At 41.3% G+C, this 230,000-nt stretch overlaps 8 protein-coding genes across 11 annotated transcripts in view; 5 read left to right on the forward strand and 3 right to left on the reverse strand.

Moving 5' to 3' along the window:
* Window positions 1-2,918: 2,918 nt before the first annotated feature.
* zbtb10 (zinc finger and BTB domain containing 10) lies at window positions 2,919-23,925 on the reverse strand. 2 transcript variants are annotated; one of them, XM_083926273.1, is made up of 5 exons: window positions 23,002-23,925; window positions 15,787-16,816; window positions 10,024-10,089; window positions 8,000-8,175; window positions 2,919-6,114 (listed from the first exon to the last, which is right to left on the reverse strand). In XM_083926273.1, exons 1-5 carry the CDS (start codon window positions 23,695-23,697, stop codon window positions 5,824-5,826), a joined length of 2,259 nt encoding a protein of 752 aa, XP_083782399.1. In that variant the 5' UTR covers window positions 23,698-23,925; the 3' UTR covers window positions 2,919-5,823. The 2 variants fall into 2 exon arrangements, with proteins under 2 accessions (XP_083782399.1, XP_083782400.1); XM_083926274.1 differs by lacking the exon at window positions 10,024-10,089.
* A 1,979-nt stretch (window positions 23,926-25,904) lies between these two features.
* On the forward strand, window positions 25,905-46,656 carry tpd52 (tumor protein D52). Its single transcript, XM_083925183.1, has 6 exons — window positions 25,905-26,017; window positions 37,531-37,658; window positions 39,089-39,237; window positions 39,966-40,067; window positions 43,215-43,263; window positions 44,601-46,656. Exons 1-6 carry the CDS (start codon window positions 25,999-26,001, stop codon window positions 44,721-44,723), a joined length of 570 nt encoding a protein of 189 aa, XP_083781309.1. The 5' UTR covers window positions 25,905-25,998; the 3' UTR covers window positions 44,724-46,656.
* Window positions 46,657-55,749: 9,093 nt separating this feature from the next.
* znf704 (zinc finger protein 704) lies at window positions 55,750-99,025 on the reverse strand. Of its 2 annotated transcripts, none has more exons than XM_083925069.1 (9): window positions 98,461-99,025; window positions 92,885-93,072; window positions 66,601-66,704; window positions 65,084-65,358; window positions 62,255-62,355; window positions 61,481-61,775; window positions 60,609-60,743; window positions 60,418-60,509; window positions 55,750-59,779 (listed from the first exon to the last, which is right to left on the reverse strand). In XM_083925069.1, the coding sequence occupies exons 1-9, from the start codon at window positions 98,719-98,721 to the stop codon at window positions 59,665-59,667; spliced, it is 1,566 nt and encodes a 521-aa protein (XP_083781195.1). In that variant the 5' UTR covers window positions 98,722-99,025; the 3' UTR covers window positions 55,750-59,664. The 2 variants fall into 2 exon arrangements, with proteins under 2 accessions (XP_083781195.1, XP_083781194.1); XM_083925068.1 differs by having other exon boundaries at window positions 65,084-65,361.
* Window positions 99,026-100,506: 1,481 nt separating this feature from the next.
* On the reverse strand, window positions 100,507-154,124 carry pag1 (phosphoprotein membrane anchor with glycosphingolipid microdomains 1). The gene is made up of 9 exons (XM_083925138.1): window positions 153,891-154,124; window positions 118,586-118,621; window positions 117,064-117,295; window positions 115,773-115,830; window positions 112,089-112,185; window positions 111,513-111,682; window positions 110,814-111,242; window positions 104,516-104,575; window positions 100,507-104,216 (listed from the first exon to the last, which is right to left on the reverse strand). The coding sequence occupies exons 3-9, from the start codon at window positions 117,249-117,251 to the stop codon at window positions 103,854-103,856; spliced, it is 1,365 nt and encodes a 454-aa protein (XP_083781264.1). The 5' UTR covers window positions 117,252-117,295; window positions 118,586-118,621; window positions 153,891-154,124; the 3' UTR covers window positions 100,507-103,853.
* Window positions 154,125-159,013: 4,889 nt separating this feature from the next.
* On the forward strand, window positions 159,014-162,525 carry mrpl53 (mitochondrial ribosomal protein L53; the record flags this gene model as incomplete). The annotated part of the gene is made up of 3 exons (XM_083925856.1): window positions 159,014-159,108; window positions 160,878-160,990; window positions 162,358-162,525. The coding sequence occupies 3 exons, from the start codon at window positions 159,014-159,016 to the stop codon at window positions 162,474-162,476; spliced, it is 327 nt and encodes a 108-aa protein (XP_083781982.1). The 3' UTR covers window positions 162,477-162,525.
* Window positions 162,526-164,523: 1,998 nt separating this feature from the next.
* fabp4a (fatty acid binding protein 4a) lies at window positions 164,524-166,224 on the forward strand. Its single transcript, XM_083926078.1, has 4 exons — window positions 164,524-164,654; window positions 165,023-165,198; window positions 165,290-165,391; window positions 165,949-166,224. The coding sequence occupies exons 1-4, from the start codon at window positions 164,582-164,584 to the stop codon at window positions 166,000-166,002; spliced, it is 405 nt and encodes a 134-aa protein (XP_083782204.1). The 5' UTR covers window positions 164,524-164,581; the 3' UTR covers window positions 166,003-166,224.
* A 17,115-nt stretch (window positions 166,225-183,339) lies between these two features.
* fam8a1a (family with sequence similarity 8 member A1a) lies at window positions 183,340-187,523 on the forward strand. Of its 2 annotated transcripts, none has more exons than XM_083925661.1 (5): window positions 183,340-183,831; window positions 184,610-184,730; window positions 184,960-185,083; window positions 185,912-186,051; window positions 186,180-187,523. In XM_083925661.1, exons 1-5 carry the CDS (start codon window positions 183,417-183,419, stop codon window positions 186,322-186,324), a joined length of 945 nt encoding a protein of 314 aa, XP_083781787.1. In that variant the 5' UTR covers window positions 183,340-183,416; the 3' UTR covers window positions 186,325-187,523. The 2 variants fall into 2 exon arrangements, with proteins under 2 accessions (XP_083781787.1, XP_083781788.1); XM_083925662.1 differs by having other exon boundaries at window positions 183,340-183,813.
* An 18,704-nt stretch (window positions 187,524-206,227) lies between these two features.
* atxn1a (ataxin 1a) overlaps window positions 206,228-230,000 on the forward strand; it is a 92,394-nt gene continuing 68,621 nt past the window's right edge. Inside the window, exon 1 of the mRNA XM_083925808.1 lies at window positions 206,228-206,334. The gene's annotated coding sequence lies outside the window, so the exon portion shown is untranslated. The remainder of the gene's footprint in view (window positions 206,335-230,000) is intronic.

A 230,000-nucleotide genomic window follows, 5' to 3' on the forward strand; every position in this document is an offset into this window, starting at 1 on the left:
AAATAATTTCCAAAAAAGTATGAATAGAGTTTTTAAAAAGCTGCAAAAACATGTGCAGTGCAGTATTAAACCGTACTGCCGAGAACACTTAGCGCATGGGAACCAGATTTGTCTCCACACCGGTGCAGGGTCACAGCAGGTCGCACAGGAGATAAAAGTGATCAGAGAAGAATCTTCTCCATTAATGTACGCTCTCCCTTTGACCTCTGAGGGCCTCGCTGTGAAGCATCGAACCGTTACAGAGGAGGGCAAAAGAGCCGATATGATGTGAAGGTCACACCACATGCACACACACATACACACACACGCACACACACACACACACACACACACACACACACATACACGCGCACACACTTTATATCCACAAAATGGGTGGCACTGGGGTTCGCCTGTCGACAGCTGCAGCTGTGACCACATGATTACCTGTCTTTACCTTAGATTTGTTAGTGTCCAACCCACCACACACACACTCACACACACACACACACACACGCACTTGCACTATGCTGCCATCCGTTTAGCCCCGTCCCTGCGGACAGAGCTCCAGGAGCACCAGGGGAGAGAAAGGGGAGTGCAAACAAACTCTCCCCAGGTCCGAGGCTCCGGTTTCAGCCTTCCGTCCGCCGTGGCTGGGGGGCCATGGGAACATGAAGCGCCAGGGGCCCTGTGTCAATAAGGAGCAGTGGTTCAACACAATGGGGGCCTGCCTGCAGACAACACCGCTGACAGACACCCACACAAAAGGGCCTGTGAATGGGACGGAGGCTCATGCACACACACACATGCATGAACACACGCACACACAGAAGAATAGAGCAGTGTGTGGTGGCTGCCCACAAGGCCAATGTTTGATGACTGCCTCTGTGTGTGTACACATACACTCAAACTCACATGCCCATGCAGACGTAAACACAATGCTGTACATAGTTTGAACCTGCATGTAGCACAGAAAGTCAGTGTGACAAACGACCGACTGTAGATTTTACTTTAAATGTCTGTTTTCAGCCAAACTGGTGGGATTTGTTAACACACTCACCCGCTCCGATAAAATCGTCGTCACAGAAAAATGCACCATCAGATAGGTCAATCAGACAGTGTAAAGCAGTGTGTGCTCCTTTCACTCTGCTGTAATCTGATTTTAAGCATGATTACCTGAGAAGCACAAAGGTTATGCTGTACTCATCTAACGTCTCAATACAAAGATGTAAGAGGACAGGAATCATCTCAGACAAATGTTGTTTGCTACTAAACCAAGCTTTACACAGCCTTATTGTTTGCCCTTTAATTCATTTAAAATCAAAGCTAGGATCAATTCACTGCCTGTATTTGAGGTATATACATTCAAAACAAATCACATGAAAAGCTTCCTGTCACTCAGAGAGAATCCTGAACCTCCACAATCGCAGTGTTAGCAGACCCCGTACTGAATCAATGCATCGATCCATTCTTCCATCAGAGGTCTCACTAAATAACTGGAACAGTACAGGACCTGTGTTGACCGTTTGACTGTGCGAGAAGAAATGTAAAGAGAAGTGCTGCCACCTGGTGTCGGCCCAGACAAAAAAGCCGAAAGCTGTTTTAAGCCTGAGTGCGAACAGCAGATGGCAGCACTTTGGCTTTCAGAGAGAGGGTGGGGTAATTCCTGGGCAGGAGAGAGAGAGAAAAAATCAGATATAATATGATTAAGTGATGAAACTGAGAAACACTAAAGGCTGTTTGACCCCTTTTCTTCCTCCAAAGGTTTATTTGTAGAAGCATGTAAATCTGACTGTGCAGCTGTCAGTAAATCTCTGGTAATATCAGGTCAGAATCAGCTTTATTGGCTTACTATGTAAAAATTATAGTATACATAAAAAGTATATTTATATAGAACAACAGCACAACGAAATGTGTAAAGAGTAACACAGTAGTGCAATAGGGCGTGCTGGAATAAATATGGATTTTAAAAACGTAACAGGTTGCTTTATATACATGAATTAGGCGGATACGAGAGTGAATATAGTGATCATTGCATTTATATTGATAGTCATGATATTAACATTACTGGTAGGTGGACACTTGTGTCATACAGTTGTTATTCTTTAGCCGCAGGTGTGTCGGTCATTCGGTCAACTGTGTAGTTATGTGTGTGAAAACAACAAGAAAGAAAATGATCTTTGGATTTGAGAATTGCAAACGGTGTTTTTGAGAATCATGATTGTTTTTTTTACTTGGCGATTGTGCCAGAGAAAATAAGAAAAACTGTAAACAAAGTGACATTTAAAGGTATAGTCGTTAGTTAGCCAGATAATAAATCATAGCGCCATTACAGTAATGATAAATAATTGTTTTGAGGATTCTAATACAAGCAGCGGGTCGGGCTGCTTGGTTCCACCTTGTGCTGGTTTGTTGTACAGTTTTTCTGCTCTGGGTCTTAAAGGTCTCAGGTTCATACTTGTATCTAGTTCTTTTTTTTACTAGACCATGTTTAAATGCTTTATTGTTCAAAATACACATTGTTTTTCCCATACTGTCTTTCTGAATAATCCTGTATTCACCCTCTGTTTAAAACGCTCATTTTAGCGCCTGTCCCTTTAAGACCTCCTTCTGAAAAAGCCCAGTCTGCTCTGATTGGTCGGTGTTTTCAGGTCTCCTACATCTGCACCATTATTGCAGCTGGGAAATTGCTGCACCCGTAAGTATAGTTGTGACATCACAACTGTTCAGAAGGCCTGACGGCTCGTTTAAAGGCCTTTACATTTTACATTCCTCTGTGGATTTAGTTTTGATATTTTCACATTATTTATACAGCACCCCAACCTGCTTTATAATAATACAAGAAATGGAAAACTCACTTTTCACAATATGGGACCTTGATATGTCTGTTAATCCGTCCTCGGACGAGCAAAGGACAATAAGTGCACAAAGGGTTAAAGCAATATCAAAGTTTTATTCTTAAAATGTAGTATAGAGAGGAACAGTAGTACAATTCAGACAGAAAAAAGGAGAATGTAGTTCCATCTTTGAAAACCTTTGATAAAAACGTAAAAAGAGTAACCTGAATTTGCTTTGTGTTCGGAGGGCACTGAGGCGCGGCCCGAGTTTTGCATCACTGTTAAAGTTCGAGAGAAATTGAAAAATACAACCTTTTGCAACAGCGTAAAAAAATACAGCTGGGGGAAAAAAAACCTCTGCTTTACATCTGTAGTGTTTTTGCTTCATTTTTCGTGATTTTCTTTTTTTTGTCCATATAACAAATACAGCATAAAATCTAAAATGATACATCATAGTTTTTGAGTTTCATTCATTACAGTAAAATCAGTAGGATGGTAAATAGTATCAAAAGAACAAACAAGACAACAGGATGGTGTGATGAGCAAGCACACAGCGTGAACAGAGAGCGACAGAGGAGGGTTAAAGTTCACGGAAATAAACCACCATGCCGGGAGGTTCGGAGCTGACCGTCAATGTGTTCCATTAAGTAAATCCACTAGTTAAATAACAGATTCTTCACATATATATATATATATTTATCTCATATAATCTCCATACTTATATATATGTATATATATATCCTTAATATAACTCCTCCCACAGTGATTTGAAGGTAAAAGTGACACAGAGGATGAATATCTCTAGGACTTAAAATAGTATCTTCTTCCACTGAGAGTAAAGGGAGGTTACGCGTCTTCCTTATCATTAGCACTTCAGTACATACTGTATATTCCACTGCATATGAACAGATACTGCTGTTCCAAGGTTTTAACCCGCAAACAATCCGTGTTTCTTTAGAAAATATGTGCTTAATGAAATACAGGAAAAAGGAAACATCCGTGGAAAGGACAAAATTAAACAAAATATGCATCGAGGGTAAAGTGAATGATTCTGTAGCATTAAAAACATTTAAAAAATCTCAACAATTACAGACACGAGCAAGGATTTTCTACACTAAGCAAGTTTTCACCTGGCTTTTCTCATACATTATATAGTTTAACAATAATTAAAAACAAAAAAATTTTGGTTGGACAAATAGAAATTAACAGTCTTGATTGCATTTTGGAGTCAATATATAATATTAAATAACAAAAACAAGATTTCTAATAAAAAAAAGTTGCGCATTGGAAGAAAGACACAACAGTTTATATAGTTCCATTCAGACCCGCTTTTGGGGAAGCGAAAAAAAAAAAAAAACATAAAGGAAAATTATTTTCATGAACACAAAACTAAGTGCATGTCTATGAGGCGCCATAGAGCTTCACTTTTTGTGGAACAAAGTGTTTTTCTACCTGGCAGACCTAAAATATATAAGAACAAACTTACATCAAATTAAACCGATGACATTTTGTATAAATTTTACACATGAAAAATGGAGTTCTTTCAGACTTAGACATCACACATCATGATTTTCTGCACACTTCTTTCTCCTCACAACCAACGTTCAAGTGATTCAAAATATATATATATATGTATGTATGTGTATATACTGTATATATATATATACACTGTATTTACTTTAACGCTCAGTACCAAATATAAACAAACGTATACAGGTATTGATGTCCACTTAGGTCCTCAAAACGTCAATTACAAGTACTGCCGGTAGTTCTACAAAATGGTATACGTGTGTGTGTGTGTGTGTGTGTGTGTGTGTGCATTAAATAAAATAAAAGCTTAAAAACAATGGCAAAGCATACCTGATAGTCGCCGTAGCACAACAGTGTTCTATAGTTGAAGCTGATTACATATGTATAACTGAGTCAGTTTAAGCTTTATGATTATAAACATCATATATAGCCTGTAGGTCCAGTATTCTGCGACAAGCATTACAGCACCAAACGTTTCGTCATTTGGCAAAATTCAAGCTTTAAGTGAAAGTCAAATGCTTTTGTTTAATAATAAAGTGTTACTGTGACGCCGTGATTTGTATAAAGCTAGCAATAAAATTTCCCCTTGTACTTTCGCTGTTTTTTTATTCATCTTTTTTTCCCCCGCTTAACAAAAAAACCTCACGTTGTCTTTTTTTTTTTATATATATTTTTTTAAGCGTATTCAGTAGTTTTTGCTTCCTGCTAAATCTTGGTGTGCGGTCTGTTTGGCACAATATCACAGCCCTCTTAAATTAATCATAAATATGGCTGTGATACATTAGAGTACCAAAACAGATTTTTTGGTTCCAAGATTTGTGCAGGGAAAGAAAAAAATTTGAAAAGAATAATATAATAAAATTTAGCGCATCTAAAGATCTACAGAGCAAGTTTAAAAAAAATCTTTCTGTGACATAACGCTCTTCTTCTGTGTACTTCTACAAGCACCAAGCAATATACTTTCAGATTGTGCAGAAGGCAACAGCCATCACTGCGCCTCTGCTCGCAGACAAAAACAACAGAAATAAAAAAAAATTATTGATAAGACCATAATATCCTCTCTTCATAAATTAAATAATTAACATTTTGCTTTTTTTTTAGTTGATTGGTCTACCCCAACTCAAAAACGACATCATCACCATCACCCTGCCCAACTCTCCCCCGGAAAACAGGAAATAAAAATACATCACCAAAAACCTGATTCATCATATTATTCGTCGATAGATGTTTCTCTTGCGGGCTCTTGGCCCAGAGCTGGACACATTTGAACAATAATAAAATCTGTACATCTTGGAGTTCCCACTCTACAAAGCTTTTTTTTAAATATCCATCTCTTTGTCATATACTTGCACAATTAAGTAACCTCAAGGTTAGATAGCACTTTGGAGTTGATTGTTTACCAGCTAGTTTTTGTATACATTTATATATTAAACATCAACTTTTTTTTTCGTTTTGTTTCTCAAGCTTGTTTAAATTCTTAGTCCTCTTCCGGGGCAGCACCAGCGTTGCCCTCGCCCCAATTTGATTGGTCGTTGTCGGTAGGCTCCTCCCCATCCATATCCTCAGCTTCCTCGCCTTCGAAGTCTTCGTCGCGAGGAAACTCCATTCCCTCCATGGCCTCCAGGCCCTCCTGAGTGGCCTGGTGTGAGTCGGCGCAGTCTGCACACACACCGTAGCGTCGCGAGCCGTGACGGATGCCGACGCTGGCTGCAAGCATGAAGATCTTCTTGCACACCATGCACTTGTACTTTTTGTCCTTCTTGTGCACCTGTAAGAGTGATGGGGAGAGAGTTGAGGAGATGAGGGGAGTCATGTTAGTAAGGGGCCTTTAAATGTCATATTGACTGACATTTTTGGGAAACAAGCTTAATTATTTTCTTGCTGAGATTTAGATGAGAAGATTGATGCCACTCATGTCTGTACACTAGGGATGTGCGGAACCAGTAAACCATCAAGTTTGCATGTTCTCCCCGTGTCTGAGTGGGTTCTCTCCGGGTTCGCCAACTTCCTCCCACAGTCCAAAGACATGCACGTGTTAGTTTAATTGTTAACCTTAATAAATATTGCCTGTAGGTGTGAATGCGAGTGTGAATGGTTGTCTGTCTCTGTCTGTCTGTATGTATGTAATAGACTGGCATCCTGTCCAGGGTGTACCCCGCCTCATGCCCAATGTCAGCTGAGATTGGCTCTAGCCCCCTGCGATCCCGTTAGGGACAAGAGGTTGCAGATGATAGATGGATGGATGAAAATGTGAAAAGAGCAGAGCTGCTGTCAACAGACAGGAACAGCAGCTTCATTGATTAACCCGCTCATTCCCTTAAATAGGAGAGCATGTCCAAACTTTTGACTGGTACTATATAATGTGTTAGCTAGTGAATTTTAGAGGGACTGGTATTTTGTGACATGCAAACAGAGTCAAGCTAGCTGTGTCCAGTCTTAGTGTTTAGCTAAGCTAATTGGCCACTAGTAGTCATATTTGGCAAGCAGACACGAGAGTCTTCTAAGTCTCATCTTATTATCAGCAAGAAACAAATGCGTGCACTTCCAGAAATACTGAACCATTCCTTTAAACACTAAAGAAGATATTCTTCAAACATTATAAATGTAGGACGTACAGTTGTCAGACTGTTTGATTGAGTTTACTGGGGAAAAAGTCTTGCCAGATTTCATTATTATTTAACATAAAAATGCCTGCCGGCCCTTTCCAGTTGGGCTCCCAGTACAATGATATATGACTTGGGATTTCTAATCCATTTGTTTTGTACCAATTTGTGAGAAACTCTAAGATTCTCCGTTGAATAGAAAAGAGCTATACCGTATTTTTCAGATTATAAGTCGCAGTTTTTTTCATAGTTTGGCCGGAGGTGCGACTTATACTCTGGAGCGACTTGTGTGATTTATTAACACATTACCGTAAAATATCACAGGCTATTATTTATCTCAGTCACGTAAGAGACTAGGCGTATATCAGCAATGGTCACACACACACGTCAACCAATCAAAATTCGGCGGGGACGGGTCATGGCAGAAGTGCATTGTGAAATAAAGATGCTACCTGCTACTTCCTGTTCAGAAGTGACACCGAGGAAGAAGAGTTCATTGGATGTAGTGATTAGGAGTGACAGATTGTTTGGTAAATGTATAGCATGTTCTATATGTTATAGATATTTGAATGACTCTTACCGTAATATGTCACGTTAGCATACCAGGCACGTTCTCAGTTCGTTGATTATGCGTCATATAACGTACACTTATTCAGCCTGTTGTTCTCTATTCTATTTTTATTTTAAATTGTCTCTCAAGATGAAATGTCTATTCTTGGTGTTGGATTTTATCAAATAAATTTCCCCAAGAAATGCGACTTATACTCGAGTGCGACTTATATATGTTTTTTTCCTTCTTTATTTTGCATTTTCGGCTGGTGAGACTTATACTCCGGAGCGACTTATAATCCGAAAAATACGGTAATAGTCATACATTTCTGCTTGTAAAAACATTTTGTTGCATTTGCGCAAGCAAAATGCTCCCAGACACCAACCATGAGGTGGAATGCAAAGACGTGAGGGTGGCCAAAACACTGGCACAAGATGGTGGATGCACATCACATGGTGGTGTAAAAGAGAGGAGCGGACCCTGTGCATATGTGGACTTACCAGGGAATGTCTCTTTACGTGCTCACGGCGGGTGAACAGCTTTCCACAGATGTCACAGCTGAAGGAGCGTACGCCCGAGTGGATGATCAGGTGCCTCTTGAGCGTGCGCCGGTGCTTGGCGATGTAGTTACAGTGGGGGCACTTGAGCTTATTGAGGGCTAGGTGTGAGGACTCGCCTGGGTAGAGACAGAGAAAAAACACAAGAATGCAGAGACGAGATTTAGTCAATGTTTTAGTGAACAAGTACATCTAAAAAATGCATTAGCATTCTCACTGGACTGGAAGAACAAACTGGAGATGGAAGAAGACAATGATCATAAAAGCGACATTTGAATCTATAAATCCTCTAATAAGAGAGGGGTGGGTCAGCAACCAACATCCTGTTTATCAAATCACTGTGTTAGGATGCGGTAGCCATTAGAGAGAATAAGACACCACAAACATGTATCATAAAAAGCTCTTTTAGTCAAAGTTTGTTAAACTGCAGAGATAAAAACATTACTGTGGCAAATCATGTAAACTTCGCAATCCAGCTCTGTCATGGTTGCTAAGTAACTGGTGCTTGTTGCAATGATATTGAAGGTCTCATCACCATGGCGATGTTAGAAAGGACGCAGATTCATATTAGCAGTGAATGTAAAGCAGAAGATCTGTCGTACTACATGGACATCCTAACACCTTTTGGTGTAAGATACTAAAGAAAAAAATCATTGCTAATGCAACAGATGTGACTGCAACTCGAACACTTTTATAAAAGAGGTACTACTAATGATTCAATGACCGCCTCATTATTATATCGAGAAACTGTCAATTTGCAGCTACTTTACACGAATCACAATGTTAATTACCCACATGCACAAGATTCTGGGTATAATCCATATAAAACAACAAAAGCACCTTTTGTTTTCAACAAGATCGGTTTTTTATAATACTTGATCATATGTATCACAAGTTTTTTTATTTCAGTATCTAAAAGAAAGAAATCATCATGTCCTCACACCAGCACGGTCTTCATCGACCCTCTTGAGATGTTTATGCTAACAAGCTACTGAGGACAGCTGGGCTTAAAAATAAATAGGCAATCTATTGATTTTGACAGAATGGCTAGTCTTCAGTGACGAGAGAGTAGGGGAACAGGGCCAGGCCTTTTGTTTGAGCCAGGGTGCACACAACAGAGGCGTTGTCAGGGCAGGTTGCTAGGGGGAGGAAGGGTGAGGAGGGTTGATGAGAAGCAGGTCACCTGTGTATTTCCCTTGCATGTATATATGTGTGTATGTGTGTGCGTGTGTGTTGTACACCTTATTGATGTGTAACAAGTGGTTTATTTAGACTTTCGAGGTTTAAGATGATTATTTTTAAATAAGACAAGCACTTTTTCCAATTAATTGATACGTTTTAGTCTTGTGTGACAGTGGCTTCCCTGCCACCCATTTGAAGTAAAATTGTGATTTTATTTATAAATAAAATTGACTTTAACCATTAATTCCCATAAATTATGCAAATGGGATAACGTAGATAATTTGGTATAACAGGCTCATGCAGGTCAGCTACACATTTAAACACTGGATGAGCATGAACCCTTTAATATAATATAACAAAGATATTTATAACAGCCTGGTCACTTTACTTTACACTCTTGTTTTATCTTTCTATTTTAAATTTCTCATATTTACTTGTTAACCTATTTTTAATATTACCTCTATTTTTTATCTTAAATTATTGTTCTGTGTTGTTCTGTTATTGTTATGTTTAGGTTTGTCCTGTTAAATGTTTGGAAACTGTGAGCAAAGCATAAGCTGGAGTCAAATTCTCTGTATGTCCAACATACTTAGGAATAAACCTGATTATGATTCTGATTCTAATAGAAATAGGGTGTTTCTGCTCTCTAATTCAAAGAGACATACTGACTGGTTTTGCTCACACTCATTTGAGAAGATGGATTTTAATTAAAGATTTTAAGTTTCATTTCAACAGCCTGTTTTTTGTTGTTATTTGACTGTAGTCTAGAGAGTGCGGCGTCTTACCATTCTCCCAGGACTCTCCATGCTGTAAGTCCTGGATGATGCTATACTGGATCTGATTGGCCAGTTCTGGGAAAGGAGGAGGGGACAAGAGAAGCGAGAGGGAGAAAGAGAGATGAGAGGTGGTTGAGAGCCTGGGGGGGTGGGGGGGGATGCACACCTCACAACGCCTTGTGTACACAACTAACCACCCCCCCATATGAAACAATGGAAGTTTCAGTTAACAACATAGGCAAACAAACACACACACAGGCCCCTACTATATGTAAAGCGGTGTTTTCCCCGGGCCAGGGCAACAAACTAATGGCGTATATAGGGCTCCAGCAGGGAGGGGGTTAATTAGTTGAGCCCTCACACCGGCTCAGTTTACACTACGCTTTTGTAAGCACTTGTGTGTGAGCACCTGTGTGTGTCCGGTTCCTTCAGCATCGACGCTTAGAGCCCATTAAAGACACGCCCCTGTGAGAGAGTGTGTGTGTGTGTGTGTGTGTGTTTGTGTGTCCATTCTCCATGGGTCAATATTTGGAATAATGAGGACAGCCCCAGTGCATTAGAGTGGATTAGGGAGGGAAGGGACTGCCCCCTAGCAGCTTTGCACCTCGCAGGGATTGGGGGAGTTGTGTGTAGGTGGGTTTGTGTGCCTGCTTCAACGGAGACTGGTGTGTATGCAAATGTATTTCACCTGCTTTGTGTGTCTGTGTGCAGTGCGCACCCTTTAAACAATCCAACAGTGTTTGGAGAAGACCCAAGAATTTATTGGCCACGAGTGTTGGCTGTGGGCTCAGCATGGTAAGAGCAGACAGACATGGCAAAGTACTTATAACGTCAAAACCAACCTTCACTTTCAACTGTTATTTTCCACACAACACAAGCGTTCCTGAGACTGTAAACTGTCTACCTCCAATCCTTTTTCCAGCAAAATGCTATATATGTGATGGTTCCAGCTTCTCAAATGTGAAGATTTTCTGCTTTTCTTTGTCTTTTTCAATTGTGAAACTCGAATCAATAAAAACAGTAAGGTGCAGCTCTAAACATTGTATTGGTTGAAAAACCCCTTTAAAAAAAACACACAAAATTCTTATAAACAAGCACTCTATTTGAAAGGGTAGACAGCAGAAAGAATACCACCATTTCTGCTACTATGATTCCATCCTTGGAGCATGGCCGCGGAGATCTAACTGAAGCAAAATTTTACTCAGCTGAGTGACATCACTGTCGGGGAAACTGGGACAGCTAATATTGGTGGATGACTGCTCATACGCTGGGACAGAAATATGCAAGCCAGCGACAACTAATGTCTAGTTTCAGAGCGAGCATCCGAAACCAAAGATGAGTTTTTGGTACCCAGACGTGCCCGCGAGCCAAACGACAAATCCTTCCTTCTGCATGACTGTGCTATAGAATAATCCGATAACCCACAGTAGACATGGATAATTATTGTAAGCATTCCCATTTTTGCTTTTTAAGTAAAGCGTAACTAACATTTTAGACATGTGAAACACATATTCAGTGTCAAAACAAATGAGCACTGTACGCAACACAAGACTAATCAAGCCTAGACGGCAAAACGAAGCAGTGGGAGCAAACAGAAAGCTTTGGTAAATTACTTGCAGCCCATAAAATGTAATGGACCACCTCTTTTTGTGCGTTCAAAGGAAATGTAGAGTGAAAATTGGCATACATATAGCAGTGGACTCGTAGTAGTAGTAGTTTTGGACCCAGAAGTACTAAGCAAATGCAGATTTTATACACACACAAACACACACCACTGGATCCTACTGCTTCTGAAATGGACTAAGCATTGCAGATTGAGGCAGTGAGAGTCCACATTTTGTCCTTACATATCATTAACATGTGGCTCTCCTCCATCTGTCTCACCTGGTCTTAACAATAGATAGAATATTTGATTGAAGAGGCTTCTCCACCTCCTCCCACCATACAAAGGTGAGACCAAAATATAAAAAAACTAAAAATAAATACATACATCTGCCACGTGTGCCACAGTCTGAGGACTAAGGATCGGCGGTTTGTACATCTGCCTTACCAATCATGAGTCAATCACACTCATGACGTTCCACCCTGTTTTTAAAGCATCAAATAACTAATTCAATCCAAACTTATCAGTAAAAACCAACACTTGAACAAACATCAGCGTGATAAAAACAAACTAAAATGATCGAAACATCTCTGGGAAAAGATTATTTGACGTGGACTGGATACAGTCCATGGTCCTAACAGATGGACAGAGTAAAATTTATTTAAGAAATCAATGTCAAAAACCTTATAGTCAGTCCAAACATTACTGCCACAACACTTAAAAAAGGGAACCGAAAAACCACACGGAAAACACCGTTCTTAGAGCGGAAACTGAAAAACACTGGGTCACCGATCAACATGTAGAACTGGAAGCAACTTCACAATTTTTAATATTTTATGAGTTATAACTATGCCAACGGAGCAAAAAGCACCCCTCAACTCAAAACCAAACTGCATCAGGATAATGTGTTTGCACATTTCTGCCTCAAATTCTCCAGGCAGTTTTAAGCCCCAACATAGACCAAATATTCACAGGTCTATATATAAACTGTTAACATAGATGATAGTTTAGTGTTCGACAGATCATCGCTTTATACAGGCTAAGGGTAAACAGTTGCCTGGAAACCTTTTACAGTGACTAACAGCCTACTTTAAGTCTTGAGCATATCGTTATTTGGAAAGGTAGTATACATTAAGAAGAGACATTGAGCTAAACAACAAAGATGCATGAAGAGGAGAAGGTTTCAAGAGTTAGCACACATGCAGAAAAACTCAGTCTTAAAGTGAGCGTCTCTCTAGGCCATTACAACACCCTGGATCACTTTGTGCACACATTAAAAAGAACCATAGGAGGAGTTGGAGGCACTAAGAGCATTCAAGTGCATTTAGGGAGGCCTGGGGGAAGAAATGTTTCCCCTGCTTTCTTCATTTTCCTGCATTAGGAAGGGCTTCTCTCTCTCTCTCTCTCTCTCTCTCTCTCTCAAACACACACACAAAATGTAGTTCTGTGCCCCCCCCCCCCCCCCCCCATACCACTCCACTTAATATGTGATATCATTATGGTTACATGGAGTGCCGTGCTTAATGGGGCCAAAAGAAGGAGAAGGCTGGAGCTAAGAGAAGAGATTACTAAGAGCAATACACTGTATGTGGATAGGAGGGATAGAGCAATGGATAGATTAAGGGACAGGGAGAGGAAGGTATCAAAGGGTAAAGAGAAAGGAAGAAGATGAAAGTGTGCAAAAGTTCTATTAAGCGAGATTGAAAAATTAATTGAATGAGCGAAAGTTCATGGCAATTTAATGGTTTTGCCAACCCGAGCATATAGCATGTTTTTTGGGATAGCTCATTCTAACTGGGGCTGTCGAGAAAACCGCAAAAATTAATCACAGCGGTACTAAGAGGCCCGCCGCGGTGCACATGACCCACCTCACCACACTACGCAGTGAGAAGGAGAGATGGCAGCTGGACTTGTGCAGTACCAAAGCCAAATGTTATTTCTCCCTTCCAGCCAAACGAAAAAGGGAGAATCAGCTAATTTCGATGAGGCAGTTTGTAAAATGTTTTATTTGTTTCCAAGTACAGCACTGGAAATGACCGACATTAACACCTAACAGATGCTGTTACAAGGTACCTGGTTGAAGAGATGGTGCGGTTTAACACGGTGGAGAGAACGGCATTCAAGACGCTGCTTCAGAAATTTGACAAGCAATATGAGTTGCCAGGAAAAACCTACTTCTCAGAGACTGCTGTCCACAGTCTGACAACAGACTGTACTCTTAAATCACGCTATCTCGATAAGGTGTTTATGCCACACATCAAACAACATTGCAGAGGATCTCCGCAGCGCATTTGGTGAGTGGCCGCTGGATGACAAGAAGCTGCTGGCATAACGACAGACAACGGAGCAAACGCCTTTTTGATAATCACATAATAATAAGCTTTATTTGTATGCATCTTTTACTATTACTATACTATATGTACTATTTGTAATGACTTTCGTAATCTAGTAGCCTAACCAAAAAAAAAAAAAATTGCTAAATAATTTTTTTTTTTATGAAAGTGGGTGGTGCAGTATCACCGCACACCGTGCTGTTGAGCCACTCTGAATCGCCGCAGGGGAAATTCCCTAACCGCGTCAGCCCTAACGCCAACTCACTGTAAATATTGACAGGTTATTATCTTCTTGAAGAAATCATTAAAGCATACCGATCTGAACCACTAAATTGCTTCAAAATCATTGAATTAGATCTAACCTTATTAAAACGAACAAGTCTCAGCAGCACTGTAGCAACACAAAGCACTCCAGGTGGGCGCCACTTTCGTAACCCCCCCCCCTGCTCTGGAGTGATTAGTGGAGATCCTGGCTGGGAGTGACTCACTTCCTGGCTGTGCACAGCAGGTTAAAACCTTGATAAGCAAATATTCTGTTAGGTGTCACAGCAGGACATTGATCGAACGCTGAAAATCCATACTTTTTTGTCTTGATCAATAATTTGATCCTGAAAACTAGTAATCATGCCAGTGTTTTCTACTGCAGGCAGCCACAACTTAGCTTGTTAACATTGGGTGTGAGATGATTAGAAACGTCAATATATGGAGACGGATCATTCAAAAAAAAAAAAAAAAGGCAATGCTGGACACAAAGTAGTAGGTGTGATCTTCGAGTATTAACCCTATGCACAAGTTTACAGGCTGGAAGACAAAAAAGAGAGGATTAAAAGCCCCTTTCACACAGCCTGTTCGTTGCGGGCTGTTGGGCCTCTATTACGCCCCACCGTCTGTGTGAAAGGTACGAAGACGGAATAGGGGGACAGATCTATAGCAGCGGTGGTTGTCACAGAGCCGCAACACCGCGGCGGCGCACTGTTGCAGAATCTCTGTGTGAGATTCCTGGTGCGTTAATAATTACAAATGCATAATGTGGGGACAAGCATTGTTAAAACCTACAGAATTGCACTGCCTATAGTTGTTAATAGACAAAGATATCAAATATTGATGCAAAGGTGCAGCCATAAAAATACAGTGTCTGAGTTTGTGTAAGCATCATTTAGCCTAAAGTAAATGTTGGAACAAGGGGAAACTGAATGTCAGAGTGAGGCAAGGGTGGAGCAGAAAGCGGAGAGGTGTCAAGCTTGCTAATCATGCTACCTGACATAACTGGTTATTGTGTCTGCAACTAGCAGTAGCTTTAGGCAGTTTGTAGACATAATCTCAAAGCAAACAGTTACATAGACGAATGGGCCACAAAAAGGGGTTCGCTGATGATTTATTTATACCACTGCATTTCTCTCAACAGTTCTGTGATTCCTTTAGGATCTTCTTGCCAATGAAGAATTTTGGCAGGACTGATCATCACAAAGGTTAATCCTTTACCCTGGCCATGCTGTTGTGCTTTGCATGTATAAGTAGCATCTAGTGCATTAAGCTCATTTAACAAAATGCTCTACACACCTGATTATTGTGTCTTACCAGAGCTTTTCATACATTACGTAAGGAAAGATGTATTTTACATATCGTACATACAAATGTTACATGCAAGTCATTTTGTCGCAGTGATTTTCTGCATGGACCTCTTCCTTAAAAAGGGGGGCCTTTTCCTTTTACTCCCAGTATACATTATGACTACTAGGAATAAAAAAAATCATGAGGCAAAAACTATTCCTATATTATGGGGGGAAGGACTGGGGTTGGTGAGTGTGTGTTTTGAGGTACAAGTGTGTGTCATACCAGCATTTTCAGAGAGGGAGGAGAAGTCCTCTCTGGGATAGGAGGCCGAGGGCTGGATGAACATCCCCTCATCAAATCCCTCTTCAGGCTCTGGGGGAAAGTTGTACACAAAACGCCGTGTGGTGGTCTGCTTTTTCCTCCGTCCGCTTCCTGCCGCAGCATCCGGTGCTTCTCGTTTTATTGCTGCGGGTGATGCTGCAGCGCCACCGGTGGCTGGCTCGTTCCAGACGAATACCTGCACCTGGCCACTCGACCGTGTTTCATTGGTCTCTGCTGAATCAGATGAGTTGTCGTTATGGTGGGTCCAGTTACCGGAGGCTCCGGGGGTCATCAGGGCACAGCCCTCGCCCCCAACCACAGTCACCTCTATGTCGCTGGTCTCCTCCTTCACCCTTCCACCATCATCTTCTTCTTCCATTGCTTCCTTTCCTTGATTGTTGCTGGCCTTGATCGACAGCTTTGACAGGACTCTGGTGGCCCAGAAGTTGCTTGGCTTTCGGTCCAGCCCTCTCTGACCCTCTTTGGGCACCATTTGCCTCTTGTTGTAGTCCACCACCACTGAATCAGGAGCCTCTTGCTTGATGCTGATATTCAGGGCATCCTTTATAAAGGCCCTACATGTATGTACAACCTCTGTCATCTGGAGGTAACTAGCAACAGACATCACCTCTATGGCATTTTGGCTTGTGAGCAGCAGATTCCCAGAGTAGAGAAAGTCGAGGATAACGGAGAAGCCCTGCACAGCAGCAACATCCAGGTGAGTGACAGTAGCCTGGTCCTGGGTCTCGCTCTTGGTCAGACAGTAGAGGGTTTTGAAGTAGCGGCTGCCCGCCACTAGGATGTTCTTGTGTGCGCGGAACACCTGGCCTGAGACGATTATGTTGACGTCACAGAGGATGCCACTTTTGCGTTGCTTGTCCAGCTCCTGGAGGAGCTGGTAACAGTAAGAGTTCTCATTGAGCTTGCTGCGGTAGTCTTCCTCTGAGCAGTTAGTGGAGGGGCTGGTGTTGTCTGAGGGCCTCATCGCCTCCTTTACGTGAAAGACAAAAAAAAGACAAATTGTTGAAGATTTGTGTTCTCTTATCTCAAGTAATTTGCAAAAGCAAGCACAAACACTCTCATATGCAAACATATTTTTTGCTTTCTTTGTCTTTACAATAAACACGCACACACATACAGATCCCTCGGGGTTCTTGCTGTGACACCGAAGCACCTGCCCTAAAGGTGAAACAGGTTTAACAGGTTTCAGTTACGGGGGAGGTGGGAAAGAGGCCATGAAAGGTGTGTTACTAGCCTGGGTAGTATTACCCCAGTAACCAACTCCCCTTCACCATTAAACTTTAACTCCACAAGTCCTAACAAAAAATATGACAACAGGCCCAATGACAGATTAATAAATCTTGAAGGACTGTAGTTTGACCTATAAAAGGTAAATGTATTTACCTTTTGTAGCAGTACAGAAAGAGCACTGTTTTCCACAAGCCATAATAATCAGTTGATATGCTGAATTTCCCACCTGTTGGCTCTCCAATTTATATTTTAATGAACGATTTCCTACATTTTCAGGAATGCATTTCGACTACCAAGAGAGGCCAGATTTAGGCTGAGATATAACAGCTACAGTTATAGTAGGGCAAACACTTTTAGTGAATCAAATGTTTCACACTGACACCTCTAAAAAAGACAAAATATCTTGTGGCTGTTGTATCAATTTGCCGGCAGACAAAGGCAGATGTTTATTTTTTCATGATTTGAATTTGGTTATTACTTCCAGAACTTTACCGTACTGTTCAAGATTAAACTTTTTTTGGACACATTTAGCTTCTGAACAACAAAATGATCTTCCTTTTAATCAGATGCTAGATGTAAAACGGGCCGTAATTACACCTGGAGGAGGGCCGACAAGTGTCCAAAGCAGGACACAACGTGGCTGTAGGATGGGAGGGGAACTGACAGAAGCATAGAACTGCCCTGTAACAGCTCAACTCCCCCTCCCTGCTCCCCCTTAACAGGGCAAAGGGCCAGCCTGGTACGGAGCAGAGAAGAGGGGAGTTTATACACGTGTGCATACGCTTACATATGCATAAAGACAAAATACATAGCCCAGTAAAAAAAAAAAAGTCTGCATGCAGAACTACTAATATAGTTTTACACTTAACACACACATGTAGCAGCATACATCTACAGTTCATTTTAGAATTGCACAGCAGATGTCCTAATCCAGAATAATTCACATTGCTTGAGCCCTGCATTTTTGCCCTCGCCCACATGCATGTACACACACACACAACCACACAGAAACCAAGCTGCCTACACATACACACAGCTGGGGTTTCAGCTCGAGTAATTCAGATTAAATCCATTTCTCTGAGGTCCCCACCCAGCCCCTACCCCCACCTCTACTCCCTCCACACTGCAGCACTTGTCCAGGGCAGCCTGGGCACATAGGATAGTATAGGGGGGCTTAACGTCCTCTGCCACAGCTGGAGGGGAGAGATGAAGAGAGATGGGATGGAATGAAATCAGAGGCAGAATGAGGGAGAGATAAAGAGGGGAGAAAGTAGACGTACTTTACAGGCTAGAAGAAATAAAAAAAGGGGACAGAAAATAATAGGAGACAAGAGAGCAGAATTGTACAGCTATGATGGAGAAATACGTAGAATATAATAGTAATAAGTGTGGAAAGAAGATGAGAAATGGTTGGAGCATAAAAGAGAAAGGCCTGATAACACATGCACAAAGAAAACGAGTAAGAGCATGAGGCTGAGATTGAGAGACCTTGAGCCTTGTGAAAAAGGGCGGAGGAGAAAATGTGGAGCAGAGGGGGACGGAGAGCCGGCGCGTTAGTGAGAAGGAGTTGGGTCACCCCATTTTAGCCTTCACAATAGCCCGTGTTCTCCCCGAGGCTCATTGTCCACTCACTGTAGGCCTTTGTGAAAGGTTTCGGCACTCACTCTCTTATTACACAGCAGCTCCCACTCGCAAGCATAGAAAGGAGCCGGAGTGCGTGTGGGTGGGGCGAAGAGGATGGGAGAGATGAGAAAAATTATTCCTTCATATACACATCAAAGCCTCCGGAGTGGCATTACCATCATGTTGAGTACTGTGGTGGAATATATTGGCATGGTGAAGGGCAGGAGTAGTATTAGCAAGAGGTGTTGGATATGCGTCCAAGTTAGATCACATACATTTCTTCTTGCTTTGTTTTTGTCCATTGCTCTCCTCTTATGACAGGTATAGAGCAAAAAAAACCTGCCGGGCTAACCAGTCAGAATATAATTATATTTAGCATCATGCAAAAAAATTACCTTCAAACATATACAGTCAAAAGACAATGAGGGTTGAACAGAAACAAAGAGACAATAGGATAAAAATGTGGTAAATAAACAAGAGCTTTCAGATTCTTTCTTGAAACTTGTAGTCTCATTTTATCATTTCTACAAACTGACCATCCCACCCTAAAACCCCATGACTCCCCACAGCTTTTATCCATTACACATAGCAAGGAATTTGGCCAGAGAGGTAAGTCTTTGCCTGGCAGTTCTTCTGATATGAAGGTGTGTGTATGCATGTGCGTGCGTGTGCATTTATTGGAGTCAGGCTAGGACAGCCTGGTACTGGATATGTTGCTACATACTGGCCTCATCAGCAGCAGCAGCATCATCCTTCTTTCTCCAGATGTGCCACGTGTGAGCTGGGAGCTTAGAGAACCAGCAGAACAACCCTGCACAGCAGATGCTGGAGGCAAAAACCAGCCTAAGCCAAGAGAGAGAATGTGGGGACAATATCAACCTCCCCCAGTTGTGACGTGGCTAGGTTTTTATTTGAGCCAGAGTTGGTAGGGGCGGAAGAATGAGAATGCAAGATGAAAATCCTTAGATTTAGGTCTAATGTAAGAACTGATTATGTGCATTGAACAAACCAAGATGGTCATAAAAATCAAGCTTATTGAAGCACCGGCCCCCGTCAGACACACCTCTAACAGGCCATGTGATACAGCACTGTCCCCATGCAACATAATGACTCAATTGAGCCAGCTTTTGTTTACCTTTTTACACACACGTTTGCCTCCAACCCCTCACTCGTCTACCCCCACCCACCATCAATACAGACCCATGACCAGCCCAGCCCTGAGGTCATCTCTACCAGTTCTTCCCTAAATCCCTACATCTACTGTATCCTTCCCTCAATCTCCCCTCCTCACCCAACCCGTCTGTCCCCAGATGCTAGAACAATACCGCAGTGTGCGTTTGGCCCAAGGTGTGGGAGGGCTGCACCGAGTGTCTCCCGGCCTCTTAACAATGCTCTGACAGAAGAGGCAGAGATGTGGGGGGAGAAAACAAGGGGAGGGTAAAGTCAATGACCGATGCAATAAGAGGAATTCTCCCTCTGGCTTCACCCCACCCCATTCCTCTGGCCCCCAATAAACATACCATCTATCTGGCAGACGCCATACTGCAATGGGTGGGTCCCCTTTTCCATTCGGGGAGATTTGCTGTTAACAGTGTGTGTGTGGTGTTTGCCTCAACTAAAATGAGGGGGTGAAATTACTTGTATTTGGACCCGCATTTTGGAATTTCCCACTTGGGGATAAATAAAGTGTTGCATTATCTCATTACTCCCCATTTAGAACAACACAGCGATGCAGGTAAAATGTTTGTTTGGCCGTCAAACTGAATGAGGCTGAATGTTGATTATTCCATCATATGAATGGAAATCAAATTTGTTATGGACGTTCAAACATGATGAGAAAGGCAAGTGGATGAGATAAAAAAAGAGGAGATGCTAGATGTGGAGAGAACTGAAAATAAAACTACCCTTTTGTGGTAATTGTTTAATGTACCTATTCCTGTATATGAAACTGTAGTTTTAGAATAGAGTCTCTGTAGACGGCGACAACTACCAACCTGGGTTTAACACAGCCTTTTACCAATATGTGGACAAAAGAAAAAAAAACTGTTACTGGAGAATAAAATTAACCTAAAATACAGTAAGTCCCCGATTTGTGATCTTGTCTATGATCAAAGGGAAACGATGGTCTATATTTTACTAGTGAGCATAGGGAACAATCTGAGCGCAAGACAGCGAATTAAGGACAACGACCCCCTTCTCCAAGGAGACCCACATTTAGCACAGCTGCCCTGGTGTGCTAGGGCTAATCGAGTTAGCTTTAACGAATGCAGCAGAGGCCTGACTAACGTCAGGAATGGGTGAATAGAACAAGACATTGCCTCATAACACCATCATTCCCCTTTAATGTACTGCTTCACAATGCTACCTTGCTTAACATACACTGTTGCATGATTTCAACAGTACTGTGTGTGTGTGTGTGTGTGTATATATATATATATAAAGAGGATTACAGTTTTATTTAACAGGGAAGTCATAGAAGACAAATCTTATTTGAGTAACATCAAAACCACAAAAAATAATACAATAATAATCTGAACTGAATCATTTACACAACGCAGCATGGGGACTTTATCACCCCAGCTTTAGTGTACATGAGGAAATTGCCTGAATAACCTCTCACTACAGTGTCTGGGGTCCTTGTTGCTAAGGAAAAGCCACACCAAGCCCCTAATCCACTCTTACTGCCCTTCTTACTAATGAGAGATGTGTACAAGTTAGTGGATCACTTTAAGTCATTGTGATTAGTGATTGCGTGTGCAAAGGAAGGAACTATATGTAGTAATGCAATCCTCTTCGCTCACAAATTAGAGTCAAATAGCACCCCGCTCTTAATTCCCCTGACAGGCCAGACCATTGTCAGGATAGGAGGTTGGATGTGGAAATGTACAGGGAACAGAAAGTAACAGTACGTTTTTTGTTTTCAAAATAAGGATTGATGGGAGGAATGCCCTTTGTCACTAGATTGTTCGGGCAAATATGCACTCCCTGTTTTTATGAGGCCTCTGAAGGAGTACCGTAGAAATGTTGCCTACACTGCAATAAAAATAATGAACCAATAAAAAGACTGTGTGCACGTCAATAAAGACATATCTCACTCAAATGGCCTAGTTGTTTTGAATTATAAGCATTCAATACATTGTCACCAATTTCAAGTGTATGCTAACCACATAGTCTGTCTGTGCCAATTAAAAAGGGGGCACTTTTCTATTATGGTTTAAGTCTTGTGCATAAAGGATAGGGCCTTAATCATAAAATACACCCCAAAGGTATAACACTAGCTCCCATTATATCAGAAATATGCTGATGACAAGGTCAGGTGACGCTGTGCCACTCCATTTACTGACATCTATTCCACTCATTCATGCCTATTCATATGGGCAAGGCGAGCTGTCAGGCTCCAGGCAACTTGATTTACTCTGGTCCTCTTGTCCAGCCCTGCAAGTGACACCAACTATGGATTTTGGGGGGTCATTCTAGCACAATGCCTCTAATTTAGCTACCCAAAGGGAGGAGGTGGAGGAGGAGGAGGAAGATATGAACCAGAGGTCACCCGGGGCTGAGAGCAAGCAGAACTGCATGATGAGAGTGAGGAGGGGGGGTTGGGTAAGGGGTGCGGTTCCCCAAAGCTGCTATAGGGTCGAGCCCTTGCCATTGTGTGACCTTTAGCAAGCTAGCAATCAAGACAGCTGCTGATTCAACAGAAAAGGGTTTGCTGTACAGTTTGTTTGCATCTAAAAAAAAGTATTTTACAACACTTACTGTCCATTTTACATCAACTTTTTAGACAGTTTAATATAAGTAAAAGTTAATTGTGACATGCAATGAATCCTTCACACTTATGGAAAATCCTCCGGTGAGATAGTAGCTACGGCAGGTGTCACACTGGAGCAGGTTTGAATGTGTAACCTGCCCGATTCGTGGTCAGACAGTCACATTTTGGACGCTAACTAAATCGGATAGATTTGTGTCACCCGCGTTAAAAAGGTGGTTCAATGCGTTTTGCCATTCAGAACTACTTAGTAGGGGCTTTCCACTCCCCGTCACTGCCCATCTACCTCCGATTACAGCAGAGCTACAAGCGGCTACTCGGCTAGGCTAGTTGTTAGCCCAGGTTAGCAGGCTGGTGCTAGCTAATCAGCCAGTAGAAGGGATTGTGAAGCTTATCCAAGAGCCTATTTTCGCCTTCGTTACGTTTTTAGAAGTTGTAGAAACTGTATTACAGATATGACATGTTATGATAAAAGTGTGACACGTTCACATGTCACGCAGGTAACATTAATATGGTAATGGAGCTAACGTTACCTGTTTGGTGGGGTCGTTCCTCCCGTGCTCAGACGACAGGTGATGTCTCAGCAGCAAGGCCCGCTTGTAGTTGCGACTGCCTTTCACGAGCTCGTCGCTGTTTTTAGTGGCAATGTTGTGACACCAAGAACAGGACATGAGTCCCGTCTCCTGGCAAAATTTGAGCCATGGAAATTCTTGTAACCACGAAGCGTGGAATAACGAGTGTTTCTGAAGCAACGTCTGCGGTCTCATCTCGACCCCAGATTTCCTGGAGGATGATCCCGTCTCGCCGCCCGTCGTCTCACCGCTTCCCGACTCCGGGTTGTTGTCGGGACAACGTTCCAACGTTTCACCGTTCCCCACTGTGGAGCTGTTCCCCTCCCTGGACCCGTCCTCCGCTTCCACGGAGCCGACACGGTCGTCGCCCTCCCCGGCTGCCAAGCTGCCCTCTTCCGGGTCCTCTTCTTCCTCCGCCTCGGGTTCCGTGCTGTCGCTGACAGACCCAGCGCCCTCCACTCTCTTCTGCGATGATCCTTTAGCCCCCAGATCCCTGTCCTCCTCTTGATCCGGCCTGTTCCCGTTAAAATGTCGGTCTTGACAGGCCTGGGCCTCCCAGCTGTTACAGTTCCCCCCACCAATACCGCTGGAGCCCGTTAACCCAGCTAATCCACCTCCTCGGAAAGCCAGCGACCTGCGGTTTCTCTCACCGGACATTTTTTCTCTAATATATATTACAATCTTCACTTTCTCAACAGTATCCCCCTCCGACGAAATACTGTTTGTAAATGATGTATTGTTCCGAAAGAGATGGACCGTCGTCGTTTTCTTTTCTCCGCTTTGGCCCTCCCGGTGAGAGTATGTAGGTTATGCGGAAATAAATAAAGGTTTTAAACGCATAATGAATTTCAGGGTTCTCGCTGCGTCCGCGCAGGCCCCGCAGAGGTCGAATGGCAACGACTTTCCTCCCCACAATGCACCTCGACCAGGGAAAGGGGGGTTGGAGAGGGAGGGGGCGGCTTTTAAAGGAAGATGGGGGATCTGTTGATCAGTAAGGGGGGTTTTTGTGTTTGAAGGCTGCACCCATTTTCCGCATGCTTTTCATCTTTTGGCTTCTTCTCCACCCATAAATGTTGACTTGTGTGCCCCACTTTAGCCCTTTGCTAAACGGGGTTACCATGATATTCCTATAATGTTTCCTTAGAAATACTAGAACTTGTAGTGTGTCTATTAGTGTCGTGTTGACTTTTTATTTTATTTACAAAAGATACATATATTAGGTATAAAATGCATATTTGACTATCAAGATCAATAGCTTGGCTTATATACGTAAATATACAGGTGTGTGAATTAATTATGATATTTAATTAAAATCAAAAAGTCTTAAGATTCCATTCCAGTAATACAACCTTTTTCTTTGTCCAGAGCTTGTCTCCATGATATCTTAGTATATTTGCTGTTTATATTGATTATTATTGTAAATGTGTGTTATATTATGAATACATATAAACAGTTAGGCCAAGAAAAGTGTGACTGTAATTTCTATAGTCATGTGATGTTTGATCATGTAGCTGTGAAATTGGCATCTTTGGGAGACCCTCTGGTGAGATTAAGTATTCTTACATTTCAGCCTACAGTACACTATATCTCAAGTTTATGTTCCCTGTCATCAAGATCAGATCCAGCAGGTGGCACTCTTTCATGTGACCACCTCTCTCTCTTTGAGTGTGTGTGTGAATGCTTGACATAGTTGGGTGTATAGTTTCAATGCTGTCCAATTAAGGGCTTTGCACACAGTGTGTGAACAAGAATGGGATTTAACCCAGGTTTTGATTACAGAAAGGTGGGGGTTGTATCCCACTGCAATGGTTAAATTCCCAAAGGAGTAATAAGGCATGTCATGCACAATTAGTGTATATATTTCTTGCTTTAGCTCACACAAGTATTGGCTATCAACTTGGCATAAACAACAGAATGAATTTGACAAATGTAATTTCCTTACAGTGTACGTCAAACTATTCACTCAGGTATGAAATAAATGAGTAAGGGAGGTATTTGTGATTGTGTGTCTGCCATTGTTATGACTTCAGCTCATGAATACACCCTTGAACACATTCCTACTAGTGTTATTTCTTTTTTAAATAATGGAGTTATGATTTCACAATGCAGGAATAAAACCTGACAGTCCACTTCAGTTAAGCCTTTAAGTTCCAATGTGTCCATGAGGAAAGACATTTAAAAAAACAAAACATATATGTTGGATTGACTACACAGTTGTATTTCATTCCAGATGTGTGTTAATGGCACCTGCCACAATGCGATAAATTGATTGGATAGCAAGCATGGAAATTAAACATCAACAAAAATGTATCCAATAATTTCAACTTCACAAAAATAATACTAAAACAAATATAAACAAACATTGCTATTTATAGAACAACTGTATTCCAAAAATGCTTACCATTGATATTAGCGTATATTTTCTATATACAATTGGCATGCTTAACAATTTAACACCCCAGTCTCTCCTTGTGATCAGAAGGAGAAAATCAGCAGATTTGTATGTGATAGACCTTTCTATGTATGATGTGTTAACGGGAACTGTATCTTAACAAAGATTTCTTTATAATTTTCAAAATACCTCTCTACATGCATGCTTATGATATGTATTTACATGTGTGGATGAAGTATGAGTATTTCACTACCATTCTAAGTGAACTATATCACACATGTATGTTTAAGTTTGGATTGTGATTATTGTAAAAATAAAAAAAATAAAGTATATATGATATAATGACGTGTCGTTGTCATGCAGTTCGGCCTTGTTGATGGTGTAAAACTTGATCCACGTGCTCGCCTCTGTTTACACTGGTGCGTGCTGACGTCACCGTGAACCCCACCCCGCACGTCGAGCTGCCTGGCAACACGAGAGAGAGAGCAGGAAGATCTGCAGCAGCCAAGCGAACAACCTGCAGACTCTGGACACAAAAACGACCAGAAATAACGCTCAGCCGCACAATGGAGGATGCAGAGAAAGGTAATTGACTTTCTGAAGTGTCTTTCAGTGACTGTGCTGTCAACGGAACATGTTTTCAAACTACTTTTGACTCACATGAAAGTTAGAAACGTTTGCTAACTTTGCGCAGTTACTGACGTCAAAGTTAACGGTTGTCCGTTGAGAACATATGCTACTTTTCAAACTCAAGAAATGCATTTTGTGTAATAGGGATAACAACGTTGAGACTTTTTGTTTTTTTATTTATTTTTAGAAAATAAATCTTTCGGATACACCGTTTGAGTGCATACATTTGCCAAAAATATCACGGAAGTAGAATATTACACAGCATTTGTTTCAACGTGTACCCAGACGATGAGTCAACGTTAACGTTACTTCAGTCAAATCCAAACGAGGGAGTTTATATCTAAGTAAACAACAATTGTACCAAAAGTCTGACAGGCAGTGGAAGGTAGGTTTGGCTTAGAGTTGATTAAATTTAACACTTGATGAGGTGGGGTTGTTTTTAGATTTGGTGAAAAAATACTGTTCTAATGTTATAATTCAGAACTTAAAGCCCCCTTCAACTCAAAAGTAAGTTTTTCTTCTTGTTCCTCCTGTTGGATGTTTGAGCTTCATTGTGTAGAATGATGAAGTTTGACATTTGTCGGCTGTTTTCACATTAATCTGGATAAAGCAGAAAAATTCTGTGCTCATTGAAAATCAGATTTTAAGGGGGCGAGTGGGTATGATTTCTGAAATCACAACTAGTATGGAAGTCAATCTGGGTACAATATTCAGTTTATACTTATACAACCTATAAGTATAAACTGAATAAGTAATATAAGTGTGGTGTAGAAACTTAAAGCCGTCACTGCACACACACCGAGAATGGACTTGCAGTGTAGTTGGAGACCTTGAGTCTAGAAGAAAACTTTAGACATTAACAGAATTTGCATGTTCATAGAGTCTGGAATATTTAATGAGGTAGAAGCAGCAGATGCCTTTTTTAAGGATTTGAATGTGGAGATTATACTTCTTTTTGCAAAACAACACATCACACACACATTATTGTTCGCAGAAGACTATTTGTATATTTTTTAATACATGTGTGGAGGAGATCTTAAACCTTTGCAAGTAGGTTATACCTGTTTGACAGCTTATTACATGTTTTTTTAAATTCCCCCATTATGCCTGGTCTAGTCAAGCCAGCCTGTCTGATGTTTGTAGCACATTTCTATCAGTCCATGTTGGAAGGCCGTGAGGTTTAGAGTCAAACAGGCCTAAGCACACCCATCGGAAGGGGCTGCATAGTATTTTAATATAAAGAGAGGAGGTGAGTGTAATCCAAAAGGTATGCTGTGAATGCATTTCACTTACCAGCTTCCTTTTACTGTCCTACACTTACCTGGACATTTCCATTCCTGCTATGCAGCCATCTGCTCTCTCATACCTCTACACCATTTACCCACCCTACAGGTTTGTGTACCTGCTTCTCAGGCAAGAGTGTGCGTTTTACTGCACTTCAAGACTCAATTTACCTGATTGAAAACAGTGTTTTCATGTATTTCATTTGTGCATAACATGAGCTTGTAGTTATTGTGAAAAGAAATAAATTGCAGAGGTTTATTTGTTTACCTCAAGGGGATGAAAGGTAAACAAGACACATCCCTGATCTAATTTCCTGTCAGCAAACGCAGTCTAGGCTACTTCAACCCCAGAAATTTCCTGATGTCTGCATGTTGTAATCTGTGCTTTTTGGCCTCAAGATGGGAAATATTGTACTACAAAGAAAGGCAGAGGCACATCATATGTTATATATTGACATATGTAACCTGTTTCTGGTTGACAATGTGTGCTTTTTGATATCCGACTGATTCTGACAATCCTTTTAGTCTTTATGTCACCTAAGTGTATTTTGAAGCAATGACTATGCTTAGGGGCTGGTTACTTGTTTGGCTGCTTGTCTTGTGACTATGGTTCCTCTTTGGTAGCATAGCTTTGCTATCAAGGTTTTCCCTTAACATATATACTTTTTTTCCAATGTGTGTGAGTGCTGCTGAGTCAACAGCAGTTTAGGCAGCTCTTTCAGTTGGCGCATGAGGACTTGAATACACAGAAAACTGTTATGGCCTATGTAGCAGAAGTACATTTAAAAACCTTCCTTGTTCTCATTGTATGCCTTTAAATATCATTATAGGAACTGACAAGTTCTCCTTTTTATAGTCACTCTCATTGCAACACACAAAGTTCATTTTGTTGACAAGCTGCGTTCTTGTTATGGTTTTTCCTTGTCCCTCTGAACCTGCTCAGGAGGCACTTTAAAGCATACAGTATATCATTACAGATCTCACCTTATGAATCTATTTTTGTAGAATAACTTCATTCCACTTGATTTCACAATCGTTAGTCAGCATTTCAAGTGACACATTACAAATTACAGGATGAGAAGGAGCAAGGTTAGCAGGTTTTAGACGGATAGAGGTCTGTTGAGTGGTGAGTGTGCTTCTCAAAGGAGCTATCAGGGGAGTAGAGTCTGCTTCCCTCTAATTGTGTGTCTGCAGATGACGTCTATGATAACAAACATCTCTTTTTGCTTGCTTTTCCCTGCGGTTGAAGGGGTTTTCCTGTAGTAATCTAAGATCCTTTGGGTCCTTTTTTGCTTGAGTTGGAATTTCTTTTCTGCAGTAGCTGGAGTTTGGAGTAGTGGAATTTAAGGTTGTGTTTTGGGACTAATCCATCCCATAAGTTTGGCCATGTGATATATTGTGGAAAATCAAATTGATTTGTAAGCATTTGAGGTGGGGTTTTTTTGTTTTGTTTTTTAATTTACTGTCATGTTGAAGCCCCATGCATTTCTAAAACATAACCTTTCTGAGGAATTTATTCCAGTGTTTATGCTATTCCCCTTATGGTTTTATTCCCCTAAAGTGCTCCAGAATACCTCACTCCCACTCTTGTATTTGGATGTAGCCAATTCCTGGTATTTTTTTGCCTCCTTGATAGAAGCTCACAGTCTTGACCCCCATCAGATGTTCAATTAAGAGACAGTCAGGCTTACCAATCTATCTTGTTTTTCCAACTCGGATGTCTTATGAGATTGATCATGAGCACTGGCCAACATTTTTTGTCTTATTAGATTTCTGTGAGGCACAACTGGGTGCTTTCAGAGGAAGTCTGTCACAGATAACATCCCCCCAACCATGTACTGCTGATATGTTTATAGTTGAAATGGGTTTCACTAGAACAAAATCATACTTTCAATACATGTCCACAAGTACATTTTCAGGAAGAGTAAACTAATCTTTCACTTAGAGATGAGACGTGTGATACACAATATCTTAATATGACAGTTTTGTCACGATACTGGCAAGATAAAAAATTAAGTGGAAATATTGATTTATCTTCGTTTTAGGTGTCTAATGTGAAAATGTTCTATGCAGGTGAATGTTTGTTTCACAAAACCACCTCCATGTTTTAATCAAAAAGACATCTCTGTCTGTCTGTACACCTGTCACGGTTGTCATAAGTCATTTTAAAGGGAGCTCTTGAAAGGCTTGATGTGAGCCATTATTGAACTAAAATATCATTTTCAAAGCTCCTAGTCTAACCAGCATAACTACAGGCTCACTGATGTCAGCAGATTCGCACATTTCATCTCAAAGATTAAAGGGAATCCCTCTGTCTGTTTGAAAACTTTGATCTTTTAGCTGATTGTTACATGAATGAAAGTTAGCAAATGTGGTGTATGATTTAAATGTTCCCTATTTTTTAGATATTGGCTGAATGTTCCCACCCTTTAAAGCTTCTGCAATATGTTCAGTTTGCTGCAGCAATGATAGACAATAATGGAAATCACGACATCTATGACAAGATAAGTTGAGTTAAAGATACCTTTTATAACCCAGTGGTAGTTAAATATTTGCCATTTTATTTCTTGTCATAAAACTTCTTCTTTATGGAGAATTTTTCATTAACCTGTGAGATTTGGCCGTGTAGAGGTCTCACTTGTGTGGAAGCTCTGGGATCAGACAGAGTGTCTTCCAACATCACACTGTAGAGAGAAACTTTGGGCCTCACTGTCAAATGGAGCCTTGTGGGTGTATAAATTATCAATCCTAAAACACTTCACCTAAGATTTAAATTGCCATTTAGTCCCTCTTTAAACTCACATTTTTTCATGGATGCACTAGATCATGGGTGTCAAACCGATCCAGTAAAGGGCCTCTGTGGCTGCAGGTTTTCATTCCAACCCAGCAAGAACACACCTGACTCGACTTACCCAATCACCTGAACTGTCTTCACACAGTTGATTTGTTGGACCAGGTGTGTTTTTGATTGGTTGGAATGAAAACCTGCAGCCACACGGCCCTTTACTGGATCAGTTTGACACCCATGCACTAGATAATTGAGACCTACAAATACTGGGCTGCTACTGGCTGCTACTGACTTGACAGAGTGGACTTTCTGCCTCCTTTTATACATCCCTGTATGTTGCCTGTTGCACATCACTGTAGACAGTTTTTGAGTGATTTCCCTCTTAACTCAGATGTTTTTTTAAGGAAATCTTTTAGAAACGAGGCAGTCAAAATCTAAAGCACATGGTGCAAATTTCTAAGACACAATTGGGTAAAACGTAACTTTAATGTCTTTTTTGAAATTTAATTAAATATGAATAGTAACTGGTGGTAGTGTCTTGAACATGCACCTGACTGAGAGATTAAAACAATCCTTCCTACTGTATTATAAATACAGGGAATTTAGATAAGATACGAAACTTTAGTGTCAGTGCAATGTAACAGAATTTTGGTGCAGCAATCACCACTCATACTGTAAATACATAGAAATTACTCGAAGTTTATAAAATGACAGAATGCTGATTCTATTTTTGCACAGTATGGTAATATTGTGGTAGACACCCCATTTTACTGCTTTCCCATGATGCACATGTCATGTGAACTTTTTCACTGCATCCCCAGCCATCCATGTCTCATGATTCTTGTTTTAGGCTAATCATGTGATAGGGTATGCCATGAATAGTAAGGTAATGTATCTCATGCGGTGCTTCATTAACCACTTGAAAATGGCAGTTTGCTCATGGTTACAGTCTGGATGGGTTGTTGCCACTGCCATGGGTTGTTTTCAGTGATATTATCTGTTTTGTTTAAAAAAAAAAGAGAGAGAGAGAGATTTTGATGGATTTTTTATTCAGAATATTTAACCATTTATCTCATTCAATCTTACCAGCTGTTTTCTTTATAACAAATATCACATGGGCCAAGTGTTGCTTATGAATAAGTAAATGTACTGGTCAGGAGGGCCACAGAGTGGATGTCGGGTATTAGAGATTTCCATGTCTAGTTTGATCATAAAGAAGAACTGTCTTTAAACGAGCCGTCAGGACTTCTGTACGGATGTGATGTCACTACATTATGGACCATTTCAAAGATGTAAACATAAACGTTCTAGATGTGTCCAAGTTTCAGCTGACAGGAAGTTAACAAGGAGCGCAGATGCTGAAGACCCGGGAATTCTGACCAATCAGAGTAGACCTGGCTTTTTAGGAGGCCAAAACCGTGCATTTCAGGGGTGAATGCAGGACAGTATGAGAAAAATATTGTGTTTTGGGACATAAGACGTGAAACATGTTTACATAGAAACAGAAAATACAAGTATGAATCTGAAAATTAGAGTATTATGGGACCTTTAATAATCAGTGTTCATTTGCAGAAACAGATAAAAGCCACCCATTTGCCATTATATTATTTTGCATCAAATCTTTCTCACTATTACAGTAAACACATTTGTCTTTCTACTGTGAAAAGGGGGTTTCTGGATGCAATAGGAGGGAAAGCATGGCTACATGTGTACTTGGTTTAGTTGAATATGTCTATGTGAGACTTCCAGTAGCAATACTGATGCACAATATGGTTGCTTCTTATCAAAAATGGATCAAAAGTCCAAAGACCCAGGTTGCCTCTAGCTCACTGGGTAGAGCCCACATAAGCTCAGTCCAGCGGCCTTGGTGTGAAGCTGTCCTGCAGCCATTTGCTGCTCTCTTTGTCTCACCCCTTTCCTGTCACTCTTCGGCTGTAATTGGAAATAAAAGAGCCCATAAATAAATCTTATTTTTAAAAGTCTAAAGATCTGAGGAGCAAGAGAGGAAAGACGATGGGAACGATACATTGTCCTTGACGTGGGTCTATTTTAGTATATGTGTACTATACTTGATAGTTTGCGATTAGTGACCATGTGCAGCACTTCCTTGCGTGACCGTGCAGAATGGAAGCACAGTACAAAGAAGCCTGACTCTGTAGAGCAGGGCACAACAGAGTTACAGTAGTTAGCCTTGCATGACTCAAGTGATCTGGATTGTACAGAACATCATCACTTCTATCATCCTGAAACATGTCAACCCTTCATATATTTTACAGCACATATGCCTTTAAACACTGAAAACTTCGTCCTCCTCACTTTGACACGGTTGATTGTGGAATTTGTTCCCCAGTGCTTCAATAATTCCAAGAAGGCACCCCCTCTTTCTCTCCTAATGTGAAGCATTTCCTGGAGAAGACCATGCAATCTTGGTCAGACCTGTAGCTTTTTGTTTTGTTTTGTCAAATGCAGTACCATGGATGACTGACTTTGTTGACCCTAACTCTGTGGGTGCTTGCTTTGCTGTCTTTTCTATCCTTTTCACTTGAGCAGTTAGTTTTCAAACAGAGCAAACTTCTGTCTGGATTCTGGCAACTATAGGTGCTTTGTCCGAAGGTATCGCAGAATAATCTTCAAATTTGCGTTTGAATTTTAGTTGTGCTTCCTACTAGGAACTTAAGAGTCTTGATTTCATACAGATTCACTGCACTTTCACTTTCCGACTACTTTATTTCATCTTCATGATGACAAGTAGCATCTACAGCCAATAAAATTAGTGCTGGAATGTCAACAGGCTGCTTTTCTTCTGCTCTGCAGCCTTGAGAGTATCAGCACACCCTTGCTGTCTATTGACACTCCTTGAATGTTTTTGAATGAAATGAGACATGACCTATTCTTGCATATTTCCTCTCTTCCTGTAGCTTCCATTGCTGCCTCATATCTCTCCTGTAAAGCCATTAGTGTGACATGACATGGAGTACTATTTTCAGAATTTGTGGTTCTTTTTTTTGAGTGATGCTTTATGCTGTTTGTTGTTTATATACTGTGTTCTTGTGATAAGTCCGTCAACAGAAAATTAAGGGGTAGCTATTTTTAAAATGGATTAAAGTTAAGTGTTTTTTTAAGGAAAAATGCCAGAATTTCACCGGCTCCAGCTTCCCAAATATTTATATTAGTTTCTTTAATGTGCCAAGCGATTTATTGAGAAAATAATGCGATTGACGATGAAAATAATCATTAGTCGCAGCCCTAGTATAAACACACAGTGACAATTGTACATGTACATGCTCTCTATACCACACATAGAGCACTTTTCCTCAAGTACACACACACACACACACACAATACCAAGTGTAGCCTCTGGCATCCTCTCCCCTCCGTTCTAGCTGACTAGCATTACACTCTGGATTAGCGCTTCACTGTAATCTGGGACACTGCAGATTATGCTTTTCATCTAATGCCGCGCCCCCCTCCCCCAAATCATGTGACCGGCCCACACAAATGGGACCTCTTTTATTTCCTCCTTGGATGATGATGGAAAGTGAGGGAGGGAATTGATAGAGAGACCTAAGAGTATTGAAACCGGAGTGTCACGCAATATCACATCAGGCCAGCACTAGCTCTGCTAACAGTGGCCAGCATCTGAAAACGGCACTGATTTCGCAAAAGGATGGATTGAGAATTGACCTTTCGGATTATGGTGGCGAGGAAGAGGGAGGGTGTGTGTGTGTGTGTGTGTGTGTGTGTGTGGACTGCAGGGTGTGTTTGTGTGTGTGTGTGTAACAGCTGCTTGATGGGACAGGTAACTTATTAACAGCGAGAAAGGATCAGAGGGTTCACAACGCCTTGCCATGCTGCCGAAACAGCAAATGGATATCCAGCTTCACTGTACTCTCACTCTGACTACCTGAAAGCCTACTTCCCACATACACACACACTTGGATATTGTGTCGCTCTGGCACACACACACACACACACACACACACACACACACACACACACACACACACACACACACACACCAGAAGAGTCCAGGACGCTGTAAACAAGGAGGCACAGAGCCAGCACGCGCCTGGATCACATGCAGACAATCAGCACTCGGCTGGCTTTGCTAAGGTAGTAGTAGTGGTGGTGGTGGCGGTGGTGACCAAAAACACACTACAAGATATAAACATGGAGCCCCTGGAGGAATACCACTCTCCATTTGACTTTGAACAAGGAGTCAACGCCAGCTACCTCTACCTCTCCCCGGCCTACAGCGACACACCGCCCAGCTCGCCAGCTGTCACAACCAAAGGTAATCACAAGGAGGAAAGGGAGAGGCCGGGCGGAGGGTGTGTGTGTGTATGGATGTGTGTGTAGGTCTATGTGTCATTTTCTATTCAGATTTCTAGGCAATTTTTTTTTTGTTGTTTTACTAATTTTTCAAAACACAGGATGGTGAAATTACTTCCATCACATAGTATTTATGGATAACAAGTTGGCCGTAACTTTTGGGTATTTGGTGTTTTGGAAAAGAGTTGTGTGACGTGTTTATAGATTTGCATCGAAGCTCACACCGGTCTGCTCCTCTTTAACACTGTTTTGTGCCAGGAAGATGTTGACAGTATTGATGTACTGTCTTTTATTGTAACTGTCATTCATTTTGTAGAAATGTAGGGATTAGAAACCACATATTATCAGTGGTGTAATATGATATGTTGATTAAATCAAGATTATATTGTACGGTATGTTGGTGGCAGCTGATGTACAATGGCTGAGTGTCTCAACACTTTGCTCCATTGTCTCTTTAACAATGTAGGTGGGTTCTAGGATATCAGTCTATATTAAAAAATGTAGTGGCTTAATCACACTTAAAAAGGCTACATTAATTTAGTGGACCTAAACCATTATAGAGCTTTGCCTGTGACTCATTATCACAAAAGAAAAGATGATTACACTGGCAGTTTGTCAGGTCTGTTTTTTCAGGCATTCTTCAGGTTTACTTTTCTAATTAGTAATTTTGAATCTGACAGCTACTGACAGTTAGATGGTCATCGAGCAGAGCGTGCTAGCCTAGGAAATGAGCTAAAGTAGAGGGGTGGGGCACGAATGTGAATATATTCAGTTTGGAAAAGCAAGCCAAACTTTGCGTCTGTTGTTTCTCTCTCAGCACCTTCTAATGGAAACACACCTCCAAGGCATACATTCACTGAACAGCTGCCTCTGCACTCACACATACAGATCTCACATTGCTGCCTGCAGAAATGTATTACAAAACTGTAAGCAGCAGGTAGGTGTCAGCCTAGAGAACCTATTCTCCTCAACGCGAGGAGGTTGATGTTCACCAAAATCTTTTCTTTTTTTGTAAAGATTATTTTTTTGGCAGTTTTCAAGCCTTTTAATAGGTAGGACGGACAGGAAATGGGGTGAGAGACATGGGGGGGGGGGGGGTGACATGCAGCAAAGGCTGCAGGTCGGAGTCGAGGACCTTTAGCCTCTTTACATGGCGCGACTGCTCTAACCACTCAGCTGCCCTGTTCACCATAATCTTAGAAAAAAAGCAGGAGGTCATCAAAATAAAAAGTACTATTTATTAAGGAGGGAGATTTGTCCTTTTGGTGACTATGGGGAACTTGTGTGTGTATCCATTACACAACTTACTGTAAGTTACTGTAAGCGTTTGTGTGTGTAAATGGCACTGCTGCATTCTCATTCATAGGAGGAGTGGGCAAATGAAAGATGTAAAAAAAGAGATATGAGTAGGAAAGAGCTTGAGGGCAGATGAAGTGTAGCGCTTCAGTGAAACAGTGGGGGTTGTTTCAGGCTTGATAGCTCAAAAGACAAATTACACTCACTTAATTACTGTAAAGCCCGCCTCTATTTCCTCTAAAATGATTTACTGATTTTTAGTTTAGATCTCGTGCCTCTTTTGACGTATAACTATTTTCACTTGAGACATATCTAACTGGCACTTTGTATTCCCATGGTGTCCATTTAATGTTAGAGCAAGTAATGGCACTGTCCAGTCTTGGGCTAACGTTAACACTGTGATTGGAAGGCTGAGAAATGCTGTTACTTCATGAGCAACTATCCAGACAGTTGGTAGGAAATTCCATTCTGGTCTTCGTGGGAGTATATATTTTGTCTTTCATATGATTGTGGTAAACATTCTGTCTCTAGTGCAATAGTTTTAAAGTGTTTTTGTTTGAGTTTTTGGCACAGCACTGCGACATGAAAGGGTGCCAAAATCACAAGAACCTAGCAATTCCAGATACTGCCAGAGTTTTGTTAAGCTAACCAGCTGCCTGTGTTAGGTTTATAGTTTATGGAAATTGGTATCAATCTTCTCATCTTACTCTCGGCATAGAAAGTGAAATAAGCATATATCCAGAAATGTTGATCTTTTCTATGACAACATTCCATTTTGTTTTCTGAATAGGATGACAACAACAACAACAACAACAACACATGTAGAAGAAGATTCTCTCTTTCATTAATGGGTAATTGGCAAATTCAAAAATTCTATTTAGCTTCCTTGTTTATTTACGAGGGGCATTGTTCCAGGCCAAACATATTTTCTTGTGAGTACAATGATGCCTTTGGGTTCAGAAGTTAAATGAGATTTACAATGCCTTTAATGAAGCTACTCTCTATTTTGGCCTCTTCTCCGTCCGTACTTCAGTTGGCTTTTACCCCTGCTGAGGTAATGGCACAGTAGAGTCTCAAGTGTCTTTCTTTAGCAGTTCCTTTTTTGTATCCTTCCCCCACATTATTTTGTTCAACTTTTTTGCTTCTTCTTTTTTTTTTTTTTTTTTACATCCTATTTTTACTTTGTTTTTATATTTTTAAGTTTACTCTGAATCCTTTAAATATGATGAAATGAAGTTGACTTATTCCAGGTCAGTTCTGGCTCGGTACATCCTCACCCGCCGTTGTCCTTTTGACTGACAGATCTTAATTCCTTTGCTCTGTTCTCTCACGCTGCCCGAGCCCAGGATGTCTCCATCTAGAAAATTCCTTGTAATATTGATGCACTGCTGCTCCTACTGGCCACAGCTCTGTCAGAGATGACAACATCAAAGATGAGCATGTTCACTGTATGTGTCGGGTAAAAAATATGAAGATGAGAAGTTGTTTTGTGAAACTGTACAGTAGGAATACAAGGTTTTCCCTCTTGGCTACTACCTATCATCAAACAGCATCTTTTAGCACCCTTGATTTTCATTCTACTCTTTGATATCTTCCCTCACCCTCCAGAGGAACAACATGACAACTGAGCTTGAGCTGAGTTTGACAACCAACATCAGCCTCCCCTCCCGTACCACCTATTTGCCACACAGCAAACTTGGGGTTCTCTTTTTAAAACATGAGACTAGAAAAATTCTACAGCTCTAACATTTTTTTTTTTTACCTTCCAGGTTCCCAGCAGCATCCAGACTCAATCCCAGAGGTGGGAGAAGATGCAGTGACGTCTGTCGGGCCCTCTCCCCTTCCCCCCGCCATGACAGAGGAGGAGCGGCAGGAGCTGCAAGAAGAGTTGGTCAAGGTCAGGAGAGAGCAGGGATTGAACAGGTCCTGGTTCAGGGAGTCAACATCAGGTTATGGACCTGATCTTGCAAACAATGAATACCACTTTGATTGCTGTTTTTGAGTCGGGCCTTACCTCGTACATGTGTAATGTATGCTTTGAGTGTCTTTTCATTTCAAACGGCCTTGTTTGAAATGAAAAGAGACGGGCTGTGTTCACATAGCAGCCTTTCATAGAAACAAGGTGCTCATTTACGGACTGTTTAGTTGATCCAACCACTTATCGTGCCTTAGATGTTTGATTTGTAATGCCAATGAAAGCCAATATTCACAGCAGCTCCATGAGTGTATTGGTATGAAACATAAAATGGAGCATCTAGTTTGTTGTGATTCATCAACTAAGGAACAAATGGTTGTGTTAGTTGGCTGTTTCTAAAAAAGTAAATTTAACCATTATAGAACCAGAGCAGTGCCTTTAAGACACTTTGTGGCAGCTTCCCTTTACTTTACATGTAGAAATGGCAGTGGGGTACAAACTAACTTGGTGCTTCTTGATTAATCGATCGTTTGGTCTATGAAATGGACTTTTTCCGCTTCCAACATCATGGTTTATATAAGATATTCACTGTTGAATGACTTAAACGAGTATCCAAATAGTTGCAGATTAGTTTTCCATTGATTGATTATTTAATCGACCAATTGTTGCATGAAATACACATAACATTATCGTCCACCTTTACTGTCTGTGGTTGCGTCCAAAATTCCATACTAACTGCTGTTTAGTACGCTAAAATATTATGTGCAAATTTTTAATTTGCCTGAAGCCTTCGTAGGAAACCAATGGTGTGTGAATTGCATATTATTTCCGGTGAATTATTACAGTATGCAAACACTAGACACCATGGAGACTAAAGTATCTGACAATGCAATGTGGTAGTGACAGCAACGATCAGAACAGACCAACTGACAGAGACAAAGGCTGCTCTGTAACATCAATAAGCTGCAATTTACATTTCTAAATATCAGTAATCTGGGATTTTGTCACCTGCGACTGATGGACTAGTTGCTTACCTTCTCCAGTAATTTAGGCATTAAATGGCGATGCCCGTAATGCTGAGGTTGGCACGGGTTACCATGGTTATGACTCTCAGGAAGTGACGTGGTAATTATAGCTCAGTGTGTCTGAAAAGATACATACCCCTGTTTATTTATACAAAAAAAGTAAATTGAACCATCGTATGCATATTGCGCATGTAATGCATAGTATGCAATTTCATACAGAACCTGCATTTGGTCCTTCAGTTGAATTAATGTATTGTCCGACAAGACAATCTACATTTAAAACCTCAAAAAACAGAAACAAAATTGACATATTTCTCGATGTGTCTGTTTTTGTGTGTGTGTGTGTGTGCGTGTGCGTGCGTTCGGTGCGTGCGTGTGTGCGTGCAGGTTGAGGATGAGATCCAGACTCTGTCACAGGTGCTGGCAGCCAAAGACAAGCAGTTGGCGGACATTAAGAGGAAGCTGGGCATCACACCTCTCAATGAGCTGAAACAGAACTTCACCAAAACCTGGCAGGAGGTCACTACCTCTACCGCGTAAGTCCCCCCCACCACCACCACCACAGTATGCTGACGTTTGACCGAAGACCGCACTTTATCTACCTTGGTGCAAAGTTCCTCGTTATGACATCTTTGCCTCTCAAGCTTTTGCCTCTTGATTGTAGGCAATTATACGTTTGATACTTTCTTAACCACTAGGGCTGTACATTGGTGAATCTGGTGATACAAAACATGTCATGATACAGGGGTTAGGGTTTTATATAGTGCAGTATATTGCGGTACTGTAAGGAAGCCAATATATTGGGAAAACTGGATACAGTGTCACAAAACATAATATTGCGATTCTCAAACGTATCGATATTTTCTCACACCCCTTTTTCCACCACTTCTCCAACATTTGCATCTGCTGCTTGTTTGATATTATTTTGTGTTTTTCTGTACTGAATGCCTTGAAAACCTGCAGTATTATTGAGTGAAGTCTCTTTCTCCACTGGACAATGAGGGAAAAAGATGTCAGTGCTGTTGACAAGCTGCCTGCAGCACATGGGAAACTGTTAGATGGTTTTGATTATTATAGGAAATGAGCAGCATCGATGCTTTCAGGCGTGTTAAAATGAAAAAGACATTGAAGTTTAGTTCTCGGCCTTGATGTTCTCTCTTCAGTCTTTGATCTCTCCGTCTCTTTTCATCACTTTCATATCTTCTCTCTTTGCTCCCATTCACTTCCCCTTCACTCGCTCACTCTCTCCTCTCCTCTCTTTCAGCTATAGGAGGACATCTGAAACACTGTCGCAGGCGGGTCTGAAGGCCACGGCAGCATTCTCTAACGTGGGCTCGGCCATCACCCGGAAGCTTGAGGATGTCAGGTGGGTCAGACAGGAGACGTCGATGTGACTTTGAGAGCCTGTGAATGTTCTCATTTATCCAGGTCATCGTTATCCTCAAAGCAATTTCAGTCAAAAGCAACTGGATATTTGTCTAGGAAGACGTTTCACCTCTCATCCAAGAACCTTCATTGGTTCATGTACGCATCATGTACGACCAGCCTGGTCAGATGCGTACATGAACTGATGAAGCCTCTTGGATGAGAGGTGAAACGTCTTCCTAGACAAATAACCAAGTCCAGTTGCTTTTGACTGAAATTGCTTCGAGGATGTGACTTTGAGAATAAATTATACTTTGTGAATCACTAAAAGAGAGAACACATTATCCTTTGTTCCACAGAGCAAGCAGAGATCTGAAAATGCTAGTTAGGTGGGCTGGGAGATTTAGTCCCTGAATATTTCCAGTTTCCTTCTTTCCATCCTGTTGTCTTTTTCGTTTTGCAAAAACACACTTTTTACATATTTTCTGCATGTAATTCACCAAATTCTACTGTTTAAACTACAGCCACTCATACGTATATACGTGTCGTGGTAATAACGTGTTTGCGTACACAGTTATTGGTCCCATATGGTGATGTCATTAGGTAAGGTTGTCAAAATACCAGAATTTTAAACATACTTTGATACTTAAAACATAAGTCCCAGGCACACGAAAGAGGATTTTTTTGTAATGATGTTAATAGTTATTCACATTATTATTACTATTCTCAAATGTTTTCTCTACCTATCTACGATCTACACCATAATTATGTCATAATAATTGCTTTAAGCATTTTTTTTTTGTTTTTTTCTCTAATGTTGCCTCTCTTATAAACAGGACCAGCAGGTTTACTTTCCTCTTGTTTTATCTGTGCTGCCTGGGGCTAAAAATGTGATTGTAGATTGTTTTATTTATTCATAGCTTCGGTACTTTCGATTCTATTTGATGTATAATTAACAAAGATTGTATCATTTTAAACACGCAGTATCAAAAAGTATTGAAATATTAACTTTTTAAATTTTCTTTTCCTTTTTCTTAACAATTAATAATATATTTTTACTACTTAAAATCTTTATATGACCTCTCACATTTCAGTTACCAGCGATCATCCTTACCTTCTCCGGAAACATTATGTGAGCCATAGATCTAATTGCTCCTTTCAAAGTGCATCCTCTAACATCTATTTATACATTATTGGTATTATTTTCATTAAACAAGGCTTACAAAATCCAGAAACAGACTGTTCTTTTTAAGAAATAGCTCAAGTTGACCCCCCTCAGATCCTAATCCGTCTTCTTCCCTGTCGTCCTTCTTCTCTCTGGATTACTGAGCTGCAAACAAGATTATTAGGCCCCTCAAAGCACCAGTGTGCAGAGAAATGCGGCCTCACGGGTGAGCCTCAACACAGAGCTGGTATGGGGGTGGGGTGGTGAAGAGTGGGGCTAAAGTGTGTGAATGCGTGTGGGTTTGATTACAAGATATTACCCCATAATACAAAGGATTAACATGCTCCCGCTGTGTCGAATCTTAATGGGATAAAGCAGGATTTATAGGATCCATGTTCTTAGAATTCTCGCTGATTGAACATATATTAAAAGAAATGAGGGCTGGTATTGTATGTTGTGTTTGTGGCTGTATTTCTCTCTTTGTTCTGTCAGTGTAAAACTGTCTGCCTTATGCTGAGATGACCACTAATACCCCCTTTCTTCTCCATAATGCTGTCGGATAGCATGCGCTCATTACAACACTCAGCTAGTATGCCTGTCATGAGGTAAGGGGAAGTTTGTGTTGGTGGCACAAGTGATAAATAAAATATGAAAGAGGAAAAAGCAGCATGTTTGTGGAGAAAAGAGAAACATGCTTGGCTTTAGTTCTGTATTTTCATGCTGTGGATTGTATTAAAAAAGGTACCAAAAAGTGTGTGTACCTCGAGGCTGCCAAGAGCGACCACCGCTAAGAGCTTCTCTATCAGCCACCAGAGAAGCTGCAGCTTATCTAATCTGGTTCAGACAGACCTCAGTTTCATCAAACTGACACAGGTCTAGCAAATATGTTGTCAAAAATATGGAGATAATGGCATATTTGCAACCTGATGCAGCATTTGTTAGCTGTGAATTCCCCACATTCAGAAATGTAGAAATACGTTGTGTCCTATGTACTTCACTGGTTTGAAGTATAATCACACACCAGTGGGTCTCTCTGCCAGTTTCTAACCAAATTTTGCACTCAGTTTCTGCAGATCTGTGCGAGTTTGATGACGTGTAGGCATAGACTGTATAACAGGGAAATGAAAATAATATTTAATAATATTATTGAAATTTATTGTACAGTCTATAATGGGTGTAGGCCTGGAGGTGTGAGGTTAAGGCTGTATGTATTTATCTATTAATTTATTTTATTTTATGCATTTATACTTGCATTACATTTATTACTATTTATTATTATATTTTCATTACTGGAGATGTAGGTACAAAATACAGTATCCAAAATTAACAAATCTCTCCATGTTTCATATTTTTTCAAGAAAATGCAGTTTCAACTCTTTGAGATAAAAACATAAAATGTATTCCATTCGTGCAAAACATTCTGACCTGTATCCAACAAAAATATCACAAAACATGAGCATCCATCTGTTTCTGCATCACTCTGTAAATCAGAGTATTTTCTTAAAAGTCTGCCTAGATGGGTTCAAAGTCAAACACAACTTTTCTAAAAGATACTAATTTGATATTTTAGAGGAATGTGTTGACTGTTCCTCTCCTCCTCTTCATTCTGCACTCTCTTGGTTATGTTTTAATGGAAATCAGCACCTTTTCAGTCGAACAGAAAAGAAAGAGGTCACTTTAAAATCCTGTATTGTCTGTCTGCGATCACAGTTATATCCGTCATCCTTCTGAAGGGGCGACTTGTTGTACTCTACGGGGGAATTGTTGGGTCTATGTAAATCATAAGTCATAGTGTGTGGTCTATACCTAGTCTCTAAAGTGTCCTGAGATAACTTTTCTTATGATTTGGCACTATAAATAAAATTGAATTAAATTTAATTGCATCTCCACTTTCCCAAACTTGTCGAGTATGTAAGCATGTCAGATGTGGTCAAATACTGCAGGTCGGTCTGTGATCTTGTTTTATGTCTTTTCCTTTCACAGGAATGCACCGACTTTCAAGTCATTTGAGGAGAAAGTGGAGACTCTGAAGGTAACTGATTAAAAACTGGACTTGTGGCCATATTTTCAGACATACTGTAAACCATGTACAAAATGTTTAAGGCCACGTGTTTTAGCCCAGGACTGTGGGCTTGGCTAGAACCGCTCATCTGACCTTGGAATTAATAATTATTAGGACTTAAGCCCAGTTCAGACCAATGATTCGCAATGCAATGAAACAGTTTGAGAATGTTGCAGACCCGCTCTGCAAGTAGATGCAAGTTTCAACTCGTCTCGATCTTTACAGATCCACCCAGAATGTGTACAGGAAATGTCACTGGTGTGTCACTGAAGTGGCTACAACATTGGAGAAACACTCCGGATGCTTCTTGCAAAAACTGACTCTGAAGATTATTTAGGGTGCGTTTGGTAATCCAATCTGACGCTCTATACTAAAATGATGAATAAACTCAAGTTGAAGTTACAGTGGATGACAGAAAAACTTTCCTATAAAAATGTATAAAACAAAATGTAGCGCTTCTTGTCAACAGTGAGGATGACGGTGTAAGAGATGATTATGATCACCCATCAGTCCACAGTTGTTGCAATTCACTGGGACGGTTTCCTTTTTAATTCATTAAAAAAAAAATTCATCCATTACTTTTTTGACATGGTTTTAAATGGAGGCTATTAACCCAAACATTTCAAACATGCAAATGTGCAAAACTGATTTTTTCTTCTCTGAAAAATAGAGGACAGAGGCGTACTGATTTAAACACTACATTTTCAGTATTATTTATTTAGCTATTGTCATTCGATCGGGCTCATTTAGATTGAGACTTATTTAATGTAACATTTGATGTCACATACCATATAATTAAAATTGCGTAGGTCTATATCTTTTCATTGTGTAAGTTATTATTCATGTAGGCTGATTTTCTATAAACTTAATCTTTTTGACGGATAGTGGTTGATAAAGTCAAGTAATACGGCAGCACACCATAGTTGTTAAATCATCTCTTCCCGGTCACATTAGTTAGCCTGCCCCGGACCAGGTTTTTATGAGCTTGAACTATGTTGAATTTGCTTTATGGAAACTTGCGTCGCTTTTTATTGCTTGTGAAATTAAACTTTTCATTAGTAATAGTAAGATTGTCGTCTTTCAAAAGTTACATGTCTCTAAATAGATACCTTTACAGGCTAAGATTTATTTTTTTTTAATAGTAAATCCTGCATTTTTATATGAAACTTGATCTCAGGAAAAAGCTACTTAGTGAAACTTAGTAGCTTTTTCATTTTAATTTGGTTGTTTTTGTGTTTGTATGAGTCACTTTGTTAACTTGAGTCATGGGAGTCAATAATTCAATTTTGTTGCTTGTTCCTTTTCAGACCAAGATAAGTCCTTCGGCATCCACCAGTAACCCCGACGACCAGGACAGCAGCAGCACCACCACTGAGACTTTGCTCAGTCAGCCTGAAGGCTCGCCCCCCAAGGAGACGCCAATGAACTGAGACCTGCCTGACCTCCCACCCGCCCCTCCTCACTTGACCCCCTAACCCCCCGACCGTCAACGCTCACCCCCTAAACTCTTGTGTGCCAGTCTCCCTTTATTGGAAACAAGTGACTTACCACAGCCTTCCTTGTGATCTCATTTTCTGGTCTTTTTGTCTGACACGTGCGTTCACTTGTTAACTGGTGTGGAAACAGAAAGCACGGGATTAGGGCAGGCATGTGGTCTTGAGTCGATCGTATATATTTGAGTCCATTCTGGCTCGCTGTGGGAGAAATCCTCTCTGTTGTATGACTTACCTTTTCTTATTTCCTTTTCCTCTTGCGCTCCTTAAAGCTCCACCCTTGTCTAACCAATAACGCTCACACGCCAAACATGCTCCGAGTTTATTTTTTCGGTATCAAATTAACACTGTTTCATGTTTTGTTTGTTTGAGTTTAGAAAATTGCACAAATATAGAGATATTGCAACTTGATTAGAGAGAGATTTATACTTTAAAAATGAGTTATTATTAATATTATTATTATTATTATTATAAGCACTTATTTTGACTGCCATTCATGGGGCCATTCACAGTTTACCCTGAGCTACCATTTCGTTGTTACATTCATTTTACAACACTACTCAACCAAATGAGTCTAACACTGTTCAGGATATGAATGTATGCCTTTTTGTGTCATATAGGTCCAACACTTTGTATACTTTAACCCACAGCACTGAGCTACTGATTCTACATGTCACAGACTCCAAATCTGGTGTTTCAAAACATATTTAAGAGAAAAAAAAAACCCATCCCTCTCCCCATTGTTAAGAGTCTGTCAGAAAATGATCTCCACGCTCGGGTAGTTACAGGAAAACAGCCCGTATCAGCAGAGCAGAGGAAAGCAAACACACAGTCGCGGTTCAGCCTTGACCCGAGGTGCAAGTGAAATAAATGTCTCTTTCTGAGCCAGAGTCAATATTTAAACACTTGTTCATTGTTTCTGCCTGGGAGGCAACACCTAGTCTCTCCCCTTCATGTAATACAGATAAAAGCAAGGCAAGAGACGCCACTGGCTGTTAGTTTGGATACTGATACAAAATAATGGTTTTAAAGAGTAAGTTTACCGTACCTCGGTGGGGGGTTATTTTGGTCCAGACTGAAGTATTTGAAATTTGGTACCAACATTCACGTACCCCTCAGGACGAATTGTAACAACTTTGCAGATGCCTTAACTTTTCATTCTAGCCCCATCATAAGGCCAACAATTGTCCAATACTTTGCCTCATGACAAAATACCTAAAAACTTATGACATCCTCATCAACCTCAGCGGTATTTTTGCAAATTTTAGCATGCTAACATGCTAAAGTAAGACAGTGATCATGGTAAACATTATACCTGCTTACCATCAGAGTGTAGGCATTGTTATTTCAAGTACGTTAGCATGCTGATGTTACATTTAGACCCAAGGAGCTGCTAGCATGGCTATATTCCTGTTGCTAGGCTTCTAGGATATTAGACAAAAAGTTCGAAATCTGCTTCTTTTGATAGCATTTGATACAGTATTTTCTGAAAAGGCAGCTTTCATACGAACCGAAGAGCTTTTCTTAATGCCAAAATGTGTGACGGTAATATCAGCGTTACATCTTCTTCAATCACAACCATTTTTTCTTGAGAACACTTTCCTGCTGTTAACATCTTGTTTTCACCGACTATGACACAACCGTGTTGACAGGAAATGGATTTTGAACAGTAAAGTATCTGATGTCCTCATGTAACATCACTTTCCAGCCACGACCTGGTTCACTGAGAGAATTTATTACAGTCTTTTATCTCAGACGTGAGGGTACTTAGTCACACACACACACACACACAATGTTTGTTCTTTAATAGGAACCATGGAGTGAAGACGTGCTCTAATTAAAAAAAATACCTCTGAAGTAATCTTGTTCCGAGTTAACTGTCTTTATGTAATGAGGGGGCGAAAATGGGAATTAATTTGATCGTCAAGCACAACATGCCATTGTGTTTGATGGAAAACATTTTTAACACATTAGTGTGTCTGCTATGGGAAAACACATTTGAATTTACCCAAGAAGGTAAAATAATGTGACAAAACAAAACCTCATTCAACTGCAGTGTCTCATTTGAACACAAGAGGGCAGCCAAGACACCTGGTGGTTTTATTTGTCTCCATCCACAAGATTGCCTGGAGTGACTTGCTGCTGCTAAACTAGCTCATAGTTATAAATGGTGAATTTAAAAAAATGTATATATATATACATATATGTACATATATATGAATATATGTGTGTGTGTGTGTATATGTATGTGTATATATATATATATATGTGTGTGTGTGTGTATATATATATATATATATACATATATATATTTATATAATATTGTATAATTATATTTAGTAGAGCTCTCTCTCTCTCTCTAGACGCCAAGTTCCAGGAGGATATTGAGGGTATAAGAGTCACAAAATGTCCTGCTTCTTACTATGAACGATGCATAAACACAACATCCTTTGGCAGTTTAGAAAGTGGGTTATTTCACACTCATAAAGGGCTTATTCTAAGATAACTAAAACACAGTGATTCTTACCTTCAGGTCATTAAACACAAAATTCTAAAGTGTATTACATTTAACCCCCTAAATCCTACACACTGGTCCTTTAAATCTAAATTTTGACTACAATTCGAATTTAAGTTTTCAGGGGCTTTAACACCTTCATACAGTAACATAAGAGTGAGTCAAACCTGTAGAGAAATGCCAACATCCTGTTCAAAGTGGTGGCAAAAGCAGACATGTGAATTTAGTCAGTTACTTGTAGTCCAGTGGGGGGTTTTCAAGTATTTTGCTAATCCATCAGGTAATGAAGAAAACAGTATCTCAGAAGGGTGGAAAGTAATCAATTAAGAACAGAATTTAGACTATTTTTCATGTTAAATATCCGATGAAAAGTCTTTATTTTACAGGTGGAACTACTTTTATTAAGGCATAAATTACATTATTGGGCTGAAATTATGTCCTGCTGGGCTTTGAGATTTATCTTTAATAAAGTGTGATAAAAAACGGTCACCACTTTGGGGAGCGTTACTGAGTGGACGAGGGAGTGAGAAAAACAGATATTTTACTTAAAAAGTACTTATTACATATGTATTATCAGCTAAATGTGCTTGGGGTAACAAAGGTTAAAGTACTTATATGCAGCAGAATGATGCATTACTGTGCAAGCAGTTTGTGGAGGTTAGGCCATATTAACATCTTAATGTACTTTTGGGTTGTTAAGTTATTCTGTCAAGTAAATGTAGTGGTGTAAAAATTAACAATATTTGTCTCTGAAATGTAGTGAAGTATAAAAAGGCAAAAAAATGAAGAATTCAAGTACAAGAAACTTAAATGTAACTTGCCATAGGCATAAAAAAAAGTTACTTTTGAGTTTCGTGTAAAATGTTGTTAAGCAAAATGTTCTTTGAAGTCAGGGATGAGAAACGACACAGTGACAGCGGCTAACAAACAGCTGCCAAAAAATCTTTATTCAGTTAGAAACCAGATGCCTCCAGAGTCTTCCAGCCACACGGGTCACTCTGGAGAAGGTCTAAACCGTACAAACAACAACAGCACCAGAACGCAAGTTGTCAGAAAAAACACCATTAACAACAAGAACAATGGCAGTTTCTACACACACACAGATCGAATAAGAAAAAAGAAACAGAGTTAACAGTCAGTGTGTATCGATTCTTCTTTGAGAAAAAACATCTGAATTCATTATATCGTGGAAAAGAATATAAGAAAACATCATTGCTGTAAAAGAGTAGAGTAGAGATAGAACAGATATATATTGCAAGTGCTTTGTGTGTTAACAATTAAGACTCCCGTATATAGACTGAGTGTGTGACGCCGACAACTGTTTGTGTGTAATATGATGAAGCAGGCCTTGTTTTAAGTGTGCAGAAGGAGAACATTCAGGTCAAACATGGCTTGGTTGGTGTATGTGAGTTTAGAAGGCAAAAAAAACTTCAGAAATTGTCCCAAATGACTCCCCGTCACCCCTTTACAGTGAGAGTGTACACACACTTTGATGTAAAGTACAGAGGAATTTGAGAAATACGTTCATTTGCCTTCTTGCCAGTGAGTTGGACGAGAAGATTGATACCGCTCTCTCGTCTGTACGTTAAATATGAAGCTACCACCTGTGGAAAGTGGGCTTAGCTTAGCACAAAGAATTGAAACGGGGGAAACAGGTCGCCTAGCTCTATCCTGTCGTCGGGCCTGGCACAGAAACTTCCTGTCCTGTGCTAAGCTAACCCAGCTGGGGAGCGTACCTATGTTACCAGCTTTGTATGTGACCGGGGAACATAGGATGTTGTTCCCTGCTTTTCACAGAAAGGGTCCTATGTTCACTGGTCTGTTACTTTTCCACAGTCAGAGCAGAATTCCCCGGCAAATATGCTCATGTAGACCCTAACACCACCCTCTAACCCTGACCCTCACCCTAACCCTAACCCTCACCGTCACCTCTAGCCCTAACAAAATGCTGTAATAAATCCGCAAAGGTAGAGGCTGGGGAACAGAGGGATGACCCCCACCCCCAGCTCCTAGTGGTTGCTTTACTGTAGGCTTCTTTAACTGTAGAAAGTAACTAACTGTAATTGTAAAAAAGACTCAAAGCACAGTTCAGTTTAGAGGTGTTAAAAAGCAGATTTTGTCACCTTCAGACGATCCGTCTGGCAGGCTAGCTGTTTCCCCCAGTTTCTAGTTTTTATGCTAAGCTAACCAGCTGCTGACTCTAGCTTCATATTTAACAGTCAGATATGAGAGTGGTCTCCATCTTCTCAGCTGACTCTTAGCAAGAACAACAGATCAGAAATATTGTTCAGTTTGGAGGTGCTGGTAGGCCAATCCTTTGTTACCTTTATTTGTTTCCAGTATTCATGGATAAGCTAACGTCTCATCGCTGTAGCTTCATATTCGACAAGAGCGGTATCAAATGTTTTCATCTTACTCTTGGCGAGAATGAGAATAGGCCTATCCGTATTTCACACAATTTCAAACTATTTAAAGTTCAAACTCTTTGCAAAGGGCAGGGAGTCATTTGGCTTCATCTTCTAGCCTAATATTGACACAAAACAGGTATCATGCAGTGGGCCTAGTGCATTCTTCCATAGTCAGTCCCTATTTATTCTCCTGTTGAAAGTGACCTCTGGTGTGGAGATAATTCGGGTGCAAACAGACAAAGTATTCTCCGTTTTTTTGTCTCTCTCAAAGCCACACATCATCCTGTTGCAACTATACAGAAATCTCTCTTTGTCTTCACTTCCCAGATATATAAAAACGTTTTATTAATTTTATTAAACTGATCCATGTGTTCTTTTTACTCCCTCCCCTACGTCCTCCTTGCTTTGAACCCCCCTTGCCCCCTCACGGCGAAGGGAAGCTACCGATTTCATGGACAGCGACGCTTCTTATCAACTGAGGTCACAGATGGAGCCTGTGTACATGTGCAGTTTTTCATCACCCTCATCAATAATTCAATGACTTGGACACAGGCCTACACATAAACAGCTCCCTGCGCTCCACTAAGACGCCTAAAACATCTTCGGTGAGCTTGACTCGTCTTAATTCCAATGCAACTCAACCTGCTCCTCAAACACCTCAACACAGCACAGAGATGTGCACAGCTTGCGTCTACATCCTGGATCTGCAATCACTGACAGGATCATGTAAAATGTCAGTGAGCTTAAACATTTTGCATCATAAACTGTGGGCTCGGATGGAGAGTGATGCTCTGCAGATGCCAGTGTTTATGATAATGAAGCACGGCTTTGGCCGATATTAAAAGCAGCACGGGGAGGTTTATTATGTTACGTCAACGTACTAGTTGAGAATGCATGAGGCATGACAGCTTGCACATTGAAACGTGCATTTATGGCCGCAGGAATGGCTTGATCAGGGAGTAGAGGTGCGCGCACACGCACACGCACACGCACACGCACACACACACACACACACACACACACACACACACACACACACACACACACACACACACACACACACAAGCTTTCATGCTCACTTCTCCTCACACAAGCACACAGACAAACAGGAGGAGGTGTAAATGCTACAATGAGCAGATGGGACATACCTCGGGTGGTCATGTGAAACACACACTCTATCATCTCATCCGGTTCACACACACACACACACACAATCAACTCCTTGGCGGAGCTATGCGTTTGGACTAGCGGCCTGGAGAGACGCAAGCAGCTTCCACCAGCGAGCTCTTCACATCATCCCATGATAAGACCTGAAGCCACGGGCACATATGTTGAGCAGTAGGACACATATTGCCCCCGATGACATGATCTCAGAACAGTTGGCTTTCCATCCCACTTTCACTGATATTGTGCCTGTGTGTGTGTGTGTGTGTGTGTGTGTGTGTGTGTGTGTGTTATGAGCCCATGCATGAGTGGAATAAAAGAAATCATCTTGCCCAAAAGGTATTTATGCAAAAAAATAACAAATGCAAAGCAACAAATGCCAGCTGAGATATTCAGTTGCATATTTAAATGCTCGCTTAATGAATTCCGTTTGATGAATGATGCAGAATGACATCAATTTTCAACAAGAGGCATCTTCAGCCTTTTTCAGCGCAAAATGATTAAATGTTGTCCCATTCATCCTGCAGTCATGAGACACCAGAGGAAGTACACCTCCGGGACTGCAGGAGCTCATCATCCCGTAGACCTTAAACTGTCTCCACATTAATATAAAACAAGCAGAGTGGTGAGGAGAGGCTCTGGGAGACCAGTATTTCTATTAGAGCTGACAGTGTTTGATATCAGAGCACTCCGGTGTAGTAAATAATTCCACAACTTTCAGCAAAATGAAACTTCCCCCTACAGGGTTGTTTTTCAGATCAGATATTTGAGGTAAATTCTACTTATTGGAGAAGACAGATTCTTGGGAGGATCACACCATTGTGTATGAATGTGCCAGCTGCCAGCTGGTACATTTGCAAAACAGTTTGAAATACTTTCCCTTCTTGTCCTGCACCTGAACGCCACAAATAATAAAAAAACACGTTACATTACAGTAATAATTTGACATTTTGGTGCCATGATTATTTGCTATCTTACTGAGAGTGAAGTCTTAGTCCAGTAATAAAATATGGCTAATAGCTTTTCTAAATTAACATGTTGCTTTATGCTATGCTAAGCTAAGCTAACTGGCTGATGGCTGTGGTTTCATGTGTGGCATCAATCTTCTCATCCAACTCTCAGCAAGCTAATGAGCATAGTACCTCAAATGTCAAACTATTATAGACATTTCTTCCACCTAATGTGCTGACGAACAGATCTGGAGGATCTGTTACATCTATGATTTAGTTTACAGTCAGGAAACACATATCAAACATTTACATTTAGAGGCTTCAAAAGGTAAAAAACGCAACATACTGTGCCGGCCACGTCAGGTCGGAGAGCAGCTCTGGTCTTGAACACTGTGGTTCTTGTGGGTTACCTCCTTGGGGGTAAGTTAGAGTATCATTCTACATGTGGTGTAAGCAATACATGCTCACATTTTTTCTTAATGTTTGACAAGTAGCACATGGTTTTGGCATCATCTGATTACACACAGATGGAAAACCTCATCCTTTTAAAGCTCCCTGTGTTTTCAGCAGAGGAATGCAGGTGGAGGAGGAACAACCGAGACTTCCCACTTGAGACCTCTTCCTAACTCCAGCTGGCACCGTTCCCACTGCTGGAACACTCTGCAAGTGTGACATGCAGGTTTTAGGGCACAGCCTCCTCCAGTGATCCGTCTTCCACAAGCATCCCACTAGACTCTCCCGGGATCGGCTAACCGCTAATACACACACATATAGAATGGAAAGGGCCTTACTCACACCCTGTGAAATTTCTGCACCAGCAGGGAATCAGAGGTACTTTCCACTGTCTTGTAGAAATTTTAAAAAGTTTTGAAAACCACATTATAGTGTGCAGTAACACTAAAGAAACGTCCGGCTGCTCCCAACCCATCGTGGATTGCACAAATAGAGCACATTTATATAAAGTCATGTAACTTATCATTTCCTTATTTGCATGCACATGCAGTATTAAAATACAGTTAGACCGGAGCATATACGGTTTGAAAAAAGAGTGTAAAAATCCAGTGCGACAGTCATTGAGTTCTGAGGTTTACATGAGCGTAATCAGATAAAACAGCCAATGAGATGATCCCGTTTAAAGAGAAGGCAGGTCTCTGTGTTGCATATTCAAGGTAAATCTTAAGGAGCTGTGGCTGAAATACCCTCTAATGTTTAGTCCGTATTCTGAATAGAAATCCAATAACTTAATTTAGACTTCTGATGTTTTTCCTCTCTCCGTCTGCCTTCTTATTTATTCACCTTCACACAAAGCAGGTCTCTGTGGAAATAACACACTGTGGCAGCTCCCGTGCTAATAACGGATCGTCTCAGCGACTGTTTCACGTGCTGTTTTCGAAAAATGAGGCTTCCTTGAGTTCCCAAACATTCCTAGATCGAACCATGACAGCGATTCATCACATCCACATACATTTATCTAACAAGCCCTTGTATAAAAAGGGAGAAAGGTGGAGCCATGTTTGGGAAAACAAAGAGAGAGAGAAACAACAGACAGGCAGAAACACACTGAAAACACAGTATCGTCATAAGTTTGGATCAAAAAACTCTGCAAAGAGTAGAAAAAGTCACTCTTGACAACATCTTTCTAGATACGCAGGCCAAAGGGGCCTCTGAACGCGACCCACAGGACGTTTCTTTGTATCACAAATCTTTGAATTATAGGTATAGAAAGCAGAACTCAGACTAGCCAGCACCAGAGACCTTCCATCATCCTCGCTGTGGCCCTGCACACACCTCCAGTGTCTAGACACAACATGGCGACTGGTGAGGTCCACTGTAGAAACTCTAAATCAAGGCACATTCAAGACTCCTCCAAAGATAACCATAATATAGCTGCTCCTGGAAAACACATACTAAGGAGTGTTTGCAGAAGACATTTCATCCACTTTTCAACCCTCCTCCTCCTCCTGCTTCACATTCATGAATGAAGGATGCAATGTCCCTCCTCTATATTTGACAACACCGCCCTGACCCCGGCTCTGGATGGAAGCAAAGACACATAAACCTGCCCCTTTAGCATGGTTGCCATGGAAACTTGCCATATAATCGGTAGTATCTGGACACTTTGAAGACACACCGCTACTTTGTCTGTACTCAGGGTCGTGCAAGGCAGCGCTGACTACTGAGGAGGACTCGACTGTGCACGTGTTCAATTTCTGTGCTGTTAAGTACAAAAATACAAATTATAAAAAAAAAGTCTCTGACAGCAGGTTGTACTCAGACTGTTGAGTTGTGTTTTTGGACACAGGAGGGTCTGTGTGCAGGTGTTGCGACCACCTTTCATCGCCTGCTAGAAGTTGGGTGGCCGTGTAATCTGCAACCACAGAGCTGAGGGGGGGAGGGGGGAGCTCCTGAAAACCCATCACTCTAACGTCAATGTCCGGAGCTGACATACAAATGGAAATAAGTAGGATTTCTTTTTGAGTATTAACGTCAGAGATGTCACATAAATATACTGATGCACACCGACACTGTAGCTTAGAGTTACTTAATCTGTATATATTGTAGCATATATATTGACCTATAGTTGAATGATATAAGGTAGAAGTGTCAGCCTCTCGTCACACACAAGTCTTATCATGTATGAAATATTGACCTCAGGAAGGATCGGGTACATAAACCACAGATGCTTATAAAACTGTCAACATATGAACTGCTGATAAAGCCATCACTGCTCAGAAGCTACGCTGGACAATAACATGTGTGTGTGTGTGTGAGGACATATACATTGAGGGTCCCCTCATAACTCACAAGAGTTGATTTTTATACTGTTCATTAGCAGAATAATACTATCTGGCTTTATTCAGAGTGTAAATCACAGCTGAGCGCTCGGGCCTTTAATAGGCGGCAGCAGAGGGGGTAAACACATCAGAGAACAAAAGGCAGACCAGCCGCTCCGTTTGGAGAAAAGAAAAGAGGTCCTCATAAGTATTCATATCACTCTCACTGGCACAACAAAGCCGCCTATTGTGGCTCTTTGATGCCAGTTAGTTTGTGCTGTGCGAACACACGTTTATAATGGAAGGCTGTTTGTGAGCTCGTGTCGAGCTGCTCACTACCCCACTGCCCAAGGACGCAGAGCTCACTTCTGCTCCAATATGAATAAGTTAGATGGTCAGATCAGGAGCACGGTGCCATATGGGCATGTTTGGCATCGTTATCATGTAATTTGGAAATCAAGATATAAGAGTTCTGACCGCCCTCTTTTTCTGCCAGCCTTGACCAAAAGGAAGTCACATATCCAATACCCCAAACATCTCACATCTGTCAGGTACCACTTTAAAGAGAGGGCAGTTTTAGACTGGGATGACTCTGTGATGTTAGTTTAAAGAATGCCACTTTGTTGGAGGAGTTTGTGTCGCTCTAAAAGAAAAGCCAGTTTGCCATATTTAACATTCACAACAGTTTAGATATTAGCTGACAAAAATGATCTCAGCTCAGGGCACCTTTGCACACTGCTTCTGGAGCTTTCAACCGTATCACCTGGTCTTCAACAGCAGATTGAGTTTGCTCAGGTGTTATGAAATGAGTTTCATGTCAAAGAATAAAAGATACCATCAAGTCAATTGACCTTGAGCTGTTTCTGCAGACGAATGAAGCGTTTGCTTAGTGTGAGAATTGAATATGTTTGTTGATTTGGGTATATGGAAAGTACTTCAATGCTCACATCAGAATTTTTACAGTGATATAATACAAAATACACTTATTTCATATTCTTCACTTTTGCTCTTACCTAGGGGAGTGAGCTTAACAAATGGGGAGTCAGCAAGTGAACACTCGTCAGCAAAATAAAACAAAACTGATGAGGAAGCAGGAGAGACAACAGTGGTTTTCGGGGCGACCCCCTCACTAACTTGTGTCTGGACACTTGGTAGGCTTGAGGCAGGGTGTCTTTATTTTCATGTTCTACAGCATAACATTGTGTACAAAATAGAGTTATAATATGATCAGAGGACAACATGGGAGAAACAGCACTGCATGGGAATATAGCACCTCCATTTCTCCCCCCTGCCACTGCCATAGCGACAGACCTGCGCGAAGTGTCTTTGAAATGCTAAGTCCATCTTTGTGCCATTGGCAGTGAATGGGACCAAGATGTTCTCAGTACAACCGTGCAGGCCGGGCCACAGTCCACAAACAAATCCCAGAGTTTCTCACTGAGTAGATCGACAGGTTTGAGAAATACAGATTTACCCTAAACAAGGGTGTGAGATTAGCTTATTGGCCCAAATCTTATTACTAGCCATGTGGTCGACACAACACTGACCTAGAATCAGCACTGAGAGAGGGCGTCTTTTAAAATTAGCTGCCTAGAGATGCCGCCACTTTAAAATATCCAGTCTTTCCAGAACCTCTGAATGATCTGAGCTACTGCAGGGACTTGTTCCTGGACAGAATCTGATTGGCTGCCAGATTCTTCCACACACACCGATGGAGGAGACGATCCGAACACAAACATGAAGCACCATAATGATGGAGAAAGGGCAGTGGGAAGTGCATGGAGTAAAAAATCAAACAAACAAACAAAACAAAAACATCAGCCAGTGACGTATGGATCAACAAAACCATCCTTGGACCCCAAAGAGTTGGTTTGCCAGGATCCTGACAGGTAAACGCCACAGGCCATTTGATAAAAGTGTGGAACTCCTCTGGAGGAGCGCGAGCAGAGCACCATGCTTCAGTGGCAGCCCGCATACTTTGCCTGGGGCTCCTTCACATTCATACACAGAAGCGTGTGACCTCGCACATGAGCGCAAACACACAAGGATGTCAATCACACTAATTGCAAGTGGGCCGCATGGCACCGGGAGAGGAGAATTTGAAATAAGATAAAGGTTTTAATCAACTGTGGATTTTGACCGCTTAGCAGCGTCGGCAGCTGGGGGAACGTGACGTGAAGGAGCTCCAGGCGGGAGCATGCAGGTCACACTCACTGAAAAAGAGCATTACGAGCTTGGCTTGAAGTGAGAAATTATGCCGGGGCTCCCTCCTACAGTTGGCCACAAAAATTTCCTTCAGCAGAACATGAAAACAAAATTCCTGAACAGTATATATATCTATAGATACATATATCTATATCTATATATAGATATATATATGCAGATATATGAAAAAACAAAAAACCAAAACAGTCATTTTGCTTTGAATTTAAATTCAAACTTGTTTTTTCTTTACGTATATATAGATTTGTCTTTTCTTAAACAATAATACGTTCACATAATACAATGGCAAATCAGTCTGGAGATAATCTAAATATATTTTACTGAAACATCAATGTAAAGACGTAGAAGAAGCACAATGATTTTTTTTAAAAAGTAACTTTAAGGCTATCCCTATATTCAAAACAATAGTAGCCTGACAGGTTGAACGGTACATTATTTCCTCACACAATGATGTTGTACTTGAACTTATCTTGTTCATTAGGTGGCAAATGTAATGACCGAGGGAATCGGTCATAAACATGGAGCTTAGAGAAAATCCAAGAACTACATATATACATGAACAGAAAAAAAAATCGACAAAATATAAACAGCTGAGCAAACATGACAGAGCTAAGCTTTTCCGGTGCAGAAGTACTGTACTGTATATTAAATGGGCGACCATGTGAGTTTATTAGCTGGTGTTGGTTTTGAATAATTCTTGAGTGAAATGATCCTGTGTGTGTGTGTGTGTGCGTGTGTGTGCGACAGAAATATCAATAAAAAATGTCAGCGTGCATTCAAGCAAATGTCATATAATGCAGAGAGTAAACGCAGGAACAGAATCACAATGTGCCTGTTGGTAGAAACATTTGTAGGACATTTCTGTCAGAGTCAGTACATTGTAATGAAGCAGAACGCAGCCCCCTGGTGACAAAAGAGTTGGTCTGACATATGTAAACAATTTGGCTTTGTGATTCGGTTTCCTGCGTTCGAGCCAACAAGGAGGCTGGAATTCAAATGAACACATTTAAAAGACAATTCTTGACCTCTCTTTACCTCGTCAGTAACAAGGTGACGTGGTGAACAAAAGGGCTCAAATCAAAGCTTTGCTTCGCATGATGCCAGGTTAACAAAGTGTGCAGTGCACATTAAACAACAAAGGAGTGACCTCATCAAGTGCTTATAAATTATTTCACCCTTCATCAAAACTCTCACGAATAATGATTCAAAAAGTGGTGGTGAAATGTTGCTTCCTTTTGTAACCAGTGAAGCTGGAAATAAAGAGGCCTGGTGGAAGATAGAAATAAGCACAAACGTACCAAGTGCTCTGCTACACACATACAGTGCAAGTGCCTCACGTTTGGTTTTCAGCCCTCCCCCATTGGTGAACAGATCATCAAGCTGCGCCACTGTGGCGCACGTAAACACAAAGATATTTTGTTCCCTTTGGGAAGGTGTAAAAGTTGGTTGAGGAGGAGGGCGGCAATCTGTCTCTCTGTATGTGGCGTTTCTCTTTTTATGGCCTTGCACGCTGCTCACTTCATGCTTCCAGTGTTGTCAGGAAACGTCTTTTAAAACACTTTGTTTAGCAGGTGGTAGGTAAACATTCTTGGTTTTCGCCAAGAGAGAGAGAGAAAAAAAGTACATTAACAACAGTCAACATGGTTAACACCTTAAGAAAAAACCAAAAACATACAGAATAAGATAAAGGAGTTTTTGGTTGTAAAGTTGTTGTGTGTAATGAAAGAGAAAAGACTGTGCTCTATATAGTTTAACCCCAAGCTGCTGGTTTTTGCTTTCTTTAGAATCACATCCCTGACAAAACAAAGAAAATGAATCAAGTGGGTAAAAAAGCGACATAGAAAACAGCTCCTGTCTTTTGCTTTGATTATGTGGGAATACCTGTGTGTTTGTTTGTGTGTGTGTGTGTGTGTGTGTGTGTGTGTGTGTGTGTGTGTGTGTGTGTGTGTGTGTGTGTGTGTGTGTGTGTGTGTGTGTGTGTGTGTGTGTATGTGTGTGTGTGTATGCTGTTGCACTCTTAAAATCACTGACATGGTCCATCTGCTTTCCTTGACTGTAAATTGTATCCTTTTTTTTGCATTGATCGTTCACCTTACGTGTCTTTATTCCTCACTTTCTCTCTACATGTCTACCTGCCATACATTCCCCCGGGGCTGTCAGGAGTGAAGAACAGGCGAGGAACCTGGAGAGGCTGTGATGTCGGTGACAAAAGATCACCTCAAAAAAGTCCAGAAATAAACCGAGAGATGAACAAGTTGTAGGAAGAACAAAATCTACGAGCTAAAACCTCTGTGCTTTTTCCGAACGTTCTTCAAAAACGGCAGCAAAGAGGACCATTCTTCTTTTGGATAAAAAAAGTGAAGAATGATTTTTTTATCTTTTGACAAAACACACAAAAAAAGCTTTTGGCCTTTTTTTCCTCTGAACCCCCTCTTTGACTAGACCTTCCATTTAAAAACCAGAGCTTTACAAAACATAGAAAGATGCAACATTGAATCCAACATAAAAAGAAATCTTTAGATCTATATTTTTCTTTACACTGATTAGCTGCACTGGGGTTTCCCAAAACTGGGAATTGTGGGAATGGTGAGGCGGTACTGGGAATCCTGGACAACCCCGGAAAAGTTGACTCCGCTGTCCTTTGGTTCCTTCCACAGCCGGAGTTCAGTGGAGCTGCAGGGAGGGGGCGACCACAGGGGCGGAGCCAGAGATTGACAGACAGTTGCGATTTTTGAGCTGAAGAAAACCAAATGCATGCAAAATGTAGCCCCTCCCCCCTTTCTCTGGCGAAAAAGGCAGAGGTGCCCATTGGCCCGGGCACGCTGTGAAGTTGGTGGGGAACGTTCAGTCGGTGAATCTCTGGCAGGCCTTTTTCCAGCGGCAGGCGGTGCACCACATGTCGCGGTTCTCCATCCCGTACACCTTACGACACTTCTTCCCTTCACCGCGCACCTTGCGACTGAGGAGGAGAAACGGAGAAAGACTGATGAAAACGGTCACGATGGAAAAGACTGTAAATCATTATCTGTTTCAACAATATCATGACCACTAGTATGAGATTGGATGCAGAAACATGTGGTTAGACGGAGGACACCAAACCTGTGTAAAAAACTGGAGTCAGTAACTTCAATAAAAAATATTTTTTTGCCATATTTGCTGAAAATGTCCCTATATTCTGACAGCACAACATTAGACGGATAAAGTGATCAAGATGTCAAACTGCTCTCCTAAGTATGGTGTTTTTCACAGGAACTCAGCTTTTTCTTATTGTTGCTAAACCACCCTCAACAGACAACAATGTCCTAATGTGGGACTGTAAATAGATAACTCATACAATCATCCTGCAAACCAGAGGCTGAACTGAGCTAATGAAACATGGTTGCTTTTTTCATTGAGAGTCACTGAGCTGATTTGCGAGAGTCAATATTTTTCACTCAGTAAGGTTTAATTGAAGTAGAAAACCATATTAGATGCATTGGCTTAAATTTGAGTGGTCTCTAGGTAATATCTAATATGTGCTTTCGGTTTGTTCGCTCTTTAATTAAAGCGGAAAAGTGAATGTCAGGTTAGACTCAGTGAGCAGTAAGGATCCAGTACCTGAGGGCAGTGGTGGCTCTGGGAGGGGACGAGAGGATGGCGATGGTCTGCGAGCGCTGTTCCCCGAAGCCCTGGCTTTTACTGGGGGACACCTGGAAGGGGGCGGACACATTTGAGGTTATTGGAATCTAAATGTAACTACGTATGTGGCTGAGGATAAATGCCTCCTCTCTGGTGTATAGTTTCCTCACCGTGGTCCCGGTGAAAGTGACGGGCGGTGACTGCCAGGAGATGCTAAAGCTTGAGCTGTTGGCGGGAGTGAAGCTGGTGGAGGCTGAGCCGGTCGTGTTACTACTGCTGGACGGGATGGACACTGGAGCCGTGGCCTGAGGAGCAGAGGTCAAAGGTGAAAATTGTGGGATTTTCTAACCAAATGGAACAATGTTTGTGGAACAGTTGTATTCTCAAAACCCTTACTTCTGAGTTTATTTTCGCGTTTTTAACTGCCGCTTGGTTTGCGGTGCTATGGTTTTAAATTTACTTTTTTCTTTGAAGGAAAACTGTGTTTCAAATCAAATGTATTATAAGGTCATGAAACGCTTTTTATTTGTATGAAAGGACAATTCTTGATTGAACATGAGCTGCCTGGAACAAGTCCTATTTTCTTCACAGTATACATTTGTAAACACAAATGAGCCTCAAACAGGTCCTTTTTTTGCGGTAAAGGTGTCTCACATTGTTAAATCTACACACATGTCTGTTGTCACATTAATTGATGGATTGCGGCATTATTCCAACTACAATTAATTGTCCAAATCTGATGCTGCTTTGTGTCGATAGACCACAACTGTTAGCGCAGCTGCTAACGAGCAAGGGACTATTAAGTCGCTGTGACATCATTAGTTTTTTTTCTAAACACTGTGACACATAATCAGGATAATGAAGAACCTGTAGTAGTGTGTGAGGGAAAATATGTGCATTTTGTGTGTGCATGTGGCCTGAGTGTGTTTGTATATTGATCCAAAGAGTTCATCGATCACAAGTGTTGTACACTGATCTCAATCTGTGTGTGAGTGTTAGTGTGTGTACACGTTTGCTTCCTCTGCCCCCCGCGCCCACCCACCTGGTAGGCGTGGTCCGTGTGGATGAGGTAGAGTGCGCTGGGCGCGGAGCGGCTGAGAGGGGTGGTGCCGCCAGCGTGAGGCTCCTTGGCGTCGAAGGACTGCGGAGGTCTGTGGGGGTTCGACAGCTGGCCGAGAGAAGGGAGAGGAGACGGGGAAGGAGGAGGGGGGGAGAGGACAGACGGGGACACGGGGGACAGGCTGCTCAGCCCGTCGGCCACAGAGTCCGTGTTGAGCTTGATCTCTGTGTAGTAGAAGTCCTCCTCGCCATCACTGCAGTCCGAGTCACAGTTACGCCTACGAACAGAGGACACAAACAGTGAGGGGGCGACGGAGAAGGAGGAAGGACAGCGGGGAATTAAAACAAATAAAATGTCCCTATGAATTCTGATTGCTCCGCAAGAACAGCAAAATGTGTCAAAGCGATCACGCATAACACCCCCCCACCACCACCGCCCCGAACCCCCTTCAACATTAATGTCACTCGTCCAACCAACAAACCGCCGTCATCTGCAGTTACTCAGTGTAGGGCCTCAAATTAATTGAACGTCAGTATTAAATGTGTGATTCATTCGATATCATTGTTCTCCGCCTCCACCCTCTCTCCCAGAGCAGGAAGTGTTACCCTGGCGATAATCCATCAGCCATTTATCTGCTGTTTTGACAATGAAGCTGGTTTGAGGCCTGGGACAGGAAGAATTTGACTGGATTGTAGCTAAGGTAGGCAATGTGTGTGTGTGTGTGTGTGTGTGTGTGCGTGTTCGTGCGTGTGTTACCCCAGGTGGATGGTGCGGATGTGTCTCTGGATGCCAGCAGCAGTACTCAGCACCTTGCCGCAGTTCTTCCACAGGCACTTGAACATCACCTTCATGGAGTTCTGCAAGAAACACACAAAGTACGGCAGCTGCGATCAGAAAACAGGAGCTCATGAATGGCTTTGTGTTGACAAGTTAGTGGTTTAAGCAAAAAAAAAAAAAAAAAAAGAGCAACATTTGCTGTCAAGTCATGATTCCTTATACAATATAACATCTCTGTTTGGTTGACGCTGTTATATTGACTTTAAAACAGCATTCCTCTATAACAGCAAAGTAAAAAACAAGCAATCAAATGTGCAGATAAAGAGTGGTTTTCTTATGATATATGCATAAAACTCACTCACTCAATCATTTAATTAAATCCATCTCTATATTAGAGAAGGTGAGATACATCTTCTATTCCCCTCCACCGTTGGTCAACCGTCCAAAAGTACATCGTTTCATGGAGCTTTGCTGAACACGCGTTTATCTTGGAGCTTGTGTGAGGACAAATAACAGTAAATGTTTCCGTGATTGCGAGCTGGCAGGGCTTCTGTATCTTTTATCCGTCTACTGTAATTACACCACTGGCCTCCCAGAGAGACAGTACATTGTTTTTTATGGAGTGAAAAGCCCTGCGCGCTTTCTCCCTGCCCTCCTGCTTCCCCGCTTTGAGCTGTAAAAAAAACAAAAAACAAAACAGTCTTGCAGGCCTGTCTATCAAACTATTGTTGAGGGGGCTGATTTAATTTTGACAAGATGTTTTTTTCCCTTCTAATCTTCCTCCTCTTTTCAGCGCACGCAACAATCGTCTGTCCCCTCGTGCATTGTTTTGTCTTTTGGTAACAAAAGCCTGTTTAGTGTGTCAGTGAGTGTGTGTGTGTGTGTTCGTTATTCCCTTTTAAAGAAGCATTTCCAAGTTAATTAAATGGTGAGCTCCAAACAGTATTGTGTTGCCAAGAGAGAAACGGGAGCACAAGAGGAGCGTGTAGATAATTTCATGTGAAACCTTGGCACACACATACAGTGTGTGTGTGTGTGTGTGTGTGTGTGTGTGTGTGTGTGTGTGTGTTTATGTTAAGTAAACTACATTGTTATCCACGTCCATTTGAAAAATAGTTTAGTCCCCATCCACACTTCATTCCCTATTTCCTTTTACTGTAATTCCTGTTAGCCCTCCTTTCTTTCTCTCTCTCTCTATCTCTGATAAGTCCCTTATTAATACAGTACGGTGTGGAGCTCACCCAAGAGTCTTTATCGATTTTTAGAGGAGACACGAAGCCAGCAGGATCTTTATGTTTGCTGTAGCGGGTATTAAAATAATTACTGCTGTTGCGGAGTGGCTGCATATAAAGGCTGAGAAGTAATTATGAAGGGCAAATGTCTGCGGGACACACACACACACACGCACACGCACATACACATAAACAGAGCGAGAGGGGTAGTGGGTGAGAGCAGGAGAGGGAGTGGGGAAGAAAGGGGGAGAGAGAGTGAATGGAGGGGTAGATTGATGATACTGAGAGCAAATGACAAAGCAGCAAGTAGGAGCGCTGATAAGGAGAGGGAGAGCAGAGCAATATACATCTGAAAAAATAATGAGTGACACTGAGCCGTGGATGTGATGAGCTGTCAGTGGTGTGTAGAAATGAGACGAGACAAAGTGATGAGTGAGGAAGAAATGGTGTGTGTGTTGTGTTTGTAGCATCTGGGCAACAAAGACAAAACTACCAACGGAGGGGGAAAAAAAGAGGCCGCGTGTCCTTTCCTGTCTCATTTTCATCTCTGCAAATCAGTCAGTCAGAGTCTAAACCACATCTGTAACCTCAGAGGTTAATATCACAGAGTGCTGAAGGAGGGAATCCAGCAGCTCGTGTACATGTGACAGCGTCTTATTGAGGGATCTGCCTGTTATCAGGAGAGCTGCCACCGCTCTCTTACAAAAGAACATTCTTAACAGCGCTATTGAGACGGTTTCTGAGAGTGTCTTCTTTGGGCGCACAAAAGGTCATAATCACAAAACATTTCCAAGAGAAGTTGAGGATTGAGGAAGTAACTGGACAATTTAATTGCAGCCTGAGAGAAAATAGCTTTTAAAAATAACTTTTTTGAAGGTCTATTGGTATTGTGCTGTCCGTACTATCTTTATCTAAAAGTGCATCTTTTTTATCTCCACTTTGTCCTTTTATCCACCATGAATCTTGCCTGATTCTCAGACAGAATAGAAGAATATTAGTTTAGTATTATCGGTCACACTCACACTGCATTTGCAAGCCCCAGAATAAATATTTTAAAATAAATACTAATTTTATTGTGTTATTAGTGGGAGATCAGAGCTTTTGGAAATGTAAGCTTGACAACTTTCTGAAAAAAAAAAATATATATATATATATATATATTTATTTTTTTCTTAGTGGTTCGATTGAATCTGTGCCCTTCTGTTTGTTTTATGACAGAATAAAAAAACAATGTACTATTTTTTTTATAAAAGAGTGATTTGACGTCTCAGTGTTGCAGCGCAGGAATTTCTGCTAATGGGAGGCATTTAAATGGGATTAAACCACTATTTGTGCTCATTCAACTGTCTTACAACATAAACAGGATTTATTTGTTCACATTTTCATGTTTTCTGAGTTCAGCAATTTAAGTGACACCTCAACTGACCATGAAGAGCAGGAGGAACCAGCTCAGAGTAAGTGGGCTGTGTCTGTCCCACCTCACACCAGATGATGGCTGCCATGAACAATTTTGATGTTTGCTGACCAAAAGAGGATGAAACTGGTCTTTCTTTCTCAGCCTCTTAACAGTATTCACCTTGCGCTTGCGAGGGATAGGCTCATCGAAGAGCAGGCTACTGCCGTCCTGCTCGTCCAGGCTGGGGTCTTCAGGCCCCGCGGGACCAGGTCCCACACCGCCCAGACTGGGCACACGGAAGGGCTTGAAGCTGTCAGCGGGGAGTGGTGGAGAAGGTGTGGAAGGGTTGGACTGGTCACTGGGGGCAGACCAGCTCCAGTAGCCCCCCGAAGAGCTGTTGCTGGACGGGGTGAAGGGGCCAGCTGAGCCGTTGTCCTTCCAGGAACCACTCAGACCTTCTGAGAAGATGGAGGTGAACAGAAAGGGTAGAGGTGCATGGATGGAGGGGAGGGAGGACAGAAGGAGAACGTAGAGATGAAGAGGAAGTGAGGTAGAGATGGGAGATCATGAAAGTAAACAATAAATCCAACTTCTTTAGTCATCTCTGTAGATGATACAACACACCATGATGGGAGATCAAGACATTCAATTAGGTTCACACAGCTCTATTTGCACTTCACATGAAAGAGCCTCAGAGCACTCCTGCCGTCTGTGACACAAGAAAAATAAAAAGATGCTTTATTGTTCTGTGGTACCGCAGAGACACTTTCAAGGTCTTGTTTTTTTAGATCAAAGAAGCGTTCCTTTTGAATATCAGCTACAAAAGGCCTTTTGTGAAGGCTGATGCTGGGGGAAACTTTGGAGTGTGTATGAGAAAGTATATGTGTGTTTTGAGGGGTGTGTGAGTCAGAGAGAGCAAGAGCGAAGAGTTAGTTTGGTTCAGTGAAGCCGCTTCTCTGTGTGGTGTCTCTCCTCTGTCTTTTTTCACTAAGTTTCACATTTAAGAGGAAGTGGCTCACCAACAATAAGAAAGCTGCACTAATGCTTTTGGTTGTTTTGACAGAAAGATTATGATTGATTGAATAAAATGCTAATAATATCAAGGTTTTTAAGTAAATAAGAAAGCACCTTTCAAAGTGAAGTTAAAACTAATGCTACTGAACGATGGCAGGTTATGAGAATGAAATTCAATGACGGTGCTCTAGCACAGCAATCTGCTGTGTTTACTGATATAAATTCACATTGCATGATCCTCAACTTGTGTGCATGGGTGTGATTTGTGTACAACTACATTAAGATAAAACTGTACAGTTGGTATTTAAAATCCACTTTGTGCATGTGTGCATGATGGATGCGATGTACATTTAACATCTGACCACATGTGTGTGTGTGTGTGTGACTGTGATAACACGTGCATGGTGGTTGGAGGGTTGGCTGCATGTCTGCTTCACTGAATGGACGGTCGTTTGGTTGCACAGACTGATCTGAGTGGTTGCATGTGACTGTCGTTACGGGGCACTTTGGATTGCCGCCACCGTGTAGTGTGGCACAGATCCAGACTCATTGTGCTTTTCTGTGGATTTGCAAAAGTCATTGACGAGAGGATCCGAAAGCACAGCAGGTGGCTGTAATTTATCAACCTCACACACACACACACACACACACACACTCAGTTGTTTAACAGCTTTTATACTCACCATTGACTTTGACAGGTGGACTCCTGACCAGCGGGCTGGTGGACAGACTCGTCAGCACCATGGCAGCCGTCACCTTGTCCATGTCCACTTCCTCCTCTGACCGTCTGCGAAAGCACAACAGAAGAATAGGGGGATTTTACTCAGTGTGTTGTGCTCCCGATACATTGTCATTTCATTATAACTGAAAAAAGACTCTACTGTATACACCACCTTTCATATGCAGATTTTAACACGCCACAGCATACACAAAAAAGACACACAGTGGCTGAGGATGGACACAAAGTGTGCAGCTCAATAACACAGTATACACAAAAAAGACACACAGTTGCTGAGGATGGACACAAAGTGTGCAGCTCAATAACACAGTATACACAAAAAAGACACACAGTGGCTGAGGATGGACACAAAGTGTGCAGCTCAATAACACAGTGAGTGTGTGTCTTCTTCATTTCCCTCCAGATGTTTTCAGACAAAACGGTTTTAAACTCACTCAGCTTTGCATTCCAGCTCTACGACTGCAACATAAGCTGCTAATTACATTTAAGTTTGGGTTTTTTTATGTCCTTTGGGGACGCCATTAGAAAAGTCAACAGCTGAAATTCTGCGGTACAAAAAAATAATAATGTAAAACTAAACCAGACTGATTGGTTTTGTATTCAATACCTAAAGCCTGCATTATCAACACAAGCGCCGTGCTGCACAGTACACACACTAGCCATTCCATAAGACACACACACAACACATGCATTTGTCTCTTCTAATTGGTACGTGGCAAACACGCACTGGAAGACAGGTGTCTTAATCCTCTCCCATGTATTCCTCAGACAGAGGAGATCCCTGTGATCAAAGAGACGTCAATAGCTTTATTAGCAACAGCATAACTAAGGTACATGCTCACTATTAACATAACAAGTGTGTGTGTGTGTGTGTGTGTGTGTGCGTGCGCGTGTGTCATATGATCAAAGTCAATTCAATTACAATGATAAAATCTTCTGCTGCATTGGAAAAACATGACATCAGCCATCAACAAGTTTTTACAAAGGCTGAGACCAAATTGAAGGTTTTATTGCATCTTAATTGGTATAAATCCAGAACAGGCAATAAATATGTTGAAATAAACAAGCCATCTTTTACTTTCACAATAGCTGCCAAACCACAAATAAATGCCCACTTAAAAGTGAACGGAAAGAGGACTGTATAGGTTGTGCAAAATCTGTGAGACAATTATTCTCCTCCATCAGCGCCTGTGTCTGTACTCATCTACAGTACTGGTTGCGCTGGTCACAGTGATGCATTTTCGGTCTTATCTGTGATCGCAGCTGTATGCATTAACAAGTTAAAAAAAGACTTGTTTTCTGGTTATGAAAATGTTTTAACTTGAGCTTAAGATTTACTTTTATCCTGAGCTGTGTGACTCCACTTCATGAACAGAAGCAAAAAAAGAGAGAGACCAAGGAATACAGGAGAATTTCCTGCTATGAAATTAATGTACTGTCCAATGGTTGATTGTTTCTAAGAAATGTGCGCAAAAAAACATTGAAGACACACTGAGATTAAAATTGTGGGACTGAATCTATCTCTCTATAGAAACTCCCCAAGGGGCCAGGAAAGGAACCACAACACCAGTACCACAGGGTCTGTGACAAGAGGGCTTTGGCTGTCACTCACTGCATTTGTGTAAAAAAAAAAAAAAAAAAAGGACAACCTATGACAACATGCAAATGCTCCACATGCATGTTGCAACATCCGTTTGTAAGGTGGGAAAGGGAACTCGCTCTTTCACTAGGGCAACAATTCATCACACCTTAAGGGAACATGCCCTGAAGCAGACTGTACAACAAGAGCAACAGTGGAGAGGCTAAAGAACAGCAGTGTTAAATGTGTCTAAGCCCAGACGTGGCTCCCCATGTTTATTTTCGTAGGGCTTTAAGGCACAGAAGCTCCCCATCCAAGTTCCACACGTGCCAAACTCACACAGATGTGTTCAAGATGGCTAAGACGGCTCAACGCTGACAAACGCTATTCCTCAAAGTAGGGACTAAATGGAGTTAAAAGAGCCATTTTTGAGTCTATAAAGGCTCATCGTCTCATCAAACGCTAAGAGGAGTATTCATTATGAATCATGTTGTGTCTAACTAACTTTGAATCTAGTCTTGTGTATGTGTTGGTAACAAAGGCTGCAGAGAATAAAGCACAGGGAAGCAGAGCAGCTTGTACTGTTTCTATTGAGAACTATTTTTTTTCTTTCTTACCACAACGCTCCGTGGCACAAGTTGACACATCTCTGAAGATTTCGTTTTATAGACATACTTTTGACACCCCCCCCCCCCCTTCTCCTTTTCCAGAGCAAATTGTTTGTACTGTAATAAGTAGCTGACAGAGCTGCTGCATTTCCATCCAAAAACTGATAAGCTCAACAGCTAAACAAGCCAGTTGTCTGTCAGAAACTGAGGAGACTGCTGCAGTCTGAAAGGCCCTTATTTTTTTGGCCGCTGGTGCCTCCTGAAGGCAGAGTGCCTGTGTTAGCAACTACAAGTTAAAGAGGCTAACTGAGCAAAAGGGGATTTCCAAAGTTCCTTTCTAAAACGAGAACAGATTTTTGGAGGATGTAAAAACTGAATCAGAGTAAAGAGCAGTTGTGCACAATGTGGATAAAAATGTGTAGTTCACCAAATACACTCTAGAAAAACGCAAGACTATATTCTATATACCGTTTTGTTTTCTAACATCTATAAAAACAACATGGCAATAGATTTTGATTAATCTGTAACAGAGCTAGATAATGTTGACGAGAAAATGTACGAGACAGCAGATACGAAACAGCAAAATATGCATGATTATAACATTTATCTTGACGATCACAGCCATGGAGCAATTATAGTTTTGTTGGTGCACAAGAGCACCGTAACTCTGCACAGTAGTTACAGTTGAGGACAGACTCTTAAAAGTTTGTGAATAAATTAAATTTTCAACATTAATGTGAGAGCTATTAAAAGTCTATTAACTTCACAGGCAAAATGGAGAGATTGCTTGTCCCAGTGAGAAGAGAGAGTTAGCTAACAAAGAAAAGAGCCTCAGCCTCCATTAGCTGATGTCTAATTTATTACCCTTGCCACTGTTGAATATGATGTCATTACGCCCTCCACATAAATCAAGAAACAAAGCTGCACACAAAACTGCCACTTTCACCCATAACCCCCCACCCTACGTCGCCGTAAAAAAACACTTCCTGGTCACCTTGGGAGGCCAGGATGAGACTGTAGATATCATCTCTACGGACAATAATCACTGGGTGTTTTGTCTATCTCGAAATATGAAAGAGTAAATCTAAAAAAAGAAAAACACATTAGGAGGACTAATAATCAAGATGTGATGTATGAGAGGGAGGGAAAGAGAGAGCAGGAAGGGGAATTTCCCTAAATTGCATTTGGCATTAGTGGTCTTATCAAACTTAGTTTTATTCCAAGTGCTTATTATGGCTATAATTAACAACACACACCAAGGGCGTGTGTGTGTGTGTGTGTGTGTGTGTGTGTGTGTGTGTGTGTGTGTGTGTGTGTGTGTGTGTGTGCGTGTGTGTGTGCGCGTGCGAGAGAAACGCATGATGTGACACAGTGGACGTAGTGGGACGGTTAATGGATGGATAAGTGAATTCTGATAAATGAGTTTCATATGTTGGTGCGTTGGTGTGCTGCTGTATGGGCCAGAGTGTGTGTTTTAATATTCTTACTTCACTAACTTGCAATAAAACATCCTCCAATATCTGACCCCAGGGGCATCCTAAATGGAACATTATCATGTTGGTATGGCTACATCAACAGAAGACTAGAGAGAGAGTATAAAGAGCTTGTTTACTAATGCACATTACATGAAATAGATCCATGTCGTTTCATCTTGCTGCTGGCTATTTATAAGTGGAAAATGATTGTATCTTCAAGGGCCAAACAAACATACGATGTGCATGCTGTTTATGTCAATACAGTTAAGTTAAAGAAGATTTTTTAAATGAACTGGAAAAAAAGCTCAGTGACTCTTTAATTGACATATATTGTGTTCAGGTAGCATCACTATACAGTGTGAATGATCGTTACCAGGGGATTTCAAATGTGTTTTTCATTCAAAAATGCAAAGATATATGACTGTGCACTGGACATCTCTCCTATTATGGAGACACTACAGTGCCATACTTCATTTTAAAAGGTACCAGAGGAGTAATAATGTTGCATGTTGTTTTCTTCCCTCCTTTAAACATGGATTCAGCTCCATATTGAAAGGCTCTTATTGGCAATTAGGAAAATGGGTTTATAATTAGAAATGCTAAGACAAATAAAAAAGGTGAAGCAATTACAGCTGCAACTAACCATTATTTTGACTGTTGATTACAGGGAATCATATAGCCTCAAAATTATCATTTGCATATCAATGACTCCGTCTGTGTTACTTTTAATTCTTAGAGGAAAAAGGTTTTTCTTGCATGCCTCCACAGAGAACGAAGAATGAAGATTTCAAAAACAGAGAAAATTCTTCGTTCGCCGCGCAAGAAACCCAAACTTATCTTCAAGAACTCAAGGTAACAAAGGGGAGCTTGACTTGAAACTAGATCACAGTGGAGGCGTTTACCTTCTTAGGTACTGAGCAAGTCGATGAAAAAAGAAGACACTGGCAATTTGTTATTGAACTGTTCAAGAGCTCCAATGTGGATCCTTAATTGAGAAAATCATGAAAACATGTTAAACACAGAAATGACAAACTACAGGAGTTAAAATTAGATGAGCTGTGACTCATCCCAGTGAGAGTGTGGAGATAAGTAAAACAACAGCTCCCTCTTCAGGGGTTCTGATGAGTTTAGTGGGAGACATGGCTGTTGGCCAACCTGCCAATGAGCTGTGCATGTGTGTGTGCGTGTTTGTGTGTGTGTGTGCGTGCGTTTGTGTGTTTGGGTGGGGGGGGGGGGGCTGTGCTGAAACTTGTACTTCCCTGGACAGATGTGCGAGGTACTTTTGGGCGGCAGTAGCTCAGTCCATAGGTGACTTGGCTGGGAACCGAAGGGTCGCTGGTTCAAGTCCCTGTGTGGACCAAGTATGGAGCGTGGACTGGTGGCTGGAGAGGTGCCAGTTCATCTCCTGGGCACTGCCGAGGTGCTGTTGAGCAAGGCGCCGAACCCCCAACTGCTCGGGGCGCTGGTCACTGGCAGCCCCCTCGCTCTAACATCTCTCCCTAATTGCATGTATAGGCCCTGTTTGTGCATGTGTGTATTTCGGGCCTGTGTGTGTATGTATGTATAATAATAAGAGTGAAAAAATTCAATTTCCCCGTGCGGGATAAATAAAGTATTTCTTCTTCTTCTTCTTCTTCTTCTTTCTTAGGTACCCCAAGTAAAACCAACAGAACAAAGAGCCTGAATGGGAACAAAAAAGATGGGAGGATATGTGTGTGTGTGTGTGTGTGTGTGTGTGTGTGTGTGTGTGTGTGTGTGTTTGTGTGTGTGTGTGCGCGTGTGTGACCAAGTCGCCAGCATTGTGGGGGACGAGCAGTGTCCAGTTTCAAACTTAACAGCGGGCAGGGAGTGAGACAATAACAGGGGTTCAAGTTACTGTGGCCATGTTAGTTTGACAGGTAGCTGCTTTGTTTTTCCACCATATTTTTAAGTTTAGCTGTCCCAGTGAGAAGAGAAGAGAGCGTTAGCTAACAAAGAAAAGAGCCTCAGTATTAAGCCCTGACGTATATTTAAATGCGACTGTTCCCCAAGATGGACATTTACAAAGATGCGGAGGTGTTCACCACAGATTTTATGAAAATATTCAAAAACAGTTTGACAAAACAAATACTCCGAGGGGTGATGACGTATAAGCAAGAAGTAATTGGGCCGTGGCCCAGATCTTTTGAGGTAGTGTGAGTGCAGGCCAGGTCAGGGCCGCAGGGGAGGAGGGAGGGGGTACAATCACGCTGAAGCACGGCTCGGATCATCACACTCTACGAAGGCTAAGTGTAAGTAGACCCCTAAACTTAACTCAAACTTGATTTAATGAACCCAAGGGAATCTGCAAATTAAGTCACTGTACAAATGTTGCATTTGAAACAAATGTTTTTTACTTTTCCTGGAACAACATTTGGCTCCAGATACACAACTCAACATCCCTCCACTTAAAGCTAATGAGGGAAAATTTCTGCCCCGGAGTCAACAAAATAATCACAGGTCACATTCTTGACAAGTTCAGATACAACACAGTTGATGTTTCCCATAGCCACAGCGCAATACACTGTTTAAAATGTGTAAAAAAATAAATAATGTTTTTTTAAACATACTGCTTCTCTAAACTAATTCAGATTAAATGGGCCAAGGTCAACCTTCATGCACACAAACCCTCTGCAGTTTTAGTTTCTATGTCTTCCAAAAACTATCACTCAGTTCTAATGAAGGCAGCTGAAAGGTGTTACACAAATTCCCCAGAAAAAGAGGCCAGCGCTGCCCAGCACACTCCTCACTCCTACGCTCCTCTGTCCGTACACAGTCCTCTTTCTCCTCTTCCTCCCTTCACCCCTGCTGGACTCTGCTTCTCTCCCCCTTGCTCACTTTCCCTCCCACACTTTGAGCTTCTGCAACTTTTATTGTTGCGGATTCGCACCGTGAGCAAAGCAAGTGAGCAAGGAAGACAACAACTAGGAGTGAGAGTGTGTGTGTGTGTGTGTGTGTGTGTGTGTGTGTGTGTGTGTGTGTGTGTGTGTGTGTGTGTGTGTGTGTGTGTGTGTGTGTGTGTGTGTGTGTGTGTGTGTGTGTGTGTGTGTGTGTGTGTGTGTGTGTTGGCCTGTCTCTTTGATGCAGCGCAAGGAGGTCTACTCGTTTATTAAAGCCACTGGACTATGGCACTTATTTCCTCCTAAATAAGCTCCTATAAATCAGAAAGCTCCTCCTATACCATGTGCTTATCTGATCTTTCACACACACACACACAAACACGCACACGCACAAACCACAAAAGGACTCTGCATATGAGGGGCTAACATGCATGAAGGGCACAGCTTTTGATTGGCAGATGTTTATGAAGGGACACAGGAATTTTCTCTGACATGTTGTGTGCATCATTCAGGCTCTAGAAATGTGACAGATTCCTTTGTTGGAAAAAACACATCAACAAACAGCATTTCTATAAAATCTGACAAACATGAAAAAGGGCATGTTATAGCATTGTGTTGCCTATTTCATTTCCTGTGAGGATTGTGTGTGAAGTCTAACCTATGACACACATGAGGGTATCTGTGAGGTTTGCACAAGTGCTACCGACAGCTGCGGGCTGATCTTACCTTATTGTAAAGCGGAGCACATGGGTTATAAGACCAATCCATTTTTAGGCCTGCAATAGGAGTTTTACTGCACAGGGAGATGATGTCCAAAATAAATAATCTTGCTTTTGTGTCAGTTTCAATAGGCAGATCCGTATTTATATACTGAGAATACAAGCACAAACTGGCTGCTGTTCACCTGTTGTGCAAGCTTTCAAAACTGATTTTTAGCCACATTAGCGGCTTTATGGAAACCAATGTTGATCTTTCTGTTGGTCGGTCCATCACTTGTCTGTTCCAGACCTGACAACAATCAACATCGCAACAACTGTTGGATAGATTTGTTTTAAATTGTTGTTCAGACAACATGCTAAATGCTAACATGCTAGAAATAAGATCAATCCATCCATCTTCAACCGTTTGTCCCTATCGGGGTCGCAGGGGGACCGGAGGCGATCCCAGCCGACATTGGCCTTGAGGCGGGGTACACCCTGGACAGGACGCTAAAGTAAGATGGGAAACAAAACTGCTAAACAGCAGCTAGCATTTAGCTCAAAGCCTCATTGGTGCTGACATGGCTGTTCCTGAACTGCACATCTGCTCTAGAGGCTGCGCACGCGCACGCACACGCACACGCACACGCACACGCACACGCACACACATTCTTAAGACCAAGTCATCTTCCTAGCCATAACAACATATGCACTGGCCTGGCAGCCAGCTACTTGAAATAGGAGCCACAGGCATCTTTCCCTTCACACAGACTCCGCTTCAGCTCCTGGAGGTTAAATGCCAAACCTCCATCTGATTCACTGTAACAGGAGTTTTACAGTGAACCGTAGTGCGGATGAGAGCCAAACTGTGTCTAATCATCGGCATTGACTCCAAATGAATTGGCTAATTACACATTAGCATGTTTTAGTTGTCTGCCTCTCTCTAGCACTAGTTCCTTTTTTTTCTTTTCTTTAAAAAAAAACCCGACTAACACTCAGACACACACTTCTTATTGAACGCCCTCTGGTAAGAGAAAAACAGGGCGGGGCGTACATTAGTTGGGCATGGAGCTAAAGATCCTGCATGTCAAATTGGTGTTACTTCTTCATGTGTCTGCAGACAGACAGTTACAGCTGTAGAGTAGATACGCTGAATCATTTGCAAACCAACAGAGCGTGGTTTTAATCGCACATATATCCCTGTTTTGCTTTGCCTTCGTCGTCTGCCTCAAATGCACTAAGAGTGCATGAGATACCTTTCATGCTGTCAATGGGTAAATAAGTCAACGCTGACCTTCTGACACACACAGCGTCTCTCTCACATACGATTTTTCAGTGAACAATCCATTACAGGTTTACAATGAGTGTTTTTCAGACTCTTCCTCAATCCTATCTTAGAGTAAAGTAGATCTTCAGTGTCAGTCTCCCTCCTCTGTGTTGCTCTTTAGCCCAGTTATCCATCTGCACACCACACGCACGGAAGCTACACAACCATCTTCTATATAATTTTATGTATTTTTCTTTTTAAATCGCTGCTAAAAACGCTAAACAGCTGTGTGGGTCTCTGCTAAGCTCTACAAAATGTCAATATGGCTTAACAGTTTCTACGTCTCCCCTCACTTTTCTATAAAAAAAAGAGTCATGCATAACGGTTTTGTTTATGCCAATGTGTAAGCCTATGTAGTGTGAGGGGATAACCTTTGAATTTGAAGATAAACATGTCATGATAAAGGCAACCGGACTGTGCAAAGCGACACGTGAAAGATCTTCAGGTGGTGTGTTTGTGTTTGTATAGGAAAAGAGCCGCGGGAAAGAAAGCCAGGTCTTCAGTGAGTGAATGCGTGTGTTTTTGTGTGCCTGTGTGTGTGTCAGGTTGACGTATATAAGTCCCGATCTCTTCGCATTTCACAACCCCTTGAGCGACAGGGATGAATGAAAATGATCATCCGCTCTCTCCGCTGCACTTTACCTTTTAATATACCCTTTGATTGACACACACACAAATGCTTCAGTGGTGTGCCCTAGATTTGCGCTATAGGTTGGGGTTCCTGCATACATTCTACCCTTTGGGCTTGGGGGAGAAAACACACACACACTCTCACTTGGTGGTTATGCCCTAGATTGGTGCTATAGGTTTGAGGTCCCACTTATGTACCAGCCTCTGGGCCAGACAAACACACACATACATACAGTACAGCCCATACACACAACTAAAAGGGTTCCCCTTTATCTAATAGCTGGTGGGATGAGTGAACAAATTTAATTACACATACATTCACTTCAGTCTCATCCTGTCAAATCTAACTGTTTGAGTATATTTCTCCCCACCTCTAATACAGTGTTCCCACAAAGCTATATGTAATATGATTATGTGTAAAATTGCTGCATTATATTTTAATATCACTCCAGTTGTTTTGTTGTCTTGTGTTTTTTTGATATATTTTTGTATATACCTTGTGTGTTGATGTACTGAACTAATCCCCTGTGACTATCGTTTCATCTCAACGTGCTTTCCTCAGAGCTAAATCTACCCTCGAATCGAATAAGCACCTTGACAAACAAGTTTAAAAGATACTGAGAGACCTGAATAACAAATACAATGTTATCTCCTCTTTTAAGGGTGCACCCCAGAAAAGTACACCAGCAGCTTTAAAAAAAAAAAAAAGCAGTGATTCTGATCGGTTTGCTACTTGAACTTGTGAACTCCACTGTGAAGCTCAACTTAAAAAAAACATCAACTCAAAAGACAATCATATAAGGTGTCTGGGAGGGTTCAAGATGCTGATGTTCTGTTTCTGTCTTTTTCTCCAGAATCTAAAAAAAAAACAAAACAATCTTCGCCCCCTCACCCCCCAAAAAACAACCAAGTAAGAACAACAAAACAGCACTTGGAAGTGAACAATATCAAAACAAAATCTAATTATACAGCAAAAACCCGGAGGTACTGCTCCTATATATCCTAAAGATATAACAATAATAATGGGTGTAATGGTGTAATGAAGGAGACACATTTAAAATGCAGAGTCTGATGATGAGATGGGAGATGGAAGAGCGGTAGAAGCAAGGATAAGCATGCACGCGCGCGCACCCACACGCACGCACACACACACGCACACGCACACGCTTTCCCTAAATTGATGTGGCTGTATGTCCTAATGAGCAGAGGGAATACACAGGATTTCACTGCTCCAAGCTACTCATCTTACCTTGGTGTGTGTGTGTGTGTGTGTGTGTGTGTGTGTGTGTGTGTGTGTGTGTGTGTGTGTGTGTGTGTGTGTGTAAGAGAGAAAGAGTAGAGAGTAGAGGTGTCACTTTATGTAAGATGTTTATGTTTCTGCTGGCAAGTACCGCCGTGTATGGATGCCTGAACACATGCCGGCAAATGTGAATGTATATGAAATGTGTGTGTGTGTGTGTCAGTATGAGCAGTGAGGGGGTCGTCCACTGATGCGAACAAAGGCAGCAGCTATGAGAGTCATGGCGACCTTTAGAGTGGCTGCCTGGTAAATACGTCGCCACCCCCTTCTTCATCCCTCTTTTACTGTCCTCCCCTGTCTTGCTCCCTATGTCCCTCTATCTCTTTCTCTCTTTCTCCTGTCTTTCACCATCCCCTACCTCCTTTTTCTCTCTCTATCAGATCAACTCTGTTCATCCGTATGATGCAGTGTCTGAGTAAACAAAAGGAAGTGGCCAGAGGAATGAAGTATCTGAGCTCTGTGTCAGAAACGGAGTAAATGAAGAGCCCCAGTGTGTGTTGCCCCGAAAGCAAACATCAGAGGATGTCTTTCTCTTTGCCTGTGTGTCTGTTATGGCCCTTTTTTTCCTTGAGTCGTAGAGTACGATTTATTTGTGTTGTGGCGGACGTACCTGCGTATTCTGACTCTGTGAACTTAGGGAACTAACTAAGTAAATCTCAAGACAGGGTATGGATTATATGATCCAAAAGGAGCTCCTAGAACAAACCTACATTTGTAGTATTAAATGTTGCATCATTAATTAAATATTTTGAAACATTAGTAATGGATATTTATTACAGATATCTATTGTGTCATAATAGGTAACTGGGGACCAAGCATAGTGAATGGCATCAATGGATATCAGTAAAACTACCATAAACAATCAAGAAAATGCTTTTCATGTTATCAAATAATCTAAACTGTCTTTGAAGACAAGCCTATGATACAAGCCTTATCAATCTGATAGCGAGGGCTACCTATATGCATAAAAAGAGATACTCCATAGAATGTGACACTTTGGGACAAAGAGAAACAAAAGCCCTCACTGCTGTCCACAGGGTTAGTTGTGATTTAGCTGTGAGTGCTGGGTAACATGCAGGATACACAGGGAAACCAGGTTGCGGGGAGAATCAGAGAATGCTTTTATATGCACTGCAGTAACCCTGTTATTGTAAATCCATGCATACATGCAGCAGGTCAGAAACCAAATTTCTCCCCTACCCGATCTTATTTTGAAAGAATGGCTTGCTTATTTTAACTTGATTAGTGATAGAAGAGGCTGCCCCCTCTCCTTAGTGTGTGTGTGTGTGTGTGTGTGTGTGTGTGTATGTGTGTGTGTTTGTGTTTGTTTGTGTGTTCATTAGTGTTTAGTGGCAAGTGCAGTAGTGATAATGGGGGTCATAAGAGCAGCACGAGGTAGCCCCTGAGTGCTCTTTTCTCTCCACCTGCCCTCTGGACACGCACACACAACCTGTCAATAAGTGGCATAGACCATACAGACATAAACACACACAAGCACCCTTTTATCACTGCTGAGCTTGATTATAAACACCTTGGCTTTAACCACAGTGGACGCAGCCAGACACACACCCACACTTCCATATACACCTCCAGCCCCTCAGCTCCCAAGAGAGCGATACACACACTGAAGGAAGGGGCCTCTTTCCCAATTACACTGGGGGGGCTGGGGTAGCAGTGTGTGTCAGCGTGCATGTGTGTGTGTGCGTGTGTTTGCTGAAGGTGCTCATAAAAGCCCCGGAGATTGAGCTGATGGAGAGCATTATAAAAGCCCTATCAGATGGTCCAATCGCCTAACATAGCCTCAAGGCAGGACAAAGGATCTACCCGCCACTTCAACATTTACCTAAAGGCCTTTTGCTCACATCCCTCCCCCTCTACTGTCCCCCCCCCCCCTCCCTATTTGTGCGACTGTTAACCTCATCATGCCTAGGAAATGTGAACTGATATGTGGTTACAGCGATGCCTCTTCTTCACACTCAAGAGCGAGTAATATTCTCACCTACTGTTTCAGTTGTTTAAGGTTGTAGCCACACTGGAGACGCAGCCAGTACGTGTAAGTGCCTTGCCCATTGGGACCTTAATAGTTTTTGGTTGGGACCTTAATAGTTTTTTGTAAAGGACAGAGAATCACTCATTAGTGGTTAGGTAATCAATACAAGTCACAAACGTGTTTGGATGACGTTTATGATTGAGTCTTCCATGGCTGATGAAATTGTTTTGATGCGAAACAAATAAAAAAGAGACAGAAGGGGGAGTGCCGAGGGGTGAGGGAGAGGAAGGATGTGTTTTGGGGGAAGGTCTCCATCAGGCAAGTATTATCTCTGATTAATTTACTGCTGTGTGGTATGAGGATGTGACACCGAGCATGAAGAGTCAGCCCCGACAAAAAACACCAAGAGAGAGGACGGTAGAGAGAGCTCAGCCCTTCCTTCTTCCCTCTTCATGTCAACAAGTCCACACAAAGACTCCTCTGCTCCATTATCCCACATAGATAGTGAGGAATCCATACAAAGAAACAGCTTTTGTAGTCACTATAAATTCTTATATGAAGAACATTATATTCAACGGTTTGAGCTTTTGTCTTTGAAGACAAGCCTATGATACAAGCCTTATCAATCTGATAGCGAGGGCTACCTATATGCATAACTAGAGATACTCCATAGAATGTGACACTGTGGGACAAAGAGAAACAAAAGCCCTCACTGCTGCCCACAGGGTTAGTTGTGATTTAGCTGTGAGTGCTGGATAACATGCAGGATACACAGGGAAACAAGGTTGCGGGGAGAATTGGAAAATGCTTTTATATGCACTGCAGTAACCCTGTTATTGTAAATCCATGCATACATGCAGCAGGTCAGAAACCAAATTTCTCCCCTACCCGATCTTATTTTGAAAGAATGGCTTGCTTATTTTAACTTGATTAGTGAAAGAAGAGGCTGCCACCTCTCCTTAGTGTGTGTGTGTGTGTGTGTGTGTGTGTGTGTGTGTGTGTGCGTGTGCGTGTATGCAGATTGACACATACAGGGAAAGCCAGACAGAGCTGAGCTACTTTGTGTTAGTTCAAGTCTTGGTCGGACTATTGACAGAATCTTTTCACCCACCTGCCGCTTTCAACCTAAAAAAAGATTTTTCAATGTGCCTCCAATTACCACCGTTGACAGAAATAACAACACAGCAGGAACTGCAAAAAATAAAACAGTAAAGAGACATACTGTAAATGTGTGTTGCACTTCCACTACCTGTATGCGTGTCTGTATGCATGTGCACGTCTTCAGCAGTAACGCTGCGAGCATCCGCAGGCTAAGCAATGGATTGATGAACGGTTTCAGCCAGCTAATGTGCCAATTGTCTCTTAGGATTAGAGTCAATGCTGCATACTTTTGCCTGTATTCAAAAGTTAACAAACTTGGACTGTAAATAAACTAAACAACTGAGTTGAGGACGCCTCTGCTATGTGTGTGATAACATAATCATTTGTAAATGTGTGGTGTGTATCCATCATCAATCATTTACCCTGCCTGTTGGGGTTAACTGCAAACTACTGCCATATTAACATGCATAATTGCAAATGTGCATGTGTGGGTGTCTTTTGTGGGTATGGAATCTGTATGCCAGGTCAGTAAACAGCATGTTAATTTCAGTGTATATTATTAATTACAGCTATTTTCTACATGACTAACTTTCCCTCGTGGAAACAGCCAACTAGAAGCAATTAGACAGTGGTGAAACCTGTGGAGTATGCAAGCAGATTTTAAATTTTGAGAATGCTTTAGTGCCAAAATTCAACACGGTTGTTTGTCAGAGAAAGCCCAGATAAACAACTTGTACTCGCCTCACCGTGGTTGTCGCTACTGACTTCATATGCTGGTGTAAGTTAGCCACACTGCCTATTCTACAGCGCCAGCACACAGCTCAGCAGTAGGCTAACATCTCTCTCTGTCAGTCAGAGGAAATACACCGCCACATACACACACACACACATAGCAGGCAGTGGAGAGAGGAGACAAAGGAAGAGAGGGAGAGCTAGAGTGTGGGAGGGTGGGAGAGACACAGATCATAGGGGAACGAAGGGGAAATGAGCGGGAAAGCAGAGATGGAGAGGGCAAGATAGAATACGGCGAGCGAGGTGAGGTGAAAGAAAGAAAAAGAGAGAAAAAGGACAGGAGGGGAGAATGAAAGTGGAAAGCAACATCAGGAAGCTCATTCAGCCATCTGGGCTAAGGGGCCGATGAGAGGGAGATGGAAAGAAAGGCAAAGAAGTGGACAGTGAGAGGGAAAAGTGTACTGTAAGTGGAAGAAATGGACAAAGGGGGAGGAAAGAAAAAGAGAGCGAGGAAGAGAAAGAGGTTCAGTTTGTTCTTTGTGTGTCAGTGAAGCACATTGTCTTACTAAAACAAGACTCAAATCCACAGTGGCCTTCAAATGTGACTTTCTTTTTCCTGTACTGGAGCAAAGACAACAAAGAGTTATCATACAGCTTTAAAAATAAATGTTTCTTTTGACAAAGGCTGTACAACTGTATTCATATTGAAACATGCAATATAGCACAAGTCAGCAGAGGATAGGAAAGCAATGACTTCCTTGAGATAAGTCATTACTGGAAGTGTGTGTGGTTGGACTATTTTAGTAAACTCAACCAAACCTTCCGACAAAGACCCACTGCAGAGCAGCTGAGGAAAGCCCCCATGTTTACATAGATGTCAATGGGAGGTCATGAATAATGCATACTATATGGAGGGCAACGGCTGTGTAACAAGGTTTGTGTGCATGTATATGCATTTAATGTGTGCGGGCCTAAACTCAAGAAAATTTTGTGTGTGCGTAATAGGGGTATTATGTTTCCTTCCATCCAGTCTGTGAGCCTCAAACGCCTGTATGAGAGAAAATAAAAGACAGATCTTTAAGAGAGAGCGAGAGAGAGATTGAGAGTGAGAAAGAGAGAGAGAGAGAGAGAGAGAGAGAGAGAGAGCCTGGTAAACACATCCATTTTCAGCTCATAGTGAGGTAATGCTGCCAAAGCTACCAAGATCCACACACACACATCTGCAGGCAGCCCTAGAGTTTGGCAGAACATCCGAGTCCCACCCAACCCAAACCCCTACAATGATTACACATACACACACACAATCCCGCTCACATGGGAGCCGAGTGCAGCATGGGGAACCCAAATCAAAACAACAACCTGGTCACGTGACCAAAGCCGAGAGAAAGGGGGGGAGGAGGGAGGTGACGGATCTGCAGTTGGAGAAAACTGCTGCCTTGTTGATATTTAGAGCTCTCTGATGAGTTTTGAGGAAAACCAGAGATGGTCCGGTGCAACTGTGACACACACACACACACACACACACACCTCAAAGCTAAAAGTGCCACTGCTGACTCTTTACCCCTTAACAAGCTGTTCTGTACAGCGACAGGGGAGAACCTGAAGATAAGCAGGAGAGTGAAAAACTAACCTTTACCTTCGGTGTAAGGTGTGTGTGTGTGTGTGTGTGTGTGTGTGTGTGTGTGTGTGTGTGTGTGTGTGTTTCTGAGGTTACTAGTAACCATGCAACTGTTCACCAGCTTGCAGGTGAAGCTAGCGCAGCTAATGACAAATGTCTTTGAAGAACAAAGGACGGCAGAGAGAGAGAGATAGAGAGAGAGAGAGAGAAAGAAAAAGTGAGTGTGTGTGCAAAAGAGGGAGAGCATTACACAGAAGCCCTGCAGAGAAAAGATACAACAATCGAAGCTTTAGCTCATTTGTAAGATTGGGCGGTGTGTGGCAAGAGCCAATTATGATTGGATATGTTTATGAAGCAGCTGGGGTCCACCGTTTAAAGTTTGCCAATTTTAGCACCACTAAAGGAGGTGTATGCATCTCAAGGCTTTTAAAAATGTCCTGATGATTTCTGAGGGAAAGTCACGAGAGCCAAAGCATCAATGATGGTAAACAGGAATGTAAAGTTGGGAGTAGCCCAACAGGAAACTGGACAAATACATCAGGGATCACAAGACTGTCTGAGGATGAGAGGAGTTTGTCTTACAATATAACTTAAGTCAAACCACTCACAGCACAAAAATAAGGAAAAATGAGATAGGATATAGCTGCCATCTCTGTTTCTTTTAACTGTATGTATATGTGGCCAAGTGCGTGAGCTGGAAACCCGACAGATGATGGATTTGCTTTTAAATATTCTTTGGGGAAGTGCCTGGTTATTTACAGTTCTGGTTCGCTGCCTACTCGCGGCTTTAGATCTTACTGCATCCCCCTTATTGGATTATGATGTCAAAGGATAGTCTACTGTTCTCCTATTCACGAACAATTTATGTAGATCGGCCCCAGCAGATGGCTGTTAGATGTCGGACTAACAAATGGCTAACTTTCAATTAACTTTATCGCTCCCTTCTCACAACATAAGGTCTTTTGTGTTGAAGAAGACATCTGTGGGATAGTTTTTCGCTAAATGTCTGTCAGATTTAACTGAGCTCAACAGTGTGGAGCAGAATTCGGAGGATGCAAACAGCTTTCTTGTAGGCTAGATGTTATTTTTGTCATTAAACATTGTTCTAGCAGCATCATTTTCAGTGAATCACGCTGAAAGGGCCTTTGGTGCATGTCACACTATCACCATTTTGAGTTGCCACTATCTTTCTGCTCTCTTGGAGATGAAATTTCATGCCCAGCACTAAACGCATTATAGCCTCTCCTGCGGTGTAAATATCTTTTATACATCTGTTGGTCCAGAAGGTGGATTCAAACCACATCTGGGAATCAACAGTAGTGCAGGCATCATGCCTTTGATTCATCGCACTAGGATAGGATAAAATTAAGGTTTAGTCTACATGTTTGTTAAAACACTTTAGGTTTTCTGATGGTTAAGGCTCCAAAATGAACAGGAATATACTTTAACAGACTTAGAGGTTTGAGGATTCAAGGTCAATTCTTAATGGCATTATATCTTGTCCTTCCAAACTGGTAATTGGCAGGTAATTGGTGTCCTTTCATAATCAATGACTCGATTGTCATTACATTTGTGCTGACACTATTGACTGGATCAAAGGTAGTCAAAACATTGCTTGAGGGAAAATGTGCTATTGTTCTGAGTGGCTGCATTACATTTGTTTTGGAAGCAGAGACACTTGGGACGTGACCTGCCGTGACTCATGCAGGCTCTCAGCATGAGAGACACAGAGATGCCACTGGTGAGTAATAAAGCCGAGCTGATATAAAACGTGTGAAATCAACAGAGAACTCTGATAAACAGATGTACTGAACCACACTGAACTATGTGACAGTCACAGAGCTTCACAGCACTTTTCCATGTTTCGTTCCAAGTCCTTAAGACAGACTCTCATTGGGGACAATCTTGGGGGGAATCATATTTTTTTTAAATGCGTGTCCGTATAAGACTGTGACAGGTTACTGAAGCACAAAAAATTGAAAATAAAGAAATTAAATCACCTCTTTGGAGAAAGATCCAGCGTGTCAATCAACAGTACATTTAAGGGGCCCCGCACTACAAATATGTGGCGAGCAGCTCATGGGAGGAACTGATATATTCTGTTGTTGAATGGCCTGTCTCTGGATATAATTTCCATTTATCTCCTTGGATTATGACAAGGAATAATTCATTTTCAAATGCAAACCGTCATGAACAAGGAAAGGTAGTCATCCTAACATGTGTTCTTTGAAGCATGCAGTGCTTACAATCTAAAAAGTGGTACGTTGGAGTGGTATCAAATAATGCCTGGCGCACATATACCCAAACACAGACACAATCGCACACATGCACGCATGTCACATGAGGGCCCACCCTTGGTCACACCGTGCCCACTCTGGTAAACGTGATAAAATTGATGAATGACACTCAAATTAAAATGGAGCTACAATTATGACACCCTGATGCCATGCTCTTAATTAGTACATCCACATTTTAATTAATAAAGCCCGTCAGCCCAAAAGATATCAATAATTCAAAACAGGCAGGTCAATGGAGCTTCAAAATTGATGTCCATAATTAGAAATAATGTGGGGAGAAGGTAGCTCTGCAGGGCTGGGTTTGTTTTTTTAATAGGTTTCACTTTAGAAGCATGTCTCCACCCCATTGTGTCACAATGTCTTTGCCCCAAACCAAAACTTTGCCAGAATCGGAACAGTAATATTAATATTAAATTATGGCAGGAGGCACATAATAATCAACTTGCAAACCCTATGCTGAATTCCAGATTTATCTTTTTTGTGTAGTTTTGTGTTTCCACTTTGTTGTTGAACAAGCACGACGGATAAAACTCTAATTTCTCTATTTTCGCCATTGGGTAAAAAAAAAAAAAAAAGCCTGCATGAATACGTACACACACCACTAATCAGCCACTGCTTTAATGGAAAAACAAGCTGATTGACTTCAATTTAATACAAAAAGTGTAAAAGTGATCAAAAAAATCACTAATTAAATGACTAAACGATATGGTCATAACAAGATAATTTAACATATTCTGTAGGGTGGTTCCTCACGAGCATCTGCAGTTTTCAGCCGTTGTACCTCTCAGTTCAATGGTGTGATAATGGGCAGAACCATATAAATGTAATTCTCAAATGATCTTAATGCATTTCCTTATTATTTTAGGAGCTTACTTCGACACAGTATCTGCTGATTAAACTGCCCAGTTAAAGTCAAATTCTCACTTCATACTTAAGAGAATGGATGTTAAGTTCTCTACTTCCGCCCCCTCATTAGTGCTTCTGTTTGGACACTATGTGTGACACTTGACACTGCCATCAATTAGTACCACCTTGTATATACCGCAGATGAACATAATGCACGTCCGTCGATAGAATTGATGAGAGTTTTTTTTTTCCTGCAGCACACTGTGCCATCAGTCCATTAAAGCCGGTGACTATGGATTAGTCCAAAGCAGCAGAGGGCCCAGAGAGCCCACTGTCACATAAACATTGGCTTGGAGTCCCTGCACTATGCATTATAAACGGCAGCCAGGAAATGACTAATAAAAAAAAACTAACATTCAAATACAAGAACATCGATAAATGATACCATAGTAGGGACTTTTCTGTAAGGCTTTAGGTTGATTTATCTGTTGATTTGTGTAATCGGTGCTGTCAGGCCGACACATTTTGCCAACAATAAAGAGTGCTCAAACTCCTATGAAGCAGCGTTATGTTTATTTACGACAGCAATAACTGCAAATAGATTTCTGGCTTCAAAATTAATGCTTCACATGAGTCATTTCCCCTGCTAGCGTCAAAGTAATCAGCACACAACTTCTAGGATGTCAAATACGTCATTTAGACAAACTGCAGACTTTGTGGATTTCATCTAAACTGTGCAGTGAACCATCATTCTCAAAAATAGTAATGGTAAAATCTTTCTATTCTCAATTACTGATGTTGTAATCTGCATGCCAGATGTATAGTAATGAATGAAGTAGCTCTGAAGTCTGCTGTTAAAGTGAATGTAAATCCTGGATTAAAATCACAGCAACGTGCTACACTGCCTACACATGCTCGCCACGGTCCAGTGCTTTGGCAAAAGATCCAAGTAAGTTCAGGCCGACTGTCTAACAATCCATGGCTAACCATTCCCCAACTCACACTCACTGATATTCAGCACGCTTAATTAAAGAGGCAATTTGCATATAAATGTAAGCTCACAATTCCAGTCCTGCGGCATCACAGGTGGTCTTTTTCTCAGGAGCCCGAACCTGTCGAATGAGCTGGCGCAGATCAACTCGATGCGGCTCTCACCAGTGTGCCACGGATATTGACTAAGAGTGAGGGTTTTGTCTTTGATCAGGCTATGTGCAATAAATCTAAAGCTGAGTTAACAGCGGGCTGGGGTTGGCCCACTATGAATACTCAACAATTGTGTCTGAGATTAAAGGTTTAGTACAATCAACGGAGGTGGTTGAATAAAGCAAACTCCTGTGAATCCTGTCAAACAGAGAAAGTCGAGAGCCAATAAAAACTTATATGATATTTAATCAATTCACACAAGAAAATCTTCATGCTTGAAAAATCGCAATGGCAATCCTCAGCGCACAAGGTGCTTTTGTCTCATTTGGTTTTCTCCTGTGCATTTCAAGGTCTCATTTTGTCCCATTATACTGAGTTATATTATCCTGTAACACTAAAGCTGGAAAGTGGGAGGTTAGAGAATGGGTCTGACAATACAAAAGGTGCACATGATGTGTAACCCTGACTAAAATGAGATCATATCGCTCTAATTTCAGCTTGCTTGAACTGATTACCCCATACTCAGAATTGATTATGCTGATCCCATTTAAAACATGAATGCACCTGGTACCAAGATATGATCACAGACATTTTAAGCTCCTATGAGCCTGGCTCAGGACACTGGGTTGGTCCCTACTGTCTGTTCTTAAGCAGAGATTAAAAACAACATGAGGCTTTTCTCATGAGGGCTCCTAGACAACGAAACAACCTGTTGATGTGGTTGTTGATGAGCTCATACTGGCTAAATCTGTACATTTACTTAAATCCCCCTTTTAAGATCCATCTTTATGGATCTAGTTTCTAGCTTTCACTCTGACTGTTATTTGACTTTACTTACCACTTTCTGAAGTGTTGTGTATAATTGTTCAGAAGAAAATAAATCAGCGTTTGCACACTACAACACATACAACAGTGTATTGGAATGAGTCCTTAACACTGTTGTAAAAGTTATACCAGGCAGTCTGCACACACTGCAATGACATGTGGCGTTTCCATTTGTTCAAGATATTTGTTTTTCTTATAAGAAACTCGATTGACTTCACAAAACTCTGCCTGCTAAAGTTGTCATTGTAACAAATCCCACAACGTTTGGAATTTTGGGAACCATTATAGCAGCTCAAGAAGCCTCTATTATGTTGAGCAATGTCCTCTTTATATAAATACAAGCACATTTCTGTTTGATATTTTTAGCTGTGTGTAGTTAGGCCAATCTGATAGAACAGAATACTGGACTCAACACACTTGGTTTGGTCAAGGAAATTGTTGCCGTAAAAACTTCAGATAATGGTACGCTGAGTCTGGAAGAGCGAGACAGTGAATGAGAAGGAAAAGAGAGAGAGAGAAAGCGATCATGAGAGCTGTCTTTTCAGATGGTAATAGCATGGTTTCTGAACTCCACTGGCATGCAAACAAGGAAAACTGTTATCTTTGGCAAACGCTCAGCACCTCTCTCACTCTTTCCCTTACTCTCTCTCTCTTATTCACTGTCACTGAACCTACACGCCCTATTCTCCCCTCCTTTCTCCAATTTCGAAACTCAAACTCCCTCCTTCGCCACAAACGCAAACACATTGTGTAAAAGGGAGTAATATCAGCAACAGTGTTCCAAAACGGTAAGAAATAACCACAAAGACAACCAAAACAATGAGCAGAGGAAAAACAAGTGGATTATAAGCCATGCCGCTTTATCAAAAGACACACGATAATTTGTAAGTCCCTTTAGGCCTCTTTTTGGTCAAGATGGGGAGTCTTTGGGCGCGTTCCATGTCTGAGTTGGCAGATGCCCCAGGCTTAGAGAGTGAAACACATGGTTGGCTCTGCACAGTGAACTGGGTGATGTGCAAATACACTGATCAACAATAAAAATTATCAACAATGAACTGTTTTGTTTTGGGATTTAATTGTTTTTTAAAGTCAGCCCCACTAGCCTTGATTTACAGCTAAATGGAATGGGCATCTTTTACGATAAATCTGACTGTATAGGGTCATTGTGTTGGACTTTGGTATTAAAAAAGAAAAAATTACAACATCACAGAGGACCAGAAAAGGGTCCAATTATTTTCAGATATGTGAGTAACCTCACTTCATGCTACAAAGGGATTGCTGGCAGCCCAAAGACGAGAAGATTTGAACCCTCAGATCTGTTGTTTTTGGGTTTTGCAATAATAAGCAGAGCACTCGCTTGATTTCCCCTTCCAACTAAGGTTTTTACTTCACTTCCCATGCTAGCAATTAGTCCCCAGAATGCCATTTGTCAAAAGCCAAGCCATTCGTTTCCACCGGTCTGCCCCCGCCAGCTCTTGTTACAATTGACCGTTTCCTGCATAGAGAAAACATAAGCCCATGGAGGAAGGAGAAGGCCCGGCAGCTGGCTAAAACCACAGCCTGACAATGAAAAGTGATGTCTGAAAAGAGAGAATTAGACAATGAATATATAGCATAAACAAAATTAGAAATCTGCCACACCGAGCAATTCCTGCCTCTTAATTTTCGAGACAAAGCATATTTCATAAAGGAAACAATTTCTTTGGACATTTGGGAGTTAGGGCAAAGCAGAAAATAGGTCAATCACGGAATGACACCTATTGATTTTTGGAGCAAGATCTGACGAAATGAGGGTGAAGTAAATGTGCTGTAAACAAATACGATGAAGGAGGCAACTCGATAAAGTAATGAGAGCTGGACCGACTGACAGAACCATAAAATGTAGCTACACAAAACCCCTGAGGTCTAATGTCTGTATGGCACATTGTCATTTTTCCTCTATTTTCCCAATGATTGCAGACGAGGCATCGGGGTGCTCCAGTGACTCCCAGGTGAGGTGGGAGACCTAGTGTATCTGGGTTGCAAGGGACCTGGAGAGCCATCAAACAGCCATACATTTTCTTGGTAAATCACCAGCAGAGAGGGAACTTTTGAGAGTGCAATTAACAACCTCAAGGTCAGACTTCTCTGGAGAGTTAGCTCTGAAGAAAAAAAAAATCCTCAGGCATTCTTTCTCTCTTCCCTCTTTTGCTGTTTTCCTAATAGCTACACACTCTTACACATGCTCTCTCCATCTCCTTTACCCTCTTGTCCTCTTCTCCACATACACACATTTCCTTCACCCTTTTACCTTGTTACTCTTTCTTACCCTTTCTACCTCCCCCCAAGCCATCTCCCTCTTTTTCCCCCACATCTCCATCGCGGATAAATGTTACTTTGTGGTCAGTGGTGACACCATTTCTTCTCCTGTGCCAGAGCAGGGATGAAAATTGGTCGCAGGTGTGCAGAGGATGAGAGCCATGGATCTTAATCTTAAGGCAATAATGGTGCTGTGCACCGAAGAGGTCACTATGGGGATGTCTGAGAAAGGAGCTTGAGGTCATACCTGCTCTTAAAATGTGACAAGCATGAACTTGATTGTGTGCTCACACTTAACAAATTGGACTGAAATTGATTTTTTAAAGTCTGGTTCTGCAGTTGGTTTGATTTAGCACTTGACAAGCACAATAGATCGCTGCATTTTGAGTACCAACCTGGGAAGTGTTACACACAAAATAATAAGATGTCTCTTAAGTGGTTTTGAGTTTCAGAAAAGCGCTATATTAAAATACAATTGATTATTATTATTATATTTGAGAGCATGAAACATGTAATAAGAGAGTTCCTAATACCTACAGAAACCCGCAGACACCCCATTTCTAATCCAAATAACTGAAAATAGATTGGGCACATGTATAAACCTTTATTTGAAAAAACAAAAACAGGTGTACTATTTGCAGAAGTTATGCACTGGGCAGACACAACACATGCAGACACCACCTATCTCTACACCTAGCCTTCATATACCTACTTGTCTTCTTTCTTACTGGGCAGGAGATGACTAAATTCCTCAGGCAGAGGAAAAGATAGAGAAAGTTCAGCTTGAGTGCATTATTGAAACACAACAAAAACTCAGCTATTGATGTTCCAATAAATTCTCTTCTTTCCCGATTCCTGAAATTGATCATCGGTCATTACAGAGTACCAATTTGATACCAGTGCATTGAAATAAAAAAACATATATTTTTACAGCTGCATGCTGTATGATTGCTATCATTGTTGTATGGCCTGACTCAGGTAAAACATGGACAAATAAAGTCACAGAACAATGCTTTCTTTTATTATCTAGTCTGACAGTCAGTCATAACAGAGCATAAATAAGCTACTTTAAAGGAAATCTTTAAAGGGTGAAATGATGTGGTATCAGATTGGTGCATTAGACCTGCGTACTGCTGTGATGCCAGTGTTTTCCAGTGTATCAGAAGGCCTTTCTGAAACTGATACCAGTATCAGAACAACTCTATTCTCAACTGGAATGCCGTACTATCTAATGTCACATATTTGTCTCTGGTTGTTTCACTTCATGTGGGGGGTTTGGCTGCCAAATCTCACTAATGATGCTTCACAAATGTCTGTACAGGATAAATAAAAACACATCATACTCTGGTACATTGCTGGTGGAATTTTGGCTAAAGAGACAACTTGGGTGTGTTATTGAAGTGTTGTGTGTGCGCACAAAATCAATTGAAACCTGTGAAGGTTTTTTTTAAAAGGTTGTGGTTTCTCTTAACCATTATATCAGGATTATTGTATGTTGAGGGAAAATCTGATCTGATGAAGACATCAGCTTTTTTTGTTGTCGAGCGGTCTAATTAGGAGGACAAACAGAAACTTGGTTAATAAAGTGATCGTCCCTGAGCTAAGGCAACAAGCTGAACTTGTGGACGGGCAGTGAGTTGATCAATAAGCCATTTCACAATAACCATATAAATATCAATGTTATGGCAATCCCTATGCAAGGAGGTAATTAGAGTGTAAAACTTCTGTCTAATCCATGTGATGGATTCCATTTAAAAAGAGATTCTTCCTCTTAATGGGCAACAAGAGAGAACCAAATCAATAATTCATCAGCAAAAAACTATTAAATGTAAAGTAGGGCTCAGGATGCAGTGATGGGGGGGGGGACTTTTACTGTACTTTTCAGCAAGTTGCCATCGATTGGACTCTTCCAGTAGCATGAGGACAAGTAATGAGGAGTGATGTTCAATAACAGCATGGTGCCTCTACAAGGTATTAGTGTTTCACATTTAATATTGAAAGAGTGTTGTTTTTTTATTAGATGGCTCCTTGCTGCCACGGACTGCTACCTATTAATGTTTAATTGCCCTATCGTGGCCCAGCTTCAGTGGTGAATTATGCTGACCATTTTAAAATAATATTTGTGTGCGTTTAATGGTGTAAAGAGAGTCACTGAATGTGTGAGGGTACAACTCGTGCATCATAACATAATAACTCTTTTCATTTGTATTTGTGTTACATGAAAGTGATCGCTTGTTCTTTTCAAGCACATTTCTTCTCATGTTTTTGGCTATACAGCTACAGTATGTCTATCTCTTTGGAGCAGGAAAGCCATGAGAGAGGTTAACGGTGCGATATATTGTGTTAGTTGACTCTCTTGGCCTTAAGTGTGTGTTGCACCACTTTTCTAATTTGGGAAACCACCAGAGGCATGCCATTTAAATAACCATAACCATAATTGCTTCAGCGAGTTAAGGCATGAGCATGGGATTCTTCCAAAAATGACATTTTGCACACATCTTTCAATACATGGGAACAGGGATGAAATCTAAATATTGGTACAGCCTAAAAAATACATTCATTCACACATACAGACACCACTGGCGTGCAGTGTAACAAGTATGACAGCATATGATAAAATATATATACATAATGGATTTGAATCGGACTTCTGTCAAATAACATTGCATTCACTGTTGTGATATAATGGCTTCAAGGATCACGTGAAAAAATGGGATGTCAGCCCATATAAACTCTGTCCTATTTCTGAGATGACATCTATGTCATAAACCCTCAATGAACTTTGAATGTGGGAACCTGAGCCAAACTCCCTCTGAGACAGGAATCAGACTCTCATTTTCAAAGAACTGGCATGCTTGTATACAAACACACACACACACACACACAGACTCTCTCTGTCCTACCTGGCGTGAGGGACATCGATGCTGGAGGAGACCACTTTGCGTTTCTGCTCTAGCAGTGAAACTGATCGGGTGTCAGGGTCGCGGCCAACGCGCTTGCCGTCCGCCAACCGCTGCTCCTCCACTGCCTCTGGGCTGATTGAGCCGCCTTCGACCTTATAGTTTTCTGGAGCTCCGTTACTGGAGCTCTGCTGGAGAGGGATGCACAGAAGATTAAGTCAGCGCTTCGGTATATACTAGAAATACTATAAAACGTATATACTTTTTAAACATAGAGGCAGATTGCTGTTGGAAGCCTGTTCCCCAGAGTTAGAAGATTTTCATGTTTACATTTCAAATGAAGGAGTAGATAGTCCAACATGGTTAAAGAATATTTTCTAACTAAAGCCTTTCTAAAACAGATTGGATAAACTTAAAAATGCACAGTGGTAAGCTATAAAACAAGGCTGCTTAGTTCCTGTATACATTTTAGAGATATGAGGTTTTCAAATCGAAAACCACGAGAAAAAGCTGTTGACAATTCAGCTAAAACTACCTTATCCCTACAAAAATTAAACTTTACATCAAATATATATATATATATATATATATATATATATGTGCCATATTTTTGCCATTAGTCACTTACACAGATAAATATATATTTCTCTTTTTTTTTTTAAATTGTTCCAGTATTGAGCATGAGTGCTGTAGCCGCCAATATACGTCAACTAAAAATGCTTGTTTTTGCAACTGAGAGGCTCATATTGTTATCATAAGTGTGTGTCACTCACAGAAGTACATGGGGAAATAGGGTCCTGGTTGAAAAAAATCAGAGTCACCTTTAACATAAACTTGCTACAGCAGTCAAAACAATAACATGCAACTCTACAGCTTATACTGTCAGTGAGGTTTGAGTGTAGCCTGGAAATCAAGACCTACATCTACCCAGAAGTAGGGTCTGACAGCGATCAATAGACCTTCCCAACTCAAGGGGAGGCACCAACGTATGCAGTTCAAAATACCAAAACATTACTCGTGACAGTCTGTAGTTTGTATCATGCATGAGCATGTGGATGCTGCAATGTACACCATGTGATACACACATGCCACTGGTACCACACTGATCAACAGTTTGTAGCAGTAACGCATTAAGAAGTGTAGCAATGCACCAACAAAGGTAAGGAAGAAGATTGAAAGCTAGCACACAAGCAAAGCGGGGGAAAAAAAGCAATTAACACAATCAAAGATTCACACAATGCAAGTTCAGGGTAAAGTTAACTGAATACACTCACACACACACACACACCCTCCATACAGCAAGACAGAATTACACAAAACAACCCGCACTTCACACACACAAACATAAACTACTCACTCACTGACACACAGACAATCACAAAAAAAAGTATTTCTCCCATCTAAAAAACACCCACCTGTAGCAATGTAAAAAAAAAAAAAGCCTAACATAATTTCTTCTCTTACACAACAGCAATGCATGGCGTGCTTCTGCACACACACACACACACACACACACGCACACACACACGCACATCTAAAAAACACCCACCTGTAGCAATGTAAAAAAAAAAGAAAGCTAACACACTTTCATCTCTGTAGGTAAAGCCATCAAGCTCTTAGAAACACTGAGAAAAGGCCAAAACACAAGCAAAGTGACACACATGGCTCGCCAATCGAGTGTAGACGAGTATGACATGCAGGCCAGTATTGTGTGTGTGTGTGTGTGTGTGTGTGTGTGTGTGTGTGTGTGTGTGTGTGTGTGTGTGTGTGTGTGTGTGTGTGTGTGTGTGTGTGTGTGTGTGTGTGTGTGTGTGTGTGTATGTGTGTGATCTAGATCATTATCTCAAAGCACTGTAACACGATTAGGGTTGACCGCGGGAAAGGCAGTGACACCCTAGTCTATCACTCATGTATACACACACACATAAACACAAAGAGAACAATTTACTTAGATTAATGAGGTAAAAAAAAAAGTATTGAGTGTCGCTCTTGATAGAGGTTGGTCGCATGAACACTCAGTGGTGCGCAAAATGCTCTGTGGACACACAGACTTGAGTAAAACAACAAGATGGATTACACCGGCTCGGGGAAGATTAGGTGTTGTGTGTATGATGAGTGTGCTCCTCGGATAAAACCAACAGCAATTCCTTCCTTTCACCCGGCTTATGAATGATGGTGTTTCACGGAGCCAGGAAATTGTGAAGCATGCCAAATTGGTTGTGAAATGTGAGTTGCATGTGTCAAAGCTGGTATATATACACAGTATATGTGTGTGTGTGTGTGTGTGTGCATAGAACAAATACCCCCGAGTGTCCCTCATATCCTTTCTCTCTTACGCGCACACACACACACACACACACACACACACACACACACACACACACACACACACACACACACGCGCACGCACACACACGCACACACACGCACATGCACGCACACACACATGTCAAGCGAAGAGTCTTGAGCTTTTATGGGTCAAAGGTCATCATAAAGCAAGCTGACACAGACCATAAATTGAATCCCATGGACCTACTGTGTCTTTTCGCTCATATGGTTCTTTGTTGTTAGGAAGTATTTGTATTCAGCAGCACATCTGTGCATGTGACCAGGATTAGGAATGTTAATGATTAATCGATGAAGTGCACTGACAGAGCCAAATATTGGATTCTTTAACAAAACACATGACTTATTATTGAGCTGAAGACGTTTTATACTGCAATATGAAGGACTGCGTTTTTCATGTCGCAACAGCAGCATATTTTATTTTCAACTTGCATAACATCTGTTGCCGGCAAATTCACTCAGCTGTAGCTAATTATCATTGATTTCATGAGTTTTCCAAACTACATAAAACTCATGTACCGTAGACATGATGATTAGAGCTGCAACAATTCACAAACTGATCGATTAGTTGATCAATAGAAATATGACCGCCAGCTTTTTTAATAATCAATAAATCGTTTAAATTTTTTCATGCATTTGACACTCTACGCACAAGAGCTACTGCTTCCCAAGTGAGCAGGTTTTTTCTTTGACTGAAAAACCTAAATGAAAACAAGTGCTGTATAAAGATTCTCTCATTTAATCTACACCTAAGTGAAAACCTATGTAGGCATAACTTTTTTTCCCACACAGAAAATGGATCAGGAATTGATAAGGGAAAAGGGCCGATAAGCAGAATCGATACCAGCATTGGTATCAATAAAATAGTATTGATTTCCATCCCTGATTATATCCTTAGAAATCTCAACACTGAGAAACTGGCACCAAAATAAACTAGATTGATGAACAGAACTACAGGCAAAAATCTGTATTTTTGAGTTGGGGGTCCCTTTAATTTTAAAACCAGATCAGTTTGTGAAGATTTGTAATATACCGGCCAAGTGGTGGTTTAATTGCAACCACAATACTAGTCAGAAAAATCAGAACTAGATATTTTCACTCAGACCTAACTCTTTCTGTGTAATAGAGGAAGAGACATAAATACTTTTGAAGGGCAAGGACACACATGAGAACAAGATTGAGAAAAGGGAATTAAATGAATAATATAAACCTGTGTTTGTGTGTTCATGGAACACAAGCATAAATACATACACCTCCTTTACCCTAAAGGTTTACTCATACATCATCACAGGATGCTTCCAGACTTGACCCTGTGGTTGCGGTGCTTCATGCTGATGCTGCTCAGCCAACCAATAAGGACAGCAGACGCCGGCCTGCCTGCCTGGGATCACCGCTTCAGAACAAAGAGTCACTCTGCTCCTGTCAACAAGCTTGCTTCATTGACTCCCACGTCGGCGTATGATCAACGCAAACAACAACAGCAAGGGTAACAGAAGCGTCTAGCAAAAAACAAAAACAAGTAACGCCTCTTTGTTAACATTGTTCGCACAACACACACTTGCACAAACCAACAAGTCAACAAGTGGCATTGTGCCCCCCCTCCCAAGAACAGGGGGCGTACATTTGCCATACCGGGCAATGTGCCAAGCATCCAGATTCTTTGGAGCATGCCACCCGTTGCCAACCTGGGGGTGCCTGCTTTGTTGGCTGTACAGCTGCTGCTCAAACAGTGCAGCATGCCCTCACAAACAACCCCCACTCTAAAATTTAAAGTAGTCAGCTCTAAATCATTAAACATACAAATACACATATGGGAAAAAGCACATCAACAAGCAACACAAATGCACATCCACACACACAGGACACCCCTCCTCCTCATTTCATGGCTTGTTTTCGACCTCAGTGGGAACCGAGTGCTGAAAGAGACTTGACCATTGTGTTGACAGAGCTACGCTCTGGGTCTCAGCTGCACTACTCCAGTCTGTAACGGTATTGTGCAACAGCTTTTGTGAGTGCAGCACTGCATGCATAAATGTGCAAATGAAAACAAAGACAAAAGTTTTCAATGCATTGGATGGACAATTACTGATGAAGAGCTGGCATACTGCATCTCTGTTAGGTTTGACATGTCTCAGTAAAGATTTAAATATGAAGTTACTACTTAACACAGTGCTGCTACTGTATCCCATATCAGATGTCTATAAAGGAAATGTGAGCAGTCCAGCATGTGTGGCAACAACGAGCGGCCGAGCATTTCCGTTTCTGTTTAAAGCAATGAGACTTGTAACTACAGCCTGTAAGTTAGTAAATTAATAACATATCAAACACACACATGGATGCAAGAAAGCATAAAACCACACCACTCAAAACAAACCAGCATCGGGCAATAAACTAGCCATTATATGGTCACATGCATTCCTCAGTCACTCCCTCACTATAAAAAGGACAGAACACAAACACACTTCCTCTGTGCCAGAAACGGTTTTCATCCAAGGGCTGTAATCTCTTTTTTTCACACAATCTTTATGTGAGACCATGTGACACCAAAGCAAAGTTGGAAATGAAGGCAATTAGGTCACTGCTGATTAGGCCCATATCAAGAATATACATTTGGACATAATTGAAACTTTCTATCCTGCCTGTAATGTCAAAGGAAAGCCACGCTGTTTATGTTTAACCGTTGTTAAACAATAATAGCTTTGTTGGGTAGAACGAGTTCACATGAAGCCATGTCATATTCAAACTGCATCATCTGTTACTGAAAATGTCCAAAACACAATGCATTGTTTTGAGTGCAAATGTGCAATTAATGGCATGACTCCCACAATTGCATGGGTTAAATGCGATCTGTAAAACGTATTTTGCAAATGTGGAAAAAAGCCTCACACCGGTCCAAAAACGCTGCAGTCAGAGCGTGTTTGTTTGCCTCGGCTTACCCACCCACTAGCCCACATAAACATTGCGCAGGCCCTATCAAGCCCTTTGTCCCATATATCTGATGTCGCCAAATGTCATGACAACCCATTATTTTATATAACATGCAACCGAATTTGGATTATTTCTATATGTGAATGATGCTGGTTTTGTCCCAGCTGGTTAAATTTGAGATCTGTGGAAGCAGCAGCAGCAGCAGCAGCAGAGGCGACAAAAAATCCGCTCCGTGCAGGAAGCGGTTAAACGCTGCAAAACACCGCACAAGCCGGGGCGCCCCCCCTCCACACACACACACACACCTTCAAGCTGGACTTGAGCGGTCCTTTGGCTGCAGTGTGGTTGAACCCAGAGGCTATCTCCTCCTCGGAGAACTCCTTGAGGCTTCCGTCCTGCATGAGCACGGTGTAAACGCTGCGCCGGGCCCCTACGGCCGAGACGTCTCTGTTTTCCTGCTTGACAGCCTGGACCACTCCTGTCACCGGGGCACCGTCCCCCGTCGGACTCGGAGCATAAACGCGGCTGCCGAGGATCGACCGCTTCACTAAACGCCTCGTATGCATGTTTTTTTTTTTTTAAAGTGTCTCGCTGAATTCAGAGCCGGCGAACCGGTGAATTTAAACCATTAAACGTCGAGTTATAACCGGTAAACAACGTCGAGAAAAACACGAAACCGCAACGGGTAGACTACGCGCCCCGACAGCCCTGGTAAAATGTTAGAAAGCGGCAACATACTCGGAAGGCGAATGCTCCAAACAGCGTCCTAAATTCGCCGTATTCAAAAAGAACCAAAAACTGACGGGAAACTTTGAATTAGCAGCAAAAAAACAACAAAACGATTCATTCGCCGCTAAACAACCTCCACATCCGACCGGCTACCAATCTTCCTCCGTTCGACCTGTTTGTTTTCCCCACTGCTCCCTGTGAGCTGAGGGGGCGGCGGGAAAACACGGAGTACCCGCCACTTTCAGCCACCGAAGTGACATCTGTACACGATTTAACAAAACATGCGGCTTATCCTTCAGTGAAGGGCTCGGACATAGAAAAACGAAAGAAAATACGTCGAATAATTTCACTTCGCTTGGTTTTATACGTCGCTATAACCCCGTAGCTGTTGAAAACAGTCGAAAACACGACCGTCACGTGACTCCGGCTCAGGCTACAGAGAGATCCAGTCCGGGTGTTGCTCCGACCGAGCAGAGCCTCTACCGGCGGAATGCTGCCTGTAAACATGTGCGGTCCGGCGGCCGAGGCGGGCTGCAATTGGTCGGCTCAGCACACGCCTCCACAAGCCCCCACCGCTCCCTCCTTCTCCTCCAACAGAAGGTAATGCAAGCCAGGAGGATGCTCCATTCAAAACAATGACGCAAGGATGGAGAGGAAACGAGACGGGAGGGGGTACAGTCGAAGGAAAGAAGGGGAAAGAAGGGCTACAGAAGGGAAAACTTTCACCAGACAGACAGGCTTTTTAGGCTATAACCTAGTTGTTAAAAGCATGTAGCCTATTTTCCAGGTGCCATGGGACTTCTAAATTACTATGCTCTGGCTCTAAAATGAAAGTAATGAAATGCACTGGTCTTTTTTTGTGTGAATGTAAACAACAGGTTATTTGAATTGTCATGGGGCTGTCATTTCTTAGCACGGCAGTTTTATTCTACTAACGGCACTAGGCACAACATGCTCCAACATCAGCCCTACACGTCAGGTATCTTCCCAAGGAAGAGCCAGCAACATCTAGCCAGCTCCATGAGATTATGTAGGTAAACAATGATCTAAAGTTATTCATATGCAAATACTAATAATAGCTGATATTTTGTGCAAATATGAATGAAAGCAAATGTATGTGATGAGGTACTGATACCTGTATTTGATGCCACAGGGTAATGTTTAAAATAGTGTTGTTCTTTTTATGCTCTTCATATCAACACCGCACTTAACAGCACTAACAGGTGGTACCACTCTCATATAAGCTACATCCTGTACTAAATAAGAAACCTGAAGTGTGATCTCATAATGTGATTCAAATGGTCTCTCTCGGAGACAGAGAGATATAAGTATCCCTTGTGATTAGCAAGTTCAGTGTTCAGTCAGTGATAAAGGAAGTTTATCAGGAGACTAATTCGGTCATCGTGATTATCGCCCAATGTGGCAGAGAGAACATACCAGCGGATGATATAACAGTAGCAAATAGCCTCATTAATGTCAAATGTAATGTTTTTAGAAAATCATATTATGCAGCTTACAATCTTTCTACATGACAGCAGCGCTCCAAGTGAATAAAAAAAGACACATGACACAATTTATTATATATATATATTTTTTTTAATAGAACAATTCATGTCATAAAATATTTACATGCAGAGAATGGAAACAGGACAGAGTGGAGTGACAGATGTGGCCATAACTTCCAAAACAGGCTTTGCCCTGCGATTAAAGGCAGGTGTCACCATAGAGTTGTCTGCCGGTTGTAGGGGGAACAAATGGTCTCATTACGGGAGTAGTGGAGCTTAAGGAGAGGCTGTGTGTGTGTGTGTGTGTGTGTGTGTGTGTGTGTGTGTGTGTGTGTGTGTGTGTGTGTGTGTGTGTGTGTGTGTGTGTGTGTGTGTGTGTGTGTGTGTGTGTGTGTGTGTGTGTGTGTGTGTGTGTGTGTGTGTGTGTGTGTGTGTGTGTGTGTGTGTGTGTGTGTGTGTGTGTGTGTGTGTGTTTTCCTGGTTAGATTTGGCACTAAAACACCCCCTTTTGACAGATCAGTTCCTTACAGGTCATTTATAGAATATATAAAGGATGGCACCACCCTGATACACAGCCACATCACATTGAGAGGAACAATTTTTGGGGAGTGTAAAGGACAATGATAATTACTTCTTTGCAGAAATTAACTTTTTATTTAACAGGCTTCATTTAACCGTCTTTGTTCATAAAATACTGCGACTGGATTGCATTTAAAATCATCTTTCACTACAGCATTGCTGGGAGATGTGGGGGGATGTTCGAGCATTTCAAATGTCTGATATCATTTAAGAATCTAATACCAGTCAGAGCGTGCTAGCTGTCTTTGCCCAAACCACAAACAAGCTCCTGCACGTCTAATGAAAAATGAACTGATGCTGTAATATTTTGATGTGGGTGGAAACAGATGACACCAATTTTTCTGCAAAGACGGGAGATACTGTAGCAGTAAAATATATTTACAGCAAAAAGCATTGTTGCCCCGTTAAAGGGGAATATCACCAAAATTAAGATTTCCATTATGTTATTTCTAAGGACTAGGGAAGTCCAATCCATATGCGTGAACATGAGCTTCTCTCTCTAAAAGCAGTAAGTCTCACACTTGTAGTATAAAGTCTGGAGCAGCTCCATAGACAATGAATGTGTTATTTTCATTTTTTTCATAACCAAATGAGCTTTATTCCATTGTAATGTTGTCAGTTCATCTTTCCCAATTCATCGTCTATGGAGCAGCTCCACACTTTATACTTGATGACATCACAAATTTGAGTTTTAGCACTCTAGTTTTTGGATTTGGGAGAGACTTGTTCATGTTTAAAATTTCAAAACAAACATCAAACAACAGTATTGACACATTAATTCATTGAAAAAAAATAAAAGTACCTCACTCAGGGTTTCTTAAAATGCATGTACCAAAACATTGTACCATATTTCTGACATTTGACTGGATACTACTTCTTAGAACTCAAAAGCTATCTGACAACTTTGAGTTACAATAAGGTTACAAAAACAGAAGCCATTGGACAACATGTTTTCAGTTTTCCTTCAAACAATGCGGACATACATCAGTGCTCTTAACAGACCTATTTTAAAATTCTACCACTCTGGTCATTGTACAAATAAGTAAAAGCTTACATAAAACGTACAGCGAGTAATTGTTGGTTAAAATAGTGCTCTAAGTATATACAAGCCTTGATCGGCATGTCGTCAGTACAAGCTACAAACAGACAGATGTGTTTTTTTCAGTAGAGATGTTCTGATACCATAGTTTCCTTCCAGATACCAGTATCGGCCAATACCAAGTACCGATCCAATACCAGTGCATTTAAAAAAAAAAAAAACAGCAGCTGTATACTACTAACCCAGTATGGATGTGATATGTGCCATAACGGAATAAGAACATGAATAGGCCACTTTTAAATAAACAAAAAATTTGCGGCTAAATTACATGTTATTGGATCGGAGCATATACTCACAGATACGGACACCAGCTTTTTAGGCAGTATCTGAGGCATTTACAATACTGGTATAGGTATCGGAACAACTCTATTTCTACTACTAAGTTAAAAAGCATTAGATATTCAAATTGTGCAGAAAAAGTAGCTGGACTGTAATGATGCTTTTGATAAGCGCATTTAAATGTGGTACCATGATATTTAACCTTGTGCTTTAAAATCACCCAGGCTGCCAACTGAAGACTGAAGACTGTACCACAAGTAGGCTCAGATAATCCCGACAACCAAAAAACACAATACAAAAGATAAAAAATGCTATTTTTGTTGTGTCATTTTAAACCTCTTTTGAATTTGTTTTGCAAAATCACAAAAAAAAAGAAAATATGTTCTCATGTTTTCTTTAATTGATTACTTCTTTTAAAGTCACGGAAAAGCGTACCTATACAGCTGTCACTAGCTCACAACTCACTTTCATTTAGTATCTTAATAAAAATGCCAGAAACTTCTAGAAAACCATATTGACTTCCCTCTTATAGACATACTCTGTAGCATTTCACAATCACACAACAATATGCATCTTCAAATAAATACGAATTTCACAAAAAAAATGTTGGCATGGACTGTGAAACATCTAAAAATGCTTTCAGCCGTGACACCACAAGCAAAAATAAGAATACGTATGTAGCAGTCATCATTTCTATTTGGTGGCGTAATTTATCAAATTGTTTCAACCAAACATTTGGTCACAGATAAATTCCTTTAGCTTTCCCTGCCTAGAACCCTTCACAGGAATTTCAAGCAGATAATGCATGAGTGGAGGTGCTGCCAAACCTGACAAAGAACAGCTACAAATACACCGTCTGACACCTCAATAAAACATGACACAGAGTCACAGAGAAGAAGCTAGAAAAGCACTAGCAGCTGCAGAAGGGGCATACAAATAATGTTACCTTCATATGTACAGTAAGTGCATGGATTTCATGATTATATGGCACTGAATTCTTGGTATCTTTTTTTTTTATATCCCAGGCACTCATTGTGTCTACCCTTAAAATGCGGCATGTGTGACTTGATTGGATATTTATTTCTATGATGAGTTATTTATTTGATCTCTTTCCACAACCAAGGGCTGTTAAATATGTCCATGATATGCACAGTCAAAAAGACAGAAGAGGAATTTAATGACGATCCAAAGTGCACTCATCCACATGATTAATGCCCAATGACTGAGGCACTACAGTTCATATTCTACTAGGCCTGCCAGTACCAATGACATTCACTGTGGCTGATAAATTAAAAGTTCAGATATGATAAACCGTACCCATGCTGTAAAGAGTACACTCATGCATTGTTGATGGATGCTGTGATGTGCCTTTTTCTAACATCCACCACCCCCCCCACCCCCCAAGTCATGCACCATAAGCATGCTTGGTAGCAGGTTCAAAGCACAACAGTCACGTCTGTAAGCTTCTCTCGCAAAGCCACAGATGAGGACATTGAGGGGACACAGCTCAGAGGCGGGACATTTCCCGGCCAAGACCCAACTCTCCGACACTCTCGTAGTCAGGCTCTGCCTTGGCGGCGTCTGACCCCTCTGCTCCCAGTCCGGCCCTGTGGTCATCATCTGTGCTACTAGTCTTTGGGATGCGTATGGTTTCGTAGCCGGGATCTGTGCTGTCCGAGACGGGGTCGTCCCCCAGCTGGGGCTCGTCCGGCTGGGTGTAGATATCTCGGACGGTGGCGTAGAGGTCACTGGAGGAAGAGGTTGTGACGAGGCCTTTGATCTCTGCGATGCTGCTGTAGTCGTGCTCTTTGTCTTCCTCATTCACAGCGTCGTCACAGTTTGTTTTGTTGACTGTAGAGTACACAGCTGACTGAAAGACAGAAACACTTGTGAATTGCCTCATTTTGTATAAAATTGTCATAAACTTAACTGCGTTTCTTGAGATAACAGGAATGTGAACACACAAAAAACAGTCTCTGATGCATTTGTACCAAAAGATCCCCACTAGGATTTTCCTTCATAACATTTTTTGTCTGATGTACTCTTTTACCAGTTTCCGCTTTTTAAAATCTTGTTGGTGCTTGGAGCATTGGCATTCACAGAGTAAAGTGCTGATGTCTCTGGAGAGGAGATGGCACTTTGGGAAATAAGAGAATTTGACACACTCACCTCATTGTCTGAGAGAATGTGTTTGTCGAACCCCGGTGCAGGAGACAAAGGGGAGTGTAACTGGAGAAGAAAAGAACAAAAAAATAGGTTTAGATATGGTCTATAGTGTACGAAAAGACTGAGCGCAGAATCAGACATTTAAAACCACAAAGTGGATGTCTTTCTCCTGAAAGTGGCTGTGTGCAACATTTCAGTGGTCGCCCCACATGTGGCATCTTCCTGTATTTAAAAAAACAAAAAAAAAAACAATCCGTAAACAAATTCTCTAAAAATCGAAAGCATCAAACTGTAATACTAAAAGTAGTGTAGCAATAGAGCTGTTTCAAATAACTTTGGGGGACTGCAATTGAGAAATGGCTTGATAACCAATCAATAAAGTGAACTTCCTCAGCAGTGGGGGAGAAAAACGCTGTTTCTGCTGTGATACATATGAAACTAATGTTGTATAACCACCCATTCATTAAGAAAATTATTGAGTAAAAGTCAATATTCAGTGACGGAGAGTGTGATGTTTTGTGCCCAGGCTCTGTCCACTTCGCCTTATGATCGATGAGGGAGCCATTAATCTACAAAGCACATCTGACAACAGCGCCTCAGGAGTCTAACAAGAACCTCAATATCGCTGCCAGCGTTGACTAAATAGTTCATATCGTCTGAATTCTTAACACGCTTCCCTCAGAGGAAAACAATGCTTTTTGTGTTCTTTTTTCTGCCTCAATGCACGGAATACATTCTGACTTAAGTCCTTAGCGGGATGTACCAAGGTTAATGCTAATGCATGTGAAAAAAGGGAAAGCTGTTCACTTGTTGAGGCATGGCAAGGGCACATCACAGCAGAAGCTATGCTCTTATGCACTGAATGAAAAAAACTGTGCATAAAGATCATCCATCAATGCTCCCCCGCCCCAGCTATGTGTCATAGTATTTTCATGCAGATACATGTTTCTCTGGCATTTTCTCAAAAAGCCTAAATCAATATGATTACTTACGCACGATTGGAGACATGATTACTTTTATAGATTAGAGACACACTCTGAAACGCAGCATATGCCTTTTTCATTTTACTTCAATTAGCCGACCAATTAGGCAGAGTGTCCCGGAGGAGTCTGCGTATGAAACATGGACGCAGGTGACTTGTGACCCAGTCATTGCACCTCTGAGGGCGTCTCACAATATCTGTGCATATAATTTTCAGTGGGATCATTCCTGGCTCAAGTATTTGAATGTTCAATCAGTCAGTCACATAGTCATTAATAAACACACCTGGATTTGATGCATATGCGCATTACATTCTTAAAGGTCCCATATTGTAAAAAAGTGAGATTCCATGATAAAGCAAGTCAAGTTTTAACTATAAATACTGTGAGGGCATCAAAAGGCAGAAACTGTGACTTTAAACGAGCCGCCAGGACTTCTGTACAGTTGTGATGTCACAACTATACTATATATAGGTGGAAACTGCTGCTACAGCGCCGTTACATTCAGTCATTCCTGCTGCAAAGATGGTGTAGAGATGCCTAGAGAGCAGATGTGGAAGACCCAGAAACAGTGACCAATCAAAGTAGACTGGGCTTATTCAGGAGGGGGACTTAAAGAGACAGGCGCTAAAACTGAGCATTTCAGGAAGAAGGTGAATACAGGTATATTCAGACAGGCAACATGAGGAAATGTTATTTTGAAAATGTAAACATGCTCTAGTAGAAACCCAAAAGGTATGAACCTGAAAATGAGCATATGTCCCCTTTTAAAATGTTATTTAATGCATATTAAACTAATATGACTGGGTATTTCTTTAATTCAATTTCAATGTAAGTTTCAAATCATAACATCTCTGGACACTTTCCATATAGAGTAGGTCTCTACAACATTCTGATTTGTTAATGATTTAGAGAGACCTGACAATTCCCCCATGAGCAAACAGCAAGTCTATCGGCAGCACCCGAAACAGTGGCAACGGAAACCAGCCTGTCGCAGGAACGTCGGACAGACTGGGCTCCGCGTTGTTGTGTCAATACTCACCAAGACATTACATGTGAAATTCAGATTTTGGCGTGTGAAAATAAGACGCGATGGGTTTGTGCGCATGTCTGTGTGCGTGTGTCTGTGTGTATGTGTGTGTGTGTGTGTGTGTGTGTGTGTGTGTGTGTGTGTGTGTGTGTGTGTGTGTGAAATAGGATTATGGGAATGTGTTTGTGTACACAATGACATACAGGACATGTGAGGGTGACAGTAAGCTGATTACAGTGGCCTCGGAAGATGGACGACTCAGGTGTCAATGTGTCATGCTGACGTGCACGTTGACACACGAACATACAAATCAGTATGAATACATCAGCTCAGATTATCTGCATTGCCTGTCTTGCACGTGCTCATTCAAGTGCATAAACAACAGCACAAATTGCAAGTTTATATAAAGCACATTTCCAACAACTCACAGTATGACCTTTATCACACTTACACATATTACAAACACAAATCCTCTATCTAACAATACTGATTCCCTTTAGCTATAAGCAGCTCAACAGTGCTGACTATGGCAGTTTACCTGGACTGAATCCCCAACAGCCCATTGGCGGAGTCAAATTCATTTCCTGCACCTTACGTGAAAAGCCCACAGGTGACACGCACGCACGCACGCACGCACACACATACACAACTGTACAACTGCACAGGGTCAGAGAGGCTGGGAATGGAAGGTCACACATAGAAGAGTGTGTGTCTTGCATTGGAGGTTTAACTAGAAACAAGCTGTATGTATGGAAAATATGTGTGTATGAGGAAGCTAGCCTCTGTGTGTATGAGCAGGGTTTGCTACCTGAGGGGATTCCTCTCACACATTTACATATAGGCAATCCAGCGTATGTACAGATGTGTGGGTGTGTGTGTGTGTGTGTGTGTGTGTGTGTGTGTGTGTGTGTGTGTGTGTGTGTGTGTGTGTGTGTGTGTGTAAGAGAAACAGAGAGAGAGTTTCTATATCCCATATCATCCATCATGAAGCCAGACTAACTGTCATAGTGATGGTGGCCAGCTGGCACTCACTGGGCTCAGACACACACACACACGCACACACGCACACATGATCTGACAAGACAAATCACCAACGGCTCCTGGTCATACACGGGCGTTAACCACGGGGAGCCAGGAACATTCAGGGTTCATGTTGTAGTGTGTGTGTGTGTGTGTGTGTGTGTAATGTAATGTAGGGGGAAGGGGAGAAATAACAGCATTAATGCTGACTAGACATCCCAACAAAGTACATGTGGGTGCATCTATAAATGGGCGCATTTTTGAGCGTGTGTGTGTGGCTGGTGCTAATGTTTGGAGATATATTGTCGCTCAGGGAGATCAAGATTTCATCACAGACTCGGGGGTCAGATGAGGCTAGACTGGCCTGCTGTCTAATTGATCAGCAGTGATTAACTAAGTGGCTACAACAGCAGAGACAAAGGAGAGAGGATGGAGAGATGTGACTAAAAAAAGAGAATAAAATAAGGCCAGGGGGTAGTGCAGCAAATGAAAAAAGTACCAAGAATGTTAAGCATCTTAAAAGATAGTTCTAGTTTATTACAAGTTATTTTATCAGTAATGGTGTGCGTGGAAACAGGGGACCAAGACAATAGACTAATCTACGCCGCAGCTTCTTTTTCCTCCTTTTCCTCCCAGCGTATGTTTAGAGTATTGTGTTTTGTTATATAAGTTCGGGGTGGAGATCATCAGTAGTTCAGTTATCGGTGTTTGGTTTGATTCGGCTCTCCTGTACGTGAGTTTAGGGGTATGAGCTGTGAGCGATGACCCATTGCCTGGTTGTGCTGGTGACTTCCCCGTCTTTTGTCCTCTTTGGCTGAGATCACTAACTTCTTTTGTTAGTTTCTTAACTTTGAGTAGGATGATCTAAATTGAATTAGGTTTTTGTTAATGCTCCTGTCAAACAGTCTTGGGGTCATTCAAAAGTTTAAAAATCTCCTTTAGAGCCTTTGCATGTTTAGAGAGTACACTCATCCTCTGGGGGTAAAAAGTTACAGGATATAGCCATCTACTTCTCTCCAATTCAGTCCCATAAGCGATCTGACCCGGGTGAGAGACTTCTACCAAATAAAATCAAAACAAGTAGATACAACTCTTTCATTCCTCAAGAACATCAGCCTTTATAACATGTTGCTTAATCAATCAGGCCTCTTAGCTGGTGCACTTTTACCAAATTTAAGTTTTTATTTGCCTTTATTGTTTAATTTGTCTTAATGTGATTAAATGTGTTTTATTATAATTATGTTGTTGTGTTATTGGGTCTACTGGTACTGTGGACTTCAATCCAAACTGTATTTTAAACAATCATACAGGTTTTAAGTCATAAGTCATCAACCAGATTATCTAAACCTCTATTTTTAACCTTTATTTGAATGTTAAACCAAAAATGAGAGTGACACCTGAATTGTGGGTAATAATTTCTCATTGCACAACTACGGCAAGAACAGTACGTCAAAGTTGAACCATGAGGTCGGTTCAGCTAAAAGCTAACCACAGCATGCTAACATGCCAATAATGACGTGACATGCACAAGGGTAACATGCTCAATGTTAAGTATATAAATATATATATATTATGACTGAACACAAACAATTACACTACGGCTGTGGCTGATGGTAAGGTCAATAGTTTAGCTAGTATTTCCAGATTAGGGGAATCATGGTAGTGCGAAAGGAAACGGCAGAGGATCAGCAAAGACATTAGGATTTGTCCTCTGGGCACCGTGGGTATCTGTACCAAACTTTAGAGCAATATATCCAGTTGTAAAGACAATTGAGTATGGATCGACGCGCAAGCCAACATATGAGCCATGCCAGTCCCATAAACCATAATTATCCTTTGAAATAGAAGAAGTGAAAGTAATGCATAGGATGTCGGGAAGTGAGAGAAAGACGTGTAGAGAATCTGCCACAAAAGCTGCATGCGGCAGATTGACTTGTCAGCTTCCAACAGTCTGATGCAAGTCTTTCTGAACTGTGAGTGTGTGTGTGTGTTGCTTTGTTTGTGTGTTTTCTCTGATGGATCTCTGCATGTGGAGGGCAGCACGCTGAGAGCAGCAGCAGCACCAGGTCTGCTCTGCTCGGTGCATGACACTGAAGCACTGTTCATCCCTTCCTCTCACCGATCCACTCCTTTTTCTCTTCCTCCATTTTCATTCTTCTCTTCTCCCTTCACTACCATTTCTTCTCTCTCTCTGATTACTTCTCTCAGTCTGTCACTCTCCCCAAAGCAACACTGAGCAGGCAGATTAACAGATGAGAGTTGTGGCTGCGAGACATTTCATCTTTTTTTTGGTTCTCTATGGTCTCTCTCTTCAATTCCGGTTTATATGGGGAAAACTTGGGGCATTCGGGAATGAGAGAAAGGATATTTGGGTTCAGTGGGTCTGCCTTGTGTACGACATTTAGAGCTTAGACACACAGTGATGACCACGGTCTAAATTAAAAATGTGTTATTATGCAGATGGAACCTCATGCAATGACTCAGAATAGAAAAAAAAGTTTTTGTTCTTGTTATTTAAAATGTTTTCCCATTGTATTTTTTTAATTCATTTTCTGCTTCTGCCAATTATTTTTCTCTCTGTTCTGTTAAATAAGGGAATTAACCTTCACAACGTTAATGTTTTGGTGGTTAAATTCAATCAAATACACTCGGCTTGAGGGTCACCCGAAAATTTCAGGGCGGTCTCGTTTAGCGAGCAGTTGACCCGAATCCTGAATCCTGTACTGTTTGCCCAGAAAATTAGACTATTTTTTTGTAGTTACAGCCTAATAACAAAAAAATGAATTACTGATCTTTGTGAAAAGTTATATTGGTGTCGCCCACAGGCATGCCGTTATGTCTGCTGCTTACAGGACTTATGGTGTTTTTTTGTTTTATTTTTTATACACAAGAGCTGCTAATTGGTAAATAAATACACATAGCTATGACGTTATGACTTACTGCAGGTACCAGAAGGAATGAGAAGGGATCATCATTGCTGCCTTACAAGTTCCAAACAAAGCGTTTTGAGTCTGCAGGAAAGAATTTGGCATTTTGCAAAGAGGGGAGGCAGATATACAGTTATCGTGTTTCTTTTTCCTAATGATGGTTGACTTCATGAACAAAAATAATATGTTTTAGTGTTGTGTTTTGACTCGTACTGTTTTGTACATTCACTGTCTAAACTTATATGTTTAGACAGTGAATGTAACGTACAGGAGGCCACACCAACAATGGCAACATGACCATGACCACACCCACCCACATACACACACACACACACAATTCTCACCTCTCCATTGTGCAGCCCAGCCCCGACCAGCCCGTTCATCACCACTGCCTGGTTGTCATTTTCATCCAGAACCTTCTCTGGTAACGGCGGGGGTAAGTCCTCCTCCGGTTCTTCCAGAGGCTTGTGGTAGGGGACGCCATTATCAGAGCGCCTTTTGGCCTCCATGTCGGCACTGTGACGGCTCTTCTTATTCAGGTCGACGGAGGCGTATTCCACCCCCGCGCACAGGGGCCCCCGCTCAGGTGTGCAGGGGCTGAGGTGGCCGTTTAGAAGGGCAGGGGGGTGGTGGGGAGGTTCATCTGGGCTCGGCTGGATGGTACCGTTGGGGGGGCCGAGCTGTGCAGGGGGGCTTTTGAGTTCCTTGACCGTCTCGTACAGGGAGTCTTCGACGCTGACGTCACGTGACGCCACCGCAATCTCCTTCACCACCTGGAGGTCAGAAACATCCACTGGCTTCTTTAATATGCTTGTAAATGTGCAAAATACGTTTAATGATTTGGTTTTCTATTTGTGAAGAGAATACATCTGTTAACCTCTTGTGGAAGAATTCTTTCTGTATATATTTTTAATCTGAGCTCAATCCATCAATCAGTCACCAGTGCAGCCAAACAAAGCTTAAATATTCTCTAACAGCCACATTCAAGCTCAGTGCATGTAAAAATACAACAACATGATTCTACTGTAGTGAGGTGTAGTGACCTCATAGGTGCTGTCCCCTGAGGCGGGGGGTCCATCCCCAATAAGGGCGTTGTTGGGAGGAATGCTGGGAAGCTCGCGGTCCTGAGGACACTTGGAGGACCTGAGCTCTGATTGGCTGGAGAGCATCTCCTCTGACGGCTGGGGACTGGTGTCCTGTGTGTCTGTGAGGACTGGTGAGGCGGAGAAAAAAAGAAGGAATCAGGGCGAGTAGAAAGCTTTGTTCTTGGTGACTATCGTTGTGTTTTTTTTACTTATAATGAGACATATTTTCCTTAGTTGTCACTGCAGAATAGGTCCTAACAGTTTTCTGTTACTGATATTTAGTACCCACCCACGTACAAATGACTAAGAACATTTCATTACATCGATATGACCATAAAACAACAACAGCTGTGGTTTAAAATGAACCAAAGCTGAAAGTGACAGACGTTGCATAACAGCAGCTGCAAATGTTGTTATTGTGTAAATGAACCATAAAGGACAACAGTGACTCTGATAGCAGTATCCAAGAGTTAAAACAGATAACGAGATGGAAAACAAAGACATGGCATGCTAAGCTAAAGCTAGCTATCTTACTTGTACCGCTGGTTAGAGGACCATTATAAGAGCTGCTGACAGCCGCGTCCGTCGCTGGACTGTCTGCTGATTGGCTGATCGTGTCTCTCTCTGACACCTGCACAACAAAAGAGAAGATGTTTGTCAGAGGCTAGCTGATCAACTCTGTTCTGACAAAAAAAAATTCAAAGAAAAAAGAAGAAAGACTTTCACACCTCTGTGCAACACAAAAACCACTGTCAGCAGATTGTAATGCGTTCGGTAAATTATTTTTCAGGATCTTTGGGGAGCTGTCATATTTGCAGCACTGATTTCCTCGCTTCCCTGTCCTTCATCTCTTCCTTTCATAGCTTTTCCAATCACATTACTGATTACTCTAAGCTCACTATCAGTATGTTACGTTTGCTTAATTAAATGCTGTGTGTTTTTTTATCCACCAACAAAATATATCTAGAGATAGATAACAATTTCTGTGAGAGTAAAAAACAATGGAATAATAGTCAAGAATAATAGCACAGTATGACTGCAGTTAAACGTATAGGCGTTGGTCATGTTGCACGAGTAAAAATGAAAATCACAGAAGTCAAAATGCTGGCTGTGGATACCAACAGGGAAATTTGTTTCTGTATTTTACCCTCCCTTACTCTGCAGGAGAGTCGAAGCTACAGAGCAACAACCAGGGACAGAGCAACAACCAGGGACAGAGCAGATCCTTTTTTAGCATCGACTCTTTAAAGCGTGTTCTCCAGTTGAAGACTGTTGTCTCTTTTGCTACATCACATGGCAAAATCAGCATCCAAATCACCAATCACCAGTTCCTGTCACATTGAGGAGTAATTTATCAACATGGACTTGAAAAATAAACTCTTTTGTTTCCGTAGGCAACAAAATCGCTCCGACACTCACTTCTATGAGCTCATAAAAACTGTGAAAACATATTAACCTCTGTCAAGATTTTCTTTGTTTAGGTTTGTTGTTTTCCTTCTGTGTGAGCAGGAGGTGAGTGGATTAGAAGCTCCACAGCCCCACCCAGTGTTCAATTACGCTCATAACTATCAGGGTCCATGATGTAATCTTTTAACTATTTTATGACCCAAATATCTCTTCTGTTATTCTAATGTTGTTTTATTTTCTTGATCAAGGTGGGAAACAGTTATTCTCATGGTAGGGCTATTGATTAACTAGATTTCTGGAGCATTTTGCAAACTTTATGGGGATCCAAAATTGCTCACACAGTCCTTACAAAAACATGACTTGTGGCGTTTAATAATTTCTAAAACCAGGCTGAATGAAAAACATATTTAAACAATTAGGTGGAACATTTTAACAAAGATGGGAGGCAGGAAGTAGAGAGCCACTTCACAGTGTTCGGACGTGACCTCAGGGAAGACAGCTAGACTGATCGCGGATGAGCAACCTACTCATTCGCAAAGACAAAGACCCCCATTTAACCTATCACGCGGAGACAAGGTCCGTCATTTAAATGGGCCCCTCCTGGAACAAACTGAGCACGCAGCAATTGCAGGGTTCGAGTGAAGATATCCATCAAATGCAAAAATGCCCTGAGGAATGCGTATGTGCACGTGGGAGCATGTAGGGTGACTGACACACACACACACACACACACACACACACACACACACACACACACACACACACACACACACACACACACACACACACACACACACACACACACACACACACACACACACACACACACACACACACACACACACACACACACACACACACACACACACACACACACACACACACACACAGGGAGTGACGGGATAAGGGAGTAAGTGGGTTTCACTTAGTCTGTGAAAGCTGGACATTTGTCATACTTAAATGTTGCTTGGTTACTGAAGCGTCAGTATTATGGGAGTTGGTAATAACTACCCGTGACAAGATGTTCAAGAGGATATAGTGTATTTATAGTGGTGCATACATAGAAAGGGCAAAGGGAAACTCCATTAAAAGTGAATATTCAGTTTTTTTCAGATTGTAACTTCATTCTTCATTTTCGTTAAAGAAAGAAACACATACTACAATATTATAGTAAAGTAATAGTAGTAATAGTAAATATAGAAATCCATTTCTTTAGCTGTTATGGTTATATACAAATATTGATTGAAGCAGAGTATTTCTTGAGGTTAAAATGGTGTGAATTTTGGAAATTATCACATTTAGGTTTTTGTTTTGTTTTGTTTTTTAAAAACTTTGATATTTAGACTTCCCAACACTCTTAGTTATTGGAAATGTTTGGTAAATAATCCTACGCCTTCACCACTGGAAACTTATTCTATACATAGTAGTATGAAAAAAACTAATAATATTAGTGAAGCCTAATATTCACTAGGATTAATAGATTTGTGAAAAAAAAAAAAAAGCAAAAGCACAGAATTCTTGTATTGATTTAGAATTTGAATGTCATAGTTATGAATGAAGCTTCGACGATTTGGTACAGCCCAATAATATTACAATAATAACACGTGCTCTCGTAGCAGAAGTACTCACTAACAACTGGAGGATGTCAATCAGCTGAGTGTTGGAAGGCTCTTGTTATGGTTCTGTGTCAGTGTGATGGAAGTGGGTTAGTCAGAGTGTGTGTGTGTGTATGTGTGTGTGTGTGTGTGTGTGTGTGTGTGTGTGTGTTTTATTCAGACATGCAGCCAACGCGGAAGCGCTATCTACAGCCTCATTTACCGGTGGTTATACTGCCTGATTACAGACATCTCACTCACACACGCTGGGACTAATGAGGACTCTATGTGAATGTGTACACGTATGTGTGTGTGTGTGAGAGTGTGTGTGTGTGTGTGTGTGTGTTTTATCTGAAACACAATGTGGGAGCTTTTGTTTAAGCGAGAGAATGGATTTGATTAAATGTTTTTCCAGTGTTTAGATTTAATTATTGATCTTTCACTGCTAGAGTTTCTTTGGTTTCCCAGAATCCCAAGATGTTATTGAACCCTCAATCTATAAAAAACATCGATGTTTCCACACGACTGTTTGCATACGTGAGAGGCTGAGTGTGAATGTTCACACACGTGTAATTACTAATCTGCCTGACACTCTGGTAAGATGAGTGAGATGATGACACAGCTGTTTCCCTCCATATCACACATAAGATGGATAACACACACACACCCACACACACAAAAATACATCAAAAACTAAAATTGAAAGCTCATCTCAGATTTAGAAACTAACTCTCATGGAGATTTTTTCATCACAGCTGCCCTGTAAGATGCTTCAATGTGGACTTCATAATGTACCTTTGATTTCCTTTTAAAGGAATAGTTTGACATTTTGGGACCTTTCCAGGAGTCTTTGCTGGGTGCCCGGGACTCCAGGCCAATAAATAGTCAAACCCATAACCCCTGATAAAACTACAAAGTATTGTTTTCACACCTGTATTAAGCAAACAAGAGATAATGTCTTAACTAATGTAAGGACTTACTTATGTACCTTACAGGCTTTGGCAGGTGGATTTTGTTACCTCCAGAGAGAGCCAAGCTACCCGTTTCCCCTTGTCTCCAGTCTTTATGCTAAGCTATGCTAACCTTCTGCCGACTTTAGCTTCGTATGCAGCTCGGCAAGAATGTGAATAATCATATTAATCAAAATGTCAAACTATTTCTTTGACAGCTGCATTTCAAGTACGTACTATTGACCTAAGTGCTAAGTCCAACTCACTCCGTTCATGAGGTTCTCATGATCTCCTGCTGCATGTCCATTGACTGCCTTCTTCTGCCTACAAAGAGAGAGGTGTGGAGAGATGAGAGGGTTAGAAGATGAGGGGTAAAAGGTGGATGCTTACACTGAGCACCAGGCAGCCCTGATATTGTTGTTTGGGGTGTCAGCATTATAGTTAGAATCTTGTGTGAATCTAAAGGAAAATTGAGTTGTTTCTTTGCTCAGATCAGGTGCAGGCCTGAGTGTTATTCACTGTTTTTGGCTCTTGGCTTAAACAAAACAATAATTATGAGGTTAAAATGCTGGTTTCAAGGTTTAAGGGTTCAAATCCACCCAGGTATACAAGGTTATTTATTCAATCTAAGCTATTGGCTTTCGGAACAAAATGAAATTTGTTTATGATGTTGAATATCACAGAGATCTCTCCAGGCTTTGGTTTTCTATGAGCTGAACGGGCCCTCAGAACTCTTTTTTGCTCTTGGAAGCGTATATATATATATATATATATATATATATATATATATATATAGAGTGTATATAAACAATTACAATACTACAATTTCTACACGCTAGCCCCTTTTGGCAGCACACATACTCTTTTGCATTATTGCTGTAATAAAGCCACATTATCCCTAAGGACATTTATTTACTGTTACTTAAAGGAACCGTTCCTTGTTGTTGCTGCACCCATACTTACTGTAGCTGAAAATACCCTCTCAGGTATTTGTGCTATCTACAACGCTACAATGCACAGCCGGCAAGACTATGTTTAGATATATGACTGCAGGTAAAACACGTCAGCCTTCCCGACAATTTGAGTCAGGTCAGTACCGTTCAGACAGGTGGAAACAAAGGTTTTGGCAAGTGATTTATTTATTTTTCTTCAGGTTTGAACAGGCTGAAGAGCACCACTATCCAAAGTTCTAGCACTGATTAAAAATAATTTTGAGACAGTAATGATACATAACTTGCTATTAATATGTACCTTGTGTAAAACTCACCTGGAAGAAAACATGAATGCTTTCAGTACTATTCAAAACATGGGGTAGTAGTCTTAACAAAAAAAAACCACCTGTTTTCACAGATGAAACAAAAAACAGTGACCAAGAAAAACACTTCTAACATGTTCTTAAGTCATAAACATGGGAGAAAAAACACTTTGGATCACCAGAATTTATGTTTTTTGACTCCCACATGCGTGTGTGTGTGTGTGTGTGTGTGTGTGTGTGTGTGTGTGTGTGTGTGTGTGTGTGTGTGTGTGTGTGTGTGTGTGTGTGATGATGATGCTCACCCCTGGCAGCTAGCGCACAGCAGCAGCAGCACAGAGACCAGCAGCAGGGCGGCGAGGGTGCTGAGGGTGATGACCAGGACCAGTTGCCCGCTGCCGAGCCACGAGGCCACCCCTGTGGCAGCCACCGCCCCTGACCCAACGACACCCGCCTCCGGCCCCCACCACACTCCACTCAGCACCGGAGCCATGACGCATCACACTGTGGAAGATGGGGACATCGAACAGGTACCGCCTGGGTGAACACAGGAAAAACAGAGGGAGACAGAAGCAACTTTGAGCAAATCAATCTGGTGGAAAAACTACATTATATTACCTACTAAACATGTAGTGGAAGGATCCTGTTGAGGATGAGTACTGAAAGATACAATATGTTAAACTGGATTGATGGACTGCGTTATTCACAGCAGATTCTATTATGAAACATGAAAAACATCTAAAAACCTGTGCTAAAATCTACTTGTTACCAGCAGCTCAACTGTATGCTATGACCGGACATGGCCAGCAGGTGGCAGCACAGAGCAGAGTCAGACTGCAGTGCAGGTGGTGATCTGCCTCAGTCTGCTGCAGTGGCCCTCACACCAGAGCCTCCACAACTGGTGTCTGAGCTCTGCGCACAGCATAAGCAACCTCGTCACGTCTCCGTCTTACATCCGAAGTTGGGTCTCGCTGAGCTGACGGAACCCCCTGATGTTATCATGGGTGATTTATGGGACCGCTAGCGAGGGGAGGCGGCAGTGGCGGTAAAGGTGGCAGGGATAAGCCTGTGTGTGTTACTCTGAGTCTTGAAAAACTCCAAACAAATAAATGTGGAGTAGATGTTTCACTATGTGTGCGTGTGCGTGTGTGTGTGTGTGTGTGTGTGTGTGTGTGTGTGTGTGTGTGTGTGTGTGTGTGTGTGTGTGTGTGAGAGAGTACATCTGGTACTGCAGTGTGTGATCGAGAGGGAGGGGAGCAGGAGTGAAAGGACGATCAAAGAGAGAAGGTGACATGCAGGATGATTGACAGAGAAAGAAAGTGAGCATCTGCCCTCTTTTGCGAGGCCAAAAATAAAAAAATCTGTCTTTCCTCTTCTCTTCTTTTCTGTCTGGAGCAGTGTGTGTGTGTGTGTGTGCGTGTGTGCGTGTGTGTGTGTGTGTGTGTGTGTGTGTGTGTGTGTGTGTGTGTGTGTGTGTGTGTGTGTGTGTGTGTGTGTGTGTGTGTGTGTGTGTGTAGAGAGATACAGAAGATGTGCATTTAGTGCGGCTGGTGAAAAACTCCATTGTGTCTCTCTGCTTGCCTATGCTAATGCGACCGGGGAGGATGGGAGTTGGAGGAAGCGTCGGCTTCTAGCAGCGAGGAAGTTTTGTGGCAAAATCAGACTGAGCTGCAGGAGCCAATTTTAACTTCATGTTCAAAACGACACTGAGGAATTCCTGTTTTTGTTGAAATGCCGGATTGTTTTTTTTCCCTGAATGGAAAAAAAACACAGCGGCTCATGTTGCTATCAGTCTGAGCGGCTGGTGAGAGGAGAACACAACCTTACCTTGACACCTGGGATGATTAGTCAGGTTGGCCTCGCCTGGAAGAGAGCAGATAAAAATGAGAAAGGGGGGATTTACTGCTTGGTGGAAGCTGAATATTATCCTTGGAGGGTGGTGTTGATATGTGTGTGTGTGTGTGTGTGTGTGTGTGTGTGTGTGTGTGTGTGTGTGTGTGTGTGTGTGTGTGTGTGTGTGTGTGTGTGTGTGTGTGTGTGTGTGTGTGTGTGTGTGTATGTGTGTGTGTGTGTGTGTGTGTGTGTGTGTGTGTGTGTGTGTGTGTGTGTGTAGATGGGCAAGTGTGTGAGTGTGTGGGAGAGCAGCGAGGGACTTGAGTATGTTTGTGTTTTTTAATACCCATATCAAATACATATTGGACAACAGGCTGATACGCACACGCACACCCACGCGCGCACACACACACACACACACACACACGCATGTTCAGTGTCTTTGGTACTCTCTCATAGACACACATAATGACCGTTTTATTGACCAGTCTGCCCATGTAACTGAGAGGATAATAACCAGGTGACATCATCTCTAAATTTCATCATATAACACATGATATTGACATCATACACACAGACCCTTGTACACTCCCCAGCTCAGTTTAGTTTCAGTCCATAACCTTAGTGTCAGTCTTCACTGTTAGACCAGGTTTGTACATTCAGAACCATTCAAAAAATATTGACCTTGATCGTCCACGTGTGGACAAAATGCCTTCAAACCCTTAACATGACTACCGCCTGATAAAGTCCTTATCTAGTCTCGTCTGAGAGGCTCGTGTCCAGGTGTCACTCTCTGCCACAGAGTGCCAGCTCGTGTGTGTCCCTGCTGGCACTTAAACTACAATAATTACTGGCTGCCACAGCAGCAGTGTCTCCATGGCAACATTCTCTTCTTTCCATCAGCGCTATTTATGGTGGTAGAGAGAAAACAGAAGCCACTGAAATGTTTTGAATGTAACTAATAGTGAGGTGTTGTGTGTGTGTTTAGGTATGTTATTATATATATATTATAGTTTTTAGTTCAGCCTTTGTTGTACTGGACAGTGATGATGATGAAGATGATGATGATGATGATGATGATGATGATGAAGATGAAGAAGTAAAAGTTCAAGGTCAAGCGCTAAACGTCAATCTTCTTGAAAAGGAAATCTCAACACACGGTCCAACTTGTTGCTATAGTGTCAGCCATGGAGATGACATATCATGTGACCTAAGTATGGAAACGATGGCCGCGTGACAACAGGTGGGCATACAAGAGGGGGTGAACGTAAACCTGTCTCTGTTCTGGTATGGACACTCCACACTGCAACACTGTCTGCATATGATGTAACTTTGCATTTACTTTCTATTACTCCGTATGCTGAATATTGTATATATTTCTTCATTTATTATCTTGTTTCATGTCTTTATACTTCAGGTTTCCTTGGCAAAGAAAGCATTTTATTGTCAACTTGTTCTTAACTGTTCATATAACAATAAACGCTTAGACTTTTGATGAGACTAGCGTCGGATAGACAATTTTCATCATGACAACTAAACACAATCAGCTGAGGAAGACCACAAGATGTGATTGAAGGCTTTGAATGGCTTGTGGTGTTACTGTATGCAACTCTGGCTACTACGCCATCATAATTGTCCCACAATGCAATGTAGCAGTGACGACCACATTCATAGCAGAAAAATGGACAGTGACCATGGAAACTTGAATTTACATTTCTACGTATTAAATTGGCCATTACTGACCAAATGCTCACCTTTCCAGTAATTTAAGCATCATCTGGTGATGCCGGACCTGAGGTTAGCAGGGATTACCATGGTTACATGTCTCCAACTGACAACGAGGCTCTCTGAAAGTGACGTAGTAATTATAGTTCAGCGCGTCCAAAAAGATACAAACTACTGCTTATTCACAAAAGTATGTAACAACAAGTATGCTGACTGATTGTTGAGCAATGAGCATAGGTGTCATTTACGCTGGGGACGCTGGGGATGTTGAGGACTCTGAGGATGCCTGGGACATGTCCCCACACCTATCTGAAAAGGCAAGTTTTGTCCCCACTACCCACCACTTTTTATATATAATATAATATAATATAATATAATATAATATAATATAATAGAATAGAATAGAACAGAATTTGTTAAACATTTTCTGAAGAATAGCACGTGACAATGGTGACAATTGACAATTTATTGCGGAGGGATGATGTGAGTCGCGTTACTCACGTTCCCCTGGTCACATGATCATGGGAATTACATAATGGCAGTGAGACAGATGGACAGAAGAGACATTAAAGTTAGCTTAAACATAGTATGGATTATAACGCTGGATGATTGTTTCAGCAATGTTAAGGGGAGACACGACGGTAACATGGGGAAATATGATATAATCATATAGGGCAGGCTTACATTAGTTGTTGTAACCAAATGTTTTTTTAAATGTGAAAATAAGTGTTCCTACCACTTTTCAAAACAAAGTGATGCCAATGTTATTGAGTAGGAGTTAAATTTACCCTGACATTAAAATCTGAAAAGCGAGCAGCTCTTCGCATATGTGTAGGTGTAACCAATAATACCTGATTTTGACATGACCAAAAATTCTGTCCACTCTCCTATGCTACATTAAAATGACTCCTATCTTCCCTGAAATGGTATGAAGAGTACCTGTTAAGTACAAGAACAGATCCAGCTCTGGATGACATTGCTGACATACTTTCCTGAGTAGAAAATATGTGTGGAGTAAACCATCCGTTCTCCCCCTCTGAGGACACACTTACTCCCTAAATACTTGATAAACACCACACATTAAAGCTCTGAGTAGCTTTTTTTTCACTGTGGAAAACTGCTCACACATCCATGTGATACAAGACACTGAGCCAATAACTACAACTGAACTCTCTTATGCTGTCACTCTTTTTCTCCCGGCTCTTTCAGGCTTTGATGAAAGAAAACAGGAGCTTTGGAAGGGAGACAAGCGGTGTGGCTGTCTTCTGTTTCACGCCATAGAAAATAACTAACTGGAAAAGCCATTTGAAAAAGGAATGTGTTTTGGAAATTAAAGGCAGAAATCCAAATTCTACTCTTATCCAGATGTACGTACACAAACACATACACACACACATACACACACACACACACACAGATAGTAACCACAAGCTCCACCAAGGCATAACCTTCCATGAAAGAAACTAGAGCCAAGCAATCCAGACGGAGCCCTGCAGCTCTACAGGCAGAAACTATACCTGACATCGCAGTGAAGCGTACGAGGCAGAGCTGTGTGTGTGTGTGTGTGTGTGTGTGTGTGTGTGTGTGTGTGTGTGTGTGTGTGTGTGTGTGTGTGTGTGTGTGTGTGTGTGTGTGTGTGTGTGTGTGTGTGTGTGTGTGTGTGTGTGTGTGTGTGCGTGCGTGTGTGTTTGTGTGTGCGCGCCACTTCATCTGTTGGACAAGCTGTTGGACGGCAGCTAAAGACACAGGGAAGGAAGAGAGAATTCAAATCCACGGGCAGAACAGTGCTTCACATTCTGCGGATGCGTGTGTGGCTGTGTGACACCTCCCTCAGCAGGGTCCTCTGGGTGCACACAGAAGGGGGAAGGTTTTACAGCTGGATGGCTGCTGAGAAATGAGCCCCAGGAAGCTTCTCAGAGGAGAGCCAGAGGCATTTCCACAATAATAAATAATCCAGTTATTTAGGGGAGAAACTTTCTTGAAGCCGTCGTGCTAGCGTGGAGCACTGCATGAAGTAACATTTCTAAAATGATAAAAAAAAAATACTTCAGGAGACAAGAAAGTATGGAGTTTATTCCGAAATGATGAGAATATTTGCCTCGTTAGCAGAGAGGTAATTTTTGTGCACCGCGTTTGGAGAAGGATCCAGGAGTTATTGTTATAAAAGCAATGTATGCAAAAGCACTACTTTGTCTAATGTTCTGTGATCTTTCTGGGCAGCAAAAAATGTGAATATATGCATACACATAATGCACATTAAGTGGTATGCAAATGGCTCTACTAACACTGCACAAAGCAACACAGAACCCAGCAGGGTCTGTGTACTGTGTGCCAAATTTAGCATAAAAATACCCCATTTAAACAGAAAATGAACTATTAACATCAAGTCCCTCAACATAAATAAAATGCAAACATTTTCATTTCAGAGGGCTTTTGGGGGTTTTCCATTGCTCCATTATAAAAACAGAAAAACCATGAACACAGATGCACCACACACACCGCTGACCATCTTGTGTCCTGACCGCAGGGACATTTGGATGGTGGGGGTGGGCGGGAGAAATAGGGGGAGGGGAAAAGAAGGATAGGGGACTACTGCCAAGAGGGAGGAGAGAACAGAAGATAAAGAGAGTGTGTGTGTGGGGGGGGGGGGGGGGGTCATCAAGATGTGCAGAAACTGAAACGCAACCAAAAGAAACTGGAGGAAGATGACAGGACAATGCTGAAAGAGGAGATGAAAAATAAAGAGCGAGAAAGAAGAGGCGAAAGGAAACACAGGAGGAAAAGCGGAAGGCAAACACAGGCCCACATAGTCATAGTGACACACACTGACACACACCATCCCCAGGGAGGGTTGATGAAATACAGCTCCCAACAGGCTGCAGTGTAACAGTGACCCTGCCCTGACAGAGACAATGCAATTAAAGTGCATACGTGCACACAAACACATACTGGGACACGGCCATGTCTGTTGAATTAAATGCATCATTACAAATAAAGAAAGCGACAAGTGTCAGTTCATGAATGAGGAGTGTGTGAAGCTGACACTGTATATTTCATTTACTAATCACTGCCCGCATGTGTGCCTGTGTACGTGTGTGTCTGTGAGCTTGTGCGAGCGTGAAAACAGGTGCCTATGATTAAGGGACTTAATTCACGTTGCCACGGCAACACTGCCCGTGCTAAAGGGTTAATGGTTTCAGCATGAGAAATTGATCTATCCTCCCTAAATGGGGAAATTGAAACTGCATAATTCAACAAGGCTCCTCGATTGCTCCCCCCACCCCCCCACCCCAATCTCCCTCTCTCATATTACAAATTTGTGTGTTACATCTTCATCCACACACAGGGCTGCGCTCCTCTTTCTTGCAAAAATACCGTAGCTATATCTCCTAGCAGCAGCGTTTATATCGATCTCCCACTGGGGACATATAATAATGAAATATGAAGCATTTTCCTCCAAGCAGATAAACGTTTCCCTCCCTGGAGTTTTTTTTTATGATTGAAAGAGAGCCAAAGAGATACAAGAGCCATGCAGCCAAACATCTTATCTTTCATTCTTCACCATTTGCACACGTTTGTTGTCTCATTTTGTTTTCCCTTTATACGCATATCGCACCTCCTTTATGATAATTTTACAGGTCGGTAGGGTGGTCTTGTGGTGAACAGGGGAAAATACGTTTGCAAAAGCCCCCTCTTCTCCTGAATCTCTCCCAGCTGGACAGCCACAGAAACAGCAACATGTGTCTTATGTCTTCACCATAAAAATGACAAAGCTCCCTTTTCCCTCCTGTCCTGACCTAGCAGACCCACTACAGTCTACAGAGGCTCTCTCTCTGCATATGCAGGGATTGTGTAAACATGCCTATGTGTGTGTGTATATGTGCATGTGCCCGTAAAATGTGCCTGTAGTTAATGTCACACGGCCCCATGGGAAAGAACCATTTCCTGTCTTCCTCTCCCGGATTTTGAGGACACTGATGACCGTGGAATCTTCGGTTGCCTGCAGATGTTTTTGTGCACAGAAACATACTGAACCAGAAACTACTGTACTCGTTTGGGATACACAAAGCTCTAACTCAACAGGGGCTGGATCCCCTCTGGCATCTGCTTTTCTGGCTACTGGTTTTACAATCTTAAACATCCCATGTTATGATCTTTTGCAGGTTTATACTTGTATTTAGGGTTTCAACTAGAACGTGTTTATACACTGTATTGTTCAAACCAGAATTGCTGCCTTGCCGTTGTACTGTACTGTACGGCCTCTGCCAACCAGTCACGTTCCAGTTGGTAAAGTTAGAGTCACCAAAAGGGTCAGTATCTGACAAAATGTCCCTTCTGTTGCTGAGTGATGTCACTGAATGAAATGGCCAGAAAAGCTGAACATTATGGCGTCACAGTGAAGTTGACCTTTGACCTTTGAAATATAAAAGGTCATCACATCATGACTTTATTCTAACATTTTTTGTGAGATATTGTCATAATTAGCGTAGGAATTCATGAGTCAAAAATGCATTTTGTGAGGTCAAAGTGACCTTGACCTTTGACCTCCAAAATCTTATCAGTTCATCCTTGAGTCCCAGTGGACATCTGTGCCACATTGTAAAACGTTTCCTTCAGGGGTTCCTGAGATATCACGTTCACAAGAATGAGACAGATGGGCCGACAACACGAAAACATAATGCCTAGGGCCACGGCTGTCTCTGGAGCGAAGGCTTATAAACATTATTATTCTCATATTGTCCGTCTCAATATACCTGTTTCCCCCCCTTTGTCTGAAAAGCTACATTTTCGCGCCTGTCTCTTTAAGACCCCTTCTGAAAAAGGCCAGTCTGCTCGGATTGGTCAGTGTTTCTGCATCTTCTGCATCTGCGCCGTCATTGCAGCTGGGGAATGACGTTAACAGCACTTTCTAAACATAGTTGTGACATCACAACCATATGGAAGTCCAGACGACTTGTTTAAAGGCAATTTCTTACTTTCAAAGTATTTATATAGCCCCTTGACCTGCTTTATTATAAAAAAAAAGACATCAAAATCTCACTTTTTACAGTATGGGACCTTTAAGCTTCACATTTCAGGGTCTTTATGTGACAAGAAGAGGATGGTAACGTCACTTTAGAACAAAAAAGCTTATGTTTGAGATATAAATAACCCTGTTTCCCCTTTTTCTTCTACTTTATCTATCGTATTAATGTCTTTTTGCCAAAGCCCGAGGCTGTTGCTCTGCATTTAAATCATTTGGACTTGAGCGTTCGTTCAACTGAGCTCGGCAGTGTGTGACTGTGTGAGGAGCTGACACACTCCACAGAAAGAATACTCACTCTCTCACCCTCAAACACTTAAAGCTTTTCAATTTCACTTCCACTTTCCTCCTTCCCTCCCTTTTTTCGCCCTCATAAAAACAGCTTTCTCAGGCTCTCTTAGTCGTATCTTCCTCACATGATAGATCTTTCAATTTCAACTCTATTTTGCACACTCCCTCCGCTCTTCGAAAAAGGGGAAGTCGACAGTGTTGTTGGTGCTTCACCCATGTGTAAAAAAACATGACTGTCTGCAACTCCAAAACCATGACTGCCCTCAGAATATGACAAACAAAAAACTGCTGCTTAGTAAGCAAACATCCGTTAAATGTTAAAGTAAGGAACTGAGCTGAATTCACATTCAAGACGTTTTTTTTATTCTCCACATCCTGACAAAGCACCTTTATTCCCCTCACTCCAGCGGAAAAATGCATTTTTTTTATAGTCTTAAATTGATTAGCTCTGTGACAGTGTTGCCGCTCTGCTAATATAAAACGCTAAAACAGAACAGACTTCAGTAATTGTGCAGCACAGCAATTTCCTGTGATTAAACAAACCAACCAGGCGTGTCATCCAAATATGTAAATGGAAGCGCGGAGCATGAAAAAAAAGATGGATTGTTGTAATGATTTCAGGAATTGTCACTCACATTGTAAGTGACCTTCTCTGCAAACACTACTGGGGGGGTCTGGAGGGGATGGATGGACTGTTGAACTCTGGGGATTTAAGGACTGAGAGCATGGGCAGAGCTGCAAAGTGTCTGTGTGCTCCTTTTTTTTTTTAGTGTCAGTTTGACTCCTGCTCTCAAAAACAGACCTTTCTTTTTTCAAAAGAAATTAATCATTTTCAGTGCACTCATACAAACTGGCACACCACACATATTTATTCAGCGCAGAACGGTCACATGCATAAAATTCCTCTATCACTGTCACCTTGAGATGAAGATTAATTAGCATTAGACTGAATGAGGAGAAGATAGAACCACATCATTATTCTGTGGCATTGGCCTTTATTTGCTGAAAAGCTGCCAACATAAAGGGATTATCAGTGTGGATGGAACGGGATGAAGGATGTTTTGTTTGAGGTAATTCATTTCAAAGGCTGTTAATGGGATGCAACAGATGCCTGGAAATGTATGATCTCGTTCTTAACACACACCGAACACAAATATAATTCTTTCTTGCAGACACACCCCTGAGCTGTTGAGGCTGCACACCATCGTCGCTGCTCTTGAAATTGCTTCGCAGAACTTCATTTATCTCCTTCAATGACACCGGCCTTTTGGACAAAAGGCACAGGGCAACAAGGTGGAATAAGTAGAGTGTGTATGCGTGTGAGCAGATGAGCAACTGAAATGGAAATGTGATCCGTCTTTACAAGGCTCTGACCACAGCAGGGGTGGGTTTATTGGACGATGCAGACGGGGCGAGTGGCAGGGGGTCAGACCCTTTGTGTCCTTTGTAACGTAGGACTATAACACATTGTGGCTGTGCTTGAGAGGGAACACCAGGCTGGTTTGCTTATAAACCCAATGCTACTACACGACTACGAGCTCCCAAACCCAAATCGGGGTTGCCTCGACGCTCACTGGTCAGAGCTAGAGCACAATGTGAGAACTTTTTCAAAGAGGCAAGCCGAGCAGCTCGCTGGTGCCACGCAGACACTCTGAAAGTGTTGTAGTGGGAACTTGGCATAATGTGTATGTTTGCGTGTTTGAGGACAGGTTAAGGAAGGGAACTAGAGTTAGGAATGAAATAGTGAAGGAGAGGAAGGAGGTTGAGGTGTGCTGATGCAGCTCCTGACCTTTCAGTGTGAGATGTTTTTCAGGCATACTTCTACTGGCTGGGGTTGCTTAATATCACACACCACACACACACTCCTCTTCCTCCCTATCTGGCTCTGGGGTTGTACCTCTGCCTTGTCCTCCCCTCACATAAACCACCAGCTCTTTCACTCTCTTCCCAGTTCTGCCGTATTCCACAGCACCTCATCATACAATATCCCATGATATCTCTTCCTTAAAAGTTTTCTGTGTGTAGACTGTGACATGGTACAGTATTCCCTTTTCTAAGATAGTTTGGAGGGAGCAACCCGGAGACAAATAAAGTTTTTTGAATTTGAATTTGAATCCCCTTGGCAGTTCTGATCCCAACACAACACAATCACCCCTTGCAACTATATCAGCCCCTTGTCTGACGGCAACCTGCGACCACTGGGACAGTTGCTGGATGCTTTAAAGACACTGACGCTACAAACTGGAAAGCGCTAACAGAGCATTATGGTGAGGACATTGAGGGGCTCACACACCGCATCAAAGGATGCATCAACTTCTGTGCGGACAATGTTGTTTCAGCCAAGACTGTAACCCGTTTCCCAAACAATAAGCCCCGGAGGAGCTCAAGCTTATTCAGAGAGAGCTTAAGAGCAAAATTAAGAAGGGAAATGATATCTAGAGGACAAAGATGGGAGCCAGACTGCAACAAAACTGTGTGTGGAGAGGTCATTAAGGCATGGACTGCGCAACTGTGTGGTCCTGCAAGACATCTTCTACCTGAGACTGAAAAAAGGTCCCAAATACTGTGGAAAACGTCATGGTCCTGGTACCCAAGAAGGGGTCTTACATGACCACAGACCAGTGGACCTGACATCCGGTCCCACACCAGGAAGGCACTGAACCCCCTGCAGTTTTCCTACCAGGAGAACATCGATGTGGATAATTAAAGAGCTGGCATTTTCTACATCAGGTTTATTCACACCTTTTCTTGGTTGTAATATTCTGCTTTTCGGCTTCATGCATAAAGGCCTACTTATTCTATGTGATGCTTACAACAATAACAATATACAATGGTGGATACAGCCTACAGTTTAGCGCACAGCACCATATCATTTTCAAAAGAACAAAAAAAAAAGGTTTTGATTCTTTAATTCGGTTTCTACCTAAGGAGGATGTTTGAAACCCCCATGAATAATGACATAAGGGCAACATAGCAGTGTACCAATATTTTATTTTCATTCTTTTCTGCAGATTACTGTTAACCAACACCTGTAAAAAAAAAACAGGGATGAGCATCTGACTCCTGTTGATACCTATTCAACAGTTGCCCTTACCTAAAATATTTCATAGTACATTGTACCTATGTTCTGTCTTCTTTCTCTTTCCTACAATTTGTCTCTCCGCTCTTGTCCTTCCTTTCTTTGTCTGTCTAATCTGTCGATCTGTTCTCCCTCCACCTCTCTCTCTTCATCCTTATGCCCTCAACCTCTTCTCTCACCTCTCCCTCTGTCCTCCCGGAGCCTCGGCCCCCTCTCCAGACTATGGCATATTCAACACGTCTGCTACCCCATAAAGATATGGTAAAATATGGAAGCCTGCAGGGTCTCAAAGTGCAGGCATATCTACAATCAGAAAGAGCAGCTGGGGGTGGGGTGCACGGTTGCCGTGGCAGTTTGGGGGGTTGCAGCCGAACATACATGGCAACCTTCAGACAGCAATCTTCGGATTTCTGGTTAAATCAGTTCATGCCTGAGCAACTGTGGAGGATTGCAGGAGGCAGATACGGCTCTGCCTCCGCCTTTTTTCACAATTCCATTTGATTTCTCATTTCACAAGCCAAAGCTTATTCCATATTTCATGGCGGTAAATAGGAAGGGTGCCCAGCGAAGAAGAGCCACTCCAGAAAAGAGACGAGGAATCAAACTGTGCACAAATTATTTTTTGTTGTCTTAAAGGAATAGCTCAACAATTTGGGAAATACTTCGCAGCAATTCTAGGTGGCTAGTGAATACATTACATCGTATTTGATTTGTGCAAAAATAAAGTGTAGAAACATAATTTTTTGGGGATTATTTTCCAGCCGGACACTGACTTTGCGGAGTCTTGTCGTCACCGCTCAGTTGCCAGGTGGAGAGTCACAATTACCTGTACATGTAATTTTTACGCTTAGGTTCGTGTAGGGATTAAACAAACAAGAAATACTGTGTCCATTAGTGAGCTTTAGGGGCCGTCCACACCAAACGCATTTAGCTGTAACCGCAAAAGTTTTGTATCATTTTGGGAGATCATGTAGACGAGGTTTGAGGTTTTTGGAGCCTGATAACGTTATTTTCTGAAACCGGGTCACAGAGTGGATCGCCCCACCTCTGCACCCTATAGCTAACAACAACAATAATGGCGGACTACATGCTTGCGTTCGTGCTGCAGAAGCTACTGAGCCTGTTAGGTTTACTACAGCAAAATTTTCTGCTCGTCTGCTATTACGATTGACGTCTTCTTCGATTGACGTCTTCTTCGATTGACGTCTTCTTCGATTGACGTCTTCTTCGATTGACGTCTTCTTCTTCTGTCAGGTTTGTTTATAGCGCGCAAGCTTTATGCGCATGCTCTGCCTCTTCTTCTTCTCTGTTGTTGGTGTATCTCTGTGGCAGAGTCACAGCGCCCAATGTAGGCCTGGCATGTGTACTACAGTGTTTTGAGTTGGTTTCAATGTTTTTGTGTGTACAGAGATATTTCTTGAGATGACCCCATGTTTTGGGACGTGTAGACTGTGTTAACTTTAGACAGAGCCAGGACAGTTCTTTCCTTCTTTGTGCTAAGCTAAGCAAACAGACTGCTTGTGGTAACTTCCTATTTACTGTACAGACACGACAGTGGCATCAATCTTCTTATCTCTCTCTTACACGTAAATTCCAGCTAAACTTTTGACCACTACCACTACTTTCACCTGTTGTTTGCACCACAAATGCCTGTTTACAACCACTACTGGAGCCAGAAACTGCACAATCACAAAGCTAAACTTCCCCTTGTACAAACTGCTTGGCATATTCAACATATTCATGAACTAGAGGTTCAAGTCATGTATAATATGCATATAATATTGTAGAATAATTATGTACAAAGCGACTGTGGCTGCCACAACGCTTCTCAAATCAGTTAATGGGGGCGGCTTAGTGTGTCCCGAGGGAGCGCTGAAAACCAAATGAACCGACTGAATGTGCATCAGAGCAGCAAACAGAACGCATGCTGGTGGCGGAAAATCTGCTGTCAGTCATACACACAAACACGGTTATTTACGGGTACACACACACATACACACACATGCCCACTTGGCAGTTGGGACACACAAATACAGCAAGAAATGTGACATGCACATCTGAATGGAGATGAACCAATTAGAAGGCATCAGGCAATCAGCATGACAGACAGAGATGTAGGGAGAAAGAATGAGAGAGAGAGAGAGAGACAAGTAAAAAATACATTAAAGCACTCAGTGTGCAGGCGGCAGCAGAGAGGAAAATGCAACTGAGACACCTTCACACTCTGACACTTTCAAGGAAGCTCAAGTGGCCAGAGGCAAATCCATTCTGACACAGTTGGTGGATAATGTGACGAGATGTGTGGAGAGAGCGAGGCAGACTGGGGTGACATTGATATTATTGACAGAGTGACGCAGAGGAGGAAAGGTAAGTGGCACACAGACACAAAGAGAGGAGGACAGGTGGATGGATGGGTCAGCAAAGCACCAATCTTTGACACAGGAGACTGTGGATGACCACGGTCGTTCCCACCTAACCTTCAAAAAGTTGCAATTATTGCCGCTATTGTAACCATGACAACAAATGTCACCTGTCCTTAAAGGTCCCATATTGTTAAAAGTAACATTACATTTTCTGATCATAAAGCAGGTTGAGGTGTCATATAAATACTGTGAAAGTATCAAAATGCCCAATCAACAAAGAAATGCACACAGTCTGTATTCACAAAATATGCCTTTAAATGAGCTGTCAGAACTTCTGTACAGTTATGATGTCACAACCGGTCATTCCCCGGCTGCAATGATGATGCAGAGACTCAGAGAAGACCTGAAAATGCTGACCAATCAGAGCAGACTGTGCTTTTTAAGGAGAGTGACTTAAAGAGACTGAGTGTTTCAGACAGAGGGTAAAAACGGGTATATTCGGAAAGACATTCAAAGTAATGTGTTTTTGAACAATTAAGCATGTAAACAACTGGTAGACACCCCAAATGCAAGTAAAGTAAAGGAATTTGTTGTTTTATCTGAAGAACTGCTTTCTGTACTCGTTTATTTTGCCTTTAAATAGTTTTCCCCTCAACTTCTTATGTACACACACACACACACACACACACACACACACACACACACACACACACACACACACACACACACACACACACACACACACACACACACACACACACACACACACACACACACACACACACACACACACACACACACACACACACACACACACACACACAAATCAAGAGCAATTACGTTTGTAAATTACCTCTCAATGCTTGTGACCACAAACTCATATTAGGCCATTAGCAAAGTACTGGACACTTAACACACTCTCCACGCCGCTCTGACCCATCAATTGCTGCGGATGGTGATTTTTCCTGTTAATATCACCCTGGGTGAAATGTGTAATGCAACATATGACATCATGTCATAGTGATTATCACTTGTCTTTACGACTGTGTTACTTAAGAACTTCTTGACTGTCTATCAGCATCATATCAATTATCGTGGCTCTCAGAGCAGACAGGATGTTGCCCGGTGTAGGTGGCAAGGATTCCTCACAGGAGGAAGTTAATCAGAGGAAAACGGACACAGCATCTTTAAATAGACGCTGATTGTAGTAAACTGCCTCTTGATCTTTGTCATCCTCTCTATCGACTGTCTTTCTCTGTCGTTTACAACCAACAAAGCACACGTAATGAGGGTAATCTTTTAAAAAGAGCACAAACCCCAGCTTGACTTTGTGATTGTTGCTCCTGAAGATTATGGGGAGATAAGCAACCAGTTTACCGTCAGCTGACGAAGCAAGGAGCATGAAATCATCTCTTGAGAAGGAATTAACAGTGTGAACAGAGTCAGAGAGGAGATTGCAGATTTTGTCACTAAGCTGCTTGGGTACAAAAATGACATCTGCAATCCTCTCGTTTCCTACAACAAATTTGTTGTTTAACATTTCCTAGAAATCCCCATTAGAGGGCTGAGTTTGGTAAATGCACATAGTGGACACTTTTATGTAGATAGACTGTTTAAATACACGATACAGAGCTGAGGGCGGCAGGATGATGCATTTAGGTGCATACCGTACACGAGCATTACATTGCCACTTTCAACTCTGAAAGAAGTCCACTCAAGGTTAAAGAGTCTATCAGGATGTGTGTGTTTGTGAGAGAGTGCAGTTTGACCGGGGGTAAGCTCTGCTGTGAGGACAGTTGCCAATTGTATTCCAGGGAGGTCTAAATATATCCTCAACACACACACACACATGTACCTTCCGAGGAAAATAAGCTAGGGAACAGAGAGGACGAAGAGCAGGAATCCCGTGAGGAATCAGTGGAATGTAAACAGGGCCAACACACACACACACACACACACACACACACACACACTCACAAAATCACACTCATTCGAAGTGAGACTGCGGCCTCATCTGGAAAAAGATACCCCAGGGAACAGTGCAGTTTGTTGGGATTGTGCTCTTGGTTTACCCCCTCTGTCCTCACCACCCCATGAGAGGCTGCAGGAATGCAGCTGAATGCTGGGAAATCTGTCACCCTTGAGCCTTTTTGTTTTGTCCTAAACGTCCTGTGTACAAACTTTTATAGAACTATGGGTAAAATTATGCAGCTGCACTCAGCCGTACTGGAGACATTAGTGTTTAAAGCTAAACCAGGGGTATTAAGTGTTAATGAAAAAGTCACACAGTATTACTCTTATTATACAGTACTTCAACTCAGTAATACGGCTCGCCTTTGACACACACACACACACACACACACACACACACAGACACACACACACACACACACACACACACACACACACACACACACACACACACACACACACACACACACACACACACACACACACACACACACACACACACACACACACACACACACACACACACACACACACACACACACACACACACACACAATTCTTCATTCTAATCCTATGCATGGTTCGGATCAGCCCTTCTTCTGTTAATAAAAGCCTCTAGGTCATACACATCACAATTTCTACTATCCTGTGTGTGTGTGTGTGTGTGTGTGTGTGTGTGTGTGTGTGTGTGTGTGTGTGTGTGTGTGTGTGTGCTCAGACACATCATTCGGTGGCAGTCCACATGCTCAAGATGAACTGCAGCTGTCTGTAGATGATTCTAATCACTTGGAGCAGAGCTAAACTTTGAGGCAGTGTGGTGGTCAGTGCCATGAATTTTGCATGCTGCTTTTTTAATAATGTACACTAAGTTGCAAAACCCCTGCTGTCTTTAACACTTTCTCAGCCATATGACGCCATTGTTGTGTTATTAGGCCTATGGCCCACATAACCAGCTGCTCTAGAAATGGCTTTCTGGGTCGCTGGGGGATTACTGTATGGCTAACGCTGCAGCAGGGCACAAGTCCTGGGGGCCACAAATGGGTCAAACACTGCCTTGTTTGAAAAGCAACACGAACAATGAGACACCCAGCAGTAAAATCTTGTTCCTTAGAGATCAGAAATCCACAAGGGGGCTCTTTGCACTTAATTAGCAAGAGCACGTCTAGACAAGTGAGAGTAAACAGCAGCTAATTTCCTGTGTTTTGGCTTCTCCTGGCCTTGATATGTGGTTTGCCCTGCCGCTTAACTTTGCAGAGGTAGCCGTCCTTCTGCGTGTGGCTACCACAGCTATTGTTCTGCTGACAGGCCACTAATAAACAGCTGGTTGCACCCTGTGTTCCTGTGGCTAAAGTAACCACAACTTCTGAAAATACAGGCCCCAGGGAGTTTGCAGTTGTCTGCACTTGAAAGGGGGACATTCCCATTGTTTGAAGTCGGAAATTCTTTCTTTAGCAGGGAGAAAAAAAACATATGAATTTCAGCTTTTTAAGTCATTTTACCATGTGTTTAATTTGCAAAAAAGTGTCCATGAAGACGCTGACACATTTGTTTTGGAAAAACCTCATGGGTGAAGGGAACAAAATACATCAGAGGAAATATAAAAGCCTCAAAACATCTCACTACTTTTTCATGGCTACAAGGGAAAGGAAAACCTTGAAATGTGAATTTAAAGCAATTCTTACCTTTCTGGCATTTTTTACACTTTTCTTTTGTAATCTTAAAATGCTCCTTATAATAAATGCATGGCACACTAAAATGTAAAAGAAATCCACCAGGTGGTAAAACTCATAGTGACTCAATATTCAATCCTCATATATTTCTGATAAAAGTCTGACCAATAAGCTTCCAATCTGTCATCCATTGCTCAGTTTCACTTGAGCGCCATGGGAAGTCTGAAGTTTCAGACCTCCAACTAAGCAAAGTGCTCCAACTAAGCCTGTTAAAGTGAACCTCCTACTAGAGACTTCAGGGTAGGTTTGACAGGCATTCGAGGGCACTCTGCCTAGTTGGAGGTCCGAAACTTCGGAACGCAGCATTTCTCTCTAAACACACTGTGGGAGCGTCCGAGGTCACGCAGGGGGAAGAGGGCGGGTCTTTGGAGGAGAGCGCTGAGTGCATTAACTGAGAATTGCATGAAAGGTATGAATTTCTCTACGGTAAATATACAAGAGACTTTCTTTGGAATCTAAAATAAAAGTAAATAGAAATACCTTGGGGCTAACAGTGGAAACTTTCTAGTAGGGTCATTTCATCATTCATAACTACCTGTCTTGACAACTGTGTATAAAATATAAATTAGCTCCAAAATCACCTTCCCCATTACTCCCCTAACTTCATTAATTAAAAGGAGGGAGGATAGAAAAGAGCGACAGTCGGTACAATAAAACAACACACTTTCACTGGCTGATCCTGGGGGCCCATTAAATCAGCCAGACTGCAACTGTAAAAGAAAAAGTGTCAACTGAGAGCCCAAAGTTGTAACGGATGTTTGGAGTTAGTCCAAAAAGCCCCCACCTCATCCTCTAAAATATCTACAGGAAATGAGAGAGATTGAGTGGAAGGGAAGTAGAAGAAGACATGAATTGACTGCTGAAGCACAACAAGCTGCCGGGACACTCAATTTAGCCCCCCGAGGACAATCTGAGCATCTTTGGGAGGCTAAAAACTCTTGTAATAGAAAGTTATCGACCTGAGCTCACAGTCCTAACTGAACACAGATGTGCTTCTTATTCCCCTCAGAGTCTGTTCCTATGAATAATTGATCAACGTGTCAAGCTGATGATCCGTATGATGATTCAGTAATGAGCTCCAAAGCCTGACTCTAGGATTTGTTGAGTGGTGCATACACATTGTTTATGTAAAATCAGGAGCAAACAGCAAGGACAGGATGTGTGAAAAGGTGCGATATACTGTATGTGACATATGTTACAACCTGGACTCAGACCCGCGACACACGCGGTGTTCATTAGTGCACTGATCCGTAAAGAGGAACTGCTGACAGTGCAGCTTGATTATACATAGTCTTTCAGTATTTGAATGCAGCTTTGTTGCACATTATAATGGCAGCAGGATGATTTGAACATGTCTGTGTGGCATTTTCAGGTAGTTGTTCAGTGTCAGTTCAGTTTTCTCACAAAACTAGTGCTGAAACCGTGAGTCCACTGACGGAAAAACACCCATTGACATCTATTTACTGTATGTTAAAGTTGGCATTCCATTCCACTAATAGGTTTTTCGCATGTTTCATGTGTTTAATGCCTCAGAGGAACCGACAGGATTACATTGCATTGAATTTGTATTTTATCATTTAATGTGACAAATACATTGATTGATAGTTACATATAGAGCTGAAATGATCGGTCGATTAGTTGATTGTCAGAAAATGAACACAATTTTGACAAAATTTCCAACAAATCACTGGTTCCAGCTTCTCCATGTAGATTTAGACTGTTTTTTATTGTCTGCTTTGATAGCAGATTGTCATTGTTTTTGCTATTTTCTGACAATTAACAGACTAAACAAGTAGTAGAGAAAATAACTAGCTGCTTTTTTTTGTTGAAGCCTCAGTAACATAATACTTTGAAGGATTTATGACTCCCTAATCAATAAACCTTTCAATTATGGATTACTTTTGAAGTCATTATAATAGAAATGTTGTAAACCAAATGTTATTTTAAGGTGTTACTTTTGGCTTTGAAGACTTACGCCTGTCATTATGTCCGACACTGAATCATTCATGAAACAAGTAGATGAATAAATAATTAAGTTAGTTGTAGCCCCACACACATCCATTACTGTACTTAGCCCATCCAACAACAGATTGATGCTGATCATGTGAGAGAGTCAGTGTGTAACTGCGCATCTGTGCCAGAGTGTGTGTGTGTGTGTGTGTGTGTGTGTGTGTGTGTGTGTGTGTGTGTGTGTGTGTGTGTGTGTGTGTGTGTGTGTTTGTGTGTGTGTGTGTGTGTGTGTGTGTGTGTGTGTGTGTGTGTGTGTGTGTGTGTGTGTGTGTGTATGTGTGTGTTATATGACAAACACCCCGAGGATCAAGAAAAGCGTGTTAACATCCCTCCTGATGTTCGGAGGTCGAACGAACATCCCCAGGTCTTGTTATCTCTGGGGGCTGTGTCGCACCGAAGCAGCGTGTCCCAATAATAAGCTGTAAAAATGACGATGCATAACGGCGCCCTCACAGACACTCCGGGATGCCTCGCTGGATTTAAAAACAACCTTGAAGTGTGGTGCAAGATGACACATTCACACAAAGAACACAGACATGTTACACATCGTTTACGGCTGGCTGGATGTGTGCATCATCACCGGAGTGTGTCTGGTGTGTGTGTTTGGCCTTGTGACAAGTTAATGCAACAGCTAACATGCTGCAATCCTGTTCTGATGTGACTGAGATGGTAAAGAGCAGAATGAATTGTTACAACGGTAACTCACTGTCAATATGTACTGTGACTTTAAAATAATCCTATAACAACTCAATAGTAACCCTACAGTAAACCTATAGTTATTATGGGCAATAAACTACTGTTTAACCACTGACATGCTCCATTAAAGAAACACAATCTGGAAGGATAACGTAAAGTAAATAATCTATGAAACCCTTTTGTCCCCCTTCTTTACAGAGTTCAGCTGAGGAACGCCTCCTATCCTAACCATCAAGAAGACAATAAAGAGATTTGGAGTTAACTGAAGAAGTTTTTCTGCGTCATTTGGTGTGACATTACTTCAAGTCGGTGTGTGCATTTGCAGAAAGTCGCAGGTAGACTGTGACCAAAGCAGTGCCAGCTGCTGCGAATGCCACAGTAGCGAGTCACTGGCAGGAACTGAGCGACGGACATATAGTAACCAGAGTCTCTCTCATTCTTTAATACACACACACACACACACAATATACAGTATAGAGGGAAAGATTTTGTGTGTGTGTGTGTGTGTGTGTGTGTGTGTGTGTGGGGGGGGTGTTCTCCTCCTCATTTGTTGTAATTCTCCCATAATCCTTTATTATGTGAAATGACACAGCTGCCAGACATATCCTCTGTGCTGGCGCCTCAAACCTCCACTCCTTTCCTTTCCTTTCCTTTCCTTTCCTCCCTCTCTCTCTCTCCCTTTCACACACACGCATACATACACACATACTCAACAACCACAACATATCTTAAAATAACATCCATCTCGACGGCGCATCCTGATCATTTATGCAGTAGAAATAAGAAATTACCCAGTCTATTTGAAGGATTCAAACGACTACAGTACACAAACACAGACATTCACCACCATGACGATGGATAATTGTAAACAAACTCCATTCATAATATATGATTTGTAAGTCTACTAATTGGGACAGAATAAAAAAATAGGAAGAAGAGGAAACAACGTGCTTGCGTCTTGTTTGCGAGGATATAACACACCCTGTTTATTTATCGGTTTTATTCAACAGACAAACTTTGCATCATAATCCTTGTATAAACCTCAAAAATCTGCGACTAACTATACTTTCATTAAGGTAAAATGAATTCACAGGCTTCTCCAGGTACAACATAAAGGAGAGGATGCTTATGCTTAAAAAAGAGCTGGAAATCAGGATACGGAGCGCCCAAATGCCTGGATGGCACTTCTTTGGTAATGCCAGTCTGTCCAACCATCCCTTAGCAACCCTGTAACCCGGGGCGACAGTGTCTTGACGATGCATAGACAGAACAGAACTCATTGTTTCTCCATTTGCTTTTGCCAAGGAACTGATAATACAGACCTTTCAGATGAGCACGCACGCACGCACGCACGCACGCACGCACGCACGCACGCACGCACGCACGCACGCACGCACGCACGCACGCACGCACGCTCACTTTCGCGCACTATGCTTTTCTCCTGAGTTACTGGCACAGGCAATATGCTACCTTGCATTAAAAAAAGAGGAATATATGCTGTTACAGTTTTCATGCTATTCATCACCAGCTAACAATGAAGGACCAATCGACAAACAAAAGTCGCACTTCTGTCATCGCGATGAGGATGACAATGTCCAAATCAATGCACGAACCAGACCGTGACGTTTGTGCAGAACTTCACAATAGGAGAAGCAGATTGTGTGTTTCAGGCTGTAGTACAACGCTGCTTCCCTGCAAATTCTTTCTGATTGAATCTGTGCATGCTCGGCTGACGACGTCAAGTTTTGTGAAGCCCAAGCGAGCAAACTATGCTAGTATAGATGAGCGTCATACATAATAACTTCCAAAGCATCAGCGGATGCAAGATGACAGCGCAGAAAACAAAGTGCTAAAAAAGCGCGGAGAGAACCGGCAGCGTGGATGTCAGAGCAAATGGGATGTGAAGTTTCTGGAACAGTGAGAGAGCACCACAGGGGGGCTTTAGGTTACAATCTCTGCATAGCTGATAGTATATAGCAAAAGCACATCTGCACACATTACCTGACAGCTATTGTGTTGCTCGTTTCAATATTTCACAGTGGGAAGAAAATAAAAATAAAATCACACATTCTCCAGAACTTCCCCAACACATCCCTGCAGAGGCAAAACAGCTAGGCAGGAGTGTCCTCAGTCTGTCTGTGGAGTTTGTGTTCCTTAAGCTAGCTATTATAGTATTAAGTGTTTGAGTATTTGTGTGTGTAACAGGCAACGCAGAGCCATTAGCGGTGTTGCTTTCCGCGTACAGCATGCTTAATGAGAGGGCACGGCCACGCTGTCTGAGTGATTAGTTACTGTGAAGGCTGAGGGCCAACACTGATTTCTGTGTATACGTGCACAGGGCAAGGGAAGTTCTATTAGTGTGTGTAAAACTAAGTAGGACAGGCAGAGATGCAAAAACACACAGATCATCTCAGATTTGCATTATGTCATAAGAAACCCCCCCTTGTCTGTCATGTAAAGTGTTAAAAAAAAGGCAACATTTGCTGGAAGTCAAAATCAATGAGAGCTCAAGACCAACCCACAGAGCCAGAGATTTGTTTTCAGAAGCCAAACCTTATGAGCTTTGCTATTTTATGAGGCATTGTGTGGCTGAGAGGAACCTAAAAATAACCTTTATAATATGGATGAAAAGAAGTTTGTCCCCCGGCCTCATTTGTAGCTCTGAGTCAGGCTTTTAATTGCCGCTTTATGACCGTGTGCGTGTGATTATTACCACGAGTCAGTGTATACGTGTGTGCATTGTTACAAGGAAAGGCAAAGGTGCAAGATGATAACACTGACTAATACACATTGAGAGTGGAATTCCCCCAGACTGCGTTTCTCCTGCTTCAGCACTCCCGCCATTTTTTTTTTTCATCAAACACGACCCTAGAGAACTGAATAGGCCTCATTTATTGTGAGATGAAAACAGGCTTCATGGCGCACCAATTTTATTGCTCCTGACAACTTGAGAGAGAACACTTCTCTGAACGTTTATTCAAATCAGAGCAAGAATGCAGCAACAAAGCACACAGTAAAAAGAGAAACACCTACAGAGAGCTCACATCCTTTGGGTGCAAAAGAACCATGATAATATCCTGTGAACCTTTAAGTGCAGGCAGTATGCGGCTGAATTAGTTGATTAATGATGATGTCGATCAACAGAAAATGAGTCGGCAACTACTTGGGTCGGGTTCCTGCAAATGTGTTTGAAGATATTTTTTTTAAACTATTTTACCAACATCACATTTTATAGCCAAATGGATTAATCAAGAAAATAACCTGCAGATTAACCCATTACGAAAATAATCGGTTAGTTGCAGCATTAGCAGGTGAACAGTCAACAAGAAAGTAGCAACCACAGCAAAGCTATATGCTAACATGCTGGTGTTAAGCAGGTGTAATAGTTACCATGTTTACCATGTTGGTTTAGCGTGTTAGCATGCTAACATTTTCTTATTTGCACTAAACATAAAAAAACAGCTGATGGAAACTAGTTTTGCAAGTATTTGGTCATAAACCAGTTAAATTAAATATAAAGTGTAAATTTTGACCGAAAAGTCGGCGGATCACCAAAGTTTTTGAAATTTACCCTCAGTGTGTTTATGTTAATACCAAATTTTAGGGACATTGATTCAATCGTTTACAAGATACTTCACTAAAATATTATGTCTAGTGAAAGCAGGTCTGATTTCCTACTCTGATGGTTGCCATTGGCTCATTTTCCAAAATTCCTCCTCCTCCTCCTCTGTTTCTTTCCCTATCCTCCACTTCATCCTTACATTCCTCTGGATCCATTTGTGAATGAGTCATATCCAAACCTCCACCTAAAGTAGAGCCTTTAATAAAGTCCAAATGTTATTCCCTCACATTCTCCGAGGATGGCTTCATGTTTGAGTTTCTGCTTCGCCCCTACAGTATGAACAAAGAATGTTTGCAGATGATTATAAAAGAAAGCTTCCTGTAGAGTCAAACTCCTGCACTACAAACTAGTCATCTATCCCATGCCTCCTCCTAAACTGTCAACTTTAAAGAATACACTGGAAAGCACTTTTCTTCACTTCACTTCACTTCACAGGGCTCTACTTTTTTCTCACCTCCGTTGTTCTTTCCTCTCCCATTTTTCCACTTCCCTGCAGTTTGTGTCTCCTTGCTCCTCTTTTCATCTGCACCCCTCCCTTCTAATGCTCCATTTCATTTAACTTCTCTCTCCTCCCATCGTTTCCTCTCCTCAGTCCCTCAGTATTCGTAGAGGCTCAGGGGCCTGGCTCCGGTTCAAAACCTTTTTTATGTCGCTGTTCACGGCAGCTCAGCAGAGCACCCTGCTGCGGTGGGTCTCTTCGCTTTTAAAGCTTGCATCTCCCTCTTTCAAAACGCTCCATCCCTCTCCCCCTTCTCTGTCTCTCTAGCACTGGGATCACTTATTTTACCAGAAGCTGGAAGGTACAGTATGCCACTTTCATCTTCCCCCTCTCTCTTTTTCTACCCCTTGTCAAAAACTCCCACTCATGCGTTCTGAAGAAAAGGTGCAACGCAACTTGAGCATTTAAGCTTTGTAGGCATTTATGCGCTAATCCCTAGGCCAAGTGTGCACTCTTTACAACCTCACTGAGCTGTGTAAACACAAAGTCGAAGACAAACATTTGTTAAAGCTCAGTGTAGACGCAGCAGTCAGGGTTCAACTGCAGAACATGACCCCTGAGGAGGCTTTGTCCAACCAACGGTCCAAAACCACGAGCATGTTCAGGTTACTCTCTCACAAAGAAAAGCAGCCATGCTCCCATTTCAGAGGCTGGAACCAGGGAATTTATGACTCATGCGATGAATTAATTATCAAAATGATTGGTGACTTATCAACAAGTGGTTTCAACCGTGCTGTATTTAAGGCAGAGTATTGCTTTACCAATTTCCAATACTACAGTAATGCTGTTACGTGAGCGTCAGTTCAGGTGACAAAAGATTACCTCCTTTTTTTTTGCATGACTTACTTTAAAGATTATTAACATATTTGCTTGCGTTTATTTCTTTATTCCTGCCGACATCAAATGCTGTCTAAACACACACTGACGACTTGGTGCCACTTCCTTATAAGCTGTCCTTTGTAGAAGATCTGTAGATTCTAACAAATGGTTAATAGATAATTTATTAAAGCTTTATAGCTCGTAAGAACTTGATAAGAGCAACTTTTGGGCTCCAAAGAATCTGCGTCGGTGTGTGATCATATGACCGTTTGCTTCCTGAAAAAAGGCTGCAGAGGACTCGGACCAAAATCTATTTATTTACAACATATTAAACCTTTTTAATGGATTCCGGACATTAATAACTATTACTACCAAACAGAAAGGATAAACTAAAGCCAAAAGGATTTCTCCAAAACCCCAAATTTGTTTTTTTAAATGGTTTATAACTTTACATATAAAGCATTATTAAACAATATATTAATGATTAATGAAGCATTAAGCCCTTTGCATTGTAACAGGTTTGAAAAAGATAAATCACAGCAATCATTCAAAGCCATATTTTCATTCCGTGCATAAAAAGGATCGAGGTTTGATACACAACTCTAACTGTCCAAAAATTAAAACTGTCCTTTCAATAAATACAAGTGTACGTTAACCATTTTGTTAATGGTCTTAGAGGGAAACTGTTGGTACAGTAGACATGCCCAACCCCTCCAACTTGTCCAACTGTCCAGGAACTGAAAGGCCCCTGATGTACCTCAACAATCAACTCTTTGTTCTTCCACTTGGCTCAGACATCTTTTCCCCAATTCTATTTACTCACTCATTCAGAAGTCTCTCTGTCTAATCCTCTGTCTGTCACTCTCTCTTCATATCTCTCTCTCTCTTTTCCCCTTCCTTCCTTTACGTTTTTGACACTGCCATTGTCTACTCCTGGATAGTGAAGCATATTTACCAGCAGCCAGCGGACGCAAACAACCAGCCTATTCAAAGAGCTTAACAGTGACAGAGATGAAGAAAGGAAGGAGTAGGATGGAGCAAGGGAAAACAGAAGGAGACGGAGAGCAAATTCCCTGGATGACACAACATGTGTAAACAGCCCTAATGGCTATAATTGCATCTTTAGCAAGCTTTCTAATAATTCTCATGTTCCAATTTATTGTATTCAGACACACATACACACACACACGCACGCGCACACACACGCACAAACACACGAACGCACACACACACGCACACACACAATCCATTAACAAATACTGTCTTTGCAGTAAACAGTCATTTGCAATCCGGCTAAAGGCTACTCTTCTGAGAAAAACGGATAAAACTAGACATTATTTTCCTCTGTAGAAGATAATAGCTTTGAACCATATGACAGAAATATAAACTGAGCACTTCCCTTTTTTCGTGTTGAAGTGTGGGCAGAGAGATCACTGAATAGACAAAAAATAGGAAGTTAATGTATCTTTCATTGTTTGATATGCATTAGCAGATTAGCTGGTTCCTTATTGAAGGAAAGTTCCACAAAATGACAAAGTAAGCCTTGTGTGTGTGTGTGTGTGTGTGTGTGTGTGTGTGTGTGTGTGTGTGTGTGTGTGTGTGTGTGTGTGTGTGTGTGTGTGTGTGTGTGTGTGTGTGTGTGTGTGTGTGTGTGTGTGTGTGTCGTAAAATCCCTGACCTAATGTGTCTCATGTAGCAAGGACATGTCCTCCATTATCAACCCACAAAAATTAGACATTTTATCCAAGTGACCTTCTGTGATAGCTTGACACACCTTTATCTTACACACACAATCAGAGATCACATTCTCTGCAGCTCTCACATCCTGGTCTTATGCTCAGATTCAATATTAAAGACTGTCAGTGCAGTGAAACAGCAGCAGCACACATTTTGAATTCAAACAGATCATAATGTGTTTTTTTTAGTTCTATTTTCTAAAAAGAAATGACAGTCCAGACAACAACAAAAAAACATCTTTTGAGCATACGGTGTGAACGTGTTGTCCTGTTCCAGCTAATGAGCTTGCTAACTGACAGCAAGCAGCTAGCAAGCTCGTTAGCGCATAGTTTTTTCCCTCTTACAATATACTATTGAATAAAATGACGTACAATCCCGAAAACAAAACTCCAAGGGGCAGTAAACAAGAAAGAAAACAGAGGCTCAGGGAGCTGACTAGAAGAAGCACATTCCCGTCAAGCTAACATGTAAGAGGTTAACTCGCTAGCTACAGAAGATCAATATCTATAATTTTGCTTTTCCCTTTCTGGTGTGACCAGCCCTTTAGTGCTGAAACTACCAGTTGATTAATAGATTAATCTGGACTATTGTTAACATTTCATTCTTAAAAAAGACAATTATTAGCCATTTCCTGCTTCTCAAATGTGATGATTTACTGTTTTCCTCGGCTTTTTATCATTAAAAACACTAAATTAGACAGAAGAAATAAGCAGTTAAGATGTTTCCTAGGCCTCTGGAAAATTATGTTTGGCCTTTGTTTTTGTTTTTTTTGCTATTTTCTGATATTTCATAGATATTTTAGAGTGACTTTGAATCTGGCCCCTTGGCTTTTATTACTGTGCATCGCCCCCTCGTCTTCACACTCACTTAAACTCTAATCAACTACAAGAAGACTAATCCACACCAAATAAAACAAAATTTGACCCTGGAGAGCTCAACTGTATCTACCACTTCAACTCCTACACTTTCCACACTTTTCTTTTCTCTTTTCCCTGTTCACCTTCTCTAACCACCATTACAGCACTGATGAGTGCAAAGAAAATGTGAGGAAAACAGCTGACTGGTGATGTACTTTCTGCCCAAGTTGTATTATTGCATTTTATTAGAGTGCACAAATAGCAGAGCATGTACCCCCTCCTTGTTTGTCTTACAGCTTATATTAATACGCCAGTGCCCGTAAAGATAACGGGGGCATTTCCTATTATGAGCCGGCTTGGGAAAAGGGAAGAGGGAGGTACGCTTTAATTGTAAGCTGGACAGACTGTCTTGTGTGTGTGTGTGTGTGTGTGTGTGTGTGTGTGTGTGTGTGTGTGTGTGTGTGTGTGTGTGTGTGTGTGTGTGTGTGTGTGTGTGTGTGTGTGTGTGTGTGTGTGTGTGTCTCCAACGGCTTCTGCTGACAGATCAATGCTAGTGGCAAGGATGCAGGAGGAAGAAAGTAAGAAAAAGAGAAGCTGTTAGAGAGAGAGAGAGCAAGGGAAGTGATGGTTGATAAATATAGAAGGGGAAATGGAAAAGAGACAAATCGAGGGGACATGTGAGGTGAGATATGGTGACAGACTTTTAGAGAGGGGGATTGGAATGTGAGGCAAGATGAAGAAGAGTGACAGGTGGAGAAAAGGGTGGAAGGAGGGTGAAGAGAAATAAGGAGAGAATATGAGATAAAGTGAGGAAAAAGGGCCAAAGAGACAAATACAGTGGGGCAAAACAAGGAGGGGAAATAACAGACACAGATCGAATGAGAGTAAAGGTGTAAAATGATGTCGGCAAGCCTGAGGTCCTTGGTGATGGATGGAACCCAATCTATGGCCGACCCATCCTTCATCTGTACAGAAACAGAACAAACAACCACCCCGTAGAGCACAAAACCTCCCCACACCATCACCTAATACATGTATGTTCCTTGCCACTATGTCCAGTTTATATGGAACAGCAGCACAGAACACACACACACTTCACTGCTTGCATGTTAGACAAACACACACAAACACACACAATCACACACACGCACACACACATAGACGTCAGAAAGCATCCAACCAACAATCGTCTCTTTGTCGTTTCATCGCGTCCCCAATGACCCTCATTCAGCTCCAGTAAACTGTCCATGAACAGATATTCTATTTCTCTCCAAACACATGATGTCAAACACCTGACCCCATAAACACATGACGGCTTCATTAACACTGACAGAACACTGTCTTACTGTATTGGGCATTTCTCATATTACAAAAAACAAAATTATATAATAAGAAATAATTTCTTGTGGTTTTTACAAAATTGTTTTTGTAGGCAAAGATGTTTTGAGAAAAAAAACAGACAGAGATGCAGAAATATTATATTGTATATGCCGAAAGCCAAGCAGGTGAGTCCAACAGTACAGGAGACGGAAAAAACGACAAACAGATCTTACACAAAGAAACGCGACAAGGCTGCAGAGAATACAAATACGGTTCATTATATGCGTAAATGTGCATGCAGGCCTGTGTGTGTCTGCTTAATATGTGTGTGTGTGTGTGTGTGTGTGTGTGTGTGTGTGTGTGTGTGTGTGTGTGTGTGTGTGTGTGTGTGTGTGTGTGTGTGTGTGTGTGTGTGTGTGTGTGTGTGTGTGTGTGTGTGTACCCTGCATCCCTGCATTGCTTTAGCCAGCAGGGTGGATGATGAGGATCCTCCCCTTGTGTGACACTATAGCAACTCACCGCCGCAGTGTGTGTGTGTGTGTGTGTGTGTGTGTGTGTGTGTGTGTGTGTGTGTGTGTGTGTGTGTGTGTGTGTGTGTGTGTAGGTCTGCTGCATCAGCGACACTTTACACCAAGGAGAAGAGACAGTCTATACACACTCACCCATGTCTACTGTCCGTCACCTCAACTCACCCCCCGCACACTCAGCGTTTTGGTGATCATTTTGCCGCCGTAGATTTGCAGCTCGTACATACAAAACACATGCACAGCACATTTCAGGTACTTAAAAAGGTGTTACAAGTTGAATTGTGGAGTTTATGAAAAATAAAGCCACACATTCATAAAGCTTCTGTTACAGAGAGGGTGCTGCTACAGTTCTTGACCCCTCCCCAGTCCCTGGCATCCCTCCATTTCACTTGAAGAGCAAGAGGCAACGATATCAGCAGATAACTGCCCATGAGTAGGCAGTCCAATGCTGCTTTTCCATACACATAGTCTGGCTCAGCACGGCTTGGCTGGGCACGGCTTGACTCAGCGTGTTAGCCCAGCTAGGGTGTCTATTTAGTGGTGTGGTTTTTTGGGGTCTGTGGCAGCTCTGTGTATTTTAGCCGTTGAACTTTTAATCAATAGTATTTTGAGGGTATTTTGAAAGTATTTCTTAAGTTGCAGAAACCACTGAAAGTGAATCTTGGGTTTTGGATGTTATTATCATACTGTCTGTGATGCGTCAGTTGCAATGTCTGCTGTTATTAGCAGAAAGCGATTCTGAGGGGTTAGTAAGTAAAGCGTGGCGTTATTTGGCCCAGCGTGGCCAAAAGTGACAATTGGAAAACCCTCCAACACAAGCGTCTAATTTGGACCTAGAATTTGAGGTTTTCATTTCAGAAAGCTGTTACCTTACTTGGACAGAGCAAGGCTAGCAGTTTCCAGCCTTTGTGGTAAGCTAAGCTAACTGTCTCTTGAATATAGCTTCATATTTAACTCATACATACGAGAGTGACATCAGTCTTCTTATCTGACTCTCAGCAAGAAAGCAAATAGGTGTAAGTATTTCCTATAAAACATTTAAGCATGCAAGTTCATTCTTGACCTTGGAAACAGTAGTTTGACAGAACAGTCCCAACTCAAGAGTTACTCACTAGCTTTTTATGTTGAGATCCATCTTCATGACAACTGAACAAACTCTGAATAGAGCTCTAGTCTTACATCAGAAGGCAATGCCAGTGTGCCAGGATCCAAGTCGTTTCAAAATCTTTATCTCTCTCGATGTAGATTCTAACATCAGGGGGTGAATACATAACAACTTGTGTTACCCACAATTCCTGGGAAAAGGGACCCTGATTTCCCATTAGAGCTTCCCTGAGGCAATCTCAGTTAATCGCATCCGCAGTGTTTACAATACTTGCCTCGAACATGCCACACTCTCCCTCAACCCACTTGCTCTCTCTTTCTCTCTTGCTCCGTCACACAGCAGCACAGAGGTGAGGTCTGTTTCTCTGCTGTGAGACAACACAATCTGCAGAATGGTCAAACACAAGCTGAAACACGCTGTCATCCTTGAGAAAATTGCTAGAGGCCACCTTGAGTTGATGACAGTGTTCGGGTATGTATACTGCATGTATGAAAGAGGTTGGTGTCCAAGGTATGCATGTGTGTGAATAACCTGTGGGTACATGCATGCTGATGTGAATGTGTGTGTGTGTGTGTGTGTGTGTGTGTGTGTGTGTGTGTGTGTGTGTGTGTGTGTGTGTGTGTGTGTGTGTGTGTGTGTGTGTGTGTGTGTGTGTGTGTGTGTGTAGTCAGGATCAGGCAGGATTTTAAAAACTGTGCGTCAAGACAAACAAGTCTAGCGTTAACAATGTGGGACATGTTGCTCGCGAATACACAAACATGCCTGGCATGCTTACATAATGAGGTCACCTGTTTCTTGTCTCAAAGGTGTTGCCTCTCAAATGAAACATGTAGGCCTATACACACACACACACACACACACACACACACACACACACACACACACACACACACACACACACACACACACACACACACACACACACACACACACACACACACACACACACACACACACACACACACACACACACACACACACACACACACACACACACACACACACACACACACACACACACACACACACACACACACACACACACACACACACACACACACACACACACACACACACACACACACTGAGCCAAACTCAGCGCTAAACCTGTTGAAGATCCGTAAACTGTCACATGCAGCCTCTGAAGATTCTGTGCTTGTGTCCTTTCAATAGAAGAGACACTTTGGGTGCTGTAATAACTACCACAAATAGGATTTCAAAAAGCATAACAAGTGCCCTTTACGCTGTATGGAACAAATGAAAAATCAATCCTGCAAGGGTCGAGGGCGCCGAGAGTAGCACCGACGATAACCTGACAGATGCACTGGAGATCAATACCCTTATTATTAGAATTGCTTCTCAGTTTTTTATTCTTCTTCATCTGTCGTGCCTTTCATCTTCTTCACTCGCTGACTGAACCCTCTAATCTTTACAGGCAGATGAGACAAGACATTTCCAGCAACCACCACTAGCTTGGCTGGAAAAAACAAGTGCAAAGTTAATGAACGTTTCTCCACCAGAAGCTTGGTTCTCTTGCTTTCTAAAATGACGGGCTTCATATATCAAAACTGCAGACTAAAGATAGTGGACGAATGTGCAAGCCTCCATGCAAATGAAAGTGCAGCATCTAAAAGATGCCAAATCACGTTAGTGTTGATTAAACCCTTAAATCATACAGGAATATTCACCACAGACTCATTACATTGCAGCTTGGTGGAGGAATAAATTAAAAGCAACCGCAGCAAAGAATAAACAATAGTGGCTTTTCTGCAGGCGTGGGAACAGACATGCCCTGTCAGTTCAGTGCGTGAAGCTCCATATATTCAATGTTTGTACATGTAAAGTTCATATTAGCTGTTTAGAAACACAAATGGGTGTTCCTTGACAGTTAGAGGCTAAGAAGTATCAACCCACAGAGACATCCCTTAACCCCAGCTTGTTGACTGTCAAATTATTGGCGAGATGCTCTTGAGCATTTCCTCTTTCTTAGCCAAAACCCACATGTAAGGTGAAAACTGCACCCTCCTAAAGCTAAAAGTAACTCTGAGTTAAGATGAGGCCAACTTGTCCATGACAGATTCTATAAATTGTAATATGCAAACTACCTCTGTGGTGTTTTGGTGAACACTTAGACCACAGCGACACCATAAAAACATACTACTTCTGTAAAATTCCATCCTTGCCAGCGGTGCACAGCAGCAGGAACTCAATCTGAAATGGAAAATAATTACACTCTCTTGTGTTCCTCCGTTCTGGATCGATGAAAGAAAAAAGGCTCTTTACGACAACAGAACATAACAGTATTTTCCATTTTAACAATAGAATCCTGCTTCATCTGGAGCAAGCTTGACATTTAACATTCTTTGGTAGTCACAGCAACGCACGCTTCCTGCAGACTCAATCCTCGGACTAATTCCCCAAGGTGTGTGTCTCAGATGGACAGAGGTGTCAAACAGGGCGTGCAGGTTAATTGCAAAACCTGGGGTGCAGAGCCAAACACTCCACCGTTTGCCTACCAATGATGGGAACGGGGCTCTTGCTTGTTAAAGCCTAAGTGAGTGTGAAATGTGTGTAGTCTGCCTAACAACCACTTGACAGCCTATGATGAAACTTTACTTTTACAACACTCAGACAGAGTGTGATTATACTTTATCCTTCAGGCACAGCGTAGCAGCATCTCTGTGTTTTCAATCAGGCCTGACACATCATGGCCAGTTTAAACGAGTGCAGAATCAGAGGCAGGTGTTCAGCCCTTATGCAAATTACTTTACTAAGTTGTTTAACCCCAAGGTGCCTACAAGCCAACATGAATTAAACAGGCATGCTGAGGCTAGAAAAGTTTTTTTGAATAGTTTTACTCTAAAACACTCTAATAGCATTGATTTTCTCATACTGTCTGTCTGAACCTCTCTGTTATAGCGCCTGTCTCTTTAAGACCCACTCCTGAAAAAGTCCATTGTGATCTGATTGGTCATCGATTCAGGGTCTTCCGCATCTGTGCTTTCTGCATCTCTGCACCATCACTGCAGCCAGGGGATGACTGTAACAGCACTGTAGCAGCACTTTCTACCCGTTAGTAAAGTATAGCTGTGACATCACAACACATGCAACTGAGAGCAACTAAATCATGAGTTCGACTGTAAACAAAAAGCATTAGACATAAGGAACTTTTTTTTCAATTTCCCTGGCCGAAGCCATTTTCGCCAAAGATTCTATAACAGCGCCACAATGAAGGAACGCCGGACACGTTCAAAGCCGACCTGACCCACAACTGCCAAATTGATGGATTATGGTGGAGTGGAGAGAAGGACAGATGGACTGTTGGAGAAAGGGTGAAAGAGAAAGAGAGAGAGGACGTGGACTGTTGCACGCAAAGTTCCTGTATGTTATTAATAACTTGGGATACTTTAAACGCTGCTTTGTTACATTTTGACTCACGCATCACTACTGTGTGTCATTCCCGCCCTTACAGCTTTCTATTTCGCACAGACGTCGAGGCCTAATAAAGGCGCAGCAGCCCCGCAACAAAAAGGAGGTGTGAATGGGGCTTCAGTGTGGATGCAGTCTGATGCTAGACCGTCCTTTCCAAACTGGAGGAGAAAATGTTTGGACAGCTTGAGAGGGATTCTTTCAATTAAGGGGTGTGGAAACAAAAGGCCATATGAACCCTAAACAAACTGTCCATGGCACCGAACTCGTGTAGTTTGGTAGAGTCCACAGTGAACGCTCTTGGCCCTTTAGCTCCTCACTCATCTCCCTTCTTACGTGCAACAGCTGCACATACCCAGCCTCGTCCCTGTCCAAAAACCAGCATTAGCAGCGTGCTATGAATACTCTGAAGTTAAAACTGTCACAAAGAATTTGCCATGCCACTGTCCTGTCCTCTTACATTTGCCACCACACAGTCAAACGCGTACAGCGACAGACATTTAGTCATACGCAGACATCCAGCTCTGCCTCTGTGAGATGTTTATGTCATATATCTTATGACAGCTCATTTCTTTCAAACACAATGCAATGACATGCAGTGCATCCATTTTGGGATTTTTTTTTTAAAGCACCATTTGAATCATTTCCCTTCCACGCGCAGTGGTGTTTCAAGACCTCTAACACTCATTTTAGGCACGGTCACAGATAAAACACGACTGCTACCGGTTTCTGCAGAGCACTTGGTATTCATTTACCATGTTCCTATTAAATGACAGGGAAATGCCAATTCATTAATGTTTAGCAGATAGCACGAGGAAGTGCAGCGAATGCAAAGAGAAGCTAAAACAAAGTGCAAATTGTGTTTGCTGAGGCGAACTTCTGTGGAAGCCAGTCTGCTGCCAACCGCTCCTATTCAACAACTGAACACATCAACACAGACTGAGGGAGGGAGGGGTTTCTATTGGTGCCATTTGCCTGTGTGCCTGTGTGTGTGTGTGTGTGTGTGTGTGTGTGTGTGTGTGTGTGTGTGTGTGTGTGTGTGTGTGTGTGTGTGTGTGTGTGTGTGTGTGTGTGTGTGTGTGTGTAGCCTATACGGAGAAGCTTGGGTTTAAAATGAAAAAAAGGCTGTTTAGTTATTTGGCGGGTGATCAGAGAGGACACTCTGATTTACAATTACAGTGAAAGATGGATGTTGAATAGTGTATTTTTGCTTCATCGAGCATCACATATGCACATGCAGTATGTGTGGTTTTTGTTTTTCATGCGTACATGCCAGCTCTACGCTCCAAGGAAGGAGAGACCCTGTACTTGTCAGTGTCAATGAGGATAATGCATGTCTGGCACTATCCCTAGGACGTAGACATGCACACACACACAGAGATAGATACTTTTGCAAAATTGCACAAAGCCAGGAAGCCAGTTAATAAACAAAAAAAAAGAAAATTCATCCGTCCATTTGTAAATGATTTGCCTGTTTCCAATCTCTTGATGTCTGCTGTCCTAACTCATCTTTTCAGCAGCCCCACTCAGCTCGTAGTACGCAGGAGTGTTACTACTAAGATTTGAGGACATTTGGGGCTTAGCCTGGACCATGTTGGGGGCATCCTCCCTTTTTTATGCTTTGTATGCTATGGCACCTTATTTACATTAAAAATACATAAAACAATCCCAGTGTGAATCAACGTATTTTCATTGTGAATTAGAAAATGTTTGGCAGGCCACCTGGCACCACAGGGTGAGTATCAGTGGTATATGGTATGATGTGCGCGTGTGTGTGTGTGTGTGTGTGTGTGTCACTAAAACCAGCCACATAGGGGAAGTTGATTTGCATCTGAAAAACAAGTACAGGCGCATCCCAGACGTGCAAATTGAATAGTTTCTCACAAATGTTGTGGTGAGCCTTAAAAAAACCACATGAATAAGAAGCATAACCATACTGTCACACACTGTAGGTGACAAACAAGAGAGAGGAGACATTTAATCCCACTATCCAGACATAAATCCATGAACATCGTATGGATATTAAGGGCTGTGCTGGTGGATAAGCACCAAACAATACATTCTTTAAAATAAAGCTATATTGCAGCAGCAGAGACAATTGAAAAATGAAGGCAAAATGAAGAACGCAGGAGAAAGGAGAGAGAGAGAGAAAAAAGCTGCTCCCAAAAAGTGTCAGCTGCAGCATCAGCAGCCCCAGAAGTGTTTAACACGACACGTTTGTGATGGAGGCAACAAGTCCCTGTTGCAGCTTGATCGTCACATCATCACATTTGCTTTCACTGCGAGCGCCGAGTCTGCCGCAGTCACAACTACAGTACACTGTCAGTGAAGTTTCCCAATGCGTCCCTCCACACACACACACACACACACACACACACACATAGATAGATACATACACTCACATTCCCAGCTGCACCAGTGAAAAATAAACAACCGCGAGAACACAACTTTTACACAGAGGTGTGGGAGGTGTGGAGGTATGAAACGGGCGCTTACCAGAGAAAGAGGGCTATCCCCAAACCTGCATTCAGCGGCGGGTTTGAACAGAAAGTGGTTGGCTTTGCTTCGGGCGCGTGTATCCTCCGTCCAGAGCTCGAGGTGCTACATTTAACACGTGAGAGTGGTGTTGTTTTGAAGAGGAGACACGCAGACGGCGATGCGACTCTTCACCCTGCGCACATTTCTGGACGTGAGAGACACGGAGCTGTTCCTTTCAGTCTGCTCCGCTCTGAGCTCCGCCAGGCAGCAGCTTGGTGGTGGGAGGAGGAGGAGGAGGAGGAGCAGGTCCAGAGGGCTGCCGCGGCGCGAAGCTTCATGGGAAATGTAGTTCACGAGTGCTAAAGCTTGACTCTAGGGCAGGCTATAAAGGCTATAATGATTCAGGGTGGGATTATGTAAAAATATAATAATGAGCCACATAATATTGATTTTTTTTAAAATATATATAGAATGCATTTGGAGATGTGAAGCCCAGGCTACATAAAATAAAATTTAAGCCTAGGTGAGTAGTTGTGTTTAGTTCGCCTATAGATTTTGTATTTGCAAACATCTACAACAGCATAAAACCAGATAAAAGACGTAAATCCTCTCTGAACCTATCTTGAGAAAAAAGAATAAACATTGTAAATGCTCATAAATACATGATTTAGCAAAATACAAAGAGAGATACACAAAATAGATAAATGGTTATAGGGTGAGGGGTTGTATATAATGAAGAGATTTTTTTGTATGCCATAAATATTTGACTAGTGTATACATTATATATAGTATATTTTAAAATCTAATATTTAAATTAAATAATTTGGTGTAGGCCTACCTATGTAATAGGTGTGACTCTGTAACTGTACAGATCATAAGCAGTTGAATAAGGGGTGGGAATTGCTAAGCTTTGGCTTCCTCCTGCTCCTTTTCAGACACATAGGTTTCATTTATCTATAAATATTCTGAAACGTACTTGTCTGAAAAGGAGCAGGAGGACGCCAAAGCTTGTGACACTTCCTAAATATTTTTGTATTGTTTGTTTTTTAGTTTTCTATGGTTGGTCACACTTACTTTTTATTTTGTTTATTTTCTAATTTGTTCGAAATGAAGAAGAATGAAAATAAATTAAATATAAATGAAGTTCACCAAAACAACCGACAATAATAAAGACATATAAAATGTAATAATAAATAAATAATAATTCACGATGTTATCATCTTTGCGACGTATGTTGTAGCCAACAGATGGTAACGCCTCTAAATGCTGATTGCACTTCTGATTTTGGGCTACATAAATAAAATGTAGTTGACTATTAAGTATGTTCTCAAAAACATTAGATTCTCATGTGCTGCGTACAAAACCACCATACCAGCATCTTTAAGCAGAACAGATTGTATTGAGGAAGATTTTTTGTTTTCACTAGTAATAGTTCCTTGACTTATATGAATAACATATTGTTTTTTTATATATTTCACATGTAGATAGAAGCCTAAAAACTGCATTTTGAGTCAGTGATACTGTGAATTTGTGTTCTTCACTCCGGCAACCCCCTTCAGGAATTCTCAGAGTCCCTCAGGGAGACTGAACCTGAATTGTGGCTGGTGTAATGAGGCCTGGCCGACAGTATTAAAGTGTTACTTCCTTGCTCACTGTTAGTCTCAAGGGAGAAATACCTTTTCTTCAACAGTAAATGCACCGGTAGCCTAATTCCACCCCCAAAAAACTGCTCTCACATAGCCCACATGGTTACGATTATTTCCAAATCATTCTCTCATCACAGCTTCTGTACTCCATATTCACACCTAAACTGGATGTAACCTAAAGTGTGAATAGCAGATGGTTTATGAAACTAACTGTACTGCGACACTCTAAACCATGTTACCCAACACTGTGACAATTTCATTCTTACACCAAGCAAGGGCGACATAAATAAGGGACACAAGCAGAACATCCTAAACACCAGGGCCTCTTTGTCGGATCATTTCACAAGTTATTATTGTGCTCAGAGAACTTGATAAATGAAATCCTGCACCAACACAATACCTCTTTGAGGTCAAACATCCCCTTGAGCATTCATTGTTTCTGAGCGCTCTCTCCCCCACTTTCTTATTGCTGGACTTACAGTACAACTACTTAATAAACTGTGTGTGTGTGTGTGTGGGGGGGGGGGGGGGGTGTATAGGAAATGCTTCTGCCTCTCAGTAGCCTTATGTCTAAATTTAGAGCCCCGTGCCTCCACTGTCCAACTGTCACAGGCTGCGTCGGACTGTCGGCAACTCAGGAAAGAGACTTGAGGCGTGTTGAAGTTAGGATTAATTGTACAAGCTCGGTTGGGCTGATCTGAGAACAACATATTTGTGCTACACGCCCTGAAAACAGGGTGGCTATAAATACACAGCTATAGGCCTACTGAACAGAGGTGAAGGAAGTGCGACCGCAATGCTAAAGTTGTTGGGTTTTTTTACTAAACGGGCAGATGAAGTGATAAGTATGCCGTTTTTTTCTCTCTTTTCTTTTTCAACAAGTCAGAAAACATCAAACGTATCAGTTTATTAAGAAAATAAAGTGAACTTACATTTGTTTTTAGTCACACTGACAGAATGTAGCCAGAAGATGAACACACACGGTTTAATTCTGCAGAATCCAATTTGACAACCTTCCCTTGCTAATATTACAAAAGTGTTGGTTGAACTCCCCCATCACACACACACACACACTCACACACACACTCACACACACACACACACACACACACGCACACGCACACACACACACACACACACACACACACACAGACACACTCACACTAGAAGCAATTTATGCCATGATTAAATGTGACTTAAGTGCTAACACAGTCAAGAATTTAAATGAATTTCCATTTCTGATGTTTTTATACTCTGGCTGGCTTTTGACCTTTTTTCATCTGCTGAGTGCAGGAAGCCGCAGTAGCTGGAGACCATTTCCCATCCTCCCTGCCTATTTGATTATGAGATGTGTCTGTTTGATTGTCTATTTGGAGAGCAGCACCTCCTTTATTGACTTAGTGCACTGACAGACCCCCACTCGTCCTCTCCTAACATAATTCTGCTCTGTGACATCGTTTGTCAGATGATTACAGGAAGGTGCCACAGTCAGTTTCCCTGTGAGTTTGCTTTAATGAGCTCTGTCATGTCATTGTGAACGAGACGGTGCTGTTTACAAACTGCTAACGTATAAGGCTGTTTATCTTACAACAAGTGGTATTACTAAACTATTACTGCGTGCTTAAATAGACACCTGACATTACAGGATAGCAGTAATGTGGTTGTACATCACTGACACCTGCATAATCCCCAACGGTAGTCTGATACTCAAAACACCTTCTCTTAACCCCATGTCGGAAATGCATTTACACATCAGTCGTGCAGCATTACAGCCCATACATGTTCATGCACCAACTCTAAAGGCGCACATACAAGATGCAAATCAAATGTTGTCAAGGTTTGTAAGGAGTGTGTGGGTGAAAAACATGTTTTTGAATAAATGATGATATAGATTATACAAAAATAAGATAAGATATAACTTTATTAATCCTGAAGGAAAGTCTTGCTCCAGAAGAGTAACAAAACAAATAACAAGTAACACCATAAGTTACTAAAGGAATAAAGTGCAAATAAATAGACCCCAACAGAATTACAGAAAAACATGGAAGTAATATAATATAAATATATAATAAGTAATATGAATTCCTGGGGGTGCACATCAGTGAGGACCACTCCTGGACAATCAACACAGCATCACTGGCCAAGAAGTCCCAGCGGCGCCTCTACTTCCTCTGGAAACTAAAGAGAGCGAGAGCCCCCCACACCTATCATGGGCTCCTTCTATCGGGGCACCATCGAGAGCATCCGGACCTGCTGCTGTGGTACGGGAGCTGCACTGCTTCCAACTGCAAGACTCTGCCGCACAAAGTGAAGGTTGCTGGTTAGATCATTGGTGTCCCACTCCCCTCACTCCTGGACATTTATGGAACCTGCCTCACCCACAAAACAACCAGCATTGTGGGTGACCCCGGCCGCCCCTCACACAACCTCTTCAGCCTCTTGCCATCTGGGAGGAGGAACAGGAGCCTCCAAGCCAGCACTACCGGACAGGCAAACAGCTTCATCCACCAGGCTGTAAGGAAGCTCAACACCCTCCCATCTGACCCCGAGAACTCCGGACTTTGAATGGAGCAATCTGGCACAGCACCCGTCACTTTCCACTTCATCAGTGCCTTTAATTGCTGTTTCAATTTTATTAATATTTATAAAGTTGATATATTGTACAGTATGTCCATTACATTGCACATTTTCATCTCCTGTTTTTTACTGTCTTTGCACTATTCCGTTCTTTGTGTTTTTCTATTTCATCTCATCTTCTCATCTCATCTCATCTTCATCCGCTTATCCGGTGTCGGGTCGCGGGGGCAGCAGCTTTAGCAGGGGACCCCAAACTTCCCTTTCCCGGGCCACATTAACCAGCTCTAACTGGGGGATCCCGAGGCGTTCCCAGGCCAGTGTGGAGATATAATCCCTCCACCTGGTCCTGGGTCTTCCCCGAGGCCTCCTCCCAGCTGGACGTGCCTGAAACACCTCCCTATGGAGGCGCCCAGGGGGCATCCTTACTAGATGCCCGAACCACCTCAACTGGCTCCTTTCAACGCTAAGGAGCAGTTTTTCTATTTCTCTTGCACTATTTAGAATTTAGATGTTATCTGTTTATTGTATATATATTTGGTACTTATCGCACCATAGAGTCGGAGAGGAACATATTTTCGATGCCGCCGTATATCTGGCACATATTACAGACTTGACAATAAAGCTGATTTTGACTGTGGTTAGGTTAAGTTCTCTCTCTAATATATTATTTAAATATATAATGTAACCTAAATCATTATTATCATCACACATTCATACACGTATTAGGCCTGTATGGATCAAATAAAACCCACTGTTGATTCATCTCTTATTACGTTACAATTGGTGACACTTCTGTACCTTATGTGTAGCATTTCCAAGTCAACTGCATCACACTGGTGAGTTATTGATCCTCTGACGCCCTCTAGTGACGAGAAGCACCAATCACTGTGGAGGTTAGAGGTCACAGCAGGAAACAACATGGCGGCTTCCGGTAAGGCGACCGTGGTGTTGAAGGCTGTGAAGAAAATAGCTGTTCAGTTTTGTCCGTTTGAGTCCAATGCCCGGTCCACACGGTAAGAACTGTGTGTTAATGTTTTGTTGTGTCGGAGAGTCCTTTTTGTGTGTTTTTTTGTGTTGGTTGTGGCGAATACAAGTCGTCATGTGCCCCCAAACAGCGGCACTGTGACCAGACAGACCAGCAGAAGATTGAGTTCATGTTAGATAGTTGAGTCTTTAGGCTCCATGTTGTTTAGTGAGCAACTTGTTATCGTCGAGGACTATGATGCTTTTGAAAAATCTTTATTTCATCGTGTTTTCACCATACAATTATTGACACACACACACACACACACACACACACACACACACACACACACACACACACACGAATTCCCTGGACGACACAACATGTGTAAACAGCCCTACTGGCTCTAATTGCATCTTTAGCAAGCTTTCTAATACATATAATGTTCCGATTTATTGTATTCACACACACACACACACACACACACACACACACACACACACACACATACACACACACACAAACACACACACACACATACAGAAACAGACAAGAACAGAACAAGACAAAAGTATATACGTGGGTATACCATAAAATTTGATTTTAAAAACATTAAAGAAAAACATGTACTGTTTAACAATTTCCAATTGTTTTAATTGCTTTACTGTTGTGTACGTGGTTATTTTTAGGTATTTGCATTTGTGAATGAATCATTTTCCATATAAAAGAAAGAGGTTCAGATACAGTTTTTTTCATAAAACAATACAATGTCTCTTTTCCCTGATATTTTTAATTTCTGACATTAAAAACACACAACAGAAGCGTTTCCCTTATGTAGTTTTCCTATAGTCGCTTCTCCATTGAGGAAAAACACCTTTCACACTGACCTACATATTATACAACTTTGTTTGTCTGATATTGGTTTAAACCTCTTTAATTTTTGGTCTTAAATCAAACAAGACATTTAAATAGAGGTCCTGCACACTCACACTTATGTATTTGTTTCCATGTTTTCTGGGTAATTAGACTGCTCATTTTAACCTAGAGCTTATCTATGTTGAAATTATGTCAGATACCAAAACTTAAACCAATAAGACTAATAAGGGCGTAACCTCTTCAAAATTTCAGTCAGTCGAGCACAGTCTGCACTGTTCCTCAAAGTCCTCAGATGAGGTCTGATCAAGTAAAAAAGGTAAAAACCTGTGTTGGTTAGAGTTAGGGTGTTGTTATACTCATACATGATGTAAGCCTGAAGTTGTATGTGAACAACCATTGTGTCTACTATGTCCACACCACATTGTAAAAACAGAAAATGGAAATATATGAATAGATAGGAAAACCTCAAAATTGAAGTGAAGTACAAAATAAATGTAAATGGACTGAGATATTGATGAGTTATCACGTCAACTATTAAATTAATCGCCAGCTATTTGGGTTTTTGGAAACACTGATGGACATTTTTCACCATTTTCTGACATTTTATTATAGATCCAACCACTAATCAATGAATCGAGAAAAAAACAGACTCATCACCAATAAAACATAATCTGTGGTTGCAGCCCTACTACTTTCCACTCAAAGCGCTTTACAACACACACCAACATTCACCCAGGTGTCAATCTGCTCATCAGGAGCAGTTAGGGGTTCAGTGTCATGATCAAGGCCACGTCGACACTCTTTCTGAAGGAGCAGGGAATCAAGCCAGTTTTACTAGACGAGCGCTCTACCTCCTTGTACGCTCTCCCGCCCATGTATGTAGTTACTTTCCATCGCTGCTGTAATGTTATCAATCTGTAATCTGCTCATCTTACCCCACAGGGAGTTTCTGGTCATGGTGGGCTCAGACAAGGCCAGGACTACCAACATGAACTGTGAGGTGACAGCGATAGTGAATCATGACAAGTCTGAACCTGTAGTGGATATTACTTATCGTAAGTATTACCTGACTACTTTCATTCAAATGCCTGGGAGATATATATTTGAAAGGGAGACTTTATGAAGCAGTTTGATTGAGGCTGGAGTTTTGCATTTGCGATTCAGATTCCTGGCATTGTTTTAATCCACTGAAGCTATATATAGCTACTGTAAAATCTGTCCTACAGTCATACAGGTTTGATTTATTTTTCTCTATGTCCATGAAGCCAACTTTTGTTGTTACCTCAGCTGTGTGAACTAGTCTCGAGCTTTTTACTTACTTACATCTTACTTAACTAAATAACTCGTCAAATCCCCTGTCTGGATCGCATCCATCATATCAACGTTGCGCTCACGTCCCAACAGCGCTCATGAGACACTGATGCGACTTTGTGTACAAATACTGCAAATTTCACAAAGCGTCGAGCAGCAGGGCAGGATATAAGAATAAGAAAAAAAAAAAAATAAATGCGTTAGGTTGCAGTTGTGCCTGTAAGAAGCAGCTGAGATGCGAGCTACATAGATTAAAATGAGAGCGTATCTGTTGCATGAGACGTGCGAGTGAATAACTCATCTGACGCGCGTGCTGTGTAGACAGGAGGTAAGACTTTAGTAATAATCAAAGACAATGAGGATTTTGGCATCTGTAAAGCCTCAAGCGAATGACATTAAGAAACATTTACCCATTAGGAAGTTTGTACTAAAAGACAGATACAAAATGTACAAAAAAAACAAAAACAAAGGCAATGTAATGGATTTGGACTCAATAAATTTTAACATATACATGTCCTCAGCCTTGCTATTGGATAATATCTATTTTCTTTTTTTTCTTTAAATGTGACTCATCTTAAAGTAGCAGGCAGAAACTACACACACATTAAGATGTATCCACCTAAGAAGTTCACTTGAGCCATTGCTTGAAGACAACATTTTGACTTGATTTTTAGTAACAGTAAGTGAAGGTGGGCTCTTAAAAAGTCCCTTGAGATGCATTTATGTTGAGAGGTGATCTATAACTTAATTACCATAACCAAGTGAAACCACTATGGTGTACTGGTGGGTGTAATTGGTAAAAGGCAGGGTGAATTGTCAGTCCAGAAACAGTGGTAACTCTGATGGTGGTTCTGTGCCTGCAGCACCACACCTAGTATATACAACTCAGCACTGTGTGACCTAGTTTTGGAATTTTGTGCTGATATTGTTACCGCATGAGTAAGTCAAGTACTTTTGAAATGTAGAAATGTCTGCCACGGGTCAACAGAACGTTTGACAGATGCTGACTTTTCACCTTCTTACTTCTTGTACTCCTCCTTATACAGAGAGTTTGTCATTGTGTCATCTGAGTCATCAAGAGTCACCTCAATGTTGTCTCACTCTGTTGCAGTGGATGGAGAGAAGCTGGTGATGAAGGGAGCGAAGTTGACCAGCAGGGAGATGCTGAGTGCATTTCAGTCGCTGTGCACCGCCAAGGATCCACAGTCAAAACTAACAGAAAAAAAATAATGATCCTCATGTTGAGTTTATCTGTGTTACTTTAAATTATCTGTATCTAACTATGTATTTTCTTGGATGTTTATTATTAAAGTGCTTCATTTAAGTGTGGCGGTTCTGGTGTGGATTGACCTTCGTAACATCCTCCGGACAGTCGTGATATTGACTCACTCACTCATCATCCTCTTGAGTCACACAGTCCAAGTTCTTCCACCATCCAAGGATCAAATCCTACCATACACTCTTTGCTGTCAACATGAACTTAACTACTGTCAAACTGAAAAACGATTGCCCTTGAAATAGCTTTGATTTGACCAGTCAGCTATGCTTTATTCCTCCATATTAAAGACATCAATTGAAATGCTTTAACTGCTAAAAAATAAACACGCTGTGATCTGTACAGGGTCACGGTGTGTCCTTGCATAATGTGTCGTTTTTCTGATAAAAGAGATCATTCCAGCATTTGAGAGAACATTATGCAAGCTCCAACCTTTGACACAGCAGGCTTAAATGTAATTTGGCACAGCTTTAGATGCAGCGCCACTGAAGAAAAAAAAAAAACCTTTCACCCGGGCACAGATAACTGGAATCCTGTCCCCTCTGCTAGCTACTCTCTGTCCCATTAGCAACTGTGACTATATGGGTTTTCTCCATGGATACATTATTATTACATTCATGGTTTTCATGTAGGAAATTATTTCTAACAGTTTCTCAGACAAGCTGAAGTATTTTCCTGATGCGGTTTAACATTCAGATTCTAGGCTACATAACTTTAATGCATGCAAGTAAAATTAGTACCACTTCCTAATCAGTCACCCCAAATAGTAATAATAACCTGAATTAATGTAGAATGCATTAAAGATCACTTATGAGCCACTAAGAGGGTTATGGATTCAGATGCAGATGCTAGGATTCTAACTTTAATGCATGCAAGTAAAATCAGTACCACTTTCTAATGAGTCACCCTAGATAATAATAACCCGAATTAATGTAGAATGCATTATTTATCACTTATGAGCCACTAATAAGGATTATGGATTGTAAGGTTTTAAAATAATCCCAATAGTTTGTAAAATACAGTTATAAATGTAACTAATCCATTATTACATCCTTACTTTCTTTCAAGCCATTAAGTCTGCAAATGTATTTACATTAACAAATCATTCATTATCCCGCAGTTGTAAAGGAGAGGTTGTTAAAATAATGATTTTAGTGCAGATTGTCAGAAGGCAATTTGTAGAAATAGGTGGTTAAACAACCTGAATGGGTTTAATGACTTATACTTGATGTATTAAGCATGGGTGAAGTATTTATTTACCGTGAATTAAGTCGTTAGTAACCATTTTAACCCCAGAGACATTTAAAATAAACAAGGTTACCATTCACATACTACACCTCCCATGAGGCTTTGACAGTGTGCCACTGGCTTAACACTCATGGGATATATTGTTGTTGCATGTTAACAAAATAAACATTATTGCCTCGGGGAAAGATTCTTTATCATACATAACGGATGATCATTTATTTCAGAATATAAACAAACAAAAACATGAAGATCTTTCTGCTTTTTGGGGAAAAAAATATACATTTTAAGTGAAGACTCATTTGATTTACATGTGCTAGTATTTAAAAAAAAATGTTTTTATTTAAACTTGGTATTCATTACAGATATTAGGGAAAACGATAATACATCACTTATTTCTAAGTAAATATAAACATATACAAAAATGTAATAAAAAACAGTAGAAAAGAAAAATATATATATATAAAATAATATAAATATATTAAACATACATATAAAAGAATAAAAGAATTGCAAATAAATGAACTGAAAGCATTAAATAGGGAACACAAGCTTACAGTGTGTTCCCTTTTTTGTTTTTGGTGCCTTAATATAAAACATAGTAGGATAGTAGTAATAAGAGGGGGCCTGGAGGCGGGAACTCAACGCTCAATTATGTGACGTTACGGGCTCTGATTGGTTCCTAGCGCGTTACTTGATGTCTCGCTGACCCTTTAAAAACGACGCTGTTCCCACACTGGAGGATAGTTGAACCCCAGTCACTCAGCTGGTCGTTGTCGAGGATATTACATTAAATAAAAAAAATACTGCAAACATGGTTGAGAAGTTTGTTGGGACGTGGAAGATGATTTCCAGCGAGAACTTCGATGACTACATGAAAGCAATCGGTAGGAGTCTGTGTGTGCATGTGTGTGTGTGTGTGTGTGTGTGTGTGTGTGTGTATCAGCTAGTTGATGAACGATCACAATCAGTCAGTTTCTTCATTGTGAATTTAGTTTAACTTAACTTATGCTACAGCCTGTAAAGGTGACGTCACCCTGTTGCTACATGGCTCAAAAATGTCTGAAATGAATCGTTTTTAATTGCTTTGAAAAAAAAAAGAACATTTGAATCATCTGATCAAAAGTGTGATTAATGCATCGATCGGTTTATTAAAACGGACTTCCAATAGTTGTATTCGCTTGCCATTCAAAATAAACTTTCTTTCTGCTATAATGAATGTATTTTGGTGATCTCGCCCTCCTGCTGTGTGCAGGTGTGGGATTTGCGACCCGGCAGGTGGGGAATCGGACCAAGCCCAATTTGGTAGTGACCGTGGACGATGAAGGGATTGTATGCATGAAGTCTCAGAGCACCTTCAAAACTACTGAAATCAAGTTCAAGCTCAACGAACCATTCGACGAGACGACCGCAGACGATAGGAAGACAAGGGTTAGTGTGGTCTGAGGGCAGCCAAACAAAAACAACAAAAAGTCTTTTCAGTGCTGGAGTTAACGGCTTGTGTCTGTTGTGTGCCGTGCAGACCGTGGTGACTCTGGAGAACGGCAAACTTGTGCAGAAACAGAGCTGGGATGGCAAAGAGACGAATATCGAGAGGGAGGTCACAGATGGGAAATTGATAGCGGTAAGGATCCCCCCTGTGACTTTTTGTGGTAAATTAAACCTGGCAAAAATCCCTTAAAGTAGTTTATTCAATGGTTTGCAGCCTACAAGTACTTCATGGACATCCTTGCATTTAAAAAAAAAATTAAATCACAGGTTATTTTATGTTTGATTTGTTTATTAAGTTTTAATAAACATGCTGCCAATGGTAGTGTAAATATGTTCAGGACCATTTATTCCCTCCAATCTTGTGCTGGCTTTACACTTGAGAATTAGAGCAAACATGTTGCCTATGTTAGGGTAAAAAATAATACATTAAAATGTCACTGTACTGCAGGAAATCCTAATGTAACAGAGGGGAAAGCAATATGTTTAAATACTAAAAAGATAAAAAAGACAATCTATTTCCTTCTGTGGATTATAAGAAAGGAATACACAAGAAATACGAAAATATTATAGAGGATAAAGTCACTAAACACTTTAAAATCACCCTGACACTTTAATAATTAACTGTGGTAATAATTCTTCACCTCCTTTAGATCCTCAGACCACACCTGATCTCTCTCTCTCTTCCCACAGAAATGCATAATGGGAGACGTGATCGCAGTGAGGACGTACGTGAAGGAGGCGTGATGGGGGGTCCCCTCAGCCCCACTCGTTGGATGCATTGCTGGATGACGGGCTCAGTTCAATGAGCGTAATACTAAACCAAAGTAAAGGCGTGTTCTGCTCTTTCTATTCTTTATCTTCACTGTGTTGCCAAACTCAAATTTTCCGTGCCTCTGTTCTCCAACATGACACATTTGGTTTCATTTGGAATTGTTGTGGTGATTTGAATAAAAACTTATGAAAAAATGGGTTGAAACGGCGCTTTTGTTTTCATTGAATGTTATTCGCTGCCACTGGTTTGGTCGGTGAGTCAGTTGGTCTGATGTTTATATCAACGGGGTAACCTCCAGATTCAATTATGACATTCTTGAAAGCATTCCAGTCAATAGGGCATACTGAGGAATGCTACACAAAAAAAGTGCTCTAATGGGAACATACCACCTAATCTGACAAGCTGATTTCCTGACTTTAATGCTTGAGGAATATTACTGTAACTATTCCACATGCAATCACTTTTTCCAGCTACTTTGGCTCGTACAGTGTTTTCATGCTTCCCTTATGTTGGTCAGAGGACCAAAGAAAAAAAAAAGAAGATTCAAACATATTCCCAGTGTAAAGGTCAAGCAGTTAAAGTCAAGCGTCCGATGATATATGACGTGTGTTGGCAGGGGCTCCTTGAGGAATGTGAGCTCTTTTTTAGGAGGATTGAGAGCATCATGCAGAGATGTCAGCGAGAGGTCAGTGAGGAAATGTATCCCCTCTTCCTTTTTGGGAGGTCGAACATTTCCCATTGGACATCTTACTGGCAGCTGTGCGTACATGGATAAACTAAAAGCATTATGGGTTGTCCCCACCCTTTGGCTGCTGGTCAAGTAGTGTTTCTGTGTGTTTGGTGGGGGGGGGTTGTTCCAAGGCCACTTTCCCATGACAGGAAAGGGGGGACGATAGCACTGATTGGACCTAATGGCCGAAGCAGATGGAATTGTGGGCCAACACTCATGTTCCCTTCTGCGTGGACAATAGGTACCGGCAGTAGTCGGGGACGCACCGGTGTTTGACTTTTTGGGGAGATGCCAAGTGGATGAGAATATCACAGAGGAGGACAAGCAAAGGTCACCAGTTTTAGTGTGTCAATAGCCATGTTTTTAACGCATCAAAGACATTTCACTGACGGCCACTTGTGAGCTCCATTTGCTAACCTACCAGACCCTCTGTGAAATAACACACAGAACTAGTCTCGATCAGTTAAAGTGTAATTCAGGCACAAAATCATCCCATGGTCTTTTTTGGCACTTACATACATCAAATAAGCCATCAAGACAGTTTGTTTGATGTAACAACTATTAACGGAGAAATCCAGGAGAGTCGCTAACAGCTGGACGTGGCTAACACTGATTAGCATGGGGCAGTACAGTGAAGGCATTAAAACAGCTTTTTTAACCACTAACACTGCTCATGATAACACTAAACCTCTGCAGTAGCATGATAAGAGTCCCTACACAGAAAACGAAGCACCATTGGGCTCCTTCCTTTCGCATTGCATTTGACTTGAATGGACTTTACTACGAGAGGAGCTCCTCCCGGGGCCAGTAGGTAAGTCTTTAAAACACTCTTTTAATAAACTCCGGGTCAGCTAACGACATTGTTGGGGCTTTGTTTTGTGTGTTGGGATACTTCTCATGCTACTCTAGAGGTTTGGTGTTATTTTGAGCAGTATTAGTGGTTAAAAAAGTAATTTTAATGATTTCACCCTACTGCCCTGAGCTAATCAGTGGTAGACACGTTTGGCTGTTAGCGACTCTCCCGGATTTCTCTGTTAAAGAATTATACACGAAAAAAACTGTCCCGATGGCTTATTTGATGTATGTGTGTGCCGAAGACCATGGGATGATTTTGCGCCGGAATTACACTTTAAGGGAGGAGCAACTTGACTCAAAAGCCCCAGGTTCACTGTTTCAAATGTACTGGGGAATTTATACAACTACAAGTACATCTTATTATGTAATTGTTATAGTATATTGTACTCACATGATATATCATCCTAAATAAGGATGTGTTTTATTACCTCAAACACTACTACAGACAGGAAGTGCTCTAGTAAAGGACTGTTGGTTGGTTTCTTGGTCTCCAAAATATGGTGAAGCTGCCATTTACTGTATAACCTGTTGTGGGCACTTGACTTTGAAATTTAGAGCCAACAGAGTCCCCGCAAACAGGTTAATCTCAACATGACACAAATTCTCCAAACATGCCGAAAGGGAATAATGTTTTGTCTTTGCTGGGCGAAAGGAGATGAGATCCGCGCTAAAGGTAAAGGCAAAAAAAAGGTACTGGCATCCCTAGAGTTTGCCGGACCATGATTCATTGTTCAATGTGATGTGCGTCAGGTACATCACCCATATAGTGGCATTGCTTTTAATACATCGCTGTAGCTAAAATGATAAAAAGCATGATGGTAAGCAATCTTTACTCATTGACCTAGCTGCTCTCATGGACTGTGAATGGTGTGCAGTCCAAATCATCGATGATCTAGTTCCTCTGAGGAGCTCTTGCTTTGATCTACTCTTGTTTGTGTGCATTCAAAAAAAAGCTTGCTATTCTGTATGCAGTATGCACATTAAAAAAAGTACTCTAAAAGCATGGTCCTTTTTTTCTCACAGCCAGAGAGAAAAGATCACATCTGCTACGGATTGACTTACAGGTGCAGTGCTTGTGATCAGCAGGCATCCCGGTCACTTTGTTTGGATAACTGTGGGGAGCGAGGCAGATCTCCACCTCCCTGTTTTATCTCTGACATCTTGATTTGATGATCACTGTGTTTCTTCATTAATGGGAAGTTGAGCTTTGTGCAAGTAGCTCTCAGTGATGAATTTTTAAAGCATTCTTTCATAGGAGCTGGACAGTGTAAACAGCATAAAACCATAGACATTAATAGCATGAGGCAACATGTGAAATAATACTCGGTTAGCCTGAGGCCAAACAGGATAGAAAGGGAGGTATTCCACAGCAGAGGAAAGGTCCTAATCTCCCTCCGCTGCCCCACAGTTGACGGAGGCAAACCTCACGTCAGCAGAGTGGTTGGAGATTAGGAAACTGTTCAGGAAGGAATGTGATAGTGAGAAGCCTGCTGAGGGAAAGACAGCAGAAAACAAAGAGACCGCAGGATTAATAAATGTCCTTGAGTCAGGACATTCCCGGTAGAGTCATGCACATGAAAACACACTAATTTAATGCGGCATACAGTATATGTTGTCTTATTGAAAGTCAGCTCATACACATAATGTAAACCGCTGATATGTTTGTCTGTGTCTGTGTGTGCGCGCGCGTGTCTGTGTGTGTGTGTGTGTGTGTGTGTGTGTGTGTGTGTGTGTGTGTGTGTGAGTGTGTGTGTGTGTGTGTGTTCTCATGCCCGATAGACAAAGGTATCTTGTTGACACTGGGGTTGTTTTGTATTAAGAAATATTGTCTTGGACTTTAGAAGAATGAGCTCACATCCTTTGCAAAACATCTGGAAAGCTCCACTTGAGCTGCAGTGGTGACACCCTTCCTCCACTTGTGCTCTGCTTGTCCTTAACTTAAACTCTGTCAAACACGAACACCTTTGATGTTGAATCGGATCAACAGGGTTAAAGATACATGATGTGTGAGCGTTCATTCTCATGCAACATATGACCAAAATTACATTTCATTATGTATTTTTAAAATAAGCTGAAGTATTAAAACAGGAGCAGACTTTCTACCATTTAAGTCAAAAGTGATTAATTTCATAACATTTTTGATTTATTTTTGATGTTGCCATGGCTTGAGATGGAGTCGTTTCATTGGCTAGAAGCTAAATGTGGTCACTCTCCAAGTCTTTGATTCAGGGATGCTGAGGGATGCTGAGCTGGGGCACGACGAGTGAGAACGTTGTGTAGACAACGGTGTCCAGCGCTGTAAATCTTCAGTCACAACAATTCAATCTGTAAAGCAAAATACAGTTTCTAACCAAAGATGACAGGAAATATAAACTACCAGGAAAATTAGGAATAAAACTCATCTTTCTACGTCTGAAGAAATTGAGTGGACAGAAAAGAGTTTTTAAAAAGTCAGAGATCATTTTTGTAATTCAGTTGTGATGTCTGAATTAAGGAGATGTGCAGGTAGGAAGGTGGGGCGTTTTAAAATTCTAGAAAAAACGGTGACCTGCCAAAATGCATACATTTTTTTCTACTAGAACAGGTTCACATGCTTAATGTTTCTCATAGTGTGCCTGAAATGCTCCGTTTTAGCTCCTGCCTCTTTAAGCCCCGCTCCAGAAAAAGGCCAGTCTTATCTGATTGGTCAGTGTTTCGGAGTACTCCGTATCTACACTCTCTGTGTCTCTGCACCCTCATTGCAGCCGGGGTATGACTGTTATGGCACTGGAGCAGCGCTTTCTACCTAAATATAGTACAGCTGTAAAATCATAATCGTCCCAACAGCTCGTTTAAAGGTTTCTGAATACGGGCTGTGTGCCTTTCTCTTTATTTTGTGACTTTAACAGTTTTAATAGAAACTTGACTTGCTTAACAATTTAAAAAAAACATGGTATCTCACTTTTTACAATATGAAACTTTTAAACTTTAACCGTCTGCAAAGGTTTCAAGCCTGTTCCCAGTCATTTTACTTGTCAAAAAAGACATTACAAGACAAAAACAAACCCCTTTTTCAGCCACAAACTCTTCTTTAAAGTGTTGAGACTGTAACTGAATATGTCAGCATTACAATGATGACACACAAAAAACAGTCTGGACTTGAGCTTCACAACAACCTGATGTCAGCTTTCTCTTGGGTTTTAATGTTGAGTCTAAACCACCTTGGATTCAAGGAAATGCAAGAAACCAAACCCCAACATAAATACAGAAAAAAATCCCACTCCTGCTCTTTGTGTTTTTGGGACGACCTTGAGATCGACCCCCACAGGTACATCTTACTTACTTAAGGAGGGTTGCTGTAAAGTATATGCCTCTGCATTCACACCAAAACATTGAACACACATCAGTTTTACCTCAATCCTCTCCACAGGACCCCTATGCTGACCCAAGATCAGTCTCCAAGGGCAACCAAACAGCTGGGCAGAACTATGTCAGTTGAGGCCCCACGGAACTGTAGGGAAGGCTGGTTGCCACGCAACAAGCTTTCCTTCCATTGAATCTCGCAATCCAGTTATACTGAAGAGCTAACTTTGATTTCATCAACAAGTCTCTGAATGTTACGCAAGCTGTGCCCCGTCTGGTCACACAGAGGCTGGCTGTTCTATTATCTCCCCCAAAACACTCAGAGATGTGTCTGGCATTCCAGGAAGGGGCTCTGTTTTGGATCAAAGATTGCAGCGTAGAGAGCTCTGGATCCAACCAATCACTTCAAATCTTTTAAAAGAGAAATAACTTGTTTTTCTGCATATTCATCACACATTAGCAAATCATTGGTGCTTAAAGGGGACATATTATTCTCATCTTCGGGTTCATACTTGTATTTTGGGTGTTGACTAAAACGGGGGTTTTCCGAATCTGAGACTATGGGCCTCCCAAGAGACAAAGCTTAGGAAAAGGCACTCTCAGCATCTCTGCACTATCATTGCAGCTGGGGAAGGGCTGTAAAGGCACTGTTGCAGCCCTTTCTACTATATTATTATTGTGACATCACAACCGTATGGAAGTCCTGGCGGCTCGTTTAAAGACACAGTTTCTGAATATGGGCTGTGTACATTTCTGTGTGGATTGAGTGCTTTGATATTTTATGATGAAAAAATATATGGAAAGCTCACTTTTTACAATTAGGGACGTTGGCATTAGTCATTTCTACTGCATACATATATTCATACATACATACATACATACATACATACATACATACATACATACATACATACATACTTGCTTCTATTAGAGTAAAGTCAGTCCTTACAAAGTTGAAGAGACAAGGGAAAGCTTTCACTTCTCTTTTCTCTTTGGCCGCCCACACAGATCAGAGGTCACAGGCTCAGCTAAAGCTAACTATGTGTTTTGGGATTTTTTATTTTTCTAGAAAGCTTTACCTCAATTATTAACATACAATGAAATAGCTTGTTATGTTTGCTTGATGCGTTGTAAATGTCTTTCATGGATCAACCTAAAATGACATTCCTAAGAAAGCAGGCTTTTTCAAACTATCCTCATATAGAGCCAGCTCAAAATATAACTTCTAAAGGCTTCGCCACTGTATGTGAGGAAACACGGTTTTTCCTTTGAGGACACCACAAAGAACCACTGTTTTTTCAAGTCATTCCACCAGGAGTTCCTGTCAACGCTAAGCTTAGACCCTGCTGCGATTTATTGTATAGCTCAGAGGAAGGATGGTGGAAATCTTTAAAGTGAGGCTTTACAAATTAGAGCCAGCACAATGGTTTCCCCTAGAGAGCAAAAACTCGGCGCTATGCATATAGTAAAAGCATGTTTACCTGCCTGCATGTGTCTTTGATTGTGTATGTGCATTTATGTTCAAAAGTAGATAAACAAAACCCATTCCTGGCAATAAAAAGTCAAGAAGTGTTACTTTTGCTCTGAATCTGGCTCAGATCACCACAGAGTTCTGCTTATCCACTCCTCCTATGACTACTGTGTGACAGGGCATGTGATCCATAATCTGGAGGGGGGCGATGGTGATGGGGTGAGTGAGTGAGAAATGGGGTGATCTTTGAAATCACTGTGTGTGTGTGTGTGTGTGTGTGTGTGTGTGTGTGTGTGTGTGTGTGTGTGTGTGTGTGTGTGTGTGTGTGTGTGTGTGTGTGTGTGTATTCTTGTGAGTCTCTGCTTGAATATATGTATGTGTAACACCAGATGGGAAGTAACACACTGTAGATGGTTTTGTTCACATCAAGTATTATTCGTGCTCAACCCTCAGGAAGAACTCAGTGACTCTAACATGCAGAGCGGTTTATTTTATGGCCACAACAGAATGTAACTTCTGTGAGGTGGAAAAAGGAACTTCAAACACTAAATTATTACATAATCCAATCAGCACAACTGTAAGATGTATGCATTTTCTGCCCCTGAGGAAGTTTCAGACTGGAGAACTAATTTGCTTATGCAGTTAAGTATGATATGTAAGATTGCTTACGGCAGTACATCTTATCGTTTAAATCAACACATGAAAAGCTAATTAAATCAACCTCACCCCTGAAAATCGTCTTGGGATGTTTCAAAAAACTTTGATGTCAAGATCACATGTGACCATTTTTCCATGACCCGTTAAAGAGCCGCACTGGTGGAGTTCAGGAGCAGACATTACAGTCTGAAATGTGACTGTCCCACCGGAAGAACCGTTCACCCTCTTGGGCCAGACAATACAGCAGCCTGCCTGTGATAACACAAACAGAGCAAGATTTCAAAGAATGTAAGTGGATAAAGTCATGAGAAAGTAATGTTTCTATGCCATACGTATGCGTACAGACACACACAGACGCACTGACCTTCTGTTGCAGGTGGTAAGGCTGAAAGGAGTTGATATGTTAAAGGTTAGACTCTGCTGTTTGTCTGCCCTGGGTTTAAAGGAGGCAGAGAAAGTTAGGTTAGGAAATATGCGACTGAAGCTCAGATTCTATTCTTCTGAGCATCAGATTTAACTCTTTGTGTTCAATATAGCAGGTGTATGTTCGTCAGAGGGGTTTAATTCACAGAAAGTATCTGTATAATGTTTTAAAAGGGGTCAAACAACCAGAGTAAAGTAGGTCTGTCATTTCCTTAGGAAGCTCGTATTTAAGGTTCCATATCAAGCACGTTGTCAGGTTTATACTTGTAATTTTGGTTTCAAATAGAACATGTTTAAATGCTTTAATGTTCAAAAACAAATTATTTTTTCATATACACTATTTGTCTGAATATACCCGTATTCACCCTCTGTCTGTCTCTTCAAGCCCCCCTCTCTAATAAGCCCAGTTTGCTCTGACTGGTTAGTGTTTCCGTGTCTTCTGGGTTTTCAAGACTTCCATATCTATACACAGCCTGGGAATGAGTGGAACCGCACTTTAACAGCACATGTATAGCGTATCTGTGACATCACAACAAAACACGCAACAAATCTATATCCAAAACGGTTTCAACATTTCTGAACCGCCCCCCTGAAGTTGAGATGGACCAATTCCTGGCTCTCAATGTACAACACAACGAGTGATATCTGTCATTTATAATAAGATTGCTCTTCTGAGCCAGGTCCCCACTGTATCGCCTAAAAATGCATGGGAAAAGGATTTGGGGGTAGACATTACTGATGTCCAGTGGAGGGAGCTTCATAGAGCCCATTTCCCCAACACTAAACTGGCTAAGATATACCCTAGTCACAGTGGCGCTCGTAACCGCTGTCAGCAGTCCTCAGCTGACCACGCACACATGTTCTGGACGTGCCCGAAGCTTTCTGAAATTTGGCCTGATATATTTCCAACCCTCAAACAGGCTCTTAACACAAATTTGGAATCAAATCCCCTGACTGCTCTTTTTGGGCTTCCTCCGTCTAAAAATCTGCCCATTACTACACAGCGTGTCGGGGCCGTCACCACCACGCTAAACAATTTCCCCCTGGGATTATTAAAGTATTTCTGATTCTGATTCTGATCTGATTTGCTAGACGAAACACATTTCTCCACTGATGCACGTGTTGGATACGTGAAATTTTGTCTACGGTTGTAGAACTTAAGGTATTCGCAGAAAGGATCTTTGACATCATTCCACAAAACTTGGGACCCACTGCTGACTCTTATTAGAAATAGTCTTACTGTTATTTTTGATGATGCTGAGGACACTTCCTATTACTCGGGGGTATTAAGAAGTGTTTTTTTTTCTTTTCTTTTCCTTGTCTTGAATTACTTTAAATATTTCTGCTATTAGCTGTAGTTATTACTCTATTTTGTTTAATTACTTAGTTGGTTACTGTGACTACATCTGACACAAGTTGTTGGGAGGGATAGTGGGATTTATGTTGGGGTTATTTAGGCAGACGTGCTGATGCACTATACAACAAAAAATTTGAAAAAAAACATGCAACAACAAAAAATAGTGCAATAGAAGTTATGATCAAGTATGTCAATACTACTTTATATACATTATTTTATCATTGACTACAGGCAGACAGCTTGGTCTTGGCTTAGGAAACTTTTAATTATAAAGACAATGGGCCATCAGGAAGGTTGGCCTGATGGACACTTTGAGACGTGCTGTAGGCAACAGGCACTTCCCCACAGTGCACTAGAGAGATAACTAGAGCCTCTGATCGTCGGGAGGAAAACGGAAGCCATTAGTCAAAGGCTGACCTTTCCAAGTGGTTTTTAAATAGGCCTTTCAGAAGCATAAACCCAAACGGCAAATCTCAAAGTCCTTCAGGTGAGATTTATTAAACCACTACTGTGCACGCAATACACTAGTCACTAGATTTGGAGCTGGGTGTACTGTTACTTCCCATAAGATTTATTAAACCAGCACAAAGTTGGCTTTTTATAGGTTTACTGTCACATCCATTGCCACTGTGACAATGAATGGATAGTCCTGTCAGTGTACAGTTACAGCACTCTGATAAAAGACATGAAGCAGCAAAAGCTATGTGCTAATGTGATAGGACTGTTTTTCTTTATTAAGCCATAAATCTGAGGTCTATGGGTTTACAGCTGTTTGAATCACGCCTGTGTGAAACTTCCAGAGAAAGAACTCAGCTTCCTTCCCTACAACGCACAGCTGCACGTTAAACAAACAAGCACCCTCTGTGGATCGACTCCTTTCGTCTTGTCAGGCACTTTTGATGGGGGGGGCAGAAGCAAAAGTAGAGCAAAGTCGAGATCCTCCCACCAGTGTAATGAAATAAGAGATGGTGATGGTGGAGACAGATTGCACTGGTTTTAGACATCAGAAATAACTCATCATTTGGACCGCAGAGCATGTAGACAAGGCTACACGATATGCTCTGTTGGACCAGCCCGCTCTCATTCACAGTTGTGTCACAGCCCTCTGTGGTCTGTACAGTTGTGGTGCCACAACTATACTTTGTGTAGATAGAGAGTGCCACTACAGCAACATATTCTAATGAACGAAGCTGCTAGGACATCGTAAGAAAAGTTATGCATAGAAATTTGTAAATTGGTGAATGAAATTGGGTGGTCCACATCAACAACGCACCAAAAAGACAGTTATGTGACGGATTTTAGCCTACGAAAGGTAACAGTTGGAGTAAGGCAAGAAAACCACTTGGTTAGGATAAAAAAAGAAATTTTGTCCATGACATGGCTCCGGGACATGAACGGCCACCACCTAGGCAATTAACTCTGCTCGCCTGGGTGAAAGTCATGTCTTTTAGGACCCATCCGCTACCCCAACATGCCTCCATATGCTGTGATTCGCTGTCTGATACTACGTCTCATGCTTCCAAACAGTGGAATACACACACACACACAAATGCGCATAACTCTTCGTTGTTGTACGTACGAAAACAGAGACAGAGGGTGAATGCAGGTATATTCAGACGGACAGTATGAGAAAAATTATGTGTTTTTTGAACATTAACATTTTCTAGCAGAAACCCAAAACAGTACGAACATGAAATTGAGCATGATATGCCCCATTTAAAAAAATAATTAGAACAGCTTTAAAGTATGCAAGTAGATCATTGAGGGGGTGGGGGGGTGGATTGATGCTGTTACATGAACAAACCTCTCACCTCCTCTCCACAGTGTTCCAGCAGGTTAAAGGTGAGCATGTGCTGAGATGTTAAAGCAGCAGGAAATAAAGAGAATTGGGTGAAGGATAAAGAAACGAAGAGGGGGACAAGGGGAATTCGCTTGAAGCAGGAGTTGGTGGGAGAGCAGTTGTACTCTCCCTCTTCCCTTGGGTGTTCCTGTCAGAGCTCCAGGGAGGCAGACGTAATTCACTTAATTGGTTCTCACTGTTACACACATATAAGACAAAGTCACAAAATCTCAGAGAGACTTTTCTCCTCTCTAGGTCAAAGGTAGCGAGGACTTCCCTCTGCTGTTTCAGCAAATTAAGTCATTTTTCCTCTTTTTCCTCTCTCTAGTCACATATTTTCAAGTACACGCGTAAATCACAGTAAAGGGACGACTGTTTAGACATTATAGACTCTTTGATCGCTGCGTGAAATCAATGAATTAAAAAGATGAATCCTTTTTGAGACCGTACTTGAAACATGAAATTCTAAATCACAATTGCTTGACTATGCTGTCGCTCTCATTACAGCTTGTTCTAGCCTGTTACCTAAATAGTCTGAGTGATTTATACATAAATCACATGACAGCTGCCCTCCCTCTTAAAACAGGACGCGAGTGACCCCCTTCCCCACATTCTCTGGCGTCTGACGAATGCTTTGTTCATTTCTTTAACCTGCGACCCACTACACTCATTCCGATTGGGCTGAATCAGTGTGCTTTAACCTTTGTGTGTACTAGCGGCTTAAACCGGTGTGTGGTTGTACAAGGCGATATGCCAGTACGAAGACTGCATGAGGAGAGGATGTGGCTGTTATCTGCAGAAACATAGGCCTAACTCTTGAGTTTGCACACGAACAAGAGTGGAATATTTCCCACTAAGCTTTCTGCCAAACCTAACTGAATGATGAATTTGAAGATCCAAGAGGCTTTGCTTCCATATCACTGTTTGCTCAGATATTCTGTTAATTATATAGAAGCTTTACGTAAACTGGCTAAATTCCACATTGTATTCACTGTAAACAGACAGCCCTGATAGTAAGCCTGCTAAAAGGCAAATGCCCCTTGATTTATGATTCCATGCATGCTAGTCGTATAATGCAAGTCAAGACGGTTGAATCAAATCTGAAAAAAAAAGCTCTTTCCTAAACTCCTGAATTATTATTATGTTTTCTTTATGTTAATTCAATTCAATTCAATTCAATTTTATTTATAGTGCCAAATCATAACAAAAGTTAGCTCAGGACACTTTACAGACTAGGTAAAGACCACACTCTATGACTTATTTCATGATTTACATAGACCCAACAATTCCCCCGTAGAGTACGGTAGCAACGAAAACCTTCCCTATAACAGACAGGAACGAACAGACCCAGCTCTATGGAGGACGGACATCTGTCTGCGTCGGTTGGGGAGGAAGAAAAGGAGAGAGAAAGAGAGAAAAGATGGACAGGGAGAGACAAAGACAGACACAGACAGAGACAGACACACTTACAGTAACTATAATAATATCTATAGTAATGTGAATATGACTTGTATGTTATGGTGGTTAATACAGCACAATAGTAGAAACAAGCACAGCTAAGGTGATAGATTATAATAGTAGCAGGAAGCGTCATGCGGGACCACGGCAGCAGGCACCACCAATGTGAAGTTCTCAGGATGTTGACAGGCATGGGAAGAGTTTCATTAGTTTACAAACTCACCTATATTGATAAAGGGAAACTGAAAGCGGGTTAGCTTGGCCAAGCATAAAGACAGGTGGAAACAGCTAGCCTACAAAATTCCTGGAGTCTTGATGTTACCCTGAGGTTATGCTAAGCTATTCTATGCTAAGCTAACTGCCTGCCGGCCGTAACCACATTGTTCAGACTAAATCAGACATGAGAGTAGTATTGGTAGTATTGATACTCAGATTTAATGCTTGGCAAAAATGTCAAACTATTCCTTTAATAAAAGTAGACTAAATATATACTTGATTGGATGGCCTCACAGGGTTCATGTCTGCTAGCTTTCCTTTTACATTTTAAATATCCCATGCTCATCTATTGCAACCATTAAAAATTCAAGTGAAACATTTTTTAATTCAAGGACTTGACAATGTCAGAAGAGAGCATAAAAATTCAAAGAAAATTCAGTTCCTAAAGTGCTTTTCTGAGCAACTATTGGGTGACCTTGTTCCTGTAGTGTATGTCTAGGAGCGTAGTACACATGCTGCACAGACACAGCAAGCTTTTTCACAAGAACTGAATGAACTGTGTGAACCGTGTCTGTCTCACACGCAATGGTGTCAGCAGACTTTGTAATGGGCAAGGGCAAAGATGAAATAAACTGAATAAAGGCGCAGTCTTCCATGCATACTGCACTAGGGTGGAGCCAGAGAAGAAAGAAACATTTTTCTCCTGACATTTAAGAAAAATTAAGCATTCAAATGTCCCATCACAAAGCTGCTGAAGAACAGGTAGTGAGGAGCATGTGCCAACCATACATGCACTTGAGTGGCCCAAGTGCCGTTCTTAATATTACTGCTAACAGTATGTGAGTTATAATGTAGCACAACAACTATCACATTAGAGATTAAAATATCCTGTTTCAGATGATTTTTTTTTTAAAAAGGGCACTTCTTCACTCAGCGCAATGCCACTGCTTTCATTGTACTCACTGTACTATTCACCTGTGTTGACTTAGAGTAAAGATAGATTAGATTAGCTCTGACTTCAACCAATAAGGTACACACTGTGAGGTTTGTTGATGTGGCAGTGTGCCCAATATTTGCAAGAGATACCCTTATCTCATAGTGATTTGATGTAATATTCACTTAAGCATTGATTCAATATTCAAAGTCCTGACGGCTCGTTTAAAGGCACATTTTCTGAACACAGGCTGTGTGCATTTCGCCGTGGATGGAGAGTTCTGATACTTTAACAGTATTTATACAGCTTAGGCTGCGTCATACCGAAAAAAAGAAATGGATTTTACAATACAGGACCTTTAAATTGGTCCTGTGGCTAGACAGTACATTCATCTGTCACAGTAGCTGGTTTGACAGTGACAATGCATCATATTTTGTGAGATCATCAGATGTTTTGCTTACAAACGTATTCTACAAAGTTCCTACAGTACAGCATCAGATGTGATGAAGTAAATTTGTGATAGAAATAAAGCGGATTAAAAAGCAATAGTAGGGAATCTCATAAAATAAAACATTTTACATTTCAGCTGTGCTTGATTGCTTTCCACATTTTATACATTGCCCACCTGCCACGAATCCAGTAACCACCTTAACCAAACTCCCCTTACCTCTCTTCCAGCGTGAACACTCACTCTCACAGACACACACGTATCCCCCCTCCCACATAGACACACACACACACACACACACACACACACACACACACACACACACACACACACGCACACATACAAACACACCACACACACCTCCACAGCAGTAATCCCACCAGGTTGGTGGGTTCTATGGGGGTCAGCGTTTGCCGGATGCAGCTTTTATTTTGGCCCGATTACTTTTGGGCCCAGTCATCGTATGGCCTCTGTCGGCAGGGATAACGTTCATTGGCGTCGGATTGGTGTTCGCCTCACTGGCTCCATTCACTGGGCCAGGCACAATCATTTAGAACTGGCAGACGAAACACCTAACCCACAGAGCCAGGCCAGCCCAGTCAGCAAATACATGTCCCCCTTCCCCTCAGCCCCCACATAACCTACACACACACACACACACACACACACACACACACACACACACACACACACACACACACACACACACACACACACACACACACACACACACGCACACACACACACACACACACACACACACACACACACACACACACACACACACACACACACACACACATCCATATACAAGGGGGGGGGGGGGGTAAATGAGAGAAAGGGTGAGAAAAAGAAAGAGACAGGGTGAAGTAGCAGAGATGGAATGGAGAGAGTGGGAGACAAAAGAGAGCTAAAGAAAGAGACAGACAGACAAACACTGTGTGTGTGTGTGTGTGTGTGTGTGTGTGTGTGTGTGCAAGTTAGAGAGGGAGAGAGAGAGAGATATTTATTGTATTGTATTTTGATGCTTTGCTTTGACAATATTGTTTTTCCCTAAGACCTTCATGCCAATAAAGCCTGTTTTGAATTTGAATTTGAGAGAAAGAGAGAGTAAGAGTGAAAGAGAGTAAGAGAGAGAAAGAAAGAAAGAAAGAGGTCTCTTGAATCACCCAGAGTTTTGAGTGTTTGACCCTGATGGCAGACTACTGATTTGTCACTTAACTCAGAAGTTTGGGAGCTCTAATAATGTGGCTGCAGGCCCAAACTCACACCTCCCACCCTTGGGTGAAAATGGTCAAAAACGGCATCTGCATAAAAAGAATATATATATATATTATGCGTGTGACCTTAGAAAATCAAGAAAAAAAAATGCAGCTTGAAAAAACTTTTTCCACTTTCGTGTACATGTGGTGATTCCATTGTTGAATAACCTATATGATAATCTATAATATAAAGTTATATACCATTAATAGAAATAATAGAGACTATTTTGATGGTTATAGTTCATGTGTTGTGATTTTGTATCAGCTGGCCTCTGCTGCCCTCTTGTGGTGCAACTGAAAAATGGTGTTATTTGTTATAAGAGGAAGGACATGTATCTTTATGCTGCAGTATATTTGTATTTCACCACCTGTTTGTCAGAAGTTTGAGACTGGGTGCAGATCCATTCACTGTAACACATAAGGAAAACACTTCCACTTGAAAAATAAAAAAATAGGTTAGTGTTATATGCATGTTAAACTACGTTGAATTCCCTTCATAAGTTTATATTTAGAGTTATACATATTTAACAAACACAACACCCCTACCATAATTCCTCTTGGTGAAACTTGGTGATAATGGACACTTTTATATATTTAGCCATGGTATACGCTCTCCTTTACACGATGTTCCCATGTAGAAGCTGCTGAACCTGTTCCTGACAGCTGGTATGTTCATGTCTGTGTATGACATAATTTAACATTTTGAGCCCACACATAGCCGTGCTGGTCCCCCTGACATGTGTGAACATTCAGAGTATATATTTTGTACCAACATGAAGTGGTCAACAACATCTCTTTCAACACTCCTATGTGGTGTGTTATGAAATGATGTTTGTGTGTGTTTTAGTCTTTGTCTGTTGATATCCTATTTTGTATAGTTAATTGTATGTGCATGATGTACGTTCATTATTGCATTGTCCTCTTGTAAAGACACCTCAGGAAGTATAGCTGCTGCAATGCATGAGCAAATGAGGATCCTAAATAATAGCACTAACAATTCAATTCAATTCAATTCAATTCAATTCAATTCAATTCAATTCAATTCAATTTTATTTATAGTGCCAAATCATAACAGAAGTTATCTCAGGACACTTTACAGACTAGGTAAAGACCACACTCTATGATAACCAATGACCCAACAATTCCCCCGTAGAGTACGGTGGCAACGAAAACCTTCCCTATAACAGGCAGGAACGTCAGACAGACCCAACTCTGTGGAGGACGGACATCTGTCTGCACCGGTTGGGGAGGAAGAAAAGGAGAGAGAAAGAGAGAAAAGATGGACAGATGGACAGAGAAAGACAAAGACAGACACAAAGACAGAGACAGACACACTTACAGTAACTATAATAATATCTATAGCAATGTGAATATGACTTATATGTTATGGCAGTTAATACAGCAGAATAGTGGAAACAAGCACAGCTAAGGTTATAGATTTTAATAGTAGCAGGAAGCGTCATGCAGGACCACGGCAGCAGGCACCACCATGATCAGCAGAGACGACAAAGCACAAACAACTCCGGGGAAGAAGCTGAATTAGTAACATGCATTGATGAGACATGAATGATACAAACAGAGAGGAGAGAAGCTCAGAGTATCTGGAAAAGTATTATCCCCCGGCAGACTAGGCCTATAGCAGCATCATTAAGCAGAACAAAATCAGCTTAAAAATAACAACATTGCTTACTCACTTACTTTAATTAACACTAACACTTGTTTTTTTCCAGTAAATAATTTTAATTGCTTGTAGTGCACTTTATTCTATTTGAATGACAATGTTTTTAAATGGTTGTGTGAAGCACTTTGAATAGCCTTGTTGTTGAATTGTGCTATATAAATAAATACATTTGACTTGACAATTACTGGCATTTCCTTTAAAAAAATCAAAAAGTGATAAAATTATTAATATTATTATTTTTTACATATACATTATCATTTATTCATTTATTATTGCTGTTATTCACAGTGGTCTCTGTTACTACAAACTTCTACTGTATGAGGAAGTGAATTTTGGTTGGCGCTGTGTTCCTTTAAATGGATCATACCATTAATGACAGCAGGGGGGTTGTCATAAGCCATTTCCACAACATGATGGTATTTCGCAGATGTTTTTCTATACAAATACTGTAACATGGGAATTTGAGATGACACATTATTGTTAAATTTGAATTACCGAAATATTACACAACTATACCAGCCTGTAAAGTAACGTGTCACGTTGAGCCGTCCCGGAAATCCCTGTATTTACAAACACACCTAGGTAGCGCTGTGCTAGTATCCAGCAGGGAGCTAATGAGCGGAGCTAAGGAGGTATTACCTGACGGCGTAAAGACGCTTTAAAAAAAAGATATTCCTGTCAAATTAGGTGAGACTGTGAAGTAGGGTCAGACATGTTTCCGACTACGACGAGTGACGACCTCCGCGACGGCCCTGAAAGCGACGCAAAGCAGCCTCACACCACCGAAACAACGGAATACTGCGCAAAGTTGCAGCAGTGGATGTGGCAGTATTACTGGGGAAATGCACACTACCAGAGCTGGCTGGCTCTCTCAGCCTTTCCCTTCCCTCCTCCGTGCGGTTTCCCCCCGCCGGGGACAAGCGCTCAGACACCGGGTACACTTGCATCGACCTCCGGTGATGGGCGGCAGGCTTTTGACACGCTGAACCGGTACAGTTACCCCTATCCCCTCAGCTTCCCTGCATCATACCCGCATCCAGGTGGTGCCCACGCAGAGCAGACCTCAGCTACTGATGCCCGGCAGCACAATGGGAATCCACCTCAGGCAGGTATGGATCGGTTTCACGGTGAGCTGCTGTAGTAGTCAGTGCCAGTGCTTATTCAGCCTGCAGTAATGTGCGGACTCTGTTGGATAAGCTCGGTCATGAGACTGGTGGGAAGCAGGCTTAAGTATATTACTCTGTGGAAACGAGCTTATATGCTTAAGAGTCATCCCAAGGTATTTCTCAGTGTCTGTTATGTTCTGATAAGTTCAACACACAGACAGTAGATAAGCTGTGGCTATTTATTTAAGTGTATAAATGAGTAGGGCTGCCCCCTCTTAGTCAATTAGTCGATTAATCAGGCGTTTTGGTCTAAGTCATTAGTCATTTTTCATGCTTTTTGACCTAATGTGGTGCTTGTGCATGATTCTCTGTGGAGTAAACGTCGATTCAATCAACTGATGGATCAGTCGACAATTTGTATGTGTGATAGTCGATTCATTTCTTCAATCGAGTAAAAACCCTATAAATTAGACAAACTAATGTGTTCCGTTTTAAATTTAAAAGAGTTTGTCAGTACTCGGGTTTGGTGTCTTACAGTTAGCCAATAAGGATGCAGCATGCTTGTACCAAGATCTAATAATGCTGGTGGCATGCAGTAAAAACACTAAATTACCCAGAGACGGGGGTCACAGAGCTGAAATAAAATAAATATTTGAACCTTAATATTTATTTTTGTTCAAATAGAATTTTATATTTTAAAGAGTATTGTGCGGGAACCTGTATTGCTGCTGTTATTGTAAATGTTTAAAGGATACCCAGCTCTACTCAGGACACTTGTCTTTTCATCGGCTCCACACAGGACGGGAGTACACCATCCCCTCTCCCCTTCAGAGGTTCCTAGCTGAGACAGTGGACTTCTTTATCCTGTTTTGTGTGAAGGCCACTATCGTGCTGTGGATCATGTATCTGAGTGGGATGAAGTGAGTGAAACCATCATAAATTGTTCAGGGGAAACAGATCTTTTCAACTAAAAGGAAAAAACCAGACAGGCCAAAGTGGGCTAACCAGGCGCTGGTGTAGCTGTGGGTCAGTTATGCAAAATACAGAGTTTGCATGACCAAATAGTTTGCATCATTGCTTTAATGGCGAGCTGTTTCAACATTCCCCAGATCCATCCTCACACAGGCATGCTGTTTCTCCTTTTTAAAGGGACATTGCCAAATTTATTGCCCACTTCATTGTGGAGGAGATAGACGAGAACACGTCCATGGAGGACCTGCAGAAGATGATGGCTGTAGCTCTGGTGTACAGGGTGCTAGTTTGCATCTATGAGGTGAGTCATATTTTGCACTGCCTTGACAAAGGTGATATAGATGCACTAATGTAGCTATTGAGAAATCCCATGTTAAGTGTAGTTCATGTTAATAAGCAGAGAATTCCTGGTTAGGGATGGTTTTGTGTTATTGATTTATGTAGCAAAATTGTGTGTCACAATACTTGATAATTGGTAAATATTGATATATTGCCCCCAATTAATTTCGCATTGATCCATTTGTACATTTAGTAACAACATCATCAACAGGAAGGATTGTTAGTGAAGAGTGTGGATGGAGTAAGTCTTTTCATGCTACTTTGAGTATTTCAAACCAATTATTTTTAATGTAATGCTGCATACAGGTTTATCACAAAATACTTTAAAAAATAATATTAAAAATATAAATACATAACCACATTTTGTTTATTCGCATTTAGTGTGAGCTGCCTCATTGCCACATGCTCTTGTTTAATGAGTAGAGTCAGTTCTTCTGCAACACAACATTACCTCCCACAGAGGACAGTGATGCAAGGTTGCACTCATCGTTGCCTGAGATGAATTCATGTATCACGTCTTTTGTTCCACTTCTGCATCAGTGGCTTGTTTTCCCAGGTGGGAAGCAGCTCTGGGACATTGGAGCACCTCTGCTCAGACCATAATGCCATCTGGCAGGTTTCTTCCCTTTGAAGCTTTTCATCTTTTTAACTCCTGCAGCGTGGTATCATTAATAAGTTCTGCCCTTAACTGTTGTAAACCACATTATTGACAATGTGCATCTCGCATAGGAAAATAGAGATTGCATTCAGTGATAAACTGTACCCCCACCCCCACCCTCTTTCCAATCAGACCATCTGTATTTGGGGTGCCGGTGGTGCCACACCAGGGAAGTTCCTGCTCGGCCTGCGGGTGGTGACGTGTGACACATCCACTCTGGTCCGACCCAACCGAGTCCTTGTAGTCCCAGCATCTAATGTTTCCCTCTCTGCGTGAGTGATCACATACCGGATGCGTTACTTTTTTGATTTGTCCAAGTTGGAATCTACCTGTCGAGCATCTGTGTCGGAATTTCTCAATCTTACCTCTTGTTTTGCCTCTTTTGTCTTAACGTTCACAGCTCTGCAGTACGGGCACTTAATAAGAACTTCTCCATCGCCTTCCTCTTTCCCGTCTTCATCACTCTACTCTTCTTCCAGCACAACAGGACTGTGTATGACATTGTGGCAGGGACCATTGTTGTCCAGCGCAGAGGGGGCAGATAGCCTCTTCCTCAGGCAGCAGACTTTCTAATACATGACAGGGTAATGACAAAGCACTGCAGGCCTGTGTGTTCAGAGTGTCTTAACTTTTAAAAAAGCAATATATTGGCTCATTTCTCTACTGGATCAAACAAGGACTTAAACTGTAATTTAAAATTGGATGCATACAGGTATAGGCCTGGTTCATTGGTACCTAAAGGATCCATCTTCACATCTTTGTGTGTGTTTTTGTTTACTACTGAATCAACAAATAAGCTGTCAGGAAACCCTCTATAGTATTGCGATTGTTTTTTTATTTTATTAAGCGCGAAATACTTTAAGCTGAAAATGGTGCTGTCCAATGTTTCCGATATATCATGAGACTTTCCCTCATGATGTGAATCTTATTACGTGTGCTCATAATTTACTGTTTATTTATTTCTTGTGTAGCTTAAAGTACCCATGTGTAGTATTCAATGATTAATCTTCTACAAACAGAAACACATGCTAACAAAATAATTTGACACACATACTATAACCTCATCAGAGTTGTAGACATAAGGGCTTTGAAGCAGGATTAAATGTTATTAGGTTCTTATATCAGCATTTTCTTATACTGTTATTCTTTTCTGCAAGTTAATAATGGTGAACACAATGTTTTGTTTGCCCATGATTTTTGTGTGTTACATTGTTATTATTCTGAAGCATTCAGACTGAAGAAATACAACGCCAGGCTCATTTGCATCCCTTCTTTCGGCCTGTGTATATTTTGATCAAGAAGTATTGTGTTGTTATTGTCGTGTAACTTTATTTTCTCTGTCTTCAGACTTGTAATTCTTGTGACTCAGGGCGACTGCTTTGCATCACAGAACCACTGATTGTCTGAACTGCACTTTTTTATGCCACTGCTCATGTCAGTTTTCTAATTATGCATAATTTAAAACACTTCTGGTATCAAGGATTATTAATCATTTATTTACATGTTATAATGTTGGCTTAGCAGTCCAATATAGACTTTACTTATATTCACAGTATAGAGACTTATTAACATAACGAGATTATGCAAAAATGTTAAGGGCACAATAATATTGCATCGTCTCAAATATCCGTGTCTTTAAATCTGAAAGACAAACTTAGGAAGAAATATACAAATATTTTTGATAAAACTAATTGTTTTGCACATAACATCTCAACACATTTTGATAAAACCTAAATAAAATATCCTTCTGCTGGTCAAGCATTTACAAAGTGCTACTGATAACTATTAAGGAGGTGGCTATAGAAGATTAAATAAAAGATTTCATACAACCTTCTTTTTTAAGTGTCTCATTTAAAGCCCCTTGTTCCCTTGCTTAAGTAAAGAAATGTATTTGTGTCCTCGTTTGGTTGCATTGTTTATAACAGATTTGTTCTGTGTAGCTCTAAAAGGGTAAGCAAAGAGCTTCAGCTCGGCACAGAGGAAATGTGTGAATGTAACATGGAACTAACAACACAAATGTAAGAAAGGACCACGTGAAGTATTTGTCATAATGCAGAGTATTGAATATGTTTGAAACATCAAAGCAGAAGTTTCAGAGGTTAGACGGTAAAAAGGACTGATCTGGCAAAAAACAAAGATAATTGACAGGATTTTCAAAATACATTAAGAAATTAATTTTCTTTGTCTCATGACTGAGAATGTGGGCGCTGGAGCTGCCGTGCAATAGAAATACAGGATTAAAGGGGATTAGTTTCTACTTTAGACCAGTAAAGGACATTACACGCTCCGAAACAACAGGCATGCGGTGTGCACCGTAATTTGTTTTTTTCAACCTGAAGGCATCTTCAAACTGAAGTACAGACCTAAGTCCAAGTGAACAACAATTAACAAGAGTCATCCAATCTAAATCCACTATAAAGCTGTCGTTAAATCTGCAGTAGGAATAATGTTGTTGGCACTGATTTCATCATTTTTGTTTGTTTTTTTCATATTTGAAAGAGAATTAAATTCAGATGTTAAACACAGACGTCTTGCATCTTTTAAGAGTACTGGTCCCCACAGTTGCTACAGCACTTGTTGCCACATGGGGGCGACATTAGACGGCACAGATCAAAACGTGTTTGTACCCCAGGTACAGTAGATGAAAAATAGGCCGCAGTTACTGGAAGTTGGCATTATTTTTAAAGATGTTTTTGCACATAATCTTTATAGAGTGGTAAAAAAAACAAAAACACACTCTACTTTCATAACTGATAAATACATAGCCTAAAATACATGCTGACTTACATAAATATATTTCTGCAATACCTACCTTCTGTGCGCACATGCACACGCACACACAAACACACACACACACACACACACACACACACACACACACACTGTATTCCCAGATTGCTGACAGACCTCACTTTTAATCTTCAGACGGCATTTGCGTTGCTCCGTGACCTCTCCAGCCATCTCTGGGTTGCGGACATCTACAAACTTACTGCTAAAGTTAAAAAAATATCTGTGTATGAGAACTTGTTACTCGGCTGCAGGTCATGTACTGTGATTTACTTGGATATGGAATGATGCAGCTTGTCGACAATGCTTTACTTGTGTGAAGTCTTTGCTTTAGTCCTTACATGTCACACAGGTGCACAAAAACATCAATCGTTTTTATTTTTTAACTTTATATTTCAATAGAACATTAAATGAATATTGAGCTTGTGTCATTTTTTAAATTGTATTACCTCTGTATGGACTGCTTTCACATCTCATTACACTTTTTGATCAAAGATTCAAGATAATTAATAAGGTTACTCACATGAAGTGGACAGACAATTCATGTCAGAAACGCACTAATTCATAACTGCAGTGTTACTTTAAATTTAATTTTTTATTTCCAGTGCCAAAGTGCTGTGGAGTTGAATTTTTATGTGCCGTGTTCTTGTAAGATTAGCCAGGGGCGTATTTTGTCTTACGGTCCCAGTAGGAAGACACTTGGCTCTGCTCAGAATGGTAGGTTTTTAAATAGCAACCATTAATCCTTGTGAATAAGTAACTATCACCAGTCTCTTGCCAACTTTCTCACTCCAACATACACACAAATAAAACAAAAGGCACCAGTCACAAGACTTTATTTATTTATTTATTTATTTATTTATTACCAGCTCAAGTCTTTTTTTATTCTGTTCTCTTGAGCTGTTCCTGCACCATGTTGCTGTCACGGCAGCCTTACTGTCTTTATCTCTGCATTTCTTTGGCACCTCTCCTTTTTCTTAATTCCCTCTGGTCTTTAGGTGAATCCTCTTGGAGCTTGCACCTACACGTGCATATGTTACTGAAGAGTGGTAGAACACCGTGTAAATGTAGCGTCTGAATTATAAATGTGTACCATCTTCCATTAATTTTGGGCTTGTAGAAGTTAGATATGAGTTAAAAAAAACAACAACTACAAAACTACTTAAATGGCTTTGAGGCAGGGAGGGCGAAAAAAACTATCCAAACACTTTGTCAGCCATTGTGCATGATTTAAAAAGTTCATCACAGCATTTTGTCCTTCAGTAGCAATTTTTTTTTGTACTGAGAGTCATGAGTTGTTCTCTGTGCCAGAGAACTGAGAGAGGCTTAGCAATAATTACGCCTCGAGTGGCTCTAATACAAATTTCACAGGGAGACAGAGTGGAGAGCGAGGGCGAGAGAGAGAGCAACATAAAGTGTGAGACACAGAAAGGGATTAAGAGAGAGACAAAAGCCCAAGAGGAAGGAAAGGATTGGAGAAGGGAGTTGAGAAAATGAGAAAAGAGGGAGAGTGAAAATGGCAAGAGATGTGGGGAGGAAAAAGGGAGAAAGAATGAAGGAGCGAGTGTGAAAGGCTGAGGGACACCATGCTTGAAAATTCTCTCTGATCTTTGAGCCATGGGACCAGAGGCGATGGAATACCCCGCAGAACTCTATTAAAATTCAGCCAGACTCACTAAACCTCTCAGTTATTATACAAGAGATGCCCTGCACAGTTGCACAGCTGCACAGCTCAGCTCTCTCTGTTTGCTCTGTCGCATACACACAGCACATGAACACACACGCAAAAGACAAACGGAGGCCAACACGCCAATCCACACACACATTGCAAAAGTCGTCTTCCCTGCTGGACAAAAAAAGACACTTGAGGACATATGGCAACACTTTTGAACTTTGCTTAGTACAGTATATAATATACTACTTTAGTGAAGACAATTTCATCAGAGCTGGAGCACTGAAGGTATGTAGGCCTGCTGTAGTCCTTAATGGATCCAACAGGTCCCAGCCTGGTCAGATGCGTACATGAACTGATAAAGCCTCTTGGATAAGAGGTGAAAAGTCTTCTTAGAAAAAATAACCAAGTCCAGTTGCTTTTGGCTGAAATTGCTTTGGGGATAACGATGACCTGGACAAATGAGAATATTCAAAGGGCTCACAGGGGTTTTAGAAAATATAACTTAGTCAAATTTGAGTAATTTGGGAAAACCTCTTTTTTTTGAAGAAGAAGAAAGTATTTTTGTATCAAAATTATAGTACCGGCACAGTAAAGTTTCTGGCCAACAATAAGCTGAAAGATGTCCAAATGCTTCGTACAGCTGAGAGGAACTGCAAGGTCACTACGAGTCACAAGACACCTTTAACATCAAACATAGTAATCTGACCTACTGTTGGTATCAAAATAAGGATTATAGCAGCTTTTAATGAAATCACTTAAAATAAAGGGGGAAACAGTGGGAAAACAAACATCTATGTAACAGTATAAATGTATAAATTGTTGTGAGTGTTTTACCAGAATAAAACCTTTTGTCAAATGATTCTTCACTGACGCCATCTTTAACTGCATCAAAATAGCCGCCTCAACTTCTGGCTTTCTGTTTTCACGCTGCTGTCATGGCAGCTGTGGTTTACCTTGTTGCCTGCATTTCTTTGGTGTTGGCCTTTAGCGATTAGTGTAGCATCTTGGAGCTTGCACTTACACCGACGTGTGGTTTGATGTTAATGAGGAGAACATATTTAAATGCAGTGTCTGAATTATAAATGTGTAACATCTTCCATAAATTTTACAAGTTAAAAAAAAGTGCTAAACTCCTTAAATAGCTTTGGGGCAGGGATGGAAATCATTGCTATTGTGCATGATTATAAAAGTTCATCACGGCATATAATCCTCCAGTAGCACATTTTTGTGCAAAATCAGGGAGTGGAGACAGCAAAAGTTTCATTTATAATGAAATTTCATACAGTCTCTCTCTCTCTCTCTCTCTCTCTCTCTCTATCCCTCTCTCTCTCTCTCTCACACACACACACACACACACACACACACACACACACACACACACACACACACACACACACACTTCATACAACTCTGTCACAACTGGACTTTCCATCTGACTCATAGATTTTATGGAACTTTTATAGAGGGATGCTCCACCCTCAGATATCTCAGAGAGTTCCATTCAGGGCCTTTGGATGCTCTCCAAGAGTATACAGGGTTAAACGGCCAACAACAGGTTGTCTGTCACTTGGTATTCTTATATCATGCACTTGTAGGCAGGTCGGGCTGCAGGACCACTCTCTGATTGACAGATGTACTGGATAGTGAGAGAGAATGAATAAAACGAGGAAGGCATTGGATCTGAAGAGCGTGAGAGAAAATAGCATGTGCATACATTCATATTAGATAGGAAGATTTGAATGATAAAGTGTCTGAGTAGAGGGAGAGGAAGATAACAAGATTGCATTCCATGAACAGACAGTTGTGTCTGTGTTCAGGCAAACCCAGACATTCTCCGTATCGCCCAGCAGAGGGAGTTCCCTTTTTTAATTACGGCCCTGTGTCTTCACTCCCCAGAGCAGGCTGTTCATTGGTTCTCAACAGCCCTGGTGGCTGAAGCAGCTCAGCCTATCGGCGTGCTCCTGGGCCACAAACATCTGAAGTAGTAATAATGTGGAATGTGCTGGCTCGACATGAGCTGTCAACTGGAGCATGTAGTACTATACTATATGTGGATAGAGGGAGGAGACAAGTGGAGAGGAGGAGGAAGTGGTAAGCACTCGATGACAGAGCAGTTAGTGTTATTGTGCAGTGTGTGTGTGTGTGTGTGTGTGTGTGTGTGTGTGTGTGTGTGTGTGTGTGTGTGTGTGTGTGTGTGTGTGTGTGTGTGTAAAGCAGTAGTCAGCTGTTAAACATTGCTTAACATCCATAAATGTGCCCCACCCTCAGTGCCTCTCCCTCTTGTGAATTCAGACAAACAGTACTTTATTTTCTCACTTGTACACTCTTACACAACTTGTACCCACACAGACTTGTGAACAATTACACAAAACCTCTCTCTCTCATCACGTGTGTGTGTGTGTGTGTTGTTTGTGTGATTAATATTAACATACTGAACATACAGTACCGAGTCCTGCATTTAATCCCTGAGTCTACAAATCTTGTGTGTCCTCTGTGAGGCTTCGATGACACACGGCAGCAGGTTACATGCTTGACACAGAATTTCCGGGCTCCAGGCCCTGACACCCCTAGGATTAGTGCCTCTTCAGTGGGGCCCCAGCAGACCCACCACCTGGTTCCCCCTGATTGAGGTATGTACTGTATGTAAGGAGACTCACAGATCTAAAAATAACCCTTTACAGGCTGCTGGTGTGAGCGTACTGTATGTCCATATGTGCAGATGTACACAGTACGTCTACAGACAGGTTTATGCGTGTGCGTGTTTAGTGGTTTGGGTAGGTCGACACCAGGAGAATGACTACACAGAAGAGAACCAGAGTTTGAGTAAAAATGTGTAATTTTACTCACCTATTAGCTAATAATTATCTAAAATCTTCAACGTTATGTGACATACACATAGTTTGGTTTTATTCTGTCATAAAATACAGTATATATTTACCAGTTGAAATACACCCAAATGCTTAATTTACAAAATGATGTTTAAAGTGACAGGACTGCTTTTAGCTGCAATCGATGGTACAGTTCTGCTCTTCTTCAAACCATGTGGATCTGATCAGGATGAACATCATTCGTGATCAGGATCAAACAATTTGTATATATCCCTAATGTTAGCATCAGTTACAGCATGAAACGTTTGGGTATCTGAACTGATAGTTACAATATCATAAATGTCCCATATTGTCATGAGATTTCATGTATTTTCTTTTATCATGAAGCAGGTCAAGGTCCCATAGAAATACAGTGAAAGTACTAAAACGCTCAATCAACAGAGAAATAAACACAGCCCGTATTCAGAAAACTGTGCCTTTTTAAACGGAATCTGAGAATGTGGAAATCTGAGAAATCCCATCCCGGGTGGCAGAGTAACAAATTGATGGGGCATAATCTGGCCTGCTGACTGACAACATGTATTAATGGGCCGGCTAGTGGAGAGGTCTGCTTTTAATAGAATGCGAAGCAAGCACACTCACAGATGTAACACATGCATAACTGCAGAGCGCAGATCAAGATACAGCATACTACGTCACATAATTCTTATATACTGTAATTCAGTTGTTTGCGAAATATTATTTATGTAGCTAGTATGGTATTTAAACAGTCTGACTAAGATTAAGATAATTATATCCTGTATAATTAGTATACAGGATATGAATAGACTTAAGAGACAGTACTGTCATAAAATCTAAGGGAGACCAGGGACAATTGTAAGAATTTTTTGGTTTAGTCATTACTCAAACACCTCCTTAAGTTCTTGAATACAATTCTTATGTAAGTAACTTGTGTCAGTTTCCTGAGGCGGTAGTAGCTCAGTCCATAGGTGACTGGGCTGAGAACCGGAGGGTTGCTGGTTCAATTCCCTGTGTGGACCATGAATGGAGTGTGGACTGGTTGCTGGAGAGGTGCCAGTTCATCTCCTGGGCACTGCTGAGGTGCTGTTGAGCAAGGCAACAAACCCCCAACTGCTTGGGGCGCCGGTCACTGCCGGCCCCCTCGCTCTAACATCTCTCTCTCTTGCATGTATATAGGTCCTGTCTGTGCATGTGTGTGTATTTCGGGTCTGTGTGTGTGTAAAATTAAAAATAATGGAGTGAAAATTTAATTTCCCCATTCACGGGACTAATAAAGGAATTCTTCTTCTACTTGTTGATGGTCATCAAATGTTTTTACAAGCAATATTAGAGTCACAATATCGATTGAAACACTAGAGGTTAAATGTTACATCTGCCCCCACGTGCAGAGGTGATTGTAACAACACATGTTACACCTTCATAAAAATACTAAGGACAACGATTAACTCCCAAGAATCTTGAAATAGTTAAACTATTTAATAATATCCAGTCATACACTTTGAATAAAACTGTATGATTCATCATATAGTTATGCGTGTTTTGGCGGAGTCTCATGGTTCTGTCTCTTTCTGATCTATCTAGTGCAATTTGACATGTTACAAATGCCCCTTGTTGTAAGTGTCCCCGGTGTCCCCTATATACTTTTATTGTCAAAGCAGCAAACTGTTACTACAAAGAAAACACAAAGGGTTTCAGAAACGCTTACAGCTGCCAAGAAAGCCATAAAGCTGTGGACAGTAATAATGGAAAATGAATGTATATACGCTGGTTTTCAAGGGTTTTGGTTGCCCTTGATGGATGAGCCGTCTCAGTAGAGCTATTAGAAGGCAGCGTGTGTCTGAACATTTCCATCTAAATTAACTCTGCTCTTCATCAATGCTAGTTTGATCACCTTTACTTCTTTTCCAGCTCATTCCCACCTCTTTCTTAACTGTCAGTGCTGAGAAAATGTTTATGTACTGCCATTATATTTTGCCATTTTCTATTTGCCTTTTGCACAGTAGTATATCTTTTCATGTTACAGTGATGCTCTACTGTTTGACTCCTTTGGCTCCTTTGTTTCTTGTCACACATGGTTTATTTCAGACATCCTTTACAACAAGGAAAGTAGACTTCACAATCCATAACTTGTTACATCATTTCATAATCAGCTGGTGTAGAAATGTGTTTTTGTCCCAATTGTGTACATATGATAATTTAGCCACTTTTGGAATACATGGCCAAATACGTTTTTTTTTAAAACTTTTTTTGAGGGGGAAAAAACTTCCTTTTCCACAGTAAATGTGTCACGTAGCACGCCTCAGCACGCTCAAACACACACATGAGAAAACCATCATGACACAAATATGCATGTTATTTGGAAAATCAAAGCGTTTAAGCTTGTATCCAGTTGCGGGGGCATTTGCAGGACAAAGTATACCCCTGCATTTCTTACTTTAAGCTTTCTATCAAATAAAGCCTGCAGTGGATACTGAAACCAGCTAATGATCCATGGTCAGGCCAGCAAGTATACATAAAAGAGTCTGCATAATTGAATATCCTGCGAACTAAGAAATGAAAGAGGAAGTGATCTATAAATAGAGACTAAAGGTTGTTAGAATAGAAGAGAGCTGACAGAAAACACTGCTCAAATAGCGACCAGTAATTTGAATCATCTTGAATTTTCTGTAACAGTTCATTCTTTATGTGTATCAATATTAATCCACAAATGGCATGTGTGCCTCTATTAATTAACTCAGTATCCTCATATGAGGACATCGTTTATATTTCATTAATCCATTCATCCAGCACTAATGTTAACATGTCTCCGTGTTACAACACAAACGAGCGTGACCAGCAGCTGATGCAGGAGGGCAGAGGGAAGGCTCCCAGAGGAAAACCATTTTTATCTATCTTAATATTAACTTAAATGAGAAACTGACCGGGAATGTGATGTTACGATAGAGCAAACGAACAAGCAATAAGGTGTAGATGCTTAATCAAAAAATCACATTTTACATTTACACGGGGGGTAACTGAAGCTGGTGTCTCTAGTCTCACTGTAGGTAATACACTAACTATGACTAAGTAACTCGTACAACCCTACTTCAAAATTCAAAATAATCCCTTAAAATGTGAAAAAATGGTGAATACAAATGTTTGTGTGTGTGTGTGTGTGTGTGTGTGTGTGTGTGTGTGTGTGTGTTTGTGTGTTTGTGTGTGTGTGTGTGTGTGTGTGTGTGTGTGTCTCTGCATTTCCATTGTAGTTTGAGGGGTAATTGTCTTGCTTCTATGTGTCAATAAACATCTAGTTAGTTAATGTGTTAGAGTAGCTTTTAGAGATGCACCAATCCGATATGTTGATATGGCAGATATCGGAGGAATGAGGCCATCCTGTCATTTATTTTTATTAATATCATACACAGCAAGTTAATAATTCATTCAACAGTAGGATCGGATCGGTATCGGCTGATACGCTCAGCCCAGGTATCGTAGCGGATTGGATCAGAAAAAACTGGATCGTGCATCTCTAGTAGCTTCGGCTTCTAATGCTTGCAGATTTTTTTACCTAACAGTGGCGCAGTGTTACACAAGATCTCCGTTTATAGCAGAACCTGACACAAAAATGTACAGTATGTTGTATTTATAAATACTTAGCAGACCACAAAATGTAGGCACAGGCTTTTGAGAGAGCGTGTCACATTACTTTTGACGACCAATAAACCAATAAACGTGTACATTTACTATCATGTGAAATGATTGCCACACCAGAAGTAAGTGGTAACACCAATTACTGACTGTAGTACATACATCCACACTTCCACGTGCACAGATAACACATAACACACATAATCACATGCAAACTTCTCTCTCTCACTGAGAGAGCTCTTCTTCACTAATGACAGCCTCTACACATGCAGACAGAGACACAACAATAAAATGATTAATTGATGGTGAGTTTGTACATACACAATGTTATCCGGCTTCTTGTGACCAGAAAGGCATAGGGAAGCAGTGTGTTGATGAGACAGCATTGATCCAAGTTCTTAAAAGGCCTTTGAAATCAAGCGTCTAGACGATCTGGCCTTGCGGATGTTCAAGTCCAATGGAACCTTAAGCGTACGGCAGCCTGAGAACTGTGGTGGCAGAACTAAACAGTGAGGGAGAATAAATAGTAGATAAAGTGGCTTTTTCTCTCCGTCAAACATTGTAAAGTTTTTTTTAAATTGAATTAGACCAGTACTGCAAGGTTCTTACATGAATGCATTGGACTGTATATACTCATAAAGCTGTAAAGAAGAGCAAAAGCACTTTAAAAACCTGCACTAACTGCAGTGAAATTACAGTGGTTCACATAAGAGAACAGAACTGGAAAGGACTGATGAAGGAAAGTTAGAGGAAATCAAAGAAATAATATGAATAATGTAGGGAGAGAGAGGGGGCACACCTGAAAACTGTTCCTGCCAAAGAAATAGTCCTGCAAATAACTTCTGTAAAATAGCGCATTGTACTTTTTTTTGTATGGATTGAAAGAAAAAAAATTATGTGTAACTAGGTGAGCTTACCTGTTTACATACTCTATGCTAAGATAAGCTAAACTGCTGCTGGATCCAGCTAAATTTCTCTAGACATGAGTGGTATTGATCTTCTCATTGAACTCTGTGTGTCTAAGTGTCAAATTGCTTAAGATTACTTTTACACCGCAACTTTGTTTGATGTTACCTCGTCCTCTGAACTCAAGGATCCTCAAGGATTTTATTTTATCCTGCAAATTTAGAGATATGCGTGATTCTAATTTATTCTTCTCATAATGATAAATGAACTAAACTAGAGAGTTGGAAAAAAAAGCATTGCACATATGCATTTCTCTTTTATTCAGATGCCCTTAGGCCGATACCAAATCATCTAAATACAAGAGAAATGCATACGGCGCTAGAGTGTGCGACACTTCTTTTCCTACTTTGAAGTCTTCTTGCAGTGATCAGCACCTCAATTCAACCTTGGTGTGCGCTACTTTTCTATATTAAATAAACCAAACCAAAGGAAGGTTTTGATCTTCACAAAAACAGTGAAGACCCTTCCTCACAGGACTGCACTTTAGCCCTCAAGTGGAATACCAACATATGTACTCTGAGAGATGTGTGAATAAACAAGCTTAACCTTAACACACAGTACAGGGCATTGTGGAAACAAGTCATGGGAGAAATAGGGAATCAATGAAAGGGAAAGATAGAGAGGTGTCAGGAGGGCATTGTGGGACACGGTGGAAGGTGCTAATGATGGCGGTCAGAGGGTGAAGCCACAGAAGCGGCACTGGTCGATGATTACAACGCATTGTAATCAATGCGTCTGGTAAAACAGGGCACCACCCTTCTGTCCTCCAGCTCCACTTGTCCTCTGACACCATTTTCAGTAAATGGGACTCCTACATCATTATTACTAAATCTGTTGATTTAGTCCACAAAATATCAGAATATAGTGAAAAATTCAATTTAAACGGAACAACATAGTACGGAGCGACCGATTGAGGCAGTGCTTGGCCCATTTTCAAGCATGAAAAAATGGCTGCCTCATCACAAATTGGATTAAATTACAACTAAAATGTGTTCAACACGTTAGACGGTAAATAGGTGAGACAGCAACAGAATCTTGAGTTGTATTTGATCAGCGTTGCCTAGTTTGAAAGTTTGATCTGAGTTTTGTGTGCCTGCTGTGTTGCACTGGACTCAGTATGTTAGTTATGTTCGGTTACTAACTACATTCTAACATCCTCCGTCAGTCGTCATATCAAACCCGCCCCACATGAGATAAACAGTTGTGATTGGTCTGCACGTGTCTGCCAGAGCAAATGAAACACAAGCTCTGCAGATTTGTCTGGTTCCCAGGGTATTAAAATGAAAAAACCCACATTTAGGCACAGTTGGAAAGTTAATAAAATGAATAGTTAAATATTTTGAGAATGCTTACTGGCTTTCTTACCAAGAGTTAGATGTGACTGTCTCCAGGAAGGCGAGCTGTTTCACCCTGTTTCCAGTCTTAATGCTAAGCTAAGGTAATCGGCTGCTGGCTGTAGCTTCATATTTACACAGATAATAATATTAGTTGTATCCATCTTCTTATCTTCCTGGTGGCAAGAAAGTGAAAATTTACCAACATATATCAACATATTCTTTTAAACAATGAATTGAAGATTAAAAACAGTTGCATTTTCTGTCAGCTGACTATTTATTTAACTAATTGTTTATAGAATAAAACTTGAATACCCGTCTCCTTGAACAGATAGATCATAGGGACGTTCTGCTCTACTTTCCCTTCTTCACTCCTTTACCTTAGTCTCTGTCATTCTCCCTCTCACTTGTGCTGCAAAACGTGGCTCCTCAGACTGGCAGTTTCTCACTCTGATCCTCTAGCACAGTCACGCTGTCATACACAAAAAAGGGAAAATCAGACACCCTGGCAGACAGGCAGGGTGTAAGGCGAGTGCTACAGATTTGTTGGCTGCCTCACTCGAGCTCATGTATTATCCAGCTGACTCCTCGCTGACCCCCCGCGTTGGTGACCTGTTCTGATATCACTCACCACTTATGCATGTGTGTGTGTGTGTGTGTGTGTGTGTGTGTGTGTGTGTACACTAAGGGGTTTGTGTACAAAAGTATGTTGCCTGGTCAATAATTAAAGTCACTGCTTAGTAAGAGGAGAGTGGCACAGCTTTATTGTACCAGAAAAGATGGCTGAAGAGACGTACTCATTTATGATACATGAGGGGCAGTTGTGTGGTTTTGGGTTTTTTTTTTTGGGGGGGGTTTGCAGTTTAAACAGGAAGTGGGAAGGGTAAAACAACAGTTCAGAGTCTCTATAATAAGTAGAAAAACATTCGGTGTCTTATCTACAAAGGCTGCAGTCTAATAATAAAATCTTGGTCCAGAACTAAGAGCCAATTTTTTTTTCCTACAGAGGGAACACACACGCACACACACACACACACACACACACACACACACACACACACACACACACACACACACACATACACACACACACACACACACACACACACACACACACACACACACACACACACACACACACACACACACACACACACACACACACACACACACACACACACCACTCTCATCTTTGCTCTGTGCCTCTCTTTCAACCCTTCTTCATTTTTTATCAAAAGCTAAATGTAATACAATTTCTGATCTGCTGCAATGCTCAACACTCCGATTTCTATGTGCATGTACTGTATGTGCAAGAGCAGAAACACTGTGTGCATGCTGGAGTGCGTGTGTTCGAACTGGACTTTGAAGTATATGTTTCTCGATTCCAATTAGGTCTGGACTTTTCAGGCAGATCACATTAAGGCGCTCCAGATTACTTTCCAAAATCTGCCTGCCCAAGACTGGATGATTGAATTGGCTACTGTTAATACACAGATTAGGGAACTCTGTAGCATCCTAATCCTCCCCGCTCATTCTCCCTTGTCGCGGAATGGGGAAGGTGTGTGAGAACAGGTTAGCCGATAGCAGGCATTCACCACAGGATTACACTTGCAAGGGCAACTTTAAGCCTGTGTAAATTGTTTTTTTAGAGAGGTGGTGTGAAAATGGTGGTAAATGAGTGATTTGGTTTTGTTGCGTACTGATTAGAATGCTGCAGGAGATGAAGTTTTTTCAAGTTCATAATTTAATGAAGATATCACACATGTTGCTAGATGCATCAAACGTCTTCCTAGACAAATAACCAAGTCCAGTTGCTTTTGACTGAAATTGCTTTGGGGGTAATGATGACCTGGACAAATGAGAACATTCACAGGCAATTCAATAAAATGTTGGACTCCAGACTAGATTACACAGAATTCACATGCATGCAGAAATGTTTGAGCTTGTTGACAGGTCAAATATATTGATACAGATATTCCTTAGCAGGCGTACTTACCCAATGGGATCAGCAGTTGCTTGTGGGTACTGGGTAATGTCTTTGGGAATTAGCTTTGACTGAAAGTTCAAAGTTCCCCTTCACTTAAAAATATGTTGTTCTTTATGTCTTCTAAAATGTCTGACATTGACTATAGTGCCTTGTATCTGTGCAAAGTTTATCACCAGAGGAGTATTTTCACCATCCTCTTCTGAACAAGGATATGTCTGTGCACTTCTCTGAAATTTGAGATTCAAAAATATCCCAGGAAAGTTTAGGTACATCTCTAATCCATGAACTAATCGCTAATCGTCTAATATGGGAAACATTATTCAACGGGGGGAACATCTTCCGATACGTCAGTGAGAAAACAGCCACGGCGCATTACAAGCTAACAAGCTAACAAGCTAACAAACAACATTAAAAGATGCTAACCACATTTACCATTCTGATACTGCTAGTTGCCGATTTTAGTGCATAGTGCTTTAGAGTCTGACTCTGACTGACATCAGGTTCACCAAAACTAGTTGCAGATCGCCTGTGGAGGGTGAGCAGCCCGGGTTCCATGTCCGGCCATCCATCCGCAAGGCTTTACGGGTCTGCCATCCGCCCGCTGCCCCGTCGCTTATGGTTGAAGCTCTGCCATGTTTGCCCATTCGGATACACGCCACTATTTCACCAGTCAATTTCTGGTAAATGCTAGAATGTAGTTACTGAAGAGTCAAGCCCGAGCAGCGGTGGGCAGGGCGAGGCCACATCCAGAATTTATCAACGAGGGAGAAGAAGTTGCAGTGCTTCCAGCCCTTTCTCTAAGTTTTTTTAGTTTATTTTTTTCTATGAGGGGAATCCACATTAAGCAAGATATTAATCATATCGGAGTAGTTTTTACATACTTTGAATGTCTGGAGTGGAACTTTGAATAATCTGCATGATATCTGTATATAGAGTCAGCTGTACCTGAATACCACGTGTTGAGAGTGTGAGTGAAAACCAGTAAGCGAGCAGATATGTCAAAACCATTAGCTAAAAGTAATCGATGAATGTTTAAATATTTAATGGATAATCTTTTGAAATAGTTAAAACTATTAGATAATGGTTAAAATAGACCAAATGAATGGACAAATAACTGAAATAGTTAGCTAAAATGAATGGGTAAAGGTTGAAGTTAACATGAGGGGCACTTGATTTCATCCGACAGCTCTGTATACGGACGGGTATGTCTGGTGAAAAAGGATGGGAACCACTGTCAGTCTATTACCTCCCATATACAGGTAACAGCCTTTCAAGGATGATCATTGATGATCATTGATGATCAATTCATTTTAAAGTAGAGAAGTGGTTATTAACATTTCCCCAAGTTGATATAACTAAACCGTATAAAATGAAACTCTTCATCTATTCTCCTTGATATAATGCTGTATGGCCCTGTGATTTGTAAACACTCCCACATTTGAGCAAGAGGGGGAGCAGTGAGCAGCTGTAAAACACAACATCCCCTCTGCACAAAGAACTTCAGCAGACACTAAAGCCTTGAAATCTGAAGTGACAGCTACTTTCAAAGCATAAATGTTCCTTTTTTTACTAAGAAAATCTATTTTGCAAAGTTTTGAAGAGCTGACATGTCGAGTTAGTTGTTCTGCTTATATTTCCTCACTGGCTGAACAGGTAAATCACATACAAATTAAGAAAATGCAACCTAAAAGCCTGCAGCGCTTAGGTGCTCAACAGCTGAGTGTACTGTGTTAAGTGACATGTATTTAGACATTGTACTTTGGCATAATTGTTTGCTGCATGATTTGGCGAGACTTAACGCACCTCACTTTTGGTACCAGGTCCTTTTCTGTATTTTGTTTTCCACTCCAGATAGTACCCCCGCCACTACCCAACCCATAGCATAAACTTAATTTGTTCAGAACCTATCCCCTGACCTATGGTCTATCCTGACCCTAACCTAATATCTTCACACATGTGTGTACTACTACAAAAAGTACCAGGTACCAGGTAGGCTGGTTTCTAATATTTGATTTGCTTGCTTTTTAGTCACTGCATTGACATTTAAGGCATGAGTCATTTAATCTCACAAATTAACCATATATTTCTGCAAGTAAGCCAGTCTCCAATTCTCAAAGCTTTTATCATACATGCCACACCTGGTACACTTTATTGTCCCTGAGTGTATACTGTTCACACCTCCTACAAAGAACACAGATTCATCTCTAGGGAGTAACCCAACCCTCGAAGAATCTGCTCCTCCTTTGGGAGTAGTTCTTTATTATTCCTCAAGCACGCCATGGCCCTACACTACACTACACTACACACACACACACACACACACACACACACACACACACACACACACACACACACACACACACACTCACACACACATATACAACTATGTATTCTCATTGTACTCTGAATGGTGCGAGTCATTCAAACGAAAGCTTTGGCAGACAGGAAACTGCATAACTGACTTTTCCTACTATACATACACCTCTGTTGGTCCTTTGCAGCTGCTAAAAATGTAAAACCTGGGGCTTTCCATATGTACAACCATTCATCAACTCACTATTAGAGTGAGTAGGTGTATACCTGTGAGTACATGCAGAGACAAAAGAGAGCAAGGGTAACAACCGGAACGAGTACATGCTTGTGTGCACTTCTGTGAGCGAGCAAGACCTAAGCAATCCCATGATTAAATCACAAATCAGGATAACTTGGTGAGTTGATTAGAAACAACTTACTGTTTCCTCTTGAATCGTGACCTGACACATTAGCTGTGTGGGCATCAAGTGACACGACAGGAAACACAACAGGGAGAGTCTGCATAATAAATTGCTCCAAAACTCAAACTCTTCATTCCTGGCGCCATTTAAATATCAAGGTCTGTTCCCCACCAGACAGTGTATCTTTATTTCTACGCATCCAGGCCATGAATGTAATGCTAGCCTCCTGGCACACAGGGCGACCTGCCTCTGTCTCTCTTTGTTAGGCATACATGTGACAAGGGCACAATAGAGCGCTGGACAATAGGCCACTTATTGAGTGACTGTCAGGGAGTGGGATACATCCCAGATCGTCTGTCGTTCTGCAGCCTCATGCACTCCATGGCTCATGGTCAGTGTCAGGTTGCACTCTCCCGTGACGAAGAGGGGAAAACGCTTGCTGTCATGTTGAAAATCTGGGAGAGGTCACAGAGGTCAGGATGATGAAAAGAAAACACTGAAAATAGAGGGGAAGGGTTGGGTATTGAAAATATTCTTTCATTTAGACTTTATCAGTTCATTTTAAAGAGTGTAAAAAGTGAGAGACACTAATAAAGAGTGTTTTAGATAGATGGTGAATGCAGGTATATTCACACGGACAGTATGAGAAAAATAATGTGTTTTTAAACATTAATGCATGCAAACAATTTTGTGGTTGATTTTGGTTTAAGTCACGGAAACTGCTAACTTCCCAGGTTGTTTAGAACTCTCAAATGTGACGGGGGAGGGGGGGGTAAATGAATTTAGCAGCTTAAAGTGAATTAGTAATAACTGAATCATGTCATCAGCGTAAACGTCTTTTTGTTTTCTTATACTCCAAGACTGTGAATATTTGTGTGTGTGTGTGTGTGTGTGTGCGTGTGTGTGAAAGTGAGATTTTCCACCTTGTCATTGTCAGCTGACTCTCAGCCATTGCCCTCAGCTGATTCTCTCTAAGATCTCGAGCTCTCTGCCTCAAATGCCTGCCATGACCTTCTGGCCTGTTGACAGCAGCTCTCTGTGAAATCTAATGTAAAGATATGTCTGGTGTCTCCAGCATGCAATATCAAACACAGGACTGATGTCATGGCATAAACAATAGCCACCAGGGTTTCAAAATCTACACTGTCAAATACATTTTTTAAATATTTTAATCTTACACTTTGTGATCACAATTTTATGTGTATACAATATCAAGTAGCATTTCATGACTGATATTGTATATATCATATTATCCTATTTTATTAAAGTTTATTGTTATCTACACGGTTGTTGTCATCAATTTTTGACCTAGGCAAAATAAGTAATACTAGAGTATAAAAATTTAATTACAAGTCATTAAAAAAAGCATTTAAAGGCGTATTCAAGCTTAATAAAAACTGCAAAAGTATTATAAGGAAAAATTAACAAAAGTATCAAAAGCATTTATTGTGCGGCAGACTAACCCCTGCCATGTCAGGAGATCAAAATTAGAGAACAAATGATTATTTCTTGATTTATTCTGAAATATTGTTATCTATATTGATATAGCCCTAAATCTTCTCTTCTGACACAGTAGTTACCATTCTCTAATATTGCTCACTGTTTTCACATAATAAAGGTTGTTGCGCCTTGGTTGTTAAAAAAAAAAACATCCTAGTACAGCAGTGGTATAGCCACAGCGAATATTCTATCAAATTCTGAACAATAAAAAATATTAAAAGTATTTATAATTTGTTCTCTAATTTTGATCTCCAGTGTATATCATTATGTGTTACTAAACTATATAATAATTAGTAATGCATTTCAACTGTAGCTGTTGGGCATGGAGCCAATTCTTCAACTCTATATCATTCTACTAACAATGCATCACATTTTATACACTGATCATATGTTTTATGTGTACAATCTTCATCTAAAAAGGAACAACTACAGCTGTCATATGTGGAGGAGTAAAATACAATACTGACCTTTGAATTGGAAGGAAAAAGTAGAAAAAAAATACTCAGTTAAAGTAAGAGCACAAAATTGCTCTTTAATAGCCTATACCTATATTATAATAAAGCTCTAGGCTATATCACACACACACACACACACACACACACACACACACACACACACACACACACACACACACACACACACACACACACACACACACACACACACACACACACACACACACATCTGGAATTTGCTATAATGAATGCAGCCTATGCAATGACTACATCCAAACACACTGAAAATGGCACATGTAGGCTACTGTGCGTTCACACGCCCTAGTACTGTCAGTGAACTTGTAATTCAGTCTCTGTTTGCTCTGCTCCGAGCCCTCTCACATTTTTGCATGAGTAGCTTCCAAACTGTTCCATTTCTGAACGTATCTCTCTCTCTCTCTCTCTCTCTCTCTCTCTCTCTCTCTCTCTCTCTCCCTCTCTCCCTCCCAGCCTCTCTCTCTCTCTCTCTCTCTCTCTCTCTCTGAGGGTGGGGGCAGAGAGCTGCGCGCTGCAAACATCGTTACAGGAGGGAGACGCTTTCCACCGTCAGCGCCGGAGCAGTGGTAGGGGAGCCCTGGCAACAAGGACAGACACAAACTCAGCAGCACCGTTACACCCTACAGTAAGTCACACAAACAACTGTTTATTTACTCCTTTCACCGGCCTGTCATTGCCTTCCACCGTGCCACTTTTCTCTTTTGGAGAGCTGTGAAGAGAAAATGGCTGGAAGAACTGGGCAGGGTGGCGCTGACGCTCTGGTTTTACTTCAAAGCCTCGGGAAATGTTTACTTCGCCCTCTGACCTATTTTTGAAGTGACCAAACAACGCCGGGGCTTGCGGGGTTTGGATGTATGCACTTGTCATTTCGGAGGGTAAATGCAAAGTAGAGTTTAAGTGGGGCGAAAGAGAGCGGTGGTTTGGCTGAATTCTGACCGAGCGAGGAGCGCGTCCACCCGGCGAGCTGGTGTCGGGCAGGCGCTGTACTTTCAGTAACTGCGCCACTCGACCTCGACTCTTTGCGGACTGTTTCTTTGCGCTTAACATTGACATTCACCGCTACATAATGTCACGTAAGGCCGTATTTGACTTCTTTTGAACTCTTTTTATTACTGACAAGGACTGTCAAAGGCAAGCGTTACATTTTTATCTACGTTTCATCATCGCGGAAGTGTTTTCTCGACACGAAGAAAACTAACCACAGTCCACATAATCTGTCCAGTGTTTGCGAAAACCCTACTGAAATCTATGGTGCGTGTTCGGACCGTTTATATGTGTTGTTGCGTATGCAATATGGCACTAGTCAGTGTTTTACATTGCCAGCTGGTTGTAAAGGACATAGGGTTGTGATTGCTGGACTACCCGTGATGTCATTCATCCGAGCTTGGACCATTATATAACGGGACTGTAGGGAAGCCTGTGATAGCGGGCTATTTTTACTCTGTTTACACCTCGGAGTTGCACTCAGGGTAGGCAATGCTTCCCAGGTGGTAGTCTATGCCTTCACTCACATTATGCATTTATTAGGAATCCAAATGAGACCAGGGGCAAATGTTATGTTGAAGATGAAAAGCTGCATTTACAGTGTCAGTGTAATTATTTGTATCTAAGTCGTCCAGTTCTACATGTTTATTATGCCTATTCTTATGTTTGAAGCATGTATATATATATATATATATATATGTATTGAGTTGCCTTCCCGTTTAAAGCAATGAATGAATGATTCACCCTGTGCTACTGCTGTACAAATATCTTGCCAAAGCTATGCTCACATTTACAGTATAACAGCGTAGATAGTACTAATACATCAGGGATATAGATATGATATAAACTATGCTACATGTAAAGTTATAAACCCAATTTATAAACATTAGTTAATGCACTATTGTGAATGTTTAACCAGCTGTGTTTACAGTTGAAAAGGAAGATTTCAACCAAAATTGATAAAGTCAGTATCAGCTTTTTGCTCCTTAAGACTGTTGCACAAATGGTTAGTAGGTTACTTCTAACTGCCATATACTGACTTGTTAAATGTATTGTGCAGCATCTTTAAAATGTCTTTAACATACTGCTTACATGCACTTTACATCCCGACGAAATATTGCTTTAAATTTGTTTTTTTTTAAAAGAAGCTCCAGTTATGCCCGACTGCAGCTTCTTAATTACTAATAAACATATTGATTTATTAGCAAACCAAAATGTTGGTAAAAAATACATTGCAAACACATTTTTTTGTAGTTTTTAAAACTTTGGCTCATCCGGTTATCTTTGTTTAGAGGCAGCAGGTCGGAGAAGGGAGAGAGAGGTAGTAGCTAAGTGGATTGATGGAAATATATAGCTCAGCATCAATGTGGTAACAGGGGATTGCTTGATTTTTAATGATGGGGAGGAGCTAGACGTAAATCACCCGCTAGCTATAATACCATGAGGAGGTCTTTGAGATTTTCGTTTTAATATAGACTTAATGAAGAACTGATCTGCTGAACCAAATGTGTACAGAATTTGTCATGCCAATGTGGCATAGCTGTTTTAGGACAATTATATGCAACTCTTTGTTAAAAGCCATATTAGGCAGATAGGAGTGGGGATGGAGTGTGGGCCATAGTCGGGCTGTGCTATGGATTTGAATAGGGCAGTTTTGGCGCTGTGACAGTTATCGCCCTAGGATTTTAGAAAGGAATTTCAAGGATGGATTTAAAACAAAAGTTAAACTTCAGCACTTTTAGGATGGGGGTTGACAGCTAAGGCCTCAAAAGGTGGGGAGAACATGACCAGAGGAGAGATGTTTAATGTGAAGAGTGAAGAATGAAGATGAGCCAATTTCCCTGATGAACCTCAGACAATGTCAGGAAAAACCAGGGCTGGAGATAGTCCGGAGTTTCTCTTGGTCACGTGCAGCACACAACAGGAGATTCTCTGTGTCAGATGGGTTCTCACTTACTGAAAAGTCTCTGTTTAATTTAGGTGAGGGGTGGCACCCAGCAGGAGGGAGAACATGATGTTTTTGATCGGAACATTGACATACACTGACCAGACACTGACTACTGGAAAGGTCCATATTGACATGACAAAATGCTAAAATGGGTTTTGGTTGTACCAAGGAGAGAAAGGGGGAAAAGAGTATATTTAGGGAACAGTAGAGGGAGTACTTTGTAGTTGCTCACCAGTTCAAGAAGTTTAAGACTGGTGAGGAAACAGCTTTGATCAGGTCTACAGTGTTTACCCCGGGGGGTGTAAAGGCGCGACCATGTAGAGACAATTTTCACAATTGGGTGTCTAACCTGCCAATACCGATTTTTGCAGATTCTGAATTTTTTTCCCCTTAAAACTATAATTCACAGCATACAGAAACATTTTTGGAACTTTTCTTTCTTTTATTGAACCAAACTGTAAAACATAACACATATAAAACAAAATAGTATAAATGTTGGTAATACATTTGAAATAAGTTTTAAAAAGTTTTAAAAAGTGAAGTAAAATTAATAACAGATTAACAACGCAGCACTGAAGGCATCTTTCAAACAATAAAATAAATAAGCTCAAATAAAAAATGCAGCAGGTAAAGGCGAGGGGTGCTGTGTGCTTAAAAGAATATAAAACATGTAAAAATAAATGATCTGTACTGCATTATATTTAAAAAATGCAGCAGGTAAAGGCGAGGGGTGCTGTGTGCTTAAAAAAATATAAAACATGTAAAAATAAATGATCTGTACTGCATTATATTTAAAAAATGCAACAGGTAAAAGGAAGGATTGAAGGACTAGAAGGCACCCTTAGGTAAATGTACTCAATGAACATTAATGGTAGATTTTTATTTACAAAGAGAAGCATCTCTATCATCTGAAAGGCAGGTCTTTTTCTCATCTATCTGTGGCCGTGGTGTCTGACAAGGCGACGCTTCAGGCTATTGGCAAGCTAACGTTACGCTTAAGCTTCACGCTCAAGTGTGTATCATGTGTTTTCGGGGTTGTTCCCCCGCAGCTTACGGTGTAGAAATCCCACACTAAAGACACAGACCGAGACTGACGCTGACTGACGCTGCGGGTCTGCTTCAAACTAAAAGTCAACTCACGTTTGGCCAGTTAAAAGCTTTTAATGTGAAGCTGCAGCTGTATGATTTTCTGTATGCATTAGCAGTAACTTAACTGCACAACAAAGATGGTTTGTTTAATAAGAGGACAAGATATAGACCCATTTTATAGGAAAGGTATCCTTACATTACTGCTGTGATCTGGCATTTTATTGAAAATTCAATTAGATAAAATTAACTTGACCTTCAACAGGGGGCGGGGGGCGCCTCTCTAATTTAGTGGCAGGGGAAACACTGGGTCTACAAGAGAAGCAGGTTCCAAAGTTTTCAGGTTTCTCAAAGCTGGGATAGGGATAAACCAAACAATATCATCCTATTGTATGGTCGAGCCACAGAGGATCAGGCGTACTGTTCCACCCACCTACCAAACACACACACACACACAGACACACACACAGACACACACACACACACACACACACACACACACACACACACACACACACACACACACACACACACACACACACACACACACACACACACACACATACACACACACACACACAAACACACACACACACACACACATACGCATACACACACACACACACACACACACACACACACACACACACACACACACACGCATACATACATCATACATTACACTGCCACCACAGTCTTTGATTCCAACCGCCACTCACTTTCAAATGGTAATGAGAGGCAATTAGAAGCCAATGTGTCCTAATCACAAGCCATTTAACCGAGCTTGGCTCATTTGTCAGAGCCATATGTGCACACGGACCCACACGTCTGCTAGATCATGCTTGAGTCATTTCTTTGTCTCTGGAAACTGCTGTCTATGCTAAAGAAAAGAGGAAAGTTGTGTGTTAATGTGTATGTGGTTGTGGGAGATGAGAAGAGACTTCCAGGTAATGTTTAGGAGGAGATTTTAAGGCTCCAACCTGCCAATGCAGGCAGAGTAAATAATTGGGTAGGCGGGGCAAATAGATCAACCAATGGTTGCAACAGGTGTTTGTGCATGTCTGCGTTTATTTGTAGATGCATTAGTTAGAATAACTGTAATTACTCTCAACATTTGTTTAGAGAATAACTTTGACACGTTACACACTGCAGGCACAGGTGTAGTGAAGGATAACACAAATAAGCGACATTTACCCATATCCCCTGAGATATTTGGACTCGGCATGGGTGAGTAAACATTCTTGCTCTCTTCTTGTACATGTGACCGACATTGTTCTTTGCCAGATCATGGTGTCTTCGTGTAAAAACAAACCAACCCTGCTCTGCACTGAAGTGTGCAAAAGCTTCTGAGTGATTTCACAGACCGATTATATATATATCCTTTATTTAACTGTACTGATTGTAGTTTCTACACATGTATGTACGCAGATAAGACGGAACCAGCCCAAGGAAAGATTTATATATGAAAGCTAACCAATGTGAAGATGTGTGGAAACACACAGATGGCCGTTTATCAGCAGTATAAAGAGTGCAGTGGTGTGAAAGATATCCGGAGTTAGTCATAAAACGTAAAGCACAATCATTTACAGCATCCAACTTCTTTAGGCACTACTCAGGTTCATGAAGGGCAAAATAGCACGATTTACATATTATTCTGTCAACAGAAATAACACATAATAGTATGTTAATCATGCTCCATCTGTTAAATTCAATACCACTTCAGTAAAAAGTTATGAGCTCTTATGTGCAGCCAAAGCTTTCTACATGTACCTTTTTTGTTTGCCACTACAACCCTGACTGATAAATCTCATGTACACATTGTGCAAATGTTCTGTAAGGAGCCATAACATAGACACTTGTTATGATAAAGTAAATATGCATGGAAAATGATTTAGTTGTACCAGCTCTGATTCAAAGATAAACGCTGAAAGGAGACAAAGCAATGCAAACAAACAAATCACACACAACTTATAGGTCCAAAGAATGTGCGTTTCAGCAAGCCACAATGTTCAGCATATCGATTAGATATTGTATACTCCTCTTCCCTTCCTCCCTCCTGTCCTTCAACCACTTTCACACACAAAAACGTTATGTCTGACTCTGATGTGTGATGATGAAAATGATGTCAACCCCTATGTGCTGCACACCAGACTGCTGTCATAAGTGAACCCCTGGTCATTTTCTTTTACGCAAGAAGCTGCACGAGCTACACAGAAAAGAACAGCAATGCCGGTTGTATGGGATTTAAATGGGGCAAAAAAAAAATTGTGTGAGAAGAATGATTTTTGAAATAGTAAAGGGGGTATGCGGAGGTGGGGATGGGGGCAGATAAAGAGATTGAGCTGTCTGGTTGAACCATGCATTGCGCTCAGACCTTTTCAGCTTTTCCTTTCATCCTCCTCTATTCATGAGTGCACCGAGTCCACATGCACGCACACAAGAGAAAGGACACCCTCACACACAGAATACTGCTTTTAAAGGGGATCCATGAGAGGTTTTGTGTTTTATGTGAAAGAACATTCCACTGTGTGTGATTGTGTGCTCCTTTTATTGCTTAGTGCACAGCCTTGTGTTTCTTAGGCTGTGGTCTGTACGTTATTAGCAATCAATTGATATACGCCACGACAGGCACTTGAATCTGCAGTTAATCTGCAAAGAGTGGAAACATGTCATTGGTAATATCAGGGTCAATGACCTCATTTTTATGGTCTTGTGAATCACTGAACTTCACTAATGCACTTGTTGAACTTCGATTAGTCATTTTTTAAATGTATAATTCAATCAAAGCGTTCAAAATAACATTCACAGGGTGACTCACTCTTCTGTTTATCACTTTACAGATCTATTACTTGTGCATGAACATTAGCATGAATATATACATTTGCAGTCTATGTGACTTTGTTTCTACACTCCTTTAAGCTAATCAATAGCAATTTTCTGGATGACCAAGGTAGTCCCAGTGTCTGAATGTGAATGAGAGAGGGAGAGAAGACTAAAGCCATCCTACAAACTTGTGTTACATTGTCGGGTCGATAAGCCGCTGCATGGCTCAATAACCATGTGAAAAAGGGAAGCTGGCTTTGGGACTTAGTTCAGCCGTGTGTTGGCTGTGAGACTGTAATGACTGCCAGTGAAGCTGACATGATATACAGTTGTCTATATGCCAGGAAGGTTGCTGTAAAAGGCTAAACTGAACTGAACTCAAACTATATAGTGTCCTAACTGATGACAGAATGCTCTTTTGGGCAAATAAGCTTTGAGGCTACAAATTTGAGTTTGTGCTAGGGCTGTCATTATCATAATCGTTAGTGAAATAATTGCAATTAACAATATATTTGTCGTTTTCTGTTCATTCTGTTCCACACACGTGTGGTTGTCTTTGGCTTTGCAACTAAACCTAAATCCATGTTTTTCGTTTCAATGGCTTCTCATAAAATTATCAAAATAGTGTCAATTAATTTCCAAATAGTTTGCTGAAACAATGTTTCATCTCTCGCTCTGCTGCACAGATTTATTTTAAATACTTTTAACCTCTTGTGTTGGCCGACTCTATGTAATAGAAACATGGCAGTTAATTAATGTAGCTTTGTAATCAAAACTAATAATAACCAAGTAATGCGTTTGTGCTTCAGCTAGAAGTCTGCCGGCCGATTAGCGTCCTGTGAGGAGCTACTGGCGGTTGAGAGGGGAGGGAGCGGGGCGTGACGACGAGGCTCCTAAAGAGGCTATCTTAGATGCTGCAATAGCATCAGTTATCAGAACTGAAGAGTTTTTCTTCGTTGAGAGGAGAGAATGACACTCAAGGTTTTTCTTGATGGAAAAGATGTTTTTTCCTGGTTTACTCTGGCGAGAGTTTGATAGACAGATGGTCCATCCCATCACCTGCCAGGTATGTTTTGAAAGCGTGTGCCCTTTCAGTTTCCAATGAGGCCTTTGAGTGAGGTTACCACGAGACAACTTTACTGCTAATTACCTCTCTCCTCTCTCTGCTCTGAGTGCTCCCATTGTCTATCTTACTCTTGTTCTACCACATGCTCACACTACCCACTACGCACTACGCACAGAGCTAATTCTTAAATGACAGATACTTCTCTTATTACACAATGTTTCCATCCAAACACTTTTATGTGAATTATCTGATTAGAAGAGCTGGATGTTAAGCGACTATTCCAGCATAACTTTCCCCAGAGCTGTCAAACACACTGCTGCACCCACGGGAGACGCTATAAATCAAGTGAGCCGCTATCGGCATCTCTCTGTCACCATCTTGCTTTGTAAGCAACAAATACGGTCTCATATGAGCGCAAACAGAAGAACCTGTCCGACAGCTCTTTGTTTCCACGTTTTTTTGTGCTCAGGTAGACCGTTTTTTTTGCCTCAACCCACCTGGTAAACACACTTCATTCACTTTCTATATGTTGCCACATTTGTAACATCGACTTTAGATTCACTTGATTGTGGAATCAAACGATTATGCAAAAGGATCGCGGTCAGCACATACAATCACAATCTGGCGACTATGTAATAATAGTGACAGGCCTAGTTTCTACATCAGTTTGAATCTCATCAAATCAATTAAAACCCTCAGAACCCGTTCAAAACCTGTCTCTAGAACGATCTTTACTGAGCCTGAGCTATGCATCAGATGTGATACTTCATGTAAGGCATCACGTAGTAGTCAATTCAGTATGCTGCTCCTGTGATCTCGCCTTGATTCATATTTGATTACATTCCAAGCAAAGCCTGGCTGAGAGGAAAGGGTTTTAAGCATTGGCCTTTTGAGGGCCAAGTTAAATGGGGGAGAACCTAACTGATAACAGCTGTTAAATGGTATTATGCAGTACATAATAGAGCAATGGCTCTGTGTTCTTTCAAATATGGCTCACTCACTGACAAAGACAAAGCCACAGCACTTGTTGTAGGGACCGGAATCTTTTTGTGGTATGTTTCGTAGCTTAAAGCTTCATCCCTGGGTCTTTAAAGCTTCATCCCAGGGTTTCTGCAAATTCGGTCATCAAATAAGCCATAGAGACAATTTTTTGTGTATGATTAACGAAGATATACCGGAGAGTCGCCAACAGCAGGCAGTGGCTAATACTAATTAGCTCGGGGCAGCACGATGAATGCATTGAAACGTCAAAATAACACCAAACATCTGCAGCAGCATGATTAGAGTCCTTGCACATAAATCAAAGCACCAACAACGTAGTTAGTGAACCCGGAGTTTAGTATTTTGAAAGAATCACCTATGGCATTCTTCTTAAGGTTCTATGGGTCAGAAGCTCTTCTAGGAATTATGAAGTTGTCCTTTTTGAAAGGTTTGCTGCAGACACGGTAATCCCTCTGCCTAAGCGTCTTGATCGGCATCTCAATGTCCAGATTCAAAACAATAAGCCACTGGTTTATCAGAGCACGGTCATCGTACCGCAATGGCAGCCTATGAAACGTTTCTGGGTTGTAAGCTTTCATTTTTGTTTTGCAGCCGGGAAAGATACAAACACGAACCATTCTGTCTCTCTTCACTTCAAGTTGCAGGCTAGTCGTCTTTCTATACTTGCACTCACATATGCTGTGCGTCTTCCGGCAATACCCGCCACCTGAGATCTCACGTAATGTTTCGGTGCTGCAGGGCAAGATGCTGTCTGGGACTTTTCCTAGCCTTTTACCATCTATTATTAACTTATTTCACCTGGAGTTTTTTTCTGGAATAAATAATCATTTGGCTCCTTCCTTTTGGATTTTATTTGGTAATCGACTTGAATGAACTTTAGTACACGCAACTGGTATCGGGGCCAGTTGAGAAGTCTTTCAAAACACTCTTTTACTAAACTCCGGGTTCGCTAACTACGTTGTTGGTGCTTCGTTTTATGTGTTAGGACTCTTATCATGCTACTGCAGAGATTATTTGGAGCAGTAATAGTGGTTAGAAAAGCTGTTTTAATGCGTTTATCTTACTGCCCCGAGCTAATCCGTGTTAGACACGGCAGGTTGTTAGCGACTCCCCGGAAAATCTGCGTTAATAGTTCATACACCAAAAAAATTGTCTTGATGGCTTTTTGACTGAATTTCCTGAAAAAAGACCCTGGGATGAGGTGGTTATTCTCTAAGTCTAATCATCTCATCACCTCTCATCAACTTTAAACATTTTGTTTTTATTTTTGCCCTTGTTTTATTTGTCTTCCAGAAAAGTTTATGCCTTTTTTGTATGGTATGATATTTTTGGCTTGTCTGTCCATCCGTTCTTGTGAACGCCATATCTCAGGAATGCCTTGAGGTGCCACAAACGTCCACATGGACTCAATGATGAACTGATGTCAGAGAGAAGGGGAGATAATTTTGTAAGATGCTGAACTGGTTGAACTAATCTTGAAACTGTGGTGATTGTATAGAACTTCTGTGCTGCAGCGTTGAAGATGTGTGTGAAGTAGCCATAAAACCTTTCATCAAATTCCTTCAAAGTCTTCCCTACATATATTATGTAAGTCTGGATGGTTTGGAAGTAAAGTGCAACTTTACTGGTTGGTGGAGGAATACAACCACAAGGCAGTAATTCTAGTTTAAACATCTTCTCTTCTCTTCTCTTCTCTTCTCTTCTCTTCTCTTCTCTTCTCTTCTCTTCTCTTCTCTTCTCTTCTCTTCTCTTCTCTTCTCTTCTCTACTCTGCCTTATCCTTATCAAAGGCAGTAGAGGATTACAGTGAGGAGTTGACACTGACTGGCAGTCAGACAGCTCCTGCAGACTCTTCTGTTCCCCATAGAGCTCCAGGCCTGGGACAAGGATAAGCTGACAACTTGGGACACAGCCGGATAGATAGTGATGAGGAAGAGAGATGACAGAAGAATGCTAGGAATTAGGGTCATGTACGTATATTGGAGCACAAATATGACGATTTCTATTACCTGGTCATTACCATCACATTCAACGGTGTGACTAATGGATTTTTTTGCTGATTTAAAACCTATTTCGAGTTCATTTAGGGGAGCACTGTATATAATCAAAATACATATTTGTTGTACTTGAATACTGACTTTAAATACAAACTTGTACTTACGTATGATAACCTTAAGATTTTTACTGGTGTTTCTACCTCAGTTGTTGGAAGCGAAGCGTCCAGATCCTCAGCTGCAAGGTGAGAGAGTGTGGGTAGGGTATCAACAATGACTTAAGTGTGAGCCAGGAGGATATGCATTGAGAGAGAGGAATTCAATAACAGGAAAATGGCCAGTGATAGAAACAATCCCTGGAATACCAAAACCCACCCTTCACTAATGTTGTTCTTGGCACAAGCTTGGTTTCCATTACTACTGTTTACTCCTGCGGTAGCTGATGTCAAGACATAGCACATGGCAGTGAGGGGAACATCAGTGCAATGCATCCTCAGACATCTCATTCCATTGATGGTTGGTGATGTGGCATGTGCAATGAAGTCCTGAATTCCAGTCTGTCTACGACCAGTTGTTATCTCTGCCCCCCACCGCCCACCCCCTTCTAACATTGGTTTATGAATTGGACTAGAGTGAACATATGGTCAGGGGGCATGAGTGGGCAGTGGAGGACACGTTGAGTCAAGCCTGTGCAACTAAACAACAGACAATATTTAAAACAGTGTCTGTAAGGCTGAAACTATTTCCTCTCCAAACTATGGTGTGGTTTGAATGGAGCAAGTTGCTGGATGCGTGGCTGGATTGCTGGCCTTCTTGATCTGTCTGTCTGTCCGGCTGGCTGACTGGCTGGTAGTTGTGGCTTTGTAAGTTAATCTTTTTTACTGGATGGTTGGCTGGCTGGATCAGCCTCATCTGGTTGGACATGTGGCTGTCTGACTCGCTGGCTGCCTACCGCTGGCTACTGGCTATTATTTCTGGCCCTGCCTTTAGCTATGTAGTACTGTAAGCTCATGACTTCAGAACAGGGACACTTGGCTATGACAGTCGGGGAGGTGTGCTAAAACACTGCCGAAAGAGATCAGACCTAGTGAGCCGGGATGTTCCCTGCCGGCCCATGAGTCCCATGAGCCCATCACCAATTACAGTATCAGGAGTGATGAGTGATGAGTGTCTCTTTCTCTATTTTTCTTTCACAATCCTGGACTTGAATCTTTGATGATATTATATTTTCACAAAGTTCCTCCAGTGGCTTGCTGCTACTGCCTGATAAGCCCCAAAGTGTCCCTCGGAAGTTACACAATTGTTTACATCGTTTTCTGAGAAGAGGCGACTAAATTGGAGCTATAAATTACATGGACGTGTTTTTAAAAGGGTGGCATCACCCCTGCTTTGAGTGCAGTTACAAAAGCACAGTGCAAGAGAAATATGGCAGTCACGGAATTCATTTTTGTCGAGGGTCATTTATGGTGCTGCACAGATAAAATAAAGAAAATTCAATAGCTCTGTGCTCTTACATTTAAAGTTTAAAGACATTACAAAGGGTTATTTTTAGTGTAGAAATGCCAGCATTTATGCACCTCATATTACTTTCATAGTTATCTTTGTTATATAATCATGTTCACTCTCATACATTGGTTTCAACTCTTATTTGTTAAATTTGACTCATTGCTTTAGGATGGCCTGGTCAAACTGGTCTAACTATGCATGCTATGTGAGTACAGCGCGTTTGTGTGTATCCACGATTGTATGCAGTTAGATATTTTGGTTTGTGTGCATGTGTCTGTGTCTGCCGCAATTCCGGCTTGTGTTTTTGCCACAGAGCAGGTCCATCAGCGTATTCGAGGGTGAGTGTGTAGCTGGGGTCGGTAAGCTATGACACAGATAAATTAGGTTAATGGGAGGTTTCACTGTGGTCTGGCCAGGTCTGCTTCTATGACACTGTCATCCACTATTAAATGCCACAATGGGGGAGGTAATGTGGCTGCAAAATGGCTGAGTTATGCAGAAGGAGCCACATTTGTACGCTCTTTTTTAAGAAACACATAATGTGTGGAACCCTCGTCCAGATTCTGTACAGCCAGCAGACAAGAACAAGACGAGACATGCTTATTGACAGTCTCAAACACAACTTGCACGATATGCAGACATTCAAAGCAGATATTTGCATAGACGTACAACACATAGCCTAAACACACACACACACTCACTCACACACACACACGCACACACACACACACACACACACACACACACACACACACACACTCACACACACACACACACACACACACACACACACACACACACACACACACACGCACACGCACACGTGTACACACACACACACACACACACACACACACACACACTTTGTGCAGCTTTGTTTATGCTAGTGTACAAACCCATTTCAGGGGCTTGCCCAGGGAAAATACCTGAGGCCGGAGAAGAAGGTTGACCTAATGGGAAATTTCTAGGCATCCTCATCAGACCAAAAATACATAAGGCATATTTAGAGTATCAGGCGGTTTTGAAATCATCATTATCACAGAACTTTTTAACCCACATGTCACTGAAGGTCTAATTTGCTAACTTGTGCAGAAAGGAAACAAATGACTGTCATTGCTCGTAATCTCAAAAACATGTTTACACATACTGTATGTGATAAACATGTATGTACTATGTGCAGTGTGTCAGTTGTTTGGTGGTCTGAATGTGTACTAGAGTAACAACACTACTGTTGATGCCAAACCATCGTTGTCTTCACATTGAGGTTTTAATTCAAATTGTAACTTGAATGTTAATATGTGGGTATTGTGAAGACCATAAAAGTGATTAAGTGCCCTAAAGAAAGAATGACTGGGCTTAACTTTTATTGTCAGTTGTTGATATTTATTGTTTGCTCACCACTGTTTTTCTCTGATAGCATTCCCGATAAATAAGCAGTGCTACTCTGATTTAAAAAAAAAAAATTGAGTTCCCATGCCACATTTACTTCATCGTGTGACAATATTGTGTGATATTGTACTATAATAAATCTCATAGCACTTGAAAACATCCTGCTTCAAGACAGATTCAGAGAGGGCTCTTATTACACCTGCTTGTCATATGTGAGCACTAACCTAAAAAACAACATCAACCTCCCCGCCCACTATCAAACCACTCACCATCAATTAACCTCAAAACCCAAAAGCATACAATTTATCTGAGAGAAAAGATGCTTTTCTCCCCCTTCTTCTTTCACCCCAGTGCTTTTGTTTTTAAAGCGAGCACCCAGTCACCATGGTTTAATGCTACATAACGCGCCATTAGCTCAGCTAGCGAGTTGCCCCCACGCTACCTCTTGTGTGGCTATTTGAGATGGATAGCAGAGTGCATTTGCAATCTGACAGGACACGCTACCTTACTGTAGACAACTCATAATAGGGTGGGGGGTAAGAGTACAGAGGCAGCGTAAACCTTTTAGGAGGCACTTCATGGATACCATTTACACTTACTTACCTTTGGTCCGCTTTGTGGGGAGGGGAAAGAGAATTTGTGTGTGTGCGTCAAGGGTGGGGACATTATGAGTAAGAGCATGCAAAATTCATGTTGTTTCGGGACATCAAACTTAAACAGAGCACAGCTGCCATCGCCAATTTAGTACCCAGACTTACTGTATATGAATTTCATAAGAGTATATGTTTTTCTACTGTACTGAGCTGACAGTAAAACTACATCCTTCAGATACCACCCCAAGAACGCTACCAGTTAATTGTGTGAGTGTCGCTTGAGATGAAAAGAATTTAAATGTGGGGTTTTCTACCACAAGACACAACAGTGGTAATCAGCGGTACCAGAGAAGATCAGATAAAAGTCCTATTATTATCTTAAAATGTATTCATGTGCATGTTTCTCAAAAGACATTCAGTATGCCAGGGCTATTCAATTACAAGTTCAGTTGGGCCAGATCTTAAAATGTAGATGGACTAAGCATTTTTAGCAGCCTACTTAAAATTTGTGTGTGTGTCTGCTTGTCTCTCTCAGTTTCTGTTTTGACACATAACTACAAGTAAGCTCATTATGATTATGGAATTTAAAGAACACAATCACAAACACCAGTAATACTAGGCTATTTCTAATAGATGGGCAGACCCAGACAGCCATTGGAAGCGCTGGGAAGCGCTGCCCACTTGCATCGGGCGACATTGTTAACCTATTGGGCTCGCTCTGACATGATCTGCAGTAATTTTGCAGCGTCTGGTCTGTTTTCTCTCTGAGACTCAAGCGAATCTGGTAAAAAAACACACTGATTTTCTATTTGAAACAATATAAAGTATAGCCTCTATCAGAGCTTCCCAATTTTAAGAATGCCCGGCCCATTTTGAAATCTGAAGATCTTCAAGAAAAAGATACACTCAAACCTTTAATCACACCTCTGATCAAGAGTCGAGACTAAAATGAAGTATTTTTTCTTTATTATTTATATTTTTTTCAGTTCATTTCAGTAACGGGGCAGTACAGTATTTTCTATGAGTCCTTTTTATTGTCACAGATTCGTTGTGATTTCTTATGATTTGCTTGTTGAGAGTTCAACACTTTCCCCATGTATGATGAGATTCCGTCAATTTCGCTTCCCCGCCAATGATGAGATAATATATGTTCTGGATAATAGGCAAGATACATGTAAATTAACACATCATTTAAATCCCATGGCTTTGTTTAATTAGATCTGATTACTATTTAAAATGTAAACAATTAATCATAAATATTTTATGGTAATTTCAAACTTAATTACAAAATTTAAACTTATTTATTAATGACCTGTCGCAACCCATCTACAGTACCTTCATGGCCAAGCAGGGGGCCCTGGTCCACACTTTGGGAATCATTATACATGATCTGATTCTGCTGGGCCACTTGGAGGTTGTTTGTTTTAAATACGCTGGCTGTATACGTTTCTTCACTGTCATAGTATATGACTTAAACCTGTGGTAGGCAGTTTATTTTTGACAATGTTGGGCAAAATCAATAATCATGTATCATATTGTAATTTATGTGTTCTGAGAGAAAACTAGACTTCATCACCTCCTCTTGGCTCTGTTTTCAGGCTTGAGAAAATCTAACCTGTGACAGGGTCTTCAACATTTCTGAGTTCAGGTTTGGATGTGATTGATTAATCAATATTATACTGTTGATAAAAGGAGAGGCTCTTTAGTAGATTGCTTGGTGAAGGTCCTCCTTCACCTTGATAACTTCCAAATGAGGAAAATGAAAAAGTTGTTTGCTTGGTTTGTAATAACTTTGGCTTTAACACATATCACACAAGATAGTATCTTTAGAAGAGGGCAAGCCAAGATTTCTGGGCCTCTGAAGGAAACCCAGTGGTAACACACACACACACACACACACACACACACACACACACACACACACACACACACACACACACACAGCTGGATTGAGGTTTGGTCAGACTGACCTGAACTCCATGACCTTTTTCCGAACTAGATTGACGCTGAACTATGTGAGGGCCACTTTGATTCACTGTGACACTGATCAGCTGCTGATACCCTCCTCGTGCATTGACAGTGACCTGTAGTTTGCACTTACTGCTTATCATTCAGTTTCTTATGAGACACTCAAGAACTATGCTGTCATCGAGGATGTGATTCAGGCATTGTTTCCAATGTTCACTCATCTCTGTGCATCACACATCTTTTTTAGTGTGAATATATACTGCTTCATCAGCAAGACATGGCAGAACGTTGATACATTAATAACAAGTGGAAGAAAAGCACCTTATAGCTAACAGCAGATGTTGTTATTGTGCATGAGCACAAGGCAGGTGTTTGTTTTGGAGGTTGGCTGTACATCTGAGTTTTGAGGAGGTGTTACTCAACAAGGTTAGTAGTTCTTACTGCTTCTGTTTATATTTGGTCATCTAGGTAATACCAATATATTGACAGTGAGGAAACTACACATGTCAGGGTTACCTAAGAAAAAGGCTTGCAAAATATTGCTCTGTGTCAGTTCCCCTATTGAGAAAGGCCACTGCAGCCTGTGGTCTAACTTTGAAAGTGTCAGGGTGTGTTCTCTTTGCTTTTTATGCTTTGTTTTTAAAATGTAGGTATTTACACAAGTAATTCAAATACCCAAGCATTTAAAATGTATGTTTCAATTCTTGTAGGCAAACAAGCAAAAGGTAGGCTTTATCAATGTGACCCCCTGGCTGTCTGTATTTATCATTTGTGGTGTTGCACCTACGTTTTCTGTGTATCTGGTGGTGATGTTGAAACGGATTCATCCAATTTCAGCCAAATGATCAATCAAAATCTGGGAACATCCAGAAGAGCAAAGATTCACATTGCAAAAGTGCCCTTTCAATCCCACAAAACAGTCCCCTATCCCACAGACACCCTATGGGCTGATTCTCTGAAACCTTTCACAAGGCTGCTAAGAAGCTGCTGGATTTGCAGGTTTTTATTTGAACTTTTTGCAAAGGCTTTTCTCTGTTCTAAGCGTGTTTGCCAAGAGCAACACATGATTAGTGTCCACCAATAGTAATACTGCTCAGTCTGCTCTGGTCCAGCTTTAGAGAGGAGATTTATAGGGTTTATATTGTTGTTGTTTACTTCTAATCCTTTAAAACTGAGGCGCAGTTTCATAATGCCTCGTAAAAGTAGTAAGCTTGTGTCCTGTGCTCATTTATACGCTTTGCTGTGTGTATGCCCTGTGAGACATAAAAAAAAAAGAAGAAAAAGGTTTTGACCAGATGTGGCTCAGCCTAGGCTGTCAGGTTTACCAGTATTACCTTCAGCTGCTGAGATTTGTAACTTGCAACAGTGTCACTTTTACATCTCCACTACAAAGTTCAACTCATGTCAGTAACTTTGATTTCTGATTTGTGGTTCATGGGGATTTTAGCATGTGGGAATATCATGCAAAGGCCAATTTGAGCCCAATGCGGTATATACCAAGCACTTATTTTTCTAGACCCATGCAACTGAATATAAAAGTAATTTCAGCCATGTCCCCCCAGACCAAGCTGTGGTGAGTCATGGAAGATTTCCAGCCTGATTCTCAACATTTGTGTATGACTCAGTGTGAGCCGGACCTTGCTAAAATATGTCTGAGCATCTTTTAAGGATGCTGTTAGGTTTTCTTTTGGGAACATAGAAAAATGCTGAATTGAATTGCTTTCTTACAAAATGTGTCTTGAAATCGAGGGGTGGGAATCTCTCATCACCTTTCAGACTTTAGGCCTGAATGATTTATGATTTCTCACTGTGTGACGACTTGTCACTTTTAAAACATAGCATATTTTGTGATGCATCATTAAAATAAACAGATGAATTTACCTTAATGATCTTTAAGTTAAACACAACTTGCATTAGGAGTTTAATGCAGTAAAAAAACAATTTCTCTAATTTATTTTGAAAATTTTAAACATTCATAGGCTCGTTGGCCATAATTCGAGTGTGTACCTACGCTAACTTGGCATCTGTGGTCAAGAAACAGCTTTACTGTACAAGTTAAGGTACTCAAATACTGCCATATTGTCCATAAGAAAGCAATAAATAACAAAAACTTCCAATTATCAACACTTTCTTCATTGACACTTAATCTTTCAAGAGAGAATTACAATTCATCGAAAGAATTCACACCAGGGGTTAAATGTTGAGTGTTGCCTCATGTTTGTTAGATATCTAAATAAAAAGATTTACTTAACCAGATAATATGTTTGTCTTTCAGTCTGTGAATGCAGAATGTCATCTGGATTCTGTGAAAGCTATTTTTAGTGCCTACAAAGTTTGCAGATGTTGTTTCCCAGTAAAAAGTTCAAAGGTCACAAAATAATGTCCAGATGATCCCTCAATATTGTAGATAACAAGATACAGATTATCACAGTGATGCAAGAGCTAAATTAGGTCTGACTATGCTATTTCCAAGTAATATCTCAGTAAGCAGCATTTTGCAATTGTGCATCAACTGCATGAGGACTCATTTGACTTTAATTAGGCCTCTCAATTCCCCAGATTACTGGGGAAAATTAAAATACTTTTTAATCCTTTAATTGATCCTTTAATTTGCACTTATCTGAAAACCTTTGTATAATAAGCTACTTTTAAAATATACAACACTATACAATGAAACCAGATTATATTCACAGTGAAGCACTTATAATTAACAGCCTTGACAGCCTATCAGCATTGACCCTGACTCAGTCCATGGTGAGGAACGTAATATTTCATTTTTTGGGTGTAACAAATGCTGTTATGAAATAATAATGTCCACCATCCTGTTAAGTGCAAAATACCAGTAAGACATTAACGGTGAATGGAATGGAGGGGCTGATATTTGAAACATTTTGCCATCTCTTGTGGCCAGCTCCAATAGCTGGTTGGCTCTTGTGCTTTCCTCTCCCCTGCTGCTTCATCAGGGGAATCACTCAATTATTGAACCAATGCTATGTGGTGTGTGTGTGTGTGTGTGGGGGGGGCATGGAGCACAACTACTGGACAAAGAGCTTGTGGGAGTGTGTGCGTGTGTGTGTGTGTGTGTGTGTGTGTGTGTGTGTGTGTGTGTGTGTGTGTGTGTGTGTGTGTGTGTGTGTGTGTGTGTGAGTGAGTGAGTGTTCGAGGTGGGCGGGAAGGAACTGCAGTAATTTCGCAGAGCTAGAACTGTGCGCCTGCCCCACTTTCAGTCTTTTAATCATGTATAGACACTCGGGGCACTCCTGTGTGTGTGTGTGTGTGTGTGTGTGGGTGTGCGTGTGTGCGTGTGTGCGTGTACTGTATCTGTTTTAATCCGTGAGTGAGAGAGGGTTTCGTACAGTACGTGTCAAAAGGGATTGCACTTAGAACTCCCTGAACCAAGACTGTGTGTGTGTGTGTGTGTGTGTGTGTGTGTGTGTGTGTGTTCAGGCTAATGCACAAGTCCTTCTTTTTCATAGAAACGGTCACCACAGTAACACTGTCCTCATTTAAACTTTTGCAACTGGTTTTGTTGGCAGCGATTCACTGGATTGAACTTTGTCTGCTTATTAAACTGACATTTATTTTCTGATATTTTGATGCAAAGACTGACAGTACAAGAGCTAAATATGATATATGCGAGCTAGAGAGTGAATAAAGAGAGGGAGTGCCGTTCAGTGAGGACAAAGCAGTACATCAGGGGAATAAAACAGTATTTTTGGGTTGTTTCACGTTGTTTAACTTCAAGTCTATGAGCTCACGCACCTCCACACAACCCTGCTGGAAGTTGCTGCACTTCGAGTTATACCTTGTACCCTTTGTGTCAGTATGAGACGCTGAGAGAGAGGGGCGTAATAAAGCGGCAGGTGGGAATCAGAGGGCTGCTTACCCTGCGAGCAGTTATTAGATGGGCGATAAACACACATGAGCCCAGAGGCTGTGTCTCTGCAGATACATACACCCACACACTTCTAGTGGGTCATAAATAAGACCCTAACCCTTTTTTAGTTTATACATTGTATTTTATACATGTACTCGGGTGTCATGTTTCCATCTTTGCTGATAAAGGTCAAATAGATAGAGAGAGGTGAAATATATTTAGAAATAATTTAGTAGTGGCCATCAACAGCTAACTACAACCTCTTTGTGACATGTGTGTGCATTTGTGTGAGTGCACATTTTATTTGTTGGGCCCTCCAACAATGTAATCTCAGTATGACCTTGTAGCAGTTTGTAGCCCCACGGTGCCCATCCCAGTGACTAACACCATTCTTAACAAGCTGCCACAAGCAACTGCACAATTGTGCTTAAAACAATTGTGTAATGAGAGTAAGAGAGAGTGTATGTGCTGTTGATCCTTATTTTGCACTTCATGATGTGGAGCTCTTGTTCCCTGCTTTTATTAGTGTATTCTGTCAATTTTTAAAATGTTATGGTCGTTATGTCACTCATCTCCATCTCATCTCATCTTCAACCGCTTATCCGGGATCGGGTTTTACTTTAATACTGTATCTGTTCCCACTTTACCTGCTCAGGGACTACAGGCGGAAATAAGCAATTGTTGCTATAACTTGGCTCAAAACATCACTTCTTCTTTTACAAGATTCATGTTTTTTGTGCATTGTTGATTTAAACAAATAAATATATTCATTCATTAATTCAAAAAGAACTCTATAAATATATAGCTGCATGTTATATATGCTTCCCCTCTACGATATATAGAAATGCAGGAAAATTGCATTTTATAATTCTAAAGCAATATTTTTTATTTAAGAGTGATACCATGTCTCAGTGGTTACTACTGTCGCCCCAAGGTAGCTATTGTCTTTAAAAATAGAGCAGTATTTGAGCCATGGGTTCCCTCACTGGAGCACTAGGCACACTGAAAGAGGACAAGCGGGTAGGACCTGTGTGTACGCATTGCACTTACAAAATGGAAAAAAATCATGTGGGGTTTGGCTCCGGGGGGGATCTCGCTCTAAGCATTTCTTCCCTTGTATGACATATAAACCAAGCACTTGTCCTTTTTCTTTCTTGTAGGGAAATAAAAAACCTAGAGACAGCAGAAACAACTGAACATTTAACAACCCATTTTAATTAATATGTTTATGACTATTTGATATCTTTTACTACAATCTGCCTGGGGTATTTGCATTTTCGTTTTGTGTGTAACTGCAGAGAGAAGAGAGGTCACACTAGACATGTCTGAGCCTGGTCCCTGAAGCGAGGACAGCAGTGCTGTACATCTCCAGCCTGACAGGTATTGACAGTGTAGCTCACTATGGAATGCTAACAGCCAGGCTGGGTGTGGCCACGCTGTGTTAGCTGCTCTGACCCTGTGACCTTGGTTACATAACCGATCGTCACTCTTTTGTAGGACTGTGAGAGAACAGTGTTCATGTCTTGCAGCTGAAATGCCAATGACGAAACAAGTCACAAGAACCAGCTATACTGACCTGAAATGACACAGTACTCTCTGTGACAGCCGTGACAGCCATGACAGCGACGCTGGAATTGTGCCTGGAGACACCTTTTGAATATTTTGCTGTGTTGGTGTTATACTTCAAGGGGGTTGGAAGTAGGGAAGGGGCCCCCCACTTTGCTGCCCTTGCCTTATAACCATGCAAGATACAGACATAAAACTACATGGGTGTGTAGTTGAGATAAAAATGAAGGCCAAGTTCAAAAGTGTTTATGGTCCTAGCAAGGGTGCTGGAAGTAAAACTGTCCCGATTTGGCATCAGGGCAGGTGTGATCCCATTGCAAGATGGTGTCTAGTTTGAGTTTTGTATTCAGATTTCTGTTGGAGGAGGAAGTATTTTTATGTTTTTTTTTTGATGATTTTGCAGATTTAAATGAACCTGTTGCATTCATACTTTGTGAAAGGCCATCAAGGGCATAGTATACAAACACACACATACACATACGCACATGTATAAACAGGCAGCATTAGCAATCAAGGTTAAACAAAGATAACCGGACTTTATTTGGGTTAAGGGAAGTGCAGAGTGTTGGAAATGAGCCATGACCTGAAACACACACGCACACACACACACACACACACACACACACACACACACACACACACACACACACACACACACACACACACACACACACACACACACACACACACACACACACACACACGCACAAACATACGCACAAACATAGTACATGCACCTGTCAGTGTTGGCATTTGCTCAGTCCTTTTCCTTGCAGTCTCTCCATTCCTTTGTCCTCTCTGGCTTGGTCATCAGACCTTTTAGCAGGATCTCGAGGGACAGCTGGTGGGGCAGTGTGAGCACCTGCACTTCATGTGTGTGGCTATGTACATCAGTGGGGCTGGAAGGGGGTACCTACAGTGTTCTGGCCAAGTGTGTGTGTGTGTGTGTGTGTTTTGTGTGTGCATCTGAGCACCTGTGCTCCCAGCAGGAACCTGCCACAGCCGTGGTGCTTGAAGACGTATGCTGGTGACTTCCTAAGGTTGTCCTGCGAATCCCATAATAACTGTTATCTTTTAAAGGTCAACTCACCTCAGTGTCCAGAGAAGGATACTTGGTGCATTACAGATATAGGATGATACAAATATGTTTACAAAAGCATGATTCAATTTTGTTTTTGCCTACTTCTATTATTTCCTTTCCTTTGAGGTTAATTCTTCTCCCACCATTCTTTAACTTAAACTCGGTCAGCATACATTATTACAAATTGTATAGGAAAAGCCAGCAGTTACAAAGCAAGAAGTACATTTTTCAACGATCAACTTTCTATCAATCACCTCTCAGTCAAACCAACATTCAGATAACATATGTTTAGTGTTGTTTTGCATCAGTGTCATGCGGTGCATGACATTTGATCTTTCCTATCACTCTTACATGCTGTCTAATAAATAACATTTGCCTTCAAACAAAGAAACATTTTTATTTTCTTTGTGCTTAATTGGTCACTTTAAGATGAGTCCATCTCCTCTCTGATATACAAAAACACTGTATATGCACGATTGCAGAGTATTTTCTGTCAATAACCAATAACCAAAATATACAAAACAACTATGAAGGTAATAGAACGACTTTGAGCCCATAGAGCAGGCATGAAACAAGCAACAAAAATCATTGCAGATTCATCCCCTCTTCTGTGAATACGAACCTTTGCCTTCAGGAAGAAGAAGCCAAAGTACAAATCAAACTGCTTGAAGCTATCATTTGTTCCCACCTCCATCAAGCTGCTAAACTCCAATGCTAAATCTTACTGCTATAGAGAATTGTGCAATAAATACACGAGCGCTTTAGCACTTTAATTCGTACAGGGGCTTTCTTTAAGCTGCTGTTTCCAATGTCAAATGTTTGTTTTAAGCCTTTTTATGTTGTTCTTGTAATGTCTTTTATGTAAAGGAACAGGCAGCAGCAGAGTACTCAAGACAAATTTCCCCTCTGGTACGATAAAGTTTACTCTGCCTGCTCTGCTTGCCACAGTTAAAAGCATGACAGGCAAGAAAAAGAGTATAGGTTGACTTGTCATTCAGAGCACTCTGACAGGAATGAAACTGTGGGGGCGAGCAAGACTAAATGTTTTTGTCAAGGAGTTAAATGAGGTCTCATAACACCTGTTCTTACAGCAGCATCTTTTTTCCCCTCGCTCTAATATGGTGTAAGAAGATCTGAAATCCAGCCATTAGACCTACAGTCTGCTTCAGCGTCAGATTCATGCTGGAGAGCAGGCCTGTTGCATAAGAACGGTTTACTATCCTTTATATTTAAAACATTTCAGTGCCTATTTTTAGTTGGATGGTTGGTTGATTTTATTTTGTCTTTGTTGTGAGGAGAGTTTGATGCAGTAGATGTTTTGGGCTGGAAAGTATTTAAATAAAGAGAGATGATTAATTTTCAAAGATGACGATTGAGAGCTTTCCATATTAATGTTGTTGATTGTATGT

This window comes from Echiichthys vipera (genome assembly GCF_963691815.1).
Source record: "Echiichthys vipera genome assembly, chromosome: 13".
Lineage (NCBI taxonomy): Eukaryota > Metazoa > Chordata > Actinopteri > Perciformes > Trachinidae > Echiichthys > Echiichthys vipera.

Excerpts from the sequence above, each read along its gene's own strand:
- zbtb10 (XM_083926273.1), bottom strand. The coding sequence starts at position 23,697 with ATGTCCGGTGAGAGAAACCGCAGGTCGCTGGCTTTCCGAGGAGGTGGA. Across the intron at positions 10,090-15,786 it reads CTCCCTCTCTGAAAATGCTG|AACTGGCCAATCAGATCCAG; the intron begins GTATGACACACA and ends CTCCTTTCCCAG. Across the intron at positions 6,115-7,999 it reads ACGTAAAGAGACATTCCCTG|GTGCACAAGAAGGACAAAAA; the intron begins GTAAGTCCACAT and ends TCACTCTTACAG.
- tpd52 (XM_083925183.1), top strand. Across the intron at positions 39,238-39,965 it reads GAGGTCACTACCTCTACCGC|CTATAGGAGGACATCTGAAA; the intron begins GTAAGTCCCCCC and ends CCTCTCTTTCAG. Across the intron at positions 40,068-43,214 it reads CGGAAGCTTGAGGATGTCAG|GAATGCACCGACTTTCAAGT; the intron begins GTGGGTCAGACA and ends TTCCTTTCACAG.
- fabp4a (XM_083926078.1), top strand. The coding sequence starts at position 164,582 with ATGGTTGAGAAGTTTGTTGGGACGTGGAAGATGATTTCCAGCGAGAAC. Across the intron at positions 164,655-165,022 it reads TGACTACATGAAAGCAATCG|GTGTGGGATTTGCGACCCGG; the intron begins GTAGGAGTCTGT and ends TGCTGTGTGCAG. Across the intron at positions 165,392-165,948 it reads CAGATGGGAAATTGATAGCG|AAATGCATAATGGGAGACGT; the intron begins GTAAGGATCCCC and ends CTCTTCCCACAG.
- fam8a1a (XM_083925661.1), top strand. The coding sequence starts at position 183,417 with ATGTTTCCGACTACGACGAGTGACGACCTCCGCGACGGCCCTGAAAGC. Across the intron at positions 184,731-184,959 it reads ATGTATCTGAGTGGGATGAA|GGACATTGCCAAATTTATTG; the intron begins GTGAGTGAAACC and ends TCCTTTTTAAAG. Across the intron at positions 186,052-186,179 it reads TCTAATGTTTCCCTCTCTGC|CTCTGCAGTACGGGCACTTA; the intron begins GTGAGTGATCAC and ends TAACGTTCACAG.
- pag1 (XM_083925138.1), bottom strand. The coding sequence starts at position 117,251 with ATGGCTCCGGTGCTGAGTGGAGTGTGGTGGGGGCCGGAGGCGGGTGTC. Across the intron at positions 111,243-111,512 it reads CAGGGGACAGCACCTATGAG|GTGGTGAAGGAGATTGCGGT; the intron begins GTCACTACACCT and ends TCTGACCTCCAG. Across the intron at positions 104,217-104,515 it reads ACATTCTCTCAGACAATGAG|TCAGCTGTGTACTCTACAGT; the intron begins GTGAGTGTGTCA and ends TCTGTCTTTCAG.
- znf704 (XM_083925068.1), bottom strand. The coding sequence starts at position 98,721 with ATGCATACGAGGCGTTTAGTGAAGCGGTCGATCCTCGGCAGCCGCGTT. Across the intron at positions 61,776-62,254 it reads ATCCGCACCATCCACCTGGG|GCGTAACTGTGACTCGGACT; the intron begins GTAACACACGCA and ends CTCTGTTCGTAG. Across the intron at positions 60,744-61,480 it reads ACACGGACCACGCCTACCAG|GCCACGGCTCCAGTGTCCAT; the intron begins GTGGGTGGGCGC and ends TCTGCTCCTCAG.